This window comes from Stegodyphus dumicola, chromosome 6, assembly GCF_044657685.1.
Source record: "Stegodyphus dumicola isolate Sdum_Otavi_A_Nest chromosome 6, ASM4465768v1".
In the NCBI taxonomy this organism is placed as follows: domain Eukaryota; kingdom Metazoa; phylum Arthropoda; class Arachnida; order Araneae; family Eresidae; genus Stegodyphus; species Stegodyphus dumicola.
The window spans coordinates 42,686,717-42,975,074 of record NC_140773.1 but is presented as its reverse complement, the minus strand read 5'-3'; the positions used below and the strand labels follow the sequence as shown (position 1 = coordinate 42,975,074).

Sequence of the window (288,358 nt, the reverse complement as noted above, 5' to 3'; positions counted from 1 at the left end):
TTCCTATAAATATTAGGTTGGTTATAGCTTTAATAAGTTACTCATATTTAATCAGAATGCAACAGACTTACAAGAAATATGCAGTAGTTTTTTTAATGTTTATAAAATACGTTTCGTTTACTATTATAATTCAATTTAGTAAAACCAAAACATACAGCTTGGTCGGATAAAATTCCCTGATGCATGTACTATTGACCTACCCCCTCGACCAGTCAAATGACATTTCAAATATTGTCATTTGAAAGCATGCATTCAGGATTCTGGTGATTTAAAACAACAGAAATCTCACGGTTACTGTTACAGTGAAAAATTTCGATATTTTCAAGTAGCTATCTGCACTTTTTCCGGCGCAACTTGTTCAGCGCATCAAAAACCATAAATGGCTTTGGAACGATATACGCACGACGAATATAACCGCTATAATGCATTTTCAAAGAAGAACATTATTAAGGACCAATGGCAAGAGAGGAAAAGGGAAACAGTTTCTTTTGAAATTACAAGTTTTCAAAGTGCCCACATTCGCAGACGATAATGCATTATATGCAAGAGATTGTTGCCGAAAATGACGAGCGTAATATCGCAGGAGGAATCTGTATAATTTACGGCATCTTTCATTTATGACAAATCTCTTGGATTTGATATGTGCACCTAAATTTTCAGCTAGTCACAGAACTAGAAGTCCATAGAAGTGACTTCTAGTTCTAGTCCAGAACTAGAAGTCCGGGAAATCTCGGTGGCCAAGAAACTGCAAAATTACCGAAGATGACTCTATCTTGAAATGTTGTTTACGTTGAAATATTGTAATTCAAATAAATGTTTTTTTCTCTCTCCACTTTTGTGTTGTTATTGGTCTTCCTTTACCATTCTCTTTTCTTGCAAATTTTCAATTTTCGTCATGCGTGCATCATTCCAACGCTATTTATAGCTTTTCAGTGCACTGATCAATTGCAATAAAAAAAATTGTAGATGTTGTCATACAAAAATTTCGAATTTTGCTCACTGTAACTATAACCGCGAGAGCTATATTTGTTTAAATTATGACAATCTCGAGTGTATAATTTCAAATAACAATACTTAAAATTTAATTTTGATTGGCAGAGTGGATAAGCCCCTAGCATATAAAGGAGATATATCGGGAATTATTTATAACCTCACTTAACTTCTATATATAAATTACGTGTCTTTTAAAAGTATGAACTGCAACGCATTATTTTTTTGAATTACTTAAATCAGAAAAAATCTAAACATGTATATATAAAATTAGTATATCAAGCTCATTTTACTTCTCCTAATGCGAAGACTAAAATCTAAGGATAGTTGGGTATTCGGATATGGGAAGATCGGATTATAGAAATTTTACTGTTCTATTCTTAAAAAAAAAATTCTCTTCTTAACACTACCGATTATCAGCAGCTGTAAAGGCAACAAATATGTTCAGGCTCAAATTATTGCTAAGCAATTGATTAAAATAATGATTAAGAAAAAGTACGATAACATTTTTATGAGACAAAAATATTTTTGAATAGCAACGAATAGCTGAGAAAAAAGATTAGCGCCCGCACCGATTTCTAAAGGACTGCATTTTTTCGACAATTCAAAACACTTTCTCTAATGATGATCTCAGATTTTTATGATATTAAGAATGGTAAGTTTGAAATAAACACTATTGGGGATAAAAACAAATTAAGTATTTAAGAGGAAAATACTAAAAAAACATTTGCAAACAAAAATGCAAGCTTCTACTGAAATAAAATAGGTTTTAGTTTAGTTCTTTTAAAACGATTTCCTTTCATGTCTTGCTTTTGTATTGCGATAAAAGCTTTTTCTACCTCTCTTAAAGAAATAAAAACATTTAACTGATGACACTGAATAGTTTTAACAGAATTATTTCTAATATGAAGTGTGTTAAAAGCCTTCTATTCGACAATTTTATGTAAAGAATTAAAGGGAATGGCCATAATGAATGAAATGAATATGGTAAGTTTGAAGCATGCAAAACTGAATCAGATATAAAAAGCATAACATGGACGTATATATGATGATGTATTCAGTACTTGCAAAATTTCATTGGACTACAAATAATATGAAATTATTACTCATTAACAATTTATTTTTTCTCTGAGTTTTATAAACTTAGAAAACTGTTTAATACTCATTATCTTACATGATGCCGACATTAAGAGTGTTATCTATATCCTCTTATATCTATGTCGTCTCTAGCATCTTATCAATAGCATTTAAAATGGCTTCAAGTTCAAAAAAGGACAGAAATTTTCAGCAAGATTTGGCATCACACAAATAAAATATCTAGTACTATAATTTAAGGGTTTGACGATTCTTTATTCTTGAAATGGGAGAGAAAAAAATGGCGAATAGAAACAGATGCCGCGGATAACGAAGAAGGTAGCGCTTCGAGAACGTTTTGCGCTAATGATAAAATACACTCTTCTCCGTATCATACACTGTTATAAAGGTGAAAAACAAACAAATACATAATCAAATTTATAAGGTATTTCTCCCGCCTTCGTGGTGTGGTGGTTTGCACGCTGGTCGCGTATTCCAGAGGTCCGCGGTTCAATTCCCGGCGAAGGCGATGCTCATTTTTCAAGTCGTCTGCTTTCAATACCTTATTTCTCTACAGTGGCGCCCGAACCAAAAGGGGTGGTGAATGATGATTCTGCACACCCAGGATTGGGTCCCCTAAAAACCCCAGTCTCTCTTTAAAAGGGAGGAGTATATAAGGTATTTCTCCCAACTTCTTAGCGTGCCTTCGTGGTGTAGTGGTCTGCACGTTGGGCGCGTATTCCAGAGGTCCGTGGTTCGATTCCCGGCGAAGGGGTTGCTTATTTTTCATCTCGCCTGCTTCCAAAAAAAATAACTTATGTCTCTACAAATTATTTAAGAGAAAGATGTTAAATAGAGGTTAGAGTTTAGATCAAAGTTTAAAACTCAGTCTTGCGAAAACGCAAAAGGCTACCCAAAAAAATGTTTTGCTAACTGAGGACGATTTTTTGAATAATTTTTTCAATATACAATTAGAAGATAGAGTTTTCCGACCAACAATGTTGTGCAATGTTTAATTTATAAACTTATTTTCTTCTGAACATCGAGTTTATGCCTTTCATTAGAAAATTGAGCTTGCCTTGCTTGACCAATATAAATTATGCCACAAAATTAAGGAATAGTTTAGATACCTTCTCTTGAAGTCAAACCAAGAACACAATTTTTGAGGACAAAACTAAACATTTAACTCCATCACCAGCGGCTTCTCGGTTATATTTGAGCATGGATAACTCGACCCGCCTTCAAATTCTTACTAACAGACGAGATGCATAAATGTTTTGGGGGTCTTTGTCACGTGTAAAATGAATAGGAGCAAATTTCCTTTAAACTGTCAACCATGAAGGCATCTCTTTCCTTAAACAGATAGCTTTCGCGTGCTTTGGCATAAAATAATAATTTCCTAAGCCTTTAATTGGAACGGGACAAACAAAACGAAACCTATGCAAAATGCATAAATTGTTAAACTAATTGAAGGAAATAATAGAATAAATACATCATTCTTATAATCATTTGGGTCGGAGAAATAAATCAATATGCCTACGAAGACGTTAGCACGAGAAGCATCTATCACTTGCAACTATTTCTCTGGTTAGGTTTAGAAGGGATGAATGAATGAATGAGAGGAAAGGAAAGAAATAAACAAAAGCCAACTTTTGTTCAGCTATTGAGGATACTTTATGGTGTACAGTGCGTACTAATGAAGTTAAATCCATTTATGATAGTAGGACCCATCCCGTGTAAAAGAATGTAAGATGATCAGAAGACTCGAGCTCAAACATGAAAAGAATATTAAAAAATTAAGATGTATTAAATTCATTGCTGAGAGAACTTTAGTTGAATTATCTTTACAGCCGTCAGTCAGAGCAAGTGTGACCTCATCATAGCAGACTTGAAATGGCAAACTTAAATTTTAAAATAATTTGGGTTTTTAACAATACATGTAAATAACAGTGAAAATGGGAAAAAGAGACATTCTCATGGCTAATCAATAATTAACTTGAAAAACAAAATCTGTTTCGTTAAGAGAAAGTTGAAAAACGGAGTTTAATTCATCGATTTTGATGCATAAGAAATTAAATTCCTTGTCTTTTCTCTTGATGTTTGATTGTACCTTACACTGAAATGGTAGCGAAATATTAGTGAATGCAATGTTTTTCATTTAACGAACCATAAGAAAATTACTTGCACAAACGTAACCAGAGCAATAAAACTTCAACTTTATTTCAGGCAAAAATGGTATCCGCTAAACGGTAATAATTCTGCTGCACACTGATTTTATTATTTTAACTCCAAAAAATAAATAAATATTATCGAGAAAACCAAGCAGGTCAACTGTAAAGCCTATGAAAAGTATATTTGTTTTGCTTGGAATAGCCGCGTAAAGTGGATAACACACAACTGCGTCTGAGAGATATTACCATACAGCCTATGAAAAGTATATATTAGTCAATCGGCCAATATTTTATAAAGAACAGTAAAATAAATACAGAAATTGAACAAGCAGTGACAACGTATGTTTAACACTGGCAGATAAAATTTGATAATGAGGGATATAGAACAGCTGGATAATGATCCGGCTCAAATTTTGAAAGACATAAAAGTAAAAAGAGAAACAAAATGTATACTCTTTTATTCTTAATAAAATAATTATAAGAGTTCAACGAACTTCAATCACCTAATACATTGAACAAGCTTAAAGGAATACATATAATATTGTTTAGAAACTGTTGCTGTGTATTTGTATAATGCTATGAATACGGATAACTCAAAGATTCAGTTTATAAACTGCCGTACGTGGTATCACCCACTTATTTTAACAACCGGAAAATTTATAAACTCGGCCCCCCATTCAATCAGACTATAGTTTTCTCTCATCGGACAGAGCATCCTAACATAGAGACGAATGGATAACTCAAATGCACTCAGAATCACCTGACACTTGAGTGCGGAGTAATTGGCTTGCTGTCGGAAGCTTGTAAGTCGTGTTAGTGTCTGTGGATACCGTCAGCTTCCATAGCAACAATTCTAGAGAGAACTGTGACAATACATTGTAAGACTCTGTTTAAGTTTATTATTATACTAACTTTCTATTCCATCTGCGTTAATATTGTATAACTCTTTTTTAACACTACTCACTTGTTTCCAAAAATGTTTGTCAATTATTTTTGGGCACTTTAAAAGAAAATATTTTGAAAAAGAAAATAATAATTTCCTTATCTTATGTTTTCCCGGATCTAGGCAAAACATATTAATGGTTTCCGTTTGTTTTTCAAAGTGTACATAAATGCAAACAGTCTTTTTCTGTTTGTATTTATGTTATTATTACAAAATCTCATTTTCCAGCTACTGCAGTCTTTATGATTGCCGCTAAGCAGAAGAAACAAAATGTCCAAATGAGAAAGAAACAAAATTCTCAATGTACGCTTTCCTTTTTGCTTTTTTCTTTTTAAAACTCTTACAACAAAATATGTAGACAATGTTGTTTTTTGCAATCAGCAGATATGTTCTGTAAGTTATTTGATAGAACTGTTGTATTCAAGAATTCAAAATGACCAAAATCAATCTTTTTCAAAAGGCTTGAGATTTCTATGACCCCAGTGTCACATTAAGTGTACGTTATCTAATTTTAATCTTCTAGAGCAGGAGTTCTCAACCGGTAATACGCAAAGAAGCAAAGTATTTTTAACTGTTAAATTCAAAATTAAAACCCCATCATCCTCATTGAGTTTTTTCTCTAACACTCGTACATTTATGCGATCTGAGCTTTGTTCAAGAGTGGTGGTGGAAGTAATACTTTGTAGTGGTGGTACTAAAGGTTTTAAATTTTTATTTAGATGATATGCGTTAGTCAAAAGGTTGAGACCTGCTGTTCTAGGGTTTTAATAGAATTATAATAAAGGAATAATTAGAGTTCTGCTAGCCCCAATGTAATGTAGTTTTATAAATTCTAAAATAATAGTCTATATCTTACGTATTAAATTTGTTGCAATATGTTTTTATAGTAAAATTCTAATAAATTATTTCAAATTCTGTTGGAATATGGAAAGGAATAGAAATCTCTGAGTAATTAAGTAAATCAGGATAAATTATTTTTCAATCTTTATTGTGAAGTAAAAGTAATTAAATTGATCATAAAGAGATTCTAAAATATTACACAGTCATGAGCATATTCTAATGGAAGGAAAATGTGAATCTAATATCGCGCCTGAGAATCTAGAATAAATTTTTATCATTTTATTCAAAACATTCTGTTGCACTAGAATACAAGATCCTGTTACAATAGAATGTAACAGAAACAAATCTACATTTCATTATAATTCAAAATTAAAAAACACATCTCTGTCCAGTAATTAAAAAAGGTTGTATTTAATTATATCTGGTACAAGTACTTGGCCTGGATGAAGAGGTATGAGATGTCAACAATAAATTGGTGCATAATGTCTTTAACAACATATGGTGACCCGCACTTTTATGTATTAATCAATTTATTATCGTATGAATGATATTTTTAGCAACAAAAATTCTTTTTCGAAAGTATATTACACTGCTGGGCATTTAAAATCTCTACACAAGGAAAGAAAAATAGCAGAATCTTTGTTATTGCATTTATATAGTATAATTAGAAGATGTGATTAAATTTCAAGATTGTTTAGGTACACAGCGTGCAGAATTCAATACAAAGAGCTGCATACTTTAGCAGAGGTAACAACTGTAATGAAGCTGGGAATCGAGTCGAAGTGAGTCTGGATGACAGATATGGGTACTTCATCGACTTAACTTGACTAGCGAATAATAGCATGACAGCCTCTTCGCAACCCACTGCCAGATGTTTTCTATGGTCGAGAAATCTGGATAATGTACTGGCCAGGACAGCTGCCGAATACTCTTTACATCGAGAAACGACAAGCCTGCTCGGGCAACATATTATATTGTATTTTCTTGTTAAAAGATGGCGCCACGAAGGCCTACAGGATTGGGCAAATCCACGGTCCTAAACACATCAGAAATGTAACGGCTACTATCCATATTAAAGGATGTGTGAATAAAAGGTGATTGCGATGTGTATTCAATGGCACATGATGCCAGCAAGGCAGATACGTGTCGGATGACGAATGCAAGTTCGCTACGTCCATTATGACGATGGAAGTAGATTCTGGATTTCTCTGAAAGGACGATGTGATGCTACTACTGTGTCCAATGTCGGCGTTCGTCACATCGCTGCAGACCCGCCGATCTCTACTGCAGCGCCAAGGAAAGCTACAACAAAGGCCGCCATTCTGACAGTCTATGGTGCTGCAGAATCCGTCGGTACTGTCTGTAAGGACAGGTTACGTCCCGCGTAAGACTCCAGTTCCTGAATAAGGGTACGTGATATGATTCAAGGATCCCGCATGGCGGACAAAATAATATTTCTCTCCTCTCAGTCTCCGGAGTGTGCCGCTCAGATCCTGCATAGCTTTCAATATGGCCAATTCTTGGACCCAGTGACCCCATACTCGCCTTAGAGCTACAGAATCCCAAACAATACTAGCAACAATGTCTCCGGAATAATAATCTGCACTCACGATAGGTGACGATTCTATCACAGTCGAATTGCTGCACGTGCTGGTAACAGTATCTCTCCTTCTTACACGAGGCGTAACACCCTTTACACAAACAACTGATATTGAAATGCGGTTTCTAAATGAGAAACCCGTCGTTCCGTCTTCTTATGTATACACACTTTAGATGGAATTAGTCATACCTTTTCTGGGAACATGCCCTGGATTGCAAATCATTTACATTTCTCAGCATGTAGTACTTTTCATGTAAATTTGACGTTCTTTACATGCCGCCTTCACAGTGTTGCAACTTTAATGTCTAGCAATATATTAAACAATATTTAGACAGGAGAAAGAAAGACACTCTAAATAAAATTAATTAAGAAAAAAAAGATCAAAATAAAACGAATATAAAAAAGATATTAATTGAATCATATTTTATTTTAACAGACGCGCTTCCAGTTATTGAACAAAATCATGTTTTACTGCTGAAAGAGTAAATCAAATAAAAAAGGAGTACAAGAAACAGAAAGAGATACGAATAAATATTCGAGAATTTACTCATAGCTAACAACGAAGCACTCTAGAACAAAGGCAAAATTAAAAGCACAGTGAAAAATTCCAAATAGAAGTTTAAAAGAAATGTCAAAATATGTCGGAATCCAATAGTAGGAGGAAAACCACGCCGATGATGACTCTTAAAATTAGGCAAACAACTTGTTCCTGATGTAAAAGTACCCGTATATGATCGTCTTCGAACCCAATAGAAATTTTGTTTAAAATCTAAGCCAAACTAAAGTTTCTGTTTGCCTAATTTTAAATTCTCAATTTTCTGTGAAATCTCGATAAAAGCTTGGACCACCAATTTCAATCAGGATTTATAATCAATAGATGATACTCACTTTTTCCATTTGTTTTAACCACTGAGAATTGTATTGGATCGATACAATGCTCAGCTGTTTGGTTACCTTAACGTGGGGCCCGGACTCGAATCCTGGAGAAGGTGTGTAAGTGTGTAATGTCTGGAAACATTGTGAGCGACTCTCGGGCCCCCATGCTGTTTTCTATCAAAACTACAACAGTTAATGCCGCGAGGACTATGTAAAAGCACTGGTTAAGTTCTGATCTCTCGACCACTTCTTTCTATCCTGCCCTGACTCTTGCTGCTTACCAGCGGCCGAGCGATAAAGTCACTAAAACTACTAGTTCCAACATGGGTTCGAAACCAGGTGAACGGACTGGCTGCATGAACTTTTTTATGGATTTCCTTGCGTGCAACGTGTATAAGATCCAGTTTTCCTTAGAAAGTTTTATATGAACGCATCGCACTCCTTAAGCAGATATCACTAATGTGCTTTGACATAATAAAATAAACCAAACAAACCTGTCCTTTATTTTATCAAAATCAATAACTAAATATCTTTAATCATTTCCAATGTCTCTTATATATTTAGAAACAATACAAATATTTAATTTCAATTACCTTTTGCAACATAACTGAAAAACTGCTATTACAGTAATCACGTTATACTTTATAAGCACTATGATCCTTATTTTATTATATTTCTATAGCTTAAGAAACATTCAATGATATTTTAAAGTTTTAACCATATTTTCCGTATAGAATGTAATTGCTCTTGTTCTTACACTATTCATACAAACACTCAATAAAATGTAAAATAACTATATGAAATTATTTGCTATGAGAAATTAGTCGGTTAGGAATTCTAAACATCCTAAAATAATTAAATATATTAACTTAATCTTTTGGGTTTCATATAAAACATGTATGATAATTTCTTCTAACATTCTTTTCTACTTATATTCGTAAACAGGCATATCGTTTAATACGTTTTACACTATTTACATAAAAGCAAAATCTTTCTAACGTATGTTTATAAAATAATTAACAATCCACGTTTTTTTAAACAAAAGTATGTATTTCCCTCATATCTCTCTAGTTTTAATTTTATAAATATTTAAAATAATGTGGCATATTTTATATAAAGAAAATCCACATTTTGTTTTACAATTTTACATTATTTTCTTAGTTCCTTAGATGTATGTTTTCATACATAAATTAAGTGTTATACTGCTTAAAATCAGGCAGCTATTTTATGTGTATATGCCATCTAATACAGGTCTGATTCTCTATGCATTACATGACTTGAAGAGTTACATCGTCTCTTCTTTCCATTCTCTACTAGTATCATTATTTTACTTTCCTTGAAAACTGAAAATTGTTTCTTTAAGCTCAAAGAACTACACATTATTTAAACTCTACTTAACATTTAAAAACATAAGTCAATTTGTCTTTTAGGGCTTTAAAATAAAAAAAAAATATTAACTAAATTTTACATTAAATTATAATACTCTTATCTTTATTTTATTTCTCCTTAAATGTCTGCTATGAATGTAAGCCCTCACATTTTTCACTCAGTTTCCAGATTGACTGTGGCAGTGGACGGTAGCTAAAAAAGCTTTAATAGACCTCTTAGGGGGATTGCTATTCCTCTTTTTTCTTCCTCTTACGCATTGAAGAATCTAGCGTCAATACAGGTTTCAAAGCTATCGTTCATGCTATGTGTGGTGAGCTTTTTCGCCGCCGATGCGGGTATGACAGTCTTTGTACAGTCTTTCCATAGCAAGTCTTGTTTTTTATGTAGTTATTCCTTTCTTTATTCCGAAAACATCACTATTATTTAACCAACAAAATGATATTTTTTCTCGTCGAACGCCTTGCTAGATGTAGTAACTAATTCCGGTTACTATCAGAGAGCATTAGTTCCTGAGGAAAGTTATCATTCCGTTTCGTTATTAATACACACACGTATTATTTACAATATTGTTACGAATTTTGTATTTAAAAAGCTAATGTTAGTTCAATTATAAATTAAATGGTTATATTTCTCGCGCAATGCAGCGCGTGACGAATATTAAAAGAAAGCTAAGCCGGAAAATTGAAAATACAAGAGCGCGTGCATTAAATAAATAAATATCTCTTTTTGATTTGGAGAAAGTACTGGAAAATTCTAGCGCGTGATTTTAAAATCTTATAAAAGGAGGAAAACATCTCAGTTTGTAGGAGTTGCTTAGTTTGTTGTTGTTTAGAAAACTGCTGTTGTTGATTATACCGAATTCGCGGATTAGCGTTCTTTAGCTGTTTTGAATTACGTTCTATTGTACATTTGAGTAGTTAAAAGATAACTACTGTGAGATATTGTAATACTGCATGATAATTTGAGAAAACTTAAGCATTTTTGTTGTGATAATAATAAATTTTTGTTCATTTTTCATCGGACTTGTGCATTCATTTCATAACGAACCCGTACGCATGCAACAATTTTTTGTGTCAGGAGTGGGATTTGAATGCCAATCACAAGAGCGGTGGAAGAACAGTTAAAACAATTCATGGCAGCCTTTGCTACATTTAAAGAAGAGATGAAAGACTCTGTTAAAGAAGAAATTAGATCTGTTAAAGAAGAAATGAAGGTGGGCCAGGAATCCGTTAAAGGAGAAATGAAATTGGGCCAGGAATCTATTAAGGAGGAAATGAAAGTAGGTCAAGAGGAATTGAAGAGAGAAATTACTTGCATAATAGAAAACAAGTTCCAAGCTATGGAAGGAAGAATGGATGAGAAATTCAAGAAAGAGTTTCTGCGGTAGAGCAACAAATTGAAAAAAAGAGTTTCTGCCGTCCAACAACAAATTGAGGAAAGGGTTTCTGCTGCTGTTGCAAAAGAAGTTGACACTTTAAAGAAGAGCATAGCGACAGAAGGAAGCAATTCTGAGGGTTTTAAATTCTTATCGATGCCTGCTCGTCCATCTCTGAAGTTATCCACATATGATGGGAAGACATCCTGGCAAGTGTATAAAACACAATTTTCTATCGTTTCGGATGCGAATGGATGGGATTCCCAAACTAAGGCCTGTCATCTCGCCGCTTCTCTGAGAGCAGACGCAGCGGATATCCTGCAGACACTTCCAGAAAACCAAAGACTTGACTTGGAAGCTCTATCCGGCGCATTGGAGCTGCGCTTTGGCGAGAAGTGTTTAAAAGACTACAGCAGGCTTCAATTAAAATCCCGTCAACAGAAGCCCACAGAATCACTCGAGGAACTCGCCACGGATGTTGAAAGGCTGTCCCACCTCGCCTTTACGGAGTGCCCGAGAGAAACGAGGGAAATCCTGTCCCTGCAGTACTTTATCGATGGCATTCGTGATCCCGAAATACAGAAGGCTCTACGAATGGCGGATGTTAAAGATTTAAAAAGCGCTCTAGTGTACGCCATGAAATTCGAGGCAGCCCAGCAAGCAACTCATACAGACCGCTACCCAGTCAGAGCTATGCGAGTCCACGAGCCAGTGGATCAACTGATGGCTCGTTTAGATGATTTATCCAGACAAGTCGACGCTTTGATACGGAGTAGCAGTGAGAACAAAGTGGCTCGAAGGTGTTGGAGATGTGGTTCTGAAGGTCACCTACGACGGCATTGCAGAACACCCCAGGGCACGAATAATAAAACGGATGAGTTGACAAGACCAGTGAATGCCTTGAGATGGAATAGTGGAGAAAAAGAAACCGACCCTAAAGTGCTAAAACTGCGGTGTTGAAGGCCACATACGAAGGAACTGCAGAACACCCCAGAGCACGGAAAATAAGGCATACGATTCAAACAGACAATTAAATGCCATGGGAAGGAAAAGGATTGACAAGAAACCAAAGTGCTGGAACTGTGGAGCTGAAGGCCACGTACGAAAGAATTGCAAAACACCCCAGGGTATGAACATTGAGAACATTTCTCAGCAACGACACAGGAAACAAATAAATGACCATATCAAGGAACGGAGGTTGCCAGATAATGAAAAACCTTGTTTTAAAGCACTCAAGATTTCTACAGTCAGTGGCAACAGTAACGGAATGTCCATTAATGGGAATATCGATGGAGTTCCTTGCAATATGATCATTCACACAGGAGCTAATGTTACCATCATTAGGAAAGATTTAGCTGAGCAGTTTAAAGATAAACTTATTTGGACGCCATCCTGTGTTACCCTTCAGACTGCATCTGGTGATAAAATCGACATAACTGGGAAGTTAAACGTAAGCATCACGTTTGGAAATGCCGCCTACCTTCACACGGCTTATGTAGCGGATATCACAGATCCATGCAAACTCGGATTGGATTTTTTAAGGAAATACAGTTTTTCCTTAGACTTGAAAAACAACAAACTGCTTTCAGCATCTGATGGCATGACTATCCATCCTCAAAAGGGATCCTCACTTTGAAATGCCGACGCCTTGTCCGAAAGACCCAGCTCAGGAAGCTGCCGAAATCGTGCTAGGGCCAAAAAGAAACGCAAGACTACCAGCTATTCTCCATCTCAGATGCTCTTCGGTCGAGACCTTCGTCTCCCTTGTGACCGCCTGTTTGATCGCCGTACGGATGCTCCTTCATCGCCTGAGGAACACATCCAAGATGTCCAGGCCCGTTTTGAAGTGATGCACCGTTCCGCACGAAAGCGAGTGAACTTGGCGACGGAGAAGGTGAAGACCACATACTACACGAGAGCTACTGGACATAAATTCAAACAAGCAGACAAGGTGAGGTTGTGGAACCCGATTCAACGAAAAGGACTCAGTCCTAAACTACAGTCACCTTCGGATGGTCCATGTACAGTGCTGAACAGACTGAATGACGTCTCCGTAAGTCTTCCGTAAGTCTCTAAACCTAAAGTCGTTCATTACGACAGGTTAGCTCATTACTATGGCCATAGTACATAATGTAAATAATTGTAAATAGTATAAGACCATGGTCCATTTTGTTTTTAAATGTGTATTTGATTTGATTTGTATTTAGTATTTGATTTGCATTTAGTATTTGATTTGTATTTAGTATTTGATTTGCATTTAGTATTTGATTTGTATTTAGTATTTGATTTGTATTTGATAGCATTTGATTTGTTATATTTATTGCATTTATTGTTCATGTTGTTTATTATTGTAATGTAATGCTTATTAATGCATTTATGCCACAGTTGTAAGTTTAGCTTCCTGTCCAGGGATTGTACTGCCCGGGACGTGCAGTCCTTGGGAAGGGGGCAGTGTTACGAATTTTGTATTTAAAAAGCTAATGTTAGTTCAATTATAAATTAAATGGTTTTATTTCTCGCGCAGTGCAGCGCGTGACGAATATTAAAAGAAAGCTAAGCCAGAAAATTGAAAATACAAGAGCGCGTGCATTAAATAAATAAATATCTCTTTTTGATTTGGAGAAAGTACTGGAAAATTCTAGCGCGTGATTTTAAAATCTTATAAAAGGAGGAAAACATCTCATTTTGTAGGAGTTGCTTAGTTTGTTGTTGTTTAGAAAACTGCTGTTGTTGATTATAGCGAATTCGCGGATTAGCGTTCTTTAGCTGTTTTGAATTACGTTCTATTGTACATTTGAGTAGCTAAAAGATAACTACTGTGAGATATTGTAATACTGCATGATAATTTGAGAAAACTTAAGAATTTTTGTTGTGATAATAATAAATTTTTGTTCATTTTTCATCGGACTTGTGCATTCATTTCATAACGAACCCGTACGCACGCAACAATATAATACAATGGTTAGAAGCATTATTATTAGGCATACACCTTCATCGTTATTAGGCTTAACACCTTCGTTCTTCCATCAAACTAAACTAAGTTACAGAATATCAAAAGAGACAAGACGTTTGGAGCGCCACCTAACGGCGCAAACTACCAATTTAGAACATTAGGGTAAAGAATATTTCGTAAATTCAGAATTGAATCCAGTGGCGAGTTCTTTACGCCATTTTTGCTTCGAGTGAGAAGGCAGAGGCACAAAGTCGATCAAGCACTATACTATTTATGTTAAAAATAGGTGCACATTTTTCATTTCCACCAAGTCCTATAGAATTCCACAAGCATTTCGGCTAAAAAGAATTAATGACTTTTAATGATGTTTCAAAATTCTATTATTTCTTGCTATGTCCTGTTCCTCAGTGATGAGTTCGCAAGTGTACTCATATAATTGGTGTTTACTTGGGTTTCTTTGTGCCTGAAATATGTACCTAAATATTCCTTACAGCATTACTATTCTAAAATATCTGTTTATCTGTTCCACAGTTGAAGATATTAAGGTCTCTCTTTCGGTACTATTACATTGGAAAGTCTAGGTTTATCTTTTATCCAATTTTAGGTTATTAAGGCACACCAAAATAAAATTTTAATATTATCTTCTGCCCGGATTATTATCGGTCTCAACACCAACGCGACCATCTAAAATTTAAATTACCTGTTCTTTTCCAGTTATTGTTACAGCAAATCAAAAAGTAATTGAGATATCTGTTTCTATGTAAGATTTTCTAACACACATATCAAACAGATATATGTGATGCCGTCTTTTATGCGCATTATTCATCTAACAACACCTTAATTTATTGAGGTACCACATTATATTTGAAGAAAGGTTAGAAGATATGTAATAGTAATAAATATAATAGAAGAATTTATCTGATATGCACAATGATAATGAAGAATTAATTAAATAAGTACTCAAAATATGAGAGATATTTTAATTTTAAAACAATATTACAGAAAAAAAATTAGATTTGTAACTGGAGTGTTCAAAATAAATTTTAAAAATTTCTCTGAAATTTTCGTTCGCTGTTTCCTATAGAAAATATGCCTTATAATAATGTCTGAACTTATTATGTCAATATATTTATTTGTAGTGTAAATAATTCAAAAATTATTAAAAGGAAGCTAAGTTTCTCAACAGCGCAAGCATTTGAAATCTAAAGGGGTGTTTTAACTTCCCTATACACACTTGCCAACATTTTGTCTCTCATGCCTGACTGCTACATACTCAGTTAGCGCATTCTTACCTCTAAAAGCCAAAAAGGAATTTGGCTGAAATAATTTTATTTGCATAATTAAGCCTAAACTTCGAACTCCATACTTAATCTTTAGAATATCTATCCAATGAATCCTTCATTGTCTTGAAGTTACAGCAGCCGTACTAAACTATGCAGAAATTAATTAGCTTTTAAAACTAAACGAGAATCTCTTATAGCCTCTTCCCAGCTTTGAATTTCGCACAGCACACATTTACCTTACAAATTATGCCAAGAATTTCAATTTATCTATGGTCAGCGAATCCTTCAAGAAGATTTCATGCAATTAAGCTCCGGAGTGAGTTATTAAATTTAACCTTTTCAAGTTATATGGCGAATGGACATCTCAGTTCATTTATAGAGGCTGTAACAAATTAATGAGCAGCAGGTCATTAACAATAATGCCAGTCATAGAGAGATGGTTTAGTTAAGGTTAATACCAATCCACAACGCCATATCTTTATCGATCTCAGAGTTACCAACTGCGAATACGTTTAAATAATACTTAAAGTAATTAAAATGCGATTGCTTTAAGGAATGTTAGTAATTTGCGATACAAAACTTTTTTTGCATTGTAAACGCAAAACTTTGAATTGCTCTCGACCAAATTTTAATCTAGAACACAGGAACAAAAACCATATTCAAAAATGTTACATTTCATTTACATTTCTTTAACTACTGCACTAGTTTGCAAAACTTTAGCAACTTTCCTGAATTCGACAAACATCAACTGAGAGACGTGAAATTCTAACTACGGAGGCACTTTAGTATTTAAAAGATGAGGAAAATATAGTAGCAAAAAAAAATTAATAGGACCGCATACAGTTTGGAACCGTCAGGACGCACTCATAAACCAGGACACCTGTTTTCCAATTGCCGTTCGCAACTGCTGAGCAGTGTAGCGTTTGTCTGGTTTCGATCTCTTTTCCACTCCCGGGCGATATATTGGTCATCTGTCGTTTCCATGGCTGAAGATCATCAACCTTCTTGCAGTTGCAGCGGTCATTTGAAAGGCTTTCAAAATTCGTGAAGCAACACTTTTATGAATTCCAAACTCTTGAGCATTAAACGTCAAACTACGCCCTCCCCCTGAAGCTTGCCAGTCATCTACCATTAGTGAAGGCGTCCTAATGTTTTCTTGTAGTCATCCTGCATCTACAATCTCACTTTCATTTGCTGAAGAATGCCTGGAAATGTGCCTTCCTTTCTTCATTATAAGCTGCCTTGCACTACGCGAGCAGATTTATTGCGTTTTTGTGTGCCATACGTATGCTTTTTTTAGGTATTCTTCAAAACTGTTTTAAAAGTTCATGCATTGCTATTTAATGCCCTTTCATTGGCTTCATTCAATTCATCTTCCGTTACCATGTTTAAAAAGCACAATATAATTCTATACAATGTAGAAAATATTTGCTTTTATGGTCATCTTTCACAGTCGTAAAATTTAAAGTACTGAAATTAGTTATTAGTAGTGGAATACAACTGACGTAATAAACAGATGTAAAGGATTGGTTAGTAATTATGGAAATGATATAAGCTCATGGGTGGTTCCCTTGAAAATGGTAGTCAAAATCAAAGGCAACTCAAAAATAATTTTTACTAATTTTTTTTTTTTTTTTTTTTTTTTTTTTTTTTTTACGTGGCAAAAACATGGGTTACTTAACTGCATTCTTCTTGCACGATATTTGCCTGCTTTAATCTTCTACAAAACAATGACTAATTAAAACGGAGATGGTCAGTCAAGGAAAGCAGATCATCGAATAGTTAGCCAAATTTGTTTTCTTTTAAGAAAATTTTAAAAGCAGATTTTAAAAAGTGGATTAAATATCCAAAGTTGCAGAAGCATGCTAAAAGAATAATGGGGCTTTCATGTAGAATTGTAATGGGGAAATAGTATTGTTGCTGATTGTACAAGTTCGTGGATTTGGAAATATTAACGACAACACTTGATGAAGAATGAAAGCACAGTTTACTAGCTAGTATTAATCAGGACAGCTCCAACAACACGTTTACAGTCGTTGAAAAACTACGACAAACACACTGAAATAATCAGCAACAGAGCCTACAGGATATCAGGCTATAACGATGAAGACAGCTTCACGGCAAAGCACTAGAGTACAACTCCCGACTCGTTTCGATCGTTCCCGGAACTCAAGTACTCTCGAGACTTCCGACGGTACAAATCACGATGCACTCGACAACATACTCAAAATAGACTCGCGATCGACTCGATAGACTACTACACACTCTCTATTCCGCGTACGAGCGCAATTTATAGAGCTTTTGGCTTGGTTTCGAGAACATTCTGGGCCAATTCTGTAAGAATTCGTTCCAGAAGTTTCTCTATCCGTATATGTCATATCGCCGATTTTGTCCCCAAATGAGCGATTTTGCGCCAAATCTGGAAACCCTGCCTCTCCTTGCTATTTTCCGGGAATCCTGCTTTGCGGGGAAGCTATCTTACCGCGCCCTGACATTTCGTAACACTGTCCCCTTTCAAGGATTGCACGTCCCGGGCAGTACAACCCTAACTCTGTAATTTTGGGTAACTTAATCTTATTATTATAACATATTCCAGGCTTAAGAAGAAGACACAGGAATCATTAGTTTAAATAAAAAAAAAATAATACAAGCTGATTATGGATTTTGTTAGCACAACATAGTGAACTCGAATGGGTCCCAAGTCAAGTTTTTCACGATTAAGGCATTAATCACAAAATACCTCTATATGCATACGAAAAAAATATGATACTTAAAAATAAGCAATAAGAGCTTACGCTTAAATGAATGTCTCTCAACAGTAGGTAATATTTTCTAGCTACTATCACTTTCTAACAGCACTGATGATAAAAAATAATCAATAGCAGGAAAATAACTTTCGCAAAAAAGCGCAAACTTATCGGGGTAAATCATGAAAGCTTCAGATTTATCTAAAAATTAATATCCGAGGATTTATATGAGAGTTTACGAAAACGTTTATGTGGTAAGAAGCTGTGATGCAAATATCTGGAGCAATATTATTTATTTCGGCAGAGCTTTATAGTAAAATTTAAATAGTAGATTCCATAACTTAAATCGGAATTTGCACTTATAAGAACTCATGTTCTGGCATCGTTACATCAATTCCTTTACATCAAAATTAAGTAATATACAGTCTTGCATAAAATTTTCATCTATGTGCATTTAAGTCTTCTTCGTAGCATTGTGTATATACCATATTTCTTTATTACAATGTGTGTAATTCAAAATTAGTTAAGATTTTAAAGTAGAATTTTTTCAAAGCAATGTTTTGTTTAAATTATATTGACGAAACTGTTAAAAGTTCTTAAATATGAAGAATCATCTGATAGTTAAAGAAATAATAAAAGATTCACCTGATGTCCATGAAAGGGGATTTATAAGTAAAACATGCCCTAGAAAATTCCCAGAGTTCATCAAAATAATTGAAAAAATTTGTACAGCTATAAAATTACTACTTTAACCATTAGCACTACGTAGTTTATCGCATACAGTTTATAATATAGCATAATTTCGATGTTCTTACATTTAAGTCTATGTTTCTGTCGTGGTGAATAAGTAATTCTACTTAATTTACCTTTAAAGAAACAAAAGCATTGGAAGGTTGTTACTTTAAATTAACCAGTTATTACGCTTTCGGTCTTCACTATACTTTATCCTTTCCATATTCTTCATCAGAATACAAATTCATTGTCTGGGTTTAAGCTGAAGTACTTGAAGTTTTGAGAGCAAGAGAGTGTGAAATTATCGAACCAGCTTAGCATTTAATTGTGTAGCGTTATATTACTGTTCAAATTTTAATTCAAAAGTGAATGTTCTCTTTATTTGCATCACATGAGTTGTGATTATTGTAGCACGAATAAGAGTCTGCTTGGTTAGTATAACCTTCTTAGACTTTGTCATTTACTTGATACACAGCGATAACTCGCTTTAAATCTATTATGGTATAGGACTAAAATAGCAGTACTATATACGAGTTAAACGTATCCTTATAAAGTAATTTGTTAATTGGCATATTTTAGTTTTCATGCATTATAAGCTTATATTTTTGCATAACGTAATGGGTACTTATCGAAAAAAGAAAGGAAACAAATTGGTACACAATTTCAAAACCAAACTAAGGTAATCTAAGAGGTAAATCAATTAATAGTTTTAACTTCTCAAATTTTGATTTATAACAACGTGAAACTTAAGACCTCACCTTTTTACACTGCTTTCTTTAGAAAATGCAAAGTATAATATGGGAATGTTTATTTATGAATTAAATAAAACGAATATGCACAAAGTTACATTATCTGTTGTTATTTATTTTGTAACGTTGTTTTATTATCATGGAAAACTTATTCTGATTTTTAATTGATTACTAAATGCACTTTTGTGAACATAAAACAAATTTTTACTAGACTGATTTCAACTAGTTCTTGTAAATTTTATATTCAGAGACATGAAATCATCAGTGACCAATATATTGCAGTAAATCCTTCTAAACATTTTATTAACGATGAAGTATTCTGTAAGGATTACTATTAAAGTAAAATTCACTTTCCTGATTCACATATAAATGGTTAAATTTTCGAAGCTGTTTATGATTTGTGCATCTTCCTAGATCTTAAATAACAGCTCACAAAAAAGTCGTTTTATATATCTTTTCCTGAACGTGTAAGAATAAAAAATGATGTTACAAAAAATGATGCAAGTTAGAGTTTACTGCAAATGGACTTATGTAAATTAATTGTTGTTGTTGCTGCTTATGGTTACTTGTCTGAAGTGATTAGCCCACACTCACGAAATTCCTCGTGGCAAGGAGCGCAAAATTACTCCTGTCGTTGGCAACAGCCTTGAGCACCTTACAGGTGACTACGATTTAACTCAGTTCCGCCCTAAATTTTAATAAAAAGCCTCCTGAGGGGACGGGTTCGAGGGTCTCTTACTCCTCTTCCCTTCCAACAAATCACACTAGAGGACTTCGCACATTTAGAGTGCCACCATGCCGCACCGACATTATACATTTACAAACATCCATGCCTTCTAAGGGATTCGAACCCGGACCCTTCGGCGTGGCAGTCAGCGATGCTAACCACCGTACCGGTTGGGCGGCAAGTAAATTAATACAAGCAGAAACAAATTCAAATGTTCGATTAGAAAAGACTGTCTCAGACAGTTAATATTATTACACCATGAAAAAGAATTGGTGTTTACGTTTTTCAAAATGCTGTTACTTTGTCTCAAACTATTGCATTGACAGAAAATGCAGAGTAAAAAGATGAATCTGTTTTATTTTCAAGCTGTTATGCTTCTAGGTAACTTGCAATAGTATCTCGCTTATTTTAAAATCCAAGTAAATGTTTGTAAAAAAAAAAAAAAAACTGGTCGATGGTAAAAAAACTGTTTATTTTTTACAAAATTAATATTTTTTAAAATTATTATAAGTTTGAAAATTATTAATTATTTTGAAATCGTAAATAAAACATTTATCATTTCAAATATTGAGCATGGTAATTAATAAATCCTACATTCAGTAACTCCTGTTATGAAAGCAAATGTTAGGAGATAAGAATTTTCGGAGTTTCTAGTTTATTTCGTAAAGAAAGAAACTTCAAACAAATATAATGAATATTTTGTTCGAAATATTCTAGCTGAAAGAGTTGCTTTCTAAGCGAGAAAACTGAAGAAATATATAGACTATTCGCTGAGTTCTTGTAGCATAAGTAACAAGTCCAAAGAAGGATTAAAATACCCTATTATGCTAACTCCAAAATATATTTACAGATGGTCTCTCTCGTAAGTTTATTATTTATTAATAAAAAGTTTATCATTTATTAAATTACCATTCATAATTAAATCTTAATACCTCGCTGATGAGCAGTCAGGGCACAAAAAATTGATTTTAACTGGATTACGTCCCATCAAGCTATTTCAAATCAAATAAACTTGCAGTTAAAAATTATATAGATAATTTTCATGCTTAATTCCACAGTTTCATGACTTCTCAGTAACCAGCAGTAGATGAAACCAAACATGAGTCTACTGTCGGAAGGCCTGCATCAGTTTACTGTCTAATGCTTTCTAATATAATCTTAAGACGTGATTCATGGATTAGGAATTGCTGAATGAATTACCATATTTTTCATTGTCATTTTCATTTTTATTTATTTATTAGCCCAATGAGCGTTAGCTTAGAAATGCTATTAATTTCGTTTTGTCATTGTGCGTTGAAAACTTTAAATGTCGGCTCACTTTTCAAACTGTTGCCGCGAAATATTACAGCCCTGTGTTATACTTAAAGAAATTAAATAATGAAGCATCTGCATAAATGTATAGATGTTTCTCGCATTGTGATAAAACGACGGTACCTAGAGCTATCAAATTTTGAATAACGTATGTTTCCACCCAAATATAAGCATCTCGAAGCCCAAATTTGTAATTTGGAGTTTAGTTTCTTATCGAGTTCATATTTTGTGAAACTTTAACGAATTTTTGATTAAAAAACTCAAGAAATTTCAAAGCGAGCAATGGGAGCATTTAATAAATAAAGGTAACCCACAAAATGTTAACAAAACGTTCCTTTGGGCGTAATATAAAATCTGAAAGCTTTCAGATTTTTTTAAAATTTTTTAATTGTTTGAATATTTTTTGTATTAGACATGACATATACTTCTCTTTTTGTTCCTCATCTTTTTCACATTTTTTGTGTTGTAAAACCTTCAACTTCGTGATGTTTAACTGATTTAGTTTAGTTTTTTAATTCACACTTATACCTAACTGCTTACGCTCTATACTATCCAGCTTAACTTCAGTGTCAAACTTATTTATTCATAACTCTTTCAGCAAATTTGGAAACTTTTACTACGGTATTCTTGAGAAGTTAGCTTAGGTTATTTGAATATAGAAAAGCACAAGCGGGTTGTTAACCTAAGAGGAAGCGTGCCTTCGTGGAGAACATTTTAAGGAAAACAGGCATATTTACATCATTCATGATGAAATCCACATACCTAAATGTTGTCCAATAAAGCTAAAATCTTGTATTTGTGGTATCATTCCTGATCTTATTTATTATAGTTATAGTTCCCTTCAGGCGTTCTTGAATATATTTTTCTTATCATATTTAATGCATATTCAGGAACGAAAGCAATCTGAAAAGAATATTGAGTTTGCTAATCTTTGTGTCTAGCTGTGGCATTAAACTTAGGCCATTGTAATAACAGCAAGCATAAGTTTCCTTGATATTAGGCCATTCGTAAATTTTGTCTTTGGACCTGCTGTTTCAAATTTGCTCTCCATTTGAAGCATAAAAAGTCAATATTAATGCAATTGTGTGAAAGTATATGACCAAACAACACTATAATTTGCATTAAATGAGCAGAACTAAGGACTGAATAGATTATTAAATATATAAAATTATATTGTTTTTTATACTATGATTTTCATTCCCTTATAAGTTTAGAGAAGTTTTAAAAAACCTGTTGTGTACACCACATGACTTCCTTGTACGGAATATTAAATTATACGCATTTTTTCTTGCATTTTATTTAAACATATTAGATTGAATTAAACCTACTTCGCCGATAGCGCATAAACCACAATAGAATAAATGCATTCTTTAAAATTCCCTTTGTTTACCATAGCGACACTCTGGCGCTAGCTTTACTTAACAGCATTATATTTCATTCATATTATAACTCAGAATGCACAAAATGTATATCATTTAAAGACTTATCTAATCGTTGCCACATGTTCTATTCAAATACTATAATAAAACTAGAACTATGTATAAAAGAAATTATGCAAACAAAACAAAAAAGAAACAGTTTTTCACAGACGATTGAGTATTTCTCATTTAATTAATTCAGTTCTCACTTCGCGAGAAGGCAAAAATACATAAAAGCTCAAAATATCTATATTAAAAATTACGAAACAAATCTTAAAAACTTATTTCCTCGAAAAAACTCCAGAAAGAATTAAGCATGATTTAATTGGCAATAATAAATGAATGCGTTATCTTTGTTGTTGCGAAGCTGTTTCTCTAGATTGGCAACAAATCCACTAGTCTCCTGTTTCAAATGTAAACATCAGTGGCCGCCATAAAAAAAGGCTTAGCGGCACCTAGACAACTTTAAATTTGTTGATAATTCTAAAAATATTGCATACAAATTTACTAAAGGCATAAAAACCTTAACCGGAAGATAAAAACAACATAATACAATCACTTTTAAAGCAAAAAATGTACAATTTACAAACATATAAGAGTAAAGAAACTGAGATCACTGAGCCGGGTAACAGAGTGGATATATATATAAATATATTTATATACGTTTGGTGCGGCCGATTGCAACCAAAATACGAGGTGCACATCTACATGTTATAGCAGTCCTATATAAAAAATTTCAACGTTCTGAGGCTACTCGTTTTTGAGTTATGCAAGATACGTACGTACATACGTTCGTACAGACGCCACGAAAAATTATCTTCAGAATTAATTTTAAAGCAGTTTTATAATTTTTTTGAAGGAAAAGAGTATTTTATTCTGTCCTTACGTACAGATATCACGCCAAAACATCGTTAAATTGCATTCGATAGCAGTCAAAATGGATATTTTCGTTGAAATATGCTGCCTGAAACTTTTCGCGATTACAATACTTCCTTTTTACTTCGTACAAGGAAGTAAAAAGCGAAAGCAAGTATTAATAAGTAGGAATAGTCTTTATGGTGCTTTTCTAAAGGAACTATTAAATTTTTCGGAAAGAAATTAAACCTAAGGGCTTTTGTTATTGCATTTATAATGTGAATATGCTCTAGAAATAAGCGGAAACTCTAAATGGAATATAAGTAAGCAGAAGTCACTTTAGCAAAAAAACTGTTATTTAATGTCGAACAATCAGTAAGCATTTGACACATAAATTCAATATACTATCTTTCTCTGTAACATATTTGTACAGTTCAGTCAAGTCAGATTATGTTCCAAAGTCCTGGCAAAATATTTCCAGTTCTAATCCAACAGAAAAAATATATAGTTACCGCCAATTACATTCTATATTTTGATGAAAACTCATCTACATGTTATAGCAGTCCTACATACAAAATTTCAACGTTCTGAGGCTACTCGTTTTTGAGTTATGCGAGATAAGTACGTACGCACGCACGTACGTACAGACGTTCGTACAGACGCCACGAAAAATTCTGATTAAACTGAGTTCTAACTTCAGATGCATGAAATTCTGAAAACTAGCAATATTATTTCAGATTTATTTCCGGAGCAGGATTTGAGCAAGAATAAACACGATACATATCTTCGGACTCCACACAAAGAAGAGCCTTCAGAGCTTCCTGTATTCCTTAAACTATACAAATATTTATGCCTTTCCTTGACTTTAGGTTTTAAAGATAAAAGTAGGAGCAGGAATAAAATTTTAAACTTATATTTTCCTGATATTCTTCTAAACTGAGCCTTTGCTTCGTATTTTCTTTGAGAAACGATATTGTTAAGTTACTGCAGATTTTTATTATTTTAATTCTTTTCCATGGTGGAAAAATCGTGAAACGAAGTGGTATCTCATGACTCGAAGAAAATATATATTTTTCAATGATACCTTTAATTCATAAACTTGATTAATAAATTCATAAACAATTAAACTACATTAATTTTGTTTTAGTTACCTTAACTGCTTTTTAATTGTTTAATATCTATAATCAATCCGAATTTTTTAGATTTTCTGCGTTTCCAATTTCATTCAGAAAATTAGGAACATAATGTCCATAAACATATATTTTATACGACAAACGGAAATAGTTAAAATAAATCATATAAAAATCTAAATTTATTCAGATTTTAACGATAGCCTGAAGGGGCCCTTTTAAAGTAAATATGTTTTATCAGCAATAATTATCGACAGACAGTGAAATATTTTACAGGATGCTAGATTAACGTGGATTAACGCTAGATTAACGCATTTAAATTAACGTGGGAACTTTATATACCTTCTGAATAAAAAAGAAAAAAAAATTTAAAAAGTGAAAAAAAAAATCTGAAATGTTTCACATTTTAAATTACGTCCAAATGGGCGTTTTTTTAACATTTTGAGTGTTACCTTTATTTATTAAATATCATGTTCTTTGCACTTAAACCATAAAATTCAGTTCAAGAGCAATATCGCAAAATAATATTAAATTAAGCATATCTTTAGAATTTCCGATATACACAGTCTCGCGAGCTGGAAATAAAAGTATTTTTTTTCTATATAACGTTGCCATTTCTCGCTTTTAAAGCATTGAGTTTGTAAATCAAAAATTCGTTAAAGTTTTACAAAATATAAAATCTATAATAAAACAAATTCCAAATTTGGGATTTCAGATGCCCATATTCGCAGTAGGATTTCGTCATTCAAAATTCGATGGCTCTATGTACCATTGTTTTATCACAATGCGAGAAATAGACAATCATTTATGCAGATTTTTCATTATTTAATTTCTTCAAATATAATGCAAGACTCTAACATTTTGTGGCAACAGTTTGAAATGTGAACCGACGTTTATGAGTCCGACGCAAAATCGCAAAGCGAAAACAATAGTCCTTCAGGGACAAAGCCCCTTTGGACTAAAAATATGTAATTTAATTCTGTTTAAAAAGTGAAAAATATTTAATTTAATTCTATGAAAATAGTTAATGTTTTAATTAATGATATATTGCGAATTGAATGCACTCTTATTTAAATCAATCAGATTTAAAACAAAACAAAAAAAAAATCTGAAAGTTTCAGAATTTTAGCTTCGACAAAAAATGTTCTTTTAAAGAGTAATACATAGTTTATCAACAGAAATTATCAATAGTTATGACCTAGGTGAAGTATTTTATAGAATACTAGATCAAAATTCATTAAGACTAACATGAGAATGTTATATATCTTCTGCGTATTTGAAAAATGAAATGATGTATAACATTGTCTGTTTCGACGGACTTAAGCAATGAAGTTTTCTTTTCTTTTAGGAGCAAAAGAATTGCGTTGACACTGCGTTTACGCAAAATTAGTCAAAAATGTTTTTTTCATCTTCTATAAAATGTTTTTTACCTTATCGATTTTGTATGTTCTAGATAAAGCTTCAATGTTTCGTGGGGGAAAATTTCCCTTCTATTAAAAACGTTTTATGAAAATGAAGTGAAGGATCATTTTGATATTTTTTTGAAATTTTATTTTCTTTAAATTTGAGTACATCTCATATAAGGCGCAACCTACCAAATGATTTTATAAACTTATGACAGTCTTCTAGAAATATTAGATGATAAAATTGCCTCAAAAGGTTATTATTTTGACTTTGGGATAAATTCGCATTTTTTAAAATGTTGCGAAAACGCAACGTCATTTCAAAGTGGTGTCTTTATGAATGTACACAGTTCAAAGTGTTATCTTTATGAATGCACACAAATTTCATAGATAGTGATATTTTCTTTTACAGATTCCGCAAAACAACAGTTCCAATGTAATGAACTTTTAAGATAATGGTTTTTGACGTTAAATGAAGCTTTAGGATTTTGGAAGGTGTTAAATGAAGTTGATATTTCAGAACTTTCATCATATGATGATGACTAAGATGAAACAGATTTAGTAATGATTCCCCCATACCCAGACATTCTGACCGATCGGGAAGTATATATGATGACGTGTTAAAAGAAAGGTTGACAATTTGCCCATACCGAAAGACGTATGAAGTGAGATCGATGATTTTTCATCTAAAAAATGCAAAAACTATATATTTTTTAATAAATATTGAATTTATTAAAAAACTGTAAAAAACGTTCCGAAACATCTAAAAACGGAAAAAGGAAACAACTTGGAAAAATTGCTATCCTGTATATGCAGTGATGCCTGTCGACAAAGAATCTATAGAAAAGACAAAAAAGTAAACAATTTCAGAAAAATTGCTTGATCTAAAGCCATAGATGTATTTGTACAATTATATAATCAGAATCATTTACAAAATATCACTCAAGAAAGTGTAAAATATGAAAATCAGGAAAATTGATAAAATGTATCACTTTCTGTTCCTATATTGAAGAGCTTTATAAGCTTTCTGCTTTACTCTGGCTGTGTAATCCTTCCTCAAGACGTTACTCGTCTCTTGCTGAAGATGTCAGTTGTCCATTAGTACGCACAGCAGGACACGTTCTACATACATTAATATCAAGCAGAACTTGCATTTGGCTGATAATAATGCATTGGATAAAACTGATAAACAGGTTAAGGTTTGCCCCTATTTAAATATTGTAAACACCAATTTCATGCAGCATGGAGTTTTTTCAACACATCTTTCTATACGACGAGCAAATGATACCTTATTTTGGTAGACATTCTATAAGGTATTTCTCCGTTTTCCTAGCGTGCGTTCGTGGTGTAGTGGTTCTGCACGCTGGGCCGGTATTCCAGAGGTCCGTGGTTCTATTCCCGCGAAGGCGGTTGCTAATTTTTTATCTTGCCTGCTTCCAAAAGTCCTAATGTCTCTATAACTCATGCAAAATATTTACGTTGTAACACATCTCTTACGTGCGGAGGAAGCTCCTTAAAATCATTACATATATTTTCACAATTTTTTTTACGTCACACAGGTTGTCTGAATTGAATGAGCTGGAATTTCATGCCACTGGAACAATTTGTGAGAATTGATTGGAAAATTGTCCTATTGTATCCGTAAACAAAATGAAAAACGAGAACAGGAAATATATGGCACTGCAATTTAATAAGGAGAATAGCATTGAAGAAGTTCTATGGAATGACTATGGAAACTAATTTTGATATGATTGATCCACCTTCAGTGGCAAGTGGTACTCTAGAAAAGAAAACAAACCTGTATCTGTAAAACAACCGAAACTCATCGGAAATTATAAGAAATACATGGGTGGCTTCGAACTTCTGATGCAAGTGAAATGCAAGAAATGATGGTAGCCTATTTTTACAAATTTTATTGTCGTAGCTAAAACGCATTACTGAAAACAATGGAGGAATATTTTGACAATTCGCAGCCTTGAAATTCATGTATTCATAGTGTTGGCCGACAATCTTTCCTTAAGATTTTAACTTTTAACGAAACAAATAAGGTTCTAACAAATTACATTATTAAGAATAATTCAACAAACAAAAAACAAAAATGCAAATACTGTGGTAGTCAAACGATAACTGTTTGTAATAAATGTAAAATGCCGAAGTCATCGGGTTTGACTGACGTTGCGTTTTCGCAACATTTAGTATCCTATGTATAAATAAATGTATTTTATTCCTGTGACTTCTTGTTTCTTAATTAGGCTTTAATACATCCAAAAAGATTATTTTTGTTCATTTCCTTCAAGTGAAAGTTAGCGCAGCTTTCAAGTGAACGTTCTCTTAATTAGACTCTAATACACCCAAAAAATAATTTTTGTTCATTTCCTTCAAGTGAAAGTTAGTGCGGACGTTAATGGGTTAATTACTACTCATATCTTTTTTAATTTAAAAGACAATCTAAGCAAACTTAAATGGAAACTTAATTTAGCAATGCGTATTTGCTGTTCTAGACTTAATTATGATACCAGTTTATTTAAAGTAGTTATATAACTTTTGCATGAAGCAAATTTAATGCGTTTTTGATTATATTAAGTTAATCAAAATATCACTTTGTAGTATTCTTATTAAATTATTTGTGTATGAAACGTATGTGAAAAACAAATATCTGTTTCCTATATCACTGTTGAAAATAAATTTACGAAATTGAAAGTTACTGTAAAAATAACTGAAAACTGTAAAAATTTTCCTAAAAGTCATATAAAAGTTTCAAATAAAATTAATGTAGCAAAATATAGTTTTGTCTCCGGACAGGTTTTATATGCATAGACAAATAGTAATGCTATGATGTGATTATCTTTATTATTTAAATTAATTAACTTTGTTTTTCAAAAGAAGCACGCAGATTTATTTTAATGTCAAATAAGCAATGAAGCCACATTCGTGTTACTCGCTACTTATAATCTACTACTAATAACGGCTTGAATTGTAAGTTATAAGATTTAATAACAAGAAAGCAATTATATATAATCATAAAGAATCTTGGTGGAATTAATTATTATTTTGAAAATTTTATATGTACATACAAAATCAAATTAGTTTACATTTGCAATATACAAATAGTTGCCCACTAATATACATTAACTTTATGCTCGCAAGAATCCTTGGAAAAGCATAAGAGAATTCATCAGAAGAAACATATAATTCAGTTTATTATACTTGGCGTAACTCGAATTATAGATGCTCGCACAAGTTCCTATATATGTTAAAACACTACAAAAGGATACCCCCAGGTAAACATAATGAGAAACCACGAATTAATCAGAAAGGCTACCAAAAAAAAAAAAAAAAAAAAAAGGAAGAAAGAGTTTTTTATCATCAAATTGTTAGTAAAAATGTTCATATTTATTGATAGAAAATATAAAAATAAAAAATGCTAGACTATGGGGGCTTGAATTGTAAGCTACACCATATACCGTATTTACGCGAATCTAATGCGCATCGTTTTTGGCCAAATGTAGTATTCAAAATTGGGGTGCGCATTAGATTCGAGTGCAAAGTTCGTCGATGACGTCAACCAAATTTCTGGACTACATTTACCGTTACATTTATCGTTGACACATTATTGCATAGAGGATACAACCTGCAGAGTACGTAGTCACGAAACGGAGGGCAAATAGAGAAGAATGTCATATGACGCTACTTTCAAACGTAAAGTAATTCTTTATGCTGAAAAAATGGCAATAGAAAGGCAGGGGGAGAGTTCAGTGTAGCTGAGAGCAATGTTCGCTTGTGGCGACAACAGAAATTGGCACTGTTTGCAACTAAAGCTAGTAGAAAGAAATTCACTAGCCCTCGCAAAGGAAGACACCCTAAAATTGAAGTAAAAGTTTTGGAATTTGTACGTGAAAGGAGGAAGAATGGACAACCTGTGACTAGTGACACCATAAGAAATAAAGCAAAAGAGGAGGCTGAAGTTCTTGGAATACCGAAACAAGAGTTTAAGGCTAGCCGTGGATGGGTGGATCGGTTTATGAAGCGGATGGGTTTATTTCTAAGACGCCGTACAACAATATGTCAAAAGCTTCCTGCAGATTTTGAGGGAAAACTACTAACATTTCAGTGGTATATCATCACACTTCGGAAGGAAAAGAATTTTTCAATGGGGCAAATTGGCAACGCTGACGAGACGGCAATTTGGTTTGATATGCCTCGTAACTACACCATTACGGAGAAGGGAAATAAGGAAGTTATCATCAAAACTTCGGGATGTGAAAAACAACGCGTAACAGGGATGCTGGCAATAACAGCAGACGGGTGCAAACTTTCCCCTTTCTTAATCTTCAAACGGAAAACATGCCCTAAAAACCCTAAGAATGAAAAGCTGTTCCCAGATGATGTCCTGATACGAAAGCAAGAGAAGGGGTGGATGACGGAATAATTAATGCTTGATTGGCTCCGAAATGTATGGAAACGCCGTCCCGGTGGGCTCTCTAATCCACCATCAATGCTTTGTCTGGACGCATTTCGTGGTCATCTCACCGACGACGTAAAAAAGAAGATGCACAGCCTAGGCAGTGATCTTGTTATCATTCCTGGAGGGGTGACGTCTGTGTTACAATCCCTGGACGTTAGTATAAATAAACCTTTTAAGGGGTACGTTCAGGCGGAGTACGAAAAATGGTTTTGTGAGCCAAACCGTGTATTGACCCCGACAGGAAAAATTAAGCGTGCTGCACCGCACATTGTTGCACACTGGGTTTCTGCTGCCTGGCATCGAAGCATCAATGATTGTGAAATCTTTCAAGAAATGCTGCATTTCAAATTCATTGAATGGCAGTGACGATGACGTGCTCTGGAACGCCGAGTATGACGATGACGATGATGAGGAAAGAAGAAATGAATCTGCTTCTGACGAAGAAAGCTGCGAGGATTCCAGTGATGAAAACATTAGTGAATAAAGACGTTTACTATTAATCACTGATTGTAAAAACTGTTAGCTAGATAGAAATGTTACGATTTATTTCATGTTCTTATTTTACGATAGGTACCGTATAAACGGTAGTGCTAATTAACAATGATTGTTTCACATGACAATAGCCCACTAATAGGTTAATTCTATGTTCTGCTACTTTATGTATAAATCCATTGTTGTATAAAATATGGTATCTAAATTTAAATAAAATTATCATACCATTAATTGATAGTTTATATACAAATCCATTGTTGTATAAAATAAGATTCAATAAATTCCTCATATCATTGATGCGCATTACATTCGCCGACAAACAATTTTTTTATTATTTAAAGTTTTAAAATGGGGATGCGCATTAGATTCGCATAAATACGGTATTTCTCAAGTCGTACCAATGAATAAACTAAAACAAAACTAACCGAAACGTATCTTATTGCTTCAATTATTTAAGTGCAAACATGGCATACAACTGTTTTCGTCTTTTTATCCCCACAGCTCACGGGCCATGCACCAATGCCTTACACTTTAGGCACTGAAGCATACTTTTTTCATGGTCTTCGCCACAAAAAGCACAAAACCAATCGCCTTTACTTTTTCGGCTTTCCTTTATGTAATTTCTGGCTTCCTTTTAATTGCTAACTTTTGGACTTTGTTTCGAGCTCAGATTATATGGGTAAGAGATTATCACTGTACCTTTTCGGAAACGTTAACTAGCTAAAGTAAAGGAATATAAAGGATATAAGTCCTCTCTTATTTTATTTTGACTCAACACTAAAGTTTATGAAATAGAGTTGTCAAGAAAAAACGCTGGTTAGCTGCAGCGCTAGAGCCTGAAGAAATTGTATCAGTTGAAGAGCTTTCAGTAGTTGGTAATGTCTCAGCTGGAGCTGATGATGAGTTCCAGATGATGAGTTTTCATCAATTAGCATGGAAGTGGAAACCTCTTCAACCTGAAATAAGTGTCGGTTGCATGGCCATATACCTGTAGATCTGAAACCGTCCAAAGTAATATCCATACGAATGACTTTGGGTATGCAATGCCCAGTAGCTCCGAAATGGTAGTTTGTTTTTTTAGTAACACTTCCCTTATTTATATGTAACCAAAAAGATACTTTGCTATAATAGGTCTTATGAAATTTAAAAAAAAGACCTATCCAAATGATGAAGCTGGTGGGTTTTATGGCTGGGAAAATTAGCAGTAATATGCCATACTCGTGTGCAAGGTGAATCGCGTCGACACATTTTTTTGTGAGTAGTATGGTCGTCTAAACAAGTTGTTATTTACTTCTGATCACTTTTTTTTAACTTGTTGTACTTCCCGAAGTGCTCCTCTTCTTTAAGCAACTAAATATAGTTCCTGAGGGAGCTCCTTGTGTCAAGCAGTCATTCATGTGCATGGGTGAAAAGCTCAGCAATGGAGACACAACCTCACAAGCAGCATTCATGTAGCGAAAGCATATCCTTGTGGTACACTTTTCTCCGTTATTAAGGGTACGTACTTGGTGTTTTTCTTTCTCAGCAATTATCTTTGATAGTTTGTGAACCGTCGAGAGACCGTCCATCAACACTGTATATTTCATAAGTAACAAATTTGTGCTTATCTATTATTGCTTCGTATTTGTCAAAGAACTCATAAACGCGTTCTTTATTAAAACTTCTAGCTGTTTCCATTGAAGTTGCCTGTAGAGTACCTAAAGGCAGGGAAGGATGGTCTTCCCTAAGGAGGGTGCGCTACTCTAAACTCGTGGATTTTGTTCCCCAGCAATTCATTTTTACAAGTGAAAATGATGTGGATGTTTGTACTTTTTTAGCTAATTCAAACGCGAACTTCCTTACATCAGTTGCTGTAATTCCAAAGAGCAACATTCTAAAGTAAGAATATTCTTAACTAGCTCTAGTTCCATTTCTTCGGTCAGACCTTGGACGTCCCAAATTTGACGTGCGAGTTTAATCCTGGAAGATGACGTCGGAGAGTCAGTTAAGGAAATCTATATTACCTAGGCATCTAATTAAATCCTATTTCACACTTGAGTAATTTGCTTAACGCTTCAATCATATCTTGTTGTTTCTACCAGTTGCAAGTTCGAGCTTTTCCGAGATCTCCGCCAACTTTTATGTTTCGATGTTTAGAAACTTTCACAGTTGAGGGAATTAAACATAGTATCTAGCAAATTTTTTAATTTGATTTGCATTAATTTTATGCGATATTTATGAGATGTGGTATAACGTTTCAAAATTTGCGAAGTTTATCTTAATTACGTACCTACACCAAAGTAATACAGATTTGATTAAGCTCTTTCTGTACTTGCCAAAAACTAAATACCCTCAGTTATGAATTTTTGGAATAAGCGTTTTTGGAATAAGCGTTTGGTAATAGCTGCGTTTGGGAGTGCCTTTGTATGTAAACGGTTTTTTACACAGTTGAAAAGTTATACAAAAGAAGCAGATTGATCGATGAGCATCCGCTATCAGTGATGAAGATAATTTCTAGTATTTTTTCTCCAAGTTTAAAAAAACTTTACCAAAATTGAAACTCTATCAGGTGTCACAGCTCAAACTTTGCATGCAGATATATGTAATTTTTCTATATGCATCAAAGAAAATTGTAACTAATAAAAAATAATAGGATGTAATCATTTATTAAAAAATCTTGTATCATACTGGAAATTTTCGGAATTTTTTTTCATTCAGATTAATTCAAAACTAAATTATTCAGTTTTTGATTCAACATGAATGTCAATCTGAAAGTTTAATATTTTCCTAACAGTTTGTTTGAATTGTGGAGTTATTAGGTTATTTTGATGCAAGACACATGAAAAATGAGTACTGCTGTTGCCGAGACTCGAACCATAGATCTCTCGAATACGCTTCGAGTATGTTTCCAATTACACTATGAAGGCATACGGAAAGAAGGAAGAAAATACCTTACATATTAATTATATCTAAATCTAGCCAGAAATGAGCAGAAGTTAATTATTAATACTTTATATTAATGTATTAATATATTAATTTATAAAATATTAATATTACTAAATGTTGACATATTGATCCGCTGATTGATGAATATTCAGTTCTCTAGGGATAATAAAATGTCCTACCTACTCATATATCAAATCAAATAGTTCTTCAAAATATTTATCGATTACCTTACCGCTTCATTTACAATGCTCTGTGGAATGCAAAGCTTCGATTAACCGGTGTAATTTGCAAATTTCGTTCAAACAATTTCCATCTCAGCGGCAGAAATAGGATTCAAACAACTAAACCTCTCTCTTCCATTCCCGCATTAACGCCAGGCAGTGAAACGTAATCCTGCCGTATCTGAAATTTCAGTTAGCCGCATTAAATGAAACTGCCAACAAGGATTAGCATATATGAATCGGTAATGATTCGCCCCTTGAGGGCTGATATCGCAGATTTCTGTCGAAATCTTTATGAAGGGTTACGTGGGCTAACTACACTAGCCGTGAATGGACAGAAATTAACGGTTATGAAATGTTGCGGAAGACTATAATGAGAATATTAATGCTTCCTAGACATTCAATCTGGTAAAACCTGCATATTAGGTCTAAAACTATAAAGCAATTACTGAAATTGCAGTTCTGTATTTTAATTGAATTCATATTCATAATACAAAATCTAACAATACGAGTTTAATTATGGTAGTGAAAAGTGTTTAAAGTTGCATGTTCTCTCTCACAAGCAATTTGCATATTTATTAGCTTCTGGAATTTTATCATGATCAAGATGATCTTTCGTAAATATTTCTTTGTTATTTCTTCAAATTCTTTCTTAAGGTTTTATAATGTAAATAAAGGTTTTAGTGATCATTCAGATATCAGTGATGTAACAGATAGATAAATGCAGAGGTATGATATCAAGTATTTGATTGATCCCAAAACACAGTGGTTAGCTGTGAGTTTAAAAGAGGATAGTTCATGAAAGCTTTCTAACAGGAATTTTATTTGCACAAAAACTACAAATGAAAAAAAAAAGAAAATATTTGTGTTGAAGAAGTTTCTTCCCCAAGAGTTGACTCAGAAGAATTTCTGGCAAGTACTGGTTAGGATCTGTGCCTAGGCAATCTCAATCACGGGGGTATACAATCAGTCTTCACAGGACTAGAACCCGAGTATTGTACTTAGGTTGGTTCAGGCTTGTCAGGGACCGTCCTGGTACTGTCGTGTCTGTTCCTCTGGCTGTGATGGAGCTATATGATTAGATTTTCTCACGACCTTCTCGGTGGGGGTTTGGCCCTCAGAGTCCTAGTGACGGGGACTGAGGGAGTAAGGCAAGGCACCAAGACGAATTTATTCGATGCCAAGAGAGTGGTGCCCCGAAGCAAAGATGTATTAAGCAACGTATTTAGTATTAAGTTCAACGTTTCCGTACTTGCTGAGGCTGCGTATAAAGCCGGGCAGGGACTGTGTGGTCTGCGCTGTCACTGAGAGATCTCCAAGGCCCAGACATCTCAACTTCGAAAGGCATGTACCAGGACGAGGGTTCTGGCTTTGGAGCTCTGTCTGCTCTCTGTGTTGAAGAAGTGCGTTTACAGAAGACTCTAATTTTGAGCAAGTCCGTTTGGCGTTTACTGTTTGTTGAAGTAAAAATGTCACACATCTTCAGAAAGCTGTGCAACACTTTAGGGGCGTTTGGAAAAAAAACCGATTTAGATGAAAAATTTACAAAGTTAAATCTAAGGTAAATGCAGCTCCTTTTAGGCAGATAGTTTTGCTTTTATTGGGCAATATTGCAGATATTCAGTAAGGTTTAGCATTCAAGTATCCAGTTACACGGAGCTCCAAAGATCCACATTTCTTTTCCTCCTTTCCAATCCAAGTAACATTACGATTGTCAGTCATTAGTTTATTCACGCATTTTGAACGTTTGCTTTGGATTGAATAATACGAGTGAGCATGTTTAGAATTACGTTTTTTAGCAGATATTAACATTCAGTGTCACGCGCTAAGATTTGCCTCAAGAATAATCAGAAATTTTATGCTTTATTACATACTCATACATTTTATTCTTGATGTACGATGTTTTATGCAATATTGTTTATTTATAATTTTAATTAATTATTTCTCGTTAATAAGCGACTCATAACAAAAATACAGAAATTTACTACTAAAGAAAAAAAATGCGTTCTATAAGCACTTTCCATAAAAGTACCTTGTACAATAAATCGAGTATTTATATTTTATGAATTTATCTCATATTTCAGGATTTTTGCCATATTGCTATCAATTGTTTTCATGTTAGTCTCGCACGATTTAAGTTAGCATAATTTCTATATATTGATAGTTTCTGATACTTTTGAAGATGTTGCAATTACTTATGTTCTCATTGTATTCATTATTACAATTATTAAGATTATAAAAAGCCAAGGCTGTTTCAGAGTTATTACTTCGACTTTATTCCATGACTTTTGTCAATGGAATAAAAAGCCCTTTATTCTTTCAGTCCTTTATCAATCTTGATAAAACAGTTAATACCTTTATTCCCTCATTATAACTGAAATCTCGCTAAAAAATATACCATTTTATCATTAATTAATTATTTGCTGCGCTTATAAGACAATAAGTTTTCTTGAGGAAGAAAATACCTTTCTCTTATAGGAGATTGAATCATAGATCTTCTAGTTTTCAAGTTGAGCGTGGTAACCACTAACACAAGGACAACAAGCAAGATAAAATGCCGTTGCCTTCTGCCTCAGTTTATAGGTGGCTGGAGGGCGGCACGAAACGTTTTCATTAAATCTTAGTTGTGTCGAATTATTTTCCACTCCCCATTTTTAGTTCACGATATCACTGTAAAGAGATGTAGGTTTTTTTGGATCCGGAAAACGTAAGAAATTCCCTAGCTCTGTCTGGATTTCAAACAGTGAAATGCTTGTTGCTACCTTGGCGTTATTAATAGCTTACGCCATGTTGGTGTCGGTGTATTTAATTATGGCAAAGTGCACGAGGGCTATCTGCGTAAGGGGAGTGATGCCTTCGTGGAGGACTTTCTAAGAGAAACTGGCTCGTATACATGTTACACATGGGAAAAACCACGAAAACGCCCATGCAGCCAGCCCGTTCGCGGGATTCGAACCTCGGACCGAACTACCAGTGTTCAGCGACTTTACCGCTCGGCCGCTGGTGGGCAATTATCGTTTAAGAAGTAATCAAAAAGATTACGCACTGTTAATAGACTTTATGTTTTTCTTTCAGTTTTAGAGGCTGTCTACAAATAAATTTTACAAGGTCTGTAAGAATAAACTGTGAGATTTCATAAAGTTTGTGGTAAGTATGCATTACGTGATATGGACAGAAATTACTACTTTTACATAGTTCAATAACTCAAACACATCACGAAGGAAGCTCCAAAATTTCTGTGTGAAAACATAGAACATTATAGAAGTATTCAAATTTGTTATGTCACGAAAGGTTTCGAGAGTTTTTCTAACTCTCGATTCCTTGACAGAAACTTCGTTAGCAAAATATGGGGGGGGAGGGCTGCGAAACAGGCGTCATAAATACAAGAAAAGAATAAAGATCCCTTTCACTTTCTGTGACAGTAGTAGAACACTAAAATTGCTTTACCGTTCCTTAATGAGAATCTTGCTGAGCGGTTCGCAGGTAACGGCGTTTTGATAAAGACTTGAAGGAATGCTTAAGATTGTTTATGTGTGGTGGCTGCCTATGTAAAATAAGTTTAACTCGAAGTTATGCGTCATTCATTGATTGAGTTGCTTAATCGGTGATGCGAATAGAAGACGTAAACAAATGTATTGTTCATCGTAGGAGACGTTTTTGTCGCGGCGTGATGTGTTTCAATATTTTTCTCAGGAAGAAGAAATTACCCAGAGGTTTTTCTCACGCTGTTGATAAAGAAAGTTATGCGACCCCTTACGCTGTTATAATTGGCTGGAATAAGGTTGTGTCAGACTGCGATTCTCCAATTAATTTGAAATGAGGCTTAGTTTCGTCGGTTATAGCTCTAAAATTACGAATTAAGCGAAACGTTAAAAGATGGAGATTAGATTGAATGGGGGGGCTCGGAGTTTTTCGTCTTCAGCGAATTGTTTGAGTTGGATGCGAAATGTTTCTTCTTCAGGTCTTTCTAGGTGTGGCTGAATTTGGTTTGTCTTGAGTCTGACTTGAAAGCAGACTAATCCGACGATGACTTTCGAGCGTATTGGAGATAGAAGAAAACTTGCTAAGCAGCCTTGACCTCAAGGAAGATGACCAGCGGTATAGAATGAATAAGTGCGTAATGTAGGAGAAACACAGGAACTCATAAAACAACTGAGAAAGAGACGCGACGAACCATGCGATATTCTCGGCAGGTGTTTCAGTTACCGAAGGCTACAGACACGGTTCTAGGCTCATAAGATATCGGCCTCTGTTTTCCGACGTACCATAAAAAGACTGTTCCGAAGTAATATTTAGCGTAAGAGAGAAAACGGCTCCACTCTACGAAAAGTATCAAACTGTGATATGTACTATAAATGACTGTGTTAAGGAGAGGTAAATATTTATTCGGGCGTTTAGGATAAAGCTTTCATTTGTTTGTTTATTGTGACTTTAATATCTTATTGGGGGACCTTGATTAAAGAAAGGAATTAAGGAAATATGTAAGAAAAAGGAATTAAGGACTTAAGGAAAATGTATTAAAAAATTAATAATTCTGTAGCTATGGTATATTTTTTATCTAGGAACACGTTTTTGGACTCGGCTGATCCAGTTAATGAATTTTAGATAGAAATGTGTAAATCGATCCTTCGGTAAATTAATTGCTGTTGTACTGTACCTAATAGTCAAAATTTCCATGAGGAAGTGAAATTAAAAATTTGTGGCTTATCAAATTTTGTACATGATTATTTCGCATCAAAACTTACGACACAACAAATTTATCTGACAATAACGTCTGACATAATGATTGAAACTGTTGAATCAAGATTATCAAGCCTCTACTGTCAATCTCATTTTTGGCAAGGACTCAGAGTAAGAAATTTCTGGAAAAAATTGAAAGTTATAATAGTACAGAGTCTCCGAGAGTTCATAGTGGACTTCATGAAGTGCTCGAAAAATATATATTAAGTGAAAAGGGTTGAAATGGGTTGTACACTCAAAACGACCAGGAAAAAATTAATGAATTTCAACATATTGAATAGCACAATAGATATCATAGCGATATTCATCTTCTGTTATTTCACCGATTATGTCTGTCGTAAGGCTTGCAGTTTCTGGAACTTTCACTGTAAGCACATTTTTGGCATATCCCCCAAGATAAGTAGAGTAAAATCAGGATATGTTGAGGATCATGGGATAAGTTTTTTCTGCTAATCCACAATTTTGGAAATAAACGATTCAGTTTGACTTGCACGACATTCGCTAATTAGAACGACGATCTATCTTGTTGAAAGAAATTTTGCAACTCCTCGTTTCCCATATCTATTTGTTCTAACTGAAAGAATGAAATGATTTGTAGCATTTCTAAATGCACACTAAGGCTGATAACAGCTTCATTGAAAAAATTTGGAAAATCTTATTACTCATTAGGTTGCACCAGATAATGATCTCAGGAGAATCTTTAATGCATTCATGAACCAACACGAGGCTTTGGGTGTCACATAAATGCATTAACGTAATATGAGTGACAGAGTTATAAAAAAGCATTTTAAATCTATTTTGCATAATAATTACATCATAGAAACCTCATGAAATCCACAGTTCATGCTCAGAAGCATTGTTTAATATAGTATTCCATTGTGTTATTCAAATCCTTTTTCATGCTCCTCAAATTTTATTGTGCTACTCGAAATTGTGTTTCTCAAAAATTGTGCTCCAACTGGAAATAAGCTGTGTATGTTAAAATGCATAACAAAATAATTACGTTGTTTAATTTTGTCAAAGAAAGCATATTTTATTTTAATTTGTATTTATGAAAATGGGATTGTTTTATTCTTTTTTGAGTTGTATAATCTTTGTTGAAATAAAAAGCATAACGAAACGATTAAGTCTTTTCTCATGCATTGCAGTGTAAATACTTTTTTCCGATTTAAGACAAAGATAACCTAAACAGGATTTTCGAAATAACCGTATGGACTAAAATCTTTTATATTTTATATAATTGAACTTTTGCATTTGTCTTTGAAGCGTAACATGTTTTACATGGCGGTTATGAAAAACTCTGATGCATTTAGCTTTCCTTTGTATTAATAAAAGTGCTGCAGAAATCTCTGAAGTGCTTTCGTCAGCAAATGACATTATGCAGAATAGACATTCATGATTCTAGTGATCTAATAAAAATTTTAATGTGATCAAATTTCTAAAGTGAGTGGTGGACTATTTGATGATACTACTGTTAAATGGAAGATATAAAGATTAGTATTGTAATCTAGAGCGTCACTAAGTTATTTTTTCATCTTGGAACGTGAAATATGTGCACTACCCTCGCCGGACTCGAGCCTGGACCTCTGGAATACACCTAGAGTGCGCTATCGTTACACCGCGAAGGCACGCTGGAAGGAGGGAGAAAATACCTTATTTACTCCCCTTTTTTATCCCTTTACCGACCGCTAGCGGTTCAACAGCATACGCACGTCCGACAGGCCGCTCAGCCGCAGATCCTTCATGTTCTGAATAACTGTCAGGACAAGTGAGCAATGTACCTCAATACTAATAATAAAATGCAGATGATATAGCAAATGGCAATTGTTTATCACCATGGCTACCGATTGATAGGCTATTTTTAGGTAGCCCCGAGAAAAAAGCGATTAATAGGCTATCGGTCGATAGGCGTTGTCGAAAAAAAGCCGATTAATAGTCTATCGGCCGGCAGGCGTTGCCTAAAAAAAGCCGATTTATAGGCGATCGGCCGGTAGACGTTGATGATGAAAAGCCGATTAATAGACTATCGATCGGTAGGCGTTGGCAATAAAAAGCCGACTAATAGGCTACCGATCGGTAATGTGTTAAAAAGCAATTGGGGATTAGCAGACCCATTCACCAAATCCTGGTGGAGACTAATTATTTTCCACCACTTTTTAGTTCAGTGTCATTTGTAGAGTCATGAGATTATTTTTTTTTAATCTTGGAACGTGAAAAGTGTGCTATGTCCTCGTCGGTTTCAAACCTGAAACTCTCGAATGTGCACCAAATGTGCTAACGTTAGATCACAAAGGCATGCTGGAAGGTGGGAGAAAATACCTTATAAATTATTAACAAAAAATTATATTCGAAAGAAAATGCGAAAAATGGTAAGTGCTTTTAGTATTCTTGAATAAAAAGCTCATATATTACATGCTTTAATCATTTTTATTCCAGATGCAGCTTTGTGTGAATTTTCTTAGTTGTGTAATTGAAAAAGAATTAAAAGATGCAAGTGCACAAAGTAGAAAAAGTTGTTAAATTCATTGGAAATTATTTTGAAGAACTTAAAGGAAGAGTTTTGAAAATGTTACTGTAAGAGTGCACTAATTCTGCATGAAGTGCTTTAGAAACATTTCAAGGCTTGCAGCAATAGGTTTGAAAGCATTTTCAGAGAATGTAAGCAGTTATACAACAAGTTACTTTGGTTCAAGCAGGAGTAAAATTGAAAAGTCAACATGCCAGATTAAATTTCTTAACATTTTTAGTTCACTTATGTCAGTCTTTTCCGAACGAGTCTCATGCTTTTTATATAAGTAACTCCAATTTTAGATAATTTAAAATCTGGTAGTTTACCTGATAAGCCAGTTTTTATGCTTTCACCAATGGTTACTTCATACATTTAATTTCCTTATTTAGGTTTTATTATCCTACCATGAGTTACGCAACTTTCCTAAATAAATTAGTATCTTCATATGAATACATTGGGCCGCATAATATCTTAATCACTTCTCAGTTTACTTTATAAAAAGACTATACTTTATTAACGACAAGTTTGAAGATACTAGGTAGTAAACTATTTGCATTTACATTTATTTGCAAAAGTTAATCCTTTATTAACGACAATTTGAAGATACTAGGCAGCATACTATTTGCATTTACATTTATTGCAAAAGGAATCATACTTGTATCTAAATTCAGCTAATTTTTAAACTGATTAAGTTAAAATTAAAAATGATTTAACTCATGTTATATTTTATTTATTAGCTCCTTTTTTATTTCATAATAATAATTAAACGTTTTTAAAATCCATCATAATTAGGTAAAAAGCTTTTCGTCAGAAAAGCCTTTGAATAAATGTCCTAAAAATACAAGATACTTCTTATAACAAAGCAAATTTCCATGCAAAATTACTTCATGCCTCTCTTTGGTGAATCTGCTACGTTCGCTAAGCGAAAACAAAATCCATACAAGATATTCACAGAAGCATATTTCTCTACACAATAAATCTACAAGCAGTAATGGAAAAACTTTCTTTAATTAAGGATTATCTACAGCTTTCATCATGTTTCCTTGAAATAAAAAAGACTAACAGAGAAAATTACTTCTTGTCATCAGCAGGCGCACTGTTAGAGAAATTTTTATCCTTAAAGAACTGCAATAAAACTTCTTGCCTTTCCTTAACGGAAATTTTTATGATATTCATAGTTGCTTTATGTAGTACTAACGTAGCAACCTACTAAAGTATCTTACTAGTTTATGCATCCAACTATAACTGTAGTTATTTGTTGTTTCTGGCTCTAGGCAATATGTATATGAAATTGGGAATGAAGATGCCACATGATGATATATGACTGGTGCATCTGCATTCATAAGTCACCTGTCAGATAACAACATATATTGCAATGATTCTCGTCAAGAATTGCTAAATGAGATTTGTTATTCTTCTGTAAAATCATATTGACTATACATTTGTCGCAATCTATCAGCGCTAAAATAAATTATGCGAAGATGAATTTTAAATTTTCCTTCTTCTATTTAACACCAGTTGTCATTGTAGGTCCCGAAAACAATGTTCTTATTATGTAGAACATGGTGCCTCCAGACAAGTTTTGGCAACTTAATGCCGCAGGAGTAACTCCAAATGAATCATTAAAACCAGAATATTCATTGTTTCTAGAAGGATAGACGTGTAATTCAAAACATATTTAAAATATATTGCTATAAAAATGGTTGTATAGCTGTTAAATACCTTGTGTAAATGTTAGCTTCTGTCATATCGGTGCCAGAGCCATGTACACTGCGGGGGGGGGGGGGGGAAGGACAGTTCTCTACCTCCCGTTCTACTGGGCCGATTGACGAAATTCAACTTGCGTTTTTTATATCTCGAAAGCGCGACTTAGGATATGTATTAGATTTATATGTAGCATTGTTATAATATAGTTATTTTGACACAAAATCGGACTTTTTCTGAAATAACATACCAATTGTTTTTCCATATTTCGATTCTACGACTCAAATTACGCCAAACTACCAAGTTTTTTAAAAATCGTACGAGTAGTTTTTAAAAAATCAGCTCTCAAAATTTTAACTCCTCAGTGTTAATTGAGCTTGGTATATATTTATTAATCTCTCTTTTTTATTAAACTTATTTGATTCTTTCTTTCACATTTCGAAATTTAAGTTCATTCCAAATAAAATTCATCCATTTTTTGTGATTTATTTTTAAATTTGTATTTTTAAATAATTTTTATAAATTTTTCAAAAACATTTTTATTATAATCTATAAAATTTTTACCATCACCTAAAAGTAGACGTATTTCTAAGCATACTTGCAAAAGGTTACAGTTTTTTATTCAAAATTTCCAAAGATATACGTGAATTTATATATTGTAGAGTTTTGAAATTTGGCTTATTTGTTTGTCGTATATTTATTCCCTATTCGTATATTTATTAAACTTTAGTGTTCTTTCTAAAAAATAAAGCGCGCAAATTTAATTTCCATAAGACAAAAATTAACCGAGACATTTAATTTCAAAATCTCATAAATATAAGATCATTTTGAATTAGCACTGAGAGGTCGGTTAATAAATAAATTATAATAATTCAACGGCGGATACTTTTCCCTTAAATTTGATTCAGTAATTATCTTCTGTGTTTCACTACTGTCATTGTGTATAAGTTTGTTGCATTTGTCAGGCCGAAAGAATTTTCGCACAGTTTATAAAAAATTCATTATTAATATACTATTTAGCCATTCGTCAAAAATTTATCAAGGTACAAATACTTTTAATTTTTAATTAAAGCAAATAACTTTACGAGTGCTATGTGCAAACAACTGAATCCTGTCAGTATTTTATAGAACACAAATTTTATAAAATTCAGTGAATAAGAACTTTTTTAAACAAATTACATTGATCAGTATTTTTTACAGTTTTCACGTAATCTTTTAACTGCAAAAACCTTTTTAAACAATATTTTATTTTTTAAGCAATATTTTATTTTTCGTACAAGTTAAATCATTTGTTCTTCAATTTTTGTATAGCCTCTAAATAGGATTCCTGTTATTATATCAAATTTCTTGGTAAATTTTTATCGTACGTGAGTCAAACTTGTTTATGTTTTTTTTTTTTTTATTTTTTTTATTTTATTATTATTATTATTATTATTATTATTATTATGAGTACGAAATTTTCCTAATAGTGCAAAAAGTTACATTTCATAATTTTTATTACGAAATTTATTTCTTTAAATTTAAAAATGCTATTAAACTATTTTTGTAATTGGAATTTTATGCTTACGACCAACGGTCAGAAAAATAAACATCGATTAAGGACTTTTATGGCCGCGGTATATATATATATATATAATTAAATATATGTATATATATATATATATATATATATATATGTAGTATCCGTAAGTGCGACACAACCACCAGAGGGCCTCACCGATGCGCCAGCAGCGAGGTGAAAGAGGAGTATGACAGAGACTCTTCTGCTATCCCACGCGAAGGTGGTGAGATGTCTGTCTGCACGTGAAGGTGTAGAATAAGAAACTGTAGTTTTCCACGCGAAGGTGGTAAATTGACTGTATAATACATCAGCAAGTGCGAGTAGGCACTAATCGGTTATGTGATGAGACTGGTAACACTATACAGAATCCTGTTTATATCAAACGGCACTTGTATTTAATCTAATTTGTACCTTTTCTGATTATCTTTATTAAATGTTCTGTGATGTGGAAAACAACGTTGGAATTGTTATTTAGCATCTTCAACTCCCCCACTACATATATATAATTAAATATAGACACAATTTAAGAAATTTAGAACCAAATCCACAAAGACCCAAAAGACCTGAAATTCAAATCCAGTAAAATTTCAAAATTCCCTACAAATATGTAAAATTAACCAAACAGAAGCATTAAAAATGTGAAACACAAAAACTGCATAAATACATAGAGTAATTCAAACAAATCTGATTCAACGTTATCAGGAGGAGGTAGATCAGACTCAATTGAACTTCTCTCTTTTGTAAAACCACCGAACGCAGTGGTTTTTCAAAAGGGGGAGTTGAAATTTAAGAGCCCACCAATGGCTGCATGAATAAGATTCCTATTTATATAGATGAAGTTTGTAATCTGTTTTAATTCCGGCGGATCACCTAATTGCGTAAGCAATTTTTTAATTTCCTCCATATTTAACGTGAATACTAAAGTTTCCCTTAGAAGTTCTCCATGAAAACAACTCTCTTTAAGCAGATACCAATCGCGTGCATAGCTATAATTCAGTAAACTTTGAATGATAAATATAAACAAATTCTTGTTGATATTGGCGGGAATGGCACACATAATAAATGTTCTTTCTTCCTGTACTATAAAATTTCATATTATAACTCTGTGGTTTTTGTTTTCTCATTGCATATAGGAAGCATTTCCATCCAAGTTATATTACTACATTATAGATCTCCCATATTATTCAAACAAACAAAAATAACAGAGCAATGTAGCCAAATTTGTGCGTCCATTTTGAATGTTAAATATTTCTTATTCATTATGAATCACTGCATATTATTTATATTCCTGGTGATGAAATAATTATGCATGTTTTACATATGGAAAATAATATTCTAAAACAACAAATATTGTACAAGCTTTGAAAATTATATCCGTTTTTCCGTATATTTCCGTATATTATATCCGTATATTTCCTTGTACGAAGGAAAAAGGAAGTATTGCAATCGCGAAAAATTTCAGGTATCATATTTCAAAGAAAATATCCATTTTAACTACTATCGAATGCAATTTAACGATGTTTTTGTGTGATAACTGTACTGATGGATGAACAGAAGACCATTAATGGAGCAGCCGAACCATCATTACAACTTTCGGCAATAGATGCTCCATCGATGGATACCATCTGCTACACCAAGCCAAAGAGGCTTTTTTCATATGAAAGACTATGATTTGTAAAACATATATTGTGACCTTTTACACTCTGATGAGTAACAAATTAATTCAATTCCTGATTATTTTTTTGTTTTAATGTACATTATTTAAAAGTAACATACGTATTTCTGATCTATATTTATTTGAACGGTATGTTATGTAATTCAAGCTATTTAACTAATTTCACATCATTATTATTATCACACATAATTATAAAGTTATTTATAACTTCTTCTTTTGCCTAATGTCGAAAATAAGCACTCGTAAAATAAATAAAATATTCTCAGAATTTTTGTTATTACAATTGTTATAAAATCCCCTCTTTATTTTGATGATAATGCAATAAATATTTTTATTATAATGCAATAATAATAGAAAACAAAGACTCCATTTTTGGCCCTGAATAGCGTAAATAATAAATGAAATGTGATAGCAGAAATATTACTTTTAAGCATTTCTGATCATTTATACCAAAATAACTTTTGCGAAGTTCTATTTTGTACAATGTATTTATATGTAATACCTCCCATGAAATATATATTTCGTTTAAAATATAAAAGCGTGATAACATGTTATTACTTACAGCAGACACTCTTCAATGAAGTATCCTTTATGATTAAGTTATATTTTATGGAAGAAAAGAAACATACACACGAAAAAGATTTTTCTTTCCTTCCAATGAATTTCATAAAATACTGAGTAGCTCTGATAGTTGAATACTTTATTACTTTAGTCAGCCTTTAAGTTCTGTTACTTATATTGGAGATCCTCTTTTTATTACATTCTATATTCTAGATTCTAATATATAAGAGAAATTTAACAAACTATTTTTAGACATAAACCAGCTAGTTTTGTGTTGTCAAAATGAAATATTTCTTGTTTAGAAAGTGCATAATTTTATAGATAGGCGCAAACAAATCGGAACATGAGGTTTGAACTTTTATTGGTTAAATGAATTTCTGTAAACATAGGATAATGAAATGTTACAGATATTAGGAATGAAAAGAAATATCTCATAATTTTCTAGCATGATTGTAAAATTATCATAATTAACAAAGATCAAAATGATTGCGCATTAAAATATCTGAAAGTTTTCAGATTTTATATTACCCACTAAAGTGGCATTTTTTTTCATTTACACACATACGTACATGTTTCAAGAATTTTTTTCTAACACCCCTTAGACTAAAAATATTTTAAAAACAGCACGTCTTTAGAGTTTCGGATAAACAGTCTCGCGCACTGAGATAAAAATGTTTTATTTCATACAGTATTGTCACTGCTCCTTTTGAAATCGTTGAGTTTTTTAATCAAAAATTAGTTGACATTCCATAAAATATGAAATAGATAATAAAACAAACTTGAAACTCAAATTTCTGGCTTCCAGATGCCCATGTACGTATGGGGGACTAGGTTATTAATTATTATTAATTATTTTAAATAATTGTGCTCTTACTATTACAAAAGACATTCCGCCGTTAGAAATAACAACAGAATACAGTGTCGCTGGATTCGGTCTTTCTTTGCATTATCATTAACCGTGTAAGAATGGTTACCAACTCGTCAGATGTAATCTGTATCTTGTACCACTTGGCAGATTTTGAAATGTATAAATGAAGACGATACATGTATGTGTAATAATTTTCAAAGATGAGCGAGATACTTTCAAGCATGGCGAGTAGAATAGTTCTTTTATTTCTAGGTTTTGTTAGCGATGAACATTCTTGAGGCATCCCTGATGAATTGGCTCAGCATGTGCGTCTGTTCTTGAAGAACTTGTTAAATTTGTTAAGATGTTGCGTTAAGAACAAAGTGAGAGCTTTCTAGCTAAACAGAGAAGCAAAGAGCGAATACGACGTGTCCAAGATGAAATTCACATTCAGAATGATCTAATTTTACTTTAGTAACATGTATATCTTTCTAATTTTTATATCATATTTTCTACGTGAAATTACATTAATGTTTCTTGCTAAAAGAGGTAAATTAAATAGTAACTTTTAATAGTTAGTAACTTAAGTTTTAAATTCTATTAAATGCTATACGTAGCATTAATTTTATTAATTCCTAGTTTGGGGATGTTCAATTTTCCTTCTTAAATTTATTCTGAAATTAAATATTAAGTGCTTCTTCAGTTAAAATTCATTAGTTAGTACAAAAATATGAAATATAGAGATAAAAATATTTTTCACTTTTTGCTGTTTTAAAGGATGATTTTAAAATATTTAGTCAGAAAACGCATGTTTGCTAATTTATCACCATGCGTTTACTTGCAGATGTTTTATTTTATAGAACGATATTTTGCATGATAATGCTTTAAAACTTCGAAATTCTTCACCTCCTTATTCCTATTATGATGTTTTATAGCATCAATGCTTTACAACTGCGATGTTCTCTTCTTGCTTTCTTTCTACCACGACACTCTGTAAGATGAGGTTTTCCCATTGCTGCAACAAATTCGTTCGCGTTGTTTTACTGCGATATTTTTACCTGTTACCAAAATTTATTAAAGAACTCATCTGTGATTTAAAGTCTTGGAGAGTTTAATGGGCATCTTGCGAATGTGGTTTGATGGGTCAAACTAAAAGAAGATTAAAATTCCATGTCACAGAGTACGAATTATATGTTAGAAGAGAAACAAATATTCAGCAGCTAATTGTGATTGGCCGATTTAACACAATTTTGACGTTGATTCTACGAAAATAAGCCTTTTTCTTGTCCATGAACTAGATTTCTTTGAAGCCTTTCGCCTTGATAAAAATTTACCTTTAGTTACCTACATTAATTCCAATCTACTTATTCGCAATGATTTCAAATTTCCAGTATCTTAATATTTTAACACTATTATTCTCAACAAGCAACTCTACTTTCAATACCAGATGGCTCTTTCTATTGATTTCATTATAAATATCGTTGCTATTCCTCCCTTGTATGCAAACTATTTATATTTCTGCTGAAGAGGGTTCTATGACCCCTGAATCGATAGGATTTTACTCAAACTCTATGGCAATCCAAAGTTACGATTTTGTTTAAATTTAATTTATGTGCTAGCTCATTTCTCTTGCTATTATATTCTAGTATCTAATTTAGTCTCAGAAACTAATGAATAAAGATCGTTGTCTCTCCTGAGAATTAATTTTTATTAGCTTAGTTAATTACATCAGTTATGCTTTCACCTAAAACTTTTTTTTTATCTTACCTATATAAAAAATAATTCAGTAAAAAGAGAAAAAGCGGGTAATTAATGGAAAACTAAAACAGTGGCTTAACTTCACAACCTATAAGATATTTTCCCCCCTCCTTCCAACATGCCTTTGCTGTAACGGTAGCACTCTCGGGGCATATTCGAAAGGAGCAAGTTCGAGCCCCGCCGAGGCCATTTCACATTTTCACCTTTCCAGCGTCAAAAAATCCCTAGTAACTCTACAAATGGCACCCGAACGAAAAGGTGAGGGACAATATTTCATCACCCCCAGGATTTGACGACAGGGTCTCCTAATCCAAAGTCGCTCTTAAGGAGAACATATAAGACATTTTCTCCCTCCGTCCAGCATGCCTTAGCACACTCGTCGCCTATTTGAGTGGTCCAGCTTCGAGTACACTGGCAAGGGCACTGCTAATTTTTCCACTTATTCAGCTTAAAAATAGTCTAATGACTCGACAAACCAAAAGAAGTAAAATAAATAAAATTTGTAATTTTTGATTAAATCATAAGTTGCTTCAAAGAATCTGTTCAATATTTTGATTAATATAATAATTTTACCGTTTTCAGTTTCATATCTTAATACATGTGCAAACTTTTATAATTTTAGTCTCTTCTTTATCACAGTGAAAGTAATTTGTTCGTTGCTGTTTCAATTGCGGTATTTTGGAAAGCGCGTTTTTATTTTTATTCATAACTTTCGTTAATGCAATTTTATTTACTTGTTCCTTTAGTTATAAAGAAAATTTACTTTACCTCCATGAATAGAGATTCAAACATGCGCGGATAACATGCACAGAAACCTCTCTCATCATAAAATATTGGATGGGATTTAATTATATCTCTTAATTATATATTCCAATTACCTGTCTCAAATATATAGTTGTCTCGCGGCAGATTATCTAAAATAGCTAATTTGATGGAAAACTAATCTAAACTACTAGCATAATGTTTCCTAGTTTAGATAAGTATATATTGCTACATACTCCTTTTAACTAACAATGAATGACGGTACTTGCAATACCACTTGTATCTAGACTGTTAAATTTAAGTGAGTAATTAAAGTATTTTGGTAAGAATTCGTTATTTTGATTTATCTATAAATGGCAGTTCAGAAAATTAAAATAAAACCTTATGCAGATATATTCATTACTGTTTTAGCATTTTAAGTGTGTTGTAAAGTAACATTGTCACAAATGCTAGATTCCGTCAAAGGAAATAAATGCCTCTAGTTAGATGAGTATATAGCAGTATATACTTATCTAAACTAGGAAACATTAGGTTCCTAGTTTAGATTAGTTTTCCATCTAATTAGCTATTTTAGATAATCTGCCGAGAGACAACTATATATTTGAGACAGGTAATTGGAATATAGCATACTACTTAATCCCGTTCTAGAGAACTATCGAATTCCACCAGAGGGTTTTAACACGGCGTCCAGCTACTACTGGAAGATCAGTGGTTCGATTTTCCTGGCGAAGGCACAGTTATTGTGTCTGCTTCCTGACTCCGAAAAATCTGTATTCCCTGTACAGGCATCCGAAATTGGTGGATGATAATTCGTCCACACCTAGGTTTGGTCTTGTGCCTCTGTCCATTCGAACCTTAATTTAGGAAGAATGTACAGAATTATCGCATTGCCTATACGTTCTGCTGTTATATACAGTGCTTAGACCTCCAGTTAGCATTTAAAGTTTCGTGGTTCTAATCCTGAAAAGAGCACGTTGATATCTCATATCTCTGAATCCAAAACACTATAGGCTCTTCAAATAATTGTGTTGGATAAACAAATCAAATTACACTCCAAAAGTTCTCTCACGTGGATTTGTGGTTACGGAAAAAGGACGGAAGACCCTCGGCACTTCAGGAGACGTTTTTCCTAAGGTGCTTTCCATTAAAATTAAGACGAAAATTCGCTATTCTCGCTGACGCAAAATTGGTCGCCCTTTGTTACGCATTTCGGTTGATGAGAGTGTTAAATGATCGACTCGATTTGGCCATTGATAATGAAAGCATGAAGTTGACAAGTATCCGGCTATTTGAAACAAGAGGTTTCTTTCCGATGGAAAAAGCAGAAGGTGCAGAAAGGTATTAGCACAAAAAGGAAATGTTAGTTAAAATAAATATTAATAAGAAAAATGTCAGTAAGCCCTTATGATCTTCTCCTCGTTTCCCGATAAGAGGCCATACTCAGTTCAGCATTCATCCAAAAAATGAGACCATACTCACCAACACATCGCTGAATTTCCTAGGATTTGCCCAAATACTTCCAGGGAATAGATGAATAGATACTGATAGAGGACTAGAGACATGCAAATATTCATCTTTTACTTGCATTCAAATTCAGACACCGTCCACGTAAAACTTGGTATCTACGCTAACCACCAAGCCTACGAGGATACCTAACTGATGCTCTAAATACGTAATCAGGTAAATATTTTGCTGCCTAAATTTTAAACTATCAACTTTAAATTTGAAATTTTCTTCTCTTGTGAAATGCAAATGAATACTTGTAAATATCTTATAAATATTTAGTCACAATAGCTGTCTATAAAGAAGAGCAAAAGCCATTTTAAAAACTCATTAGGAAATAATGGTGACCGAGGGCAAAATCCTCAGTGGACCACAGGCTGCTATCTTTCTGTCAGGCCGATTCTGATGGTGATCGGAATGAAACCTTCTGCCCCTTAAATCAACCGGATATGTTTAATCGAGTGAGCGAAACATGTCATTTCCTGCAGGCGATTTCACGTCTAAATTCAGTTTCAAATGCCGTTTACTTTTGGGAAATCAATTTCGACGCAAATTGCTTCGGTTTAGTAACTGATTACATTTGGAACTCATGGGAAACTAGTACAACTGTTTCAATTTTTGAGTAACTGAGTTAATATAAAGTTGCCTACTTATTTTGTGTTTTCTAGTGAATATTTAATATTCTTTGTGAGGTATAAAGAAATATTATTACTTGCAGTTTTAAGCTTCGAGATTTTAGGTTTTGCACTTAAGCATTTTGTTTAAAATATTTGACTCCTCTTTTTAGAATAGAAGTGCTTAGAACAAGCAGTTTCACTGAAGTCTTAGAGATTTAATTTAGACTAATAAATCTTTATTATTTAAATTACTGTTGATGAAAATAGTTAGTAAAATTTGAAAGGGTGTAAATATGTAATTAACAGATATAATGCATTCTCTTAGTTTGGCACAACATTTTCTATCATTGAAAGACAAAAAGTCTGAATGAAGATCGCTTCAAACACTACATTTGTAACTCAAAATACTATTAACTTCTGCAATATGTTGCATCATCTGAAATTTTTTCAATCTATCATATGTCCACAAATGAGGATCAATCTTCATGAAATTTAATAAGGATCTATTCATGTCAAAACAAATTCAGTATTGAACAAAAAGAAGCCATTAAATCCTTTTTAACGACATCAGGAAATAAAATAGTAAACTGAACACATAAATAACACTTTTGTTTTTGAAAATAATCAGGCAATAAAATCTCTAAAGGTGCTTTGTTAAATGTACACTAATCCTCTGTGCTTTATAAACATGCAGTGCTGTACATTTGTGCACAGGGAATATATGTGTGTTGAAATTAAAAAACAAATGAACAAATACGAAAAACAAATAAAATAAAAGAGAAAGGAAGGAAAGAAATTGAACACTGCAGTTGCCTTATCCTTAACAAAAATTAGCAGACTTGAAAAGAAGCCTAAGTAAAAATTCCAAAGTAAAATTGCCCGAATTATTGCCAATTTAATGATAGCATTAAATCTTAACGGCAAAAAATATTCGTAAATGGAAACAACGGCAGTTAGTTGGATATATGTTAATTTCCACAATACATTTAGTTAATCTGGCCTGAAAATGTGTGGGTCGTAATTTCACGTCGTAAAAGCTCATTTGGAATTTCTAAGAGACCAAAACGTTTTTTAAGCCTATAAGAGCTCAGGTAGCATTTCCAGCTTACTCTGCTCTTCAACAAGATGGATTCACTGCAAGTGAGACGAATATACAACTTGTCCTCAAAACTTCTCAGGCGCAAGGGGGTGGAAGTCTTGGGTTTTTTTTTTTTTTTTTTTTTTTTTTTTTTTTTTTTTTTTTTTTTTTTTTTTTATATATATATATATATATTTAATGTCCTTTGTTAAATATTGAGTAATGGTCCGGTGTAAAATGTGCTTTCCCCGTAAAATCGTTTAACAAGACCTATGTCTATGTGACTTAAGTCGATACTGGAATGATGAAAACCCAGGTGAGTTGTATTGAAAGCCATTAGATAGTCCGAAAGTAACGATGTAATGCACACCTTTTTCATTTGACTTTGTTGGTTCCATATTTTTCCAAGATAAAAGGAAACGCCGCAACTATTACTTAATTATTGCATTAAAATCAGACAAGTGCGTTTTTAATGCAATATCACAGTCTTTTATTTTACCAATATGTTTATTTATGAAAGACTTTGAAAGTTAAAGAAAGAAAATGCCCCCATTCTATGCATTCAGTTCTTAAATATGTTTGAATAGTTAGTTCTTGTCTCGTTTCCAAACGATAGCAAACTTAACTTTTATTAATACAAAAGTTTATTTTGAAAATTCTATGTACAAAAGAAATGAAGTATTATCAATCGTTTTTTAAATATGTTCAGCAGATTCTATAAATAATGAAATTTTATCTGTTTTTAATTAAAAAATTTTGTTGCTTGAAAATTTCATAAATCTACAGAAATTCCAATATTGTTAAAGTTTAAAAGTAATAAATTCAAGATAGTTATATAAAATGGGACAGCCGTTTTATAACAAAAATGTTTCATTGCGGCATCTTGATTGTTTAAAGGGTCTCTGAAATTGGTTAAAATTTCATTTTCCATGTTAAAAGTTTTATTATGAGCTAATTTTTATATGAGCTAATTTCCAGGAGTTAATTTTTAAGCCTCCTCTTTTCTGTTCATTCATTATATAGTCGATATAAAATAGGCATTCAGTATTTTTGAGACGGTTCCATATCCAAAACGTTTCTTAACACCGAAACCTGACATTATGCTTATGGCGGTTAGAGGGATGTCTTTTGCAGCCGTTATTAAAGCAGAAATCAGGAGAGGAAAAATTCCTCCTTCTTTATTCTGATATAGTTGATCTTTCCTCAAAGCTATTCTTTCTGCATTATCAAAATTTTATCTGAGTTTTTTTAAAGTATATCAAAATAGGGTGCCTCGTCATTTCTGATTTGCAAAAAGCACCTTTTTTACTTTCATATGTTTTTCTCGTGTTATCGTTTTGACGATCTTGAAGATAAAGACTCGATTAAAAAAATGCCTCATTTGTATAAAAAGAAATCAATTATAATATTCTATCATAAAATCATCATCCACTTCCCCATTTCTTAGCTCTTTGTGAAGCAGCATCAGGTAGGTTTTACATTTAGAACTATTACGCATTTTTAGTTAGCTCCTTTAAAAGATCTAATCTATTTCCTAAACCTTTACTAATCGATATTTTTGTAAAACATCTTATTTTATGTAGTCCTTCCAATTTCATTTCCAACACTTCTTCTGTTTCATCATTCTCCTCTGCAGTCAATTTCGTTTCTTGAATTTGTACTTCAGTCAAATTTTTAGCCGAAATTATTTGGCTGTTCAGTTGGCCTCTTTCGTTACCTAATCTTTTTTCTAATATCACTGGTGTTTTTTTCAATCTCTTGAGCAATTTTTTCCTTCATTAAGAGTAGTAAACAGTTCTGAAAGTAGATATAAATTATTTTTTTCTAAAATAAGTTGCAATACCTTCTATAGCTTTGATGGGATTGGTTTTTATTTCATAGGCATGGGCTTTCGCTATTTCATCAGAAACAGCATCATGAAATTTTGGAATGGGTATTTCAGTTTTCTTTGTAAACTTGTCTTCATAATTTAGCTTAATTTCGTTTTGTAAATTCATGGCTTCTAGAACCTTTTGTACACTTTTCTTTCCTTTTTTGGATCGTTCTTTTATAACAAAATAAATTTTCAACATGTAAAAGTTCTTTATGCATAAATTTATATGTATAAAAATTTAAATCCATGACAAAGAAGAAAAGAAAACAGATCCAAACCAAAAGCCGCTCATGTCCATTCATCCTTTCAGGCTTGTGATTCAGTACGTTAGATTTCTCAAAACACCTAATTCATGAATTTCATTATAACATTATGCTACTGTATATGGATACAGGTAGTTCCATATATTATTTTATTAAAACTGATGATTTTATGAAGATACGAAAGCTATGATTGACTATTTTCACACGTCTGATTATCCAAAAAAGGTAAACTTAATACTCGATAAGCAAATAAAATGGTTTTAAGAAGAATGAAAGAGAAAAATAATGAAGTAATTATGAAAGAATTTGTTGGATTTAGATTTTAAAAATGTATGCCTGTAAAACTAAAAAGGTTATAACTAGCAAATCAAAAGGCGTATACAGAACCATGAATTTAATCAAAAACGTAAAATATGATTTATATTCAACCAAAGTGAATAAAAATTCTTTACCAGCTGCAGATGATAACCGCTGTATTTTTAAGGCAGAATTCTCAAGATGACATTACATCATAACAAAAGATGTATTTAATAAGAACTATTTATTAATAACAATAGATTTATTCAACAGCTTGTGGTCTTACACTGAAACGATTAAACTAAAAGTTTTAAATCTGGAAAAAAGTTAAACTGATATCTTTGAAGCACATCCAATCAAAATATGAAGATTAAACAGTAGCTAATTTAACAGTAGATGATGCATAAGAAAGCTATTTCCTTAAAAAGAGTCACGTTAATCTTTTTGAAGAAGCCATTAAAACAAAATAGTGGTGATTATACTTTTAGTTTTAAAAGAAAAAATTATGATAGTTATTATGATTAAGTATTGATAAAACCATTTCTTAAAAGTGACATCGTGTAAATGAGTATCAGAAAGTTTGATTAGAAATATGAAAATGATTTTGATTGGACAATTATTTCAAAATATTACATATTACCATAATCTTTTTTTCTTAGAATATAACGTGAAAGTATATTGGTATAATATTTGCGCATATAAAAAACTATCTAAAAGTTTTCTCATCGAGAATGAACATAGTCATATATAGGACTGTGAATGTCACATTTAGAGCATTGCATTAGGATGCTGTATATAGGCATCAGACTTTAGCTGAAAAGTTTACGATGCCTCTAAACTAGGTTGCAAAAAATTCAGAATTTCAAATTTTAAATGATTATTTGACTACAGAGAAACCGAGAAAATTAAATATTGAATTCACCCATAGATTTCAAAAATTATCAAAAAGTACGATACAACACTTGAAAAATGTTATTGATTGGGATGAGGCTTTCAACTATCAAAACCCAGTTTGGAGGAATTCAGTTTCAAAGAAGCCCAATTTCAAATACAATCCCCAAAGAGAAACCCAGTTTCAAATATCAAAATCTTTCATAATTAAATATATTGATAAAATAAAAGAATGTGACATTATATTGAAAACAGATTTATCTGATAAAGTTGTAAATGTTATTTTTAAGAAAATAGTTTTAAAGTATAAAGCTAAGATTTGTCTACAGATTTAATTTTTTTATTCTTATTTTAGGGAGTTTCATTTTTTGGCCGTACTTTTTTTCGTGTTTTTATCATTTGCCCTGCTTCGATCCTTAATGAATTTTTACACACATCTTTTATCATTCGTCCATTTTTATACATTTTAATTTAGAAATCATTTATCATTTGTCCTCATTTTAATGTAATTTATTAGGAAAGCTATTCTCATTTTCCCATATTTTAATGGATTTAATTAGGAAATTTTCCTCATTTTATACATTTTTATTATAAATTTATCATTTATGTTCATTAAACAATTTTCATTGATTTGAAAGCTAAGAAGGCCAATGACTGAAAACTCTGAAAGAGTTAAGTATTGCTAATGCAGGTATATTGTATTTTTTTCCATATTATGCATGATTATTGGAAACATTCGAATTTTTATCATTTTGCTGAACATGGCCTCGTTTTGGAAGTGTACATTTCAATACATTTTAAAATTTTTAAGGACATTTTTATGCTTTGTTTTAGAAAGAAAGAAATCTTATCATTACTCTTGATATGTTCTCCATTTGAAATTTAAAACAGCAAATAGGTACAAGTATCTGAAAGTTTGGACACTTTTAATGTTTTTTGTTTATTTTTATGCCTTTTCATTCGAAAATTTGAAATCTTATCATTTTCTTGAATGTATCTTCGTTAGATCGTTTATTAACTACTGGTTAATAATCTAACTGAGTAAACAGAAAATTAAAGTCAACGAGAATGTCATATGAACATCGAACACTATAAACCTTCGCACTGGTAAAGTGTTTGTTTCGCATTGGTAAAGCGAACCACGTATAGGCAAAAACAATGAAAACATTAAAAAAAATTTTTTTTAGCTATTTTACTTGCCAATATGTGAAAAGATCTGAATGTACTTTTTTATATGTGAAATGCATTTTTTCACTCCACCTAATGATTAAAGTGCTTTAAGAGCAGAAGTCCTGCCTTGAAAAAGATTCAAATACATAATCTTGCCCTGTTATTATTTATTTAAGTAATTATTACATTTGGATATTTACTATAACTTCTCACTTCTCATTTCAGTTTTCCTCACTAGAATGTAAAAGAGCTAGAATTTAGACTGAAGTGTTTGGAGTTTATGACAGACCGTATTTCTAGCCTTCTCGTGCGTGTTACATGTTAATTCTTGTCATCTCGGACAGCTGTAATTAATTAGTCGGCTAGTCGACTTTGCGCTATATTGGCTGCTAATAATTTGATTTTGATGCTCCGGGGTAAAACTACTGAGCCAGCTTAATAGTATCCAAATTATGTTGTCTTTACGTTTAATTAAATTTGACTGTTCGGTTTAGTTTCATCACCACGAGTTGTGGTTGGCATTGAGCTAATAAGCCCAAGAAAGTGCGTCTATGTTATAAATTTTGTTCTAATAAAAATGTTATTTCAAAAATTATACGGCTTGCAGTTAGCGCTGATGGGGTTATCTGATAGGTTTGTTAGTTTTCCAGGTCAAGTAAACTCTCGTACCCTTTAGCTATATAACGGAGTTTATCAATATTGCCTAATAAATCACAAAGCAGCACGTGAAAACAGAATGTTCACGCAAATGAGAACAAACTTTCTGATTAACAGATTTTCATATGCCTGAAGAGAGAATTCAGAATTAGTACATAGAAGGTATTCTCATTAATTATAACAGAATTTATAGGAATATATAATATGTAAGGGTATTTTATTTTTTAATGTGTGAAAAGTATGGTTGATTTATGTAAAGTATATAAACAAATTTAATTAACTAATACTGAGATGAAACTGAACTTCCAGAATACTGAAAAATATTTCTAGCTAGTAATATTCTAGCTAGTAAATATTCTTCTAGCTAGGCGTTTCAGCAGCTTCGTACGGTGAACGAGACAATCCTTTTATAGCCGTTTGGGAGGAATATAAATCACAAAACATTAAATACCTTTTTATATTACTTACAGTACATATGCAGGAGAACTTAATTAAATTTATGCTTTGTGAAACATGATTTTTGTTACATTTCTGCTTACCATGAGGAAGTGAATTCAAATAATTTGCTAACTGAAAATGAACATAAACACTGTTTTAGATAGCGTCATTTCAGAATTAATGCATTAAAATATTTATTTTCTGGCTTTCGCAGAGATAATTAAAATATGACGAATGTGGCTCGGAAGCTTAAAACAACAAGTAATTTAGAACCTTTTGTTTATCTGAACCTCTGAGATGCTTTTATTTATATTTTGCTAAACCGCATAGATTTTGTTAGATAAACATTCTTGCAGTTGGTAATAACCTGGCAAACTGCCTCAGACTTCATTCTACTGATAAAGCCGTTAAAATAGACACTTTTATAACCGCACTGTTCAGAGACGAAGATAAAACTTTTATGAAATGTTTTGTAAAATGTTATTAATTTTTCATGTAATTCAACATGTTTTAGGCAATTTAATTAAAAATAATTACAATATTTTCTTTACCTGTTAGAAATATAAAGAGTTGTGACTTGTTCTATATTCTTTCTATACATCAAATCTTCATAACAGAGCTTAAGCTGTTCGCATATTTTTAGACGATTTTGTTTTGCTATAAAATTTGGATTGCTTGGAAATTTTTTTAACTGCAACCATATTTTTGAAAGTATAAATTATTGTCTACTACTTGACAGTTTTGTTCTTATGCAAAATGCCGTTTTCAATGAAGCAATGGCTGGAATGCTAAGTTTGTGTTCTTTTCGAAGAAAATTATTCGTATCTAATTATTAAAAATCTCTATAAAAGCTTCTGTTTTTCGATATCTAAAGCCACGGTAGATAATATTGTCAACAACAATGGAAGAAAAAGTCAAAGTTTGGTTTCAAGCGGAAACATTTTCCATGTACATATACAAGGAAAAACCAGAATGTTTCGAATGTTAAGATCTAGAAATCTATCAAAGGTAAGATCTTTATGTGAAAAGGAAATCCGCTAATCATAGGACAGTTGCAAAATCATTAAACCGCTCAGTGGCAAATGTAAACAAATTGATTAACGCTGATTTGAACCTAAAAGAGGCGAAAAGCATGATGTCCATCTTCTTTCTCAATGGCATATTGCCGAAAGAAGAATACATTGCAGAATTCTTTATGAGAAACATATCCGGTCAAAAATCAGAAAATGTTGTCACAATAGCTGAATATTAGGTATACTTAAATGACTGAAATAAAACTATATCCGTTTATTGCCACCAAAGAGTAGTATTAATAATCTTAAAACATGGTTCAAAGAATCTAAAGAAAGGTTTTCCAATGGATTTATGATTTATTGTTTTTTCATATAACGACAAATTTAAAATAGAGTAAATAAAAATACCAAAATCAACTCCACACATTATCAGAAACATATCCGAAAGATATTAAAATATGAACAATACGAATAAAAACATATTTAAATATGAACAATACGAATAGAAACATATTCAAATACAAAATACATCCTCTTTACCCATAGTGCCATCAATCAATAGAAATACACCAAGACAAAGCCATGCGTTAAAATCCACTGTTAATTTTCCAGAAAAAAATAGAACACGAAATGGCTATCAAAGCCATACCTTTCCCTCATATATCTACTAAATCTCTTGACTCATGGAGTTTTGTGTCTTTGGACTTTTAATTGAAGTATCCAAACGTTGACCTACAACCTTCCTTGGACTTTGGAAAGCTGTTCAGGATGAATGGGATAAAATACCTCTTCCGATACTACAAAAAGCTTTATTGTCTTGCAACTTGAAGTATAAAAATATAGTGAAGAATAAGAGTTATCAAACAGAATATTTAAAACACAAAACTTTTAGGTAAAATACATCTGTAAATACAGTGAAAATCGTCTAAACATGTGCGAACAGCCTTTGTATAAAAAACACATTAATATGTCTAAATATGTTTTGCACATGCTGTTAAAAAATCATCACAAAATTTTCTCGAATTCTTAGAAATATGTCGAGGTGTTATTATCATGCCTTCTTTCTGTAGATCAAACCTTCATAGCCGAGATTAAAATGTTAAGGAGTGTTTCGTGAAGAGTATTTAATACTTTATATATCTTAGTTTTTTTTCGTGCATGTACTTAAAACTCATTAGAGTACTTACTCATTATGGTACTGTTACGAATGTGACGAGTTATGATTTGTTCTATACTTTTCCTGCAGATCAGACGTGATTTTATATATTAGGATCTGGAAGCAATATATCGATATAGGTGACATAAGTTGTGCGTTAACATCTTTTCTTCATTTTAATCTGCTAGCCGTTATTCACTTTCCAGTTATGATTTTCACTCCACATAAACGCAAATTTAGTTTCTGTTTGAAAAGACTCAGTGGGAACCAAGGTGTAGTAGTTAACCAGAAAATGGAAGGTGTGTAACTATATTCATTCGACCTTATTCCTGTGCAAGCTATGTTTCAGAACTTAATGTTAAAGCTTAATTCTCGACTGCAGGAAAATAAATTATTTCATTTACTACGCACCGCATCGAAACGAATTGGTAGCACTTGATTGCAATTAACCAGCCCTTTCAACTAAATCCTTAGCGTAAAACTGGTTGTCATCTTTCACTCTATAAGCAGCATTCTAAAATTTGCAAAAAATATTAAGCTTGTAATTTAGTTCGCTGCTATCTATGAGGTGAAGGTTTAGATTTTAGTAAATATCATTACTTTGTTTTATTTTTGTTTTAATAATTCTCCGTAAATTAAGATTGGCATGGATAGGTTCTAACATAACTCAATAAATAATTCTAACAAACCTCAATAATTAAAATAACCTGAGCTGTTTTGAGACCCGCTTCTTTACTTCCGATCAAGCACTTTAACTTCCTAGAGCAGTGGTGGACAAACCGTGGCTCGCGAGCCATATGTGGCTCTTTGTCTCCTTGAATGTGGACTCTTCCGCAAAATAGCACATGCGGGTACGTGCACGTAAAAGGAAGAAAATCTTGAAAATTCAACGTAAAGGTAAATTTTACACAAGTATGAAAACAACTGAAAACGGATCCGCCAATGTTATTCGTAGGAAATTGTGATTGTACCGATTTGGGCATTTTGGTTGTACTGATTATACATAAAATTGAGTTGCCGTAGTAATTGGCTATGCCAAATTTTAGCTATTCAAATGCTTTTAATTAATATATCATTCAATGGTAATTTTAACTTGAATGAGAAACCAAATAACGTGAAAATGGGATTTGGTTTCAAAATACCAGGATCTTTAGCTTCTAGACCTTTCAAATTCGAAGCTTTTTTTAGTGTCAGAACCAAATCTTTTCCTACCAACTGAATTTAGGCAACATCAAATACATAGACATGTTTGGGTTGCTTATAATATGAAAGAACTTCGAGTTGGAAATGTTTAACATCTAAAAACCCAGACATTTTGACACGAAATTTCTTTTTTATGTTATTTGGTGTATCAAGTTAAAATTGCCATTGCACTGATTCTAGTTAGATTTTTACTGATGTGTTGATAAATGGGCCATTGTACTGATTTCATTACAATGGCCCATTTATCAATTACGAGATACTTCCTAACCATTGCATCATTTATCAATAAGCATTTTGTGAGCAGACATTTCCAAAAGAAATTTGCAAAGTTATGGAACTAGTGATTAAGATTATCAACTCCATTATACCTAAAGCTTTTAATCATCGCCAGTATAAAGAATTGTAAGTTGAAAGGGAGAATGAGTGTGCGGATCTTCTGTTGCATAACAAAATATGTTGGTTATCAAGAGGAAACGTTCTAAAACATCTCGCTTCCTTATTAACAGAAATTAGAGTATTTCTACCCGGAAAGATCCAGAACTAACGAACGATCAGTGGATCCAAAACTTTTATTTCATGGTAGACGTTGCGTCTCATCTAACTCAGCTTAATCAAAAACTACATTGGAAAGGAAGCACAAATGTTTCGATGTTAGAAGAAGGTATTTCATTTGAAAACAAAATTATCTCCTTTTGCTCAAGATTTGAAAGAGAAACTTTGATTTATTTTCCAAGTTTTTTGAAACATCTCTGAGAAAATAATTCCAATATTGCCATTTGCTATTTCAAAACAACAATTTTAAATATGAAAGAAGTTTTCCTCAGCAGGTTTCAGGGATTCAAGAACAGCAAAGCGACATTAGCTTTTGTAAAATCTCCCTTAATACTACTGCAACAGATTTAAATTTTCTCTCTTAATATTGATATTCGCAACTTTGAAATCCATTTGCTGTATTTAAAAAACAAAGAATTATGGACCTCGAAATTTGAACGCCTTAGCTCTGATATGGAAACATAGGGAAAAAACAAATGTGAACTTAGTTTGCAGCACAAGTGGTCTGCTTTGAAAGATCTGTAGAAGGAAGATATGTTGGTTTTTTAACACATGGAATAGTATTCCTGACTCATATAATCAGCTAAAAAATGTAGCGTTTGCTGCTCTTTTATTACTTGGGTCTACATAATAATGGGAATAATCATTTTTAAGCATGAACCTTAACAAGAGTAAACTTAGAAGTTGTCTTACTCATGAGAACTTGGAATCGTATTTAAAATCAAAAACAGCAGCATACAAACCTTCCAAAGAGATGCAAGTCCAATTGTTCACATTACTGTTTGTTCATCATTATCATGGTTCAAATTTTTGGATATCTTATAATTTTATTTTACCAAAAAATAGTATCGCTATTAAATGGAATATCAATTTTTATTCGACATATATATATAGTTTAACTAAGACTTAAAAACTGAAATATTAAGCTAATTTTAGGGAGCGTTGTGGAGTGAAAAAGATGTTGTGTTAAGAGTTTACAAAGGTATGTTTAGATGGTTTGGATATATATATATATATATATTATATATAAAGAGGATGAACGAAAGAAGATACAGTAAACGAGTATACAAGACAAGTGTTGATGAGAAGGTTGGGAAGAGGATCGACCTCAGGGAACGTAAGTTGATCAGATTCAGGGTGTTCTTAGTAAAAACCAGTGTAAGCGTGGCCTAATTAAGTGAATAACAATATACCCACCTATGTAATTTAAATTTTTAAAATGTGGCTCTCAAAGGAAATTTCAGTCGTTGAACGGTTGATAAATGTCTTTGTTGACTAATGAGTTTGCCGACCACTATCCTAGAGAAGCATTGCAATTCTAGCTTAAGTGTTACAGCTAAAAGTATTATTTTGATAAAGCAGAACCTTTTCTTTGTATCGACCCCCATTTTAGAAGAATAGTTTTTTATCCACCCTCTAACATTTTTCTTCATATTATACAGCATACAACATAATGCAAGTCATTGTGCATAGACAACTTAAAGATGACAATAAGATAACAAAAAGGGAAAAGTCAATAATGTTGAGTCGATAACAACTTTTGCTTTAGGATACTTCATTCCGATGACTTTTAAATTTCAAAACTTATCATTGCGCCGTATTTCGAATACGATTTGTGTTTAAACATCATTTTTATTCTTCATGCATCATAAAATCAAGCTCAGATACATCGCATTTTAGCGGATCTATCTACCACACTGTTATAATCAAATAAAAATTGATATTGCATTTAAAAGCAACACTATTCTTTGGTAAAATAAAATTGTAAGATATCCCAAAATTTGAACCATGATAATGACGAACAAACAGTAATATGAACAAATGGCCTCAAATATTCACTGTCCTAAGCGAATACTGAAATCTTCTTTTAAATTTTGAAAGTGACTTGTGTATAACTGTATATATCTTCTGAGGAAATGCAATGTTTTTCAATAAAGGACAATAGAATTAAGTTATCAAAATAATCTAATTCTTTTCGATTCAATTCTTAGAAGTCAGTTTTCAAACAAGAAAACGAAGATTATTATAGAGCATTATATCAATAAATAATTAATTATCAATTTAATTAATATCTTTTGTAACCAATGAGATCTTGAATTGACGGTGCATACTCGGCTATTGAACCCTTTATGATCATAGACCCCCCTTTAAAATTTCATCGACCCCATTGGGAATCCATGAGCTAGAATTTGTTCCAACAGAATTGCAATAGACATTCATTGAAAGTATTACTGTTGTTAACTTTTATGCCTCATTTCTTTCTTTGTTTAGCATTATACGAGAAACAGTTATCATTTGTATAATAATTTTAGCTATCTAATTCATTTTGTGTACTTAAACGTTATTTATTCTATGATATTATCCACGATAGATGTTGATTTCTATTAATATACTTTAGAAAAATAAGAGTTCATATAATGATTACCTGCGTTATTTTCGATGAATTCCAAAATAAATTAATCTCAAAATGTATATATAACTTATCGAAGCTATTTTCATTTAATTAATAATAATTACGAAAATCTTTCAGGAATGTCATTTATTTCTCTTTAATTAATTTAATTTTTTTAATCCTCATACTGCTTATCATAAGCATATCTGTCTCATTTTAAATGATCTTTTTATTTTTTTATTTTGCCGGAAGTCTGGAATAAAAGCTTCGAAGTTTAAAATTAATTCAAACTTCTTTTAATTCTATTTTCGTTTTCAATCTTTCTAGTATCTTTCAATATCACTTCCTGTTTCCATCTAGGTTGATAATTTTTATTCTAATTTATTTGTATTCAAAATTTCAAATTCATACATCGTTCTTTAAAATAATGAAAACACTAACAATTCGTAGGAAATTTAATTATATAAACAAATTATATGAATTAAATGTTTAGTTACAGCAGTTTCAGAGATGTGATGACGTTGGTCAATTTAAAGAGATAATTGATGTCACATATTCAAAATAAGCGGAGGATTTCCTAAATCCAACGCCGATCCAAAATTAAGCTAAGAAGAATTTTTTTTTCCTTTTCTTTCTTTATAGCTGGACCTTGGCTCACCATATATTCATCGAAGAATGGCCCAAAACCATTGATTATTTATCATTCTTTTTCACCGATAAAGTAGTCGCCCAGACAGTATAGTGGTTAGGAGAGGTAAACCGCTGAGTTGGCTTCCGACCCAGGTATAGATATATCCATGCAGAATTGGTTACCAACTCGGCGGGAGTCAACCACTAGCTACCAGGCCGCAGCCCTGGGCAGCCACTGCTGAGCAGACGACAGTTATAAAATGCAAAAAAGATATATATATATGCATACAAGGCACTTGAGTACAACAATGTACAAAGAAATATATACATGTGCATACAAGGCACTTGAAGAAGAGTACAACAATGTACAAAGAAATATACATGTGCATACAAGGCACTTGAAGAAGCGTACAATCAAAATATATGTATATACTACATATAAATACAAACTCATATACAGATATATAGTACACGCTTATATACATAGATATTCCGAAACAAATAAAATTATACATACTCTCACTCATATTGATATATACACCCATACATATACGTTATCATGATAGTTAAAGTTTACAAGAAGCATGCCATTGAGGTACGCGTGATCCTTAGTATAAATTAGGTACCATAAATAAAAGATATAAACATGTACAGATACATTACAGCATTCAGATACAGTACCATTTTTATGTATGAGAACCTGGCACAGCATAAATACAAAATTACATATTGAACATACATATCACATACTCTGTTGCTGACATATTGAACTAGCTTATATAGACTTTTATGACTACTATCTTCCAGTGTCAGATGAGTAATTGCTAGTACAGTAGTCAATTATTGTTTTCAGTTTCCGCTGGGCAACTCTGTTACTTTGTAGATTCTGGAACCAATTTGCCAGAATCTGGCTCCTGGTAGCTTGAAGCTGTTATGTAATTGCTATTGGTTAGGGGAGCCTACTACGGTACCGAAGAGCCCGAGTTCGAATCCCGGAGAAGACATGGATGTTTGTAAATGTATAGGTTCGGTGCGGTATGGCGACACTCTAAATATGCGGCGAGCCGAAAGTCCTCTCGTGTGGATTGGTGAAAGGGGAGAGGGGTGGAAGACCTCCGGATACCCCCGGGATGCTCTTCCTCAAAATTGGGGTTGGAAAACAGAAGTGCAACCTTTCTTCAGAGTAGGCTTCGGCAACCATTGTTCCATGTAATATGGGAAAGACGATAACAACCTATAAAGTTGCGGAAAGCATTCCATAAAATATGACAACATACTCGTGAAGAGCAGGAAAGCAACCACCAATCCTTAAACCATTACACAATTACAATCAACCCGGCGAAAGAAACATTTCCTAGAATATTCGCTTTCGTATATTTCCGACTTGCGCGAAAGCTTATTCTTTGATTTAACCGGTTTTACAGTTAGCAAAGCACCGTGATGCAGAGGTGTCGGCCTTGCTTCAGCTTATGCATGTTGCAATTGATTTTGTTAAAGGTTCGGTTTTAGTGGTTTTAATTGAATAAAGACTTATTTTCAGTTTTGCATTTATACATATATTATCTGCGATACATAAGAATCATATGACACTAATTAGTTTTAAAATGATGCGTTCAAGAAAGATTTAGTACAAGCATTTAATTATATATTTAATAGGGAAACTAACGAAAAGATAGATTGTAAAGAACTTTAGCTATTTTAAATTAGAGTTTGTAGAGTCGTTTTCTGATGCTAAAGACGTAACAGCTGAGCAATGCCATCACCAAGACTCGAACCTGGACCTCTCGGATATGCGCCGTGTGTGCTACCGTTACACCACGAAGGCATGCTGGATGGAGGATGAAAATACCTTATAAGTTTTATCTTATATATATATTCTTAACGAGGAATATGGTATTTAAATAATATAAAGATTATTATTAGGTCTTAAATGTACTGTACATTTCAGTCATTATAAATATTTCCTTAGTAACAAACTCCACAATGCTTTTCTTAATCTTTCGCAAAGCTCTTCTTTTCGAAACCTTTAGAAGCCCTAAAAAGATATCTCCACAATTGCTTGAGAATATTATGGTCGATTACTTCCATCGTTTATTGCTCCACTTCTTTCATTTATTGCTTCGTTCGAAAGTTCTTGACGGAGATTTCCCAAGAGTACAATGAATGCAACATTCGCACTGCTATCCTTTCACGTATCTCAAGTGGTTCTCAGAATCACGTTTAAACGTTATCACTCGTCAGTGATATTTCTCTTCAATCACATCAGATTGTAGGTACATCTTTGGAGCTTTCATTTTTCAGAAATATTTCCCACCTTCGAATTATCTGATAACATCGGTTAGAACAAATTAATCACAAAAATAAAAATAAGATTTTTTAAATTTTTCATCATATTATTAGAAGAGGAATTGTTAATGAATGTTCTTATATTCTAAGCAATTATCGGATTATCCTTACTGGATGTTCTCTTAACATAAGCTGTTAGTATCGAAAGTTAGCTGTTGGAAGATCCATAATTTGAATTCCCGCTAAGATATAGTAAATTGTTCACTTTTTTCGTTTCCAAAACCCTTATGTTGCACAACGGCTAAATATTACATTTCAGTTAACACTGAGTATAGATGGCCAATATCTATATAGGACCATGTTAGAGCCTCTCTGCGAGTGATGTTTTTTTCAAAACGACTTGCTAAGAAATTTTACTCATTCAGCAAAACTAAAATCAGATGTTAAGATTATATATGAAAATTTGAATGACGCTTTTGAATTTTTCGCACATTATCATCTTAAATTTTAAAATTTTAAGAGCATCGCAATACAAATTAATAAGAACAATTGGTGATCATGCAAAGCAGCGAATTCGCCAAAGCGAGTTTCAAATTTCATACCGCCTCAGATTTTTTCATATATAATGCACCTAGCGTACATTTATATTTTCGGCATTTTGAAGAGAAACTACGAAAAGGTAAACACTTCAAAATATCAATCGGTATTAATAAAAAATTGTCACTTGGTCTCTATTTCGTTTTTTCTGACATAGAGTATGAAAAATGTACAAATGAGTTACATATAATTATCTTTATGGACTGAATGTGGATCTGCGTTCCTAGCCAAATCGTGAGTGCTTCCAGTAGTTTCAACACTAGCAGACAGTATAGAATAGGAGACAGTATTCAAATCCAAGCACGCAGGTTTAAAATTACAGTGTATGACTAAGGAATCACTTCGAGATATGTAAATACAAAATATTAACAAGTATCAGATCTATAACAAAAAAAGCAGAAAATCTACAAATGGATTTACATGAATTTTCTTACATTCATTAAGAATATTCACGCAAATTCATCTGTATATTTTCTAGTCTGTTTAAAGTATATTTTTACTAAAGTCTGCTAGTCTTGATATTTTTTTTTAACAATGGTCTCTAAGCCAATATTTCCACATACAAAAACATACTAATGAGTTGATGAACAATAAACTAACACAAGTTACAAACGAAACTAGATTTAATTGAACTGTATTTAAATTACAAATTATTTAAATCTTTCATATTTGTTGATTTAAAAAACAACAACAAAAATCAAAGCCAAACAACAAAAATCCGGGTTATATTTGAAAATTTTCACAGGACTAGTTTCGATGATCTTAGCGAACCATCAACCTCAGCTGCCAAAGTTGAAATAGTTAACGATCCCAATTCCAATCCATCTTTACATTCAGCCTTTAAGGAAATTACGTTTTAGTTTTCTTGTTTTATCAATAGATGGCGCAAGCAACTTAACTCCTATCCAGCCATTCTTATCTTATCGTTATATCTTATCTTGTTCATTTGCACTTTGGCAGCTGAGGTTGATAGTTCGATAAAACCATCGAAACTAGTCCTGTGAAAATTTGCAAACATAACTCTGATTTTTGTTGTTTGACTTGTTGACTTTGTTTGCTGTTTTGTTCGGCGTGTTATTTTACCTAAATATTTTTTCTTTGAAGCCAAACTACAACATATATAAAATCATATGATATCAGGAAAATGGTGATGAAGACATTGCCGAAGATAAAAAACTTGCAGTTTTTATGTGAAATTATGCATTTGCAAAATGCAGTGAAATTATACAGCTGTGAATATCAACTTTATGGTGAAATTATATTGCTGCAAACTAGCAATCATTATATAATTATGTAATTTACATTATTTCTCATCCCATATATAAATAAATATTCAAGATTGTCCGAGAAACCATTCCTTGATTAAGAAATTTACTAAAGGCAAATGTATAAAATCGTAATTCAGCGCATTTGATGAAATCTAATCATTTATCTCTGGTTGCTATTGTTGTATTCTAATTAATCTTTCGATTTTTTTCAGTAGCAAATTCTTCTTAGAATCTTCATTAATTTCTATCCAACTGTCGCTGTCAGTAATGATTATGTTTTCTGGTGTAATCTTGCTTTCCTCATTGTAGCAGTATCAGCTATGTTTTACCATTTAGGAATTCCACCCAAATGTGTAGTATTTTTCTAACAGGTCCATTGCATTCTTTCTCGTTCAATTACGTAAAACTCATATACCACTTCACTGCTTCTATACTGTGCACCATTTCGAAAATAATACGGAAATGTTTTTAAATATTATGTGATAATACCTTTTAATAAAAATATTTATTATTTGTATGATAATGCATTTTATGCAAGAAATAGTATTAAGATTAGCCCCGCAGACCGCAAATATGAACTTTATGAGTGACTTTCATCCTATTAGTGTTTGTGCAGATTTCCTCAGCGACTTGCGAAATTCTATACTGAATATGGAAGGAAAAGTTGTCATTTCTGCAGCAAACTGTCTCTATTGTCACTTTAGCTATAATTTCAGAGAACATTTGATTCATTCGTTATTCATAATATCTGAAAATGTTTCCTTCTAATGAATACAAAACCAGTACTTTACGCAACTGAACTTACCTTTTTGCTTAAAAGAAGATAGCATGGAAAAGTTCCTCGAAGAAAAAGTTGAAACTGGTGTTCGAAACTGATATCAAACCATATAACAGCTTTCCTTTATATATCACCTAGTGCTATTCTTCAAATCTCTGTTTCTAGGAATTTTCCATAGTTCGGTCCCTCGAACCTTGTTTCTTTCTAATTGGCTGATTTATGCAACACAAAATACCGGACCAAAACTCTTTGCCATCTTCACAAAATATTGCAGATAGAACCTCGTTCTTCACTAGTCCTGGACTAACTTGTTTTTAGAAGTTGTCACTTGCATTTCGATCCAGTAATTGTGACATGAGTTTAAAAACATTTGCAGTACAAAATTGCAGACTTCAAAGAAACTACTGTGATCCATTTAACCTTTTATTTTTATAGGTATCAAAAATAATTAATCTTTAGAAAATTCTTAAAATCTCGATTTATTGATGCTTGTTACCTTCAAAGGCTTTAGCTTAATGTCAAAGACAGTTTGAGGAAGTCAAAACCTTTCGGACAATTATGCCTGTTTGATATTTAGATAAGTCATATATCTTGAATTGCTCTTACGATTTAAACGTGTTATACAGCTCATAAATATAATGAAGTATCACAATGACTTAGCCCTTAAATGCTGGTTATTGAAGATTAGCCTTACGTATCTTCCAGTCGCTGGACCACGGATGTGAGACTAAATTTGTGTGCGGGAACAACTGAGGAGTCTGAATACTTTTCTGTCCCTCTTCCTCCTTTTTTTCTACAGAATGAAAAAAAATTATTAATACAAATATTTTAAATATTTTTTTTATTTCGCTTAATAAATATTTATCAAAACCTGCATGAATAGTAATAATAACATCATAACGGAAAAACTCAAATTTTTATTTACTTTCTATCTGAAATATAAAGTTTGGTATTTTCAAGAGATATTTCTTAGTTTTATTTTGTAATTCAAACATGCCGACAGCTAAATATTCAATTCTAATGCTGACATTCCTTTTAAATCATTCTAGCATTTTTAATAAATCATTAAATGATTACTTAAATTTAAACTAAAGCAAATTACGAAAAATTTCGAAGTTCTTAGAGAATCATTCCAAGTGAGACAAAACTTGAGAATGCATAATAACAACGTAATTCATTTCTCTTATTTATTAAATTTCTATTTGGGCATAAATAAAAATTTCATATGATTTTATGAAAAAAGGCTGTAGAAAACTCTTTATTTCTTACTACAGCTTGACACTTGCTGGTATTATATTCTGATAAGAATTTTAGACTTAAAAATAACTAGAAATTATCTTCATGACGGATTGTAGATGCCAATCGTTTAATTAAGTTCTTTTCTTATTAATTTTCAGTTTTTCTTATTAATTTTTTCTTACTGTCACTACATAGAGACAATACCTACATACCATCGACATGGTCCAGGACTGACACTGTCATGCAATTATCATCTTCATAACCGTAAACAAGGCTTATAATTAGCAACTGTGCATAATGACAAAGGTAAGAATTTAATTATTTTTTTCCTTGGGATGATTTGCACCAGCATACGAGTGGTATCAAAGTAAAACAAGCACCTCCGTATGATCGAAACCAATTGCTAAGCTGTCCTCCTAGACCCTATGCAGCGGCAACCTTAAGCAGCGGAAGATATTATCTAGAAGCAGAAACAATAAATGAAAATATTAAATAATTTGTATGCAAGTTGGAGAAGTTATCAAACTCTTTTGCTGTGTCATGCGGAAGTATTGAATTATTTGTCGACTCTTAAAGCTATATTAATTTCAATATTAGGTACAAAGAAGCAAGACATTATCATTTTCCCAAAGTTGCACATAATAGAATTTTGAAGGCTCGACTTCATTATACAGGTTACTGAAAAGTACCTTTTTCTTTTCTCGACACCATTATTCTATCGTCTGCGTTCCGACATTTCAAGAAAAAAGTATGGAAATCCACTGTCCTGGTAATCAGATATTTGATTTCCACACAAAGCTCTTTTTCATAAAAAATACTTGCCAGGCGTAAACCCATACTTATAATTCGAATTTATTCATATATTCCCTCCATCGATTGCATTATCTTTACTCCGATCGAAATTCGGTTCATCACGTTTTTACACGGCCTAGCTCATCCAGACAGAAATAGGGGTCTTTTCATTTATTTACATATTCATGAAGAGTAAAAGGATTTGGATAATCCCAGCTGGCTCGGTGAGAAGCAAGGACGATGCGTACGAGAAAATGTGAGAGATATCCTTTCTTCTTATATTAACGGCCCGCTGAACAATCATATCTGAGAGGACGATACAGACTTTTTTTCGATAAAGAATGAGGTAATAGAAAGGATGGTTGAATAGATTTCCTATCAGGATGCGAGGAATCTAATTCAAAATTTATAAAAATACTTTGTCCATATAGCAGTATTTGCCACTTTAACATAATCATTATTTCGTCTTGAGCTTTGGATAATTCATATGAGCATTCTTACTGTTTGAGGAAACAAATACAATAACTGAAACATTATATTTAAACAAATATTGATTGAAATATTCAGTTCACTGATAACAAGCAGAGTTTAATTTTTAAATATAATTATCAGGTAAGGGAGTTAGGAGCTAGTCGTAACAGGGGTAAGTAGTTACGCCGTAGTTTTTTAAAATTCAGAATTTTCAATAAACATGATTCTTATGACAGACTCTTTTACACCAGCAAGCACAATCAATTTCCTATTCAAAACGGGTAGTGAAAGTTTGGGTGCACATGCTCTGTTTTACCTAGTTAATGGAGAAAAATATTTCGTAAACTTTTATTTAAGGCAAGTTAATTGATTATTGGAGAGATTAAACCACAAGAATCAGCGTAATATTTGTAATTTTTTCAGTTCTAGTTTCGATGGTTTAAATACAGAAACCAACAGTTTCAGCTGCCTAAGTGCAAATGAACGGGATAGAATATGGTGATAAGAATGGCTGGAAAAAAGTCAAACTACTGGAGCCATCTATTGATGAAACCAGAAAACTAAAATATAATTTCCTTAAAATCTGAAGGTAAAGATGGATTGGAATTAGTGTCGTTAACAAGAACAGAAAGATTTTTTTAATGTGAAACGCCTCTAGAAAATCGAATTCACTAATGGAAGCTTTTTTTTGAATAATTTTAGCTGCAGGACAATGGAAAGTGTGATTTTTCTGACCAACAGTGCTGAGCAACAGAGGATTTAAGTTTATTGATTTTTTTAAATGATTTGACCTATTTATTTTATCTATGTTTTAGGTTTTAAGTGGTTAACTATTTTTTTATTAATCGCAATATTTTTCTGTAAATCATCAGAAAGTTCAAAAACCGTGTTGTAGGGCAAGTTACAACATGTCACAATTTGCCGTGAGATTTTGATTCAAGTAGTTAACCTTTTTCTTTAAATATTAAAATGAAAATTACTTTATTCTCTCTAGCTTTCTTCTCCTAAATAAAAAAATTGATTTTTCTTCCCCACTGATTAGACCTCTTCCTAAGGCTTCACCTCGGAAACAAAAGAGGCTGATGCAAAAAAAGATCTGCTGTTCCAACTGACAGAACCAAAGCAGAAGCATTGAAAAAATAATATCAAAAGGTAATTCATGAGAAACGGGAAAAAGAAAGGTAAAGGAAAGGGTAAGGTTAAAAAACAATTCAGGTAGAAAGTAGAGATATAATAGGGAGAGAAGAGGATTTTGAACTCCGATTCAAATTCTGAAACAGAACAAGCTGATTTGTTAACTTGCGGAAATGCCTACAGCGATTCTGATGAAGAAAAAAGTCTGAAATCCTTTTCATTTGCAAAATGTGGGCACACGTTAAATATGTGGGAGGAAACAATTTATTTTTATTTACGTTAAGTGAAAATCTAATGAAAACTGATTTTTATATTGATTGCTTAAATAATTTTATCTTTATTTGACTACAAACCATTCAACCACTTGATATAATTCATTGTCACTGGAACAAGTAATAATAATGATCAAATACATTTAAATATTGTCATTTTTATTGTTATTATTTGTTCTAGTTTTGTTACAATTTACAAGTCCGGGGTAAATAATAATAATAATCACCAAATGTAATGGTAATAATCATCATCAAATATTTTTAAATATTGACATTTTTATTATTATTTGCCCCAGTTCTGCCGCACTTTACCCGAGTTGGGGGCAAATTGTAAGAATGAATAGTTTTGATAAAATACTTCTTAAGCTGAAATCAACCAAATTGCCAAATGTTTGTTTTGTGCACAAGATGAATGAATAATTATACTATGAAAAGCAGCAACTGTAATCAAAGAACCGGAAATACATTAAAATATACAAACATTTTTCAAAAATTTCTTACAACTAGCCCCTAGTTCCTCCAAGTAAATTAGATTATGGTTATAATTGTGCATTTAATATTATAATGCTAATACTATATGTCACTTTTACAAGTACAATGATTTAAAATATTTACTTCCTCTTTCCCTTTAGCTCTTCAAACAACAAATTCTGCTGTGCATATTCAAGATAAAAGTAAGTGCTTTGAAGAATTACTGATTTTGAATGTTGTAATCACTTTCCTGCAAGTCAAGATTGTTGCAAATTCCCCGCGTCTCTTTCATATGTCATTAATAATAAGTAAAAACAATTACACATTGATCTAAAAACAGTAGTTAGCTATTTATCTATAATTAAAAATTAACTGATATTTATGACTTAATAGCTATATTATAGAATTTCGAGCTAACATTCCAGTCATGATTCTTTTCCTGCATTTATCAACTCACCATTTTTGGTACTGCGAAAATTTCTGTATAGATAACTTCCTTTATTCTCATAGTCATCGTTTCCCCAGGCATAGTTTTCAATCATTAATCATTAATAATACGGATTACCAGTCTATCAGTTCTCGTATGAAACCTTTGGGGTAAAATGCACTTGTACAACTTTCTTCTTGAACTATATATCCGGCAACTTGATGCAGTAATATCTCACAGTTGGCATTTACTGGGCGTTAACGGAATTTCAGGGTGTTATTCCATCGCAAATTGTAATACGTTTATATAGCTCCATTTTTTTAGTTTAATCTTGTAAGTTTCCAGCAGTTTCAGGATTAGTTTTCAGTTGAAGTCTGTAAGAAGTGTAGGAAAAGCAGATAAAAAGGAATAAGAGGGAATACCAACTCATCGAGACTTAAAAAGCTTTATAAAAAATAATTCTGTCAGCAAACTGGAAGCGACACGGACCATAAAAAACATTTTAAATCTCGAAACTATTTTAATTTGGAACGAATTTCAACCAAGAAGCAAAGGTCAGTGCATTATTATCTGGTTAAAAAAACAATTTTATGGTTACAAAAACTGTATGTGTTAATTAATAATTACTTCAATATTCCTTTATTTTTTTGAGGGGACCCATAATCCCCTTCTTTTTGCAGAACAAATGTATAAATGATGGTTAAGCGGCAACTATGTAAGTACATATTGTGTGGTAACTTTTATACATGGCCGGATTCAGACTTGATAAGGCCTTAAGGGGACTCATACACCTTAAAACCCATAAGATGTTCGAATAGGTGACTGTTGCAAGAATTGGGATAACTTATTTATTTTAAAAGCAATTACTACCAACTTTTTACAGCTGACTACATAATATAGCTGCTTTCTGAAATAGTAATCAGAACGTTTGTGTTGCTACAAATATTTTTATAATTTAATCCGCTTTGAGACAACATTTTTCGTCATGTTTCCACCTTGCGCGCATAGTTTAAAACATGATGCTTCATAATTTAATTCCATATTTAATATATAGCTTTTATAACATTTGGAAACTACTGTGAACCTAAAATTCTAAAAATCTCATGTTAAATTTTTATTTTATTTTGAGTTGAGTTTATAAAATGTATTTTATTAAAAAAAATTTTAATGTTTTCGTCCATAAATTTTTTCAGTATCAAAATATTTATCAGATTGTTGGTTCAAGTAGAAAATAGTGCCCATTAAAGAATTCTATCAAATTTTAACTATGTACCATTAGCCATTTTTAAAATATCATGCGCGCAAGGTGGAAACATGGCGAAATATTTTGTGACAAAGAGGATTAAATTACAAAAATATTTGTGGCAACACTAACTTTCTGGTTACTAGTTTCCAAAGCAGCTATATTATGTAGTCAGCTGTAAAAAGGTGGAAGTAATTGCTTTTAAAATAAATAAAATATCCCAATTCTTGCAACAGTCACATATTCGAAGATCATTAGGGGTTTAAGGTGTACGAGTCCCCTTAAGCTATTTGAGATATGGGACCCTTTATAAGTCCAGGTATTATATGTCAGTGCCAAATACGAAATTTCAAATACCTAGAGGGTTTTGGGCTATAGCTTGTATAGCTTATACGCAAATCCTGCAATGCTTTCACACTTACGAGTAGCAGCTGTGTAAATAATCTGGATAGAGCAAAGCACAAGAGGGCTCTTTCTAAGGGAATGGATGCCTCGATGGACAATTTTGTAACTAAACTGGCTCGTGCTTACCTTGCACGTAGGGAAAATGACGGAAATCATGCAATTAGCCGGTGAACAGGAGCTCAAATGCAAGTCGAATTATCAGTATTTATCGGTTTCAACAAATTGGCCACCAATGGACATTTCTGTGATCTCATTCATAACATGTGTGTTTAATCATAACCATATAAGATGAGCAGACTATTTAAATAACCAATTCTACGTTTATTCATCTGTTTCTTTCTAATTTCTTTGCTTTTATATTCATATCATAATAATTAGTTTCTGATCCATCAGCGAAAATTCAGATGACACTGTAATATAGATTCTTCTTCTTTGATTTATTTGCTGCTTGGTATCGTCGATTTAAGAGAAAATTTCATGTTTTCTACCCATGTATATAACTTATAAGCATTTTCAAACTGTTTAGAAACCTATTGAGAAGCATAACCTCTCAAAAACAAGCAACGTTAACTTGTTTGCCGTAATCTCCTATTTTCTTAAGTTTCAAACTCTTTTATAGTGGTCATAGGATGAATTGCAATTTACATCAAAGTTACCAAAAACAGATGCTCGGAAGTTCATATAATTTAAATAATCTTACAAATCATTCACGTATGAAATAATAAATTAATTTTGCATAGTTCCTAGTTCCTATTTCAGCTCAAGAGAAAGAAAGATACGTGTAACTTACAGCACTTTTATCTATTCAGATAAATAAATTATATTTTAATTCGAAGGCATACTGTGTTTCGTTTCAGGTTAAAACGGCTTCTGTTCAAAGTAACTAGGCTGATTTCAATCGATAATTACTTTTAGAATTTCTTTTGTATTTCTGACAAAAAATGACAGTTCTTTTCTATTTCTTCTTTTCTATGACAATTTCCTTTCTATTTCTTGCAGTCTATGACAGCAAGAATAAATTTCACCTCTAATGAAAGAGTATTGTGTACAGAAGCAAAAAGACTTTTAATCGGTTACAAGACTAAAATTATCTTTTGACAGAAGATTGCTATAATAGCAAATTTGATTTTAAATGACAGCAATAGTTGTTTTTTTCCTCTGGCAGTAAAATTGAAATATATAAACCAAGTCAAACTATTTCTGAAGACCATTGAATTTCTTAGAAATTTAGCCAACTCCCAGTTTACTGACAAAATTCAAGCAAGATGTGGTCAATTAAATCAAAATTACAGTTAACTCGAAGGCAGTAGAAAAAACACGGGGAAGAAGAATAACCAATAAAAAGAAAATAGTAATACAAATTTATATGTATTTTCATGCATTTTAATCTATGGAATAAGCCATTTGATTACATACTGAAAGTCAGTGTTTGCCATACTAATCATAGAGCCTGATTTAAACTTGATAAGGCCGCCCTAAGCTATTTCAGATATGGGACCCTTTGTAAGTCTATATTTTAATACTAATACTATACTTTAATTTTTGGGTAACCCCAAGAAAGTGAGGGCCCTAACCTATAGCTTGTATAGTTTATACTTAAATCCTGCATTTTCTGATCAGTATAGGAGTTAAAGGCTTGAATGTTTATAAGTGTTTAGCTTCTTTGTGACTCGTGAGCATTTAAAGTACATAATGAGCCAAAAGACTTCTAGAGAGATTTGGTACCATAGTAAGAAAGTGACTGTCTTTATATCCATTCCCAGACGGAGGGATTCTCCTTCAAAATCGTAACAAAGTCGAATAAAGTGCCCAAGGCCCTTGTCAATGACAAACGCAATCTTGAACTTCTAGCCATGATAAAATTCGTAGACTTCTTCATATATTGCTCTGAAACAAGTGAGTCACAACAACTTAATTCCGTATTTAAAGTTATTCCTTCCTTTAGAATGTGCCGCCCTCTTCTCCATTTCTTTCTTTCTTTCCCTACTTGTCTCCCTCACTTCACGGTAAACCTACTGCTTGATTTTGCCTATATTCATTCTGGTATTGCAGCAGGAATCAGTATGAAACAAAAGATTAGTGGCTAAACACATACTATGTTTTCAGATTTGAGCAGTTTATTTTAAAAGTGAATGATTTATAAATATTCCTGTAATCCTTTTTATCCCCAGCGCGCGAGATTATCTATCGGAAATGCTAATGATATGCTGTTTTAAAATATTTTATTAATGCTAATAAATATGCTAATATTATTATTTAATTATTTAATGCTAATATTTTAATATTATTTCTATTATTATTTATGTATTGTAGTTGAATATTGCTGCTGAATTGAATTTTGTAAAGCGCGGCGTACTTGATAATTAATAAATAAAGGTAACACACAAAAAGTTTAAAAAAAGCCGCTTTGGGCATAATATAAAATCTGAAAGCTTTCAGAATTTTGTTCTTACATTTATTCTGGTATTTGGACAGAAATCAGTGCGAAACAAACGAAAAAAAAAAAACCTGATGGCTTTCAGACTTTTTTTTCTTTGCTTACATTTATTTTGGGATTTAGACAGGAATCAGTGTGAAAAAAATCGATAAAAGCTGAACACATGCATTCGAGTTCGAGTAATTTACATGAAGTGAATGATTTGTAAATATTTCTGCAATCAGGATTACGTACAGCTGAGCATAAAAATAGTTCTCAAATCCTATGATACCATTTGTTGTTATAGTTCCTTTTTTTCTTTTTGTAGTTTACTCCTTTTTGTATTTTACATAGAAATTTTATTTTACACTCGTAATTTTCAGTAGTCCTGTTGCTCTCACAGTACACGAATGTCACTTTTTGTAAAAGGGCCAGGGTAATCGTTATTCCGTTAATTCTTCACTGATCGAGAATCAACTATAACTACCTAATTAACTGCGAAGTAGCATCTTTAAAACCATAGGTAGTACACAGAGAGAATTTAATTAAAATATAGTGAAACCTCTCATTACGATAGACTTCCGTCCACCCCCTAAAACGGATCAGTTTTTTTTTTTCATATGCCGAAATCAATTGTAATCATATATGGTCATCCAAGACAGTGATCTTAAATTCGAATTGCTTGCTGACCGAGTGTTCGATCTGAAAGTAGCTGACGGGCCACAGCATTTTTTTAACAAAATTAAAATTAAGAAAAAGACAAAATTAAATTAAATTTTTATTTCACTAACTGAATATTATTAAAACATATGTAAAAATAATAGAAATAACACAAAAAAAAATTCTAAATTACATTTGTTTATTTTCTGAAGTCTAAAGGTTCTGAAACCTCAAGAAATTTCTGTAATTATACGTTGTATTGGTAGCTAAATATTAAATTTTAGATTGAGATTTATTTCAGGTATTTCTAGTCTGTTAAATTAATCACTAAATATTTTACTTTAACAAGAAAACTGAAGCTCTGCTACCTGTCGGCTGTCAAATTAATTTTGTTGACTTTGCCAACGTAGGAAATTCTGACCTCATTTGCAAGCATAAATGATAAAATCTCAACCTATCCATTCTATTACATTTTTACAATCTCGCAAAAGCAGTCACATAAGCTCATTCCATATCCTAATGTCTGTAAAGCCAAAAGCACCATATTAGCAATAAATACATAACCGAAATGTATTCACGAGCCACATGAAATTGCTTCGAGGGCCAAATGTGCCTACGCGTCATGCATTAGAGATCCCTGATCTAAGAGATGGTTTACAGAATTTATGATATTTCAATTAATAGTTTATTTGGCACTTTACGTTTATCTGCGTGTGAACATTCGGTAGAATTCTCGTGTTTTTGTTGTGTTATCAAATATACAAGATTATTAATACTATAATTATTTATGTATGTTAACCCTATAAGGTATTTCTCTCGCTTTCCTAGCGTCCTTCGTGGTGTAACGGCAGCACGCTGGGCCGGTATCCCAGAGATCCGTGGTTCACTTCCCGGCGAAGGCGTTGTTAATTTTTCATCTCTCCGACCTCCAAAAAATATCCTAATGTCTCTACAACCCTTTCGCCGTGTTTTCCAGTCAGCGAAAATTTTTCCCCGGCGGGCCCTTTGTTTTTCGCAGCGTGTAATTTTGTTTTCTCTGTACATACATAACTTTCGCGGTGGATGAATGTAAATGAATATTAAGTAAAATTATAAGGAAATAAAGCATAATGGGAAAATAATAATATCTCTGCTTATTTCTAACAGCAGGATTAATTTGATAACATCTGATCCAGGCAGTCCACTCCTTCCATTTTGTTGTTGTAATCTATTACAATTATTGGTTTTTTCCCAGTTCTTTTCCGTGTTTCAACATCAATCATAGAGTTATTATGGACTGTACTCATCAAACGTATATCCTTCTTGTCTTTCCAATTTACAACCTCATTTTTTTCTCTTTTTCTGCTGAGTAGACGTCGAAGATCTCTCACTGTCTTGTATCTTGTGTAAAATGGCGCGAATATTCATAAAACCCGGGGGGGGGAATTCAATTAGAAATAGATTGCCTGATTAGTACTGCCCTCTGGGAGATATTTGAACAAACAAAAATAAAAACTTAAACAAGTAAACATTTAGAGAGCGTTGTAAGCGTTTAAAATGTAGTTTAGTAATGTAGTAACAGTTTTAAAATGTAGAAATACGCTTGAAGCGCGTTACGACCGCCCTGCAGAAGTTTCACTTGAACGCGCTAAACACGTTACGGACGACGAAGAGGTTAAAAATGTTTAACTGTTCTATTGTTAATTTATGAAAATTATTCAAATCTATAATAATTCATTCTGTTTTAAATTTTCACCTGAAAAATTTTATATATACTTTGGTGCCTTTCGAAATAAAATGCATGTCTGTATCGGCCCAAAAAATCTTTTAAGTTGAATAAGCCTGGTTTGTAAGGCAAAATTTACGTTGTGGAATAGATCATACTAGTGGTGTCCATCTTAGTGTTAAAAAATGACAAAAGTACCCATTAATTCTATTACATGTTCCCTTAAGAGTTTGTTGATAATAGATTTGGGACTTAATTAAAAGATATTATACTTTTTTAATGTTTTGTGCCACTTTCTAGAAAATATAGACCATATATTCAAGATATTTTTACTTCTGTCAGAATACTTTTCAAAATAATTGTTTATTCGCAATTACGATAAGTACCATGTATATAAAATATCAATCTTCTAAGATGATCGTTTTTTTCAAATATGACGCTCACTTACAGTAGTTCTATTTCAAAATGAAAAATCAGAATTGAGCTGTAATGTTACATACGCCATTATATAGATTTGCTGCTTAATTTATTATTCTATATACTCGCAAACAAAGACAGAAATAAAGAATAGGGAAGCATTATTTGCAAATATTAAGTAATCACTATATTTCTGGTTTAAAAAATTTCCATGTTTATGACAATGCTTATAAGATGATTTAAAAGAATGAAAGAATATTTTCTAGGCTTCGAACTGCAATTATGAAACGCATATGAAAGTAAAATATAAAAATACAAGGAAAGAACTGAAGTACCGAAGGGGAATAACACATCCCTCGCAAACATAAGCGACGGATAGATGTATCTAGGTTCCCATGAGTTATAACGATGGATCAAAAACGTATCAAACTGAAAAGTTGGTTTCCCTCTCCTTATGATGGGGGAAGAAAATGAAATAAATTCATTTTATTGCGTGTTGCCATTTGTTGGAAGATCAATGTGACACAGAAAACATTTCGGAAATGGTGAGCATTAAGTCTAAAGCTTACTATCCATGAGAATTTATGATGAGCATACTCAAAAAAATATTCGAAGATCATTTTTAAACAAGCATTATCACATTGTTGAATGCTTTCTTCTAGCCAGTTCCTTATTATAATGCAGCATTTTTTATGCAGCTATGTTTCAGTTGGGGATTTTAGTTATTTACTTTTAAAGTGATTTAATTTGCGTTTTCCAAATGCAAATTATGCAAAGGTTAAAAAATGCAATTTTTACAGAATGTTTTAAATGCAATGGACATACAGTTTTATACAATTAATATTTAGGTATTTTTTTCACATGTCAATGGGGACTATATCCAAATAAGCGTACGGATGTAAATCAGAATTCTAAATTCATGGAATAACTATAATGGCAAAACATTCAGATATTTTAAACAAATTGCTTTTTCTCCTGAAATTCAAGTACATACACACTTGTACAAAATTAAGAGATATTGCACATTATGTCAAATTTCTGAAATACTAATGGATAAATTTTAAGAGCATATTATATGAATATATATTTATAACGAAATGGCGCGAAAGACAAAGAAACAAATAACAAAGAAACAGATATACAATTCAAAAATGCATTTTACGTGTGCATGATTTTCAAAGTACAGCGATTTCTAAACTCTATCTTATTATGTCAAACTGAAAATTAGTCTAATACGGAGCATTGCCCCCTTTGACAGCCAGATATGTGGCTCAGCGTGACAGCATACTGGACAGGAGGCAGCTACAGGGTCCTTCGATGTGGCAGTTGATCACACTTCCTCAGCAAAACAGTTTTCAACTCCTGGATTGTTCTGTGAGGCGGGATAGAGAAATGAAATGACCCGCCCAAGAGCGTTCTAGACACCCTCTATAGGCTTAAGGGCTGAAGATCTGGCTGTCCGATCCATGCAGCGAATATCCTCACTTTCCAAATAATCGTTCCTGAGCCCTATTTGGATAATCTTTGTCGTCCATTAACAGGAACCTAGGACCAACTGCGCTTCTAAAAAATCGAAAATAGATCTGGAAGATCTCATCTCTATAACTCATAGCATTAGGAAGCCTTTGCAAAACACACATGCAGGGATGTGCGGCTGACTAACATATGCCTGTCCAAAACCATTACACTTCAATCACCGTAATGATCCTTTCCCGGATGAGAGAGTGATGGTGTATTGTTCAGGCTCTCTCCATAAGCAGGCACGCCGAGAATCAATGTCAGGCTGAATCTCAACTCAGCATGGTGCTCCACTGAAATCTGGCTCTTATCTTCCCCATGCTAAACGCGCTGTCTTATGTGCTTAGTGTGCGAGACACAAACAGCCAAAATTCTTCCATACATGAAAGCTTTGTGTAAGACTGTGAAACTAGAGTTCCAGTGGCGGCATAAAGCTGAGCTGTGAAACGCTGCAGCAGTCCTGTGTCGCCAGGCTGAAAGTACCAAGTAACAACCATCATTCGTCGTTTTGGATATTAGTGGACCTTATGCATGTCTTCTCAATATGAACTCAGTGTCCTGAAATTGTTTCCGCAAATTGCAGAAGTCCATTAAGTTATAATACCAAGTGCATAAGATTATTATTATTATAATACAATTTAATGAAAACGCAGTTTTCATTTTAAGTTTCGGTCTCTAGGTTCTAATCCAAAAACCAGTACTTTAATATTATACTTAGAATTTATTCTTTCTAACTTTTTGTTCTGTAAATTTTGAAATAGTGTCATCAAAATAGATGCCTTTAGCTACACTATTATCAATTGGCAAAATGGCTAAGCTAGAAAGTCGTGCTTGGTTCATAGTGGATCTGAGATAATTCTTAATTTGTCTGAGTTTAGAAAAACTCCTTTTAGATGATTCAACAGAACTACAAGCTGTTAAGAAAATTGTTAATGCTAAAATGATATTTCGAACAGAGTCAAAAAGTTCATATTCAGCCAAAAATTCTAAGAATTTTAAAGAAGCGACTTTTAGAAATCTTCTTAGGCCTAAAATTTCTGTAAGGATATAATTTTACATTTTGATTGGACTTCTCCTAATCTACCAACAATTCAGCATCTCATTTTGTCATCCATGCCGTCGTGCCTCCATGCCGTCATTAACTGGCCTCAGAATTTCACCAGTTTATTTCTGAGAGAAGTGCCTTTGACAATTTTTGTCAATTCTTTGTAAAATTTTGTAATCCTTCTTAATTTTGTTTTAAATGTTCTGTTTATTTTGTATTGTGTTTCATACTTACTTCTGTAAGCTCCATATGATACTGTGTGGTACATGGGGAACTTCTTGTGTTTCTTTTAATATAAAATTTAAAAAAAAAACATAAGTTCTCTAATAAGAGAATATATTACTTACTAAGGAAGGGAGAACAGTTTGGAGCCTTAGAATGAAAGGGAGGTTTGAGCTACAGTTTCTCAATATGATTTCGGTACATAATCACTCTCTTGTATCAATTCACTTTTACATTCTGCCTTGCAGTTGTTTAAAGCCATCTCATAAAATGATTTGTCCTGATTCTCACACCGCTAAATAACAGCCTCTACGATACGATTGTCCACGTTTACGTAGCACGCTTAAAATGAATTCTCCATAGCAGCAAACAGATAAAAATACTACAGGACTAGGTCTGAAAAATAAGATGAATGGGGAACTGAGGTGAAGACAGTATCTACCAAAGCAACTTATGCAGTTGCGAAGTGTGAAGCCATACATTGCTTTGATGCAGAATGACTCCTTTCTTAATTGTCTGTGGCCTCTTCTACCCCACGCCATCTCTGACTTTGTGTATCTGACTGGCATGATAGTCCAGTTGATAGTGTTGATGGTGAAACCTTTAGTCACAAAATCAGACAATTCTTTTCTAGTCGTTTTTTTTTGTGGTATAGTTTCTGGGTATTAGTTGAGGCTAGACGTTTTCATAGACAGTTCTTGATGGAACATGTGCCGCACACATTTGATAAAGTTTTCTAACGTTCAAATGTTGTGTTCATAATCATTTGATAATTGTGCATGATCATATTCAGTACAGCGTTGATGCTTACCTGTGTTGTTGCTACAACTGGACAATCTTCGCGTGTTTCATCTAAATAGTTTAGCGTCTACGCTTAGAACTTTGCGATTCACATTTAACAGATTGCAAAAAATAATACTTCCTTTCCTAATGCCTCAAGGATTGACTAATGGATATTTTTTCTTTACATCGAACATATTCAACAGCGCTATCGAATCATCACATCCCCTTCTTCTCTGATACTGCATTCATTTTCCATTTAAAAAAAAGAGAAGAAAACTTGTCAATTTCATAAAATTTCCAGCAGTGTTTCACAGAGCTTAAACGTCCTACAAAACATAACGTCATACAAAATTTTAACAACCTACTGCCATTTTTATTTCCTTCAAAGCATAAAAAATTCCCCTTTCCTGTATAAAGTATTTGTCCCGCCTTTCTAGCGTGCTAAAGCTTCAAATGAAACTACGATACTTTCTCTTCTAACGGATTCATGTATACATTTTTACGAATAAAAGGGCACCATTTTAATTTTATGCTTCTTCAAAATATCTTTAAAAATCAAGAAATTATTTGTTAACTTGGTGTAAAAAGATTTCATCCTTTAGATTAAAAACAGGGTTAAACTCTGTGTCGCTGCTTATACTAATGTAATAAATATTTACCTTTAATTAAGTGCACAGATTTATTAATTTAAGTCTGAAGAAAACGGTTAAAATATCAAAATAAATCTTCATTTAACCTAAGCAAATGATAATGAGGGAACAAGAAAAATTGTTCTCAGCCGAACAGTAAAATTGTGTATACATGTTTAATCTAAACATTATATAATATAAATACAAATGCAAATTATGTAAACAACCAATGGAATTAATTAAAGCCAACAACACACGTGTACCTCAAATGCTTTCTTAATAAAATTATCCTTTGTGCATTCATTGACACCAAATTTGAAATATATCTTGGAAAATTTATAAAAAACACATACCTGCAATTAGCCGAAGGATCTTTTGTACGTTAATAAAATATTCTTTGAAATACAAGTATTTCAAATGCCACAGCCAGCTGCAAGACACTGTTGAAGACGACAAACAAAAGAATAAGCTTTGTATTATGTGCCTGGACTTTTGGTATTTTTTCAGTTTTACTTTCAGATGTCAAATCCTCTAGTAATACTAGTCATGCGATCATTTTGTTTTTAATATTCTACAGATAAATATTGAACTTCAAAATATCCTTCTGATATTATGAAATGTTCTTTCAACAACAGATTTTCGTAGCCTTTCCGAAATTTTGCTGTTAATGATTATTATCATTTTTACCCCTCCACTTCATACCATTTAAACATCTTTAGCTACTGAAATAGCAAGTTCATTATCATTTCTCTTCATATTACACAGATGTATAATTTAGGAGGAAAAAGACATGTACATTAAAATTAATGATTTTGGATTTATTTATCTTTATCATACATAATTTGAATTCAATCAGATACAAAATAAAAAATAGACACTAATAAAAAATAGGCTAAAATAAAAAATACACTGGTTGCTCATTCAATTTGTCAAATGCGAAGTTAAAAAATACAACACTTTAAGATTAATAAATCATTAGAACATCTGTCACATTATGCTACCTAGTTTTCAATATTACAACTATGAGATTTATTTTAGCTAAACCTTTAATTTTATGTTGATGTTTTGCTGCACCTCCTATTTCCTCTTTTAGCATTTGATAGAATGTCCATTAGTTTGAGTTTCCGAGCGAGTGTACAGAGACAACTTTCTCAGGAACATCTCTTACTCTGAAACATCAAACTATCAACTTAGCCCACCTGTGGATTAGATCAATGGATTTTTAAATTTGCTTTTAGCGCAAGTTTAGAGTCTCCCATATTCATTAAGCTCGTTATTAAATAGAGCTCATTATTAAATAGCGGCCGAGCGGTATAGCTGAAAACTGGTAGTTCGACCTGGGTTCCATTTCAGGCGAACGGGCAGGTTGCATGGGGTTTTTCGTGGCTCTTTCCAAGTATAATGTGCATATGTGTGTGTGTGTGTGATTATGGCAAAGCCTCGAGGACTATCTGCCTAAAGGGAGGGATGCCTTTCGTGGAGGACTTCCTAAGGGAAACTGGCTCGTATGCACGTTACACATGGGGAAAACCCGAAAACGCCCATGCAGCCAGCCCGTTCGCAGGGTTCGAACCTCAGACCGAACTACCAGTGTTCAGTGACTTTACCGCTCGGCCGCTGGTGGGCCTATAATGTGGATATGAGCCAGTTTTCTTTAGAAAGTCCTCCTGGAAAACATACCTTTCCTTAAAAGCAGTATAGCTCTCGAGTGAAAGTTAGATGCAACATTGTGTTAATTTAAATGTCAGAGTTACTAAAAACACTCAAGTATCGTGTTTAGTATTTCTTGAAACTTTAGATGCACTTCAGATCGTTGTTTAAATAAACCTTCTAAATAAATTTTATTTTTCGTCTAGTTAGACAAACTGCTGTTTATTTGAGAAGACGTTAATTTATCGGTTCAAGGAAAGGGAAATATTAGAGATAACCTTACCTAATCACTATCATCCTACACGATTAACAGCCTAGATAATTTACTGGATGTTCATTAATTACTCACCTATATTTTAATAAACGTTCTGAATACCATTTATTTCTGCCTACATGTAATATCTAAAAAATGGAGCAATATAAAACTTATAACTTCAAAATATTATCATAGACTATGGATAGCTCTCCAGTAAACATAAACTAATATTTTTTTTTAATCTTGTGCGCTCTTACTTAGCAACGGGCTATTCAATAATAACTGATAATTAAGCTGATGAAAACATTCTAGCTTCATAAGTAAATTTAAAATTCCAAAATAAGGAGAATTGCAAATCATGGAAAATGATCAATTATGAGGAATGTTTCATAAAATCAGAATAATCGGTAGAGGGAAAAGTCTCATAACAGCAAAGTAATTATATAATATTTTGCTCAATGAGTATTTATGTTGTGAATAAGTTGTACTATTAAATTCTAGAGATTAATAGAAAAAAAAAGTTTAGAAAAGCTTTGGGTACCGAATTCCGAAATTTTCGAATATTGGAACTTTGGATGTATTTAACTGAACATAACAAGAAAGTGCATTAAGAATGATCGTACGTAAGATGCCATACTGGGGGAAAAATGGAACGGCAGTACAATACAGTAAATAACAACAAAATAGTCACTTCCCTTAATAATAAAGGTATTTCTGGTATTTTAAACGCTTGGGAATCCACATTATCAATTTCTGTTATTATTAACCATTCGCATCTAGCTATTTATTTATACATCAGGACACAGAACACTTTCTAAGGACGGCTTAAGCACATCGCAGTTTTTCCTGCCAATATGATTAGTTTACTGTAAAATATAAACAGTTCATAGTTTAGTTCGGCTTTGTGACCTAATATGGAAATCAATAGAGATTTGTTTTTCGCCGAGTGAATGAAATAAATTATAATAAATATTTGTGATAAGCGATTAGGTTTGTTAACTACATTTTAAATTTAGAAATGTTTACTGAAGCTAATTCGAGTAGTGTTTAGATATGTATCCTTTTTTCCCACATTGTTTTACAGAGTGAGTGATCTATAAATAGATTGCTGGAAGGTCCACTTAACATTTTTTTATCTTCACCGATCAGCAGTAACTAGTAAGGCTCTGATTCTCTAACGAATCAAGCAACGCTTTGAATTAAAATGAACAACCGACGTCCAATCCTTGTTTTCAATTCCCAGTTGATCCGTCTCGAATAGTTTTTGTATGTATTAATACCAATATTAACTTATCGAAAGCAGAGAGATAAATCAAAGTTTTTGTCTGCTGTCAATACCTCTCGCAGAATGTTTTCAATTCCCAGTTGATCCGTCTCGAATAAGTTTTTGTATGTATTAATACCAATATTAACTTATCGAAAGCAGAGAGATAAATAAAAGTTTTTGTCTGCTGTCAATACCTCTCACAGAATGTTTTTGATTAATCTCATTTTCTAAGGTCTTAAGATTTCGAGTTCAAATTTGACAATTCACATTATGTTATTGCACTTAAATTAGTAGATGTCGTGGTGAAAAAACACATTTTCCTTGATCGTTGCTAGTTTTGTTTTGTTAAATGTTCATCTAAAAGTCAGTAGCGAAGTCAATTCGACTTCTGACAAAAGATACTAAATTATACTGAATCCTCTCGAAACGACCAACCACCTATAAAAATGCCCAGTGTTGCTTAGAACATAAAAATAAGATATAAAATAAAAAACTATACTCAACATTGCTTCTCTAAATCGATTACCTCCACAGGAAACTATAATAAACTACATGATAGTGGTTGTCTTAAAGACGATTCATTATATACATTAAAATCAAAATGTACATTAAAATCAATTTCTAAATTCCTACGAATGGCAATCAGTTTGGTTTCCGGCAGACTTCCAATACATAATAAATACCGATGCACATATAAAACTCTTTAATTCAGTTTAAACCTCTACATATTTTCAACTTTTAATTTCTGTTGAGTATTCAAAAGATTCACGAGCACTTTTCCATAAATTTGTTTTCCGATAATATTACAAAATACTTTGTATTCAGTAAAGTTTTTCCGTTACAACTTGCACACAGTAACAACCTGAATAAAAACTCGAAATTAAAAGCTTTTATTAAGTTAACAGATATTTTGCGTCTCTATGTAACTACACGCATACAATGCACGCATTGTGTAACACAAAAAACCGATAGAAATAAGTTACCTTCGCAAAGAAAGAATCAGACATAGAAAAGTGTTTGCTTTATGATTAATAAGAGCACTAATTTAATTTGCAACTTTCACTTTGTCTCGTCGCATGAGTCAATTTAATTTAGTTAATATTCTCTTAGTGTATCTTTTGCAGATACATTGATTGTATTTTTTGTAGTTCTGCGTGTTCCCCGTTTTAGCTTCCAATTAAATGAGACTGACGATAAATTTATTCTGGCAAGTTTAGTTTTCAGGTAAGGTAGGGGGAAATACACAGCTCATTATAAATCATTCTTTTTAAACTCAAAAAAAAGTAGGGAAAGAGAACATGATTTACGAGTATGCCAATTTGCTCCGAAGCAGTTACAAATAAAGGTCAAGAAAACAGAACAATACGCATAAGAATGCATTTTTTTAAACTTTAAGCCACCTAGAATCATTCAGACAAACATAATTACAATAAATCAACCCAAATGTCATGTTTTTCGAACAAAAATGTAAGATCTCCAGAGAAGCTTGTGGAATTTTCCTTGATCTGGTAAAAGTTAATTAGTCCAAAAATCCCTACCAGACGTGAAGCGATTTATGGCTATATCTGAAAGCAACTACAAAGCCAGGGAAAGTTTTAAATAAAACTGCTTATTTAAACAGAATTTAGAACATCAATGCACGATCTTGTGCGAACAAAATCAACCACAACTCGTGATGATGCAACTAAAGGAAGAGTAAATTTCAACTTAAAACGTAGTATTATAGTCAAATACTGCGCAAATAAATCATTCTAATCTAACTCAGTAGATCTAACCGTATTATCAAATTCAAATGTCAGCAGCGATAACGCAATATTGAATAATTACAACTTAACTGAGCTCGCAAGGAACTATACGCAGCGTCCCCACGCAGGGTAGAAACATGCTCTCTCTTACAATCCAATAAATTTAGTTTAAATGTTATCTAAATTGTGGTGCTGAAACGGAAAGAAGAAATTAAAGGCTGGAATTATAAATGTCTGGTTAATTTAAATAAAAACCTTATAAGCATTCCATTAGTATAAAATGCAATGTAAAAAAATTTGTATTTTATGACTTATTATTTATTCATTTAATATAAACTACAAAAATATAACAAGAACAAAAAGTTTGTATTTCTAAGTATAGGGAAGAGGCAATAATTTCGGATATATTCATTTCAAATGCACTTCCGTCAATTTAATCATAATCTGGTTTGATTGAGCTTCTATAAATTTTCTAGGCTTTGGGTACTGTTGGCGCTCTTCTTGGCGCGATTCTGTTCTGTTCGAATTTTTAATTTTTCGCCAGTTTCTTTTGGTCTGCTTGGATGTTAGGTTCATTGTAACGTAGTGCCCTAAGTATCATCGAATGGAGTATTAGATTTGAGAAATGTTTGTCAAGTTAATAAAAATTAATAGCAGAATTAAATAATGAAACCTTGTTTGAATCTTGTGAAATCTACAGTTCATTTAGAATAAATAATTTGGAAATTTAATTTGTCTTCGTTTCACTCGTCAAGAAACAAATGCAAAATAAGGTAATAGCGTTTACTGCATATGTCACTTTAATCGGTACTGTGATTTGCTGTAAAATTAAAAAGTAAAAAATACTGATATAAGAAATTAAAGAATACTGATTCGTTCGGCACATTGACACGGATATGACATCCTGCCATATCCGTGTTTTAAATAGTTCCATGTTTTAAATAGCAACGAGCTATAAGTAAAGTATCATTTCCAGTTTTTCGTTTGTAAATGAAATCTAATTTTTGTTCCAATAAATATAAAGGTCAATGATACGTAATTTTGGATCATATTTTATTAAGTATTATTGGTCATGCATCAAAATTGGCTTTTCTAAATTTATACCAATATAATCAAATGTTTGATTCTTTATTTCTTTTTATTAAAAATTGTGTTTTATAGGACATTTGAATAACTTATAATTAATTGGGTTTTAATTAAAATAAATTAAATGTTTATAACATATTTAAAATACATACTTTGAAACGAAAACTATAACTTAATTTTCGTCTAGCTTATTTCTATAATATCGACAAATCTAAATTCAGTTTGATATGCATATTTATCTCCACGATATTTAGGTACTAGTAATCAGCACTCATTAGTTTTTTTTTTTTTTTTTTTTTTTTTTTTTTCCCCTCCACGATAGTTCGGTACCAATAAGCAAAGCTTGTTAGTTTTATTTTCGGGGGGGGCGTTGAATTACAGTTGAATAACGATTACTGTGCGTTCAGTAAGAAGTGAAATAATGTTGTTTTTTTATTTCTTATCTGCTCTTGTGCCTCGTCATCATCAACAGTGCAAAAGAAGAACAAGTGCATTGTTTGGTAGCAAACCTACATTACAAGACTTAAAATTTTGCAATTGATACGCTGCTGTAAAAGTCTTCCTCCTTTACGATTTGGTATAAACAAATATCGTATCTATAAATAATTGAAATAGCTTTAATATCTGTTGCGTTATTTTAGATTAAACTCTTATAATAGTGATTCTGAATGTTTTCACTAAAATCTGTTAAGAGTTCCAAGTAAAATATCACGTCTTGTTCATCAGTTTAAGTTAAAACCCATTGATAGGTTTCAAATACTAAAATTGAAAAGTTTAATACAGTTCGTAATTAAGAATTATTATGTGCTTCACGTAAAATACCAACCACTTCGGGCTGTCCAATTGTATTGAAAATCTAATATCTTGAACCAACCGAAAACAAGATGCATAACTGCTGAAAATAGAAAAATATATATTTGAGAAATAATCTGAAATTTGTTTTTGAATTAGTTTTTCCTAATTACCATTGATAAATCTCAACACTTGCAATCAACTAGTAGTACAAATATTTTGCGAGATTTTCAGATTTTTTACTCTCCTGCATTCGTAAATATCAGGATACGCCTTAAACACTAAGATATTAAGTTTAAATTTTACGGCAATACACATATGAATATATGTACATTTATGCGTATTTCTAGAAAAACACTTTTTTATTTGTGATCATTTTTTTAATTTTAATGTATTCCTCTAAAAACTTTACTTATTACGTTATATTTATTATTTTCAATTAGTTTGAATGCAAGAATTCCTCAATCAATAGATAAATAAGATTTATTAATTACTTCGCATTATACATGTGGTTCCACAGTTAAGGCACATGAACAGTATAGCGTTGCTTCCAATAAAAACTAAAAAGAGTCCTTTCAGGCTTGCCTACTTTTTTCAGAACTTTTTTTTCATAGATGAGGAATATAAAATCCATAGATCTATTAATGGTCTTCATAATGTCATCTACTTAAGTAATCATTTTAATAGACCGTTACATAGTATCATCATTTGATAATTTGTGAAAAATTAAAAGACTTTTTCCAGAACTTCGTTTCCTAGATGAGCACTCTAAAATCCATAGATCTATTAATGGTCTTCATATTGTCATCTACTTAAGTAATCATTTTGATAGATCGTTATGTGAGATCATCATTTGATAATTTATCAAAAATTAAAAAATAGACTGACTTCACAGCTTAGGTTTATTATCCATTCCTTTTCAAAATACTATTCATTATGTCACATAAAAATATACTTACCACCACGGGTCTCAAATAGTTTATTTTGACATCAAAAATTATGTTATACACAAGAATTGGTTACGTATCTCATACAGTAAATGGTTTAAAATCTTTCTTTACATCATTATTTCCTAGTTATTCTATACTTGCATGATAGGTTGTAATGTAAGGCATTAAAGTATTTTCTAGATCATAATCGTGTGCCTTCGTAGTATAAATGGAAAGCATATCGAGCTTGCATTAGGAATTTCGGAAGTTGAGTCTCAGTGAGAGCACTGCACGTTATTCACGTTCCGAAATAAATGATGTGATGTGATGTGATGTATTTAATTATGGCAAAGCACACTAGGGCTATCTGCCTAAGGGAAGGGATGCCTTTCGTGGAGGACTTTCTAAGGGAAACTGGCTCGTATACACGTTACACATGGGGAAAACCACGAAAACGCCCATGCAGCCAGCCCGTTCGCGGGATTCGAACCTCGGACCGAACTACCAGTGTTCAGCGTCTTTACCGCTCGGCCGCTGGTGGGCCCCGAAATAAATGCTTAATGACCCTATGATGCGATTCTATGGCTTTAGTCGTGCTACCAAAATAAACTGAATCTTCCTTTATTGGAAGAATAAAGTTTGTATATTATCTTGCATTAATTTGTAAAGAAACTTATTTAAATAATTCCACTGCAACTAGAATCTATATATTCAGCTTTATAAATGAATCGCAAAAGCCAGTGTTTAAAGATATATTTAACAGAATGCATAGTTGTTTAATATGTATGTGCAAAATAGTCTAGCTCTTCACCTGGAGGAGCAATGAAGTTTGTTTCTATTTGAATTGAGAAGGTGGAGAAGAACAAATACACTTGCGTTGATGCGTCTCTTATGTATCATTACTAAGATCAAAGGGAATTAGATAAATTTGAGTGTTTATCTCCATTGCTAACGTGGGAATTCTATGGCAAAGAAAATGTGCAATACAGTATAATAAATAAACACTCTTTAATTCTTAAAAGGAGTATCTTTCCCTTCCTTTCTGCCTTTATCATAAAATAAATGCCTCATTTTCTAAAGAAATAAATATTGCATTTCATTTAATGTTAACCTGTGCGTAACTAATCAGTTTTGGTTTAGTTTATCTTTTGACCTTATTCGACTCATTTTTACAAATTTAGAAAGTATATAAAAGGATTTTAAGCAGATTTTAAGGAACTACAGCTTTTCATGCTGCTTTGCTTGTGTAAATGGTTAACAAATCGGCTAGATACTAAAAGATGCGTGCTTCAAATTTTAGATTACAATTGGGTTTGCATGTTTCCTTTCAGGAAAGACCTCCTAGCCTCTATATTAACGTTCGAACTAAACGTGTCACGTACGATAAAGCATCACAATTTGGATTTAGTCGTCTTGGTCTCGGCCCATCAGCGGCCGAGCGGTAAAGTCGCTGAAAACTGGTAGTTCGGTTCGAGGTTCGAATCCCGCGAACGGGCATGGCTGCATGTGCGTTTTCGTAGTTTTCTCCACGTGTATACGAGCCAGTTTCCCTTAGAAAGTCCTTCACAAAGGCATCACTTCCCTTAGGCATATAGCCCTCGTATGCTTTTCCATAATTAAATTTACACACGTCTTGGTCTCGTGCCTCTCTCCGTTTCCCTGTAGTGGTAAGAAATTTTAAGAAAAAAAAAATGGATTCCGTTAAGTATACTCTCTAGATGTTAGCACATCAGACAGGTATCTTCAAAGCTTATGGTTCGAATCCAGGCAAGGAAACAGATAATTTAACGCATTTCTGTTTCGAAGTTCTGCAAAGTGACAGCCAAGATGTATTATTAGAATTTTACGAAATTTTATACCTGTGCTCATTGTTTATTTGAATCTGTGGGCAGTAGAGGCCACAGTTTATAACTCTCCTAAATCGGAAAGCTAACTTAATTTATCATCGGAATCAAAGACAGTTATTTCTTAGTTAAATTTGGCAATTACAAAGCACGAAATTTGAAAGTTGTATATTTTATTAGCTGTGATTTAAATTGCAGATGACCAAAGAAACTTAAATTTTCATTGGTTTATTATTGCCAAGAGCTGTAGCCTTTAACAATTAATATTATTTGTTTTAATTATACCTTTAATAATTAGTAAACTTCTGCCTGGATAAGTTTTCCAGAGACTCAGGACCTAACTGTCTAATTCATAAAGCACGGAAATTCTAAAGATATGCTCCTTATGAATTTTTTCATGATATTTCTGTTTAAATAATTTTTATGGTTTAAATTTTGATGTTTAATAAATAAAGGTAACACGCAAAACGTTAAAAAAACTTCCATTTGGGCTTTGTGTAACTTTATTATGATTTGAAGAGAGTTTGTAAGAGAACCTGGTTTGTACACGATACACATGGGAAAAATCACCAAAAGGCCCATGCAATCAGCCGTTCGCGTGATTCGAGCCTCGGATCGAATTACCAGCGGTCAGGGACCTTACCGCTCGGCCGCTGGTGATGCATGTGCGACAGCTGAATGCAGCAGCAATCGGTCATACTGTAATGAACGAATGAATTTTATTTCTTTTCCTTAAAGAAATAATTTTCATAGAAAAGGAAAATAAAAGGAAGAATGAAATATTAAGAAGTATTTTCTTTCTGATTTCTTACTTACAGAAATATTTTCCCAATATTAGCTGTAAAATAATTTGCATGAAAACACATTTTTAATGTGAGCATGGGAAAAAAAATAAATAAATAAAAGAATCTGAAAACTTTCAGATTTTACATTACGCCCAAAGGAGCGTTTTTTTAACGTTTTGTGTGTTACCTTTATTTATTAAATATCATGTTCTTCGCACTTAAACCATAAAATTTAGTACAATAGCAAGAACGAAAAATAGTTTTTAAATGAGCATATCCCCCCTTTAGAATTCCCGATACACAGCCTGGCGCACTGGAGATAAAAATGTTTTTTTTATCGTACAGTGTTGCCATTACTCGCTTTCAAATCGTTGAGTTTGTTACTCAAAAATTCTTTAAAAGTTTTACAATGTATTAAATCGATAATAAAACAAATTCCAAACTTGGGCTTCCAGATAACCATATTCGGGTGGAAATGTACGTTATTCAAAATCTGATGGCTCTAGGCACCGTTGTTTTATCACAATGCGAGAAACATACAAACATTTATGCCGATTCTCATAATTTAATTATTTTAATATAATACAGAGCTGTAATATTTGGTGGCAACACTTTGAAAAGGGAACCGATATTTATCGCGAAACAACGCAAAATTAATAACCCTTCTGCCCTAACGCCCTTTGGGCTAAAAACCTTAGTTTGCAATTAGATTTCAATGCAAATTAATCATATTATAAATTTAAATATTTAAAATTGTTTATTTCTGAAATGATTTTAAGTAAGCTTAATTCATTTACTCTTATCTCTACTAATTCTCCGCTGCTTTCGTACATACTTCTTGTGCGTTTAAGTTGTAGACAATGGTATTTCACATCTCTTGTTTTCTTTTCTTAGCCCTAAATTCCTGCGTTAACATTCCCCCGCCCCCCCCAAAAAAAACACGGCATTTTCCTTCGCATAACACAGCAGCATATTTTGCTGCGTTTGGGTCATAATACTGTTTTGTGCCGTTGTTTCGAACTACAAATGCGGCGTATGAGTTAAATGATGGATGTTTAAATGAAATGATGGGAGAATATTCCTAGAACTTTAGCCTGCATGCTCTTTAAATTTCCTCACTCGTTTGTACTATGATTGGTTTGTACTATGAAAGCTCCTTGAAACCAGATCATACTGTTTTTTTTTTTTTTTTTTTTTTTTTTTTTTGAGTCAATAGTGTTCGCTCAAATAGTAGATGGATCCAGTGATCGTAGAATAGGCGTCCTGGTACCTAGACCTTCCAACAGCAAAAGCAAAATTACAAACAGGATAATAATTCTGTAAAATGTACTGATGATCTATTATTCCAGCTTTCAGGGGTTTCAGCCTTTAGAAATGTCTACTGTTCAGAGTAAAGGAGACTATGCATAAAAGACTACAGCGGCTGTAGAAAATCATCAATACTGCATCTAGTTAGAAATATATTAGGCATAAATCGTGGATCGAAAGCAATCATACAGCTGGATTTAGTACAGAGCAGTCACACAGTCCAATTTCTAACGTACCAACACCATTACTATTCACCACTCACTGTATGAATCGCTGTATGGAGATCGGGATATTATGTCGCCGTAATCGATTCTCCCATAGCGCAGAGGCATGAAAGGTTAACCAAATGAAACTCTTAGTGTTCCCCATAGCAACAATTATTTCCAGCATAACATTATAACGCAGTGGTAAGATTTTGGGGGGATGGAAAACAGCTCATAAGAAACATCTCATAAGGGATTTCAAGTAGGTTTAATAAGTATCAGTAGTGAGCAATATTTTGAAACGTATATAATTCCTGTACGCTATCTGGAAATTATTGCTAGAGAATACTATGCAATGATTGAACACTTGCAATGGGAATTACCTTTGGCATTCTGGAGAAGAAGTTTCTTTTAAAATAAACTGTTAAAATAAATATCTGTTAAATTAAAACTTATTAGCAAACACAAATAAATCTGACACACTTCTAGGAAAGTTGTTTACGATTTCATTTCATTTTTAGTTATATTTTGAAAATGTGTTTCAGAATTCTAGTAATATTTAGCATAATATTACGTTTATTGGAACATATGAAACAAAATACTTATTTAAAATACAATATAACATAATCACACAACTAAAAATTTGATTGCTATATTATTATGTTCAATCGCAAATTCATCAATTAATGCATAATATTTCTAAACCTCAAAATATTTCTAAACCCGGGCAATTTTCCCGTTTCATTCTATGCAAATAAGTAATTTACAAATCAAACGTCTACATTGAACTTTGGTGCATCAGTTGTGAATACAAAACAAGTGAAATTCATTTTTCAAATAGATAAATAGATAGAAAATAGGCAGATAGCCCTCGACAGCTTTGCTGTAATCAAATAAAACAAACCAATCATTTTTCAGATCGGTCATCGGATGTTACCTTTAGCTACATCTTTGAACTTTTAATCCGACAAAGAAAGGAAAGCATTTTCAACACGAAAAACGACTTGGAAAAGGGCAGGTTTTCTACAGCATCACTTTTCAATTACTTTCTCCGTTGATTAGGCTGTCAGCCTTAGAAGGGGTGTATTAGTACCTTTTATCTAGTTACTTGGCACCGTGCAAAATGGCAGTCTATCTACTATAGTGCGTGTCTGTACATCATCGGTATTACACGTCTGATTGCCGGAATCATGGAAAGAGGAAGAAAAAATAAAGGAATTTTCCCATAGAGAACTACACAAAGTGGAAAAATAGAGAGTGAGGATTACTTTCTGTAAATTCAATTATGCCACTTTAACAACGTTGTAAAGATGAGGATTATAAAACTAGTTCATCTGCATACTTCTCATGAATGTGAAATTTACAGGTGCTGTCATAAAAATAACGAAATAACAATATTTGTTTTAAATGCGAAATTGCGCGATAGAAAGATATTTTACTTACAAAAAATATTTTGGCACGTTTTGTAGTGAGATTGAAGGATGTTAATGCAGTTTTAAGTAGTCAAAAATTCAAAATAATTTCCTTTAAACATTTACTTCAATACTCCATGTATTAATGTAACCTTGATGAACATTATCCGGTCTTTACTTGAATTGTATTTTTCTTATTATAAATTTAAAGATTATCATTATTATAACATAATCTCCATCTCCCTCCCATTTTCCACTGAGACTAATCCAGTGAAAACTTGGATGTTATATAGAGTCCGAAATCTTATATCTTTCTTCCTCAGCAGTCGACCACTTAAAATAACATTTAGAAAGACGAATTAATTTAAGTGCCTCCGTTCCAGGTTTATTACCAGTTAGGCTCACAAAACTCCAGAATATGTCTCTAGATACTAAGGATCGTGCTTTATTTTCTCAAAATGCTTTTTCGCTTACAAATACGAAGGTGGGAACTAAGGCCCGAAAAGGTAATATATTTCCTTAGTTGTATCCTTCTCTATTTTTGGAAAAACAGAAGGATCACGTACGTCCTTCCTTACCTAGCCTGTATTTCGAACCTGATCAAGGCAGTCAGCCACACGAGCCACAATATAGTCCGTTATGGCTATTTTAGCTGCAACAATTATGCTCAGTATATGAGAAATTATTGCATTCTTCCTTGCCTGCAGTGGAGGAGTGAATGGTTACCATACCTAAGTGGCATTTGGAAGATCCATGGTTCGAGTACCGATTCACTCGTCACGTTTCTGTCTCCAAAATCTTGGCGGTCTCTAAAGTGGCACCCAAACAAAAAAAAAAAAAAAATGATAGACGTTAATTCGTCACCATTGGGTTTGATCAGTTGAGTCTCGTGCTTCTTCCAAGTCACCCTTCAAATAAGGAAGAATGTAAGAAACTGCCACATCTCCTCGTACGTATTCCCTGAATCTAACTGGTTAACAGCTCATCCTTCGAACCGGCTTGGCAACACCATTCGTGGATTTAAGTTCTGAATCTTCCTGAGAATATTGCATCATTTAATTTTTTTAACTACTAAACTTTCATCGCCGGATGATTGAAAACTTTGTATCTGAAATAAATTCCATCCTAAAACGGAAAATTGATTTTACCTCACGAACAATCCAGTGCTTTATGTCATATGCTAGGAGGGATCTATGTCAGTTGCCTTCGACTTCTGCGGGAATTCCGTAAATCAAAATCAAAATTCAAAAGAGACTTTTTTATTTTCATGCGGATCGTACTATTAAACATTTGGAATAACTGATTAAGTAATATTTTTTTAATTTGTATTGTTTTTGAAAAGCAATAGAAATGTAATTAGACATAAAAGTTATCTTTTTTTAACTTTTTATATAAAGTCTACATAGTGCCAATGCTTCTTAAATTTTTGCTTTTCTACGTATCGTACGTATGTGAAACTACGTTTCACAAACAAAACAAAAAATCTTATAGTTTTACGGATGTGAATAGATTAAGTTTTAAAACCACTAATCTATACTACCCTTTCGTTAGTGTTATTTGAAAACTAGGTGCAGTGAGTTTCAAAGAAATAATGAAAACTTTAAAAGAAAGTTCGAAACTGTCAAAAGAAAGTTTTTAATAAGAAGATGTGAAATGCTACACATCTCAAAAGTCGATATCGAGCATGAAAGTTTTTTTACCACCGCATAATTTTGAAAAATTTGAAATTACTAGAAATGTCTTCTGATAAACCTGGAAACTTGTTTTATGATCCTAATTTCTGCTTCCTTTTTTAATTTATGTTCACATTCTTCTGTTCCTTCTGACTCCATATACCAAAGTACTCGTTCACTAAGGGTATGCAAATTAGACTACTGTATATTAGCTGGCAGATAAAAAAAAAAAAAAAAAAAACTTTTGGCGAGCTGTAATTGATTTGGTTTATCTGTCTGGCTTCTAACCAAGAATCCACAATTCATTAATGATCTTTTACAAATATTGTTTGTAAAGATATTTAGATATCATCTCGCAAAATCATTAATTAAAACTTTAGGCCACCAAACTTTAATTAATGAAATGCTTGATAATTTAGACTATTAGACGATGCCTTGTATTTGTCAACAATTTATAGGTAATGGGGAAAAAATTATTTCCATATAAAAACTTAAATTTTATATACTTTTACTAAAAGGTATCACATGACCAAAATTAATATAACCTGAAGATCCATTGTTTTATTATATAGGAATTTAGTTGCCATTTTAATTCACTTAATTTAAATTAAACAATGATTAAGAACTATTCCGTATAGTGGTTAGTACAACCATATTAATATAAATGTAATTGAATTTAATCTAAAATAATCGAACAACCCATCAATGGAACTTCGAAATAAAAAACATTCTTAATCTATTTAACATTCATTTATTTTCTCATTTACACAGTAAAAAAATGTGAATATTATATTTTAAAATATCCGGAAACATCTTACTAATGAAACGAAATCATTTTAAAGGAAAGAGTGAGCATAAGAAAATATATATAAAGTCACATATCTGCAAATACGACTACTTAAGTTCACGAGCTCATTAAGTCCCTAAAGTGTTGATAAGTCCAGAACGTCCTTAGCAAAAATGACAAAAGCACGGATAATGACACTGATATTCAGTGCCAGCTTGCACCAGTGTTTCGTGGGACACAAATTCTAAAATAGTCTGTGAATATAATCTCCATTTTGAAAAAACGTTATACTGATCAATGTTTTCTACAATAATCTACATACAAATGCTCGTAGCTTAATTTCTTAAGAGAAAACATTTTCTAAACCGATATTTAATTTTTTGTTACGTATATATGCAAACATTTCGGTCTCCAATTTGTGCATGGTCCCCAAAATATGCCCCAACCTAGATTTTAATGCCTGATATCTTGGTCAACTTTTTCGATATGAGTATCAAACTTTTTATGATTTACTTTTCATAACATTCTTCTAGATATAAGTATAGAGACCATAGGAACGTATTTAGATTTCGTAATTTTTACAAAACTGATTTCTTTAAATGTGTAAAAGCCGAAACATGAATATTTGCATCATTTAAAATCTTTTTGTAATGGGAAATATAAATCTACGACCAAATAAGGAATAAAGGCCCAGTAAGGACTTTTGTGGGCATGGTAAATATGTAATTACAATAAACAGTAAATTAATAGTAAACATATGGTAGGTAAATTTAGTTTCTTTCTTATTTTTTGCCACTGTTTTATAAAGATTTTATATATACAGTTATTAACCAATTGTATATATATATAAAGTGTTCAGTATATACGAAAAGAATAACTACTCATTTTTGAAAATCATATTCTAAGTAGTTTTCCTGAAGTACTAGAAATATTTTATTGTCTCTGTTTACTTCTTTTAGAATTACTAAAGCAAAAAATTAAACTGAAAAATAATATATGTTAGAAAATCATCATATCTTGTATTATTAGTGTAGTAATGTTAGGCAAGAAATTAAATTTAATGAAACGATTTTATGCATTTTGAAAGAATATCGTGCAGAAAGTTGTAGAGATTGTAGAGACATTAGGCATACAGGAGAGATGAAAAATGAGCAACACCCTTCACCGGGAATCGAACCACGGACCTCTGGAATACGCGCCTAGTGTGCAGACCACTACACTACGAAAGCATGCTAAGAAGGCGGGAGAAATATCTTATAAATTAAGCAAGATTTTTTTTCTCATTGAAAAATGATGATATGTATTATTTCTTCTGAAACGAACAGAGGTAATCTTTAAAATTAACATCAATCTTAAGTGTAAAATTAGTTAAATGTATGACATATTAACGAAATTCTTTGGTTTATTTAATATAGTTCCTTTCAAGTCTTTTGAAACAAAAGAAATCTATATAAAATAAGCATATCTACTGTAAGTAAATCTACCAGTATTGCCATAAACAATTACCATAAATAACATATATAATCTATTAGTACTAGCATAAATAAATCTACTAGTAAATCTACCCATAAATAAATCTACCAGTATTACTTAAATTATTTTCATTTATTATTCGTTTAAAATAATGTTTTCTAGAAAGGACTATGACAATTATTTTTAAGTTCTGCTAATAGTTACTTTTTTGTTAAAGCTTATCCTATCTCTCTTAGCTCATTTCACGATTTTCGATCAGACCAGAGAGTTATACGAAATTAAAAGCGTGAGATATATCTTGTTAGGCATAGCACGAGACATAAGGCATAAGGTCAAAGTGTGGTCTCTTTGAGCGCTCACCGGCCTTCCGCTATGTGGTGAGAATAATTTTTTTCTGCAATGGTTGAAGAACTTGCGTAAATAAGTGGTTATGCTTTTTTGTAAATGATTCAAAGATTTAACTCTGTTTAAAGATTTAGCAGACTAATTGTTTTAGCTTTGAATTAGGACTTTGTTTAGTTTAACTGTACGGCAAGCAGCCTCAGCTTTTACACGAGAAGTCGCCGTTTTAACATGTGTTGCATTTTTCAGCTATAGAATACCAGAAATGATTTGATAAATTTTGTTTGGATTTTAATTTGTCTTGAGCTTTATGTCGATAGTTAAATAGTAGCTAAAGGGGAGAATTCCCCAGCATGGTAATGTAACTATCTCTGGTAGCTGTTATGTTGAGCTTTCACTTAAGTTAATATCACACAATAGCATCATAATGGCTGCTGAAGTAAAAAGTTGCTTGTAAGCTAAGTTTTGTGCAGTAATGAAAATTCTATATTTAATGTTGTGTGACTAGTATTTCTGATTTTTTTTCAGGTAAACGTCTACATAGTAGCAATGAAATAGCACAGAAAGGAGTAGAAACCTTGCAATTAGAAAGTAGCATATTACATCATGCAAGATTTAATCCCTAGCCGACATACGACTCATTGAAAAGCTTTGATCGAAATAGATGAATTTAGAGCAGGGGTTCTTCAGAGAATTCCCCACAAAAAATGGGAATGTCATAGCTTGAGAGAAGGGGAAGGCGGCCAGCCTTTTATTAATCTGCTAAGTATTTAGTTATAGTTTGTGGATGTAAAATACATTTATTCAAGTTCTGGTATTTATCAAAATTTTCTATACATTTTGTTGTTTGATTATAAAGCAAGTTAACAAAAAATCTAATTTTAAATGAATTTAAATATGTATTATTTTCTTTTGGAAAAGAGGGTGTTAATTATCTTCTGGCAATGGTGAAAGGGGTGCATGAGTCTAAAATGGTTCAGAACCACTGGTTTAGAGCAACGGTAACCCAAGCGTAAGTTTTGACTGGTCAGGCACAATGCAGAATTTTCTGAAGGAGTAAGAAACGAATTTTCTTCTGTATTCGGTTCCGTAACCTTAGAAAGCACAGCGGCTACCGGGTAAAAAGGAATAGGCTCGGGGTTGATACAAGAGGGTTTAGCAACGAAAGTGCCAATTGGCACAGCAAACTGAACACAGTATGAGAAGTCTTAGAAAGGCAGTGGTCCAAAGAGTTTTCACTGGTGAATAATGAGGCGACATTAGAGAAAATTTGAACCTAATTCGACCTGATTTTATCAATAAATATTTTATGTCTAAAAACACTTGGTCTTTTCGCTTCCCGATTCTTCTTCGAAAAGGGCTCTTTATCATTTTTGGAGGGGGAAGAGAGAGAACTTTGATTTGTGCAGTATCAACATCGTTCTGTATTATTTAAAATGGGTAATGATACCATTACCCATTTTATTTATTTTTTCAAGCCTAGATTTTAAACATATAAAACTCGAAAAAGGAGACAGAAATCATTCTCTGTTTTTAAAATACCTAAATCACACACTCTAATTCAATGACTCTAAACCATCTTTGTTGGTTATGCAATCATTGAAAGATAATGTAGCATTCGGATTAAATTACTAAGATGCAATAAATGGTACTGTAGAATAAATAGTTAAACACCATTAATGTTTAATTTTGTAGTTAGTGAGTTTGATGCACAAATTTATCTAAAATTATTTCAGAAGTTTTCACATTTGTAATAGTTAAATAACTATGTACATTTTTTATTCTGGAAAGAAGGATGGCAAGTTCTTTTCCGCGGTAATGACGAGGGAAGCCGTTAGAAAAAATGATTTCTTCTGGGAAAGAAAAAAATTCCATTAACTTAATAACAAATAATTATGAAAAATAAAATAGAATTAATTTCTTAACGATGAAGTTTCCAAATAGTGTTATGTGTAGAGCCGTAATGCATTCATGCATCAGCTGTCGAGAGCAGGACATCGCTTTCATAACCCACATCCCCTTTCAACTATTGCTTAACAACGAATTCATTTTCATCCTCACGAAATTTTTATTGTTATGGTCGAGCTTTTACTGAAAAAATTTTCCTTCGTGCAATTTCCACAAGGAATGTCTTTATGTTTCATGTGGATTTGTTTTCTAACAACTAATGCTACGTTTTGTTCATTTAATTAACTGGCAAAGAGTTTAATTGCATTAATTTAGTCTTATATTTACAATTCATTTAACTGAGATTCGCAAAACATTGGTAAAAAATTCTTTAGGCTGCTCACATTTTTTTAAATTTTTAAATGGGTTTTTTAATAATAATCATAATGAAGTGAAAACATAAAAATAAACGTACAAAAAGCTATTGCATTTTTTTTTTTTTTTTTTTTTTGCTTCTTTAAATAACTTCGTAGAGCGATTGTATATTTATCAGAGCAGGTAACCTAAGAATTACATGTCATGTCTTCGAAGGAATTCGAACTTATAGACATCCGACTGCCGGCGGACCTGCCTCAAATTACATCACAAAGGAACGTGATAAGAAAGGAGATAATTCCTTACATTTTTCTCCATTGTAAGTGTTATTATCCAGAAAGTGACGAATTATCGTGCACCATATTTTAACTTAGGCACCAGAAAGTTGTTGGGTTTATTTCGTAGCAGGAAACACAAAAATCATTGATGCCTTCTCCGGCATCCCAACTCAGGATCTTCAGACAATAGTGCTTCCAGTTACAAGAGGAAAGCACGTGATAAGGAAGGAGAAAATTCTTTACACTTTGAATGAAAAATATTTAATAACGAGGCTGGCTGTCGTATCCATGGGTCAGGGCTCGAACCCCAGAGAAAGCTTGCATGTTTGCAAATATAATATTGTCTCTGGCTCATGAAAACATTTAAAATACTAGTGAGCCGAAAAGCCTCTCAAGAAGCTTGGTGATTTGAAAAAAAGATCTGAAGATCTCAGATCCATATTCCGGGATATTCTCCATGAACACTGGGATGAAACTTCCCCTTTCGTATGGGGGACTCCAGTTGCTTCTCTGTGGTGCATCCTGGGAAAGGCTTCGATAAATAACAGGTAGGTATTAGTCATTTCTGAAGAATGCGTTCACAGACGTTACTGAATCAAAATCTAAAATAAAAGTTACTTATTTAAATCCTATAACGAGATATGCGGAACGTATGCCTATATGGATTCTCGTTGCCTTTTATTCTAGCACCTTTTCCAAGTGTACAGATTAGAATGCCACTGAAATGTCTAATGATTTGTTCAACTGTACGATTAAGCCTTTTTCATCTGCCAAATTAAACAAGGATGACAACTATTTGAAAGCGCAGTGTTAGTTTTCATCTTGTGTTACCAAATCTTATCATCCTATATAGGTTTTAATTCAATAGTTCACATTACTAAACGCTGGGTAAAGCTAACCTAAATGCAGAAGAAAGGTACAAGTAATGTGCATATGCCCAGAAACATACTAGGTATAATGGAATAATAATGGAAATTACATACGTAATAATGGAATATACATCCATAATAATGGAAATTACGTAAAGATGAAAATGAATACATTGCTTAGCAAAAGTTGCAGGGGGATGTACATTATGAAAGCAATGTCCTGCTTTCGACAGCTAAGGCATGAATGCATTATGGCTCCATAGATAACACTGTATGGAAACTTCATCGTTAATAAATTATTTCTGTTTGAATTTTCACACTTATTTGTGTAATCATAAGTATAGATAAGAATATACATTTCATGTTTCGAAGTTGAAGATTCTTACTCTTCAGATTCTTTCTTTTGCTTTTGCTTCATTCTTGCTGCTTAAAGCAAACTTCGAAATATGAAACATATGTTTTTATCAATATCTACGAAAAGGTGAAAGAAAAGAGAAGAAGGTGCAGAAATATGAAACATATTACTCATACTTTTGATTGCACAAATAAGGGTGGAAACTAAACTAGAAATATTTAAGTGATAATTATATTTTAATTTCTGATAGTGATAATTCTATTTTAGCTTGATTAATGATTAAAATATGATTACACATATTAGCGTGCGAAATAAACTGGAAATAAAGCAAACTCCGAAATATTAAATATGTATTCATATCTATGCTTATGATTGCACAAATAAATGTGGAAAATAAAATAAACTTCGAAATATGAAATATATGTTCTTATCCATTTTTATAATTACACAAATAAGTTGGAAAGATGAAAAAGAGTTAAAACTTACTTCGAAATATGAAATGTATGCTCTTATATATATATACCTATGACTACACACGTATGGAAAATAAAAGTAAATCCAACTTCGGAATATGAAATGTATGCTCTAATACTTTTGATTACGCAAATAAGTGTGGAAAATAAAATAGACTTGAAGCAAACCTCGTCCCACATGTCCTTCTGTCTATGTATTCTATATTATACCAGCGTTTCTCAAACTGTGATCGGCCAACCACAATGGTCCTCGAAGCCTTCTTTTGTGATTCTACTAGATTTCACATACTTGAACATTATTCATTATTAGTACTAAAAAAATATACTGGTATTAAAGAGTAAATATACTGGTATATGCTAAAAAATTGCTTTCGAAAGGGGACAAGAGTAAGATATTTCTCAAACAATTTCGCAAATTTAAAAGTTTTCTAAGGTTATTTTAAAAGTGGCTTCCATTTGAAAAATGCTTGAGAAACACTGCGTTACACCACCCCATAAAACTATTTCACTTACATCTATTTCTAAAAAGCATCCTAAGCTCTAAACATGCTATTCATTTATAATTAAGGACCAATTTTACGGACGATACTTCAGGAAGAGCATGTACTTCTGAGTTGGATCAATTTTGTTCCATTAAATTTCGAATTCCAAATTAGAAACTAAGCGGTCGAAATGCAATATATGAGAGATGACAAAACAAAAGAAAACGAAAAAAAAGGAATAATGTAAAAAAAGCAACGAATTCATTCTTTTGGTAGTTTTCATCAAACTGAAAAGGATAATCCTTTCCTTGATTGAAAACGCGTGAGGTGGAAATGTATTTGAAAGAATATTAACAGGAAAGAAAAAAAAAAAATTAAAAGAAGAGATATATTCATTTCCGGTGAGCCGTGAAAAGGAAGTAGGAAATGAAATTATCTTGTCCTTCATTCTTTTAAATTTAATTGGACGGATTTGCTGTCATCCCATTGAGCACCCTAATGCAAAGGGAATTAATCTTCAAAGAGGCTGAAAACAACTAATTTCAGAGAAAAGAACCCACGGTTTGCAATTTGGATCTTATTAATTACCACTACGTAATTCACTGCTCATTCTAAAGCTTTAAATTAAAAGAAAAAATAGCCTCCTATTCCTGAAAATTCTTTTACCGTAATTTGTTCCCGAAGCATTCTTTTGATGCCACTGAATACTAACTCATGTATTCACCAACAGATGGCAGCACACAGAAGAAATGTTACTGCTTTCAGAGAGAATTTTTTTCAGAGAATTGCAACAGTAAGTGCAATTTCTCATCATGAAATACAAGCTGGGAAAAGGGAAATAACAACATTAGAAAGAAAAAAAATGAGTCAAATTTAACTAGAATAATTTCAATATATAGTATTCTTTTTTCGTATATTTTAATATAACGCTGAATATCATAATACTTAAAAAATATATTTTTTAACTAAGCAGCATTACTTAATTTAACATATTTGCAATAACCTGAGCTTGTGTAAAAACGGTTTTGAAGAATTTTTTCCATGCAAAATTAAAAGAAAAACAATTTTTCTTCCTTCCTCATATCCAATGCAAAACGTTAAACTATTTAGGCAAAATTTACCATTTTAAAAATTTATTCTTTATAGCAATCATTGTATATTGATTTAAAAAGGGTTGCGGTCGAAAGTTTCCTTTCACAAAACCATAAAAAAAGGGAAAATGAAAGCAAGCAATTTAGCTGTGTCATGCATTTTAATTGATGGAATGGTAAAGAAATATGTGCATTTATATCATTCCGCAACCGTTAGCATACACTTTCTTTCTCTTTCGAAATGCGCATATAAAAGCATTGCATAATAAGGTCCCCAACAGGAATTCCTTTTTCCTGTTCACTGTTTAAAAACAAAGCTGTTTACGCTATCCTCTTAATAATACAGAATTCCTAAAATTATATCTTTAACTCCAAAACAGCTATTGTTATTCTACGCTTAAAGGTGTTTTTGTTGTTTTCTTAAATTGCGTTGAATGAAAACTACACTTAAATTTTTCATACATAATAAATATCTCTTTATATTTAAAACAAATCTTTTGGTTTGACGCATTCGGTATCAAATATAAGATAAATGTTAAAAAATTAAATGTAAATGTTTTATTATTATTAGAAATGAATGAAGATAATATGCTGATTTTACTGAATCTACAATTTAAACTACTCTTTAATTTTTTTATATTTAATATAAGATAGTCACAGATGCCCATGTGAATGTGTATTAGAGACATATGTATACATATATATGTAGGATGAGGTTAGGCTTAATAATGAAGAAGGTAGCGGCATTTTATCGTATCGTTTTTTAATAATGAAAGAATAAACACGAAGATGGTATCTGCAGAATGAAAGGAAGTAAGATGGAAGCATCTTAAAAACAGAATAGCGGTTCACATCATCAAAGAAACGGTTATAGTCCTTTTGGTTCATTCCCATCGAGCTGCATCACCGATGTTTCCTGCGTAGCGCCCCAATCTCATCTGCCAGAACCCTCTCAATTTCCTTACTCAGCTTCAAGAATCATCTAACTGTTCTGGGCGTTGCCAGATTGCTGGTAGAAAAGACCGGATGACCATATATATAGATACATAGACAGATAGATTTCCCAAAAGTTGTGAAAAACATTTCTACAGCTTCATTCTTCAAAATGAAACACAACTAGGATTATAAATGAAGGGAAAAAGGTTTCTTCATAATGCTTGGGGGAAAAGTAATCTCAATGGGGGTTTTAAAATAACAATAAGTTTTCTTTCTACTTTTTGAACGTTTTTTTATTTGAATTAAAACTTTAAAAAATATGCGACATTCTTAATCAAAATCAATGACCGATGAATTAATATCTTGTATTCACTGTTCATGCAAAGGCCAGGTATTTTGAGTACATTAAGCCTTTAGATTGCATCGCATTAAATAATGCTGAAATATTGCCAATCAATTCAATGATAGGATGTGTTTTCTATCCAGTATACACATATTACCACAATAATCAGAAATTAATATAAAAAATAATAGTGTTTGAGCAATCATTAATGACCTCAAATATGGCGCTCATTTTGGTAATAATTTGTGCAATTCGATCTGCGGTTTTCTGGAGGAATTTATACGGAAAACTGTCTAATATTTATGTTTCAAGGGAAAAAAAAAAAAAAAAAAAATATCAGCTTTTTCACCTAAACTTGAAGAGTCGAACTGCTAGTGTCTCGCTGGTCGGCGTGTTCGAATGGATAAGGCTGTTGAATATCGTGGCATGCTAGTAAGCTGGTAAAGTTTCCTCGTAATATACGTGCATATTAAAATATGTAAAAGAAATTAAGGCAATATATCAAAAGTGCACAAATTCAGGTATGAAATACCAGCAGAGTTTTTACATTAAAATAAAAATTTAAAAAAAAAAAAAAAAAAAAAAATTGTTCTTACAGTAGTTTTCGGAAATTTGCGCTTTCTTAGCGAAATCCCTGGCTGCATTCACCCCTGGCCGCAGAAAAACGCGCATTCACTTTCACCATTTTTCCTCCATTGAAACAAATTAGAATTTCATACTATAATTAAATTATAAATTTAAAATAACTTTCTTATATTGCGAGGTTTCAATTTATTTAAATAATTGTATTTAAAAAAATTTCGTATAATTCGTTTCATTAGCTAATTAATTTGAATTTTTTACTGTAAGTGTACTTCTGGATTTCCTAAATGCACTTTTCTGTTCTCTTAACAGTTAAAGTATAACTTCAACACAGTTTTACACAGTTTATTATGCAAAATCATAACAAATTTGCATAAATAAATAATTCCACTTCATTAAACAATTATTGTTCCCAAGGCTGAATTAACAGAAAATCTTTATTACTGTCCTGAGTACACTTTACTATAACCTTCATACAAATGCTTAAATGCTATTAATAGCTCCTACGGTAAACTGAATGAAACTTAGATATTTATATTATAAACTTCATAAATTCCATTATTTTAATCAATAATTTATGTACAATAATAATAATAATATAATACATATTAATATCTATAATACATATTATTATCTTTACATATAATAATATCTATATATAAATCAATAATTTAATTTACCACGCCTTAAACATACGGCGAGGTAAGAACTGTTTAATATATGCTGACGAGTATTATAGCATTAATAACTGATATTTTATTTTTTAAATTTTTATTTAATATATGAGTGAAATTAAAAAATTAGTATTAAGAATGCATTAAGAATGAAACTATTAGCGTCCAGAAAATCCTAGAGATGCATGAAGCTAGATGAAGCTAGAAATCCTAGAGATTTGTAGAAATTTGCTAGGAAATCAACGAAAGTTCTTTATTGTCCACAGAATTATGAAAATATAGAATAAAATCGAAGCATTTTTTTAACCTGAGGATTTAGAAATTGTTTTAATATGATTTTACAGCACAAAGGTGAGAATTCGTAAAATATATAGCTGCATGAGATACATATAGTCATGCTTTTCTTCTAGTTTAACATAAATATGAAAACAGATATGAATTCTAGTTACGGCAACTATGACACCTAGTTAAGCTCTAGTTACGAGGATTATTTATCATTTCTATGTTATCCAAAACTCATTTCACTTTTCATGTGATTTCAGGTTTTTGCTTTGATTTATATAATATAAAAATATATTATTTTACAATGCGTACGTTAGAAAAACAGTTAATTTAATGTAGATGAATCTGTACAACACACGGCTGTACGGCTTTTGGACGAGCCAGGCACTTGCCAGTAATGGGGCGCAAATACTGCATACATAAGAATTTGAAAGATAATAAAAATATGTAGATAAGCAATTATGAGATTTGTTTCAAGTATTAAAATATTAATGGCATGGCTCTGATGCTGGACAGTTGGACCTTCTTTAAAGCATTAATATTATTTTGTTTTTTAATGAGAAATGGTTTCAGACTGTAAAGTGCCAAAAAGGCATTAATATATAGTTTGGAATTGAATTTATTATTTTATCACTAACCGGAAATGAAAAAAATATTTTTTAAGTTTAATTGAAGGAGAATAGATTATTCGAATTGTTTAACATAAAATATGGTTTTTATTTAATTTCAGCTCAGTAAATATGAAAACAGTTTTATGTCTTTCCATTTTGAATCTACACAATTAAAACTTAATTTCATTTATTTATTTTTGTTCAAGCAAACATTGGCTGTATTTATGAATATAAAAGTAATTCCAACACTTAATTTAGTCGAAAAAAAAGCGTATTTTATATTGTTGAGTAATTTTCTTTTATTTTTTAACTACATAAATTTGCAGCTTTTATTAAAATAAGAAAAGTAACGAAAATATAAAACTCCTTCTATTACATTAAAAAAATATATTTTTTTGCCCTACAGTAAAAAGCAGCGAAATCCTTCGGAATTTTCAAATACTTCGACTAACTTCTCAGGAATTGGCTTTCTGCTATAAACAAATTCCGGATAGAAATTTATTTGTTTGTTTCAATGCGGCAAAGAACACGAGGTCAGTCCCATTGAAAAGAATTCATTGAATTTATATTTTCCCTTAAAATCAGTTTTTCTTCCCCTGGATGGCGACAAAGACTTCACTTCAACAAATCAGTGGTATATAATATGCAATTTAACAAGTTATCACCATAAATGTTTTAATTTCTCAGTGAAAATTCTTTGGTTTTTAAATACAATTACAAAAATTAATATCCTTTTCTTGCCCATTTCGGCAAATGATACATCAAAGCAAAAACTAGGTGTGATTGGGTTAGATAATTAAAACAGATGTAATTAGATATAATTTTTTAATTTCCGGTTAAAATAAAATATCTTATTTGAAGAAATGAAATAAATTCATTTAAAATAAAATTATTATTTCAGATAAAGTTTGTCGGCTGGTTTAAATATACTTTTCGATTTATAGTAAATTTCATTACATTTATAAATTTTCTGCAATGGGTTCAGTTCTGTTAAAATGTAGTTTCAAATTCAAATTCTTTATAAAATGAAATAACTTATATTTTTGGGCAAGAATTAATATTAATTTACTCTGTTTTATTACAGGTGAGCTTTTAACTTCCCTCGATGAAATGTAATTTACTTATCTTTACATTTTAACCGCTTAAATAATTTGTTTTCATTTAAAAATTTAATACCGTAATTAAATTCCTTTTATGTCTCAAGTAAGAAATATTTTTGCATGCTTGGTTTTCCTGATGTGCACTGTGAATATGAGACAGTTTGCCTAAAAATATATTTCACAAAGGTATCCCTCTTTCTAGGAGGGAGTCCTTGTGTGTTTTCCTACTTTCAAATAACCTAACTTGAACTAAGAAATACATTTCTCCATCTAAAACTCCTAAGAAAGAAACTGGGTTATTTTAACAGCACAACTTAAATATGCTATATGTAAAAACGCGATTTGTTTTAAAGGAAAAAAAAACTAATATAATAAATTTTAGAAAGCATCTAAGACGCTTACATAGCATGTAAAAAGAAGCATGTAAAATACTCAGCGTTGAAGCGTAATATACCATTTGTAAAATTATAATTACTAAATGTCATTAAAAATTATTATGTATCACTAGAACTAGGTTATGGAAGTATGGCATCCTTTGTAATTATATGACGCAGGGTACCATACATGGAAGTAAGTAATGAATTTGTGAAATTAATTTGGAAAATGGCAGAACACGATGCAAAGTACTTCATTAAAATGTAGAAAATAAATGTATTTTTAACATTGTCCTTTAATATTAAATGTGGTGTGGTGTATTTAATTATGGCAAAGCACATTAGGGCTATCTGCCTAAGGGGAGGGATGCCTTTCGTGGAGGACTTTCTAAGGGAAACTGGCTCGTATACACGTTACACATGGGGAAAACCACGAAAACGCCCATGCAGCCAGCCCGTTCGCGGGATTCGAACCTCGGACCGAACTACCAGTGTTCAGCGTCTTTACCGCTCGGCCGCTGGTGGGCCTCCCTTTAATATTAAAAGCAACAGAAGTTGAAGTTGTCAAATAAAACTGACACCCTAAATTAAAAGTTTTAATCTCCCTAATTTAAAGCTCTCTAATTTAAGTTTCCTAATTAAAAGTTTAGTTGTTGAAATTGCGAGACAAAAATGAGAGTGAACCTTTTGATGTCTTTGCTTCTGCACTTTTGTTGATGCAAATAAAAGTGAATCAATTGTCAGTTCGTTGTTCCCTTCTGCTCACAACTTTTTGTATATATTAATTATTACTGATATCATTCATATCAATAATACAATAGACAGTGCTTACCTGAAAATTTAGGTGGGACGAGATATCAGCTAACAGAAGGAACAGAGCTAAAAAAATGGCAAAACCCTCAAAAAAAAAAAAAAAATGCTACGCTAAACTCTTTTGTTAGCCTCCCTGGGATAACACTAGATGCGGTAGAATGTGTTTGAATTCATCACAGAATATTGTTTCACCATTTCTTATTATCACGTCAAGTAACAGCAAGTTATGAACTATCAATACTTTTAACAAAAATGAAATAATTAAAATCGCAAACGTTTAGCATGAAAATTATTTATTTCGAAAGGTTTATTGAAAATTTAACAGTTAATCGGAAGAGAATTAGATTTGAGCAAAGTCAGCACGCAGGGATATCTTCTATTTAAGAAGATTTACGTGAGCATGGCCATGAAAGATCCAAGCGAAAGAAACTGAGAATTTCTGGTGGTCACATTAAATGTTTGCTGCGACGTGTACGTGAAATGCGTTAGACGTTCACATTCAGATTCCAGTGTGACATCTTTGCGACGGTATATTATGGTAAATATACCAAAAAATGTAGTGTGACGAAAATGTAACAGTGGGATGTATCTGTAACGTCACAGCAACTATATATGCTGTATGGGTTATCCCGTCATTTTAATCCTTCAATAAAATAACGCAAAATCAGGAGAATGTTTAAAACAAACCTCTTTATTAGATCCCCGTGTAATAATTTACATAGCTTGTGAAATAGCAGAAGACTGTGCTGTTTGCATGTTTAACAGAAGAGAACCATTATTGTAAAACGTAAAGATTTTAAAATGTGAAATTTTACAAGACAAATAATACCTGTAAGTCTTGGCACTCGTCATGCCATCGACTCACACTAACAGTGATGCCTAAAAAATGCTAATACCAATTCAAGTAAATTTAGAAGCTGGGCGAAACTATAGTACTCAGAGACGATCATCTGCCAAAAAATCTCTCTTAATTTCAAGAATTCTGTTATTGTATATTAAGTAAATGTATCTTGTTGGGAGCTGACGAAAGTGGAAGTGATAGTATCTGTAAAATAATAAGATAGTAGGTTAATAAATGTAAAAGCCTACAACGTTTTTCAATTAATATAAAAATTTAGAATCTGATATTACTAGCAGTGGAATGGGTAAGATCACTGAATATTAATAGTTTCAATCTGCGTTCGAAATTTGTCAAAAGTTTAGTTTGCATAACTGTCTTCATGTATGCCTTAAGTGAATGTGAATATGAGTAATTTTCCATTAGAAAGTCGTTCATGAAGATATACCTTTCCTTAAGCACATAGTATTTTTATGCTTTGCGATATTTTGATTAAAAACAGTATCTGTTTGATACTGCGTTGTTTTCACTTTGTTCTAGATATATATGATATATTCCTTATCGCTTTCTTTGTTTCTATAAGTTTTGAAATAAATATTTTTTTTTTTTTTTGCAAAAACAAATTGTGCAATGACTTGCTTGGCAGGAAGTGCAAGCAATGCAGTGTTAATAAAGCTTCGCAGTATGACAAACATGTTTATTTTTCAGAGAAAAATACTCAAAAGTTCTGGAAGTTTTTTCCTCTTCTGTTTGCCGAGGAAATGCTTAAACATAAATAAATTTGAGACAACTCAGCATTTTTTTCAGATTTAATTATTCCAATTGGAGTTATTTTTATAACAGTCGGATTTATTTTTGTTAACGTCGTCAATTAGAAAGAAAGATCAAAAGTAGAAAATAAACATGACAAAATCTACTTCCTTTACGAAACCCTTATTTATTATTAGCTTCCAGAAAAAAATAATGTCTCATATTGCGACGAAATATATACACAAATTACGAATAGTCACAAGAAATATATTAGGAAACATAGAAACGTTCAAATAATTGTTTATAAAATCTGAAGAATCTGGAACTTCATAACGCAACGATTTTCGTTCGAGATGTGCTTTTGTCAACAAGCATAACGTATATAATAACATAATGTCAACATGTCCAGATTAAAAACTGTCTTCTCTATTGAAGGATTAACAGAAACACAATGCACTTCTCCTATTTCTCCCTAGCATTATTGCTTGGAGCTAGTATTATTCATCATATTTCGGCTTTGTATGGATACGATTATGTTGCCGATGCAAGTTCTTTCAATCCTCTTCAAGCTGGCGTTTACACCAGTCCACTGGCTGCACCATCGTCAGGCTCAGTTGTTGAAACTGTCAAAAGCTATGTCATGAGGTCTGGTTATCCTAGATACCGAAGAGCAGCGAAAACTGATTTAAAAAGATCTATACCGGACTATCTGATGTTACCAAATGCTTTTGAGAAGATGCACGCTGTTTCTAACAGTCAAGCACTTTTAAAAAACAGGAATAAAATTCCCACCAGAATCATGGTTATGCCTACACATTATGTGAGAATAATCCAAACTCCAGTCCAGTCACCTGTTTCTTCCTCAATACCTGCTGTTCCGCAAGATTTAGCAGTTATGATTCCTTTATTCTCAAAAATTCTACCGGTGGTTTGAATGCAATATACTTGTAATATTAAGATAAGAACAGTTTCTGAGAGGTAATATGAACATTTGCCAATCTGACAAATATCTGCTCTAGACTTATTTATAGACTTTATGGGGCAATACATGATACTTGTCTTTTTATGCTAATATTATTATGTTGTGTATTTCCATTTTCGGAAAGTTGCTAATAGAACTAAGCAAAAACGTAAAGCATATACATTTTTATCACTTTTGCAAGTAAGCGTTTTTACTTCAAATGTAAAATGTTAATATACATAAATTTATATATAGATAGATATAGATATAGATATGTGTACTGTTTTAAATCTAGAATCGCATATTGGAAATTTTAAAGGCAGTTTCATTTTAATGATTTCATGTAGATAAAATGATGTTTTAGCGTTATAAATCAGAATGAAAAACTGATCTTAATTATTAATTTGCACTACAAATTTATAAATCAGAATGAAAACTTATCTTAATTATTAATTTGCACTACAAATTTATAAATCAGAATGAAAACTGATCTTAATTATTAATTTGCACTACAAATTATAACTTGATTGTCTAATAAAATTTTATTTCTTGTTAAGATGAATAATGATAGAAGGAAAACATTAAGTTTGCTCAGTTGTTCATTGTATGTGTGTTGGTTTTCAAAAATTTGAAGCTTACATAAAACTTATACTTAAAAGGCGTAAAATTCGAATAATCTTTGTAATAAAATGTTTTTAAAATAGTATATTTTTTAATTTGCAGCTTTTTATGTTTGCAATGCAGAATTTTTATGTCCAAAATTATGAATATAGTGCATTTTTATTAAGCTGCAGTTTATTTTGTATGCTTGGTTTTTATTGTTTAATGTATTATTAAATTCGTTTGGTTTTAAAATTTTGTGTTTGAAACTTAATGAATATATATAATTAATAATCAACATCACATATAAAATATTTATCCTCAAAGTATTCAAACTGAGCTGAAATTTTAACGCAGACTGTTAAAATGCTTTTATAAATTAATCTTTCACTCTTATGATGCATTTAAATGGAGGTGATGAATAATGTTCTACAGAATTCTTAAATTAATATAAATAAACATAAAACAAAATCTTATTTTCTTTTATTAAGCAGATTAATGTTTAGTTCAGAGATTAACTGACATGCACAGTCTATATTTATATATATCCAAAAAAGATTGAAGGAGAACAAGGTAACACTCTACTCACACTTTACTTCTGGCTCACAAAGAGAATAAGACTTTGACATGAGTTCTAACTTTACTGAATTCTTTGATTTTCAGCTCTCCAATAGCAGCTCGTTTTGCAATTGCCATTCGCCATGCAATGTACATTTCCTTCTCATTCATATCAACAGATTCTGAACTATCTGCATATAAAATTAGGAATTATCGTCTACAAATTTGTCAAATAAATCATGAAATTCTTATATTCAACTTTCAGCTCTTCAACAGTAGGTATGTCACATTTCCTACATAGCTTTCTTTTCTGTTATTTGCTTGCTATTTCAAATTACACATTCAGAATATAAAAAATTAACAATGTAATTAAAAGGAAATGTATTCTTGTACGCAAAAATAACTCATAAAATCAAATACCTTATAAAAAATTTGACCGTTAACTATAGAAAATAGAAATAACATCTGACTAAATTTGCTAATCATGTATATTATAGGTCAAGAAATCAATTTTTCAGATTTACAGATGCTCTTTCAATTGGGAAATAACTAATGATTTCGTAGCAGCAGCTGGAACAGGAACTGCATGTAAAAAATTTTAAAAATAAAAGATAGAGAAAGGCAGCATTATGCTTCCTCCTTCTTGCACACATATAAAATTCCAGATATTAGAATTTGGCAAGTACAAACTCTTAGCTTAATAAATTTGTAGAAATCATTAGCTTATATCAATGTAGGGACATGCAAAATGTGTAATGCACCATCCAGAATTCGAACACAGAACCTCCCGATTATCAGGCGAACGTCCTATCGAATTACACCACGAAAGCACGTGGAAAGGAGTAAGAAAATACCTTATATTTCCGACATCAATTTCGCACATAAAGGTTTTTTAGAAACAACCACATACATCGTTTGTTAACAACGGAGAATATGAAAACTATCTAAGAATTTTTAATTAAACTTTCGATGACTATTATTATCTCATAGTTTTGATTTTCCTCTTTGAATGATATCAGCTGCACAGAAGTTCTTCCTCCAAAAGCTCCAATGCATCTAAATTATCATGTGCCAGATTATGAATAACGATTTGCCATACATTCCACTGGAATTTTGCATGTTGCCCTTTGTAGTATACGCTCATCATTTGCGAATTTCTGGCACAAAAAGTATTTTTCAACACACACTTCATGCAACTGGTCATGAATCTTATTGACGACACCCTTCGTGCCCGCAGAAAATAAATCATAGGTTGCGTTAAATATGGGAACCAATTTCGAATGATGTGCCATGTTCACTACTGATGATAACTAATGTTTAATTGCTGTGATGCAATTAATATTCCACCTTTGGATGCATTTGTTGAACAGGGTTTTTGATTTATGTTTTTCTGTGAAGTCTTATCTTGAAATGCTCAGAAATAGTCAAAATATCAAGTAAATGCTTAAATAGCTTTTATGTTGTTGCTGAAAATGAAAATATGAGAAAACAAATTTGGATATGTTACGAATAAAAGAAAGCTGTATCAAATAGCATTATGCAAAAGAGTGGTGCTACATCATTTTACGTAAATATGATACAGCTTAAAACCGACTGTTTGGCAGGGAATCGCTGTTAAATGTACGGCGATATATTAAACAATTTCGTAATAGCCGTAAAAATGCGTTTTCGTAAGCGTAAAAATGGGTTCAAGGCGATATTTGCCACAGGAGTTGCATTATAGAGCCACAGACCGGACAGAAGCAGGTCAAAGGAATCTGAGATTGCACAATGGCTAAATGTTGACTTTTCTGTGATAAGCCAGTTGTAGAACCAATTTCTAACTTCTGGTTCAACCTCTCGAAGACCTATCAAAGGCATGTCAAGAGTTATGATTTCTGAAGATGACAGTATTTGCAACTTACAGCACATTGCAACAGGACTGCAACTCCATCTCAGCTTGGATTTGCTCCTATTTTTGCTACAAGAAGGAGAGTATCAGCCCTAACAGTAATCAGGAGGCTACGTGAAACAAGGTCTGCATGCTAAGTGACTGGCACTGTGCGTTCAGCTTATCTCCCTCCACCAGAAGTGAGCATATAAATTGGGCATGTAGTCACGTAAGCTGGACTGAAAATCGGTGGAGGTTTGTTCTGTTTACAGAATGATTCTCGACGGATTTTATATGGAGAAAAGCAAATTGTTGATATCTTCCATCTAACATACGGGAAAGGGATACCATGCATAAAGAAGTGTTATTGTATGGAAAGTATTATCTTCAGGCGGGCGCACAGACTTCGTATGTGTTGACAGACTTTGTACATGGAATTCTGAAACGCAGAAATTTAGAGACTACATACCGGATTTTACTGTTCGCACATATGCCGCCGCAATTGACGATACCTATATTTTGCAGGCAGATACTGACCTCTCTCACACTGCTCCCCTCGTTCTTCAATTTCTTAAGGAAGAAACTACAGTTCAAATGTAAAGGCCAGCAAGTTTTCTCGAGCTTAATCCCATTAAGCATGTGTGGAACGCTCTCGGAATGCTTTTTTGCTGTCCACCGAACCTCTCGCCAAACGTCATTAACTGATAAATTCTCGCTTTGTAAACAGCATGAGACATGGCTGTCATGCCTGTACTGCTATCACCATGCTTATTATTAAGAAGTTTTTTTTTTTTTTTTTTTTTTTTAATTTCTTTGTCCGAATTTAGATTTTTATGTTCCTGTTGACCTGCTGATATTATAAAATGTAAGTATTCTGCATAATATTTTATTGTTTCTTTATACTACAGGGGTTATAATAAATATTTTCACCGATTTTCCTCCACTTTGCTTGCATACTTTTTAAATTATCATCAGTTTTTTATTTATTACTTAACTAGTGTATCTCATGTGGATGTATCAGTGGAAACCAGTGTATCTCATGAAATAACATTGCTTAAACAAAGATATTACTTCTTCCAATTCTTGTGTTAAAAAAGTTTGCTTCAAATCAAAAACTACGGATTTTAGAAATGAGTAAACTTCCAACATTCGTTTGCTTGTAACACATGGCACACTTTGTACGTAACATAGCTATCTAAAATGTTGAATGTTGACTTAGGTCACTTATCGCTCCATCCTAATCCTTCAGTAAAATAATACAAAGTCAGAAGATGGTTTAAAAGAAATCTCTCTCTCTTTTATCAGATCTTGAATCTACTACAGTTCTTGTAATAAAAAAGGTTCTGCTGCTTGCGGATTTAACAGACCACAATTTTTTTTTTAATGGCGGGCAGTTGCCTATAACGGCATCTGCCACTCCTAAGGCCAGAACGTGGTGGCCATTTTGTTTTCGATGCACCTAATGGGTGCCCACTTTTGCCTCCTATGAGGGGACTGTCACTTGACATCCATGCTTCTCTGAGATTCGAACCCGGGCCCTTCGGTACCGCAGTCGGCTTCCCTGACCATTTTACCGTCTAGGCAGCGGAGTAAAACGTTAAAAACATTTAAATGTTTAAAACGGGAAACTTCACAAGACAAATTCCACCTATAAATTTTGATTCAAGCTGTCGACTCACGTAAGAAACTACGGCTAAGAAAGTCCAATGCCGATTTAAGTACGAGTAAATTTCGAAGCCGTGCGAAACTAGCATTAAGAAGTTCAGCGATTGCTTCCAGAAGTTTTCTCCTGTTCGTATATAAAGTAATTTTAATCTTAGTGAAACCCGACGAAAGTGACAGTACAGGCAAAATACGAGTTAAGATGACTGGATAATAAACATGCCTCTTACTACATTTTGGAGTTCATATATAAAGATTTACAACTCGGATGGTCGAAATTAGAACTCGAGCGAGTAAGATTAAGATTGTGTTAGGTTAACTGAATACGGCAGAGCTCAACAGGGTTATCTGCTTAAAGAAAGGGATGACTTCGTGAAGGGGTTTCTGTAATAAATTGGCCCGTATTCACGATGCGCATAAGAAAAACCACGAAAACATATCACGCAACCAGATTGTTGACCTGGAACTGAACTCTCAATATTCAATAGTATTTTAACTACTCGGCCAGTCGCGAAGCTACCGACTCGGTAAAACACTGGACAAAGGTAGTTTCGATTTGGATTCGCATTTCGCCGAAAGTCTACGTAAATATTTTCATAAGTGTAATGTGACTAAGGGTCAGTTTTTATTAGAAGGTCCTTGACGAAAGTATAAGGCACATAAGGCATATACACAAGGCCTTTGTGTACTTGTTCATATTTGCTTTTGTAATCTAATTCGTTTTGAACACTTCATTGTTCACACCTTATCCTGGAGATACATGGCTTATTCGTTACTGCCTTCTTTGTTTCTGTAAGCTTAGAAATAAATCTTTTATCAAAAATGCATACAATGCAGATTATTTGCTCTCTTAATTACATAGCTAAAAGAACTTTTTGATATTATGCAGTCATATTGAAATATTATCGCAAAATATTGCGCAGTCACTTTCTTGGCAGGAAGAGAGAACAATGAAATGTTAACAAAGCTTCGCAGCATAAAAATAATAGCCTTTTTTTTTTCCAAGAGCATGCTGCTTAAAAATTCTAGAAAGATTTTCTCTTCTATTTGCCACGAAAATGTTTAAAAAATAAACAAGTTAACGATTACTCAGCACTTTTTTTAGTTCAGTATGCGTTCTTTTCATAATACTAACATTTATTCCTTTATAGCGCAGTCAATTCTTTAAGAAGAATTACATGTTGACAATAAATATGACGAAATCTACTTTATTTACGAAAGCCGTATTTACTTTGTTAGCTTCTAGAAAGTGCGTAAAGTATATTTCGTGCGTGTGGTTTACGAATAGTCATTAATATATTCCTTAAGAAATAATGAAAGCGTTTCAGCAACTGTTTATAAAATCGGAAAATTCTAGAATTTTTATAACACAATGATTTTCTTTCGACATGTAATTTTGTCAACAAAGCATAACATATAAAAAAACTTATTGTCAAATGCGTCGAGATAAAGCATTGTTTTTGCTGTCGAAGGAATAACAGAGACATGATGCATCTCTTCTGCTCCTCACTGACGCTATTGCTTGGAGCAAGCATTATTCATCATATTTCCGCGCTGTATGGATATGATTATTATGATGGCGGTTACAACAGCCCACTGGTTGCACCATCGTCAGATTCAGTTGTTGAATCTACCAAAAGCTATGTCATGAAGCCTGCTTATCCTAGATACCGAAGAGAAGCGGAAACTAATCTGAAAAGATCAGTACTCGGCTATCTGATGTTACCAAATGCTTTTGAGAGAATGTACGTTCATCCTAACGATCAAACTCTTCAAAAGAATAAAGTTCCCATCAGCATGACGATTATGCCTACACATTACATGAGAGTAATCCAAGTTCCGAACTTGCAGCCGGTATCTTCCTCGAATGTTTCAACTCCCGCTATTCTTCCAGATGCAGCAGTTATGATTCCATTTATCTTCACAAATTCTACCAATGGTTTGAATACAAAATACTTCTAATACAGAGACGAGAACAGCTTCTGAGAGATAGTACGATTATTTGCCAATCTCAAAAATATATGCTCTAGCAATATTTGTAGAACTTTCAGCTTATGGCAATACATGATACTTGTCTTTTTATGCAGATAGTGTATATTTTCCATTCTCGGAAAGCTGCTCATAAAACTGAGCAACACCAGTATATACTGTTTGTGACTTTTGTGAGTAAGTTTGTTTAATTTATAAATGAAAAACATCAATACTATCTCAGTAGTTTAATTAAGATTCATTTGCTCAATGTTTTAATTAATATATATGTACTGTTTTAAATGTCTATCATGTATATGAAAAACTTAAAAACAAGTTTTATTTTAATGATTTAATGCATACAAAATGTTGCTTTTATGTTAATAAATCAGAATGAAAACTGATCTGAAATACTAATTTTTATTACTTACTATGTTGCTTGAAAAAATTTTATTTTTTATTATAGCTGATACGAGAAGAGAAACACTGAATTAATTTTACTTAGTGATTAACTGTAACTGTGCTGGTTTTCAATACATATGAAGATTACACAAAAATTATGTTTAAACAGGCATTAAATACAAGTAGCCTTTGTAACGAAATGTATTTAAAAATGGTATTTTTTAAAATTTATATGGATTTTCATTCGCACCGTACTCTTTTTAATTGCAGAGATGCAAATGTTATGCAATTTTAACTAAGTTGTAGCTTGTTTTGTAAGATATTATCGTTAATTCTTATGATTCAATATAGTGTTAAATCCGTTTGATTTTGAAATTTTGTTTATGCAATCAAATGAATACATAGTATTAATAAATTTTATCATATATAAAATATTTGATTTTTAAAGCAGTCATATTTAACTGAATAATGCATGCTCTTTTTGTAAATGTAGCCTTCACTCTTATAACACATTTAAATGAAGGTGATGAGTAATATTCTACAGAATATTTAAATTTGTATAAACAAACATAAAACTTATAAGGTATTTCTCCCACTTCCCTAGCCTGCCTTTGTAGTGTAACGGTAGCACGCTGGGCCGGTATTCCAGAGGTCCGTGGTTCGATTCCCGGCGAAGGCGGTTGCATATTTTTTCATCTTTTCTGCTTCCAAATAACCTAATGACTCTACAAGCTAAATCCTTTTCTTTTAGAAAGCAATATAATTTTTAGCTCGGAGATTAACCAGTAGGCACAGTTTATATATATATATATAAATTCAAATATTAGTTTTCTATTTATGACTATCTCCTAAGAAAGCGAGAGCAAATCTATGCTAATTTGAAATTAGAAAATAGTAAAACTTAAGAAGACTGATGAAACCATTAAAAACTTGTAATAAACTTAAAAGAAGTTTAAATTTGCGTTGGTATATGCCTCAAAAACGTGCACTTTAAAATAAAAAGAATAGTACATACACAACAATTACGGTAGAATGCTGCATATATAAAAAAATAATAAGCAAGTTACGCCGATTTCCCGGAAGAATACTTACTTACTTATCAAGAGTTAAGTAAGTAAAAAAAAATCCCCCCAAAAATACACAATAATTTTGGCATGATTGCCTTTCGTCTCCTTCGTATGTTTGAATGAATTCTTTTAACCACGAAAAAAATTATATATAAAATTTGGAAATAAATAATATTGGAACAAATATGAATGTAGAATTCATATTTGGAAACAAATATGAATGTAGTTCCCAGACACAATTGTTTAATGGAGAATTTGGAAAAATGAATTAAAAAATTGGCAATGCATATAAAATAAGTGTAAGCATAAATTGTAATTAAAACCAGTTACAATTGTAATGTCCTAATTACATACATCTACAAAACTATAAAGGCCAAGAAATATAATTTTAATCCTATTTTACAGTTTAAATTCCACGATTGCAGGTGTGACTTTGACTCTTTTATTCAAAAAGGATACGTTGTTGAGTATATATATATATATATATACCCTATATATATATATATATATATATACCCAACAAAGAAGGAAAAGAACAAGGTAACACACTATGTGCAGTTTGCCTGAAAAAGAAGGTAAGTCTTTGACATTAATTTCTAACTTCATTGAACTCTTAATTAGTTATAAAAAGTGAATCAGTTTTACTTATAAATTTTGATTATTTCCATATACTTCAAAGTAAAGTTCTGATAAAGTGAGAATAAACTCTAAAGAAAGCATTTTCATTCATAGATTGGCTTAAATTAGAGGCTGAATGAAAATGAATGAAAACATATGCTTTCAGAATTAAAGCATAAATACATAATGAAAAAGATAATGTATGTACACACTTATAATGAAATAAATCATGATAAATATATAATAAAATCAACTGAAGCATAAAATATTAGACACACGATATAATCTTTATGGATTTGATTACAATACTTAGACTTAAAATTTTCAAAAGTGAAAACAGAAGAGAAACGCACCAAGTGAAACATAAAATTAGTAACACAACATCCTTGAGTTTGACGTAGATTTATGCCAAGATCTCAATCGATTTCGAGGGCAAACAGGTACAGTTCCGTCTTCGTTGGGAACAAAAAAATATGCAAGACTTCAGTCTTGAAGCTATTTTGGGTGTCTTGTAGATTTCTTTGCTCAAGATCTCCATCTTGAGCAGAGAAATCTACAAGATTTCAGTCAGTCTTACGGATTTCTTTACTCTTGAGGAAGAAGGACACCTACATGTTTGTCCCCGAAATCGATTGAGATCTCGCATAAATCTACGCCAGATTGTCATTATATCAGTCTAATCAGATTGACATAAAACTACACTAAACTCAAAGTTGTTGTATTACTAATTTTGTAATTTTCATTTAATTTAAGTTAATCCTTTACACCTCTCAATATCCTCTATGAACCCCAATACATTTTTACCCTATAATGTAAAATGCAGTCTCTCATTTAACAGCAACTTAAATTTCCCCATAGAATTGTTCACCACCCATGCTGAACTTTAGCCAAATTGATGAAAACCGCTGAATGCTAGGAATTTCTTTTAAGATTATTTCTAATGCAGGAATTACTTTTGCTTATATCGTATAGCACAATGCAAAGAATGAATCATTTCCACATATTTTCTGTTATATTTTTGTTTCAGAAAGATATGCATCCCTCCCCCCTAAACCTCAAAGCTCCAAAATATTTAAATCATACCACAAAAAGTTAAAAAATTATTTCTGATGGCTACTCTTTCATGTGAAAATCTTCCCACTGGAAAGTTATAGCCTTTCTTAGAAATGGAATAACTTAAACAGCTTATGGGTACGGATCCCTACGAGTTTTTTTATGATCAAGACTGTCAATTTGAACTGTTATGTACTTATCTCAATTATCTTCATATTTATTATAAACTGGATTCTGGATAAATTGATTAAAAAAACTGGATATTTTCCACAATTCCTTATGTAGGCTTAATGGGCAGAAAGATGTAAATAATTGCATGCAATTCTAAATTCTATCAGCATATTCTGATATATATTTGCTAGTAGAAGTTTGTTGAAGCTTTTCAAATGTATACTGAGCGCCACCTGATATAACCACTGACCTGACTTTGTTGTAAAAGTCTTACAGTGTTAATAGTAATCCTGGCAGAAAGGAATATTTCTTACGTGTAAAGATATAAATATAAATATTGCATGGGCATACAAGGCCTGTGTATAAGCATAGATATGTTAATTACAAACATTGTCTTGTACAAGTTACATGTGATAGTTACATAAAATCATGACAGTTATGTGTACATTTAAACGTTATCTGAATTCATATTTACAGTATTTTTACTGAGATAATCAAAGTAAACTTGTAATTCATTTACACATTGACTTGATTTTCAATGTCATTTTAAACTGCTTTACAATATTATTTTTATCAACTACATAAAAACTGGATAGTAATATGCTTATATAACAATAGTTTCGCTTTTGCAGTCCTGTTACTATACGAAGGAGTGAGCTAATTTTCTAGTGTTGATTTTCAGTTGTAGTATTTTGATTTGCTATTAAAATTATGCTGCGAAGATGCAATTCTCAAGGGAAGGGGAGAATTTCTTAGTACCTTGCTGAGCATATCCTCCTCTATTTTAGTTTTCGTCTGCTTGTTGCCGTAGGTATTCTCTGCTCATTGCGGACAGTATTCACTACTTGGAATTTTTAAATGCAGTTTATCGGTTTGTGGCCAGTTGAAGAGATAGTGATCTGCATCACCTACTGCACCACATTCACACAATTCTGATGGTCGTTTGCCGAATCTCTTAAGATAATGTGGGAAGGGACCATGGCCAGTGTAGAATTGAGTTTGTGCTTCGCTGTATGTATTAATTGAGCATGTAACTTTCAGAAAGAACTTTTAGGTTCTCCTCTCTGTGCTTTCCCTTTCCTATCTTTTCTGCCATCTTGTAAAAGGTTATTGTGCGTGATTTTTTTAAAATAGGACTGCGGAACACTTACTGCGTTTTCCAGTCTACTGGAGTCATTGGCTGCAGATTTCGCAAGCACGTCCGCTGCTTCGTTACCACTAATACCCACATGAGCTGGAACCCAGATCAGGATAGGTCTGTCATCTGATGGGATACTTAGAAGAATTTTCTGAATATCTTGCACCAAAGAACTCCTAGGGAAAGCACAGAGTCTTGTGCCCTCGGATGGACTCCAATCTTGAGGCAGAGTCGCTATATATGTTGACAATGATTCCTAACTGATATTTTGACAAATTGATGGCTGCTTTTAATGCAAGAAGCTCCGCCTGAAAGACGGCATTTTTGTCTGCTAGTCGTCTTTTCCAAGTTTTAACCACTTCTCCCTTCTTGGAGTACACAGTAGGCGCAGCCTGTGCTTTTCTCTGTCTTTGAGCGATCTGTATAAATAGCTAATGCTTTCTCATTTGGTGGGGTGTGTTGCATGTGTATTGTGTGCGATAAATCTGTATCTACAGGCTGTCCAAGAATGATCGGCTTGCGCTTCTCATAGTCTACGTAGTAGAATGTCTTTTGCCACAGAGAGACGTTATTTTCCAGGTGCAATGGCCTTACTAATAGTGATTTTCTGTCCACTAGAAGGTCCAGTGGAGGGATACCCGCCAGCACTTGCAGTGTCGCAGTTGGGGATGTTCTGTAACTTTGCGTATGATCAAAAGTTGCATTCTTTGGATGGTAAGAAGCTGCCTACTCATATGGGCGGTAAGCTTCCTTTCCCATATGGCAGCCCCATATAATATGATCTTTTCTGAGATTGTTCTATACCATCTTTTGAGCATAGTGATTGAAGTGCCCCAATAAGGTCTTGTTGTTCTAATCATGGAATTACTAAGCTGATTTATTTTCTGCTTAAGCTTTTTAATATGAGGTACCGAGGAAAGTTGTTAATTATAACACCTAGATATTTACGGTCAGTGATCTCTTTTATAAAGATTTAGCTTGATGTTGGGATTCCTATTTCGCGCTTCATGCCTACATATAAACTAAACAGTTGCTTAGTTTTATCTGCTGGGATTTAATTTGTGCTGATTTGCTCAGCTTGCAGAAGAATGATTGCGTTTTGTGCCCTTAACCTAATGTCCGTGCTGCCAGAAATTACCAATGAAAAGTCGTCCACGTTCTCCTGGATACCCACTCCTTGCTGTTGGTCATAGAGCGCAAAGACTGTGTTCCCTATAAGATTCCAAAGTGTACGTCTTTCAAATGTACTGTAGAAAATTTTCAAATATGCACCTTTCTAATGTAGTTTTTACAACTGTTGTTTGCCGTCCAACGTACAGTTCCTTGTTATTTGTATCAACAAATTATGATATAACTGGAAATAAAATTATGAATTATATCCAACAAATCTTTTACATATATCATGAAATTTTCATAACTGTCTCTCAGCTCTCTAGTGCTAGTTTTAGCACCTTTCCATTACATATCTGTCTCTATTTTGCTTACAAAACCAAGATTCATGCTCACATTTAAAAGAAATCTACTTTTGCTTTCTGTACCGCCCCCCAAAAAAAACAAATATGCTCATAATCTGAAATTCTGTGTATGAAGTTATCTCTAATTTTTATACGGAGTTTAGTTACATTGTTTACCTTTCTGCTTAGAAATACCAGCCTAAATATGTATAAAATTATTAATTATACATACATATTTTCCCAGCTGCACAGCTCAGATTTCAGTTGGAATACGATAAATAATTTGTTAACAGCATCTGAATCAGAAACTGCATGTAAAAAATTAAAATAAATAAACAAATAAATGAAAGAGCATTGTTTCCTCCTCCCTTCCATACATATAAATCTCCAGATACTATTAGGTCGGTGTGCACTTCTTATAACGGTGAATCAAAAAGTTAGTTTCGCTTATGAAAGAAACAATGTATGAAACATATATGGCAGTTCTTTCATTAACATGCAACCAAATTTAAGCATATTCACTTTTGTTAAAGCATTTAGAGTAGCATGTGTTCCTTGGCATGAGGTCTTATATATCTTGTTCAAAGAATTCCTATTTAACTCTTCATAACTATTATTGCCTCGCAGTGTTGACCTCTCTCACTGGAGTAACATCAGCTCTATAAAAAGTTCTTCTTTGATAAGCCCAAATGCATTGAAACTTTGATATGCGAAATTAGGATTAATGGTTTTTCATACTTCCCATCGGAATTTTTGCAGGAAGCCCTTTGTGACACGCACCCATTCTCAAACAATGCGCACCATCTGGCACAAAACTGTTTTATAAACACACATTTTATGCAACTAGTCATGAATCTTAGTGGCGGGCATACTTCTTGCCCACATGAAATAAGTCATGGTGTGCACTAACTTGGATACTAATTCCAAATGAGATACCATATTTACCACAGCTGACAATCAATCTCTAACTGATATGGTAGAATTCTTACTCCAGCTTTTTAAGGGACTATGGTCAAGGCTGCTAATTACATTAATAAAACTATCGCTTTCCTATAAAAATTTTATGATAAATTGATATTTACCTGTACAATTTTTCATTTTGTGAGAGCACAGATTTCATATTATTTCAGCTTTATATATATCATTAAAATCCGTATGAAAATTCTAGATGGTGACCTTAAGGACGTATTATCTAAAAAGAAGTGTTACTACCTAAAACTATTATCTAGTGCATGTGAATGCATACATACCTAAAATAGAAATTTTAGACCTTTTTTATACTAGATAGTAAAAGACTTGAGATAAAAGTATAGTAGAATAGCAATTATCCGAACTTTTGTGGACCGGAGCTAACTTGAATTGATACAAAGAAAATTTTAATACTACAGACTTATTGTACATACTATAGGGAATTTACTACGCCCAGGGGGGGGGGTATTTGTTGGACGACTGAATTGTGGAAAGAAATTTTCTTTTGAAAAGTGTTAACTGGATTGTTCTCTTTTTTTTTTTTTTTTCCCCCAACAAACTTTCCCGCTGCTGAGTACCTTGTCCTGGTCTGGGGTTCCTCTTCCCTAACGGGAAGTAGTCTAAACGCTGAAGGTTGTTCCAGCCAGCGTGAACCCCAGGGTTGGACAATGGCTTTACAAATATGTCAAGAAATTCACAGTCTGTTGACTCTACTGCTTTATTAGCAGATGGAAGCGCAATTTTAAGTTCTTTAGAAACTGCATTCGAAGACTCGAGTAGAGTCTCAAATATCCTAAAAGGAAAAATTATTTCTATGGCACATCAAATTTATGATTTAATGGTCACACGAACTTTTGATAATGAAATCCTTAGCGAAGGCTTGAAGAGCAAACAGAAATGTTGTCGAATCTTCAGCTATTTTCATTTGCAAACAGTGGCAGATCCGAAACATTTTCCTCAGAAAATGATACAGAATAAACGAGAGAGATCTACTAGTAGAAGTAGGTCCAAAGATTTTACAATTCTACCCTATCCAAAAAAGGAACTACCTCCGAGGAGGTCAAAAACAAAATTGTAAACTCAATTAATCGCACCCAATTATACACTGGTGTTAGAAGATTAAGGAAAGTTAATAAAGGAGGTGTTCTAATAGAATGTTCTAAATCCTGTGATGTTGAAGCCTTGGAAACGGAGGTAAAACAAATGATTTACTTAAAAATAATACAGTAATTCAACTTCCTGTTAAGAATGGCCCAAAAATTATTATTTTTGATGAAGATTCTGATTTTCTCGAGATGACCTTAAGATTATGATTAGAGACCAAAACATGACCTTTGAAAATTGTGGTTTTCACTTAAAATTTTCGATAAAAGGTACAAATAATAAAGTACATTGGTGACCAAAGTAGATGGTAAGAAATACAGAAAATTTAACATAAGATGGTTTTGTCTTAGAATTAAAGAATTTCTTAAAGTAACTCAATGTTTTAAGTGTTCAAAGTATGAGAACTCGTGCTTGGGAGCAACTATCTGACACTTTGAATATTCATCAACCATTTGGCATTCCTTACTATATTGCTCTTAATACATATAAATCAGCTTCCAAGTTACATCAGATTGTAAGATACCTCCAGAGACAGTAAATGATTACGATTTTACTTTGGATGAAGTACAGTTCACTCTTAAAAAGTTAAATAAAGGTAAAGCTCCTGGTAGAGATGGCTGGACAATGGAAATTATTTTAGAAATCTTTGAATGTAATAAAAAGTTCTTTGTAGCTATCCTGAATGAATGCCTTCGGAGGCGAATATTTCCTGAATGTTGGGAAGAGGGTGATTTAGTTTTGTTCAACAAAGAAAGAAAGGATAAAGAAGATCCTTCCTCTTTTTGCCCCATTTGTTTATTGCCTTCCTGGGGCAAGGTGCTAGATAAACTCATGACACAACGGTAACAATATTATTTATTATCAAATAATCTTCTAAATAAAAATCAGTTTGGTTTTATGCCATGTAAAAGTACTAGCTAGGCTATAGATAATTTAATTTCTGGCATCCTTTGAAACAGAAGTAATGGCAAACATACTGCAATTTATCCTTAGATGTAAAGAGCACTTTCAAACAACGTTTGGTGGCTAATTTTATTAAAAGAGTTAAAAGCCATGAAATGTCCAAGAACCATCTTACTGATACGTGATTTTCTGAATGAAAGAAAAGTTTCCTTATATGATGATAATAAGTGGCATCACAGAAATTACCATAAAATATTAGTATCAAGCTTATGTTGATGATTTCGTTTTACTGGCCACGATAAGGGGTCATTTTACTACTGATAAAGCTTTAAGTTTCACCATCAAGAATCAAGGAATAGTTTTTCCATGTTAAATTTGATCCAAAGAAGAGCTTTCTTTTGTGTATTGCGAAAAACTAATAACTAATACCAGATCAATACTAAAACTAATACTAGACCAATACATCCTAGGTGCAAACTGTATGAACAACCAATTAGAGTTTAAGACACAATAACAATAATAATAATTTTTAAAAATATAATGCTGATTTTTGTTGTTTGACTTCTGAATTAGCAATTAGAGTTTCTAAGACAATCAAATATTTTGGCATAACGACAGATGAAAAGCTTACTTTTATACCTCACCTAGATCAAATAAAGATTGAATGCAAACTTATTCATAATAATATACTTAGTAAAATGAATCTCCAAGGTAAAGTTCTTAAGAGTCTATATAAAAGAGCTACAGAGAGAAACATCTTGTATGCATGTGGTGCATAGTGGACTGGACTGGTCCGAATGCAAAACAAAATTTTGCAAATTCAAAATAATCGCTCTATTGGGGATTACTAAGCGTTTTAGAACTGTTTCAACAATAGCTCTTCAGATTGTACACATTGATCAGTTTTATCTTAAGCTAATGAAATTTCTAATACTGAAGTACTCTGTACTAATCGGGTTCTCATGCATTTCTTTCATCTTTTGCAGGTAATTAAACTTTAAAATGTGAATCAAATGAGAAATTTGCCTGCTATAAAAGGTGCCTAGTGGTGAGATTTTACAAGCTTGGCTACCTTCAAAGGAACAAGTACTTTTAGTTTTATTTATTGTCAGAAGGAAATGACAGGAACACTTTCGGATGCTGCTAAATCTACCTGTACTAAACTACAGGAAGTGTGGAGGAAAGCAAATATGCATGTTAGGACAAAAAAAGAATATCCCTGCTGGTGTGCAGAAGCTGTTTAAAGAATACCAAAATCTGAGTGAAGAAAAATCGAGAAGGACGGAGAAAGCAAATGCGAAACAGCAAATTTGGAAAGGTGATCTCGTCGAGATGTTTGACATTTTTTGGCAAAATGTGATGGACATGACTAGCATATCACAAGATCATAAAGAATTTCTTAGGTCACAAAGAGAAGATCATATGAGTTCATTAATGAGTGGAGCAGACAAGGTTTTCAGCTCGGTAATTGAGAACTGTATCTGTATTAAAAAATATCTTTTTCTGCAGACATTTTGCAGCTAAACAAAAGAAATCTATTTCAGTTTCGTGATGGTGTCATCATACTCCTAGAATTAACTAGTTTTAGAATTATGCCAGAAAAAATTTTCTGAAATCTGAAAGTATTATTTAGTAATAATTAATGAACTTACTGGGAAGAAGCAACATTAAATGATATGAATAACATAAAAATAAAGAAAATTACTTAAAAATTGAATTAAAATAATCAACGATATTTTAGCTTATATAGTTATATTAAATGGTTAGCCTAGATGACTGATTACTATTTTTTATTTTACTGCAAAATGACAAATAAGGCATTAATTAAAAAGAAAAAAAAGGTAAAAGATTTTGCAGTAAAATTCCAGTATATGCTAAGGCTTTGGCATGATGTTGAAAATTGTGGCAACACCAAAAAGTCTCTCGATTCTCGAGGTTGCTGGAAACTTGCTTTGCCTTTCTGAAAGACCATCTAATTAGAGTTGCAAAAATTGGCCAGCCATTAGCTATGCCAGCTGCCCGAATGACGCTTACACGATCCATAAGTCACAAGGAAAGTGATCGTTTCCAATGTCAGAGCAAAACTCTCTTTTTTTTCAAGGGGGGGAGGGGATTGCCGTATTAAATTCTCTGACTTTTTTTATCAATTTTAAAATTTCCTGACTGTTTCTGGTTTTCCAGGTAGCATGGCAAGCCTGCAATTAGAAATACATTTTATGCTAATAAAAACCACATCTTTTTGTTCAAGTGGGCTTTTTCATCCATTAATTATCACAGTGGGGTTATTTTTGTAGGCTTTTGTCATGTGCATTGTCTCCAGTGGGCTTTTATTGGAAAACTCTTTACATTTATCATTATGGTTCGAATCACTGCTAGAACAGATTGTTTACCTTTTGAACAATTGTTTTAAGGACTATTTTTATTTATTTCATCGGGTTCGGGTAGCACTGAACCTCGATTAATCAAAACTCGGATAATCGGGATTGTACTGTATTTTACTGAATCTATGTACATATTAGGTAATTATTTTTCTAAGAAACATTTACTACTTCAATTTTCATAGCAGATATTACTGGACTGGTAATATCTGCTACGAAAAAGCTGTATGCGCAGATTTTAGCAAATTAGACAAGTCTCAAATATGTCCCATAATATCTGTCATACACAATTTATTATTTTAATTTTTCATCTTTTCTTACTTTTACTTAAGGCAAGTGATTCACTTATCCCAGATCTTACTACTTCACAGTGACAAAGGAACTTTTTTCTGTTCTCCTTCAAAATTTCAAAACAGTACCACATGCTCTTTTAGAACTCAGAATTTACTTCTTGGGCAGTTTAATGAGTTTGTAGGAAATCAGTGTAACAAGAAAATAAATCATGAGTGTTACGAAAAACCTTCAACCCTAAAATCTTCATCGTGAATGTTTTAATTTTCATCTTTTTTAAATTTTTCACAAATGATTTCATTATAATTTTTAATCACAAATATAAAATCCATTTTGCTCACTTTAATCTCTATTATGAAATAAAGAAGGGACTGCATGCATATATGTACATTCTTCGCACTAGAAAAATGTAGATGCCTAGAACCACCAAACTTTCAGATTTATTGCTCTCCACCTGGTTATGTGCCCCCTGAAGCCAAGACTTTGAATTTCAAATTTGCTATTTTTTACTTTTATTTATTTTTATGTCTTGTGTGAACTTAGCAAAATTTTTGCTAACAAACTCAGTGATTTAAAAGCAATGTTTTGCTACTTGTCAAAGTATTTTCCAAATTTAATCAACAAACACAAAAAGGATTTAGAGGTTACCACTATCTAAAGTAAAATATTTTTATCTTCTGCATGCCACTGTGTTTCCATTTCACAAAAGCTTAGAATATTTAATTTTTGATTAGAATAAATAATACTTTTATTTATTGGAATTGAATCTGCCTGTTACTGATTAACGAACTAAGGGATTTAAAAGCAATAAGACCAGGTCTGCATTTTAATTATTATTACCAGCTGGACCCATGAAATGACACTAGCTTGACACATTAAAATCATTATGCATATTTCCAATGGAAGCAGCCAATAGTATTAAAAATTTCTAATATTTATAATAAATGCTTTATTAAAATAAAGTTATAGTCCATTTTTTAAAAAAATTTACATTTTACTACTAATAAAAGTATATACAGTTTATTTCTTATTTAATTCTTAAAATATATCTGTCATGTTTCTACATTTGATTCTTCAGCAGACGAATCTGAAGCTGATGATTCTTCATTCCTCATTAAAATATCTACAGTGTCATTCTCCACAGATTCTATGCTCCGTTTCTTCACCTTGCTAACAGCTAATATATATTCTAACATATACTTGAAAGTACTGCATCTGAAATCGAAAAGCACTATATAATTAATATTTTAATTACGTACCTAAATATCACATTTTAATTTACAAAGCCAAAATCATACAAATTTTAAGATTTTTTTAAATAGTTTTCAACACAGATTGAAGAATATCTGAAAGTATATTTTACATGCTTTCAGTAGTTGATACCTTAAATTATTCATGCTTGAATAAAAATATTAGTGTATTACACTTGTGCTTAAATGCATTCAAGATCTGAAAGCATAATTTCAGTAATTTTAATTACAAAGTTTAATTTGTTAATAAAAGAAAAATATTTAAATATTCATTTATATAGTAAAGCTTTCAGTCATTTTCAAACTATGGAGCACTGTTCTAGCATAAAACAGGAATCTGGAGGAAGAGATGGGGGAAGAAATAAATGACAGGAATAGCAGGTTATACTTTTTGAATACAGCACGCTCTTTAGAAAAGACTATGATAAAACCAGAAAAAATCAATAAAAATTGATATTGATAAGCTACCAAATTTAGCACTGCATACTAATAGATCTCATATCCTCAAAAGGGAAAAGCTGTTTTGATGCAATATTTTATGAACTCTTTTCCTTCATAAAAAAGAAATTATTTTGAAATGTTTATGTTTTATTCGAAGCAGGACCTCAAGCCTAAAACTCAAGTATCCACCATTTACATTAAGAAGCAAAGAATTCAAACATTAACACATCAAATACATATTTCTCAATGCATCATTAAAAATATTCCTCCAAAATATTAATTCACATTCAGAATGGTAGTTGTAAAAAGACAGACAGAAATGTCAGATGAGAAAAATTAAGGATATTTTGTGGGTTTTGGTTGAAATTAAGGATTTTTAAGTACTTACCGTATGAACCGCGAAGCTAATAAGGAACAATCTAATAAAATAAAAACAAAGAACCAAAAAATGTTTAATATTAAGAAGAAAATGCTTACACTTTTTCCAGTTCTTCTGCTCGCCTACTTAAATTTTTCTGCATAGCACGTAAAGTGCTTTTGGATCCAGCATGGTTTTTCAAATTTGTTCCATGTGCTGTCAAAATATACTGGATCCACATAACATAGAATTCGAAATGGGGGCTAACTTCAAGCTGATCAACCACAAATCTCAGAAGTTTTTCAGCATACAGGAGTGGCAAATAAGAAACCAGAGTTTCAACTAGAATTAAAAGAGACAATAAAATTATCAGAACATTTTCTAAAAAGTGAGAACCTTTAAATGCATATTGATTTATATAATAATAATAAAAAATCCTATTAAATGACTTTTTTAACATCTTAATCTATGCATTATCTATATGTATATTACAAGAATATATATAATATTTTTTAAAATCTTCAAATGGAAATTCAAATAAATAAAAAAATAAACAATATCAATATTCAAGCCATGAAACATTTTTATAAACATTTAAATAAAATAAAACAAAAAGTAAAAGAAATAAAAGGCTAATAAAATAATAAAGGGCTGAACACGCTCTCATTAGGAAGGAAAATTTAGCAAAAATAAGCTAATTAAAAGATTTGTTTCTGAAATTATACAAGGTAATGTAATCATGTCTAACTACAATCTGATTCTTTTCAATAACATCTTTTTTCCCCCTCTGAGGTTGCATTTCAATGCAGTATTATTAAAAGTGCAAGCATCATACTCCTTTGCATTTAACATCTTAAGGACCAGCATCAGGAGAACAAAGCGCAGTCACGGGACCGGACCCGCTGAAATGGATCATCGCTACCGGCCCATGCGTTTTCAGCAGTTAAGCTGAATTTTACAAAATTTTATTTTGTATTTTGTATTTTGAATTTTACATATATATATATATATATATCAGCATTTTGATATTATGACTTCAATTTTTGAAGTTGTGTATTTAATGTACTTGTTTCTAATGTGTGTTAGTTAATATAAAAAATATCACATTAATAGAAATAAATTAAACAGGCAAAATACTAAAATCATTACTATACACACAAATATAAGTACTATAAACAAAACAAAACAAAACAAAACCAACAAGAATGACCTGTAGGTAATTAAATTCCAATTTAAAAATTCTGCTGTGTGTGAAATAATTCAAAACAAGGATTGAAACACAGTCCTACATTGCATATTTCGCACTCAAAATACGTCGTTTGCTTTTGCTTTTCCTTGGTTTTAGCGCACACGATGCATCTTCTCCTACTTTTATTACCTTTTCCATCAATGTAAATTTTTGGAAACTGTCTTCCAGTTAGATGGAAAGATGGAGTGTCCAGTGATTTTGGACAGATTTTTAAGTAAGGTCTCTTAGCCATGCCTAACGGAATGAAACTGAATATAACACCAACACATGTCCAAAAACTTCTTCAAAAGACACTCAGAAATATTTCATCCTCAAATCCTGTGTGACATCAGGTTTATATTAGAAAACTTCCTGATTTTCTAAATCGAAAACAGCATCCACGATGGATGCTTGGAAAGTGATCAAGGAAAGACCCCCCCCCCCACTGGCGGGATATTCATTACTGATCACGTCAATCTATACATTATATTTAATGTATATTATATGTAAAGTAAATACATTATATACCAAAATATAATACCCATGTCATTATATATAATGACCTTTCAGGGTATTATATATAATGACCTATTAAATCAAGTAAGAAAAACAAAAATGTTGGTTCCTTCCTGAGAAATGTAAGCAAAATGCATTATACATCAATAAAGCTGATAGTCTTTCTCCTTCTGTAATAATGTTATAATGTTACTTTTTAATTAACAAAGAAAGCTGATGTTGAGTTTCAAAATAAATAGAAAAAAAAAGAAAGAAAGAAAATCCTAACGAAATAAACAAAAACACCTGTGCCCCTTTAATTTACAGGCACACTTATAAAGAGCCGTGATTTACAGTTTGTTTATTTCAAAAAATCTCTCAAAACCAATTGTTCCGTTTTGATGTCTCATATTTGTGATGCTGGGCTCGTAGGAGCAGAATTGTTGCATTGCGTTTACGGGATGCTGGGCTGGTAGGAGTGGAATCGCTGCGTAGCATATACATGATGCCAGTCCTTTTAAAGTTAATGCACCCACTCATATTTTGAATTTTTTTATCAAAGCACAATTAAAAAATAAATTCTATTTCACTTTGATTCTCTTTTTCTATTTGTCTATTACACTTGTGAAACAACAGATGCAATTCTCTTCTCAATGCATGCATGTAATATGGTGATTTGGAGTAAGCTGTAATGGATTAACGATGGTTCTCTTGAGTTAAGCAGAGTCCGGTAAACTAGACATAATGTGGACCGAGAGACTGGTGAGTTTCCAAAAAGTTGAGTTTCATGGAATAAGGGGTGGGTTTTTTAAAACTTTTAATATTTAACCTTTTGATGCAGACAATATTATTTTATAATGTTTTAATTTTAAAAAATCTAAAAATTGAATACTATGATCCGAGAGACAAATAATGTACAAATTTAAAAAAATCTACTCTTGCCCATTGATCTGTGGATGGTGATTATACTGTGAAACCAGTGCTCATCTAGAACTTTGAAACTTACTGAGTAGTTATTTTGCTATAGCAGTGAAAACATAACAACATAAGAATTAATGAAACAATGCGGAAATGACAACAATTACAGAAAATGAACACTCAAATCTTTGAACAGAACACGAAAGACATACGCATGAATAACAATTATATGTACTGTAATACTTGCTTTGTTTGGCCTAGAGATATCTTAAAAAAGTTCCTAAACATTTTTTAAGTTACATGGAATGTCAAGATATCAGGAGTCAAGTTTGCGAGACTCTACAGCATAATCCTGGGGGGAGGGACTTCACTGTGTAGTTAGAAAGATGAAATTTGAAGGAAAAACTTTAGACAGGCATTGAATAGGCCAAACTGAATATAGTTTTACAGCTGAATATGAACTAAATATGGAAAACATATTCTTCATCATACATAATCATGGGTGCGATATTCACCCAACAGTTTTACATAGAGTATCACATTTTAGACAATGGCACAGTTAGTAGCGCAACTAAGCAAATGTAGCAAAGTAGCATTTTGATGAAGGGGAGCTGCAGCTAAAGTGTGCAAATATCCAATATGGAGGCTCACCAAGAGAGGGTTTTGGTTTAGATTAGAAAGGTTTCAGTTCTCAAAATTCTGAATTCTGGTTCCGAGTTAGCTACGTCAGCAGCATTATGCAAACCATGCAAGATAGACTGATATAGAAATGATGCAGTCCAGAAATGCTATTATTATGATTTTTAGAATAGAGAGGGGGAATTAAGGGGTTACTGCTGTACAGGCATTAGGATTTTTTAAATAGGAGACATGAAAAATAAGCAATGCCCTCACCAGGACCTCTCAAATACATGTCGAGTGTGTTACCGTTACACGAAGGCGCTGCTATTTAATATTTACTATTTTAAACAAAGGCAAAGCATTATTTGAAAAATATAAATAAAATTTCGTAGTAAAGTGGTTGCAACATTTTTTAAAAATGTTTTGTAGTTATTTTCCTTCATTCTTATTATTATCTGATTTAGTTAGAAAAAAATTAATCACAGCAATCCTTTGTTCCAAAATTCAAATATTCTGAAACAGAAATCCTTGTATCACAGCTTTTTAAAATTTTGTGAGCCTTTGCATTTTGTCTCAAAATCTGTTATGATAGTTTTGAGTTATGCTTTCTTTTCAAACTTCTCAATTATATATATATATATATATGTAATATAAATTCTGCAGATATCTTGCGATTAGGGAGAAAAAAAAGCTACATGGATACATGAGATAATATAATGGAGAAGGAAAAGCTTCAGATGCGGTCATTCATTCAACAGTTTTACTTTAATTAAAGCAAGCCTTGATATGCATTAATAGATTTACAAATCATCATTTACAATTCTGTACATTTTAAATCTTTTTAGACAAAGACGAAGCAGAGCAGCAGCAAGGCAAAACAGGAAAAAAGAGCTATGCGATTAATAGCAGTGGTATTTATATATTTGCTTCTTTTGTCTAAATTTTGAATGGTGACTGGATGAAAAATATCTACAATGTTACTCTTACACAGTGGCAAAACGGATTCATTTTCAGATGATGCACTTTAGATTCATATATTAGTAGTTTTAAGACAGGATGGAGAAGAAGTCAAATAAAAATGAAGAATTAAAAGAACAATTACCAAATTAAGTCAGTAGTTATCTTTGGTATTTTGTTTCTTACACTTATGTATATGAGTGATCCAAACTGAAGAAACACTGTTATCTAACATGAAGAAAGCAAGCACACAGCAAAAACTGGAAACTAATCCTGAACACAAAATCAAATAAAAACAAACGTAAAAGTTCAATTCAGTTGGTATGGTCTTTTTCAAACAGCAACCAAGAGAATTAACAATACAGCCTCACTTCTGAATTACATCTGGATGAAATGCAAAATAACTTTTTTTCTTTTAAATTTTAAGCACCAGACTTTTTTAAGATTGTAAACTAAATTTAAAATAGAAATTAAAAAAATTAGCAAGTACTTGGAATAATCTTTTAACCCTTTGTGGCTCAGTGTTCCTCTACATGGAACACCTAAATTGAATTGCTTCTGAAACCTTTAAATTCAACTGTAAATAGATAAAAATGCCTTTATAATATACTTTGAACTTTTCTTTTTAAACAGTGGATAGCAGCATATCACAAGGAGACACAGAATTTTCATTTATTATGTGTTATTAAAATCCACTTTTTTCAAGTAATTTTCTCCATTTTTTTAATGATATAAAAAATTTTATTTGGAAAAAAAAAAAAAAAAAATTAGGCATAATTTTGCTGGCTGTACTCCAAATTATTTGTTCTATATTTTTTTAAATCTTTCATACAAAAACCATACGCAGAATCACTGAATAAAACCGGGTGTTCCATTAGCGGGAACACTGCGCCTTTAGCGATCTCATGCTGTTACGAACCAGAACATCTGTGCTTAGGAGAGAACATCTGTTGTTTTTTTGGGGAGAATGAATTCAAACAAAGCAGTATTGAGGGGTGAGGTGTGTTTTGTGTTATGAAAGCCCTAATATTGGCATCTCGAATTTTTTGGGAGTAGGTTTTAGGCAGGAATTTCATTAGTAGCTTGAACCATTTTTACTTAGACCTGCACGAATTTTTTACTGTCGCTTTTTAGTCTCATTCCCGTTTATTTTGAAAAATTGTGTAAATATTTTTCGTGTATGTATATATTATAGGCTTATTTTTCTTTATTGTTAATATCAATCATAGTTAATTTTTTACTATTAATTTTCCATAAATGGCATGGAGAGATCTAACTCTTTCCGAAGCGCTAAATGTGTTTAATGAATTACCCTCGGATTACAGCCCAAAGATTTCCATTTAAATTTGCTGTGTTCCCTCTGTGCCATGACAGCGTCAGAGATAACTTTGAAGAGGTGACTTCTTTCAAGACCTGAAGATACTCCCAGGCACAAAGTAAAGGTTTCCGGGAAAAAAACGCTACTGTAGTGTTGAACACATGCCGGTGAAGGGTATGCGTAAACAATAGCATGAAGCAGAAACTGCACAAAACAAGTTTTATGTGCAAAACCTGCAAAGTTGGTTTGTGCTTCCATCAAAAAGGTGTGACTTGCTTTGAACAATTTCACGAAGCTAAGAAATAGGAAAATTTGTAAATATTTTTGTATATAGGACTTGTGTATATAGATATTTATCTCATTTATCCGTATATATTCAAGAATATTGTGTATATCCAGGAAACCATGTATACAGCCACAATACAGAGTTTTTTCATTCTCATACAAACGCTTCTCATTTTCGTGCTTCACTGCAATGATCGCTTAGTCGCACTTTTAAAAGCTCTGGCGGCGCAGTGTTCCACCTCATGGAACACCCACAGAATTAAAAGGGTAAGTGCAATTTTTACAAAATTTTATCTGTATACTCCTTTAGGCCTAAATAGACTGCATACAACTTTTTTTTTTGTTGAAGTTCCGATGTTAACGTATGGTGCGCCGCAAAGGGTTAAATTATAATTCAAATAAATTCAATAAAATGCCTGTCCTGACATGTTTCACAAGAAAGAAATTATGTCTTAAATTTCTACAAGTCGGATGAAGTCAGGTTATATTTTAGGAAAAACAAGAAGCAAGATGGTGTCTTTTAAGTAGTAATACTCAGGAGGAATGATGAATTAATTTCATACTTACTAGCATCTGGTTTTATAGACTCAACAACTTCCATAGTAACTTTAGTTTCATTTAACCTCAAAGCCATCATAATCGCACGAGAATAATCACTATTTGTTAATGTTTTCCTAATATTCTGAGGTGTGTTATCTATGTCTAAATCAAAGGGATCAAACACAAGATTGTTGTCCAGAGAATATACAAGAAGACCTTCTGTGGTTGTAGCTGCCCAAGCTCTACCTGTGTAGGTTAGCAAAATAACAGAGGGTCATTAGATGTAAATATTTAATGAACAGATTACAAATTAAACAAATGGCTATACAATGTAATAACAAGGACAAAAGAATAAAGGAACGTGTTCTTTAAAATGGACACGGGGGAAAAATTTGCATAAACATATGTATTATAAAATTCTTTCTAAACGGAAAAATAATGAATAATTTGAGAATTACGAATATTTATGTATATATAAAAAACATACAAACCATATGTTATTATTATTATATTATGTACATAAAAAACATAATTATGTACAAAATTAAATTACGTACATAAAAAACGTACAAAAACATGTACACATTCACTAATAACTGCAAAAAACTTTTAATGTAATTTTTTTAAATTAAGAGTTATTATTCATTCCTTTTAATAGATGTTAAATTGTTATTTTTACAAATTTTTGTGAGGTTATAAGGTATTTCTCCTACTTCGCTAGCGTGCCTTCATGGTGTAACAGTAGCATGCTGGGCCGGTATTCCAGAGGTCCGTAGTTTAATTCTCGGCGAAGGCGGCTGTTAATTTTTCATCTCTCTGGCTTCCAAAAAATCCTAATGTCTCTACAGTGGCGCTCGAACTAAAAGGGTCGTGGATGATGATTGTCCAAACCCAGGATTTGGCGACTAAAACCCTAGTCGCCCTTTAAAAAGGGGAGTATATAAGGTATTTCTCCCACTTCCCTAGTGTGCCTTCATGGTGTAACAGTAGCACGCTGGGCCGGTATTCCAGAGGTCCATGGTTCGATTCCTGGCGAAGGCGGTTGTTAATTTTTCATCTCTCTCACTCCCAAAAAATCCTAATGTCTCTACAAGGTAATGCGTATTTCTTACTGGACTGGATATAGAAAATCAAACTTTTTATCTCTAAAAATTGGTTGAGTGGATGTTAACAGTGTTCCATATATTCCATATTCACAATCCTTAATAAAACAGACTGCAATGCTACAACCCAACCAGTTCCGCTTTATGAACAATTACACGACTATGAATTAGGAAGTCTTAATATGCTCATCATGACTGTTTTGCAGGTTTTACTCAAAGTTTGAAAAAAAAAAAAAATTCTCGATTCAAGGAGTTAGTTTGCAAGCTCCTTTAGTGTGAAACTTCTCTAGCTAGCATTGACCACCTCAAAACTTATTCACTCCAAACATATACATTACACTTTCACCAATATTTCTTAGCCTTAAAATTAATTCAGACTAGACTGCAAATGAACAGGTACTAGAATTACAATTGCCAAATTAAGGTACATTTTCAAAATTTATATTAATTGCTTGCAGCTTTTACTTCTCCTAAATTAGTTAATTCTGATGTTCCAGTTTCTATTAAGTACCCTCCACTTGATGTAGTACCAAGACAGACAGACCATGATTTTGAACCATGTTCGTTTCACATATGAATATGAATGCATTTATACTACAGATCTATGTCCCTTTTAAAGCATAAAACTTCTGTGTGTGTTGTTATAAATTAAACCATAAGCTCTTAAAGAATGTGCCAAAATTTTTTAAATATAATATTTTGTAATAATCTACAGCTTTAAATATATATATGTAATATTTTTGAAGCATAGAAGAGGAATCAGCTTGCAGACATTGTGGCTTATGGTGAAGGCTTACAAATGAAGATAACAAAACATGAACTTGAAGAATTTCCATTCTTTATTTCCACACACATAAAATCATCTCCATAGATATTTACCCAATCATAATGAAATATGATAAATTGCTAGGTACATTGGTTTCTGATGCAGGCATTTTAGAGAAGCGAGGTAAGGAGTTATTAGCAAGGTAGAAGCTAACAGAATAATGATGTAATTAGCTCGCCAGAGGTATTTATACCAGAGTGGGCGCGATTTTAGAGACAAGCTACAATTGGTTAATATCGTTACATAGAAAAATCTTGAATTTGGGAGAACAGATGAATTTAGGGAGAGAGCACCAAATCTAGAATGTTAATTTTGTCATATCTTACATATATATATATATATATATATATAATAATTTATTTCCTAAACAGTATTGATTAATTGATTATATTATCTCCTAAGTTTAATTAAATTAATATATATATATATATATATATAAATGTATATGTTTTACATTATTTAATAAAAAGTATTTCATTTTTGGTTTCAATTTAATACAAAATTTTATATTTGGCCTGATACCCAGAACAAACTCAGCAGTATTTCAACTTTTATAGCAATTAGAAAAAAATGGCCAAAGTAATTACTAAAAAAGGTAAAGTACCTGTAGGAGAAAATTGAATTGCTGATACACTTATCTCTGGTTTGACAGATCTTGAACTTTTATCAAGTTTTTTGCTCCCAGGAACAGCAACTGTAATTGCTTCTTCATCAACTCTTTTCTCAATAAGGGCTTTATTACCAAAATTCGTCATTCTTCTTCTGTTTATAAAATCCTTCAGAAAAACATCAGTGTCATTCCAATATTTAAATATTACATTTAAGGGGAAAAAGGATGAAAAATAATGATCCATATTAAAAAACTAACCTCCACAGCATCAAAAGAGAGGTTGCATGTAATTTCAAACTTTTTCATAAGTATCTTATCTTTTACATTATAGATGCAAATAAATTTTGAACGACCAGCAGCCAAAATGCATTCACCATCAGCAATGTAGCATAGTGTTGTAAATGCTCTGTAAAAAAAAAATTTTTTTTTTAGTTGCAAAAATTATACATACAATATTTACACACATTATGCAAAGCTTTAAGAAGAAACAGAATTTTTGCCAAAATACTGATAAGTCACTAATATATCTCATAAATAAAATCAGCTTTCAATATTCGCCACAAGTTTTATCTAAAAAATATGCAAAAAAAAACTTTATTGCTTACTGTGATTTTAACAGCTTTTTTGCTGTAATCCTGTCTGTCTCACGACGACCAACGTAGAGATCATTTCGCCCTTCTATACTGCCAGTCTGTTCAGAAGTATGTGCACTGAAGAATGATATTTGACCATCTAACGTTGCAACTGCTATTTCTGCTCCATCTGGTCTATATACAACAGCCAAAGCTATAAAATATTTGAAATATAGAAAAATACATCAAGTATATCAAAAAACACAATATTAAAAAAAAAAAAAAAAAAAAAAAAAAAAGCAAAACCTAGATAAGAAATTTAAACATGACAAGTTTTCATGCCTTAAAGTTCTGAAATAAAACTAAAATAGTGTATTATATTTTGAATCTTTATATTTACATGGAACATGCACCAAATACATAATTTTCTATAAAAAAGATATATGTGCTAATGCTGTCTATAGGTCACAGTTAAATGCATTGTTTTATTCTCTTATGGTAGTATTGTTTTCAAAATAAATATTATTAAAGAAAAACTTCTAATGTATGTCATTTTATCTGATTCTTTGTTTACTGAAATAACTTATTTTCAAATATATATTTCTTATACTTAAAACAATTTTAGTGAAATAAGCTGGTAACAAAAATGTTTTCCTTTTGCAAGTATTAAATTACTGCACATATTTCTCCACTAGAAAATAGTTCAGTGAATGTTGTTTTATAATAGAAAGCAGCTCAATTTTTTTTTTTTTTTTTTGTACAGATTAAATTTTTTCACTTAGAAAAGTCTACTCTATGGTATCAAAAACCCTTATTTATTTTTACGAAATTTTATTAGCAAAATTTAAAGATATAGCTTTATTTCCTTTGATGATAAAAGTCTTATGTCTCAGTTCACTAAGCATTTATTTTCTTTCCAGTCAGACAACTGTAGCTATAAGTTCAGACAACTGTAGCAACTGTAAGCTACAAAGTAGTCAGACAACTGTAGCAACTGTAAGCTACAAAGCAAACATGCTTACTCATCTGATCAGAAGACGTAACATTTGAAAAACTTTATAAAGTTTCCAGCTGATAAAGACCGGACAGTAGTATGATGATTAGGTACTTTTCTATTAATGGGGTACATTTAGCACCAGTCATAAATACTGATGTGAATATGGATAAATGGTAGCAACCTTAATGACACAGAAGGCTTCAGAAAAGCTTAACTGTTTTATTATATAAGTATAAATAAAAAAAAAAATATTACAATTACAAAACAGATTCATTTCAGATTACACAGGGGACATAAAACTGCCAATTTAATTTGATATTGGGAAAAAAAAAGTGTCTTTCATGCATTCATTAAAACATGAATTTGATAAGATAGAAATCTAGTTGGTGGCAGCCAGTGCCACACTGTTGCTATTTCTCCATTTTGCACATTTTATCTCATATCAGGACCACTAAAACAGTATTTGTGGTTAACTTAAGTGTTCATTTCTGTAACTGCCAATTCTTCCACCTAAGGAACTGAAAATAGAAGACAGGAAATTCCTCAACAGATGTCCACCTAGCCTGCTAGCCAACAAAGTCATTGCACAGGTATTCTTAATGTGACAATAAAAAGCTACAAAATTTGACAACTGGCACCCCAATGACAGATAGTACTGATGCTGTCAGTTAATCAGCTGATAAAATTAAATTGCATAATGTATATTACAAAAGGCATACATCTGTTGCGACTGAATCTTAAACTTAACTTAGAAAACTAATAGAACTACATGTACTAAGTTAAATTCATAAGTTATCTGTTTTGATGTCTTGCCAGCTTTTAAGCTGTTTATTAACTATCCTATTATATTACTTAAGTTTTCCTTAAAAAAAAAAAAAAAATTGAAGTGGTTTATGTTCTGCAGAAAACTGATGGAACTGCATGCACTAAGTTAAATTCATAAGTTATCTGTTTTGCCAGCTTTTAAGGTGTTTATTAATTATCCTATTTCTTTACTTACATTCTCCTAAAAAAAATCTATCAGATTTTGAAGTGGCTTATGTTCTGGGCTTTCGAAAACTCCTGTTCTCACTCTGATAATTTTATACATTCAGGTAGTCTACATTTAACTCTGAAGTAAACCATTTATAAATAATAATAACAATGTAGTATAACTAGTATCAAAATTTTAACAAATTAATGCTTTCCCAACCAACATTTAGTAAGGAAGAGAAAAAAATTTTATGCATTTTTTGTAAGAATACATCACAAAATGTTATCTGCTACTAGAAATACAATCCCTTCATAAAATCTAACTCAGCCACTCCTACACTATCAAAAAGAAAAAGTTAAATTAATACTCAAGTATGTCAGTATATAAGGCATTCAAATACACTTCAGGGGCGGTTACATTAGGAAGCTGAAAAACTATTTGCAATTAATTTAACAGTAACTTGAATGCTTAGAACTAAGTTAAGGCAATATTGCAAATGCTTTTTTGGGAGGAAAGAGAATTACAAAGTTTAAATTACTGACATAAACAACTTCACGTTTTTCATTTTTTAAATAAATGCAGACCCAAAAATCTACACCACTTAGTAGGTTGAAGTAACATAGAATTTTTTTATTTATAATGTTACTTTTTATTTAGTTTAAATTTCTAGTAAAAAATAAAAAAATTATTAATTTAAACTTAAAAGGAAAAACATATTCAACAAAGCACAAAAAAGCATAGAATTTTTGTCAACTTTTTAAATAGAAATATATATTAAACACATAGGTTTATAATTTATACAAATTATCTTTTATATATTTTCAAACATACATTCAAAGTAAGCTGTTTTAAGACTTTAGTTTGAATTCTCTTCTACTTAAAGACATTACTTTCTAAGTCAGCATGCCTTTTGATATTCTGATTCTTTTCTTTCTTTCTTTCTTTCTTTTTTTTTTTTTTTTTTTGATAAGTGTTGGTAGGGGGGAGAAAAAAGACCTAAACATTCTAAAGGTCAAAAACTGGAAAACAGTTGCCAAAAGCAGAGATGCCCAAAGAAGGACAGTGCCCACCCTGAGTTGTTGAGCTAATGAAAAAGAAGAGAATGAAGTTAAAAATTACGATACATTTTTTTATATGGGTGCAGCAGTCATCATCAAATATCAATGCAGCCTGAAAGAGTGATGACAACACTAGTGATACATTCAGGATGTGCTGATGGTGAAGCTACAATAATGATTATTTAAACAAAGCCTTCCTATGAACAATTCCTTTACATGGATAATTTTTCTTTCTTTCAAGAAAAGAATAATTTTCCTGGCATATTGCATATTTTTAATCAATTAGTCACACATTTTACCTTAGCTCCTTGTCAATATCTTGCATTACATGCAAAATGTCTGGATTAAAATATATTGTGCTGCCATGTCTGATGTGCTTCATGGGATAAGGCTGCTTTCTTTGATGCTCTGACACATATGTTGGTTGTGGCCTTTTTAACAGAAGACTGCCAAAATTGGAATTACTGTATCCTTGTTTGATAAAACAACAGGGTTAATCTGCACATATAGTACAAATGTAATGACTTTCAGCAAAATAATTAATTAACAATAGTTACAAAAGAGATAATTGGTAGAGTATGGAAGACTGCTTGTTTAAGTAAGGAAACTTGTCCCTTAAAATTACCAAAGCTACCTCTATTCAATGATGACATGTAATAGGCTTCCAGGTGTTGTCAGTCTTTTGGTCTTCTACTGTAGTAGAAACTATTTTAAAAACTTACACCTTATAAAAACAAGTAATAAATGCAAATTTTTTAATTTCAAACTATAACCAGATATACTTGAAACAACAGAAAGTAGGAAATTCATAAAATACTTTCTATTTTAGTGGAACTAATAGTGTGCACACACATTAAAATAAATAAATAAAATAAAGGGGAACAAAAAGGAGCAGGGAAAATGCAGTTGATTTTTTAACTTAAAATCTCTACATTTAAAAAGTTTCTTTGAACACTGTATTATGGGGAATATGTAATTATATTTTGTACCATCAGATGTCAAAGTTATAGTTTCCCGGCTGCTTTTGCTTTCATGTACATTCCAGAACCTTACAGTTTTGTCCCAGGATGCAGAAGAAATAACAAGATCAACAGGGCTGAAGCAAACACTGCTTACTGGTGCTTCATGGCCAGCTAGTACCTAGAAGAAAATTTTAAAAAAGAAAATAAAGCAGACTTACTGAAAAAGTAACAATGGGTTATTATAATACCCTTAGTAAAACAACAAAGTTTTACTATCCTAGTTATTAACATTAACATTCTATATCAATTCATTCCTGCATTTATTTCAGAGAACCAGATAAAGGAACTAGAACTTACAGAAAGAAGACGTCCAGTAGGTACAGCCCATACGTATATTTCAAAACTTTCTTCAGAACCAGCACATATTATTTCTCCACTAGGATCGACGGTAAGACAAGAGAACTGAGTTGGTTTAGGAGTAGTAAATGTTCGGAAATTTCTGTATCTAGAAAGTGAGTAAAAAATGAAATTTGTATAAGAATTAATGCCATAGTTTTTATACGGCATCATTAAAGTCCTGGTTTGACAGAAAAGACATGTCACATTTTTGCAACATATCATGTTCATTTTTGTAAATACCAAAATAATTTGCATCTAGATTATCACAATCTCGTTTAACAACATATAGTTCTAGGTTCATTCTTTAAAAAAAAAACCTAAGTTTTTGGAGATTTTATAAACTGAAGAAAGAAGACCAAACAATCCATTTCTGACATGTTTTATTGCTTTAATGTCAAGCCTGTGAAAATTAAAGATTGCAGTGACAATGATGTACAGGAATGTGAGAACCAATGATGGTTCATGGAATTCCATGCTGGCGATTTTGATCTTAATGACACTCCTAGGTCAGGAAACCAAACTGAAGTAGATGGTGTTGGTGTGTATTTAATTAAGGCAAAACACACTAGGGCTATCTGCCTAAGGGAAGGGATGCCTTCGTGGAGGACTTTCTAAGGGAAACTGGCTCGTATACACGTTACACATGGGGAAAACCACGAAAACACCCATGCATCCAGCCCGTTCGCGGGATTCGAACCTCGGACCGAACTACCAGTGTTCAGTGACTTTACTGCTCGGCCGCTGGTGGGCCCCTGAAGTAGATGACAATCAAATAAAGGTTAATCCATGAAAACAAGTCAGGTCAATTGTGCACACTTGGGAACTGGACACTTTGAATGAATCCATCACCCAGACATGTATAGAGCTCATTAAGTGTAAAGAAGTTGTATTATATTATGACAATGAAAGATCACACATCAGTTTCATCAGCTATCAAAAATTACTAGAGCTTAGATAGGCTATGTTCCACACCCTTCAGATTTCTGCCTGTTTCAATATCTTCAAAACTCCTAATATGCTCAATTCAGATCAAGCTGTAAATCAGCACCTTATTTAATTTCTTGTTAACAAAGAGAGGTCCTTCAGCAAACAAGCAATTATGAAGATCACTGAAAAATGGCAAAAGGTTATCAAACAAAATCATCAATATATCATTGACTTTAGCAACACTTGTTGATTGAAAAACACTTCCATATTTATCACCTAATATATTTCAAACATTCATTCATTAAAAATGTTGCACTTCTTTGTAATGTAATATATAGCAGTAATATTCATCATGGATTCTTTAATAAATACAGTTTTTCTTTATTCACATTTATATGGCTGGTTGGCATTTTTGTTTGCATTTTGCTGTGGAGATATATGATAAACCTGCTATGATACAATTTGAGTAAAAGAAATTAAAGAAAAGAATTTCAGATAAGAACAAGCAGTGAAGTATGGTGTAATTTAAATTTTACCTCTGCATCCAATGATATAATGCTACCAAATGATAATTTTGTATTGAGAGGAAAAATTTAACTTTTAAACAGCTTTTGATGTTCCAAAAGGAAATGCTTTTCCAAATTTTCAAGATTTCACATTATATTACATTACATGAACATGTGGAAGGGCATGTGAGCAAGCAAGAATATAATTTTTAATTTGTCTCTCAAATTACACCAGTAGCTGTTTGATTTAAAAAATTTAATAAATAAACTAATTAGCAATTTACATGCCTATTATATATTTTAAATAACACAGGTAACTGAAAAAAAATTACAACACATTTAACAACTTTTCTAAAATTATATATTACCTCAGTGTAGAATCATCACTTGTGAGCTGCTTTTAAAAAAATAACTTAAGTTATATTTTCAAAAGATGCATTCAGAACTGTAAGGCGTCATACAACAGAAGTTTCTGGTAAGACTGTGATATGCATTTTGTGGTTCATTTTTAAACATGCTTTATTATATAACACCCCATTCTAAAGAAATGCTTAGAACATTTCACTGACAATTTTCATTATTAAAAAAAAAAAAAAAAAAAAACCTAACAAATCAATTAAATATATATGTTACGGTGAATCGGCGAAATCTGAAGAATGTTGACTTTCACTGGTGAATGTCAATATTCACATAGTCGCTTGGTGCATGTCCGAAATATTTCCCAAATACTCTTATTTCTGACTTACACTGGTAAACGTCAACATTCACCAATGGATTGTACATTCACCAAATTCATACTAATGGTGAATGTTGAACATATAAGAATATTATATTTTCTTCTCCATAATTCAGTCACGAAAAAACACACTTGACTTAAAATAAGAACTTAAAACCCACAGTACATTCAAAATGAGAAAGGAAAAAATAGAAGTTAAAAACTTACTAAATTATGGGATTCAAATCTTATTTATTGCAACAACTTAAACCATTAAGACACTTTGAATTGCACAAGAAGTCCTTGCTTTTACAAGTGCATTTATTTGTGGAACACTTCCTTTTGAAATGACAGTGTGTACATATACTCCTCTCTTTTCGAGCTGCACCAGAGCATATCTGTGATTGTCGACATACACCAGTGAGGGTCCGAATGTACAAGAATGTAATGCAATATTCGATCTTTCAACGACGTATTTGGTGAATGTTGACATTCTCCAATTTTGGTCTTTCACGGTAACATATATATTAACTCCAAAACTAAAAAAAAAAAAGCTGGTACTAAAATAGCAAGGGAAAAAAAAAATCATACCTGAATAAATCAAATGCTCTTACTGTCCCATCAAGTGATGCTGACAGAACAACTTTACCATTTGGAGAAAATGCTACACCTGTGATAGCACTGGTATGCTCAGTAAATGTAACAAAACAAAAACCAGAAGAGGTATCCCATATTTTGACCTAAATAATTAATTAATGTAAAATAAAAAAAAATATTTATTAGCATGTGCACAATATTAAAAATATTAGCCAACTATAATATTCAATGTCCGCAAAAAAATTCAGAACAGAATTCTTATAAAGCAATTATGGCATGTTCGTTTACTTTAGAATTGTTATTATTTTAAATGCATTAAAATCAAAATCTACACAAAAACAGAAAAAAAGATACGCAAACAAAATTCATATGCAATGCAGTGTATAATATAAAAACAGTTTTGAAGTACTAAAACTGAAATTTGGAATTGTAAATATTTTTTAACCAACAGAATACAATCCCTAACACAAAGAAAACAAGCAAGTACCTAATACATCACTCTGGTTCATTCAATTGCCTTTTAGAAAGCAGATTTCAGTATTATTGAAAATAAACATAGCACTGAAAATAACATATCAAAGAAAACTGACATGAATACTTACTTTGAGCAAATTTGGTCAATTTTATTGTGAAACACTAATTTAAATGAAGCTAAATTATCTGCAAAATTCTAAAGTTTGATTAAATTCATGGTCTAATAAATATTAACAGTTCAATAATCATGCAGTAGGTGATCCACCATTTCTAGTTAGTTATTTATTTCTTATATGGTACCATGCTTTTTAATTTATTAAATGTACCATAAAATGGCAGAAAAAAGAAATGATTAAAACTACAATGAATTTTAGTGGCATCAATTTAAGAACTAACTAAAAGCAGTATATTGCATACTACATGACAACCAAAATTTGTTGTTAACGTACTTTTCTCTCTCCATGTGTAGTTTTACTTTTTTTGCACAAAATTTTGCATTATGTAAAAAAAAAAAAAGTTTTTGAATCTCAGAGGGATTTTTCCAGTTTTGTTTGTTACATAATCACAGCATTAACAAAGCTATACATTTGGGAAGATTATTCCAATTTACTGCAACAACTAAACAAAATTACACATGATAATTCAACTATAATGTGTAGAAACTTTTGTGAAAGGCATATCACACAAAAAACAAATCACAATCACACAGCAAAACAGAATTGTAAACATCTTGTTCATGTGTTAATGAACAAAATGGACGGGAAATGAAACAGCAATACATAAGAGAATAAAACGCTTTTAATTACTCAAAGACATTTTGAAACTGCATTAAGATTGCAGAAAGAAATTCAAAACTGCAAATATGAATTGTAATATACACTTGATCATACACATTTTGAAAAATTCATGATGTGTCTCAGATTGCAAAAGTAGCTACAGAGATGCATGTTATAAGATTCACATTACTTTCAATGACGTTACTGTAAACCAAACTTTTGATTTAATATTAAAAAATTAATATATTGAACTACCTTGTGATCACTTCACTGAACGATTTTGTAATATTGCACACAGTTCATAAATGATGAACACAGCAGCATTCTTGTTGCTAAACAATGTCATCTACCATATGAAGATGGTATTTCCAACCCTGAATTACTAAACAATTCCAATTTGTCTTTGTGCCCAACCCAGAATTGTATATGAATTTAGCTGAATATTTATCGATTGCCAGAAAACATTTACAAAGATAAAAAGATCTACAACAACTTAGTAGATATCAAATATGAAGAAATAATTCATTAAATTACAGTTACTTATGCCTTAAAATAATGCAAGAATGTTTAGATCATTTGATAAAATTTTCTATTTATAAAACTCACCTTCCCATCTTCCCCTCCAGTAGCTATGAACATTCCATCGGGTGAATAACAAAGACACTGCATATTATTGAAGTGTCCCTGCTGCTTCATTACAAATGATTCACTTTGCCATTCCCATACAACGAGCTGTCCAATGCCCGCACTGCCCAGTGCTATCCAATCACCTGTATAGTTGAATGCTACACTAGCTATCATTTGATTTGAAAGCCTGTAAAAGTAATTCCCTTTTAAAAGAAAATAAATAAACAAATTAAAAAAATAATATTGCTATAGGGACGAAAACAAACATTTTGTTTTCATTATTACAGGGCTTAGATAAAAATGCATATGCCATTCTGACTGGCAGTGATAACTATATAACTTAGTTAATTTCTAAACTTAACTTTTCTCAAATTTTCAATGCCAGTATTGATAGAAATGTTCATATGACTCACAATTAAACAGCTTTTTAGATTTCTCATATATATTTTCTTTAAAAAAAAATTGAAACATTGAGAGCCATTTTAAAAAATAAACTGATATGTCAGGACCCGCCCCTCCTTCAAAAAAGCCAAATAAATAGCTCATAACAAGCTTTTGTTCAATATTCATTTGAAATTCAAAAAGTAAAATTATTTTAAAAGACAAATCAGTAATCTCCCTAGTTCAAAAGCAAAAACTCCTGTTTTAGTAAATAAGATAATAATTTACAATATATATTACAAAAAACTGTCATATAAATAATTTGCAAAATCTAGCTTGTTAACAATCATTGATATATTTCAATTTATTGTTGAAAACAGTTGAAAGATTTAATAACTTTTTCATAAATTAAAATATAACACACAGTACGTAGCAGATACTCACGAAAGAGAATGAATCTGATAGCACTCTGGCATTTCATAAAGCAAAAATGAACCATTAGAAAATCCTACAACTAGCAAATGACCTTTCCTGTTAAATGCTGCAGATGAAAGAGCAACATAACCTTCTTTAGAAACCTGATCTTTTATGAAATGCCTAAAATAAAAACATAATTAAAATATCACAGTAACAGTTTGTAAATTAGTTACAAATTAACTGATTTAAAAACAACAAGAAGCATTAATCAACACAGCACAAACAGCATGGGTTTTATTTCATGAATCAAAACTTGATATCAGCAAAAACAGGTTTACACCATTCACTGAAATGCTACTCACTTTATTTTAAAGTGGATATTAAAGACAAAAGAAGATTTAACTTGGAAATCAATAAATCAAAAAAATGTAAAAATACTGACATATAATGAAAAGCTGGACAGAGGACATAAATAACCTAACCTAAATATTCAACTAAATAACCTAACTTAAAAAAATCATCAAAATAGGAAAATAAATTACATTTGAAAAAAAAAAAAATTAAAATGTAAATTATATTTAATATACAAGTATTTCAATTATTTTAAAAACCTAAATAATCTAACTTAAAACATTCACAGAGATACATTAAAACAATAATAGAGAAAATGAAGAACATTAAATGCAAACTGTTTTTTAATATACAAACCTTCCTATTCTTTTATAGAAAAATTTTTTATCTGTTTTTCCCTTTGTCACATTTTTCTCTATAAAATATAAGATATATTCAGTAAAGAAGGAATTGCATTTCATCTAACATAGAAATATACATGTTTACAAAGCATATGATACAGCTTACCTTCTTCTTCACATATTATTTCATCTTCCTCATCATTATTTTGCTCCTTTTTGTTTAGATCTTCAGATGCAGATATTAAACTGCCCAGATCAAAGCTGCATTCCCATGCACAAACTTGTCCATTCTTGCTAACAGTATATATCTTAAGACAATTAAGGATAACAACAAACTTTCCACAATATCTTGCCACATTATAATACTTCACTGACTAAAATCTATGAACTTTACATAACTTGTTTATTCTCCTTATAATTTAAAAATTCATAAATTTTAACTTATTTGACATTCATACATAACTAATGAAAAATTTAAATAAGCATTAATAATAAATCTCTTGTGCTGATAACACTGCAAATGAAAAAAAAAAAAAAAAAAATCTGAAAGCTTTCAGAATTTATATTATGCCCAAAGCGTTTTTTAACATTTTGAGTGTTACCTTTATTTATTAAATATCATGTTCTTCACACTTAAACCCTAAAATTCAATTCAACAGCAAAATCACATAATGATTTAAAAAGAGCATAGATTTAGATTTTCAATATACAGTCTTGTATACTGGAGATAAAAATGTTTTTTTTTTTCCCTCCGTCCATTGCTCACTTCCAAATTGTTGAGTTTGTTAATCAAAAATTTGTTAATGTTTTGCAAAATATGAAATAGATAATAAAACAAATTCCAAATTTGGGCTTCTAGAAGCTCATATTCAAGTGGAGGCCTACATTATTCAAAATTAGATGTTTCTAGATACTGTTGTTTTTCCCAGTGCAAGAAACATACATACATTCATGCAGATTCTTCATTATTTAATGTCTTTAAATATAATGCAAGGCTGTAATATTTGGTGGCAACTATTTTAAAAGTGAAACACCATTTCTAGTGAGCCAAAGAAAAATGCCAAAATGAAATTAATAGCCCTTCCGGACAAACTGCCCCTTTAGGCTAGTAATTTTTGTATCTGGCAGGACCACATATCTAACTGGACTATTTAACTTATAACAAAGTACTTAAGAACTATCTGTTTAAAGAAACAATGCTGCAAACTTTTTATGGGAAGCTGACTTTTCTTCATATTATATAAGGGGTATACCACAAGAACTTTTATGCAACCAGCCCATTGATTGGGATTTGAACCCAGGTTGAACTACCAGGATTCAACAGTTTTACTACTAGTCTGATGGTAAACACACTACATATCTCAAAATCAGTGGACTATTACCAAGCAATTTTATTAGTTAGTAAAATAGGTCTTATATGAAATTTTATAAACAGGCACTTTTTTTTTTGGTTAGCATAAATATTTTTTATGTTCTGATGCTGAAATTTGACAGTTTGATTAAATTTTTAGAGGTAATCAAAATTACCACAGGAAGCTTGTCAAATTGCTGTCCAGCTGAAGATTAATCACCATTCTTTACTGGTATAGCTTTCTATATTGCAATGAGGGAAAGGCCCGTCCTCAGTCAAGGGGAGGAAAAAGTATTATGCCATAACTGTTCATTCCACAATAGATATAAAATGTTGATCAGTTTAATATCAAACTATGTTATCTGTTAGCTAATGGTCAGTGTGTGGAGTGTTTTAATAGGTTCTTAATTACATACTGGTACATCACTGGAAATTGTAGTACTGAATCAGCGAAATGGGTTAAACAGAAATATTACGGAATGCAGAGGTTAAAGTTACTAAAATGCAGCAAACATATCTGGTCAGTATAAAGGTCTATCAGTTAAAGTTATAATTTAAGCAATATAATTAAATACAATAAACATATAACAATAATAAAGTTGGAATAAAGCAATATAATAAAGTTACAGCAAACATATAATAATAATAATAAAGTTACAATAAAGCAATATAATGACGCAGCACATTACATGCCTTACAATACGTTCACTTAATAAGTCGAAAATATTGCTGCTTAATACTGTCTGCAAGGTATATTATATTTTAATTAAATAGAAAGAATATAAGTTTTATATTGTGTTGCATTACCACTGAAAGGGTTTGGAATTTAATTTCTTGAAAATGAGATGCATTTCACCACTATAAGACTACATCATACTTGGTGGTCATAACAAGCTGATGCATTAAAAGCAATGTAAAATGCACAGAATAAAATACAGTCTTGCTTCACTACTTTCAAGATGATCACAAAGGCCTTCCTTCTATTCAAGCTTGAATCACTAAAACTTCTGTTCACATTTCATTATATGGTATAAATATTTTTTATGGAAATTCATTTAAATTTCATTATTTAAATAAAAAAACGGAAATCCCACGATAAAATTTGCTAATCCAGTCAATTTCAAGTAAGTTTCAAAATAAATGAATAAGATTTGTTTAATTTATAAACATATAAAAGCTCCAAGATGTCTTACGAAGTATGACCATGTAGAAATAAGAACAAATAATGTCATGAAATTGAATAAATCTGTCATATGATATAATAATAAAGTTCATAAAAAAGGGGGACGGGGAACAAGGTATCCAAAAACCAATATTTGAAAGGATACATTTAAAGAATTTTCTTCAAAAAAACATCCTACAAGAACATCTGTATGGCTACCTAATGTGTATACAGATAAATTTTTTAGCTTTGCAAAAGCATATATTTTTGTTGTCATGTCTGCACTTCCAACAGCAATTACTCTGGAAAATAGGAATATCATCAGACAAATATAAAATAAATCCTCCAGCTAAAAAATTGAATGTAATTTAAATAAGTAATACATTAAAGATATTGCATTACAAAATTATCCAGATCATAATAATGAAGACGACCCAAAGAAGGATTAAAAAATGTTTTTTGGTTTGTGACTGAAATTTGAATTCACGTGCATACTGAATACTCACCTACATTTTTTAGGAGTTCAGCATCAAACTTTTCCAAAACCTTTTTTCATGTTCACATGGTTTCTAAAATTTCAGTATTCCCAAGCAATAACTAGTTTGATTTTACAGCTGCATTTGCAGTATTGTTTTTACCCAATCAGTAAAAATTAGATACTTTCAAATTTTCAAGCATTGGATTTCTAAAATTCTCCTATTCTGTCCTAAAAGAACTTTACAATATATGAAGGTCAGTCAGATAGTTAGTCGACTCCTTTGTAAAAATTTTCTGTCAAAGGCTCTTTTGATGAAATTGCCTGGCAACACTTCAGACATTTAGCTGTATCGTGTGATGTAGCAGTTTTGATTTAGTGAAACTGATATATTGTTCAAGAGACAAAGGGAATGCAGATTAGTTGATTAATTAAAAAACATTTCTTTAAAAAAGGAATGTTCTTTTCTCTGTAATAAGGTATACTCCAACACACTGTTAAATGTGTAAGAATTAGGAGTGGATTACGGCAAATCATACAAACACTATCTGCTTAAAAGAATGCATGCTTTCGTGGAAACCTCTTTAAGAGAAAATTGCTCATATTTACATATAATAATATTAAAGATTATTAGGAAAAAAATGGGATTCTCATCAGGGAATCCCATTTTCTGGGATTTGATTGTCTTTATTTGTTTTGTTTAATGAATTATGCTAAAGCACATGACAGCTAACTGCATAAGGGAAGGAATGCCTTCACACAGGACTTTCTAAGGGAAGCTGGCTTGTATCCAACTTAGACACTGTGGAAACCATGAAAACACCCATGAATCCAACCTCTTCAATGTGATTTGAACCCGAGCAACCTACCAGTGTTTAGTCACTTTACCATTCTGCTACTGAAGGGCCCATAAAAAATTTATTATGAAAAATTATTAAAATAACCAGTTTAATTTACTATCCTATATTTAATAGTACATAAATTACATACATAGAGAGTACATAAATTAGACATTTGAGATGATTATTTGTGAATAAATAAACTGTACTGTACTTTTCCCCGGTATTTCATATTATGATGGAATTATTGCACTTTGAAATCATTTCTCATGAATTTATTTTGTGCTGTTCATGATGTTTCATTTTTTGAAAAAGAACATTTCACACTTTAAATAAAAAATTCATGACAGGATAGATTATGAAAAATTTCTCATGAACAGTTTTCTTAATTTTGCTTTGAAAATATTCCAGGGTAATCACGTAGATCACTGGGAGACATATAAAAAACAAATTTGTTACACTGTAAATTTAAACACCCAGCATGCCCTCATTCTTTTGAAAATATAAAAGATTACTTTTTTTAAATTAAATAAGAAAATTTATTATGTAGAACACATGCATATCCATTGCATTTAAAATAAAGCAAAATTAAACCTTTGGATAAAATATAATGACGGTTTTATGTCTTTTTAAAGAAAACTGATGCATAATTTTTCTTTATAAACGTTTAACACTGTTCTGAAAAGTATTTCTGATGAATTTTTACTTTCTAAAATTTTAAATCATAGATAAAAATTCTCTTTAGCAAATATTAAAATGAAGCTTAAGAGTGCTTTCTCTCTCTACTTTGTTTAATATTGTTTGTTAATGTCTCTTTGTTTAATAACATTTTGAGCATGTAAGACTCACAATTAACGAGATTTAGAGAGCTTACAAGATTTAACTATTAACTTGCACAAACTTAAATTGGAACTGCAGTCTTCTAGAAATATAAAACAAATATTTATGCTTAGTATCAAAATTCAGTTTATAACTAATAAAGGAATACTGTGTGCATTACAATGTACTTTTGGAAAGATTTGTGATGTGGAAGAGATACATGATGTGAAAGAATTATATGAATTATGCAATCACACTTATATCTTAATAAATGAAAATAGCTTTTACCTTGAATCTGATGTCCAATCAATGCACATTGTTTTATCATATGAAAAATGATACACTTTTTCTAAGGTGAATGCGTTGAATTGCTTCATGCTGCAACCAGGTACTTGGTAAATAAAAAGTTTATTTTCTTTTGTTACTGCTAAATACCTACAAAATTAAAGTTTCATTAAAGTAAATGTAGATCTCAATCCCATGTAAGATATTAAAAATAAATAAAATACAGAATAAGCATTAAAATCATGTTTACAATTAGAAATTTGAACAAACAGATGTAGGCAATGTGAATAATCTTTCTTATTCAAGAATTTCATTATACAAGTGCCGCTTATCAGAAAAGCTGGGAGATATTCTTACACACACAATTACTATTCAAATATAAAATTACTGTGAAAAATATTTGTAGTTGCAGAGACAATGTTATAAAACAAAATTTGATCTTTAAATTATGTTTTCCAGAAATATTTAAAAGCTAACATACCAACACCTGATTTTAAAATATTAAATTGTAACAAAACTGCTTGTATGCATACAGGATGATGCAATTAAAATGTAACACTGCAATGTCAGTCGCATGACAAATATAAATTACATTCCATTAAAAATCTTAATGGTTAAAATTTACTCTATGGCACCCCTTGGTGAAGCATTTCTTTTTTGACGCCAAGATCAGCGCCAGGACCTGCTACACAAAACCAAAACAAGAAGTCAATGACTTAATGAAAACCCAGTGTCCAAATACACATCGACCTATTTTAATTTAAAAAAAAAAAAAAAAAAAACATCAGAGAATTGCACAAACTAGGCATTGCACACTACTTTGTCCATGTACACATCGATCTATTTTCACTTAAACAAAATCAGGAAGTTAAAACTACAATTAGAAAAAATTCGCCGCTGTCTTAACGCAATGAGATGAACAAATAACCAAAAATACACAAACAGAGAGGAATAAATAACCAAAAATACATATTTCCCAACATAAAAACATTAAACAAACCTTTAACAAAAATTACGAATGTATGTGTGCGTATACATATACACATATATACTCATACATATGTACATATGTGCATACATTCATATATTTCAGAATCCGGCCCCCATAACAGTAGCAATTTTTGAATGGCACACTCTAGATTCATACTATATACATGTAGATTATATACAGTAACTGAGGATAGACAAAAATTAAATAATCGGCTTCGTAATAAACAAGAATAATATAGTTTAATTATATTTAGAGTTACTAAGAATGCTTTTTTAGAACTGGCAGCAGGAATTAAAACTCAAAAGCTACACGTAAGACATCAGCAATTTTCGATTAGTTTTCTTGTATTGTTGTATGTGTTTTGATCCATTAAAATGTCTTTCTAAATCAAGAAGCCCCATAGACTTAATCCCTTCAATCCATACAGACTCTATACACACAAACACACACACACACATATATATATTTAACAAACATTCTCTATTCGTAAAAAGCAAATTTAAATGGAATTGAATTACAAATAAATGATTAATTATTGCTGCAAACTAATCTACAATATCATTTAAATTCTGAGAGCATATGTAAATCAAGTGCAAGTATCAAAATCTATCTATCTAACTATCTCTCTCTATATACATGTGTATGTGTGTGTAATATTTCCGGGAACACAGAAGGGGGATCAGCTTGCAAGTCATTATGGCTGGGAGTGCAAGGCGATATTCAATGACAACAAAGAAAGATCAAACCTTTGGCATCCGAGTCTGCGCTGTTTGACGGAGTGGGATACATCAGAAATGATTACACAGAAGAATTAAAATTTAATAGATCCATATTTTTATTCAATTCAAACAGGAGACCATTATTCTTTTAGATGAAATTCTCTAAATTAGATATCCAATAATGGTTTAAATTAAAATAAGGTTAAATTTAGGATTTTGATATCACAACTATTCTAACAAAAAAAAGAGTAATGGACAGAGAAGGGCAGTCTTGTAGCAGTGGTAGTATGAAGCAGACTGATTAAAAATGGTGCGAAATCTACATTTATAGTAGTGGTTACATAACATGCCAGAATGTTCTCGAAAGTACTGGTCTAAGGGGAAGATCCTGAAATTGCGGAAAGTTAATTAGAGGTTGCCTGTTCGCATGGAGCAAAGCCATCATATTTTTTATATTTTGCATATATATGCAGGGTGAATCTGAACAAGTAAGCAAAACTTTAGGGGGTGAAAGAAGACAGCTATACAAGCAATAATCATCATAGAATGTATGGTTGGTACTTAAATGGCGAGCCGCTATGTGGCATTGTAAATGGTATAAAAGAGTCTGCACTCAGCGGCATTTTCTACTGCGGATTGCTGAGAGGATGACTGGTTATACGAACCACGAAATGGCTGATATGCACTTCGTGTATGGTGTGGTGGATGGGAATGTAAGTTAGGCATAGAGACGACCGGTTTTCGATGAGATACATTCCAAAAAGGAAAACATTCGAGCATTTGCGTCAGCAGCTGAGTGAAATGGGATCCTTCGCCACAGCCAAGCAAGGCACATGACATGAAAGGAGAGTCAGGACACCACAATTTGAAGAAGACATTGTGTGTAGGCTGAAAGATCAACTGGGATGTAGCATGCAAGTAGTTTCCCATGCTGTAAATTTATCGCAAATGATGGTTTCCTGTGTGCTGCAGGAGAAAAGAATACACCTCTATTGTACACAGAACCAGTGCATTATGTGTCGATTTTGCATGTTGGTAACTCCATCAGAATGCAGAACAGCCAGATTTCAGTGCACAAGTTCTGTTTACGGACAAGTGAACTTTAACCTGTGAGAGTGTTTTTAATACCCACAACTTACACACATGGGCATCTACGAACCTGCATGCCACACACCACACATCCTCATTCATTCCAGCAGTTGTTCTCCTTGGGCGGGGATCCTCCAAGACCATTTGGCTGGCCCATACCTCCTACCACACTGTCTGGATGGCGAATTGTATCATACATTTCTACGAGAGGTGTTGCTGGAGCTGCTGTGTCCAATTCTAACACCCATCAGGTCGAGAATGTGGTTTGAGCACAATGGTATGTCTGCATGTGTCAGCTTAGATGTGCAGAACACTTTAGATGCAAAGTTCCCAGGGCGATAGATTGGTTGAGGCAGTTAAATAGCTTGGCCATCAAGATCACTAGATCTCTCGTGTGTGGACTTTTTCCTGTGGGGATATATGAAAAGCCTAATTTATGAGTGCCCCACTGAAACCGATTTGGCTCTAGTTGCTGCCAGGAATGCAATTGATATTCGGGAAATGCCTGGTGACTTCGCAAATGGCATCAATCCCTATCCCGCAGCTGTAAAGCCTGCATTACAGCTGGTGGAAAGTCTTTTGAGCAATTTCTGTTAGTAATAAAATGTTTTCTGAAGTATCTCCTCTCATTCTTGTGTTAATTCTTTAAATTTGACAGTGGAAAACTACCCTTTAACTTCTCACGGCTTGCATTCCGACCATACATTCTATGAAGAATATTACTCATATAGGCTGCCTTCTATCACCCCCTTAAGTTTTGCCCACTTGTTAAAATTCACCTTGTGTATATGATAATTTTCTCGAGATGACTTGAGGATAGTGTAGATAATCAGATGACAAAAGAGAGAAGGGAAAAATTTAGCAGTGGTGATGCTGATTAATGTACAGTTTTATTCAGGTTTACATATCATTATTATGGGTGCTCTATTATATGCATTATGGGCACACCCCACAATCATATACAGCTTACATCTTTTTGGCAAAGGGTGATAAACAGGAGAGTTAAGAGATGTATGTCGGTGAGAAGCAAAGCAAAGTAAGAAAAAAGGTACTTGCATAGTATCAGCAATACTTAAAGACCTGATTTCTTAGTTTAAATTTTAGCTCTGGATGAAAGTTATCCACAATGCAGGAGGATAAGATGACATACACACACATATATATATAACTGACAGAAAAAGCTATAAAATAATTAATTGCCCTCCGCAATATGTTTCTAAATAAAGACATTTTCCAGTCTCACATATATAGTATATACCTATATCAGGGGTGGCCAAGCTCCTTAGTAGTCCGAGCCATATTTCAAAATTTGAAATTTTTCGTGAGCCGCAATTAAATACATATTTAAATGGTATGCAAAAAAAGTATTACAATTTTTTTATTGAAATTATATTTATTGAAACCATATAAATAGAAGTACAAAATGTGTGTATCGAAATTAAATATTAAAAATTAAACACATTTATTTTACTTCTCTTGATAATTCTTTAAATTTGGTAAATAATTGGTAACAATACTTCTTAGTAATTCTTTGAGATGCTGGTTAGTTAATAGTGATCAGTGTTTGGATTTCACAAATTTTAAAGTGGAATAAATTGATTCACACAAGTATGTTGTTCCGAGTATTGAAATAATTTGACAAGCAGCCTTTTTTAATTCAGGATACTTCGATTTTGGTACAAATTTTTAAAATTCAGTAATCGGCATTGACTTATATTTTAATTGTAGAGCTTGATCTCCTTGCATCTCTATTGATTCTAATTTTCCATATGCTTTTTGGGTCAGAATTATATTGGAAATAAAAAACTCACCTTGAATTATGTTAATTACAAATGGATTCAGAAAAAAATCAAGTGACAATTAAAAATATTTCACGTCTTGAAATCTATTTTGGAATTCCGTCAATATTTCTTCTAGCTTTTTTATATACTCGTCGAGTTTTTCTTGTATAATATTGTAAAAAATTTTTTTAGTCGAGGAAAATGATAAAATGTTTTATTTTTAATGCACTTTTGAAAAAGCTGTAATTTAGTTTGAAAAGTAAATATACACTATGAGAGATCAGATATTATTTTATCTTTTCCCTGCAATTGTAAATTCAGTGTTTGCAAATGTTTCATGACATCAATCAAAAACATTAAGTCTTGTAACCACTCGTCATCGTCTAATTCTGAATAAGGTATTTCCTTTTCTTTTAGAAATGCAGTTATCAAATCAAACAAATCTACAAATCAATTTAATACGTTTTAGCTAGATAACCATCTAACAATGGAAAAGAAATTATTGTCATTTGGAAGTTCTTCGTCCTTTAATTCTTCAAGGAAATTTTTGAATTGTCGATGATTTTTTTGCATTGGTTTTACAAAGTGTAACATTGTTTTCATAACATCAGGGTATTTTAAATATTTTACAATGAGATGCTCTTGGTGAATTATGCAGTGAATCGGTATGAATTGTGAAATTTGAAATCATCTCTTAAAAGCCCAATAAGACCAATTTTTTTTTTTTTTTTTAACCCAGCATTGTCGCAGCTCCATCAGTTGCAATGCTTACAAGTTTATTAAAAGGCACATCAAAATTTCTTTATTATAGAATCTAATGCATTTTTAATATCGGCACTGCGGGTTGACTCTTGAAGTTTTACTAAACCTAATAATTCTTCTTTAACAACGAAGTCAGGTGAAACAAAACATATGAAAACTGCCAATTGTGGAAGATCTGTGATATCTGTCGATTCATCAAGGGCTAAGCTGAATGCAATATAGTTCTTTAAATCGTTTTCTGAATTATATTCAAGAGATGTATTAATTGCAGTTACGCGTCCTTGCAATTGATATTCGGTTGTGTGTCTCCTGATGGGAATTTGCAAAACAACTTTGTGCAATACTGCATTATTTGGATCTAAAACTTTAAATATATCTTCTAAGTTTTTTTTTAATAAACTCTGCCTCTCCATATGGGTGTTTCGCACAAACAATATTCCAGGCAGTAACAAAACTGGCTTCAGCCACATTATTAGCTTGATTTCTTAAAGTCATCAAAATTGACTGTTGTTTATTTAAATTTCATTTTAAAGAAGCAAGTTTACCTGATCTTAATTTGGAATTTGGTGGATTCTGATTAGAAAACCGAGGATGATTGGTTTCATAATGTTGACGTAAATTGCTAGCTTTATAATTTTTGACCGTAGAATTATAAATAACACATAATGCTTTTCCGTTATTGTCAATAAAAAAGAAATTTTCCTCCCACTCATTATTAAAACTTCTATTTTCTTGCTCGTAATTTTGTTTTTTATTTTCGTTCTCTGTCGTCATATTTTAAAAGAACTGGAAATAAATGAAGAAATTTAGGAAATACAAGTTTAGTGTTATTAAAACAATAACACGTGTCACATACTATGAAACAAATTATAGTTAACTTACCAAAAATTCTAGATTACAAACTGTTTTCTCCAGAGCGCAATGTCAACTGTCCTTTGCAATGGAAGTTTACAAATTCAAAATCGGTCTGGAGTCGGTCGATTACATAGATCGTAGAGAAGCAATCGGCCGGACAAGGCCTTGGCTCCCATATGTTTCTTATAATTCACAAGGTAGTCGAAGGGGAAGAAAATCCGACAAACGGGAACTGTTACGCCACTGTTTATGTTCGTTCTCGCAGTTTTTGATGAGTCATACCATTCTTAACTTGGACGGAAAAAAAATTTGTTACATCGTTGCACTTAGTCTTTCATATTTGTTGTCATTAATTTAAAAGACATTCTAAAACACAAATGAAATAATAATTTTTGAAAATATAACAACACAAAAATGAAAAGGGAACTTGGATACATTTATCGAGAGCCACAAATAATCCTTCAAAGAGCTGCATGTGGCTCGCAAGCCACAGTTTGGCCACCCCTGAGATATATAAATCAAAATTGACTAGATCTTGAAAAAGTTTTGTAAACGCGCATTTCAAACACTGAAAATAGATACTGCATGTGTAGTGACAAAGAACAGACAACCATTCAACAACAATATAAAAAGAAATGAATAAACAAATATTTATTAAGCACTAGATATTTTACCTGCCATTAGGACTAAAACGAACCGCTTCAATAGGTCTTTTGAAATGGTAACGATGGATAACTATTTGATGAGGCAAACTACAGAGTAAAGCTTCACCAGCTAGGACAGGGAAAAAATTAAATTATAAATATATAAATATCCATTTAATTTTAAACCAGGTGAGAAAGCAAAATTAATTTAGCATAGGACTTTTCCGTATGGAGAAAATGGTTACATAGCCTATAAAATCAACAGAATTTTATTCAAAATTTTATACCAAACTAAGGCTTTTTGCATAAATTTAATTTTACCTTGCCTTATTTCCCTGCAAATTATAAAAATGATAGATATATAAAATTTGAAGGGAATGCTTCAAAGCTAAAATAACAATATTACACAAAAATGAAATTAAAAAAAAAAAAAAAAAAAAAAAAAAAAGATTACAAAGGTTATAAAATTCTAATATATTTTTAGAGTGTTCAGAATTACATGATCTAATTCAATACATTTAGCCACATATATAATCATCATGTTATAGTTCACAAGTAAGAGTTTAACCATATCAAAAGTTCTGTCTCTGACAGCTTTTATGAACTGAGCGGCTCTCCTTTTAATAAAAACTACTTTTTATAAAAGAGACATTTCCTTTTCAAAACAGATACTTCCATGTACTCTAACAATTGACTGTTTATTTATTTAAATAAAAATTTTATATGGAAACACTGGAATATGTCTCATAAAAATTTTACCAAATGGATTTACAGGAAACTTCCAAAAAAAGGGAAGCCCTATAACGGTAATTCTAATTATAAAATAACTACTTATGTAAAATTCTCCATCATATTCATAATAACACAACATCAGATTGTTTCACAGATAGCTGGTTTATGAAACAAACAAAATGGAAGTTAGGAAAGAAGACCTGGGTCTGAGTAATGGAGGCAGAGCGTAATGATGAAATGGGGTGAAAATAAAATAAACATAGTTTAATAAATTTGAAATTGTTAATTTACATATACGCACATACATAAATTTTCAACAGTATTTTCTGATTATCTGCAACCTCAACGGAATATCATGAATTCTTTGGTGACTTTGGAGAGGAATTACAAACTTGTTGGCAATTAATTTTTTGATAGACTAAAGCACAAGAGCAAGAGTCACTTTCAAAATGGCAGCTCACTAAGACTTCCATATAAGAGCAATTGATCAATAAAATTAAAAAAGCAAGAAACCTCTATAAAACAATTTTTTGAGAAATTCTTCTTAATTTGTTTGTGTTATTCTTTCCATGTACACAGCAATCTAGTTCCACAAACAAACATCACAGAATTGCACTAACTCAGCATTGCACACCTGCCAATAAAAACTCAAGCAAATAGCTGTTGTAAACAAAATACAACTATCTTCAGTTACAATTTTTCAGCCATAAAATTTGGTCATTAAAAAAGTTTAACTCCACAGAATGCAAACTTTTGTATTTTCTACTGTTAGACAAAATGGCATATTTTTGCAGAAATGCACCACTTTGTTTTCATCAGCCAAAAAAGTCCACAGCTTCTATTATGATTTGTTACTACAAAAACAAATATACTTAAAGGAAAAATAAGCACTAATCAGAAAAATTACAACTGAATTTCAAAAGTGTAAATAAACAGACATGTGCTATGTGCATATGTGGGTTGCCACATAAAATCTGTTTGAGGATATCGGTGTCACATAACTATTTTGGTGACATACTGTATCACCCCCATGAATACCTTTTGCAACTTTTCATTGAGGGTGCAAAAAATCAGGAAATCTATTCTAAAATGTATTTACTTTAATAACTTGAAATTCAAGTACAATGAAATAAATCAAACAGCCAAGTAAGCCACAAGTTATATTGTCTAAGAAATTTTATAAAAAAATCATATCAAGCAAGCTAAAAGCAACAGTGCATTTAAGCATGCAGTCTTCTATAACAATTATGGATATACAAAACAGCAAATATCATGGACAATGCTACTGTAAGTATTATGGAAAATTTGTAGAGACATTAGGATTTTTTTAGAGGACAGAGAGATGAAAAATTAGCAAACGCCTTCGCCTGGAATCGAACCACGGACCTTTGAAATACCAGCTCAGTGTGCTGACCACTACACCCCGAAAGCACGCTAGAAGGCGGGAGAAATACCTTACAAACTAGTATCTAAAAATAAAAAGGGAAAAGCAAATGGTTTAAAAGTAAGCTTATGCCTCCAATGTAGTCCAATGTGAGAGTTTTTCAACCAAGTAAGCTTCATTTAATAACATCATGAAAACTGTATGTACCTTTAAATTTTTTATACAATTAATGAACAGGTATAAAATAATAATTATAACTAATGACCAAATGCACAATAGAATATGAGTCTGAATACTTGCCATGCAGAATGCTTCAAAATGTGCATGCAATCTCAGTGGAACAAGAGTCTATCTATTAGATAAAGTTTGGAATAAAATACCGTAAAAGATTGCATGCCTAACAGAAATATTGTAGATGTATCCAGTTTAGTTTCTTTTTATAAAGCCTATGTTTTAAGATTTATATCAGGACAATAATGATAAATATTGTAAATATTTCAATTCATTTGACTGCATTATTATATCTATGTAGTGTTGCAATTTTGTGCATTTTTTATTTATTGCTTTTAGGGTGATAATTTTAGGGTATATTTTGTACACATAAATATACGGCTACATGTTTTGTATATAAATACTTATTCATGAAAAATAGCTCAAACAAAATGCAAAATATTAACAAATATGCTCCTAATGAATCTTAGCAACATTTTTTGTCACCAAGCTGATGATATTTGGTGATTCCCCATAAACTTATTAACTTTTGAGAGTTTTAGGAAAACTCCTTTTGGTACTTTTCCGTTGCACCAGCGCAAATCTCGCCAAGCAGACTTTATTGGCGACAACATACAGTACGCAGATAAAAAATGTTAACAAATGTTAGGTCTAAGAATTTTTTTATTTTAAAGGCATAAACATTTTAATATCATTTAAAATTTTGTAAAATCCAATAAATAAAGACAATGAATTTGTAAAATGACATTAATTTAAGAATTTACTATGCTTTCATGGTTCAACATCCTGATTCGCCGGTTCATATCATGTGACCCCAAATGATCTCATCTCACATAAACCACGCTACAAAAATCTAAATTTCTCAATAATTATCTATATTAATTTCAAGTTAAATCTTAATTTGGAATACAAGTTTAAATGAAAGAATTATTTTAATTCGTACGAACAGCTTACTCAAATTATGTAAAACTTCAGTGCTTTACTTCGCTAGTGCATTCTCATTAGAATTGATGAATTTAACCCTTGAGTTTTCTATATTTTCGGCTTCGGGTAAATGGCATAAAATTGAACTATCTGGTAAAAATTCTATGTAATTGAATGCCAGTATTGAAAGAAAGTTGCGACTTGTTTTGAAAATGAGGTGTAAAAGGTTGCCATGGAGAATATATTCCATTTGGCATCAGTTGTACCATTATTAGCAACTTTATCGCCTGCGCCGGCAAAACGGAAAAGTACCCTCCTTTTCAAAGCCCCATGACCTTTTTTTTTTTTTTTTTTTAATTTTTCCAGAAGCCCTCTTTGCATGATTACAAAGCCGAGAGTTAGTACAAGTTAATCGTTAATCAGCTATGAGACTGCATTAAAAAAAAAAAAAAAAAAAAAAAAATGAAGTTAGCTGAACTTCATCTTAGAATATAATCTGTGAGTGCTTTTAGGAATTATTGAAACTTTTCATGCGCTATGGAAGAAATGGTTAATATCCATCAGCTATTTGAGCTATTTGCAAAAAATATTTTATCTGTGCATCCTTAACTTTTAAAATAAATTGTCAGTTTCTTTTTGCTTATCTGGAAAGATTATTTAAACAGTGATTCAATGAACCCATACCTCATAAGATTACTGCAATTAAAATACGATGAATTTTAAATGAATGTTATATAATATTATTACTACGTTTTTCAAAAATCATGACATTTAATATAAAATTAGGCAAAAATCAGACTTTGTTTTTATAGAAAGCTTTGTCTCCTTGAAAATGATTGTTTCCATGAAATCAATATCAATCTAAGTTGACATTCATCTAATTTGATACTGAAAATTATGATGTTTCTCTTCCATATGCTTATGTATTGTGAAAATACTTATATGGAATTAAAAAATATATTATGTCTGTCTGTTAATGTAGGTATTTAACATATGAATACATCTACTAAATTGTATTCGAAAACAAGGTTTTCTAACACTTGCACAATAGCTGCAAAGTTGGTTTGTTCCCCTTGAAAAGTCAACTAATTTCTGATCAACAGAGATAATTACTTGCTTTTAATTTTTAATTTCTTTTTCAAAGTTTGAAATTTTGTTATTCATGATTTAAATCCAAGTCGCCGTTAAACGCTTTTTTCATAATTTACATTCAAGTTACTTTAAAACACAACTTTTGGAATTAAACTTCCTACATATGGGTTCCCTCTTTTTTGATACTTCTAGTAAATTCATATTAGGAGATAATATAATCAATATTTCTTTAGTAAACAAATTATATATATATATATCCTACTTACGTTCATTAACTGCAACAAGAAGCATTCCATTAGGAGAAAGAGCCAATGTAGTGAAATTATATCTGCTTTCTATGGGTAGAGTTTCAGATTTATGGCTGAAATAAAAATACCAGTTTTAGAAGAAATGAAGCTCTATTCAAATACATATAGTTTTTTTTTTTTCCTTAAAAAATAATAATAAGTAATAACAGTAAGTGATCATTCACTGATAAGCTCACACACATAATGCAAGAATATTAAGAAAATAAAATGGAAGATTTATTTCAAAATTACCCTAGGATCTTTACATAGATTTACTGTGGAAAGAGGATTTTGTTATGTTTGAGTTTTAAATTCAAATGTAACAAAATCAGCAATGGTTGTTTTCGTTTTATTAATCAATTTGCTTATGGATTTCGAGAGCATGGTTTGTGATTGATAAAGCAATAATGAAGAACTCTGAGAAAAATGAAAATCTAATCTTAATGTTTTCAAGATGACATGGGGACACTGTCACACATTAAGGGAAATGAAGACAATTAGAGAGGTGACAACTTGCAAGCAGTAGCATCCATCACAGACAAAGTTCTAACAGCATTGAATTATTTGAGGTCTACAGAGTAGTTGTGATAAAAGAAGGCGAGATATAAGATACAAGTAAGCAGAAATGAAGAGATATTAGATATCTTAATGTTAATATAATCATGTATTTTTATTGGAATGTAGGCTTCTTTTAAGTAATACGGTGATAGTTACTGATTTTCATTTTTTATGTTCTTGCTATAACCACATGCTTTGGAAATTAAATTATTGCATAATTTTCTCCTCCCAAATTTCGTATGATAAAATTAATAAAAGAAGGGGGAATATGCTAGTAGATATGGAATATATGACATTGTTTAACTACAAATTATGCAGATTTGATAAAACTTAACATAAGCTAGAAAGCAAAAATATGTTAGTAAGGCAAAAAAATGTTAGGAAAGTTAGTTTGGTGTATGTTGTTGTTGATATAATTCCTTGCGAAGATGTCAATACTAAATGAAGATATGATGCTGGGAAGTGTGGAAACACTTGTGTTTACAGTGAGATGTTATACTATTACTATTGACTGGCCTGCATAATTTCAAAGAGGCAGAACTTAGCTTAAATTGCTGTCAAGATCTTAATATGGAAGTAATTTAATAGAAAGTTCCTAATTAAAATAATCAAAAAAAAAGGAAAGTACTTCTGAGGTTCAACATTACTAAATTAATTTCACGTACAACCTGCAGTAATTTAAAGAAATAGTTAAATTTACAGAGTAACACAAGAATATGAAATGCCAAAAATTTGTATTTGGCAAAGCTACTATACATTGCTGAAAGAGCTTGAGCCCAGTTTATTATTAAATAGAACAATTTGAATTACTTGAGGATAATCAAGTCTATTACTCAACAGTCAATTACTGCTTGTTACAATTGTATTGTAAAAACGGTGAGTATATCCTTTCCAGTTATATTCCTCCATTTGTGCACATTTAAAAGTGATTCAAATTTACTAAAGATTTATATTCACTAAAATAAAATACCTCAAACTTGTACCATCGTACCACTTGATTATACTACTAAGCTGCAAATAACTATTCACATTTAATATTTAACTACAATTAGATTGTATAATAATTAAACATAACATATGAGCATGTAATATACAAATGATAGGGATATATTAAAAAAAAAATACCTACTTTCTTAAATCATATAGAGTAATCCTATTACCAACAGGACTAATTAATGTATTTCCATCAGGTGTAAATATCAAATTCCCTTTATTGTAAACTGTGCCAAGCAAATTTGAAAACTGCAAAGAAAAATTAAAAATATTTAACAGATAGGAATATATATCAGATTTTATATAGACATTCAAAAGAATACAATTTTCAGGTGATGTAACTGTAATATAAGTTTTGTTCAACAAGCATTAAACATTGAATACTACCAACATCAAGTAATAACAGAATCTTCTCAATTAAGGTTGGTATACCTTTATGAGTTCAAAACACTGGTTTGGATGAATTAAAGGACTTTATAAACTCAGATCCTTAACAAACTATATACAAGATCACCTATACATTAAATGTACACGTTTTGATTGTTTCATGGAACTTAGCAATAACAGGAAAATTAAAGCAGCTCAAAAATTGAATGCTTCACACTAATGAAAACAAACATGACATTTTGAACTTTCTTCTTTCAGAAGAAAGGTTCCAATGATGACTGTGGATGGAAAGTTCCTACTCTATGACAATCATACATATTTGTTGCAAAGGCTAGCAGAGAAAATGCTCCAGGAAGGAATCCAAAATGTTGCTAACTTTGTGTTAGTCTTCTGCTGGTGTTAGTCACAAATTATTTCTTCCATGATGCAAAATGATAAATGCTTCAGGAGGTAATAATGATAATGAGGCTTACTGATAGAAAGGCATGAAAGGAAATGTCTTGATAATTTCTTCCATGAGGTGAAGTAATAAATGCTTCATCCTATTGCTTTAGGATAACATCTGATCACACACAACACTGTTAATCATATAATAAATCAATAATTTGGGTATAAAATTGTGCCTCATCCTATGTATTCTCATGACATTTTCCCCAACAGTTGACCATTCTTTGTCCATGAAATGTTTTCCCAGTGATGTATAAATTTATCATGCAGTGAAGGACTTTATCAATTGAAGAGGCACTGATTTTTTACAAATGTGGTATAAATATCCTGCCACATGTTAGCCAAAACATTGATATTGTTGGAGATTACTTTGATTAAATGGGTATTCTTCGTTTTTTTTTTTTTTTTTTTTTTTTTTTTTATAGCTATCCTTAAAATTGGCAATTTTGTTGCAAGAGCCCAATAATACTATTTTTAATTCTCCACCATGTGTTGTCTAATAGTGCTTTTGGCATACTCATGTATTAGTGCAATCATCTTGGTGCAGTTTGGTAACTTTTATGGCTTGGTTTATTTGATGATGGCAAAGCACATCAGGGCTATTTGTGAAAAAGGGAGGGATGCTTTTGTGGAGGACTTTCTAAGGGAAACTGACTCATATGCATATTACATTTGAGCAAAATATGAAACAGCCCATGCAGCCTGTCTGCCTGGAATCAAACCCAGATCAACCACCACTGTTCAGTGACATTACTGCTCAGCCACTTGTGAGCCCTGGTGAAATTTCATGCTGATCAGAAGAGATTCAAAGCATTGTTCCTCCATCAATTTTGCAGCAAAATACTGCATTTCTGCAGAAATTACATCCGACCTTCTTCCAATGAAGGCAAATTCCACCAACATATATATTATAAAATTGAATTTTAAGACAAAATATAATGGCTACTCTTTGGAATATGGTAACCAGTTTGGCGACATTTTGGTAGGCGATAAAGGTTACTACCTAGGACTTTGGCAATAATGTGTGAAGTACCCAGTTCCAATTACGGATCATTTTGTCTGAGAGAAATGAGAGATCATGAGATATGTCATGTGACATTTACGGATGAATCACAGTTCTTTAATCGGAAAAAGGGGGAAATTTGCAAAAATATCTGCAGTACTTTATAGCATTAGGTTCATTCTATGTTGTGTGAAACAGTGTTGCTTAATATTTGGATCCCATGGCCCTATGTAAAGTAAATTCAAAATTTTTATTGCATTTATGTGTAATCCAAAAGAATTGCTTGAATGGTGTATGAGTGTAGGATTAATTGCGGATAAGTATGAATGTCCAACATGTGGGAATGAAATGAGATTGTGTGAAAGGAAGGCTATTACAGATAAGTTTGAATGGCAGTGCAAGAAATCTGGTGAAAAGGGACATTTTGTGATCCGCCATGCACTCAAGATTCTGTAGAAGATTAGGTAAGTTAGTACTTTTAATCATTTGAGGATATTATTTTTATGCATTGTTCTAAATATAAGGAATAAATAAATTAATATGCTATTATTGGCAAATTGTTATTAGCAATGATTTAGTTTAAAGTAATTAAGATTGTAAGCTAATTTTTATTAATTTAATGTATGTGCTTATTTATATTTTAAGTATTGTTTTTGAATTTAATTATATTTTAATTAAATGATAGTTATTTTGTGAATTATATGTTTGTAGGAATTTGGTATACGTTTCAGTGGAAGTAAACGTGCATGGAAATAATTTAAATATTTGACACTAAGTATTTGTAACCATTTGTAATGTTTGCGGTATGAATTCGTTGGTGACGTTTACAATATAATAGATAATTTAGAGGGAAAAGTTTTTGGATATTTTATTTATTTTATGCGTGCAAATGTTCATCCTTGGAAAGGCTATATACTTTTTCGGGATCAGATAATTTCATATATGTCCTTTTTACTGACTTTAAAGATTCACAAAATTTTCTAATTTATGAGAAAAAAGCAGTGTACATGGATAAAGTGAAGAGTGTGCGCAATGCCATTTTTGTGCAATTCTGGGATGTTTTTTTAAGTGAAAATAGGTCGACGTGTACATAGTTACCATGTATGTGCCATTCTTAAAAACGCGGCAAGGAGTTTGCGATTCTGCACTTTCTCCCAATTTTTGTCCAATTCCACATGTTGGACATTAATATTCGTCATGATTAAGCACTTTTGTTCCATAAAATTTCTAGCATAAGCGTAATTCGGCTAGCAGATTGTTGGAAAAAATGTTGAGTAAATAAAAAAAGAAACCTCTCTTTACTTCGTTAAGACAAAATTGCGCCGAAAAAAAAAAGGAGGTTGCTGTAGCAGGGTTGGTTGCCAAATTTTTGCCAAAAAATCGCCAAGTTACCATAATCCAAAGATTAATCAATATAATCACGATTTATCCATAAAATCCACTGGAATTAGGAATACAGGGGGGTGGACATATCAAAATGGTGACGTTTGTGAACACCAAAGTATGGTCATGTGCATGATTACCTAGAGAATTGTTGTTTGCATAACTGCTAGAGTGTGGCACATTCTGAAACTTGGGTGATTTGTACTAAGGTGGGTTGAAATGACATGAAAGTCTTAGGTTTCTTTGCTTTTGTAATAATTTAACGCTGAAAATAGCATTAAGGACATTAATGAAAACAAGCAGGTGCAGGCAAATCTGCCTAAAATGTTCTGACAAAATCACATATAAAAATGTTGCAATATTGTCATAAAGAGTACAGGCTCAGAAATGCACATTTGTAATTTTATTTTGGTTTGAATTTCTGAAGTTTAGATAATGTCTGGTTGGAGTTTGACCTTTGGCTTAATTTTTAAAATTAAAAGTGCTAAAGCCTAATGGACAACTACAATTAAGGTGAGCAAAATGAGTAAGAAAATAAATAATCAGTAATTCAAAATAAAAATAAAATAATAACAATAATAGTAAATTAACTAATCAGAAATAGTTAAATAATAAACTAGAATGGCTTGTATTTGTTTTCGGACATCTGTATCTTTGAAATTTATTTCCAGAGATTTTGCACTAAATATTGAAATATAGATTCCAAATGTTTTCCTAATACTATATTATTTTTTCTTTAAGTCAAGACCTGCTTGTAATAAAATAAACACCATCAAACTATTCTTTGCCATAAAATAATTTATGGCAAAAGTGTTAATCCATTAATTTGTAAAATTCTGACATTTGAAATTTTTGCTGAGATGTTTTGGAAGATTTTTCTTGTTTTAAATAAAATCACATCATAAGAATTATCATCTGCATTTGGGAATTATTAAAAATATATATTAGTAGTTCCATAATTGAAGTGAACATGGCAAGATGGATGTTACAAATTTACATAAAGTTCAATCTTATAGAATGGTTCAAAATGCACTAGTCTAGGCAACATTTCATGCTATCACAAAAGAATCATAGAATTATTCTATGAAAAATAAACAAAATCCAAAAATTAGTGCTGTAAAACTTGAAAAAGATTAGAGGAGTTATTAAAGCACATCATGGACGATTAGCAAGACGAAAATTCTTTGTCAAAAAGAAAACAATGAAAATACACTTTACATTCACAAAATCCACCATAAGCAAGGAATTATCATATTGATATAATGTTATATTTGTAAATGAGTTAAAATTTTACATATTTGGATACAATGCATGGACTGCTGCGAGGTGAAAGTCAAATTAAGAATTGAACCGTAAAAAACCTATCGACTGATGTTCAGCATGAATGTGGAAGCATACTGATTTTGTTAAGTTTTTTTTCTAGGATGAAAATTTACTTTTTACATAAAATAATATGGATCAGTATAAATATACATGTATTCTTAATGAAAATATGAAAGCATCCACAAGAAAATTTAGAATGCAAAGTATATTCAAGATCTATAAGTTAAGCATCTTAAACTTGTCCCTAAATCTTCATTACACAACTGCAGTGAAGTTATCAAAATTCCTCCATATTCCTTGGACTTAATGTTGAACATGTGTGGAGTGAGTTACAGAAAAGCATAAATAAACATGACACTTTTTGAAGTTCTATTTAACCCTTCGAGCGTTATGGGTTTAGCCCTGAAATTTCAAAGTTCCCCAAAATGTCATGAATAAATGGTATTTTCTCAATTTTAATTAAAATATGATTCTCTCATTTTGTACCTTGATTCCTTTTCTTCCAATATACATCCAAACCGAAATCAGATATAAAAGCTAGCAGAAATTTTCATGTATAATGAATATGGAAGCCAACTTTCTATATGGAATTTTACGGCTGTAACACTGAGATGGTTAAAGCAATTCTTATGCAAGAATGGAACATTCTTAATTAAAAAATGCAGTTAAATCCATGCCAAAGCACATGAAAGTGTAATTTTAGCTATAGGATATCTAACGAAGTATGGATATTCTGTTTTAACATTTTTATTACATATAAACTGCTTATTCAAAGCGTCCAAATACTTCTATGAGTTTAATTTCAGAACTTTCTGAATAAACTATATTTTTTATTAAAAATATTTTAAATTATCATTTTGAAAACAAGCAGGGTTTTAAAACAATGATTAGTAGCATATATGAAATAAAAATACAATAATTTTGCTAATATTTAGTAACTGACATTTGAAAATAAAAACTGAAAACCATAAGCGAGAAAACAAATGTAAGCCGATGGAAAATACAAGAACTTAGTCATTTCTTCATCTCGAATAACAATCTCACTTAAAAGTTTTAATGTACCAGTTCTCCATCTAGAATTACAATTTCACTTAAAAGCTGTGAAGTAACTACTGCCACGATCTAGTATACTTTAGTTGAATTTAAGCCCTCCTATTATTGATAAAAATAATATAATTTCTCTAAATGTCCAGTTCACCTCAATAATGACTCAGATGTCTACATAGAAGTTTAAATAAATAATGATGTGGTATATTTAAGTGGAATGAGGAACAGCACCAAGAAGAAATATTGGTGTTAACAGCCAAGTTAAACTATTATACCTGCCAGCCGGATTCTGTAAATCAAGGAGCCTTTGTGTTAGTAATATTTTAAATTAAATCTAAATCTCAAGTGAGAAGAAAGTAAAGTTAATATTTTACATTTTTCGTGTCTGTTGTTTTCACGGAAAGTTTAAACTAACAGCAATAACTTGCCATCAAAGTAAAGGCAAAGGTTGAGAGTAAGATGTTGGTACAGGTACACAACTAGGTGAAAAGACCACAACTGTAATTCATTATACAATTAAATACTGAAAATCCGCCGACCTGAAATCCGCATTGCCTCTCAAAATATAAACATTCAGTTTATAGGTTCCGGAAACTGCAATATTGAGTACGAAACATCGAAGAAAAAATACTTTCCGAATAATTACGTCATAATTACCAGATAATAATGAGTCATAACGGAAGTACTCAATTATTGACATCATGATAAAAGTTTTTTCTCCTCTAATCTGTGTATTGAGGTAAGAAAGTAGACGATTCACTCAACTCTTCTTTCAAGTTCACGATTCACGTTGTTGTATTTTCTAAGCTTTGTTATTTCACAAGATTATTTAGTGCTGCCTTTTTTTAATCCGGATATTTTGTGGATAAATTAGGAATATTTTAAATTTCAGCCCTTTTTAATACAATTACAGATAAGAAACACACTCATGATTTACTGCTTGCAACATGTTAACAAACGTAAACATGTTGCATTGATGGTAATGCAAATTCTGCAAATGATGGAGATATGTGCATTTTACAGCAGAATCATATAGAATTGCAATACAACTACGTATGATACACAGAAAAATAAAGAAAAGCTGTTGAAATTTTACAGCAATAGTGATTCTAACACCGGAAATCTTTGCACGCAGCGAAATCGGCAAACCTCGATGCTGTGTACATATAATACAATGAATAATATAGCCCATTTAGGTCAATCTTTGAATTATGGTGACTTGACGATTTTTTGGTGAAAATTTGGTGACCAACCCTGCTAGTTTTTGTTTGGATGCCATTATGTTTTCACGAAGTAAAGGCATGTTTTTTTTTTTTTTTTTCACTCAACATTTTTTTCCAACAATCTGCTAGCCAAATTACGCTTATGCTAGAACTTTTATGGAACAAAAGTGCTTAATCATGACGAAGATTAGGTGCGAAATTTGTACAAAGTGCAGAATCGCCCACTGCTTGCAGCATTTTTACGAATTGCACATACACGGTATCATCCATGTACACGTTGACCTATTTTCACTTAAAAAAAATCTCAGAATTGCACAAAAATGGCATTGTGCACACTCTTGACTATATCCATGTGCACTGCTAAAGTCCTAGCTAGTAACCTTTATCGCCTTACCAAAATGTCGCCAAACTACCTGTTACCATATTCCAAAGATTAGCCTCAGTGGGGGTTATATGTAATAATGATGTGTATTTAATGTAATGTAATTAAATGTATCTAGTGTGCCTTATTTATTTTGCACTTTTAGTCTGAATATTATGATTTATCTTTTCTGTCCTGAAATCCGCACTACCTCTGGTCCCAAGCTTTGCGGATTTCTGGACATCTACTGTGGTAGGAAATCGCCAATGGCTAATCGACCATGATTTTAGCGGTGTATAGTTAAGTTGCAAGATATTTACCGTATACTAGGATTTTTACCAAATTAAAGAAACATATTAAACGCGAATAAATTAAAGTTAGCAAGAAAGGATGGTAAAAGTTTACAGTTCTGTGCCCCTTGTTTTTTGGCGATGCTTTTTTGATCCAAGATCGGTGCCAGGAATCAAACTTTTACCAACTAATCTTAAAGACTGTTTCAAACGATTAAATTAAATATGTTTACACTAATAGTATGAGGTAGTTTTTGGATAACCAGCTCTTGACAGTTAGTGCTCAAACCCGGGGGCGAACACCGCTAAGCTCGGATAAAAAATATCAGATCAAAAATAAAAGAGATAAACTTACTTTGAAAGAAAACTTCATCTTAATCTTGAAGTTACCACGCTAATTACCATGTGTTTTTATTTTCATTATGGCAGTCACGGTTAAACTTTGCAGCACTGATACTGTAGAAATAGTTAATACTTTTTCAAACTCCATTAATTTAAATATGCAATCTTTTAAATGCATATTAAGCAGTTAAGTAAGGTTTCATATTCTTAAGTAAGTATTTTAAGCTTTCTCTTTAAAAACTAAAATTATAAATTCTACAGTTAATTTTTGTTCAATGTTTCTCAGAAACGAATGGCAACAATTTATTGTATTTACGAATTGTTTTTGTTTTGGGCACGAAACTCAAAAAGTATCATGGTATAACTTGATAGAGTGCTTACTTATTTTTTCCGTTTCAATACTGTAAATATTGAAGTTATATTGTTATCATTAACAAGCTATTCAGCTTTCATGGCGGTAAGTTATTTATATGTGTTATATTTAATTGCTTTTATTCTGTGTTTTTCTATTACTGTTGGCCCTTTAATTATATAAATTTACGAGCCCCAGCATCCCATTCTTTTGCAGATCCTCATGTAATTTTGTTTACGCGTTGTTGATCATAATCGTCATGTATTTTTTTATGCACTAATAAATCAATGCGCATGAACAGAGTCATGAAAACATTGCATCTAAAACGTCTGATGTGCTTATGAAGTACCTTTTTTGAAACATTTTGACTCTTCGCAACTTCTTGGAAGCAATTCCATTGTAATTAGAGGCATTTTCTGGTATTATTGTTATATAAGGATAACAATATGGAAGCAGTCCGCAAAGAACCCGGTAAATGTAAACACCACCAATAATAGCGTAATAATTGAAACCTGATTATCTGACGGACTCGCATATTCGGATGTAACAATCATTTCTCTTACATTGTTTTGTTCCTTACACTGCTGTTCATGATTTTGCATGATGTAGCATCGCACTCCTTGGTCACCTCTGCACTATAATTTATTCTGTTACTCACGAGTATTTTGTTCGACGCTTATCTTAACAATGAATAGATGTAATTATTTCGTTTAGGTAAGGAAGCTGGAGGAGACAGATACTTGTCTGCAGTGTTGCGTCTCAGAAAGATTATTGCCTTCATGGAACACATGTTTACAGCTAACAATAGATCAGTAGAAATTCTGATGCTGCTGATTAAGAAAGCATGAGGTAATAGAACCAACTGTTATGACTGATGAATGGGTGACAGTTTCTATCTTAGTCAGGCATGGGTATTATGTGCATCAGAGTGTTAATCACTCCACAAATTTTTTTCATATGGTAACTGGTACAAATATCCATTCCTAAGAATGGAAGAGATGGTGTCTGAAAGTAAAATTACAAGGAAAAAAAAAGTCTGAAAGCTTTTAGATTTTACATTACACCCAAAGGGACTTTTTTAACGTTTTGCGTGTTCCCTTTATTTATTAAATATCATGTTCTTTGCACTTAAACCATAAAATTAAATTCAAAAGCAATATCACAAAATAATTTTAAATTGAGCGTATCTTTAGAATTTCTGATACACTGTCACATGCATTGGAGATAAAAATGTTTTTTCTGTACAACGTTGCCATTGCTCACTTTAAAATCATTGACTTTGTTAATCAAAAATTCATTAAAGTGTTACAAAATATCAAATCGATACTAAAATAAATTTAAAATTAGGGCTTCCAGATGCCCCTATTCGGTGGAGACTTACGTTATTCAAAATTTGATGGTTGTAGGTACTGTTGTTTTAACCCAATGCAAGAAACATACATATATTTATGCAGATTCTTCATTATTTAATTTCTTTAAATATAACACAGGGCAAATTTGAAAAGTGAACCGACATTTCTAGTGAATCAAAGCTAAAACAAAATTAATAGTCCTTCTAGGCTAATGCCCGTTGTGCTAAGAAAAAAGTAGTCTTCATAATGCAAGATCCATTTATGTTATCCTAATGGTTCTAGTTCTTACCCTAGTGGTCTTGTATCCTGAATTCAGTGGTTAGAAAACTTGGGTTAAAACCAACAAAGTCAGAGTTTTTAAATAATACTGTGTTTGAGGATATTACTTTGAGAAGAAATCCTTAATAGCTTTGAAACTTAATGGATTGATCAGTGAATATTCCTGCAAAATGAAAGTTTTAAGCTAACCCGTAATTTGTGACACTGTAGCGAAATTGAAAGAAGGGATTTGTTTAAAAGAGTTTCAAGAAAATAGTATACTGCTGCACAATATGGGATCAATTCTCCTCATATTACACCCAAAGTGCTGGTAGGGAATGATTACTCAGGAAAACTTTCTGCTAGATCGACATGTTGGTTCAAATGTTGACTCGTTGTAATGAAGACACATTTGGGATGGTTTGTAATGGTAAAAGCTGAAGAGAATTACGTCAAGCATAGTGTCATATCCCTTTGAAGTGATGTTTTGCTTAAAGTCATGATACCTCTAATTCGTGGAATCTCAAAACGATAGGTATTATTGATCTATGTGAGTGGAAGAATAAAGAAAAGTTAGAGCAAGTTGCTTTACATGATTTTAGAAAGACTGTTCATATTAATGACAATGGAAGATATGAAATTAATTTTTCTGGAATAGAAAGTGAAGTGGACTTCTCAAGTAACAGAGAAGGGGCAGAGCTTCATTTAAACTTCTTACTTCGAGGTTAGGAAGAGATGATAAATTCAATGCCTTTGATGGAGTATTCAAAAGAGTGGTTGTCTGATGATATTATTGAAGAAGATGTAGAAGGTCCAGACCACTATTTGCCTCACTGTGGCATTCCACAACAGAGATCCATCTTGTGTTCAATTCATCCTTCAAACAAGTGAAAAGAAATCTGTCTCTTTTTATCGAAGGGACCTAACTATTTAAAACAAATTCGGTCAGTGCTCATGAATTTTCAACCAGTAAGAAACTGAAGTTATATCTGATATAAAGAAGGCTTTTTCATATTGCTTTGTTGAAAACTAAATTTCTTTTTGTTATTTTTTTAATTTAATATAGTTATAACTGACATGTGTTAGTTGCTTTCTAATATTGTTTTAAATCAGTGCTATGCATTATTGATTTAAAATCTATATTCATATAGAGAGAATGTTTACTTATTTTTAGAATCATTTTGATAAAGAATTAAAAAAGCAAAAGTTTTGCAATATAAATTTCTGGCAACATCTTATTATTTTAAATGAGAAATATATATTCTGTTACTTTTAAATTTGTTCTTTTGTCTAAGTGTTGCATGTGTACAAGCTATTGGTAGAAGGGGCTCTTATATGTATCCTAAGATCACCAAATGTGGCTATATGTGTTTTGCGCTGGTTTTTGGTGTGATTGTGTGTTGTATGGCAACTCTTTTGACGTTGAATACTATTTTGCTGGAGTGTTTTGCTTGTTGGTTCGTGTTGTGCGAGTTTTGAAAATGGCCTATGTTGCAATGAGAGACATGGTTACAAGAGGGTCAGGGAGATTATTTTTAGTGGCTGTGCGTGATAGAAGTAAGGAAACACTGATGCAGTGTTTTAAAGAGTAGATTGAGCCTTGTACAACTATTTTTTTGGATGGCTGGAAATCTTACAAGGATGTAGAAAAAGAAGATTTTGAACATTTATTTGTGAACCATAGTATGAATTTTCTGGATAGTGTGTCTGGCTGTAATATAAATACGATAGTGATTACATGGTGGCATGAAATTGGTATTTCTGCTGTTCGAAAAAGCATTCATTCATGGTAAGTGCATTTTATTTTATTCTGGTTCTTATTTTGTAGAATTTTATGTTTATTTTTTTTGTATGAATTTCTGTCATTATTGTGTTTTTTTTAATTGTTTGAAATTTATTTTAGTTTATTTTGTTGATTAGAGCATAGCGCCTACATTGTGCAATTCATAGATGTGTTTTAAAGGTGAAACAGAATGCTGTGTACAGGGTATTCTTTGAAATTTATTGTTGTTATGTTACCTGTATAAAAACTATTTAGCAGAAGATAATTGGAAATGCATTGCAACCTTTGATAAAGCATGGGTTTGTTTAAATGACTGCAACAAAAAATAAAGGTCTATTTATTACTGAAAACAAAGAGGGAAAAAAATAAGAATTTTGTCAATCCAAAGAAAGTTTCCTGAAAGGTTTATGGCTGTTGCAGGATTATCTTACTGTGCAAAATTAAAAAAAAGAAAAATCTGAAAGGACTCATGTTTTAACGGTTGCTCAAAAGGGTTTGTTAAGGTTTTTCTACACTCTCACTGAGCTCGCATCTGCTGTTGCACTCACTCCATTATTCACCCATTTCTTTTTGTCTTTTTAGCTTTTATTATATATCATGTTCTTTACACTTATGCCATATATAATTCAATGGCAACATTGTAAAAATTTTTAAAGCAGCATGTGTTTAGTATTCCCAATGAAGTATTAAGTGTTGGTGTGCTTTTTTTTTTTTCCCAGTCTTTTCTCAGTTTATCATATCAGTGTACAATTTTCCTAGTAAGACGGCTTGCAAAACTTTTTTTTAAATCTTTTTATTGTTAATGTGTTGTGTGTTAAATTTATTAATTAAATATATTCTTATCACTTATGCTACATAAACTTCACTTAAATCGAAAAATCACAAAATATTTAAAAACAGCATATCGTTAGAATTTCCGATATACAGTTTCGTACGTTGGAGATAACAATGTTTTAATCTGTACAGTATTGCCACTGCTCACTTTCAAGTCATCAAGTTTGTTAAAAATTCATTTAAGTTTTACAAAATATGAAATATAAAATATTAAATTCGGGTTTCCAGGTGCACATGTTTGGATAGAGGACTATGTTATTCAAAAATTGCTCGCCCTAAGTACACTGCACCAAAAAAAGAGGAGGGGACAGTCCTATATTGGTACTTACGTATTATCGCAACCAGGTTGGCGCTATTTGTAACTTTGAGTAAAAAAGTATGAATAGAAAGAAAATGTACATTTATTAATTACAGATAATTTTTAATACAGTTTTTTATATTATTTTGTTTTAAAATACAAAATAGCAATTAAACCCTTCCGGTTTCGAATTTGAATAAGTTGAACCCTACTTACGGCTTTAAACCCTACTTACAGCAACCCTACGTTAATTTATGAGAAAATAGCAGTGTACATGGATAAAGTCAAGAGTGTGCGCAATGCCATTTTTGTGCAATTCTGGGATGTTTTTTTTTAGTAAAAATAAGTCGACGTGTACATGGTTATGGCAAATACGGTTTTAAATCAGTGCTAAAAGCAATAGCCAAAAGATTTCCGCCGAAAAAATAATTCTGCAACTTATTCAAATTCGAAACCGGAAGGGTTTAATAAGTTGCAGAATTATTTTTTCGGCGGAAATCTTTTGGCTATTGCTTTCAGCACTGATTGAAAACTGTATTCGCCATAACCATGTACACGTCGACTTATTTTTACTTAATCCCGAATTGCACAAAAATGGCATTGCGCACACTCTTGACTTTATCCATGTACACTGCTATTTTCTCATAAATTACAAAAATTTGCACGAAAATGCAGAAAAATTTTGTGAATCTCCACACAAAACTACGTATAACACGTAGGGTTGCCGTAAATAGGGTCGCCAAATTTGGCAATTTATGCGAATTTTGGCCTGGCTGCATTAATACGTAAGTACCCCTATATTTCCTGTTCTACTGGGCCAATTGACAAAATACAGATTGCGTTTTTCATGTCTCAAAAGCTTGACTTAGGAGATATATTAGATTTATGTATAGTATTTTTCTAACATAGATATTTTGACACACAATCCTACTTTTTCTGAAATAACATACAAATGTTAGGTATTTTGACACACAATCCTACTTTTTCTGAAATAACATACAAATGTTTTTCCATATTTCGATTGACTCAAATTATGCCTAGATATTAAATTTTGTAAAAATTGGTGTGAAATTTACGGAGAAATTCAAGTTTATCTCGGTGCAATTTTTTCAGTTTGCGCCAAGAATGGGCAAACTTATATATGGCAACCAATTCTTCTTTTCATTTCATTATGCCATAGCAGAAAAAAAGTCACCTCATTCTTACCTTTTTACGTTGTGCATGAGCAGAAAAAAAGTCACATCATTCCTACTTTGAAATAATTTTAGCAAAGTGTGTAAACCACATGTGATGTTATATCGCTTTCAACAAATATGCCAAATTTTAAAATATGGCAATATATAAATTCACGTATACCTTCAGAAATTTTGAATAAAAAACTATAATTTTTTGCAGGTATGCTTAGACATGCATCTACTTTAAGATGATGGTAAAAATTTTATAGATTACAATTCAATTTTTTTAATTTATAAAAATTATTTAAAAGTACGAATTTTGAAAATAAGTCATAAAAAATGGGTTATTTGGAATGAACCTTAATTTCAAAATGTAAAATGAAGAATCAAATAAGTTTAATAGAAAAAGAGAGATTACTAAATATATACCAAACTCAATTAACATTGAGAAGCTAAAATTTTGAGAGCTATTTTTTTAAAAAACTACTCATGCAATTTTTACAAGTCCGATTTTGTGTAAAAATACCTATATTAGAACAATGCTATATATAAATCTAATGCATATCCTAAGTGGCGATTTCGAGACATGAAAAATACAAGTTGAATTTTGTCAATCAGCCCAGTAGAATAAACAACTGTCCGCTCTTTTTTTTTTTTTTTTTTTTTTCCCGCAGTGCTTTTAGGGTAATAAGAAGAATGGAGGAGGGGAAGTTAAAATCAAGTCAGTATACTATCAAGAAAAAGAAATAGAAAAAAAAAAAATAAAGAAAGAAATAGGTGAAAGTGTAAATATGAAATGTAAATAGTGTAAATATCATATACCCAAGTTACAATTTTTTCCATTTATATGCATGTAATCATTGTATAACCAAGAGGAGCTTTTTTGGAGTGTGTAGATTAGCAGGCCTTCCCGTGGCACACCCTGGGTAATGCTAAATTTGCTATGGTATTCAGAAGTTAATGTTTTTTAAATCATGGGCAAAATCTCTTACTCTATTACATGTTTCCCAACAATGCTTGCTTCAGCACTCTTTTTGAAGCTCTATTCATTCAGTGAGCCTGCTTCGGGCACATCCACAGAATTGAAACAGTAAGTGCTATCTTTACAAAATTTTACCTGTATACTCTTCTAGGCCTGATTAGACTGCCTGTTATTACTTTTGTCGAAATTCCAAATTTAAATGTTAGTGTGCCGGAAAGGGTGCAGATAGTTCTAATGTACATTACTTGAAATCATTTATAATATGAATAGAAGACCTGCAACTTCTGTGCATAATACGTAGAGAGTAATTTTTTATTATAAATTTGAATATAAAGTGGAATTATTTTCTATTTTCATCTTTGCTGTGTATATACTTTTTGCCTGTAGGATTTGAAACGACCTTCAAGAAGTGAAACTGATGATGATCTACTAAAACAGCAAGAGAAGTTCCTTAAAGAGAAGCAAAAACCTTCGGTTAAAATTGTGTCCAAGAAAAGCAATGATAAAACTACTCATAATGAAAATGTGAATAAAGATTCAAATCCAGTTACAAATAGTACCAGCATACCAGATAGTGATGACCTTGGTATGATGTACTTTTATAAATAGAACTTTAAGAAGTCATAATTTTTTAGAAGTTTCTTTGTGTTATTATTGCCAAATATTTTATATGATGAGTATTTAATTTTGCAAGTATCCAAATTTGGCATAGCGACATTTAAAATGTGTTATGTTAATATATATATATATATATATATATATATATATATGCATTTTTTTTTTTTTTTCAAATTTTTGTTAAAGTAGATTTAAGGGTGCCCCTTGTATTATCGCGAAGTTGTTGTTTCATTTAGGGTAACCTGAGTAGTTGAATGTTATGGAAACCCTATTATGATGAAATTGGTTATGTGATTACTGTAAATTTGAATGATGGGAAAAAATTTGTAAGGGCTTGTGGTGTTATGTTGGTTAGGAAGTATGTTACTGTTTTATGGTTTAGATGGTAAAATGGCTGAATGTGGTAAGATTAATTTGAAATTTCTGTGCGATTTGGAACAAAAAGAGAAATGATTATTAATTGACTGATGTGTAAATGAAGGCTTGCTTAGCAGCCATAATAGGTTTCCTGTTTGTTGGAAGAAAAATGTGTATGGTCGAATGTCAGAGGATAAGGGCACTACGGAGGATATTTTCGACTCTTATCTTTTTGAATTTATGTGGTGACGCCAGTATACAGATTCTAGTTCCAGATAATTTTAGGAAGTTTTTGGATGCTGTTAAAAAATTTTGTTTGACTGAAGACAAGGACATTTCTAAATAAGGTAAGTGGATCTTTCCTTTGTGTAATGCTAAGATGAAATTCCTTTTTACATTATTTGATTGTTTGATTTAAAGTGTAGTTTACTGAGATTGTGTATTTTTTGTTGGCGACTCCTTTGTCTTTTAAAGTGAAAATAGTACATGGCCAAGTGTACATGGACAAAGATGTATCAAGGGAGTGTGCAATGCCAAGTTCATGCAATTCTCTGGTATTTTTTTAAGTGAAAATAGGTCGCTGCGTACAAACTCGATATCCATGTACTGCTAAAAATCACCAATTCACGTCAAGGGGCACTCATAAAAATATGTTTACCAAAATTTCTTTAATTTATTACGTAGATAGTATTTTGAATAAATCAATATTTGTGCATTTATAGTTTGCTATTTTTCATCAGCTGCCTTTTTTTTCTTTTCTTCTTTATGATACTGCAATTTTGAGTTATACATAATATAGCTTTCTTGCTGAGTATACTGTGTTAATTTAAAATTTTTAGTTCTGTTCTATACTATATATAGATATAAGTGTTAAAAATTTTTCTTTTCTACTTCTTTTATTGCAGCTATCCAGCCTAAAAATATAGTTTTTGATGTTAAGGTATGTAATGAATTTATGAAAATATTGTATATTGTCATTTTTTTTTATGTTACACATCGTTCAGACAGTGGTCTAAATGTTAACTGATTTAAGCCAAGCTTTGTTGCTAGGTAACCAGACCTTGCTACTTTACAAAAGCTGGTTTAGGGATTTTGGCATAACATTCAAAGTTTTCAACTTTATGCTGACTTGCTATAAGAATTGACGAATCAGAGCAAATGCACAAAACCTGTTATGTGGGAAAAGAGAGATGAAAAGCTGCAGACACATCCATGTATGCTCAAATTTAGCTTCTCTAATTGGCTACAGATTTTTTATTTTAGATCCTGCCTTGCTGGCAGGTGTGAATGCAACTTCTGCATTTTATGCCTTATGACTATGACTGTATGATATTTATACCACTGTCTGAACAGAGCCTTAGAGCTGACTATGGCTCATGATATATATCAGAGATTCCCAACCCTTTTCTCACATCAACCCATTTTCAAAAAGTGGTTTCCTTCATTCATATTCTTACATTTTTTCTCTGTAATACACAACGTACAACATAATCATAATACACATAATTGTACATAAATAACTTTAAAATAGCAATTAGACAAAGTATGGGAACAAAAATTTTGTTAGATTTATTTTTTATTATGTTTTTTATTATATTTGTATTTTTAATTTTACAAATATAAGCAAGTTTTCAAAACAAAATAACATATTCTAATTGCATAAAATTTTGATTTTAATTAATATGATGATTATGTTTGATGTATTGATACAGTTTTTTTTAATATTTGGAATAAAACTTCTTAATTGAATTCACCTTGTTTAAAAATATTCAACCAGTTTCTTGTTTTCCATGTTAAAAATTTTTGACTTCACCAAAATCTGCTTCCACTACATATAAGAAGAGGGAAGAGCCAATAATGTTGATACAGTAACAACTTTTGTTTTGGAACATTTCTCTCAGATGACTTTTAAATTCCACATTATAGCTGTTTGAACATATTTCTGTAATGCAATGAATTCTTGCTTCATATTATAAAGTAACATATATTCTATGTTTCTATGTTCTTCATTTCTATTAGACATGCAGGCACATTAAAATTTTCGCTGTCCTGAAAGTGGGCATTAAAAATCTCTAAAACTTTGCTAATGGCTTATGCATAACACTGTTGTCTTCTGAGGAGGCACAATGCTTTTCAAAAATGGACAATGACATGAAGTTTGTTCTATCAGCATTCCTGTTTTTCTTTTAATTCTCTTCATTTGTGATCTTTTTTACTTTTTATACTGTACTTATTTCATGGAAATTTGTATTTTATACATATATATTTATATTATATATTTTAAAATATATTAAGAAATTTTACTGCAATTTTTCCTCTTATTTTTATTTTATGTGATTTCTTTATTGCATGATATAGCTTCATATGACTGCAGTTTTATTAACACTTTTTTGTGATCAATGGGATTTTGATTATATCAGTCAATATCCTGTGCATATTCAGTAACTGACCCCTTGAACATCACTAATCAGGTTTAAAATTTCATCGATTGCACAGTGTCAATGCTGATCCCATTGGGAACCCCTGATATACATGTATGTGAACACAAACCTTCAAATCAGTTTTGATTCTAAAATCTTTGCTGGCCAACAGTTATTAAGTATAATATTTAAAAGCAATTATCTATCAAAATGTCATGGTTAAATAAAACACTGAAGCACCATATACATAAAAAGAAATTTTAAAAATACATTATTATACATTGCAGAACTTATTTTTACTTTATGCTTGCTTAAACTCGACTCTTGCACACAGCATCCTTCTCAAAGCCATGCTGTTAATGTCTATGCTGATCCCAATCCAAAGAGAATTCTACTTTGTTCGAATAAGAATTCTCTGGCCGCATTTTAGATCTGTGCCAAGGAAAATTAGTTCTGAATGAAATAAAAAGTAAATTTTTAACAGCAATTGAAGCATAATTATGCATTGCAAATTTATTTATTGAGAACTATTGATTTTGATACCTTTTCTGTTCACTACAATGTTTTTAATCATTGTTAGTTTCTTAAAAACACTTCTGAAAATTTGTTGAAAATCTAATTCTTCATGAAATGAATACATAAACCTGGAATTATTATTATTACTTTCCTGTCTACTCACTATAGGCGATTTGATATTTCTCTTATGTCTTATGGAAGTGTTTTGAATAGCATATTGCGAGAATCTAGTTTATTTGTTTTTATTTCATTCATTTTCCATTCTTTTTCGAGAAAGAAAAAAACCTGTGATCAAATTTATATGATGTGATTGTTCTGGTTATCACTGCATATCAATCTGCAGTTTTATTTATTTTTTATTTAAATAAAAGTAATTTTTTTGTTTATTTTATATGAGATAACATTGACATTGTTACTGTGACTCTGGTAGGTTTTTAATTATTATAAATGTGCATTTATTATGGCTAGTAATACATGAGTTTCATTTTTAAGACTGTTGTATATTTTAATAACTCAGTATATCTGAATGTTTTTAAAATTGTATCCATTTTCATTTCAGAAGTCATTAGTTTTGCAAAAAAATTTTGATTTGATCTTTATTCTCCTACCTCAATAATTTTATATAGTACAAAGTCCGTAATCCGAACTCGTCTGGACTTTGGCGATTCCAGGTTAAGGGTTTTTCCGGATTATAGGTCATCAATTTAAATCTGCTAAGATGGCATGCAGAAATTATACAATTAAAAATATGAAACCGTGATTTATGAAATAAAGAGCAATTATGATGTAAAGGGTATCAAAATTTACAAAAACAAATCTGATGTGTACACCACACGACTTCCTTGTACGGAATATTATATTATACGCATTTTTTCTTGCATTTCATTTAAACTTATTGGATTGAATTAAATCTACTTCGCCGACAGCGCATAAACTACAATAGAATAAATGCATTCTTTAAAATTCACTCTAGTATTTGTTTACCATAGCGACACTCTGGCGCTATATTCACTTAACAGTATTATATTTCGTTCATATTATAACTTATAATGAACAAAATTTATATCATTTAAAGAATAGAATTATCTAATCTTTGACACATGTTCTATTCAAATACTATATGGTCAAAAGTCGTTAATTCGTACTCGTCGAGACTTCGGCGATTCCGGATTATCGATTTTTCCGGATTATAGATTATCAGTTTAAATCTGGTAAGATGACATGCAGAAATTATAAAATTAAAAATATGACACCATAATTTATGAAATAAAGAACAATTATGATCTAAAGGATATCAAAATTTACAAAAAAAAGCTTAATATTTATTTCTTTATTTTATTAAACATTTCTTTCAATGCAAGTTGTTTCGTTTTATGTGATAATACTTTCTCTTTGATTCTATAAACAGACATAATTTCTTGTTCAGTTACAAAGTTCCGCTGTTCAAGTCCTATAATTGCTGTGTCGAGAATACTGACTAATTTGTCAATCGAAATTTTTTCGTTTTCAATAACCTCTGTGTCACTTTCTTCGCTATCGGAAGCGAATTATAATGACGAGGAGTTTGATTTAAATCATATCAAAGACGGAGTACATCGAGATGAAATACTACATTTAGTAAGGAATTATAAGTCAAATAAAATAAAATCACCTGCCCTGAAGATAAGGATGGTGCTGACAGATCAACTTCCAATTCATTGCGCGCCGTGGCGTTTTCCCCACCCCTACCGCAGAGCAGCGTGAAATTGATAAACAGATTTTGGAATGGTCAAAGAAAAATGGATATGCCTTTATCCATTTTTTGCAGCAATTCCACTTTTTGTTTAACGGACTTCGAAACATACTTTCGCTTTGTAGATCCTTTACATATTAGTAAATATATATTGGAAATTCTATTTGACATAATCGAAAGTTCAAGCTTACTTTTATAAAATTGCTCTAACAGTCTGTAAAAAATAATAAGCCTGATCCAATTCGAAGATTAAGGAACAGCACAATCTGCAACATTAACTGAACTAGATAATTTTAGCTCAGCTTATACCATCCGTTATACATTAAACGCTCATGCGCACACGCATATGTGCATGTGTAAAAGTATTACGCTCATGCGTGAACGCATTATGCGTTGATGCATGCGCAGAAAGTTTGTAGCTCTGAGGTCCGGATTATAGATCATTCCGGATTAAAGACTTTTGACTGTAGTACTTATATTTGTGTGTATAGTAATGATTTTAGTATTTTGCCTGTTTAATTTATTTCTATTAATGTGATATTCTTTATATTAATACACATTAAAAACAAGTACATTAAATACACAACTTCAAAAATTGAAGTCATAATATCAAAATGCTGATTTTATACGATTTTTTGAGGGGGGGAAAGGATGTTATTGAAAAGAATCAGATTGTAGTGAACCACGATTGCATTACCTTGTATAATTTCAGAAACAAATCTTTTAATTAGCTTATTTTTGCTAAATTTTTCTTCTTAATGAGAGCGTGTTCAGACCTTTATTATTTTATTAGCCTTTTATTTCTTTTACTTTATGTTTTATTTTATTTAAATGTTTATAAAATGTCTCGTGTCTTGAATATTGATATTGTTTATTTTTTATTTATTTGAATTTCCATTTAAAGATTTTTAAAGATTTTTAAATGGAATAGATAAAAGAGTAATATTTATTTGGTTACTTTATTAAACATTTCTTTCAATGTAACTTTCTTCACTATCGGAAACACGCATGGGTAAACGCTTTATTGGCTTTACGCGCATGCGTAGCAGACGCGCGCATCAAACACGCATGCGTAAACGCTTTACGCTCATGCATAAGTTTGTGGCTTTGAGGTCCGGATTATAGATCATTCTGGATAATGAATGCGTTTTAAGGACTTTGTACTGTATTACTTTATTTCTAAATAATAATTTCAATTAATTAGAAGTGTTTCATGAAAAAAATTTAAAAACTATTTTATGTGTACACTTTATTTTACAGGAGCGTGACATATCATATGTGGAACCATTTAAATTTGAAGCTCCATGTGTACCTGAAGTTAAATTAGTCAATTTGTCAAATAGGAAGATAAAAAAGAGCAAAGTAAATATTCCTATTTTTCCCTGTATGAAATAGTCCTTGCTATATATTTATGATTCATCAGGTATATTTCATTTTTAAAAAAAATTAAAAGTGTTGGAATACTCATAATTTAGAATTAATTTTAAATTATAGTAGTTATTGCAATTTTTTTTTCTTGCTTAAAGTCTTAAATTATAGAGAAAAGAGAGATCATTAAACATAACAAAGAAAGTGCTCATGTTTTATGATAAAAAATATATAAAATCTTTGAAACATTAAATAATAAAAGAATTATACATAAATTGTTATTTGTTTTGCTTTGGAAGATGCTAGAAAAAAGAATCATATACAGCATATTCATGAGAACTTTGGTAATGTTATACTGTAGAATTATTTTGGTAAGCTGAAAATACAATGGTTAATGCTTTATTTATCTTTTTATTAGCTGACTGTCATCATGTACAGTTAGCTTTGCTTCCCATCTCCCAACATTCAGGTCTTTGAACTATATTGTTGCAGCTATTCTTAAAATGCCTAAAAACAGTATGAATCATTTTAAATGAAGGATTAAATGGAAACTGTATGTGAGTCAATATAATTATTTTATTCTAATTTCCAATTTATTTACTTCTTTCTTTTTTCTTTTCTTTTTTTTTTTTTTTTTTCTTTTTTTAAGATTTCAAGATTTGGATTTAATAATAGTTACAGAAGCTTCATTTTAAATAATCTTCAAGGTATTTCTTCAAAACTAAATGTACATTTTGATCATATTTTTTCAACTTTTTCAGTTTTTTTTTCCATGATTATATTTATTTAAGCTTATGTATTATATTTCTTCAGAAGTAGGGTGTTTTATTCAATAATAGAGAATGCAAGAATTCTCATTCCATGAAGCTGTACTTCTTAAATGATCAAATTTTATGGATAGAAATTAGTAAGCAATGCTGAATTTATGCAGTTCTCTAATATTTTTTTTTTTCAAGTGAAAAGAGATCACTGTGTGCATATGTTGAGTTTGTGTTATTCTCTGATGTCTTTTAAAATTAAAACAGGTTACAGAGTATATGAGAGAACAGTAGAAGAAAATAAGGCAATAAAAATTTTATTAGGAGTATTTCTTGCTTTTTAAATTGTATTATTTGGTTGCTAATTTGTGTAATTCTTGGTTTGCCATTATTTTCGAAAATGACTGTAGTCTTTCATGTTATAGCTTGGCGAAAAAATAGTTCCCAATGATTGCCAACTTTTTGGGAGAGCTGTGTGGAGGATCAGAAAATATCTAATTATTTTTTAGAGAAATAAAAACTTAAATGTTATAAAATTAATTATAAAAAAAGGAGAAAAGTGAGGAAAAAACAGAACCATTTCTTGCCATGAATTTTATACTATTTTTTCATAAGTAATGACATTTTTTTTTCTGTGTTCATATGTCGTAAAGAGATTTCAAATATTCTTGAGATGCTGATGTTGATATTTGAATCCTCTTTATTTGTCAAAATTAATCAAATTTGAGATATTATACACATGTAGACAAATGCAACTGTTCCTGTGCATTTGTAGGTTGGATTAAATTTGTAGCTGTAGTGGCACAAGTCTCCAGCTCCATAATCACTGCAAGCATGCCAATCACCATTAGCTTTACGAACCCTGTGGGACGAGGACTGGCTTTTGGACGGTCGAATGATTCCTTGTGATATAAGGAACTCAAACTCTTGTCTTATGGCTTGGAATAAATTCGGCAATGAACAATGAGAATACTGGAGAACCTTTAATCTTAGTACAATGGAAAATTGTTGAATTATTATTATTGTTGGTTACGTAAGAAGAATTGGTGAGTTCGGGATACTCAGCTAGTAATACATTAAATTTAGAATTACCGAGAAATGCAGATATGCTCGAATCAAAAGTATTCCCCAAAAATTTAACACACAATGACAAATTAGTTTTAGAATCAATAAGGCAATTATTAGCAACATCAACAAGTGATCCTTATTTCTTAAGGAATACTGCACCTATAATTGGCTGATTTACATCTGCAAAGACAAATGACCGGGTAAAGGTACAATGTAAGTTTAAATTAAACATAAGATGTTTAGTGCCAAATGTGGGAATTTTAGTTCCATTGGCAGCAAATAAAACAAAATTCTGGAAGGGCTTAGAACACAGAGCATACCATACCTTTTTGGTAATACTAGCACATCAGTACTAGTATCAATTAAATATTTTATTTTTGAAGTGGGGTCGGCCAAAAATATACAATTCACTTGGCGGTTGCCATTTTGGCGAAAGAAACTTGGAGACTAATATTTCCTTGCACGATCCTCAAAATTTACATGATAAAAGCAGAGCTTGTTTGTTTGCTCTTTATAACAGTTAGTACGTTCGCATGACTAGCTATGCCAGTGCAAATGCTGAAAATTCTGCTTAGCATTGCAAGACTTATGCCCCAAGGTAGAGGTTAACTCACTATCTCGTTTAGTCAACTCTGCTGCCTGGAGTTCCAAATGAGCAGTAAAAGATTCACTTGGTTCAGGGGTCACAACAGCTGTATTCACATAAAAATGAGATGCAAGCTCAGTAATCTTATCAGCAACCATAGCCAATTTACTCAAATCATCTTCACCAAGTGCAACTACAATATATTGTGTACTATTTGGAAGCCTTGCAAGTCACAAGGAACTTAATGAAGGTTCATCTATGGTATCACCTGCCAAAGCACGAATATGAGTCAATAACTGAGAAGGGCACTGGTAGCTAAACTCTAAACCTTGCAACAGAGTACGAATTTTTTATGTTTCGCTCTTGGAATGCACTGAAATCAGTCTTTATTTTAGGGCATCATATTTTCCAGCAGCAGAAGGTTTTAAAATGATATCACCAACAGAATTAATATATCAGAGTTACATCAGCATTAACATGATTAAATTTTGTTAAATCAGAAGTTATGTTGGAAAGGGAAAGCTGTGATTCCACTCTGACAAACTTTAGGGCAGGGTTTCTTTTCCAAAAATGCGGTAGTTTTACTGAAAGATGCAACACGTGTAGCCACTGCACGTTAAGCCGCAGTGTCATCTGCGGAATTTTCATTACACGACATTACCAACTTTCTACAACTGTTACAAATATTAATACCAAAACACTACGTAAAAGGGTAGGAAACCTATCATACAACCATACCTATTAGGGACACACACTGAAATAAAAATGCATGTGAACAAAAATATAAAATATTTACTAGATAATAGAATACTCTACACATTAATATGGAAGAAAAAATCAACTTCTGTGAAACAGTCTTGCCTACAATCTGAAACACATGAAAAAATGTGAAAAAATTTATCCAGTATTAGCACTGATGTACTAAGTATTTTCACTGATATATTCCTGATTTGCAGTTCTACAATATAATTGTTTGCACAAATATTGCTGCCATAGAATCTCAATACTCATCTTCCTCGAGCACTTCAATCTGGCCACGCATAACTGCCACATTCTTAGGTCACCAAATATGGCAGTGGTTTATGCTATAATACTCCAGACTTGTCGGAAGTTTATTAAAGGAAGGTCAAAAACTTTGATAGAACATAAAATTAACTTTATTTAAAATTAAAAAGTAAAAAATGAAACTAAATACATGGTGATGATCCAACATCAAATGTCGACCACAAACAAACAGAAACAGTGAAGTGCAGGTGCAAGAGAGTCTCTTGGCAAAAAGTTCAAATCTTTATACTCTCACTAGTACGAGTGTGCACGGATACATTGCAGCAAAAATGGATACTGCATGCAAATGTCAAAAATGCAAATACTCTCCACCACAAGCTGATAGTTTGCATGTTTTGTAATCACTTGAAAAATTCTGAATGAAAAATCTTTATTTAACCACATTACTTTTTTATTAGTTTTCAGAAGGAAAGAAACAAACAATTTTTGAGCAGTTATTGAAAGATGAAGGGAATAAAACTTTAAATGAAGAATGTGGTGAGAAGAAGACTTTAAGTAAAGAATCTGGTAAATACTTGCTATTAATTTTAATGTATTATTATTATTTTAATCTCACTTACAATTTATTAAGAAAAGCAACTCAGATATGGAACTGAAAGTTTTGCAGGCAATATTTTCATGTTAAATGTCAAGAAACACTTTAGAAATTTTATAGTGAACTGATAGTAATAGCTATTTTGATGGAACATTAAGATACAACATCATATTAATCTTTTAGCTGGCAAAGTGATGTATGTCCATTCAATAATATTTTCCCTAATACCTTTAAAAAACACTATAAATACATTCATCTTAAAATGTGTCAAAACAATTAAGGCATTCAAATAAAAATAGCCCAGATTTAAAGTGGTAAGGGATTTTAAATTTATAATCAAGAATTGATATCAAAAATATTATTCTAATGCATTCTTAGGAGCTTTATTGTTGTATTGCCAAATCCGAAGTCAAATGGAGGTTTAAGCAGATGGCTATGGTAAATTTAATTGTTCAGTGCACATTTATAGCCTTTCATTGAAATCAAGTCATCCTTTTTGATGTTTCATTTTTGTATTGTTAATACAATATTTTTACCCTTTTCTTTAGTGTTTATGGCTATAAAAACATGAAATTGAAATTATGCTGTTTATAAATGTGCTAAGAACTTTTCCAATGCAGGCAGAAATATCAGCTAATACACTGAAAATGTGTTAATTACTTCTGATGATATAGATTAATTTTAATTTTGGAAAGTAATAAGTCTTTTCTGTTGTAGAACAGCATGTGCCAATTTTTTACAAAAGCATATACTAAATGCTACTGTTGCTTATTGGTTACTGTTAAATTAAATGTGTTAATTTTGTTTTATGTTTAGAAAATATTTACTATGGTTAAAATTAGCTGCTGATGAAATCAGGTTTTCTTGATGAAAGTATTAAGTTGGGGCAAAGTATCAAGTCGTTTTAGAGAAAATTTTTTGGCTCATGTTGTCTATCGTGGAAAATATTCAAATAATATTTTTTGTTATTTTATTATTATTATTATTTTATTATTACTTATTATTATTTTTAGTCCTGTTCCTATTACTTTTCTAATGTATGGAATGTCTTTTGTGCCACAAAGTGTAATTTTCACTTATTTAAATGTATGTCTGCAAACATTCCTATTTTTTTATGAATATGATTATATCATTGTACTAAAACATACAGATTATTATTTTTATTATTATTCCTATTTAGACAGCAGTGTACCATTTAGTGCTTTGATTGATGGAAGTGGTCTTAAAGCAGAAGAGAAGGATAAAGAAATGCAAAAAATTCATGATGAAAATGTGGCGAAAATTTCATCTATGTCTAAAGATGAAATACTGCAACATCAAGAGCAACTGAAAAATTATTTAAGTAGGCTTTAAACTGAATAGTGTTGTATTTATAACTACCTTCTATTTTTGAAATTTTGCATAAATTTAATTTCTTATTGAGTAATGAACTATAATGCTGAGTAAAACCCACATTCTTTTAACTTTCAGTAATATTAAGTCTGGAAAGAGTTTTATTTACTATTATATGTAAATTATAGTTATTAAAATTTCTTTGTGTGTAACTGTAGAAATTACCCAAATGGGAGAAAACTGTGCTAAAGGGATGTCAAGCTATATTTTATATACTATAATATCCTTCTTAAAATTATTCTCATCTTAATGTGTATTGTAATATTTAAAAAATACATTAAGATATATTCTCCAATTCCAGCTTTCCATTAAATAGAAATATATTTTTTAAATTCTGCATCATATTTTGACTTTCTTACTATTTCAGTTGTAATGCTTGAGTATTCTGAATAATGAAACTCAGAAACTTTTTAAGAAATGAAACTATTTTTTTTTCAGTTTTTATTTATTTACATAATTTTGAACATATATTTTTTTCATATCTTAATAACAGTAATTAATTTTTATTTAGATCCAGATATTATCAAGTTTATACAAAACAAGCAAAAAGCAAAGTCCAGAGAAACAGAATTTTTAGATCCATCTGGTAACTGTTAATATAAGTTCAATAAATTGCAACATAATTTGTCTGTTATTTACATAATATACTTTTTATCTCCATATATTTAATCTTTGTGTATAATGAATGTTTAAATACAGGTCTTACTTGAAAAATATTTGCTATCAAATTTTCATTTCCATAGTTATGCATGTTTCTCATATTGAATTTCTGAGTACCGACCTTTGCAATATGCTTTAAAACCCTTGCCCTTGTATTTCATAAAACCAGATGTGCATTTTAAAATAAGTTGATATATATATATATATTCTAGATGATTTTGAAAGTTAATTTTCTAGGTGATCTTATTTTAAATTATAATTTAAATAGTTATATATTTAAAATATTTTTAATAGTTCATCTGTATTGCAACCAGTTTTCATTATATCACATGTAATTAAAATACATTTTTCATATTTTTAAAAGATAAAATTTTTGAATAACTTGCCTGAAAATATATATTGAGGTATAAATTAACTTTAGCAGCTTCAGCTAAGATTTTTTTTCTTAGCCATTTAATTTTTTGGTAGACACTGATGAGTGATAACTAAAAACTTAAGTGTCCTTTCATGACACTTATTTACTTTCCAATGTAATTAATTTGGCAAGTAAAACATAACATTATAACTAGTAGTAATTTGCATAAAAATTGTTCAGGAATTTTTCTTGAGAATTTGATCTTACTTAGCATGACCATGCTTTTCTGATAATTTCAATAACAGGAACAAAGTTCATCTGTGTGAAGGTGCTTCTTACTTCACAAAATTCTCATTGATAAAATGTGATGTTCCTCATGATAAATTAATAATATATGACATATTGATAACTGAATATGAAATTGATCATTTTGTTCCTTTTTTTACAAATTATGCCAATAGCTCCCAAACATTTTTAGTTTTTGCCCTACCTTGTGTTATTTCCATTCATCCAAAGTCAGAACATAAGCCTGCGTAACTGTTACAACATGCAGCTTATATAGTTAAGTTGGTTAAATTAAAAAAATCTGATGTGTACACCACATGACTTCCTTGTACGGAATATTAAATTATACGCATTTTTCTTGCATTTCATTTAAACTTATTGGCCGACAGCGCATAAACCACAATAGAATAAATGCATTCTTTAAAATTCACTCTAGTATTTGTTTAGCATAGCGACGCTCTGGCGCTAGATTCACTTAAAAATTATTACTGTAACTAAATTTGTACTACTGTTAGTTTGCGCGCAGTACTTAAGTACAGATTTTAAATTTTCGGAAAATACAGTTAGTTTTTTCTTTATAAAACAAATTCTTATACACTATTAAGTAAAATAAATCAAGAAAGATAATCATCTATGTATAAAGATGACACACTGAAAATTTCATATATGTATGACAAAAACAATTTGACTTATTCAAACTCGAAAATAAGCTAAAATTCTCACTTTTTGTGTTGCGCAAAACTGATGACTCCCCTTCAGTATTATATTTCGTTCACATTATAACTCATAATGCACAAAATTTATATCATTTAAAGAACAGAATTATCTAATCATTGCCACATGTTCTATTCAAATACTATAATAAAGCTAGAACTATGTATAAAAGAAATTAAGCAAACAAAACAAAACAGAAACAGTTTTTCACAGACGTTAGAGTATTTCTCATTTAATTAATTCAGTTCTCACTTTGCGAGAAGGAAAAAATACATAAAAACTCAAAATATCTATATTAAAAATTACGAAGTAAATCTCAAACACTTATTTTCTCGAAAAAATTCCAGAAAAAGTTAAGCATGATTTAATTGGCAATAATAAATGAATGCATTATCTTTGTTGTTGCGAAGCTAAGTTTCTCTAGATAGGCAACAAATCCACTAGTCTCCTGTTTCAAATGTAAACATCAATGGCCGCCATTAAAAAAGGCTTAGCGGCAATTAAACAACTTTAAAATTGCTGATAATTTTAAAAATATTGCACACAGATTTACTAAAGGCATAAAATTCTTAACCAAAAGATAAAAACAACATAATTTAATCATTTTTAAAGCAAAAAATGTACAATTTACAAACATATAAGAGTAAAGAAACTGAGATCACTGAGCCGGGTAAGAAAGTGGATATATATATAAATATATTTATATACGTTTGGTGTGGCCAATTCGCAACCAAAATACGAGGTGCACATCTACATGTTATAGCATTCCTATATACAAAATTTCAACATTCTGAGGCTACTCGTTTTTGAGTTATGCGAGATACGTACGCACGTATGTACATACGTTCGTACAGATGCCACGAAAAATTCTCTTCAGAATTAATTTTAAAGCAGCTTTATAATTTTTTTAAAGGAAAAGAGTATTTTATTCTGTCCTTATGTACAGATATCACGCAAGAACATCGTTAAATTGCATTCGATAGCGGTCAAAATGGATATTTTCATTGAAATATGCTGCCTGAAACTTTTCGCGATTACAATACTTCCTTTTTACTTTGTACAAGGAAGTAAAAACTTACAAAATAGTACATTTTTCAAATTTGGAACAGTTTACCCCAAATGTTCTATATGAATACATATTTCAAACAGTGATGTCTCAAATAGTGATTAATGCGACCAATTTTTTTCATGACATATCTTTTAAAATCATGCATCCAAATTGGATATAGGTATTTTTTTTTTTTTTTTTTTTTTTTTTTTTTATTTTGTTTTTTACCACAGTGACTATCTGAAATGCAGCTTTTTTAAAATTTGGTGTTGAATATAGACGTGTCATCTTTCAATTATATCCAAAGGTGAATAGGTTCCCTGCTTTTGAATTTATCTTGAATGTATCGCAACAAAACAACTCGATAAGATTTCATTTTACAGAAATAAATTCAAAGTGAGCTTTGGCTATGAAAGGACATTGAAGCCATGTAAATTTATTGTCATTATATTCTTAAAGACAATTTTTAAACCAATTGATAGACTGATGAATTCGTTTCAAACGCAGTAGTTTGTAGAATGTCTATTAGATGCTTTTCCATCATAGCAGAAGCACATCAATAGTCTGATCTGTAAAAGAGTTAAAATAATTTGATTTAGCTTTAAAAATTATCCAAGCACTGTGTTATATAGTTCAAGAATCACTAAATTTCTTTTCTTAAATTCTGATTTAAATGTAATTTATATAATTTTTTTCGTGTAATTTGAGTTATAAATCATAAGCAAGTTTTGTACGTGTTCTTCAGTAATACATGTTTTTAAGACTCATATTTCATTATATTTCTTCAACTATGAGAATTGAAACTTAATTGTAGCTTAGATATTTTTTAATTTACAGTTTATTAGTTTGTCAAATTTTTTATTTGAGTGCTTGTGTAATGATTTTATATTTTGAAATGTGAAACAAAATAAGAAGCAAATCTTTACTGTTTGTTGTACATTTACTTAAAATATTCAGGATTAATGAAAAGTTAGGTTTTAATTTAATTTTAATGCATTGCTTACAATTTCCATTGTAACTGTGTTCTAGATCTTTTATGAATATTATACTTGCAATTATTGTGTTAAAATCGTACTCATTCCACGATTCGCACTAAATCACATTGTGTGGCAACAGTGTTCTATACAGTACAAAGTCTCTAATCCGGACGTCCATTATCCGGAAGGATCTATAATCCGGACCTCAAAGCCACAAACTTACGCATGCATGTTTGATGCATGTTTGTTGTTGCATGTTTGACGCATGTGCTTAAAGCCAGTAAAGCATTTTCTCATGCAGTTTTCCGATAGTGAAGAAAGTAACAGAGAACGTTATTGAAAATGAAAAATTTCGATTGACAAGTTAGTCGGTATTCTCGACACAGGAATTACCGGACTTGAACAGTGGAACTTTGTAACTGAACAAGAAATTATGTCTGTTTATAGAATTAAAGAGAAAGTATTAGCACAAAAAACGAAGCAACTTAAACAACTTACATTGTTAGAAATGTTTGCTAAAGTAAACAAATAAATATTAAGCTTTGTTTTTGTAAATTTTGATACCCTTTAGATCATAATTGCTCTTTATTTCATAAATTTTTAATTTTCATATTTTTAATTGTATAATTTCTGCATGCCATCTTACCAAATTTAAATTAATGATCTATAATCAGAAAAAACTCTAATCCAGAATCACTGAAGTCCCAACGAGTTCAGATTATGGACTTTGTACTGTATATGCTGCTTACAACGCTGAATTTTTTCAGTGTGTTCCAAAATTCTAAGATATTCCAGTTGAGCTTTCTGGTTATTTGAATTATAGATAGTCAAGCTTGTACTATAGTTAAGTTTTGAAATTTTGAGGAATTATTTATTATAAATCATACTCATAAAATTAAATTTTTAATTTTATTTATTTTAAATATTTATTGAAATACTTTGAAATGGACTGCAGGATGCTGATTGTCCAAGAAGTCCAACTGTCCTAATGTTTGCTTGTTTGAACTTGTCAGAATGTGGCCTAGTTCAGAGGGGGAAAAAATGGATCATGAAAACAATAATATTTGTTTCTTCCATTTCTTTTGAGCACATAACATATCTTTATAATAACTTAATTAATTATAGGATCATGTGAAATTCATGTTAGAGTGATCTCTTCCTCTATGCAAGCATGTAATAATAATCATAGCAAGTACAATAATGGACCATTATCGAGTAGCAAAATGTAGTGTTTCAACTTAAACAGAAGTCTTCAGGATGTTTAGAGAGATGATGTCAGAGACTCAATATCTACAGGTGACTGAAGAAATTTAAAGAATATGAAACTGACACATCATACAGCAAAAGGCCATCACTTGAAACCAAAGGCTGTGACCACTGAATAATAGGAAAGATGATGGAAGAGAAAGGCTATCATGAAGTGTATGTAAATTGATAACAGGGAATGAAGTGTATGCAAATTTATATGTAATTTCAACAATTGATAGCCAGTAGAAGAAGGAAAGGAACTATCATTTTCATTGATCTGTTGGGAGATTTTGAAGCCAGCTTAATGTGCCAAAGGATGAAATGTAGGTGAAGTTCTATGATGCAGACATAAAGAATCAGTCCAAGAAATTATGTTACCCCTCTTTTGTAAAGTCTAAAGTACTCAAGAACTGTCAATTAACAGAAAAGTTTATAGAGGAGACTTAAGGCATCATTCATCTTGGTATTTTGGAAGCTGACCATACTGTGGCCAGCAAGCAGTATGTACAGATACTCTGGAAGCTTCAAGAAGCCATTTAGAACAAAAGAGCTCAAACAAGAACATAAATTAAGGCACAAAAACACACCGAACAAATGCTAATTCAGAAGTCAAACAACAAAAATCAGCATTATATTTTCAAATTTTCACAGGACTAGTTTCGATGGTTTTACTGAACTACTGTCCTCAGCCGCAAAAGCGCAAATGAACGAGATAGGATATAATGATTAGATAAGAAAACCTGGACAGAAAATAAGCTAGTGGCACCATCTGTTGATAAAACCAGAACTAAAACACAATTTCTTTAAATGCTGAAGGCAAAGATGGATTGGAATTGGATCGTTAACTAGAACAGAAAGATTTTTTTGAATGTGAAATGCCGCTAGAAAATCTAGTTCTCTAATGGGAGATGTTTTTTGAAAAATTTTGGCACCAGAAAAATTAAAAGTGGGATTTTTGGACCAAGAAACTAAGAGAGCCTTAAAATTTTGCATCAGGGAACATGAGGCATATGATAGAAAAAAGGAAACACAGAAGTCTTCTGTTGCCCAACTTTGTTGCACAAGTTTGGGAGCACTGAGAGTACAAACGCAGAAATGTAGATGTGTAGAAATGTTGATTGTGGATTAATTCCATATTTATTTAAATTCACATTTTATGGTCACAGTTCACTTAGCACTCAAGTTGTGCCTATTTCCAGAACATTTTTGATATTATGGCAATGGAAGCGAACATAGATGACAGCAGAAGCATCTTAACAAGATGAAAGCATAAGCAAGAGAGTGTCGCAGTACTTCAGAGGAAGAAGGGAGGTAGTCAAAAAAAGGTTTTGGTTTATAAATTACTTTGATTGGGCAAGACATATCTGCATTAAGGTTTACGTAAGATCGCATGATTAATTTGTATGATGCATTTTAGATTTATAGCACTATCTTTAAGCCAGAGAGAGATAAGTTCAAAAATTAAATGAAAAATAAAAAAAGGTTATAGCCAATTAAAATTAGAAGTTTGCTTTCATATTTTTTATTTTATATATATATATGAAATAATTGAATGTTTATGACATTACTGTTGACATTACAGTGACAGCTGATTTTTTAAGAATTTAATGCAATCATGACAACTTTGGCACTGTTTATTTTGTGACAAAACAATGCTCCTGTTGGAGACAAATTTTTAATGAAGACACAAATAAATTGGCTGTAAACATGCCTATTTTTTACTGAAAATGTAACAGCAAAGAGTAGTCGTGGAAGACAGAAAAACAACGAGATGAATATGTATTTTTCCAAATGAAAGTTATTAAAGACTGATTTTTCACTTCATTTTGACTGGTTGATGGAGTTTCTAAATAGCAAAATTTTAAATTATTATTGGCTGAAGCATTAGCATTATATAAGAATTAAGTGAGGATGATTAATTTTGAAATGATGCAGTTTAGAGTAATTTATTGTTAGAAGTTACTATTATTAGGGCATAAAGGGACAGCCAGTTTATAACCAAATTGAAATGGAGAATAAGGGTCTGTAGCAAATTAAAATTGGAACTTTATTTACATATTTTTGATACTCAATAATTTATAATAATTTTAATAGTTTTATCTTATACTGCAAATTATTTTTAAGTATAGATGCTGATTTGAGTTAATCTGCCATTCTGACCACTATAAAGCTTTTTTTTTTTTTTTCATACAGCCATATCACAAATTCTATTTAGGCATAGATGTTTATTTGAATTCCTTTTTTTGCCCTTCAGCCATCTTTGGAGTTGCTGTCTGAATACTTAATTTCAGTCAATTGATGGGTTTGGGGCATTAGTCTGTTTATCATTTTCATTTTCTTTGATTTATTTTTGTAACTTACAATTAGAAAATGTTAATGTGTAGCTATATAGCTTGTGTACAATAATTTAAACAGTCATTAGATTGTGCTAATGCATAAATTTTCAATAAAAACTTTTTTAGTATATTATTTTCTTTTTTTTTTTCTTTCAGAGTCTGAAAAAGATCAAAAACATGTTATTTCAAATAAGCAAGGTGTGTTTGATGACATGTATATCAAAAATTCAGAACTTCCTGATGAAATTTTAAGAAAAGAAGGCAGAGAAGATTGTGATGCTTTGATTCTTGAAAAATCAAAACAGTCAGATGTAAACAGAAATTCCATCAAAACCAATCAAGAAAATTTGCAAAATAACAATGATGTACTTAGCACGAAATTCGGTACATTAGTTTAGATTGCTTTAATATGTTCTCCAAATATCTTGTATAGCTAATTTAAAATGAAAATTGACTTAAATCTCCAGTTTATTAAATTAAACTTCTGGTATTAAACAACTGTATTTTGCAGGAGTTAAAATTTAGACTATTATCTAACTTTTTACTAGCTGTTTTGTGAAATATATGTTTCTCTAGAAAACCTGGAATTGATGTCCCTCCTTTTTTTTGTTTAATTTAAATAACTGTAAAAGTATTCTTTCTTTCTGCTTTTTTATGTTTGCTGCTTTATTAGTCTTACTAAATCTATAGCCCATGCAATTACTATAATAAAATAAAATTTGCTTCATTGTGAAAGGATTAGATTATTTGATAGTAAGCTGTAAGTAGGGCAAACTGCTTTCATTATGAAAAATGTGCAATAAAATGTGAAATTCCACAAATATTCATTTCAGATGTCATCATATTATTTCTGTTATTAAATAATGAAGAATCTGTATGATGTATGTATGTTCCTTATGTTATGGAAAGAGATGGCATGTGGAGCAACTAAACTTTAAATACATGTAGTCCTTCGCCTGAACATGGGCAGGCCAAAGCCCAAATTTTCAGTTTTGAGCTTTTTAAAATATATTTCGTATTTTCTGGAAATTTAATGACAGTTTGATTAACAAGCTTGACACTTTAAAATCAATGTATTGCCACTCAGCAATTTATAAGATATTTATTATGTGTCTAATTTAATTAGAAGATTAAGAGATTTTAAATGTATTACCAGTTAGTAAAGCTTAAATATTTCTCTTTCAAATTTAATGGATAATCTCAGAGATTTATAAGAAATGTGTTGCTGTTGACCAAATTAAAATATTTTTATATTTTGCACACCATTGTATTTCCTTTCAATAAAGTGCAAGGTATTTAATATTTTTCAGATGTAATCTGTCTGTTATTGATTAACAAGCTACATGATTTAAAAGCAATAAACAAAGTCTTCAGCTATACTGTCATTAATTACTTGTTAGAGCTGTTAAATGACATTAGTTGGACTTATCAAACCACTATATATAAATACATATTTTTTCTTTTTTATTTATAATAATTGTTTTAAACCACTGGCAATTCAGTAAATGTTTAACTATTCCTATAGCATTTCAAATTGGTTCTTTTACTAAAGGCTTCTTTGCTAAAGGTAAACATTTTAATACTTTAATCTGAGATATCATTAATTATCATTTAATCAAGCATTATATGAAAATTATATGAAAATTTAACATTATCATAAATCAAACAATGTCATTTAATCAAATATTATATGAAAAAAAATAAATATAATCTTTAAGTGTTGTACCTGTAATAATAAATAAAGCAACTGATTTGTAACAGAATTACTTAAAGCATTTAATTATATTGACCATAGTTTTAGTCCAAATGGGTGTTAGCTCACAAGGGTTATTAATCCCAAAATATAATTTTGCATCGAATCACTTTAATTGTCTGAATAACTTTTCAAATTGTTGCCATCAAAATATTATCACCCTGTATTATATTTAAAGGAACTAAATAATGAAGGATACACATGAGTGTATCTATATTTCTTGCACTGTGAAAAAACAATGGTACGTAGAGTCATCTAATTTTTAATAGCATAATTCTGGGAGCTCAAATTTTGGATTTCTTTTATTATCTGTTTCATATTTTGCAAAACTTTAATGGATTTTTCTAAAACACTCAACAATTTCAAAGCAGTGGCACCCTATAGGGAATAAAACATTTTTATCTCCAGCACATGAGACTATCTGTTGGAATTGTAAAAATATGCTGTTTTTCAATATTTTTAGCTCAATGTGTCAACCCAAATGCTCTCAAAACATGTATGTGTCTGTATTTTAAAAAAAGAAAGTTTGGGCATAATATAAAATCTGAAAGCTTTCAGACTTTTTATTTTATTTATTTATTGGAGAAAGTCTGACTGGAAGGATCAAAAATAAGGAAATACCTTTATATAGTACAAAGTCTGTAATCCGGACGTCCATTATCCGGAATGATCTATAATCCGGACCTCAAAGCCACAAACTTGCGCATGCGCATAATGCATTTCCGCATGCACGTTTGATGCGCACGTCCGGTACGCATGCACGTAAAGCCAGCAAAGCGTTTACCCATGCGCACTTCTGATAGTGAAGAAAGTAACAGAGAATGTTATTGAAAATGAAAAAGTTTTGATTGACAAGTTAGTCGGTATTCTCGACACAGGAATTACAGGACTTGAACAGTGGAACTTTGTAATTGAACAAGAAATTATGTCTGTTTATAGAATTAAAGAAAAAGTATTAGCACAAAAAATGAAGCAACTTACATTGATAGAAATGTTTACTAAAATAAACAAATAAATATTAAGCATTTTTTGTAAATTTTGATACCCTTTAGATCATAATTGCTCTTTATTTCATAAATTACGGTTTGATATTTTTAATTTTATAAATTCTGCATGCCATCTTACCAGATTTAAATTTATGATCTATAATCCAGAAAATCCCCTAATCCGGAATCGCCGAAGTCCCGACGAGTCCGGATTACGGACTGTATTAAGTTTCATCCTTTATCAATTTAGTTTTATAAATTTGAAGGGAAAATAATCACATGTGTTTTATGATATGTGCTGTATGACTGCTAATTTTAACTTCAAAAATTTATTTTTCCATTCCTTAAATTTTTAATTTTCAGTTCAGTAAAAATATATTTTTAATTTTCTGGCAATGAAAATATAACATAAGTTAACAAAAAGTTTAAATTGTTGGCTACAAAGAAAGGCCCAAGCAGTTTCCATTTCATAATCACAATTCTGCTTCTAATTATTAATAGCAGTGTTATGATTTTTTGATAACATTCTTTTATGATTGAGATTTTCTAGACAAGCATTTATTTGCATTAATTAAAATTTCATGCTCTTCAATTTTGAGTGAACAAGACTTCAGCTTAAAATCAGTCAAAACATAACCTTTAATTTCTACTTCTTGTTTAAAAATCTGCTAAGAAAAATCTTAAATTCCAAAAATACCAAAACCAAAAGTAAATTCCAAATATTGAAAAGTAATTATTCTCACTGATCACAGATTAATCGACTTATCAAGGGGATATGTCTTCTAAAATAAGCATCTCGTTCAGATTAATTAATGGGTATAAATTTTGAATAATCTGATTGTCTTTGAAATCAATAGAGTTTTTTTTTAAATTTAACCTTTTGCCAAATATATAATTCTATATTGGAATGTTTCTCTTTCAACTAACGAAAATTCATCACATTTCAATTAATTATACTAGTTGCATAAAGAATATGGAATAAATATATGAAAAGTAATAAATTTAAAATAAAGTAATTAGAAGTTAATTAAAAAGCCTATGACTTGTGCTAAAGCTGCAAAGTAATGAGCTAATAATTTATAATCAGAAAATTTTCCATATATCATCTCCAAGGAACACAAATTCACTTTAATACCATGAATTAATACCATGAATTAAAAAAAAATTTATTCAGAATTTAAATTACTATTTTAAATAGTAATTTCTACTTCTTGTTTAAAAATCTGCTAAGAAAAATCTTAAATTGCAAAAATACCAAAACCAAAAGTAAATTCCAAATATTGAAAAAGTAGTTATTCTCACTGATCACAGATTAATCGACTTATCAAGGGGATATGTCTTCTAAAGTTAGGGGATATGTCTTCTAAAATAAGCATCTCGTTCAGATTAATTGTGTTCTTAATAGAAACTTTAATTTTAAGATTATTTGCTAGTTTGTTTAACAAGATTCTTGGCTTAAATGGACCTATGTCTTTATTTGGATTGAGCATTAGTTTTGATTTATGGTTTGAATCTAGCAAATAATTTGATGCTTTCTTGGAAGTAAGATGAAACACTATCTTTATTAAGTTGCTATAAGTTGATTAATCTGCAATCAATGACAATAACTACTTTTTCAATATTTGGAATTTACTTTTGGTATTTTTGCGATTTAAGATTTTTCTTAGCAGATTTTTAAACAAGAAGTTGGAATTACTATTTAAAATACTAATTTAAATTCTAACTTTTTTTTTTTTTTTTCATTCAGGGCTTTAAATTGAATTTGTGTTCCTCGGAGATGGTATATGGAAAGTTTTCTTATTATAAATTATTATGAAAAGTAATACTTACTATATCCATCTGTGGTCCCAAATGTTTTTAATAATTGTTAGATTTTTGTCTTTTATTTTACAGAGATACCAAAAGAAACTAAAGAATTACTCGAAGAAAGTGAAAAAGGCCATTGGAGAAATATGAGTAAAATTGAGAAAGAGAAATTGGAATGGATGGCAGATTTACCTCAGCCTAAGCCTATTGATCTCAAGGTAAAATTTGGTTTAAGCATTGCACCTTTCATCTATGTTATTTAACTAATTGTGTCATTGCATTTAAATCATATTTAAATATCAGAATTTATGTCATTATTCTGTAGCAATTTTAAAATGAAGAGGTGAAAATTGATACCACTTTTTTACAATATAAATAATTAATGGAACTTATTATACAAAGACTTCTATAAATTTTTTTCCATTTGCTTCTCAGAGACACATGTAAGAAATCTGAAAGTAAATTCCTAGAAACAGGATTGTGTTTCATAATATTCTACTCCTGGGAATGTATGTTAAATATGTCATAATTGTATATGTCTTTTGTTCTTTCTTTGTATATAAATTATTGCTATCTTTTATAGACTGGCTACACGGCTCGTTTCGATTTTGAAGGAAAATTACTTTCTCGTGATATAGATATACCTGTATACAAAGGCTTACACCACCATGGCAAAGAACCTGAGGTTTGTATTCTGTTGTTAACCGTTTTCCTTTTGAGATGTATTTAACCACTTAGCTTTCTTTCTTCCCCATATTTCTTTTATAAGGAGCTTTAACCAATGTATATTACAAACGTTAATTCCAAATCTGGAAAAAAAAAAAAAATATTCTGGTTAAGGTGAAATTTATTTTAAGATAATTTAAAAAAAGTGTTGCTATTCATTTGTAAATTTACTTTAACTGCTTCAAAATTCTATTTAGGTTCCTGGATATTCTCTTGAAGAACTATTCCTTTTGGCTCGAAGTACTCTTCAATCACAAAGAATAACAGCTCTTCATACAATGGCACATATCCTGGAAAATGTAAAGTTACTTTTAAATGACTTCAGATATTATAAATTATTTCTAATTACTGTTAAAATAATAGAGAGTGTTTCATTAGTTAAATTAGCTCAAAAACAATCATTATATTAACCACATACTTTATGCGGAAAGATGATATATTGTTTACAATATATCTCAGTTCATGGCAATGTAACATTATTTCTAAAAGCTACTGGAAATAAATCTCGCGAAAAAGCAGACACTCTGAATGCAATGCTTAATGTCACTGAAGTTCTCTGCCACTTGTATCATAAGTAGTCTGGATTGTTTTGCTAATTTTGCTTGCATCTTCTAATGAGACAGGTTTATCTGTGTAAGCAGGACATTTGATGTATCACCCTCTGGGGTGGGGGAAGGGATGAGTTAGAAATAATGATAGATGTCCCCATCATGAGGACAAAATCATCACCAAAGAAGGACTGTCAGTGTATTGGTCCAAAACTTTGCTCATGGATCTATATTTCTTTGCAAATGTGGTGGCATAATATTTAAGGTTTTCTTTCCATAGAAATCTTACGAAAATTTTGTTTAGCCTTCATAGATTACATTATCTAACATATCACAAGGAATTTGTGTTCAAACACTGTCTACAGTCCTGCTGAATTATGGTGGGGTCTACTATAGCTTGCAAGTCATTAACATCATCACTATTAATTCAGAAGTCAAACAACAAAAATCAGCGTTAATTTACAAAATTTTCACAGGACTAGTTTCGATGGTTTTACCGAACCATCATCTTCAGCTGCAAAACCGCAAATGAACAAGATAGGAAATAATGTTTAGATAAGATAAGAAAGCCTGGACAAGAATAAGCAAGTGGCGCCATCTGTTGGCGAAACCAGAACTAAAGCATAATTTCTCTAAAAGCCGAAGGCAAATTTGGATTGGAATTCGGATCGTTAACTAGAACAGAAAGATTTTTATGAATGTGAAATGCCTCTAGAAAATCCAGTTCTCCAATGGAAGATGTTTTTTGAATAATTTTGGCAGCAGAAAAATTGAAAGTGTGATTTTCGGACCAACAATGTTGAGCAACAGAAGACTTCTGTGTTTCCTTTTTTCTAACATATGCCTCATGTTCTTTGACGCGAAATTTTAAGGCTCTCTTAGTTTGGCCAATGTAAATTAAACCGCACTGGCAAGGAATCCTATAAATACCCCAGGAATTCATATCCGGAATGGGGTCCTTGAGTATAGAAGTTGGAATTTTATTGATGGGAGAGTAAACAACCCGAAAGTTAAATTTCTGCAAAATATGTGCAACTTTATAGCTAATTGATGGAAAGAAGGGAATGACAACAGAATTTTTATAATCTCCTAAAATAAGAGTGTGGCTTTTAGTGTGTTGAGATGAGAATTTTTTAACTGCTTGATTAATAATGTTGGGTGAAAAGCCCCTGTCAATAGCTATTGCTTTTAAATAATTTAGTTCTTCATCAAGGGCTAGTTTGGAGGAGCAAACTTGAAGAGCACGGAATACATAGGAACAAAATGAAGCTAACTTTTGTTTAGTCGGATGACATGATTTAAAGTGTGGTGGAAGGCAAACCAATGAAGGTTTACGGTAAACTGTAGTACTGAAGTTGGATGTGTTACGTGTGACCAGAATGTCGAGAAACGGAAGAGAATTGCAAGTCTCAAGTTCAAAAGTGAACTGAATAGCAGGATCAATAGAATTCATTGTTGAAAGAACTCTATTTAAATCATCTTTATTACCTTCAAACAGGGTAAAAGTATCGTCTACATAGCGGAACCATGCCGGGAAGTTTAAAGTTTCAAACAATTTTGATTCATAATAATGCATGTAGATATCAGCCAGGATGGGACTGTTTGAAACTTTAAACTTCCCGGCATGGTTCCGCTACGTAGACGATACTTTTACCCTGTTTGAAGGTAATAAAGATGATTTAAATAGAGTTCTTTCAACAATGAATTCTATTGATCCTGCTATTCAGTTCACTTTTGAACTTGAGACTTGCAATTCTCTTCCGTTTCTCGACATTCTGGTCACACGTAACACATCCAACTTCAGTACTACAGTTTACCGTAAACCTTCATCGGTTTGCCTTCCACCACACTTTAAATCATGTCATCCGACTAAACAAAAGTTAGCTTCATTTTATTCCTATGTATTCTGTGCTCTTCAAGTTTGCTCCTCCAAACTAGCCCTTGATGAAGAACTAAATTATTTAAAAGCAATAGCTATTGACAGGGGCTTTTCACCCAACATTATTAATCAAGCAGTTAAAAAATTCTCATCTCAACACACTAAAAGCCACACTCTTATTTTAGGAGATTATAAAAATTCTGTTGTCATTCCCTTCTTTCCATCAATTAGCTATAAAGTTGCACATATTTTGCAGAAATTTAACTTTCGGGTTGTTTACTCTCCCATCAATAAAATTCCAACTTCTATACTCAAGGACCCCATTCCGGATATGAATTCCTGGGGTATTTATAGGATTCCTTGCCAGTGCGGTTTAATTTACATTGGCCAAACTAAGAGAGCCTTAAAATTTCGCGTCAAAGAACATGAGGCATATGTTAGAAAAAAGGAAACACAGAAGTCTTCTGTTGCTCAACATTGTTGGTCCGAAAATCACACTTTCAATTTTTCTGCTGCCAAAATTATTCAAAAAACATCTTCCATTGGAGAACTGGATTTTCTAGAGGCATTTCACATTCATAAAAATCTTTCTGTTCTAGTTAACGATCCTAATTCCAATCCAAATTTGCCTTCGGCTTTTAGAGAAATTATGCTTTAGTTCTGGTTTCGCCAACAGATGGCGCCACTTGCTTATTCTTGTCCAGGCTTTCTTATCTTATCTAAACATTATTTCCTATCTTGTTCATTTGCAGTTTTGCAGCTGAAGATGATGGTTCGGTAAAACCATCGAAACTAGTCCTGTGAAAAAAATTTTGTAAATTAACGCTGATTTTTGTTGTTTGACTTCTGAATTAGTATTTATTCGGCGTGTTATTGTGTCTTAATCATCACTATTGTCTTTGCTATTGTTAGTCTGTCTTCCCATGTGCAATGATTTTCAGAATTATCATAAGCATTAGATAGCCTCATATTCCTGAAGCTCTTCACTGTTATTGCTTCATTAATGAGAGCCTATACGTCCAAAATCCAAGAGCAAATCAATTAATAAAGATAAAAGCACTGTGTGGCTGAATTCATTTTAAAATCAAGGAAGCTAGCTTTCTGGAGGCCTTAATGAAAGGGAAAATTATGTGAATACTTAAAAAGTTTTCAGAACCTTCTTCTGAAACACTAGGGGTAAAATATATGAGTAAATATGGGACATACATTTGTCCTTTTGCTATGCTGTTTGCAGGCATCTTTTGAAATAGTAATGAAACTATTATTCATAGTTGATACAAAAAAGTAGGAGAACATTTTATGTTGACTCATATATTCAAATGAAAAGCAAAAATCAATATTAATTCAGAGACTTTTCTTAATGATTAGTGATATTAATTTTGATTTAATATCAAAATTTTAAATAAAAATAAACTGTTACCTGAGCAGAATTTAGGAAACAGTTAATTTACAAGACTAATACTGAAATATCTTTAATGTGTAACCTATTTTTATAAATTTTAATTTATTAGTTGCACTGATCATGCATGTTTCTGTTTCAGAATTGGTATGGAATGTTGGATAGTTGTTTTGATGCTCCTTTACTACCTATGTTGTTACAAGCTGGCATTGTTCCTTTGTTAAGATGGGCACTTGATGATACATCTGTAACATCTGTTGCTGCAACTGTAACAGCAATGCATAGTCTTTTAATTTGTAAGGCTGACGAGGTTTGTAATCACATTATTCCGTTCAACCAATCTGAAAGTAAACTATGCATTTTCCCTTTGGTTTTCTTTAATTATTTTTTAAATCATATATTGCTTGCAATAATAATCAGATTAGCCATCATAAATTAATTATTTTTAATTATAAGTAAAATAATATAATAGTGTGTTTGTTTTATGTTTCCATTTTCTTTTTCCCCCCATTCGCCACATTTAACATGCATGTATAAGTTGTAAAACATAAATCAAAATAAACTCTTAATTGGATGCAAATTACATAAGTGTAATCTTTAAAACAATTTAAATTAAATATAACAAACATATAGTTTTACATACTCAAGGTAATTAAAATTTTTGATTATGAATTTAATTAAATAATTTCATTTTTTCATTTTGCTCTATCTTTAATGAATCATATGTCTAAAGAATAAACATTAAAACACAGTGGATTGCATTATTTTTCTCAAGTAAGAAACAGGCACAGTTATGCTATGCAAAATAATAATAATAATAATAATAATAATAAGTAATAATAATAAGAATAGTAATAATAATAATAATGATAAGTAATAATAATAAGAATAGTAATAATAATAAGAAGAAGAATGCTTTATATTCATTTAAATGACTGTATTGTATTACATTTGTTCATTTTTAGCCAATGTTGTTAGTCAAATCTTCAAATAAATTAATGTAAAGACATAGGAATTTCATTCTATTTATAGTTAGTGTTTAAATTCTTACATGTAAATATATTATTCCTAATATTTCAGGAATTTTATAGTACATATGAATACATGTTGCTTTTAAACTAATGCAATAAATGATAGAACACATTGAACAAGCACTTTTCGTTATAGAATATGTGGTTGCAAGTTCAATCATTATGTGTTGGAGATTGTGTTCTCTTTTGGTATACACACTCAATCCAGTGCCCCCCCCTCGAAAAAAAACATTTGAAGCATGAAACATTAAAATGAGGCTTTAATGAAGAAAAATATACATCAATAACTGCTTGCCATAATAAGGTAATGCAGTCAAAATTGCATAAACTACAGAATAAGGCTGTAAACAAAAGGCACCAACAGAATCGCATGTACAAACATCAGTAATTACTGAAATGCAATATGCTTATAAAAGATATTCAAAACAGTAGCTGCCATTCTGCATATGGCTTTACATCATCAAATTTAATGACTTTTCTTTATGGGCTCGAAAATATAAGGCATACTGTAAATCATTGGGCCTAGCTTCAAATCTCAGAGAAGGCATCAATATTTTTAAGTGGATAGTGTCTGTGTAGCATGGGGGTACTTAAAATATTGGTTAGCTGAAAGTCCTCTCAATTGGTTTGGTGATAAGGGAAGAAGGGTGAAACACCCTCCAATCCATTCTCCTTTAAAATAGGGCAGAACAGCACAGTTACTATGCTGAAATATATTTGTACAACCTATGGTGAAATTATGCTGTTCTGTCAACTTCTACCTGTACACTTGGCTACTAATGAAAGTCTGTGACCAAGATCCTCAGTTAACTCAGTCTGATTCAAGAAGGGTTTCAGATATCTGTGTAAAAAAATAAGAGGAGACATATTGAGACAATGTGGCGATCAAGTGTTGAGCCTCTGTCAATTAAATCAGTACGTTGTGATTATATTATAGTTACTCCAATAATGTTGTAAACAAAAGGTCTATTATGGGTTTTGAAAAAGCATTCATGAGTAAATTGTTTCATTGTGTTCTATCATCCCTTAACATTTGTTGCATCAGTTCAGGAATACCCTGTATAATGTATTTTTAAAATACCTTTATATTGTTTTTATTATTCTTTAAGGCATGTTTAAGCAAAACGTTTTGTTGGTTGGGTGGTCATCTGTTACCTCTTCTGGAACCTCAAGACTTAGAAGAGCCTAATGCTGTACTTGAAGAACTGTCAGATGCTGATCTGATTAAACTGGATGTTGTCAAAGTTTGTATTTATATTTGTTTATGTATGTTCACATCCCTGCTCCAAATAAATCTGCTAAATATGAAGCTAGAAGTTAATTTCAGAATCACAAAGTTAATTCTTATGTATTAGGTGTTTTATATAGTAACTTTTATGTGTATTGTATAATTATAGAATGAGCAGCTTCATATGGATGTCTCATCTGTCTAATATTCGTGTTTCTTTTTAAATGATACTATCTAGAATTCTGTGGTAGATTTGATTAGCTAGTTAAAATGTCTAAAATTTCTTTTAAAATGTTATAACAAAATTTTCATAAATAGCAAAATTAGAAGTCAAATTTCATAAATAGCAAAATTATTCTTTATATATCCACTTGAAATATTATTAGAAAAATATTAATCTACAATACTAGATCTTTTGAAAGAATTTAGTTGAAAAATATCACATTTTAATCAGTCAACATATTTCTACCGAAATTAAAATTAGAAGAGGCTATTTAAGTTGTACTTATGTATAACCTAGTATTCCAAGTAGCTCCCAAATTCTTAGTTGATATTTTAAAAATTTTTGCCGGAAGATGAGGGACCTCCAAAAGTTCAGGCTCCCATTTTCATAACACTCCCATTAATTTGTATAATGTATTTCTGTGACATCTCGTCACTTTATTATGTTATTTTAATTTTATATCAATAAAAATATATTTCTGAATATTATATTAAAAATTTTAAAGGCCTTTAAATATATATATATATATATATATATTTTCCCCTGAGAATCCAAATTTAAGATCAATTTTGTCTTCTTTCACAACTGGCTTCAACACACGTGGTTGGAAGAAGGTTGGTGCATAGATATTTTGATGTCTCTCTAATGTGGCATTAACTTAAGCCAGCTTACAATGATGTTTTTGCTTAAAAAATGACAGTGAATTTCTCAAATTTGTCATTTGTGGATGTTGAACATTGATAGCTATTCATGATGTGATATAAGCAAGCTACATGTTTGGTGCACATTTTGTGACTACCCATTAAAAGAAAACTACGAATTTCTTTGTTATATGGATTTATATACTCATTCAGTAGCTATGGGAATATATTGTGTGTTTTCTTTATGGTTGCAAAATTATCTAAATGGGGAAAAAATCATTTCAAATTAGAGTGAATGTAAAATTCTTGTAACTAGTTAATAGTTTACTGCCCAGACAGGAAGGTAGCTAGTGAATCTAACTGCTGTACTGAAGGGCCCAGATTTGAATCCCAAAGAAGGCATGGATGTAATTTGTCCATCCCTTCAGAGGAGGCCAACATGGCCCACTTGTTAGGTGCTTCCGTAATAAAAAGACCATTGCTTCTGGCGTTAGTAGTGACTAACACCTATAAACGGCTACAGCTCGCTATTGGGGAGGGGGATGGTTCATGGCAAAATATGTTCTGCGATGGAATAAAACCAGTTCTTTTCTCTTAAAATGGAAGAAATTTTTCTATTTGTTCATATTTAAATTGTTATATTTATTTTTCATTTAAATGTCTCTTTTGCATTACTTATGAATTTAAATATTTTCACTTTTAGTAATATATATGTGTATTTTTGTGTACTTGCTTCGAGATCTACTTTCACATCTTTGATTATGGATAGATTTTGAAATTGGATATCAGTTCACAACAGTAGTAAAAGTAACAAATTAACTTTATTTATTTCAAGAAGAACAGAAAATAAATTAAATTAAAAAAGGAATCTACATCATCAATTCTGTTTAGTGTAATGAAGCAGAATTTTCTTAGCTATTGTGCACAATAATCTGTTTTGTGATTTTGATTCTGTAAATCTTAAAGAATTAAAAATTCACTCTACTTCATACAGTTAAAGAACAGCTTAAAGTTGCATTACACAGTTCATGTACAATATGAGAAATTACATTCTTTCTTTTCTACATGCATTTAATATATTACAAATGGCATCAGTACAGTAATATTATGAAATTGATGCATTATCTGTTTAAAAAATATAATGAAAGGCAAGAAATCGGAGGGAAGGGAGACTTATTTAAATACTGTGCATTTTATTGCAGAAATAATAACACATCTGTTTTCAAATAAGTTACACAAACATATATACATAACACTAAAAATATTTGAAGCAGAATACTAGATATAATTTACAGTAGTTCCTTAATTCTCTATTTTAATTTTGACAAAGCTTCAAGTTTCTTTGATTATGCTTCAACATCTGTCTTCAATAATTTCTAAATTATTATGTCTAAAAGAAGCTAAATGCTGAAATATAATTGAAGCTAAATGCTGAAATATAATTGAAGTAAAAACTTGCATGTCTGAATTTAAATATTGCTTTTTATTTATTTATTTATTTATTTATTTATTTATTAGTCCAAAGGGATTTGAATCCCGAAGGACTATTAGTTTCGTTTTGGCATTTTGCGTCGGACTTATAAATGTCAGTTCACTTTTCAAACTGTTGCCATAAAATGTTAGAGTCCTGCATTATATTTGAAGAAATTAAATAATGAAAAATCTGCATAAATGTATGTATATTTCTCGTATTGTGATAAAACAACGGTACATAGAGTCATCGAATTTTGAATAACGTAATCCTCCAACGAATATGAGCATGTGGAAGACCAAATTTGAAATTTGAAATTTGTTTTATGATCGATTTCCTATTTTTTAAAACTTTGACGAATTTTTGATTAACAAACTCAAGGATTTCAGAGCGAGCAATGGCAACGTTGTGCAGAAAAAACATTTTTATCTCCAGCGCGTGAGTCTCTGTATCGGAAATTCTAAAGATATGCTCGTTTTAAAACTATTTTGCGATATTGCTGTTGCACTGGATCTTATGGTTTAAGTGCGAGGAACATGATATTTAATAAAGAAAGGTAACACACAAAATGTTAAAAAACGCCCCTTTGGACGTAATTTAAAATCTGAAACATTTCAGATTTTGTTGATTTATTTATTTATTTATTTATTTTTTTGATGACACACTTTCTGAAACCACTGCAGTAAATGCTTCTGTTCTAGAACTTTTTAGCAGGCTGCAGCAAGTTGACAGGAGTGAAGAAAAGCAAATGTGTTATATTTCAGTATGGGAGGCCAAGTTGGAAAAGACTTGGGTTTTAGTTTATAGTTTTCAATTCTGAATTATCTGCTTCACCTGCTTATGAGAAGACTGGAGAAAGGAAATATCCATATTCAAATAGAAAACTAAGGGACTATTGCAAATTAAAGTTAATATTTTGCTTTGTATATATTTATGTTACATATATGTTGATAATAATTCTAACCAATTACCAACAACATGTGCAGAATTATGTTTCTCAGAGGGGTGAATTATAGATGAATGTGGAATTAATTATAATTTCCTGCTTGTATGTAGTTTGTTCTTTTTACTTACCTCCCACCAAAATATATACATAGGTAATGCTTTCAGTCCAAACATTCTGCAGTGAGTGAGCACAGATTAGGGTCTACACATTTGATTTTTCAGTATTTTTCAATGATGTCTGTATGTTTGTATGTGTGTGTAGTAATTTTTTTATTTACACTAAGTCATATAAAAATTTCAAAAGTATCCATTTTCTATATTTAAGCTTATTGCATCCATGTACAGAATTGACTAGATTTTGTTTAAAACTGGTAAAGAAGTGGTACTTCACTTGAAGCTCATAAGTTTCTAATCGAAAACTGTATTAAAATATAATCCAAAACTTTTATGATTTTTATATCAGTGGGTGCAACATATTAAATTTTGGCTAAATGTGGTAAATCAGAAGTAATACTACTTTCCTTAAACTCTGAACAGATTTTTCTTAATAAATATAATATAAAATTTTTCAAATGTGGTATTTAAAACTTGTGTATGCATATACGTAGGTATAATAAATGATGCATGTACAATCATGGAGGAGAACAACATATTAGATTTTGACTGTATATGATAAACCAAAAGTGTTACTTTAGTTGGAACATTGAATGGATTTGCGTAGGAAAATATAGAATGATTTTAATAAGAGTTTAATTTAAAATAATGCAGCACAAAGGCTATTTCTATTACATTTAAACATGATATTTATTTATATCATCTTAAAAGGGAATGATTTTTATAAGTGTTTCATTTGCAGAACTTCAAAACTCTTGAAAATTACCAAAAAATTTACTTTTTCTTCTCTTGCACTGTTGAGGATAACTAAGCAAATAGCAAATATGAAAACATATACCGCTTTACTTCTTTCTTATTCCAGAAGGTATGATAGTCACTATTCAGCTGTAATTTCCAAAACCTAATTAATGATACCTAAATATTGTTGGGGGATATACATGCAAATCAAAATGAATACAAACACTTAATTTTCTTTAATTAAAAACCAGTTATATTAGATCTTATTTAGCTATTAATAAAAAAAGAAATAAAGAAACAAACATTGGATTATTTTGATATAAATTTTGAAAAATTACTTTTTACACATAGACAATTATACCTAATAAAATATTATCCAATATTTCGTATTACATGCCTTTCTATTTACTGGAACAATAAATTAGATTTTGTTAAAAAATGAGCAACTGCAAGTGATGCTTTACTTAAAGCCCATTGCTCTTTAAAATGTGGAGTTGTTGAGAGGTCCTGTGCTGACTTATATTATTGAAGACAGATGTTGAAGCATAATCAAAGAAACTTGAAGCTTTGTCAAAATTAAAATAGAGAATTAAGGAACTACTGTAAATTATATCTAGTATTCTGCTTCAAATATTTTTAGTGTTACGTATATATGTTTGTGTAACTTATTTCATCAGATTTTTTTTATTTTATTCTATTGGGTTCGAGTTTTGATCTCTGTCAGAATTTCCATGAATCTCTATATTGCCAAATTTCTTCTGCTTTCTTTCCACTTTTCCTTCCCCCCTTTTATCTATCTTCTGCGCTGTTGAAAAAGGGACTTGTTAAAACTTTATAAAAAGTCAGATTCCAATTCTATTTTCTGTCAATGTTAAAAATTTTGGTATATAGTCACTTAGCAACAGATAAACAAAAGTATGAGGCCACTGAAAATGACTATTTATATGCATATCACGGTATTATTAGCTGTGTTTAATAATAAACAAGTTCAAGGATGTTTCTTAACCTTCCAGCACTCGCGCTTAGCAATTTTACATGAGCACGCGCTGTCGTATTTTTTACATCTGTTATTTTACCATTTTGGGCACGAAAAATGACAGAAATGAGTGAATATTGATAATAAATTTGTTAAAACATAAAGTATTAACTTTATTATTGAAAAATAGAAATGATGTCACATTCAAATAATAGTAAATTATTTTTAAATGCTTATATTAGTCAGTTGGAAAAGCAATGACATAGTTTATTATAGAAATTTAAAAATTTATTATTTAATAACTATATTTTAAAATCTAAGCTAGTTTTTAATATTTATCTGTCCTGTTGATTTATCATCGAATCAAAGACAACTTATCGGAAATAAAAATCTCTTGTAGCTCATCACAGCTCTTGTTATTTCAATTCCAATGCCATCGCCTGAGAACAAGTCTTTTGCATTTACTTGGTGTTCTTTTTTTATTCCTATCATATATAACAATTCAATGTAGGCCATCATTCCACTCAGGTAACAGTGCAGTCTCTGTCGCTTGAGTATTTTGCCTTTTAGTAAACTTATATATTTATTTGTACATTCCAAAATTTCCTCAAGTATATTTATATCAACTATTTTCAAAAGTGTTCCCTTTTTATCCTTGGCAGGGTGTTCTAGGCCAGGTAACACCCATGATATTCATCTTATTCGTCTTTGAGCAGTTTGCATACTTCTGCTTTTTCCACTTAGAAGATTTATCCTTACTAACATAGAGTATATCATCATCATTCCTTTTTTCTATATAATTATTACTATCATCATCTGAAATTTATTGTTCAGATTCAGTGCTGATATTATTTATCTGTATATTTTCCTCACTCAGATCGCTATTATTTTCACATCCAAAGGTTTCCTTGTCTTCTTCATCAAATAATTCCTGAAGAATGCGAGCAAAATCAGCTGGTTGCACAAAATTACAAAATATTTTCCAAATTTTCACTTGTGACCACGTGCATGCCGTAACTTTTACAATAGAGCTACCATGTAGTGCAAAAGTCCAGTAAAAAAGCAAAAAAGTCATATGACTTCCTGTTGGTATATTCCATGATGTGGGGAAGGGTTAAAAGGAGGAATAGAAATTACATTTAGATGTCTCAGCTACAATATGCGAAAAGTGTGCATTAAAAACCAAATTTGTCATAAACTTCGTACATAGCGCGTGTGCTGGAAGGTTAAGTTCCCTTCTATATCATTATTTATTTGCATTTAATAACACACTACTGTTATAGTGTAGTTATATACTTTTTTTTTTTTTTTCTTTGGGGTAGGGTTTTCTTCGAATTGACATTCTTCCAAGATTTAAGTATGTTCTTCAAGTATTATGTCCTCCTCCACTTGTATGTAAATTAATTATAGAAATATGTGCTCGCTTAGCTCAACATTCAGCAGAGTCTGCGAAACAGGTTAGTAGATAATTTTTATTTGATTATATATGGTATTTTTTAATTGATTTTGCATGATCTGAAATCTTATTCATTAAAATTAAACTGTATTGCATATTATGTATTGTATGAATTATCAGTGTTAATTGTGATTATATTTTAGCAGCATGTTTATCTTTCATGTACAGTATTAATTTCTTTGTTAATTGTATATGCACTTTGCTATATACTCATAAAAATATATAGACATTGCTAGATGTACTGAAAAATTTTGCTGTATTTCGATTTATGCCTAATGCTTTTATGAAAATGTTTTTATTTATTTATTTTTAGGTTGTTGAGCAGCCTGGTTTTCTGAAGTTAGTATTTGAAAAGTTTTTACCTTTAAGTTGGAAATTTATTGGTAATTTATTTTCCCAATTTTTAGCTATTATTTTGAAGTTTTATTATTTAGCAAAACATGCATATATATCTTTAAAAGCTTTTTTGATAATTGTTTCAAAATATTTTAAATTTTATTTTTTAAATATCTGACTGAATGCATATTTCTTTTGCTTGAAAATTTTTTTCCCGGAATGGGAAACAAATATGCATTAGAGAAAACTTTTGGATGGCTGTAATATGTAAAAAACGATTATTTTGAATGTATTTCTAATGTAATTCTAACCATTGCGATTTTAGTCTTAAAATTAGTGCCTTAAGAATTTAATGATCATTTGGTTAACTTTATACCACGATATATAAATTTTATTTGTGAAATTAGTTTCTGTGCCTTAAAATATTAATCAGCATTTTTTTAATAGATAGCAGCAAGTTAACTGATTCAGTAGGTTATAGTTATCCTATGTATTCTGCAATGAAACTTATGAGAATTATTTCTGCAACAAGTCAAGAATTGGCATTACACTTGGTGAGAAATTATTTTTGAAATCTCTAATGTCCAAACATTGACCTGTGTACCTGATTGAAAGTAACACACAGTTAAATGCTGTATTTTATGGTTCTTTTCTTTAGTGTTGTCTTAAGTTTTAGTATAATTTTGAGTCTTCTGCAAGTTTAATTTAATTTTAAAATGCAAATGTTATATCTCTGCTGTTGATACTTTCATTTTATTTATATGAATTGTTAAGCAGAGCTGTGGTGCTATTTTATTAATAAAAAAGGTAAATACTTTTTAATAATATTATATTTAATACTTTTTAATGTCATTCTAACTCAGAAAGCTTTATAAATGAACTGAATTTGAGATTCCATTGTTAATAAGCACATTTGTAAAAGCTTTGATTAACAATAAAAAGTTATCCTTTTGTAATAGTTGATCTAGCTATATATACTACAAGTGAACTCAAATTGCAATTAAAAAAGTGCTCATAGTCCTTCATTCACTATAAACCTTATTGTAAGGGCTCACATCGAGAAGTCCCTGGTTCTACTTTGAGCTGTTGAACAGACTAACTGCTCTGAATTTTCACAATTTTTTCTGCTGTATACTTAAATTCAAAGCAAGTTCCCATTAAAAAATCCTTTGTGAAGGTATCCTTTCCTACTGACAGATGAATCTAATGTGCTGTTGTATAAGCAGTTATACACTGCAGTGGATAATGAAAAGCTATGACTTTGAATTTGATACCCTTTTATTTTTCAACAGATTAATTAAATATATATATATTTCTTCATTTGCATTAGGTGAATGTAAGTGATGTTACAGAAAAGGAAAAACATTTTGGAGTAGCAAAAGATTGGGTTTTATTTTACAAGCCAATAAAAATTTCCATCGGAAACCACATATGATGTGAAATGAATTTTTCTTTTTAAAAAAAGGAGTTTCATTCTTTTCTGAAGATATGAACCTATATCCACTGTTTGCTGATCATCAAAGAATTACAAATTATAGCATTTTAAATAACTAACTATTTTACTATTAAATAAATAACTAAATATGATCATATGCTGATAACTGACATTTATCAGCATATCATCAGCCACAGCAATAACTAACATCAGAAAAAATTATATTCAGTCCAGAAGTTTGGATTGAGAAGCTGTAGAATTGTATGCCATGAAGTGCTAAACTATATTTTGCCATCTAGTAGTCCAGTAAATGAGACAGTATCTGGTAGTCCAGTAAGTATTCAAGTAAGCAATTTTCCACAGGAAGCCATCAGGAACACAGGAAGCTAAGATGGCTTCCTGTGGGAAATTGCTTACTTGAATATGCCATAATAACTTTAAAAATTTTAGCAAGTATGGTGTCCCCACTTTTAATTTCAGACTTCTAACATTCATTTGTCAGTGCTGTTTGAAATGAGTATTGGTGAGAAATTGAACAGTTCATTTAAGTATTTTCATTTGTCATTCTATTAGGTGCTATCCGATAGCTCCAGAAATTTATTTAAAATATTTTTGATTATCATTACACTTTATCTTCCTTTATCACTTTTGAATAAATTTCCATTGCAGTATAAGCTTTAAATCCAATATTGATCCGATGAACATAATAGGAAATCGTGCATTGTTATGAGGTTTAGCATTGCCTGTGATCCATCTGGGGTATTAATAATAAATTCTGTTTCACTTTCATTTCCATTTTAAGGATAAGGAAGAAGTCACATAGAATCATTTCCAATGAAAAGTGATAATGAAGGTCAACTATCATATTGCAAAATGTTGAAAAATACTGCATTGCATGCGCATTCATCTCACTCATTTATTAATATATTCAGTTTCTTCATTAAACTTCATTTATGTATTCTATAAGATACACTTTCATAAATTATAATGTTCTGTGGACCACCTTATTCTTATCTTCCTTGAAAGCAATTTTTTAATATAGTTATATTTTAAAAAGGTAATTAATAAATGTAATTTAATTTTATATCATAAGTAATTAAAATGATAGAAGAAAATTTGTGTTTGCTTTTAACATTTCAACAATATTAGATTTTAGTTAATTTTTATCTTACTAATTGAAATTTAAATAAATATTGATACTCATATTAATTAGATGGATGATCATGCTGATTCTCGCACAGCTGTTCTATGTTTTGATTTATGGAAGGAAGCTTAAGTCTGAGACTGATATGTGCATCAAGTCAATTTTAGTAATTTGCTCTTATTTGAGTTGGTGATGAAAGCCTTATCTCACACAGGTACATAGAAGGACATTTAATTATAATTAACACACATTTGTGTAGTTTATTATATTCTGTGTTTATTGGTACTGAGGCCAGACGGACCAGATGTGCAGCAAAGTGATACTTATGGTTTCTACCATGGTTACCATAATCATAGTGCTTTAAATCCCTCTTTTGTTGCAAGGATAGAGTAGGAACTCCATATGTAAGAGTAATGAGTAATTAATTTCAGGAAATGTCAGTCTTGGGAGAAAAAGTTATAAATGATAGCCATGTGTTAATTTCCAAACTGTGAGATTTTTTAACCGTAGTATGGTGTATGCAGATTAATTTAAATTTTATTTTCTTGTCATTTTTGGAGATCTGAAAGGATCACCAGGGCAGGTCACAGATAAAGAAATACTGCTGTATGACAATCAGGCACTTTTACAGACTTCATGAATTCTCTATGTACAATCTTTCAAGATGGTTTTACTCACTTTTGCAGCATCCTCTGGTGTTATATTGGTTATAGGATGCCCATTTTCATTATAGTTTTCAGCTGACATCTAGCTGTTTTTGAAATGGTTGAACCACTGTTATGTTACCATTTGTCCAAAGCTTAGCAAAGCATTTTTTACTTTGTAGTTTATAATAAATTAGTTTTAGTTTGTAATAAATTACTTTTACTTTTTTACTTTTACTAAGTTTGTAATAAATGATTTTGCACATTCTTATACATCACTCATTTTCACATACAGTTGCATGTTTTCACATTAATTGGAAAACATTTTAAATGTAGTATTAAACATAATTTGCAGAAAAAAAAATTGCCCTAACTGTTTTGACCCAGGTAATCTGTCTGAAAAAGGATGGATACATACAATATCATTTTGTTGAATAAATAAGAAATATAAGGAGTTGGTGAGTTTTAATATTTCAAGTATATTAGATGCTTGTAATGTCAGGCAAATTTAATAGATAACATCTAAAAAAATTCTTGTTTGTCATAATTCCTATTGCAATCTGAGATTGTGCTCAAAAGGTTATTAGTACTCTTTTTTAATCTGAACATTATGGTTAGGGGGAAAAATTCCAATGGTTGATTTACATACATGAGCATATTATTTGGATTTACTTATATATTAAATTGAATTGATATGAATTACTAAGTTGATTTGTTATGAATTCATCATCATTCATATGTGGTTAGGCTTTCTCTGCTTCACCTTGATACATAATAGCTTGTTGGGGCACAGATATGCAACTTTGCCCATTCTTATATTTTTGATTCAGTTTAGTTATCATCCGGCTTCTGTCATGATGCTTAATAATGATGTAGATCTCATTTATTGCATTAAACAGTTTATCAAAGCAAGTCTAACAAAAAACTTAATTTCTCCACCAGTCAGTATTAGCTATTCACTATTATGCTGTTTTAAATTTCTGTAATGAACGTATTCTTTATAGGCCACTGTTTTTCATCTTGCATAATTCAACTATATGTTTCATCTTTCATTGAGTCAAAATAAGAATATTGTAATTTACATTGTGTACTGTTTTGTCTAAAAGGTAATAAAATCATATTGTATATGATATAATCATCTTGATGGATCATAAGCATGATTGACATTAGCTCTCACATGCATTGAATGAAGTGTTAGATTATAGTTTGGCTAATTTGAATTACATTTTATGAATTAAAAACTTGCCATTATGTATTTGTAAAATTTTAAATATCATGTTAGAGATCTGAAACTTTAAACACTGGTTGTGATTAAATGTTATGATGTTTTAATATTAATAATGATTTAAAAATGCTTGAAATATAAGTGCCATATATGTAAGAAAGTTCAGTAAAGATTATAGATAGCAGATGGATAAGAAATGCTGTTGGTATAACAGGAATATGTATGTATGAGGTCATTCTGAACTTTACGAGATGCACATATGTTTTTAAAGTTATACTTACAAAGTTTTAGGAGTGTTCAAAGTAGTCTCCTCTAGCATTAATGCACTTCTGTAGGCAAATTATCCAAAAAATTAAATGCCTCAAGCCATTCATTTCTTGAAATCGATGAAAAAATCTGCATTTTAAGTCTCATCAATCTGATCTTTGAAATGAAAATGGCATCCACATAAGCTCTTTTTAGATTACAAAATAGCCAAAAGTCACACATCATTAGACTGGGTGAATAGGATGGCTATTATGTCATTTTGATGTGTTTTTATTCAAGAAGCTCAACTGTCAATCTTGCTGAATGGTAAGATGGATTGTCATGGTAGAGCATGTGTCCTCTAACATTCATTTCTTAAAGAATTTCTGGAAAACACTTAGTGGTGTACCAGTTAGCTATGACTGCCTTCTGTCCTTCCATCTTTAGTGGCTTTTACCAATTATGTACTTCTTAAGAAAACGGCAAACATTGCCTTTTTTCATGGCACATAGTCTTCTCACCATTGTGGGCATGGAATTATCTTCAGAGACCCATACTTTATTTACTAGATGTGTTGAAACATCAATAAATGGTATGTACATTGCATCACCAGCTATGATTTTATAAATAGTGCAGTGGCCACCATCTTTAAGTAATTTACAGGTTTCTCTTTTTTTGGTGCTCAGTTAAATTATGGTGAACCCAACGGCAAACTAGCTTTTTCATATGCAATTCTTCATGCAATTTTACGTTTGACAGTGGATCCTCAGTTAAGTTCCTTCTGTAACACTTAGTAGGTGCAGCGATTATCATCGATTAATATTTTCTGTATGACACACGCATTATCTGCGATTACTGCTGACAGTGGCCTTCCTGTGTGTGTTCTTCCTCCTGGAGAGAGTTGCAACCTCTGTGAAATTCTGTAGACAATACGAATACAGTAGCATGAGATGGAGCTTCATATCCAAATGCTAACTGTAGCTGTTATCTGTGTTCTTCTTGATTTAATCCCTCTTTAAAATTATAGAAAATTATTGTTTGATAATTTTCTCATGTCAATTCCATTTTTCCTTCTGCCTAAAATTTAATTTATGTTAAACTACTTGTGCCAATAAAAAATTGCCTACTAGATTAAAATATTTCTTATTTTCAAATCTAACTGATAATTTTTTCCTGACACTTATCATGTGTGTATCTCAAAAATTTCAGAGTGACCCTCTGTATAGTCTGACTTACATATCTCTTGAGTTAAGAGCAATGTTTATGAATATCTATGTTTCCATCCATTGTATATGTTTAAAAAACTGTGTTTAATCAAAGTAGAGTGAAATTTTCTTGATATGACCACCTGCAGTTCCAGACAGTTGGTGCAAAGTGGTTGTCTCAGAGATATTATTTTCTATACTGATGTTTGTTTATATTTCAGGAAATAATGGCTACTTTTAGAGATGCTTGCCAAAAATGTTTTAAATTTATTTAAATTTTATATTATTAAGTTAAAATGCTTAGTTGATATATTAAGCATTGCTTTCTAAACTATTATCAGAAAATTTTAAATATTTAATATTACTTGTATGTTTGTTATTAATATTGAGGCAAAATGTGTGTTTTTTTAATAATCAATAGAAGTTATTATTTTATTGGAGTGCATTGATTCAATTCACATTACTATTATTGTATTACTATTTTAAATAGATTTTTTTTAAATTTGTTTTACAAAGCAAATATGAAAAGAATATTTAATTATTTTTAGGTTGAAAATTATGGTTTGATTTCAAATATAACATTTTATCTCACCTTACAGCCTCTGTGAGTACAAATTTTCTTTAAGCTTTTTAATTATTATGTACAGCTCTACATTTTTTTTACCAATTAACACATTTTGAGATTACTGAGCAATAAATTGATAAAATTATACTTTTCTGTGTATATCTTAATCTCTATAAAATGGAAGACCTTTTAACCTTGTTTTTATTTCATTTATAATGCCCATTAGTTTTATTTATATACATTGTAATGTGTAAAACAATTTGTTTGTTATTTTTGCAAATTTTTTATCACACCAAAACCTATCGGACTATATTCTAATATTTTAATGTTGTTTGCATATACTATAAAAACCTTACATTTTCTACTTGGATGGTCTCCCTAGCCATCCTGACTAAAGTACACATTAGATAATTAGCATAACCACCATAAAATTACACAATTCAAACACAACGAGTTAATGGTGGTCAGCTTACCTCATATTCTTCTTTTACACTGAATTGCCAGTTCCAAAAAGATAAAATAATACAAAATGCATTATATTAGCTTCACTTCATTTTGGCATTAACACAATTTTATTGATTTATGGTTGGCAAGTCCTGCTATTGAAATAAACATCATCATACATTTTGTGAAATTTAAAATTTCATATATATGTCAATAGAGCTGCCAACCCTTGTAGTGAAACTAGCAGACTCTGGACGTTTGTTGCATCTCCCAATATCTTGTTAATTCTCCCATTTTTATTGCAGTTTAGGTCATCTCTTTCAATTTATTATTAGTTTATCTGAATTTAAATGATCTATTTAAATGCAATTCATGTTATACAAATTCATGTTTTTTTTTTCTGAACAATTTTCAGCATAATTAATTAATTTTTAATTCAATTTGAATTTTTCAATCCCTTAGAGAAATTTATAAATCATTTAGGAAGTCCTGATTGATGTTTAGTAGATAAATATGTTTATTTAATTTTGCTTTAAATTTGTGAGTGGAATATTATGAAGTGTACCTTTCTGATTATATGCATATTAATTATTTATTTTATTTGTATTGTGTTTAAGAACCATTTAATAAATAAAGGGCTTTTTTCTTCTAGAGGACTTCTCACATAAAATTTTAGGAACCTTACAAAATTGAGAGTAATCAGCTAAAAAAATTAATTTTATTTTAAATTAAACTCAAAATAATAATTTGAATATAAATTATTATTTTAAATTAAAATCAAAATAATAATTTGAATATGAATTAGTATATTTTATTAGAAAGTTGTGTCAAAATAAATTTGATAATCTGAATCATAGCCTATAAATTAAGTCAAATTTGCCATTGCACATTTAATATGCTATTCCACACAAATTCATTGCACATTGTGAAAAATCTACCAATTTTTCATGTGCCCAAATTGGCAACAATGCACCATCTTGCAACAAGGTAATAAGTTGAAAAACAGAATTAAGGCATTGAATTCATTGTAATATAAATTAAGAAAATTTTGGTAATTTCAAATGAAAAGTAGTACTTTATCACTTTTTTTTTTTTTTTTTTTTGTTTGTTTGTTTAAATTTGGAATATATGTATATAACAACAGAATCTCAGTTACTGCAGAAAATACAGTGAAGTTACAGTATTACTTTTTGTGCATAAATATCAAGAATTTCTCTCTATTAAACAAATGGACAATTTTTTTTCTGTTTATTGAATTAAATATGTCTTGAATTAAGCTTGTGTTTCTCAAAAAGAGTATCAATAATCATGAATTTGTTATCAGTTTTTGAGTATATATTAACATACTCAAATATGTTAATTAACATATATAACATGTTTAGCATTTAATATAGCATAATTTATCCTCAAAATTTAGAGATGGGAAGTTAAGTCCTCAAGAAGTTCAAATGTTAATGGTTGAAACTCTTAAAACGTGGTGCATCTTGCTTTGTTATGGATTGGCAACAAAAGTTTTTCTGTAAGTCTCTTTTAACAAGTGTTTTGAAATTTGGTAGTGTGTATGTTTTATATGTATATATACAGAGGGAGAGAGAGATTCAGAGAAAACGAAGCAAATCATGATAGGCAAATTTTAATGTGTAACTACTTTGTTTGCTTAACTCATTTGCTGCCAGGGTACATATATAAAACTTCACCAGAAGCTGACTAATATGAAAATGGAGTTAACATATACTTCACTATGTGCTAATTCATTATTAGGTGACAGCACTATTAGGTAGAGAAATTGTAAAAAATAGAGCTGTAGTAAGTTAAGTACATAAAGTTGCAAAAAGTTAAAGTAGTTACAATAAATTTGTGTTAAGTATAAACTAAATGAGAACCTGTTGATATTTCATAACGATATTGCAAGCATATATTTATTATTCGTTTGAATGTTTACAGCCAGCTGGTTATGGTTGAGAGTAATCCATGTTATTAAATATTTCCCTTTATCTTACATAAACAAACTTAAATCTTTCTCTCTTTGTATACATGTACATATATATAATCTTCTGTAAACAATATATTCCAAAACTCACTATGAACAATAGGAAATGCTGTAGAAAGCAGGATATATGTGTAGCACACATAAATATGATTCACGATTATTAATAAATTATATCCTGTGCAACACTACCAACATTAAATAATGTATACAGTGCCCTACACTACATTATGCAGTATAATGCTAAATAAAAAAATGTTGACTGTATTATATTGTACAATAAAAGATTCATCTTCATTTTCTCACATTTTCTTATACCTATATAAGTAAAGGATTCTGAATTGCCTAATATGCAAAAGACAACTGAGAAATGAAGAAATTCAGATTCTGTTCTGTGAAGCATGACATGTTCTAGCAACTTAACATTTGGGAATTTACATTATTGCTGTAAATAAAATTTTTGAGTATGAAATTTGTGGAGACCTTACTCTAGTGAGAACAGGGAGAACATTAAACATAAAGCAGAGGCAAATTTAAAATGGTAAACTGTGAGTAATAAAACAAGATAAAATGTAAGTTACATACTGTCTGAGCTACAAAAGTTGTTATCCTCTACCAACAAATTAATGACAATCAGGGGAGCTAAAGAAATTCGAAACCTCAGTATGCCTCCTGAAACCTGATATCATATATATATATATAAACTTAAACAAGTATTTAAAAAGTAATAATGTAAGGACTAAAATGGATTTTAAAAAAATTAGTAATATTAAAATGAAGCACCAAGGTTGAAATTTAATCTTTCCCATATTTATATTTTTAAAAGAACTTTTGAAATAAAGATTATACTCTCCTGGAAAGTTAAGAAACGTTTTAACTGTAAAGAAAATGTTGTGTAACTAATAAAGCATTTTGTAATCATAAAGTATACTAAGTTTTTTTTTTTTTTTTTTTTTTTTTTAATTTTATGAAAATTTGTAATTGAAATCTGCATATTAATTATTCAGTTTTAATGCATTAATATTAATGCTTCACCAGGGTGTAATTATTTAAAACATTAAAACTGAACAATTAAGTAGTACTGAATACATGGTTTGTCCTTCTTGACTATGATTCTTCACTCTTTGAGATGAGGTGTAAATTTTGTGAAGGATTTTGATATTATTTTTAATTTTGTTTTTGCACTCGAATAGTTATATAGTTATTAAAAATCTCACTTTACCAATGATGAACTGACTGTAAAAAATATTGTTTTGCTTATTTTCAAGGATTTAATTAGGGTTGCTAAAATATTTTATTTATCTTGAATCTAATTTCTTATCTAAACATAATTTTTTTAATGTTTTATCTAAATTTTAGCTGAATAAAAGTCTTAATAATACTTTAAATGAATTCATTTGTGTGCCCAGAAATGAGTTTCCGATAATGATCTGTGTAATGAACATGGAGGTATAGGAATTATTATTTTTAAACTTATATTTATAAATTCCAGACGAGTATTACTTAATATTTTTATGATATTTATTATAATCTGTTAATACTTAAAAGTAATGGGCTTTAATGTATAGCAAAAATTGTGTTAAATAGTATTGGAGAAGTAGTCTTCATCTCTTTTAGCTCATTAAAATTTTAAAATGTAAAGTTCTTTATGTTAATATGTATATTCATCACATTTGTGCAGTTAATTGTATCCAAATTTTTTAACTACTTTTTGTCTGTTTGTTTCCTGTTATTTTTACTGTTCATTACTAAGTAAGCATTTTAACTTTACTAAAAGATATAATGTGATCTTAATTCTTTAAATACTTTCAGAGATCTCTTCCCAATATTTTTGAAGCAGCTGGACTTTTGTGAGAGTTTGAATTTGAATTCTGATAAAAGCATACAGGATTTTGAATATGCAGTGCATTTATTTAAAGCCTTTGAAGCTGTTGCAGCAACTTCAGTGGAAATGAAGGATGTTAGGTATTTTTAAATAAAACTGTTTTGCAGAATGAATTCTCTTTGTCTCTGTTTTTCAACTAAATAGAAGCATAGATATTTACATTAGTAGTCATATGCATGGCTAGCAACCTAAAATAGTAATTATAAAAAAGGAAAGATATGTAAGAATTTTAATGTGTCTAGATAATGTGATTGAATAAAAATATTTAGTATTTCTGATTAGATATGTCATGATTTAAAAGCATCTTTATTTAAATCAGTCTGATTAAAAAGTAGAAAAAAATATTTTTAAGCATTGTGTTTATTACTTTTAAATCGTTTGGTTTGTTAATCAGTAACGGACAAATTTCTATTTTAAATTTGTAGTTAATTTGTTTTTATAATAATTTATAATAAATATATTAATTAATTAATATTTATAGTAAATAATTGAATTTATATGTTAAATATCTTATGTTTTGTCAAATAGCAACATACTGCAACTGACCAATATCTTACATTTTGCCAAACACCAGCAGTAAGGCACGCTGGAGATAAAAATGTTTTGTTTCAAGCAGTGTTTCCACTGCTTGGTTTTAAACTGCTGAGTTTGTTAATAAAAAAAATTATTAAACTTGTCCAAAATATGAAACAAATAAAATATTAATTCAAAGTTTGGACTTCATAGAGCGCATGTTTTTGTGAAAAATTGTGTGTGAGTAAAATTTGGTGGCTGCTGCTTTTCAACAGTGTGATGAACATGCATACATGTATACATACCTTCATTAATCAATAATAGAGATTAAAAGATACAACATGTAAGGTATCTCTCCTGCTTTCCTAGCATGCCTTCGTGGTGTAGTGGTTCTTGCACGCTGGGCCGGTATTCCAGAGGTCCGTGGTTTGATTCCTGGCGAAGGCGTTTGCTATTTTTCATCTTTTCTGCTTTCAAAAACAAATAATAATAAATAAATAAATAAATAAAATACCTAATGTCTGTACAGTGGCAACCGTACTAAAAGTGATGTGGATGATGATTCTCCACACCCAAGATTTGGCGACTAGGTCCCCTAAAACATTAGCCGCCCTTTAAAAAGGGGAGTATGTAAGGTATCTCTCCTGCTTTCGTAGCGTGCCTTCGTGTTGTAGTTGTTCTGCATGCTGGGCTGGTATTCCAGAGGTCAGTGGTTCGATTCCTGGGAAAGGCATTTGCTATTTTTCATCTTTCCTGCTTTCAGAAAAAAAAAAGAAAAAAAAAATAATACTTAATGTCTCTACAAACTGATTTTTTTATTGTAAAATTTATGCCTTTTGAAATCTATATAGTAAAATCAAAATTATATATTTTTCATGGAGCTTATTTAATTTTTTGAAAGTTTTGCTTTGAAAATTTATCTGTAAACAAAGTAGTTTATAGTGTTTACATAATTTCATATTGTACTTTATGTGCCTTGGTTTCATATTATGCTGAGAAATGTATCCTGTGATGAAAATATGGTAAAAGTAATTTCTTAGTGTGAACTAAACACCAAATCAGAATAGGAATCCATCTCCATATCACTGAAAAAGCTTAAAATATTGCCAATTTTGCCTCAGATTTCTGCAAAAATAGAACTTTAAGGCATTTCTGAATTCATTCTGCTTCCAAATCATAAAACAGTTTCTTTCTGATGTTCTTTTTTAAATTTTGTGCAAAAATGAGGACTAAGCAAGAAATATATTCTTTCTAAGCATTATCAAGTTAAATTTTTTTTAGCTTGTGTTCTAAAGTGTGGTATTTTATGCATTGATTGAGAGAAGAGTTATTTTATGTAATCTTTTTTGTAATGGTATAAGATTAAAGAAATGAAGTAATTTCTTTGTTTAGATTAAAGAAATGAAGTAATTTCTTTAATCTAAACAAATTATTTTTGTAAGGGTAATACTGATGTCATTAAGATTTCAAATAACACAATTGACCAAACAAATGACAATTAATGAAATTATATATATATATTTTGTAATACTGAGAAAATTTCTATTGAAAATTCAGGTGTTGTTTTGTATATGATTAAGTGTTCAATAATCTATAGTTTCGCCCTCCTCTCTTTTTAAAATTTTGAAATGTTTATTATTTATTCAAGATTTATGTAAAATCTGTGCCAATCTAGATTTTTCTTTTTGATGTTCAACTTTTCATTTATTATTCATGTTCATTAATTCATTATTTCCAGCATTTTTAACAAATCTTTATTTCAATACAAGTTTATTTTTTCCTTTATTTATTTGCTTGTTTTTTACTTTAATTATGCAAATGCACAGATAAGATTTGTAGAACTTATTAAAAAATTAACTGAAACAATTTTAAAGCTGCAAAAATATTAATATTAAAAGATTACACATTAGAGCAAGTTTATATGTGTTGTTTTAATGGCTTAGTGCTGTAGTGTTTAGACTGACAGCATATAAAGTTTTGTGTTTCAGAATTTGTTTTTTGCATGTGTTGTTTAATTATTTATTTTTATTTTTAGTGGAGTTGCTATAAATGCTGTTTTGAAAAAGTCTTTGCATTGTTTAAAAAAGTGGTTGTGGCAGTTTTCACAAGAATCTCCTTCTAGTGTGAGTTTTTTTTTTTTTTTTTTTTTTTTTTTTTTTAAAGATTGGATGTTTATTAATTACAGAGATCTGGAATACGCTATCTGGAAAACCGGAAAAAAGTCAGGTAATTCGAAAACTGACCAAAAATGTCAGAGAAAACTCAAGGAATTAAAATATTTTAGGCAAAATCTAGAAAAGTCAGGGAATTTCATATGGCGATCCCAAGAAAAGCAAGTTTTGTGCCAACATTAGATGCAATCACTTTCTTGCCGAATTATGCTGTATCGCATGAGCATCATTCTGGCAGCTGGCGTAGAGCCAATTTTAGCAGCTCCAGTCAAATTGTCCTTTAGAAAATAAAGCAAGTTTCCAGCAACTTTGGTTTCCAGTAACTTCGAGAATCGAGAGACTTGCACGTGCAGTGCATAAATACCTTCTCAATCTTATATAAAACAGAATCAGTTTAATCCTAGTATACGGTATTGGTGATTATTGTAATTCAGTTTTTACTAATTCTAGCAGTATGAATGACATACTATCATGAAATTTAATGCACATATTTTTTACTTATGTGTGCTGCTAAATAAATATAAAATACCTGAATTTATTTTAAAATATCATTAAATATTTTATCTACCTTTTGTTTAACTGCAAAATGTCTGCAAAACAAGACATTTTATAATGCAGATTGGGCACATTCTTATCTCAATCTTCAGTAGAGAAAACATTTCCTGTTATAGTTATAAAAATAATGCTTTAGGGATTATATGTTATATATGTGTAGATATATATATATATATGTAAGTCATGTGTAAGTGGCAAATTATTGTGTTTTCAAGTGGTACTATAATTCATTTACCTCTCTGTACAGCCTATGTGCATTACATGGATAGATTGGAATTTTCCTAAAACAGGCCTGGAAAATATGGAAAAGTCAGGGAATTTCATTCTCCTGTTTGAGTTCAACCCTGTAATTAGAAAGCTACTAAAGAAAGGGTAATAATAAAGAAAAATTGAGCATAAAAGTCTATCATTAAGATTGTTCACATTTGTATAGTGAAATGTGAAATATCTATTTATCTTGAAACTTTCATAATTAAATCAAAAGTAAAAATTTTTTAATTAATCTCGTTGTATATGTAAACAGAATTTTTTGTGTCTCATTGCAAATACTTTATGCCTTGAATCCCTTATAATATGAAAGTAATGCAAAAATTCTTTTTGAGTAAAACCAGATGTCTGTAACTGCATATCCATGATTATATGAAATCTTATTCAAGTATTAGTTTTCAGTAAGCTACAAGTTTTCTTCTATTTTATTTATTTTAAATAGCATTCAAAATGTTGTCTTCATAAATTAGTTCAATATTGCATGCTTTGCAAATTATTTCAAACTGTTATATGCTTCACCAAATGTTTCAAGAAATTAGCCCATTACCACCTTTTTTTAAGCATACACTTTTAGTCTTTTAGAAAGTTCCGCAGTTTTTTTATGATTAATACAAACAAATGAGTACTAAAACAAAAGAAAACTTTATTGAATCACATAGATAGCATTTTGTTCTGTGACTTTTTGCTATCTCTCCAGCTGGAAAATTTCTTTTTAAAAAGATGATTAGGTTTACATGCAAATAAATTATTTAGGTGCTGTTTGGCTGTCTCCAAGGAAGTGAACTCGGTCAAGGTTTGTATGGTCCTTATGGCCCATATCATACAGCCTTTGTTTCACACGAACAACTGTTTCAGACAATTTTTCTGCCTGGTTTACTTTTGAAAGAAAGACGTGCAACTTTATCTTTCCTTTCCAAAAAGGGCCCACCAGCAGTCGAGCGGTAAAGTCGCTGAAGACTGATAGTTCAGTCCGAGATTCGAATCCCATGAACAGGCTGGCTGCATGGGAGTTTTCGTGGTTTTCCCCATGTGTAATGTGTATACGAGCCAGTTTCCCTTAGAAAGTCCTCCACAAAGACATCCCTTCCCTTTCGAGGCTTTGCCATAATCACACACACACTCCTTTCCAAAAATATTGCAAGTTGTTCGTTTTTAGCCAATCAGCTATCAGCTTGTTTGTAATGGGGAACCAGTTTTTCCTGTGTTAACCCCAAAGCGATTTATTGTGATTGGCTGTTGTGACAAAGCAGAAAAATTGTACCAAACTGTTGTTCTTCCAAAACAAACCGATGTGTGATAGCAGCCTTAGAGTCCTTAAAATCCCTTAGGTTTTTTTTAATCAATTTTTGGTCTTTAAAAGTCCTTAATTTTGGCCAAATCGGCAGAAGGTCCTTAATTTTAATCATCTGAAATTTCTGTCTGTTTTTACGAATGACTTTCATTCAATCCTATATTATTTTGAGTGAGTTCATTTTTCATTGTTTACAGTAAGTAAAAATGTTGATATTTTTCAACCAACATTAATCACTTCCTAGTATTGAAAGAATTTTGCATTTTACTTATTTAAAATATTTCTTAGATTAGGAATTTTAATTTAATTCTCAATTTTACAAAACTGACCCCAAAATAAAATTGAACGTTATTAACTTAAAAAGTAGCTTGCAGTATTTATTTTTATTTATTTTATTTTATTTTATTTATTATCATTATTATTATTATTATTATTATTATTTTAGTTTCATTTCAAGCCCTCTCTCTCCCAAAAAATGAAGACAATTTAGATAATGTATTTCAGAAATTTTGCATTTGAAAAATTTATAGTCATTTAGTTAAGATTATTTATTATTTTCAGCCTGGAATTCTCCTTCTTGCACAATGCATGAATTTTGTTTCCACATTTTACAAAAAATCTCATGAAGGAGTAAGTATTATCTGTTCATTAATTGAGATAGCTTTTTGTAATTTATTTCTTGTATTTTTACTTGGCCTTTTTAAAATTAATTTTTACTTCTCTAATAATACAGAAAAATATAGTAACACTATTTCTCACCTCCACTTCATTATGTTTAATATTTAGTTTGAAACAAATAGTCAGTTATGTTGTTATTTTTGGATGGGAGTGTGAAAACTGATTATAGATTCCAATCTGTTGTTGCTTATTGGATAAATAAGCAGTTTTATTTATTCAATAAACATGCATGTAGTAAAACTGTTCTGTGTTACTTGTAATCTGATGTTCTGGAATTTATTTTCTCTCTTAATCAAATTTTTATGTGAAAATGTTATTAAATATTCCTTGCTAATTTGCTAAATGAATGTGATGGTAAACTTAATCATTTTATCTTACTACTAAAGAATTTTAAAATCAGATTTTCATCATAAGTGATACTAAAAAACAGAGATTTGGTTTTATGTAGAGCATTAAACCACAATAGTTTTGTGAAATAATGATTATTATTTCCAAAGTAAAATTTTAAAAACTTGTCTTTTTCTAAGTTGAGATAATAAATGTTTTCTAAATTGAATGCTTTTTCTTCAGACTTGAACCTGAAATGAAACATCGAAATTAATTTTTTTACTTCCTTGTATGAAGTAAAGGAAGTATTGTAATTATGAAAATTTCAGGTATCATATTTCAATAAAAATATCCATTTTAACTGCCCTTGAAACCATCTGAACAATGTTTTTGTGTGACACCTGTACGTACTGACAGAATAAAGGCCTGTTTTTGCCAAAAATTATTGTAAGTTATTATGAAGAAATAATAACTATTAAAGGATAATTATATCTAAAATTTAAAGTATATTTCTATTGTTTTTCTGAAATGTAATTACTTTTCTTGATTGATAACCATGAATCAATGCTGTCATTTTAAATAGAAATGTGCTTACTTTCTGTTGTCATTTCAGCTCACATGTGAAGACTGGGAACCTTGCTCAGTTGCTCAAGAAATTTTTAATGAGTATTTTCTTCGAGCTGTTAAATCAGATGTTTTTAGAACTATGCTGGTTAACTTAAAGTAAGAATGTGTTGATTGTGCATGTTTTTGATTATTTCAACTGAATTTTTGGAATTGGTTCATTAAATGGTATTGTGAGCTATATTGAAAAGCTTAAGGAAAATATGGTACTTTTCCTCTTCAGTTTATTGCATTTAACTTTTAAATTTCCTTTCATTCCCTCACATTTGATGTTACTTCATGAATTATCTTTATTCACTGTTGATGTTCAAATTCTTCTTGAAACTTTTTTATTCTTGTAATATTGACATAGTACTTTGTAATGCAAGATGGTATAGCATTGAATTAATCTGTTATGGAGAAACAATAGAATTGTAAAAAATTAATTAAATCTGTACATATTTTTAAATGACAACATGAGCTTATATTCAGAGAAATATATAATTGGTGACAATGCTTGTTATTAACTGCTTTTCTAAGAAATGTGATTCTTTTTCTTCAGTGATGACCATTTTATACCTTCCATGCATAAATTACGAATTCTCATTTTTTGCGAAAATTAGTAAAATTTCATAAAGCCAATTTATGACATATTTTATGTCCAAAATATTCAAAACTAAAATTAACTGGATTTTGTTTACTGTAGGTCTTTTTCTCTGCTTCTCAATTCTACAAAATCTGGTCACAAACGAGATGGCAAAACTATTGTTTCATTGGGCAGTGTTATGTGGCAAGAAGATGTTGTCCCACTTTTAAAAGAAGGAACTCCCTTACCTTTAATATTAGCATTTTCAAATTTTGCTTTTGTTTCTAGAAGTCTTTTTAGTAATTTAGAAAGTCAGGTACATATTTTTTAAGATTTAATTTCTTTTATATAATCTAGCACATTAAGTTTAATATTAAAATACAAATATTTTAAGGAACTTCTGTATTAAGGAACTCTTTATGCATTTTGATTTCAGGTTTTTGATGTAATTTTAAGGGAAGATTCTGTTATAGAGTATCTGAAAACTATCACGTCTTCAAAACTTAATGATAGGAGTTGGTTTGTGAGATTTGAAACGTATTATATTTATTTGCTCTTAAAATTGTCATCTTTGGTAGTAAGTAGAAAGTTTTGAAAATAATTTTGATTTCTGATTTTTTTTTTTTTTTTTATGAAATTTCATTTTTAACTTTTTATTTTACTGACAGGACATTTTATATTCATTTCAGATGTATTAATAACTAATTTTAAATAAGTAATCCAATAAATGTAATATATTCAAGGCATTTTTCAGTTTGTTTATATATAGATGGACTGTTAATCCTATTAATAAAATTCAGAACTTTGTATACAAATCTTTTACTATTTTGATGCATATGAAAGGTGGAGAGTAAGTTTCTTCTACTATATGCAGAGCATATAATATTATATATACAGTCAAATTCTGTTTCACAAGGTTGAATATGCAAGGTTATGGATCAATTGGACCTTGTCTAAAAAAAAGGGTTATGTTTATTTTTATTGTGGGCAATGGAAAATTACTACAGTACGAAGTCCGTAATCCGGATTCGTCGGGACTTCGGCGATTCCAGATTAGGGTTTTTTCCAGATTATAGATCATTAATTTAAATCTGGTAAGATGGCATACAGAAATTATACAGTTAAAAATATGAAACCGTAATTTATGAAATAAAGAGCAATTATGATCTAAAGAGTATCAAAATTTACAAAAAAAGCTTAATATTTATTTGTTTACTTTATTAAACATTTCTTTCAATGTAAGTTGTTTAAGTTGCTTCATTTTTTGTGCTAATAACTTAGTGCTTTTTCGTTTTCAATAACTTCTCTGTCACTTTCTTCACTATCGGAAGCGGTATTTTCTGGATCTAGACCCATACTACAGATTTCGACATCCGTTAATTGATTGATGATTGGGGCATTGTCGTTGCAATGAAAATCCTGTTATGTCATTTTCATTTATTACCGCTTCTACACATTTCTTTACAAAATCCAATAACTGGAAAATTTCACCTTTAGTTTAGTTTAGAAGTAAAATATTAAGGTTTTGTTTTATTCATAACTGAAGCTACAGAAGGAGGGGACCACAAACCAAGTAGGGCGAACCAAAGCGTCACATCGTAAAAGTCACCGTAATTTGGTTCCATCTATCGATGCTAGGTTTAACTACGTCAGTCACGTAAATAGAAAATATTATGTACTATGTTTTGAAATTCGCGATGTGTAATTTTCAATATAATATGTTATATTAATGTTTCCTTATAAAATATAACTTTTCGCAATATCTGTTAAAAATGTATAAATTTTCATTTCATTTTTCATTAATTTTTTTTCCCTCTTTCATTCATTCTCTTTCTCGTTTTTGATTTAGCTCATTTATTACTACTTCACCACATTTCTTTACAAAATCCAATAACTGGAAAATTTCACCTTTAGTTTGCAATGTCCGAAAACCTTCAAATTTGTGGCTATCATCTTCATCTTCCTCACCATGAAATATGTTAACTGGCCATAAATTATGCCAAGCACTTTTTAACATGTCTGGAGACACATCTTCCCACGATCTTGCGATGCTCCACACAGCAGATTTTATGCTAAAAAATTTCAAAAAGTCTTGCCATTGTTCACGAAATTTAACATAGATTTTAAAAATGCTACTTTATATTTGCATTTCAGCGTGTGCACTGTTCCCATATCCATAGGCTAAATGTAGACGTACAATTTAGAGGGAAGAATGATACGGATACATTATCTTTCACTAAAACTTTAAGTGAAGTATGCGCCAAACAATCAACAAACAGTTGTCAACAATCAGGACTATTTTTGAGTTATCAGGTAAACTAACCGAATTCAAATGTTGCTGAGCCTCGGGTATAAAATGATTTTCAAACCAATCATTCACCAACGCTTGTGTCATCCATGCTTTTCAATTTGCATGATATATGACGGGGAAAATCGTTATTCCTTTAAGTGCTCGAGGTCATGCATGTTTTCCAATTATGAAAAGTTTGCACTTGTGCGTTCCTGCAGCCTTTGTGCGCGCTAAAATTGTTAGTCTCGCTTTGGAATCTTTGGCACCATTTGGAGTCTATTCTGTAGAGGTTGCCAAGGTACTTTGTGGCACATATTGCCAGAAAAGACCAGTTTCATCAGCGTTGTAAATTTGTTCTGGAGATAATTGTTCACTAGTAGTGAATTCATCTGCAAATTGTTCAGCAGTTTCAGTATCAGCTGAAGCTTTTTCACCTGACATTTTTAATTGTCTTATATCATGGCGATTTTTAAATTTGGTTAACCAACCTGTCGAATATGTGCACTCAGTGTTTAAGTTTATTTCTTCATGAAATATTTTGGCTTGAGCCATTAGTATTTGGCCCATCGATGGCACACCCTCGCTGTGACGCTGTCTGACCCATTCAATCATCACTTTGTCATGATTGTCACTTTTAGCATAATGAACCCTTTTTCTGTTATTCATTGCAAGTGGGGTGTCGAAATGTACAAAAAATTCAAAAAGTTCCTTTTTCTTTTTGCTTATGTCATATGCAGTTGACTTTCCAATCTCATACTCCTCCCATAATTTTGAGATGGATATGTCTTTATCCATTTTTTGCAGCAATTCCACTTTTTGTTTGATGGACATCGAAACATACTTTCGCTTTGTAGATTCTTTGGCAGCTCCAGAATTAGAAACTCTTTTTGACATAATCAAAAATTAATTTTTATAAAATTGCTCTAACAATCTGCAAAAAATAATAAGCTGGATCCAATTAGGAGATTAAGGAACAGTGCAATCTGCAACATTAACTGAAATGCCTTAGAATCAGTAAAGATAATTTTAGCCTAGCTTATACCTTCCATTATACATTAAACACGCATGCATTATGCGCATGTGTAAAGCATACAAAAAAAAATTTGGTGGCTTTGAGGTCCAGATTATGAACTTTGTACTGTATTATGAACTAAACAAAATTGCCTGCAGAAAATACAAAAAGGAAAAGTATGCTAATGATGTGAGTTGTTTTTATCGTACTGTACATTGTCCAGAATATATAAATATTGTAAAATAATATTTTGAAAGTAAATTACTGAATCAGGAAACAAATTAAGTGAACAGTCTTTAATTTTAGTTTCTGTATTATAAGTTACAGGTCATAACAACCTAGTTTTAATATTTCTAATAATGTTTATTCTACCATTGTTTACAGTGTTTACTTTTGTTTTCAATTTATTTAAATAAATTAACCTATTTTGTAGGTTAAACTACTTGAAAATATAGCTAGATTATTAATAGTATTTTTTATTAATTAAATTGCAGATTGTTCCTCTTTTCTGTATTTTCTTTAATTGTCCTTGGATTAATCATGATTTTATGTTAACTGTAGATGTAATCTTTGGTATGACCTTGCAAACTCAGAAGTTGATAAAGATATATATTATATAATGCTTTAAAGAGTTTATTAATTTATGTAAAAGAATTTTTTTTATTAAAATACATCTGTATATTATTTAAGAGGGAGAAATTTTGTGAAGGTAAAATATGAAAGTAAAATTGTACTTAAATTTATGATATTTTATTTGTATACATTTAAGGTTATTTTCTGTTAATTAAACAGTTATTTTATGTTTTGTATCTTTACTGTCACTTCTCCCTTTTGTTATTGTAACACAGAGCATTTTTTGCCTCTGTAGGCCATGTTATTAAGTTGCTAAATCGGAGAATATTTGTAGGCTTCAACCTTGCATTATAATTGATATTTAAATATCCATGGCAGTTAAGTTTTGAGCTAACTTATGTACCCTTTCGCTACTAGCTTATTTAAATTAAATTTTACATTTGACTAACTATTACTTTAAGTTATTTTGCCACAAGTGGTTGGCTGAGCTGTAAGCACCAAGTATGCCTTCTGTTCTTATTTAGTTTTAATTAAAGGTTCTATTACACCTTTTCAAAGTTCAATTTTTACTTAGCAACAATTTGTTGCCAGTCTGTCTAAAATTTGATTACACTTTATGATAACTAAGCAAATTACTAAACTATATATAGATATATAATATATTAATTTCAGAAATATGGACAGTGTTTTGATTTTCAATTTTATAGAAAGGAAATTCTGAGGATATAATAAACTGAAATATGTATGATATATATATAAATTTCAGAAATATGGACAATTGCTTTGAACATTTGTGGAAAATGTTTGATTTTTGTTATTATTCAGTTAAACTAAGTATTTTTTATATGCCATGTGTTATGTATTTTGATTTTCAATTTTATTGAAATGAAAATCTGTGGATGAGCCACTGAAATAACAAATGTTATTGTAACTTCTTTCTCATACTTTTTTTTTTATTTATATTTATCCTATTATAGTTAGAAAGTAAGTTTTTGAAAATATGTTAAAAATTGCATTTATCATCTTTTTGCTGGCATCGTAAGGAGCATGCATTTATTTTATAGACTAATGAAGCACCATTCTTCTGGCATACAATTGCAGTCTGCTTGTTACCTGTATTAAGGGCACCTGATCAATGTTTGATTGAAGATATATTTCAGGGTGTTATATTTAACCAAGCACTTTTGTATGTATAGCTTTTATGTGCTGTTTTATTCGTCATTTTGTATTTAAAATGCATTCTTTATGTAGACAAATGAAACTTTATGTACATGTTCTGCATCTACATTTAGGTTACTCAAATTATAAAACTGACAAGTGCTTACTATTTTGGACTGAAATTTAACATGCTTTAAGTAAGATTGTCTCTACTGAATTTGCATAGTTTTTACTTCACTTTTTAAAGAATGATAGGAAGAATTCTATTAGGTACCTGTTGAAAAACAACTTATTACTGGGTAATTGCTGAAGAATATCTTTTTTCTGCCATTATCATATTATAACATAATTATTAACTGGATCATTTATATTGAGAAATGTTAAGTCAGTTTTCCCTGTTACCAAGATATTCAAGATTTTGTATTTCATTTGGTTATAAAATATTATAAAATCTAGAAAATGTGTTTATGTTTATGAATTTAAATACATTCTAATTCTGATTTAACAAATTTCAAGAGACCAAATTTTTGGTTTATTATATTGGATTGATCAAATAAATACATTAGTTAGCAAGGGGTAAATATTTACCTGATATTAAATGTTCACCATATAGTGATTTGGTTACAAACAAATGGGAAAAAAAGATATTTTGTATATATGAGAAGCATCTAGTTATAATATTTAGATTTAAGATGACTATCAATTTTCAACTGTAAATTTATATATTTTCATCAAATTTAACCTTTCATTATATTTTACAGTGATTTTCTTTTTCTATGGATTATCCAAAAATTTTTAATAATCCAGAATTACATATTTACAGTGACTGACAGGAACTGGATATTTTTGAAGTATTTAGTATTAGGCCGCTAATTGAGCTAGGGAGTGGAACCAGGTACCATAACTCTTCTTACAGCATGCCTGTCAGAATAGCTATAGAGCAGTTGATTATAGAGCAAAATATGTCTGCATAGGAGACATTTGTTATATATGCTGAATCTGTCACAGCAGCACAACAGCTTTTTCTTGTTCATTTCAACCTTGGATGCCATGGTATTGTTCCCAGCCACAATATAATTTTCAGGTCGGTTAACAATCGGAGGACAACAGGAATTGTAAAGAAGAAGCCACCTGGTCTAAGAAGACTGCAAAGATGACAGAAAACAATGAGCAAGTGAGACAAGCACTGACTTAAAGCCCTCAGTGGTCTGCATGAAGACATGCACATGAATTAACACTAGAATTACGAAAGGGGTCATTTTGACACCTAGGAAACTTTTATCTCTGACAGCTCTTCTTTTTTTGAGCAAATATCTTAATCTTTTCTTGACTTTTCCTAAATCATTGTAATTTACGAAATAGTAAAGATTTCAAGAGAATCGTACTTTTATTTTAGCCCTAACAAATGATTATACCTAGAAATACGGCAGGTATCATTTTGACCCCTTTGAGAGAAAAGAAATGTGAATACATGCCATTGTATTATCTGAACATTGTTACTTCTGTAAACTATTTTTATTTGCACCTGCTAAACAAAATACAAGCAAAGGAAAAGAATATGGTGGGTCTGCATAGTTTCACATCTGCCAGTCACATGATTTGAAATATGTGCAATACTTTTCTTTGTGGAAAGAAAACAGAGAAAAGAAATTATTACGAGCTGAACGTTTGTAGATTTTTCATAGATATTTTTTTATTATTCATAACAAGTTTTAATGGAAAATTTTATTCTATTTACATGAATTTATTATAGTGACATACTAATGGCACGTAGAAAAGGACTAACACATGAAGAAATCGTGAAAATGATGCAAGAACTATCTGATGCCGATTCCCTTTCTGAAATCGAAAATAATTCTACAGATAAAGATGGAGATGAAACATCTTGTGATTCTGAATTTATTATAGAGAGTAATCAGGCAATATCACCCTCTAGCTCAAGTGAAAGTACGAATGGATTTGTTTCTATGAGTTCAAATTCTGCCATACCTAAGAATGCCAAAGTGGGAACTTGTAGATGCTCAAAAGGGAATATGAAATTCAACGTAATTCAGACTAACACTTGTAAAGAAATTGCTAGTGATGGAAAGTAGAAAATACTTCAAATGCTTCTGGTCGGCGACCCTTGCAAAATATCTTGCAAGAAAATGCAGGACCTACATCCTATGCTAAACGTCACATTTGTTCTGGTAAAGCTCTTAGTGCTTGGAAGTTAATAAGAAATGAAAAAAATTTATGAGTCATAAAGGAGTGTACTGATGCTGAAGCCAAGCGTAAACTTCATAATGACTCTTCCACTATTTTATTAGCAGAACTGGAAACATTCATAGTGTTGTTGTATGTAAGGGGGGCATTAGCCGCCAAGGGCTTACCAATTCTTAGTTTGCGATCCAAGACTTGGGGACCAAAGTTTTTTCATGAAACTATGAGTAGAGATAGGTTTCTGGAAATTATGAAATATCTTCGTTTTGATAATAAAATAAAAAGGTCTTCACGTTTGCAGTGTGATAAATTTGCACTAATATCCGAGGTATGGAATACTTTTATAGTAAACTGTAAACTTTCTATAAAATGAACCAAATGAAAACATTACGATTGATGAACAGTTATTCCCTACAAAAACAAGATGCCGTTTTTTGCAGTATATGCCTAATAAGCCCGATAAATTCGGAATAAAATTTTGGCTAGCAGTAGACGTTAGGACAAAATACTTATTAAACAGATTTCCATATTTAGGAAAAGATACTCCAAGAAAGGAATTTAGGAAAAGATATAAGAAAGTACTCCGTGAAAGCACCATCACGCCGTTGGCCAGTACATGCATTCTACAATATTTTCGACTTAGCAGGCATAAATGCTTGGATTCTGTATAAGGAAGTTACAAAAGAAAATATCAGCAGAAGGGATTTTCTATTGCGTTTGGCAGAAGAAATAAGATAAGAATATATATCTAGTAAAAACAAACTTGTTCTCTCTTCAAGTGGCTTTCTGGATGAACAAGATTCAATAGAATAAAAAAAAATTTCAAGTAAGGGAATGCAAAGGTAACAAAACTTAATATTTGCGACAACTGTAATAAATATGTATATGGATAATGTACACAAAAAATCAGAAAGATAAGCGTGTGTGCCAATTGCTGTGCTGACTAATATATTATCTGAAAATAAAATATTTCTATATATTTCTATTTCTGTGTACTCTTTATAACAAAAAGTTTGTTTTAAAGTACTTTAATATTTGGATTAAAAACCACTTTTTTGGAAAAATTCGCGTAAATATTTATACATTTTATTTTTTGTGTTTCTGAAATGTAAGCTACCGAAAATGAAAAAAAAAAAAAAAATTACTTTATCCGATAGAAATATTTAAATGCTTGTTCATTATTTTACTACAAAGTCTCTATATTCTTTAAAATAAACTGTAGTTGTCATAATTTGCATTATTTTAATTTTTTTCATAAATATATTATATCATATAGTGAAATATGGAACTATCTCATCAAGGGGTCAAAATGACACCCACCGTAATTCTAGGTATACAAAGACCACCGTAATTCTTGTGTTAAGGTTAAGTCATGAACCAGTACACATAATTTGGAATAAAGACTTAGCTTTTCATCATTTCAAGATGTGTATTATTCGGCAGATTAAGACAACAGATTATCAGCAACAAAAGGACTTTGCTGTTTAAATGCAAGTGCTGCTTGAATAATGTGCAAATAGAATAATGAGTGAAGAGGTCAACAAACAAATTTTTTTGTTAATGGTGTAGTGAAAATCCTTGCAACCTTAATGAAAATCCTCTTTGCATACTACATGTAATAGTATGGTGTGCAATTAGTACTTTTGGCATTATTGGTCCATATGTTTTTGAAAATGAACTTGGTCTCTTGGTGTCAGTGAACATGGAACATTACATCCACTTGCGTAACACTTTCTTGCATCCACAGCCAAGAAGACAATGTTTATGCATGCAAAATAATTTATTTTCAGCAAGTTAGTGTCACCTCACACACTGCATGCGGTTCGTCGCATGTTCCCAGAAAGGGTAATTTCACATTTTGAGGACATTCTGTGGCCTCTAAAGTACCCATATTTAAGCATTTATGACTTTTTGGGGAGGGATATATGTAAAATCATTCATCTATGCCCACAGTCCCCTCAGACTGGCCAATATGAAAGAGATAATAGAGAAGGAAGTGGCAGACACTGGTAACTAGATCTTGGATCACACATACATCACTTTCCAACAAATCTTGTATTCAAACAAATGGACATCACCTGTCTGACATTATTTTTTTGCTGATATATGCATTTCAAATGGCATAAGAGTTTTTTGTAACAAAATACTATTTTCGTTAAATGACTAGTAAGCATTGTTTATTTAAATAATATATGGTTTTGGTGAAATAATGAATGAGTATTGTTCATTTAAATAATATCAGGTTTCCATCGGTCACCCTCTATGAGCATAAATGTTTATTTTACTGTGTACAAAATAATTTGAAATGTGTAGCAGTATTTAAGAGTAAACCAATAAATCTCGTCCATGAAAGGCAGATAAGAAAGTGATTCTGAAATATGTTTCATTTCATTAGGGTAAATGAGAGTGAAAGATATATTAATATAAGTTCGGGGTGATGCACTAATGGGTTAACCAAGAATTTTATTATTGACATCTAAGCTTGTATTGTGCATGAATGTCAGATATGGACAAATTTTAATTTACAAATTACATATTTTATTTTTGGTCTTTTACTGTATGTGCATTTAAAAAAAATTCTTTTATGAAAACTCTCTGTCATCCATTCTTTGTAGTCTTACATCTAAAACAACTATACTTTAACCAGTATTACGGTTTCTTATTTGAAGGTGCTATTTTTTATTGGCTTAATTTTTGTAACTTGTAGTGTAACTGGTAATATACATGTAAGTAGATTTGTTCTAATTTTCTTCTTTAATGCAATTTTTTCACTTCTTTAGTTCTCTTAATGAAGAAATGTTACAAACAATAAGCTCAAGAGTTCCGGTTATAGCAGATTGTTATTTATCTTGCTTTTTGGACTCTGAAGATATTTTACATTCAAGGTGATTTATTTTATTTAACACTCAAAAATGATATATTTTATCATTTCTTATTTATTTAGCCCTCTGACTACCTTTGTCAGGTCATGAGACTTTTTGTCACCTGGTATCTATTAGATTATAATTTAAAATATTTTGCTTTATTACTTACTTAATAATGTAAATATTATCTTAATGAATAGAGGTTTATGAAAACAGAGACTAAATTAAACAGTTATAAAAATTAACTAAGAGACACTGTTTAAATATAGTACTTCTTGAGCATATTGAGAAAGCTGTGCCACTCAATTTAGCATTGTTGTTATTGCCTTTGTTACAGATGTTTTAATTTTTATATCAGGATTTCACTTTTAATTATCATACCTACTGCAGTTATGCGTTTCATTGGTCAAACGCATATCATTCTTGTATTTGTACAGTACCAACATTAGCATTTAATGACATAGGTCATTATGTAAAATTTTACACTACGCATTATTTCTATAGCTTCTATTAAACCATTATTGCCTTACACTATCAACTTATATATCTAGGTATAAAAAATGAATTATTATCTTAAATTAATTTATGAAGCATTTTGGAAAGTATCTATATCTTTTTTGCTTTGGAAATTATGCATGTGAAGAAATATTTTAATATATAAAACAGAATTTTGCCACATCTGTATAATTTTATTTCCCGATGAAAGACCATCAAAGACATAGTTGTGAAGTTTTACTGAGAAAAATAAAGAAAAGAGGTATAATGACTTAAGTTATTAAAATTTTAGTGGAGAATAACATTTCACATTCAAATAAGAATCTGCTGTCTTATGTGATACTTTTCACGATGTTTTGGGGTGCACATATATATTTCAAGAGGAAATAGCTTTCTGCTTTTCCCTGACTTTAGAAGAAGTATTTGAAATATCCTGGTAATCAGAATTATATTTATATAAATAACAAGTAGTATTTCATGAAATTATCAATCATTCTGATTTACATTTCAGTTCATTGAGCATTTGTTATTGTCCAATCCAGTTTGTTCATTTTGTTTCTGAAATGCAAATAATTGTATAATGTTGTCCAAAGATATACCTAGTGTTTTTTTTTTTTTTTTTTTTTTTTTTTTGTTATGGTTATAAAATGTTGTTTGAAAGAATCTTTATGGAAATATCAATGCATGAAAAATGAAAGTAATTAATTTTTTGTTAAAATTTGATGACTGATTTCTTTTTGAGTAATTTATTTTTATGTTTGCAGAAAACTTCTGTTTTTTGGTTTGGGATTAGAAACTGTATCATCCCTTAGTGCTCCAACTGCTTTGATTTCTAAGGACTGGTGTTATGCACCAATTTATAAATTATATGAAAGCACTGGGAAAAGGTCAGTAAATAAGTGAATTCTAAAAGTTTGATAAATATGCATTTAAATATTTAATGATTTATTGACAAAATGGTAGTTTCATTTTTTTATTTGAATTTTAATAGCTTTCATGTAAGTATTTTAGAAAAGTCATATTACAATATGACTATGTTACTGATAAATTTATTTATACATTTATTGTATTATATGCACTTTTTGGTATGAATGTAACTATTTTTTATTCCTTTCTTTTATTCAGAAAAATTGGTAAATTAAATTCTGTTGAGATTTTGCAAGTAATAAGCAGTTTACAATGGATTTATGTAGGCCACTCTTTATCTCTCGCTGAACTGAGAGCCATTCCTGCTTCAGCACAGTTCTCATATCTTTGCATGGTCTTTCTAATAGGTAAGTGTGATTTGAAACTTACATTTTATGCCTTATTGAAGTCTTCCATGTGTTCATGCTCATATTTGTATCAGTTTTCAATCCCCTTGCTCTTCATATGATTTTTTCAGATTTACATTTAGCGTCATACTGTAATATAAATTAAAATTCTATGATATCAAGTTTTGGACTAAATATTAGAAAAGAAAGAGAGCTGTAAGAGAAGAGATAAATAGCAGTTATATCATATTTAACTAATTCTGTTTTAATGCAGTTTTTGTATGCATCTTTAAATTTGAAATTATGACTTGCTGTTAAGATAGAGAAAACAAAGGCTCATCCTAATAAAAGCAGTTACTATTACAGCATCTTTGTGTAAAGCATTCTAACATTAGACATAGAGGCAAGAGACATAAAAAATGTTTTGAATTTTGGACCTCCTGATTGTTAGCCAGATGTGTTTCTAGTTAATCTATGAAAGCATGCATCAAGAAGGTAGAAAGTATCTTGCAAACATATGAGTGAATTACTATGTTTATCCATATGATAGTATGCACATGAAAATTAATAGTTAATGTGCACACAATAAGTATGTACATTAACTATTAATTTTATTTTTTTATCATATTTTGAAAGTACTTTCATAAATTGAAGCTTTCCTCCCCTACTCAGAATTTTATCAGTGTAAAAATGTAAGAAAATTACAAAATGAAATTACCCAAAGAACATAAAAGGTAGAATATTTAATTAATGTATTTTATGTCAGAATCATAATACAGAAGTACATTTCAATTAAGAACATCTACTGGCCTAGACATTTTGTCCCTTAAATAGAGGCATTCTTTCTTCAGAGGATACATACTAAAAAATGTAGTTTAGCTAGAAATTCAGCTTATATCAAACTTTAAATAAATTATATATCAATCAGTAACATAGTCATAGATATTTATTTGAATTAAGAGTTAATAAAAAATTAAAATTATTAATTAAAAAAGTTTAATTATTGCAGAAATATGTAAAATGAACAGCAGAATTTTATACTAGAAATTTACTTAGAAATTTGTCGAAAATATGTTACATGACTGTTTGAAGGTTTGTGCTTTGTAAGCATTTTTTTCATGTTGATATTAAATTCACTGATGATTACGTCCATCACTTTTACCAACAGTTATCATGATTTTGTTTTAATTGGGAGGTACATTTTAAAACATCCATGTAGTTTTTTATGTCACACATTTCGTCTGACACTTTTTCAGCTTCCTCACTGCTTTCCAAGCTTTTTTTTTTTTTTTTTTTTTAAAGCTCACATCATCAAGTACAGTTAAGATAAAATATTTTATGTTATCATTGGTGTCTTCAGTACATAAATCTTCATCAGTTTCTAAATATTTTTGCACCTGAGCACTACCGCTGATCAATCACACAATAGGAAATTTATCTTTGTTACCCATGTGTACAAGCCACAAGGTTGTTTATGATGTAAATAATCTATGAACTTTAACTTCAATACATTGACACATTTTACCAGCTGTTCACAGTTTCCACAAGCAGCTTGACAAAGAATGTGCAATAAAAACAGGTTTAAGGAACCTTGAAGCTTCTGCAACTTAAACAATTTATTTTTGTCAGTAGTATTTTCAGAGGTAATTCAAAACTGGACTTTTAAAGTCTGCTTTTTTAAAACAGTGCTGAGCACAACTTTGTGATACAGATTTATCAGCTTTTATTATCCACTGAATGCTGTTCAATTACATTGACAAATTTTTTGCCAGCTGACCACTGTTTCTGCAAGCAGCTTGGCAAAGAATATGCCATAAAAACAGATTTGTTTAAGGAAACTTAAAGCTTCTAACTATACCTTGATCCACATGCTGTTATACTGAAGTTGCAAAAGGTAGGCAAATGTAAAACTGAAATAAATGAAATTAGTATAACTAATTTGAGCAGTCAGCCATTTTGACATTGAGATTTGCATCCTCCATGACTTTTTAGCCCACCAGCGGCCGAGCAGTAAAGTCGCTGAACACTGGTAGTTCGGTCCGAGGTTCGAATCCCGCGAACGGGCTGGCTGCATGGGTGTTTTCGTGGTTTTCCCCATGTGTAACGTGTATACGAGCCAGTTTCCCTTAGAAAGTCCTCCACGAAAGGCATCCCTCCTCTTAGGCAGATAGCCCTAGTGTGCTTTGCCATAATTAAATACACCACACCACACCAAATACACCATGACTTTTTATTGTGGTGCCAGCTGTCTGATAAAGCTTTTGGATTGATGCTTTTGAAGCATCTTGTTTTTTTTTTGTTTTTTTTTTTTTTTTTTGCCTTTTAAATTAAAGTGGTTGTTCAAACTCTCCTTCCATGTTACAACAAAGTAGCATGGTGAGATGTGTCCTTGCCACCAGAGCGCTTTTCTCTTTTGAAGCATAGGAATTTATTAGGCAAAGTTCAATTAAATAACACAGTTATAGCATCACATCCTTCACAAATTTCAATTAGCAATTTTATCTAGTCTGTTACACGTTGTATTAGTTACTCATTTTTCTTTACCATGAATAGTCTTAAAAGTAATGTTATGTCTTTGCTTAAATTTGTCTAACCATTTCATGCTTTGAAATTCTGTAGTCACAGACATTTGAAATTTCTTTTGCCTTTTCTTAAAATCGTACTCCACTTATAGGAATATTGTTTGCTATTACAGAACAAAACTAATTGAAGCACTACTATAGCAATTTCACATGCTTCAATTTTTTTTTAAATTTTGCAGTTTTGGAATGTTTATTTGAGTTAGTAATCCACCTTATTTGTATTTCTTCTCTATCCTTTAACCCTTGACTTATTTGCTTTTCACTTATTTGAAATTTCTGCCTCAAATCTCTCAAATTAAGCTTTTCAATTTCTGCTACATGAATTACTTCAACATTTTGTTTTAATGTTAATATATTCCTCTTTGAAGCCATTCTAGGTAGCATATGTAAAAATAACACACAACTCCCAAACTACGCTTTTTTTCCTCTCCATTCCTACCAAGAACTAAGAATGATAGAAGTTTCCACTCTGTTCACATTGTAAGATTCCTGTGCCTTGGCAGGGGATCCAGTCATCGTACTACTTTTTCTTTCCCATTGGTTCCTGTTTAGATTGCCTTATGACTTGCTAGGACTATTTTCTTCCCCGTACTGAGAACTGTAGCAAGAATGACTGGATTTTGAATTTTATGTATGTGAAATATCCTTTTGATTGCACCACAGTTTGGTTCTTCCCAATGTACTGTACCCTTTTTCCCTACTGAAAAGAAATTTAATTAACTTTTCATTTTATTGTTCCCTTATCACAAAACTATGTTTCACTAAGCACATACTTGCCTTTAAAACATCAGAAGATTACTAACGAAAAATATTTCTATTTTTATTTCTCTACCGTTGTTTTATTTTTGAAACTTTTTTTAGTGATCCTTAAATAAAGTATCTCTTAATAAGAGCAAAATGCATTAAGGCCTTATTCAAAGGGACTGGGACCAACGGAGTTGTTCCTTAACACTCCGAGCGTTACGAGATCAGCCTTGAAATTTCAAAGTTCCTCAGAATGTCATGAATAAGTGATATTTTCTTGATTTTAATTAAAAAATGACTCTTTCATTTTGTTCTCTGATTCCTTTTCTTCCAATGTAATCCAGACTGAAATCAGATATATTAAAAGGAAGCAGAAATTTTCATGTGTAATGGATATAGAAAGCAGCCTTCTGTACTGAATTTTCCGGCCGTAATGCAGAGAGGATGAAATAAAGGTATTCCTTACAGGAGATACTACTTATGAATAAACTGAGTAATGCATTATAAAGTGAATTTAAATTAATTTTGAGTTCTTTTAAAATGCTGTCTCCGCCTAAACCTTGCAGAAACTCCTGGGTTTGGGCAGGTGATCCTCTAAGTTTTTGCAGCTATGACATGTATATGTAAAGTTACTGTACACAAATTGCTGAATATACATGTATGACTTTCACTGTGAGGCATGTAATGTAAACTCAAAATTTCTGCCTGGTTTGGAAGCAGTTTTGAGGACCTATTTTACCTTGTTTACCTAGTTGGAATATCAACCACCATCCATTTCTTTGGAGGTAAAACACACCATTTAGTGTGATAGAATAAAAAAAGAAAGTGAAACTGATTTTTTTGTTTGTTTTTATATAATGTTGTTGATTAGTGTAATTTTCATGTATATAGAACAGATTCTAAAGATGATTTTTTAGAACAATTTGAGAGATTATGTAGTGTTTCTAGTGATAGGGATATTATCCTCCTATCAGGGTAAAAAACAGCAATATCATTATTCCTGTAAGATTATAGAAAAAATGTAGAAGATACATATAGTTCTCTAGCTAGTCAAGAGGATGAACCCTGGAATTTTAGAAGCTTGGAAAAATAATTAAAAGTTCCATTTATAAAATGTTTTCATTATAAAATACACAGAGTAAAAGAGAACAGAAAAAATAATTTTACAAGACTCATTTGTAATTTTTGTTCTAAAAAGTATTTTTTAATTATGCATATACAGAGTGCTCAAAAAAAATTCCCCTTTATATGAACCCCTAACGACCTATCTGCTCAACCAATCAAAATGAAATTTTATTTATTCTTATTTAAAGGTATGCACATGAGATTTTTATGATTTAAACCAATAATACTGTCCCAGTTATGATTACAGTGAAAAGATTTCAAAATTTTCAAATGGCAACACCTTTTTTTTTTTTTCTTTTTCTTCTGTTCAAATGAATCACTTTGAAAAATCATAAATGATATTAGAACAATACATGTATAATGAAAATTACAAAGAAGATCATTATAAAAAAACAGTGACAACACAAGAGAGAAGAGGGAAAAAAACTTTTATAGGAATTCCAAGTTTTCAATGTGCCCACCTTTGCACACAGTAATGCATTACATAACATTGTTGACATTCAATATTGTTGCAGCCATTGCAGGACATTGTTGGCAATATCACATGTGGAATCCTTAATATTTTATGGATTCCACCTGTGATATTGCCACCTTAATATTTTATGGCATCTTTCAATTCTGACAAATCTCATGGATTTGATGTGTACATCTTAGATTTCAAGTAACCCCAGAACCAGAAATCCATTGGAGAGAGCTCAGGAAATTGCAATGATCACGAAGCTGCAAAGTTACAGGACTGTATTTCTAAAGTGCTGTTGTAACACTTGCCAAACACAGGTGGCGACATGGAGAGGAGCACCATCTTTTTCATGTATAAAATGTCAATGACAGTTAACTGCTGCAGTTCTGGAATTATGCAATTCTGTAACATTATTGTATACCAAGCACTTGAGATGGAGCACATTTTCATATTTGTGGAAGCGACCTCTCCAAAGTCATTCAGACCGAGATCAAATGTGCTTGCAATGCCACACCACGCAGTCGCTTAAGCTTCATGTAAAGTCATAGTACCATTTAGTGAGAATTTTTGTCAGCTCAATGAATGCAGTTTTGGGAGTTTATGTTGCGAGATATGGAGAAATGCACCTCATCCATTCATAATATCCACAGCGGCCCCCACACTTGCTATTTTCATCATATCTGATGAAGTATGATATTGATCTCTTATTTGCAAATGTTTTATGTCAGCAATTTCCATCATATGTGTATAGTTCCAATGCCATTTATGATTTCTCAATGTGCTGATCAATTTATATAGGAAAAAAGTAGGTGTTGTCATTCGAAAGTTTTGAAATTTTTTCACTAACCGTAACCATGAGGGCTCTATTGTTTTAAATCATCACAGTCTCAAATGCATATTTTAAAATATTGATATCTAAAATTTCATTTTGATTGGTCAAGCCGATAGGCTGCTTGGGATTCATATATCAGGGATTTTTTTAATACCATGTATGTAACATATTTAGGGAAAATATCAAAGTTACTTGAATGTTAACTGTTAAAAAAGTTCAAATGGTTTAATTTTTAGAACTTCCTTTAAAAAAAAAAAAAAAGCCAAATTTGAATATATTTATATGCTGTGTACATGCAAAGAAAGATTTCTCTCTCTCTCTCTTTTTTTTTTTTTTTTAATTCTGTTTTTCCCCTATGATGTCTAGATGAAGATCTTTTCCAAAATGAAAAAGTTCAGTCACTCCTACATGGTTCTGTATCTTTCTTGTTAAACCTTAAAAAAATAGATCTTTCTAAAGTAATGTGGAAGAATTTAAATGGATATGATAACTTGTAAGTATATGCTTTTTATATTTATAGATTATATTAAATGACTTATTAATATTTTATGCTTTTATTTGCATTAAATATTTATAGTAAAATGTATGCATTATATTGTGTCTGAAAACTGAGCAATTAAGATCTGTCCTGTTGTTGCATTGTTGATATTTGTTTATGTTCTTCAAACTGAATATTCTAGCTGCAAGTGTAGTGCATTGACTTTGTGGCACCTTTTTGTTAATGAGTCATCACTGAGCACTAAACATAAATGTTGACATGGAATCTGACTAGGTGATGACAACCTTAATGATAAATAATGCTTCCTGAAAAGAATGATAATTTTATTAAATCTAGAATAAACACATAAAATGGTATAAATGCAAAAGTACAAAGTAGACTTAACCAGATTAATTTCAGATTACACAGATATAATAAAACTTAATTTCCTTTAACATTGCAAAAAATGCTTTTGGCAGGTGCTGCATATAAATTTAATAAAACAGGAATCTTCATGAGGTCAGCCAGTGCCATGCTAGTATTTACTTCACCACCACATTGCTTAGGGTATCTGAAAATCTAGGAGAGAAAATTGCTGGATTGATTTACATTCGTTCAACTTATTTGCAAGAGCATTGTTGCATACCTATTCACAACATGATTTACACAGGCTACCACATATGGTACTTAGGTGCATATTTGGCAATTAGCATTATTTTAAGAGAAAAATACTTTTTCTTCAAAAGATATGCACACTGTACAGTCAATACTTAATAAAAGAAAATAATTCCAGTTTTACTGGAAATATTATCATAAAATCCATATTGAGAAAAGAAATTCACAATTTTAAATATTTGCTATAATCCCAAAACACTTGAGTATCAAAACTCTTGAAAGTATTCTAAGAATTTCTAGTTTTTATTAAAGAAATAAAAACTAGATAAATAAAAACTAATAAAAATAAATAGTAATAATAATAATCTAAGTAAATAATAATCTAAATAAAAACTTAGATTCTATATCTGAATTAAGTATGTATTTGTCAGAACATATTAAGTTAAATAAAATTCTTCCACATGTAATGTAACAAGTGAATGTAAGGGACAGAAATTTGTATTTTTTTTATTATCGAGATTTTATCTAGAAAATATGAGAAACTTGAAAATATAGCTAAATTCGGCAGTAATATACCAAATCTGATAACCCAACCCGCCATCTTACTGTCAAAAGAAGCTCTTGAAGCTGTAAAACATTATAAATGTGAAATTTCTTTCATTGAATCTAACAAAACAATGGTATCCATTGTCGCAAAATATGTGCATATGTGCATTAAAAGATCGGAAATGTGCATTGCTTAGGACCAAAAATAGCGCAAATTTTAGGGTTAGCAATTTCTTATTCATAAAAGAAGATTTAAAGTAAAAAAAGGTAAAATTAATAAAAACAAGTACATAAACAAAAAAAAATTGTAAAAGTAATTGTTATTATTATTCATTACTGTAGAGCAAAACAAAAGGAATATTTTCAAAAACATACTAATAGAAAACTATTTTCTGTGTTTTTCAAACTTGTGTTTGATATAGTTTGAAATTTTTTATGATCTTATTTGAATTTTTTTTCACCTTTAAACTTATATAAGGTTACCAAAATATAACTGTGATAGCAACATTGCACATGTTTGTAACTAGGAATCATGCTAAAACATCATTAACTTGGGGTTTCTCACACAAGTAGTGACAACAGTCTATAGTTCATCCTCGGTGATAATTTATTTATTTATTTTTCTATTTACATGTTCCTATGATTTTCATGATAGGTGATTACAATGAATAAGGAGTATACATAGAATTTTAAGAAGGGGAAACTGCAGTTGAGGCTGTTGGCATGCCTTTAAAGATGATGCTTTGAGTAAATCATAAGTATTGTAGGGCTTTTCTGATTCAAAAATAATAACATATGTGTTGAAGATATGTCATAAGCAAACCATCCCACCAATGAGCAAAATTGGGCTCTGCCAGTGATTGTGTTGTTAAGGCCACTAACCACTGTAAATTCGACTTGGATTCAGTCTCAGGCAAATGGGCAGGCTGCATGTTTGATTTTAGTGGCTTTTCCAATGTATAAGTGAATATGAACCAGTTTCGATTAGTCCTTCATGAATACATGCCTTCTCTTAGATATCTCTTGTGTGCTTTGCAATCTAACCTAATCTAGCCTAATTTAACCTAAAATGAGAAAAGTATTGGAAGAATGTGATATATGAAAGAAAATCATTGGAATATCACTAACCAGATTACTAAAGAAACAAATATATCTTAGTACCTGTACAAAAATTTTATCTAAAAGTTTTGTTCTTCTCTTACTTGCACTGAAAGAGAATGAAAGGCAAATAAATTCATCTTGTAACTTGAAATAGGAATTCCATGGTGACCCATATTTCCTTACCAGACATCATGACTGGACATGTATCATGGTGTTATAGGTAAGAACCAAAAATAAAACAACCACCAAGCCAGTAAAAATATTCAAATTCACCAAGATCCAAAAACGCATGTTGCAATTTATGATCTTTTTTCGTATTTGTATTTTTTTATTCTTATTTTTTACATTTAACAACATTTGATACGTGATTTTTACTTACCATTCTTGATGAATATCCACAGGAATGCTTGGAATTCTTTTCCATTTTGGTTTTCACACAGAAACTTTATTTACAGTTATTTACAACAATTGTATGCTTACAGAAGAACATTCATCATGTTTCTCTGGTTGCCAGTACATCTGTATTAAAAATCCGCTTGTTAAGAAAAATATAACAAGCTAAAAATAAAAAAAGCTGCATCCTCTCATGGCCAGTTACATAAACTGTAACAAAGCATATTGGAAGTTGATCAGAAGATATCAAGATGTTAATTTGTCTTTCATCAAGGAAATGTACTAAAAAATGTGTTCTTTTCAGATAGAAAAGGAACCAAAATGTTTATCATAATATTTTATAGTAATTGCTTGAGGTTATGCAACAAAAATGACCTGAATTATGGACAAGTTGAGAATTGGTTCTTCCACTATGAGAATGTTCTCTCTGGCACATATGGCTCAATAAATATGTCTGGAAGTTCTTAATATAGCACTTGTATTTCACTCACCCTACTCACCAATTTTGCCTCATAACTTTTCTGTAGTATAAAGAAAGAAGCTTTCAAAGGACATAGTTTGGTGATGTTGGTGAGGTATAAAAATGTACACAGTCAAGAATTCCAAAACTCTTTCTAGCAGTGCCCAAAAATTTAAGACAAATTTATTGATCTGGGTGGATAATAGTGTGGAGGGAATTAAAATGTTTAAATTTAATGTAATTGCCTAAAATTTATTTGAATTACTTTTGATATCTTTTAAATATTGATTTGTTGATTAATTCTAAACATTAATTCTTTTTTTTTTTTTTTTTTTTTTTTTTTAATTTCAATTTTTTTCTTCTAAAACCAGTTTGATCAATTGATTGAAATGGTATCTGTTTAATTTTCTTTTCATCTCGACTTATAATTTTTTTGTACTGGATTTAAAATACTGTCAATGGTTTCTTTTTTAATCATTTGATAATGGTCTAGAAACCAGTCTTGAAGAAATTTTTTGTCCTTCTTAAAACTCAGTTCATTTTTCACCATTTCTTTCATATAAAGAAGCATTTCCTTAGTTTTAACCTTTATTAGATTTTAAATCCAGAAAATTCACCACTGTCACTCGCTGTTCCAGTAAAAAGCAAACATGATTATTAATTATAGTTTTACAACCCTATTAAATACGAATTTCATTGCTTACATTTGAGAGACTCTGCAGATTTTACATACTGGCAAATTTTTTACCTTCTACCATATTTGTACAGATGTGTGTAAATTTTTATATATGAAATTTTTTCTACTAATACAGTGTAAACTTTTATAAAATATTTATTTTCATGGCATTTATTAATATTGAATCTCTGTTTTCTAGATTTTTGCTGACATTTTTATGGCTAGTTCTTCCTCAGCATACCATGTAAATTTCTAAAATACTTTTAAATACCAAATCTACAGAACCATAGAAACAGTTAAACAACTTACTATCCCATATACCTTTTAGCTGCAGGAATCCAGACTTAAAAGTGAAGGTTTAAAACAACATTTTTATTAGCATGTCAGTCCGTCAGTTACACAAAATTAAAAATATAAAAGAACACAAAATTCTATTGCTTATGGAAAATTCAGAGCAAATGTTTAGGTCAAATTAAATGTGAAATACCAATTAACACATCTAATTAGCCTTGACTAACGCTGTATTCATGAAGCAAAGGCACTTGCTAAAGCAGATAAATTCACTTCAAAAGCTGGAAAGCATAGAGTAGCAGTCAACAATTGCTGCCTAAAGCTGTCTGTCTAAACTCAAGTCTGTCTATACTCAGTGCTTATTATACTTAACAAATTTGCTTGCTGGTGGGAGTAGGCAGAAGTAAAAGTGATGCATAGGTGGATTAATAAAGTAATTGGGTTAATTAATATAAATCCTGATAACTACATATAAAGATATTTTTATAACTAACTATTTCGTTATCAGATTCTTCAGATTCAGATGGAAACATCAAGTTAGGCTCAAATATTGTGAATTCAGCTATTTTATTAATATGAAATTGCTTCTCATGGATACTCTTTCTGTTCTGGAAGTAGTGAAATAAAACGGAAAGATAAATAGATAAATAAATAAAAGACTTAATGAGAAAAGTTTGTATATTATGTTTCATTTGATATATTGGCTTAATGATATATTAAGATATCATTTGATATATTGGCTTAATGATATTTGATATATTGGCTTAAATATGAAAAGGATTTAAAAATATTTTCTCTTGTCAAACTTTTACATTTAGGAAACTCTGATAACTGAACTTCTTACTTTCTTGTGTTTTTGTTATTATTATTATTAATTTTTTTCAAGGTAGAGTTAGCATTATTTGCCACTCTAAAATTTATATATTTTTTTTAATTCTTTAACTTTCAGAATCTGACTTAGTTGAAGATAATTGTAAATCATATTTCAAAATCTGTTTAATATTTTGTTTTAAAATTTTATAGGTTTTTAGAGGTGTTAAATCAGTTTGAGGCTGTTTCTTATGGAGATCATTTGTTCGGAAATTTTCTACTGCTGCCACTTCAACAAGGCTTTCCCAGTCGATGGAAAAAATTGTTATTAAATGATCATTCTCAGGCACTGTGCTTTTTAGGAGTACCTTTATCTAAGGTGCATAATTACATTTCTATATTTTGATGTAATGAAAAGTTGTGATGTTCTTTGTGCATATTTCATTAACAAAATTTTTTTCCCGTTTCATAGCTGATAGTTCCTTTGAAAAATTACTTAGAGCCTTATGAAATGGAATTTGAAGTTTTAGTTGCATATTTTAAAGTACTGTCATCAGGTAAAAGAATCTTTTTCTGAATTTTGATTTGCTATCAGAGTTAATTTACATTTGTTCTTTCATTTCAACTTCAGCTATCACAGTTTTTTAATTGTTTTTCATATTCTTATATTTAAATTTATTTATAAACATACTGATTACCTAATTTCATTAAATATTTTTGGTTTTTTAATTTTGTTTTGTTTTCTTTTCTTATTTTATGTAGTTCCAGTATAATTTTATTTTGAAAGCTTTTCCTGAACTTTATGCTTTAGTTTTAATTGTAATGTGTAATAATCTACTTTTTCTGGAGTTTTAGGAATTAAAAACATTTTAGTTATTAGCTGTTTAATTATTGTTAAATAACTAAAAGTTATCTTTAATCATTTTAGTCATATAGACAGTTGTAAGAGATTTGAGATCTTCTAACATAATCTACCACATCATAACTATTGTTCTGAACAGAAGGAACATATAACAATGGTGTGGTGGTGTGGTGTATTTAATTATGGCAAAGCACACTAGGGCTATCTGCCTAAGAGGAGGGATGCCTTTCGTGGAGGACTTTCTAAGGGAAACTGGCTCGTATACACGTTACACATGGGGAAAACCACGAAAACACCCATGCAGCCAGCCCGTTCGCGGGATTCGAACCTCGGACCGAACTACCAGTGTTCAGCGACTTTACCGCTCAGCCGCTGGTGGGCCCCATATAACAATGAAAAATATTTATAACCTCTAAGTATTTATCTGCAATGGAATATTTGTGATGAAATATGAATAAGTATTAATTTAAAAATCTAAGTCTTAAAAATTATGTTTTAATTAGACTATTTTATATATTTCTTATACAGAGATGACGGTTTTTTTCAAATTTTTTGTAATTATTATTGCTTTGTACATTTTGTTATGTACAAATGGGTGTTAAAACAATTGTTACTGAAAATTCTAAGTTGAATACCATGACTACTCTACGTGTATTAGCAAAAGTGAATGATCTAAACTTACAAGTGTATTTATATCACAATCAATATATCATATCGTTATGAAGTTTGAACATAGATAGATAGTTTTAATGCATTTATATATGATTCTTTTTTTTCCCATAATGTAACGTGAAAATCTAGAGGAACAACAAATTGAAGAAAGAATTTTGCCCTCCAACAACAAATCAAAGAAAGAGTTTGCCCTCCAACAACAAATTGATGACAGAGTTTTTGCTGTTGCCCAGGAAGTTGATATCTTAAAGAAATTCATAGTGATGGCAGGAAGCAATTCTGATGGTTATAAATTTTTACCCATGCCTTCTCGTCCCTCTCTAAAGCTATCTACATATGATGGTAAGGTCTCCTGGCAAATGTATAAGACACACTTTTCTATAGTGATGGATGCGAATGAATGGGTTTCTCAAGTTAAGGCCTGCGATGTTGCCACTTCACTGAGAGTAGATGCAGCAGATATTCTTCAGACTCTACCCAAAAACCGGAGGCTAGACCTTTGAAGCTCTATCTAGCGCATTAGAGCTGTGCTTTTGAAAAAAATGTTTAAAAGATTATAGCAAGCTATAATTAAAATCCTGTCAACATTAGTAACCCATGGAAACACTCAAGGAGCTTGCCAGAGATGTTGAAAGGCTGTCTTGTCTTGCCTTTTCAGAATGCCTGACAGAAACTGCCCTTGCAGTAATTCATCGGTGGCATCCAGGATCCTGAAATGCAGAAAGCACTGTGAATGGCAAATGTAAAGGACTTAAAAAGCACTGCAGTGCAAGTAATAAATTTTGAGGCAATCCAGTAACCATTTTGTAGACACCGCCACATAATCTACAGATCCAAGAGTCAGTGGATCAAGTGACTGCTCGTCTAGATTATTTAACCAGACAAGTCAATACCTTCATATGGAATAGAAGTGACAAGAAACCACCCAAACTGCAAACTGAAGGCCACATTTGAAGGAGCTGCAGAATGTTAAGATGGCAGATGATGCTTCCAAGATCCCAGACCTACTTAAAGAATTAGTTAGCAATTAAACGGGATGCCACTTCGGAATAATGAAGGCATTGCATAGAGTTCAAGAGTGCTTCTATTGGAGTAATATAAGGGCTGATGTGCGAAAGTGACGCCTGTGCAGGTCAGAAAGGACTGAAGAAATGCTGCCGAGAGAATCCACACTGTTATGATGTTGGAGTGCCTTTTGAATGTATCCTGAGACCTCTGCCACAAACTGTTGATGGCAACAAATACCTGTTGTTGTCATTAATTACTTTACCAAATGGCCTGAAGTATATCCTATTCGTAATCAAGACGCTGTCATGGTAGCAGAGGTAATGATAGCATTGGACTTCCATGTTTGGAACACCTATTCAATTACATTCTAGTCAGGGAAGAAGTTTTATCTTGGCTCTAATTAAAGAACTGTACTCTGCATCGATAAAACTCAAATGACACCTTTACGTCCCGAGTCAGATGGCATAGTAGACAGGTTTAATCAAACCATCTCTAATATTCTCATTGGTGGTTTCCAAAGGAACAAGAAATTACCACTGTTCTGACTGGCCAATCATTGTGTTTTGTTCACAAGACTACCAGCCACTTGCCATTGCAGATGCTTTTCGGTTGTGACCTTTCTCTGCCTTGTGATCTCTTGTTTCATTGTCTTCAGATGTGGCTTCATCGCCTGAGGACTACATCCAAGATCTCCAGGCATGGTTTGAAGTGATGCACAGTTTTGCACGAGAGCAAGTCAACTTGGCAATCTATCAAATGAAGGCCCAATATGATATAAGAGCTACAGGATATCAATGCTACGAAGATGACAAGGTGTGGTTATAGAATCTGATTTGACAGAAAAGACTCACTTCTAAATTAGAGTCACCTTGGGATTGTCCTTGCAGAGTCCTAAACAGGCTGAACGATGTTGCCGTTCAGATCCATATGTCATCAAATTTTAATCCTAAAAAATTAAAAATTTTAAATGTTGGTTCACTTTTCAAACTGTTGCCACCAAATATTACTGTTCTGTATTATATTTAAAGAAATTAAATAATGAAGAATCTGCATATATGTATTTATGTTTCTCGTATTGTGATAAGAGGACGGTACCTAGAGCCATCAAATTTTGTATAACTTACGTTTCCACCTAAATGTGGGCATTTGAAAGCTCAATTTTGGAATTAAGTTTGTTATCTATTTCATATTAGCGAACTTTAAAGAAATTTTTATTAATAAATTCAACAATTTCAAAGCGAGCAATGACAACACTGTACGGGGGGGGGTGAATATTTTTATCTCCAGCGAGTGAGACTATGTATCGGAAATTCCAAAGATATGCTCATTTAAAAATTATTTTTGATATTGCTGTTGAACTGAATTTTATGATTTAAGTGCAAAGAACATGATATTTAATAAATAAAGGTAACCCACAAAATGTTAAAATAAAATACCCCTTTGGGCATAATAATAAAATCTTTTTTTAATTACATTTTATTATTATTATTTTAATTTGCTTCAGATTTGGGGCTAATTTTGATTAAGAACTCAGAAATATAAAAGTTTTGCATTACCACTGGACAAAGCATAAGTATTTATGTTCCAAATTTAATCTCAGAAGTATAAACAAAATAACTCAGAGATATAAACAAAATATGTCTCCACTCAGCAAGACATAATACGTTTGTCTTTCAAATTCAATCAACAAACTGTGCTATTTAAAAGAAATGTGTTGATAATGGTCTAAATAAAATATTTTCATCTTCCATGCCGCAGTTTGTTGACATTTGGCAAAGCATCATTTTCAATTTTTCTTTCACTTTTTTTTAAATTAATAAACAAACTAAGCTCTTCAAAAGCAATAAATGCAAATTCTTTTCAGTTGTTATTAAATACTAACTGAATCTGTAAAATTGCATTAAAATCATTACATATTTTTTTTTTAATTTGTGCACTCACTTATTTTTTTGGGGATATGATTATGTTATTTACTAAAATTATTGTTTGAGTATTGCATTGATTTGCCTTAGTAAGTATGGCTTCCTGTCCAGAAATTGTAGAGCCCAGGGTACTCAGTCTTTGGGAAGAGGCCAATGTTACAAATTGTGTACATAAATAGATGGTTTTAGTGCTTTTTTTTTTTTTTTTTTTTTGTATATTGTAACATGAGAGACAACAAAGTTATGTTGACTATACTATTAAACTTATAAAATGAAATAATGAACCGAGTACCAAATGAAAGGAGTTCCCATATCAATTTAGATCCAGGTTATCCACTAAAGCACTGCAAGCACTTTTTGGTGCAGAAGTCATTGGAAATGCTCATTTGCTGACGACTAATATCGTTATCAAGTTATGTACTGTTTGTTAATGACCATATATTGCTCACTCCATTCTTATACCCTTCCCTCCCCCTTTTTTTATATATATTTAAACCTAGCAATGTGCAGAGGTATAAATAATAATAATATAATTGCTTTCCCACTGAATAAATATTTGTTAAATTATACATAAACATAGAATATACTTAAAATAATTGCTTTACAGAATTTTGTATATGCTAAATTAAATATGAAAATTTTTTGAAGCAGTCAACAACATTCAATATAACCTTCAAGCAGCACACTCATGCTATGATTCTGTACATTTATTGCGATTCTTGCATGCTGTACTGCAGTAGTCCAAAGCTCAAATTATGTGCAGCCTGAATGCACAATCTGAAAACTGCTCATGGGCCAGAATTTGTTTTAACAGAATGAAAATATTTTATTAACAAGATAAAAAGTACTTTAATAAATTTTTAATTTTGCTCACTAAATATTTATTACAGCATATGTAAATAATAATAACATCAGGAAGGAGAAAGAATTTAAACTTATATTTATTTTCTATCTGAAATCTAAAGTTTGGTACCTAAAAGGTGTTCCTTTGAGTTATATTCTGTTATACAAATATATTGATAACTATATATAAAATTTTTAGACTGATATTTATTTAAAATAGTTTAAGTATTTTAAATAAATGTTAAGTAGCTTACTTTGATTTAAACAAAAATTAAACAAATTATAAAAACTTTTTGAGTTTTGAGAGAAAATTTTCCAAGCAGGACAAAACTTGAGAATAAATAATAAAAACTTAATCTCTTTCTCTTATTTATTAATCTTTTCTTCAACATATAAATAAAAGTATTTTTGTTTGCTTGTATGTAAACAATTAGAAACTTCTTTTATTTCTTTCTCTAATTTGGTACTGGATCGTGTTTGATTCTCTTAAGGTTTGTAGTTCTAGAGTTAAAATAAGTAGAAATTATCTCCATCATGTATTATAGATGCTCATTGGTCAATTGAGTTCTTTTTTTAATTAATTTTCAACAGTAAAAACAAGCTGTTCATGTAATAAGCATATTCCAAACAAAGCGATTATTCTTATTGCAAACATTCATAATTGAGCTTATTTATATTTTAACAAGTACACAGTTGATAAAGTTGAAACACATTAATACAACAAGTATACATTTTAAGTGTATTCAGGGGCTGCCAGTTTAAAACCACTGTTTTTTTTTTTTTTTTTTTTTTTTTTTTTTACATTTGGTTAGGTTAGTCCCTTTCCCCACTTTCTGCCAATGGCATTTGCATTCGTAAATGCTTCTAGGAAAGTGCTTGCTACCTAATACACGTAATAGATGATACTTTTCAAGAATACTTCTTAAAATGTTTTGTTCCCATGATCTAGTGTGCTGATCTTCTAATTTACAGACAAGTATACACAACTATGGCATGAAAATTTATTAATTTTATCATTAGTATACAAAGAGGTCAGTTGTTAGCTTTAAAAAGTTGGCTGCAGCAAAATGTGCAAAAAACTTGATCTTTTTCAGTGGCATGGAATATATATGTCAGTGGCATGGGAAAATATATCTTTTTTTTTTTTTTAATCTTTTGCTTGTGCAAAATGTGTGTTATATATCCAGTTTATGTTGTTGAATACCTTTTCTCCAGTCTGGGAAATGCTCAATTGTCAATATCAAATGTCAATTAATTATTGTTCACAAACTTTCTCAAAGGTTGTCATCTCTCATTGTGTATTATACTAGTAATGTAATGTTCTTTTGTATTTGTCATTATCTTGCAAAAGTTTATTACTAGTTCATGTTAGCTGCGAAAATGGAATCATTTGTGTTATGAAGAATATTGGATACTTCTCCCCTTTTGTACAATCTAACATTTATTTATTTATTTATTTTTAAGTTAGTATTTGAACTTTCATTTTGACTGCTGTGGTTTATGCAGCTTTTATTTATGAAACTGCTACATTCTGAAATAAAAAGTAGGATTTTTTTATATCTCATTACTAAATAACATGCACAAATTGCTGAAATCTGAGCAAGCATTTTCAGGATGTCTTTCATTGTGTGGTGTTTCTTGCATTATTAATCATTGGAGCTAATTTTCAGAATGTAATATTTTGCTGATAAAATGAATATTTTTTCTTGAATGATGAGTACATAATAAAAGATTTCAGGTGATTTATATAAAAGTCATTATGAATAAAATGTTACTAAAAATAACTATTGCCAAAAGTCGCTTAACATGTAAGAAAAATGTGAAGATTAACCTTGAGCTGTTTTGGTAGAGCAAGAATACAGTAATTAAAATTGTGGTATTCTGGTAATGGAGCCGAATCCCAGATGTGCAAGAAGTATGCGAGAGGTTGCAACTTCACTCCACAAACTGCACCAAATATTGTGATTCAGCATGTTTTGATCTAGATAAGTTTTTTATGTGAGATTTTCACAAAGAAACTGAGATGGATTTTATGCTTTTCATGCCAAGTAATGAAGAGTCTGTCATTTAATACTTCCAGGGAGAGGAATTATTTATAATAAATATATATATAGTATATATATATGTATATATATGTATGTAATAGGAAGAAATATTGTAGCGAGCTTGCTAAAAAGTTACCAGGAGCTGTAGCTCCATGAAATAGTTCAACGCAGTATTACTAAAATATTAACATAGAAGTAATTTTTAAAAGGGGATTACGCCCTTTTTCAAATCTGTTTCGCGATCCAGAGGTCGGCACGGTCACAGGTCTGTTTTTTAAGTTTCTTGTGTTTTATGTGTTTCTTATAATCTTTTTCTTGGTCCTAGCAAGACCCATGGCATTTGTTTTCATTAGTATTTTATTTCATTTTAATTTGATTTCAGTACCATAATCTTTATAAAGGTGTTTTATTCTTCTTTAAACTAGCAGGACCAGCCCGTATGTTACTGTAATTTTTGACTAATAGCAGACCACTATTTATTTTATTTTGATTTTAATTTTGTTTTGCTCGGAGTTACATTTACTTTTTCTTACACCTTAATGTGTTTTTCTGCGGATGCGTCGGGAAATTGGAACAGAGAATTGAAGCTCCAAAAAGATTTTTTCGGGACAATTCATATTTTTTAAAAAAAATTTTTCGTCAAACAAGAGCTTCAATTGTCTGTTTCGGCGAAACGCGTAATTGTGTTTGGCCTAGTTCGACATTCAACTATTTTTCCCTTGAAAAGCCTGGTTGAAGGTCCAATTGGGCTAATTTACCATTTTCCACTTTGTAATTTTTATAATTTTTGTAATTTTGCAATTTATGTTTTAATTATAATTTTGCAATTTATGTTTTAATTATTTTTTAATTTTATTTTGTTTTAACTTGTTCTGTCGATCTGTTTTTATATGTATTAACTTTTCACATGTCACAGCGATCAAATTAGTTTATTCGTGCATTCACATGTTTTCCGACATCGATTTTAACAGTTTTATTTCGCATGTAAGCTGTTTTTTTCACTTTTCCATGTTAATATTTTTTAAAAATTACTTCTATGTTAATATTTTAGTAATACTGCGTTGAACTATTTCATGGAGCTACAGCTCCTGGTAACTTTTTAGCAAGCTCGCTACAATATTTCTTCCTATTATTTAATATTTTTGCAGCGTTTTGTACAAAAAATTTTTAAGACCAAATAGGTCTTACGTCACATTACTTGTTAGATTTTCAATTTTTATTTCGATTATATATACCGTAATTTCCGGAAGAAAGGCCGCATCAGCGTAAACGCCGCACTTGAGAAAAATGGCGTGAAAAAAATTAAAATTACACACAAACGCCGCATCAGCGTAAACGCCGCAATAGATTAAATTGCGCGTGACATCATCGTGGGCCGTATAGATACAAAAACTCAACCTAAGTCCCGATATATGACATACCAGTTAAGAAAAATGCATGAAATGAAACCATAACTCAAAAATAAATTAAAGGTAAGAAATTTATAGCTTCTATGCCGTTTAGAGACATTTTCAAAAATTTTCCGCTCCCTTCTTACTTAAAAACTATCCAACAAGTACTTGTACCCAAACTGATGGGATTTGTATTTGGCAGAATGCCAAGAAAAATCCATTCATACTGAAGAGGAAATACATCAGAGTTCGTTATTGCGAGGCAGGTGGAGTCGTGTCCGCCTTTGAAAAAAATTGCAGAAAAGTTAGGGGTGGAAAGAGGATGGGTCCTGGAAGATTCATCGAATGACAGAGCAGAGAGACTATTCAAACTGATGAGAATGTTGATTTGAAAGGGGGAAGAATGTTATTGTTCTGAGATCTCGTTTAGGGTGAATAAGGCATGTAGGTCCGTTCAAGGGAAAGAATGTAAACGAAATAACGTTCGCAAAAAGCAACTGAGTGGTCTTTTGTGTGGGAACAGCACCAGTCTATGCACAATGACAAGGCCATCCAAACTATATACAATGACCATCATAGGAAATATTTTATTTTTACTGCACCTAAACGCCGCATGGGTAGAAATGCCGCACCCGCTGAAAATTTAAGTTTTAAACACGTAAATGCCACGGCGTTTCTTCCGGAAATTACGGTATATATATGTAAGATAAAAATATATAAATCAGAATTATAACTATAAACATTAATTCTTCCTCTCTATTCTAAAATCGTAATAATTTATCTGCATTGCGTCATTCAGATTAATCATGCGATCTTACGTAACCGTTAATACCAGATGCCTCTTGACAACCAATCACCGAATTGTAAACTAAAACTTTTCTCCTCGCGTGCCTCCATCTTGCATAACTACGTACTTCAGCTTTTGCCTCTGCTCTGCTAAGATGTAATTTCACTGGCTTGCTTTCTATCCCAACAATATCAGAAATGTAAATCTTCTGTGGAAAGGCACAACTAGAGTGCCAAGTGATTGTAGCCACAAATATCAATTGGAAATAAAAATGGAATTAAAATCGCTTCTACTGCCAAGTTTAATTTACGAAGTCAACACATTTGCTTACAACGCAATCAGATTACTTCCTCTTCAATATAGGATAATACGCATCTACAGTGTTCCGTCATTTCCTTTGTGCTTTTAATATTACAATTAAGCCGGTAAGGATAGTTTCTTGCAGCCTGAAACCTCAATGGAAAATTTAATTCAGCTCTTCAAATCATCGTTTTGTGATAAATCCAAGATAATGTGAAAGAAGTTGAATCATCAAGTTTGTTTTTTCAGTGTTTAAAAAAAAATAACAGATCATTCTTCTGCTGTGGTGTTTTGCAAGTGCTTCAAAAAATAATCACGCATAGTGGTTACAGATTGAAAGTAATCTCTCGATAAATTGAGAAGTTCGAATGCCTAGTGAAAAGGAAATCATCAGTGAATTACCGTTTAGGAATTAAGCATTACAGCGGGTTCAAGGTCGATCTGAGTTAGTGTTCGCAAGTATGTGTGACAGAAAATTATTTGCACTTCCGCTTTTTCAACAGCTCAAAAATTATTACATTCGTGTGAATCTAGCTCAGGAACTAAATTATTTAATGTGCTTCGGATTCTACAGTTTTCATTTCAACTTTGGTTAAAATTTCTGCAATTTGTTTTGAGAAAATCTGAAATTCTTGTTCATTAATTTTTCTAATTTTTCATAATTATGTGTGAGCAAATTAAGTAACGAATTTTAAGCTATTTAAATTATGCATAGGGAAGGATATTAAGATAAGTTTTTATGTTTTTGAAATTTTGTTGAGAATTTTGAATACGAATTTTATAATTATTCTAAAAATGAAGTAGGTGTAAAAAAATGAGTGAAATTATTACAGATAAGTAATATGAAATTAGGGTAAATGCATGTTAAAATTTATGGGTTATTGTGTGTTAAGTATAGTATGATGAGGGTGTACTGGTTCCTTCAACAGAGGCCTGTAATTACCTCTGTACAGTTGTTCCTTTTACCCTCTTCATGCAAGATAATGTTGGAGGCTCTCATTTTATGAATGCATGTAAATTTTTTATATTATTATTATTATATTTTTTTATTATGGAATGTATTAGTGCAGTTCTCAAAGGCCAGTTACCTTAATGCAAGGAACGGAGGCCTTTTCAAGTAACTGCCTAGGCACCCTGGGCCACCAGTGCAGAGAACACACTGGTTAGCTCAAGAGGACAGCCCTATTGATGGATATGTTTGTTTAGAAGTATTGCGAGGCTTCCAGTTTGGTAAAATCAGGAATTGTAAATGAAAGATGATAACTGTGAAACCATAAATTCTGAAAATCTTAATCCTGTTATTTATGATGTTAAATTATAATTTATCACTATAAAAATAAGTATCATAAATATTTATGTGCATTGCATTTAATTATAAGTAATGATTATGTAAAAGTTTATTTTGTGAGATTCTGTAATAACAAGAACCTTCCCTGAAGAATTATGATTATGTGAATTCTCAAACAAAAAGACTTTTGGACTGAAATGCTGAAAAATTCAATAGGACTCTAAAAATTAAAAATTTATTTAAAAAAAAAATTGATATTTGTAAATTATACTTTACAGGACAAAAATTTTATGATTTATTTATTTTTATGTTTTTTCATTTGCTAGTGCTTTAACTCTCTCTCTTTAAAAAGGCTTCTCTGTCGCTACGCCTTTCTTTTTGAAGGGGGGAATATGTAAGATAAAAATATATGAATCAGAATTATAACTATAAACATTAATTCTTCCTCTCTATTCTAAAATCGTAATAACTTATCTGCATTGCGTCATTCAGATTAATCATGCGATCTTACGTAACCGTTAATACCAGATGCCTCTTGACAACCAATCACCGAATTGTAAACCAAAACTTTTCTCCTCGCGTGCCTCCATCTTGCATAACTACATACTTCAGCTTTTGCCTCTGCTCTGCTAAGATGTAATTTCTCTGGCTTGCTTTCTATCCGAACAATATCAAAAATGTAAATCTTCTGTGGAAAGGCACGACTAGAGTGCCAAGTGATTGTGGCCACAAATATCAATTGGAAATAAAAATGGAATTAAAATCGCTTCTACTGCCAAGTTTAATTTACGAAGTCAACACATTTGCTTACAACGCAATCAGATTACTTCCTCATCAATATAGGATAATACGCATCTACAGTGTTCCGTCATTTCCTTTGTGCTTTTAATATTACATATATATATATAAAACAATTGTACTTTAAATGGTTATGTACCTTGAATGTATCATTAGAGTTTGTCATTACTATTTCAGGCTGTATTTTATACCAAACTTCACCACTATTGAGAAAGTACCAGAACTGTCAATTTTGATTACGACTAGAACTAAAAAATACTTTTTTGATGTAGTCAGAATGGCAGGTTCAAAATAAACACTTGGTTTTCCTTCAGAGTGAAAAAAGAAATTAAGAGTAAAACTGCATGAGTGGTCAAAAAGTTTTACTTTGGGAAATTAAATAAAATTTTAACTGTTGAAAATTTTGGCAAGATTAAAGAAGTTATCTAGCACTTTTTTCTCATTGCATGTCAGTTTTTTTTTTTTTTTTTTTTTTTTTTTTTTATTATTTTTTTTTTATTATTGTAAGCACAGATTATGAATCACTGCAATTTTTTTTATTTTAGATAAATCTTTACTTTTGTATATATATTCCATTATTTAAAATTAGTTCTAAGTTTACACAGTTATGTATGTATATGTAGAATTTACTTTTTCTCAGTTCAGGTGTTAAATTTGAATTTAAACATATTGTCAAACCTCCTGATTACTGCTTTGTTTTCATTCCGCAAGCATGTTTACATTGAAGACAAACAGAGCTAAGTTCTTAGCAATAGCATTTTGTAAAGACGTTTATGGTGTGAAAATGAAAAGCTTGATAAAGAACTGCAAAACTTCCCTTTATGAATTCAGAATTTCAAATGTAACACTTTATCTTAACTGCTAATAATGCTATGGCAAATGAACAGAACATCATGGGCATAGCACAGAGATCCATTTTAAGGAAAACAATATTGATGAGGTGCTTGTGAACCATATTTACTTGTCTACTTATTATTGCTATTTAAGAATGGATATTATTCTAAAATTAATTGGTATTGGTTATATTAAAATTTCAATACTTTTTTTATGTAAAAGAGTTCTTTCTTGCCTCATATTTTGTTATTGTTTATTTTTTCTGTCCAATATATTTTCTCCTGAGCCAGGGCCTAGTATAGTGTAGTTGGCCTTGCTTGTAATGTTATTATTTGGATTGAGAATAAACAGTGTGTCCCAGTTTAACATGCTTTGTAAACATCTGCCTTATTCGATTTATTATTTTATTGGAAAAGTCAACTGTTAAATGACCTAATAATAGAATTTCCCCTAAATCAGTAAAAACAAAGCCTATCACATTCATAGTGTATACAATTATATTAAAAATATGTAGTAGTTTTGTATTAAATATTGTAAATTTATTTATAGTTTAGTAGTTGTTTCTGTTCAACTAGTAAAAAGTGTAAAAATTAGAAAAAGAAAATATAAATAAAATTGGGAAGACATGATATGTAATTTTCATAGCCCTTAATCCTGTATTATTGGAATTCTTCTGTAGTATGTATATTCTTATTCTTGGACTGAAAGTTCCAAATTCCAGACATATCCATTTATTAAATTTTGTTTTTTAAGTTTGTTTATATTACATTTATATTTTTAGTAGTTTATAATTTCTTATGTAAAATTATTATGAATAACATTTTTCTTAATCTAATTCATTCTCTTTCAAATCTTTCAGGTATATTAACTCATAGAAGATGCCCACTTATATATTTAATGGCTGTTCACCATATACATCATTATATATTTGCAAATCAAGATGTAAACAAAAAGTCTCAAAAAATCCTTCTGTCAAGTATTTTATGTTCCACGAAAAAGGTTTGTGCTTTCTTTGCTCTTGTTTATGTACATTGTTAAATGATATCAAATTTACTATTAATTATTTGTATTCATGTAAGATCTACTGCAAAGTTTTATCCATTTGGAGAGCAAAGGAGAATAATGCATTTTCATGCCTTTAATAATATTTATCTTGCAATATAATTTTCATTGTTACTTGTGACCTCTTGCCAGCATGATGGTAATTTTGTAGGTGCCATTTTTGAAAAATATCTTGTCCTTAGAAGTGAAGAACTCAAAGAGTGCTTGGCTGACATCTGCTTCAGTTTTTAATATTTTCCCCATCAAAAACATTTTGCAAGGAGAGAAACAAGTGATAATCAGAAGGAGCTATGTCTGGGGAGTATAGTGAGCACCGCAGAATTTTCAATCCTAGCTCTGCAATTTTCTGACGAGTCACCAAAGCAATGTGTGGTCTGGCATTATCGTGTGGCAGTATGATGTGCTTCCTATTGCAGATCGCTGAGCCCCCCTTTTTTTTACTACTTTGTTTAAATCATCCATTTGCTGACAGTATCCCTCCCAACAGAACTTTTCATTAGATTTCAAAAGCTGATAATATATTGGTCCTTGGAAGTCCCACCATATGCACAACATTCTCTTACTCAGGCTCAGACTTGATTTAAAGTTCTATGGAGCAGATTGTCCATGTTCACAGTATTTTATTTCTCTAATGATGTTTTCAGAGGTAATTCTATTTTCATCACCATTTATAATCCAGTTTTTTCCCCCCTAACAAGCAGAGATGTGTATATGACCCAGTCATGCAAATGTTTCTTATATCAGTCTTAAACCACCCATCTGGAATATTTAAAGACCAATCCTAGTTTCTGAATATTATCCAAAACGATTTTTTGAGCTTAATTAAGGTTTTACTCAATTTCTAATGTCCAAAAAGGATCTTGCTCATTCATGGTCTCTTAACAATACCTTCATCAATCAAAAATGGCTGCCCAGAGCATGGCTTATCATTAAGGTTGAATATCAGCCAAACTTTCTGGTTGATCTTGTATTTAAAATATATATTTGCTTATAACTTTTCCTGTTTACAAATAACATTATGCTTTAAGATTTCAATGTAATGTCATATTAAACCTTATGGTCAGATGACAAGGCAGTCTTTGATCATAAGCTTTAAAAACACGCATCTTGAAAGCATCTGTGGGACTATTTGGAATCAACTGCTTTTTCATTTTGGTATTTTAAACCATCAGTGCTATATATGTAAATTTATATAGATATTTTACTGATAATCTGCAAGAAAATGCAATTAATCCATCAACAAATAAAATGAAAGTAATAAATCTGTTAAGTAATAAATAAGAGCTGGTCAAAACAAAAGCTCTACATTATATTTCTGAGAGAGTTGCTACATTCCCCCCACATCAATTGCAATCTACTAGATTTGGAGGAAAGTATAAATTGCATAATAATATGTGACTGGCTCATAATTGGTGGGTTGGCTGATCTTGTCTTTCAACTATATACTGAACAAATCAACTGCTTCACCTCAAATTTATCACCTCTGTTTAGCTTAAAATTTATCAGTGAATATCATACAATATGACTTGAATTTTTCAGTTCAGTTAATTGGTACTTTTGATGATATTTTGCTGTTTGGTGAACTTTTCTATCTTCCTACTAATGCCTCATATTTACTGAAAACTTGCTACCCTTTACTAATTTGATCTTCTCTGTTTCCAATTTCCATAATAAACAAGGCCAAATCAGCTAGGTTTCATAATAAAAAGTGGACACTTGTATTAATAATTGCTTATTCTAAGCTACTATGTATATTCTGCTCTGAAGGGAAACATTTACCTGTGCTGTATGATTTTTTATTAGTGATATGTATTTAGCCACTTTGGATTCCTGTGATAAAAGCTAACAAGTGTTCGTTCCTTCATAAGCTTCTTGAAACTTCTATTGCTTAACAAGTTTATAAAATTTGTGATTATTGAAGTTTCCTTTGCAGATGCATGAAATTATTTTAATGTAAAAGCATAATAATATGTTTTATTCTATTATGAAGAAATAAGTATTCCCTCCCAATAAGTACTTATTTTATATTAGCTTTTATATATTCCTTTGTAATTTAGATTTAAAAAAATCTCTCTTTAATTTTAAAATTATAATTTGTGGAACTCTGTAAGCAAAGAAGGTCTGTGAAATCATTTTATGAATTATTGTGTTATATTTTACAAGGATAACTTTTTTATATTATATATTTATATTGCTTATAGGATGCACAACTGCATGTTCTGTTATACTCTGAAGTGAATTTGGATGCAGAACATGGTTTCATTTTGCAGAATGAGCTTTCAGCAACTCAGCATGAGCATCTTAAAAATATCATGGGAGCACCTGTAAATTTATGATAAAAATTGCTTTTGTGTAATGTAAATTTCTGTAAATTTATGGTGTAAATAAATATTATATACTAAAAATTTCTACCTTAGTTTGTTTTTAAATGATGAATATGTGTTTTATTATGTAAATAATATTTTTTAAAAATATAATTCTCTTTCTGTAATTTTTATATGTGCAGCTGTAAAAATGTTTTATTTGTGAATGTAACTTTAGTGAGGAATTATCATCCAAAAATGAAATGGGAAACAGTATTTGTGAATTTCTATAATACATTGACTGATTTTAATAAAAACCAGAGATTGAATTCATAATATTGAATAAAATTGAGAATTTCATAAAGAAGGCATATAAGTCAGACTGAGTTATAACTACAGATAAATTGTTCTGTTTGGGAAAAATGGAAAAAAAAAAAATCATAATAAAATGTGTATTTTCTAGAAAACTAAAATAACAGAAGAAATTAAATATTTATTTCATAATGATGTGATGCTTGTATGATTACTGTTGCCAGTTTTTTTATAGCTAGAGTTAGTGAGTTTTTATGTAATCTAACTGCAAGAAATAGCTGTCCAAAAAACGTATTGGAGCAATAGAGGTTTGCGATGAATTAAGAGATCCTAAATGCTTGTCAGTCTGTCCATTTTGAATTTTGTATATATAAAAGGTATAAAATTTTGATGGAATTTTTTGTTAAAATAAAGCAGTAACTTTAACATTACATCTTTTCATCTAGTTCATTTTCATCTGTGATATGTTTTTCTGTAACTATTTCTATGTGGGAATCTTTATGCATTTAAATCCATGCTGGCTTTTAAATTTGATCTTAATTTACATTCATATTATTTCTAAAATTGATTATAAAACAATGTATTATGTAAGTATAAATAGATTAAATACAGTTTTCCCATCAATCCTGAGAAAATTCTTTCTTTCAATGATAATGTAACTAAGTAGAAAATAATTACCAGGCATTTGTCGATTTTACTGTATAATAATTAAACTCTAAGCTCCAGTTTGGTCTATTCAAATCATGTCTGTAAATGTTCCTTTCCACCATTTTCATAGATTGCACAGAAAAGCTTACATGATGCATTCTTTAACTTCAGTGCCATTATCAACATTACACCATGAGTGAGCAATTGGTTAAAGTACATCCCAGAAAATGGTAGTCCTTTTTGCACCCATAGTGTAGGCTAGTAAGTTGTTGAAGAATTATGATCTTGGATCG

General features: G+C 31.1%; 2 protein-coding genes across 5 annotated transcripts; one reads left to right on the top strand and one right to left on the bottom strand.

The window, feature by feature from the left end:
* Nucleotides 1-138,102: 138,102 nt before the first annotated feature.
* On the bottom strand, nucleotides 138,103-185,026 carry LOC118180666 (periodic tryptophan protein 2 homolog). 4 transcript variants are annotated; one of them, XM_035349731.2, is made up of 19 exons: nucleotides 184,945-185,026; nucleotides 177,262-177,374; nucleotides 175,554-175,648; nucleotides 170,955-171,054; nucleotides 164,087-164,233; nucleotides 161,832-161,967; nucleotides 159,319-159,460; nucleotides 159,169-159,226; nucleotides 158,488-158,640; nucleotides 157,642-157,849; nucleotides 155,780-155,928; nucleotides 152,999-153,146; nucleotides 152,669-152,819; nucleotides 148,685-148,865; nucleotides 148,338-148,485; nucleotides 148,074-148,245; nucleotides 145,568-145,786; nucleotides 139,298-139,520; nucleotides 138,103-138,344 (listed from the first exon to the last, which is right to left on the bottom strand). In XM_035349731.2, the coding sequence occupies exons 1-19, from the start codon at nucleotides 184,960-184,962 to the stop codon at nucleotides 138,182-138,184; spliced, it is 2,724 nt and encodes a 907-aa protein (XP_035205622.1). In that variant the 5' UTR covers nucleotides 184,963-185,026; the 3' UTR covers nucleotides 138,103-138,181. The 4 variants fall into 4 exon arrangements, with proteins under 4 accessions (XP_035205622.1, XP_085674384.1, XP_085674385.1 ...); XM_085818258.1 differs by lacking the exon at nucleotides 145,568-145,786; XM_085818259.1 differs by lacking the exons at nucleotides 170,955-171,054; nucleotides 177,262-177,374; nucleotides 184,945-185,026 and having other exon boundaries at nucleotides 175,554-175,576.
* A 227-nt stretch (nucleotides 185,027-185,253) lies between these two features.
* On the top strand, nucleotides 185,254-287,211 carry LOC118194454 (RNA polymerase II-associated protein 1). The gene is made up of 33 exons (XM_085818257.1): nucleotides 185,254-185,388; nucleotides 192,353-192,551; nucleotides 193,846-193,880; nucleotides 198,869-198,970; nucleotides 202,852-202,960; nucleotides 204,169-204,330; nucleotides 204,892-204,966; nucleotides 212,160-212,387; nucleotides 216,636-216,766; nucleotides 217,132-217,233; nucleotides 217,472-217,573; nucleotides 221,243-221,410; nucleotides 223,241-223,375; nucleotides 229,790-229,924; nucleotides 230,237-230,306; nucleotides 230,707-230,813; nucleotides 236,707-236,762; nucleotides 238,585-238,686; nucleotides 240,967-241,119; nucleotides 243,588-243,675; nucleotides 246,398-246,466; nucleotides 247,455-247,564; nucleotides 248,151-248,346; nucleotides 248,467-248,607; nucleotides 252,970-253,091; nucleotides 258,046-258,150; nucleotides 259,389-259,511; nucleotides 259,750-259,898; nucleotides 265,987-266,113; nucleotides 271,204-271,369; nucleotides 271,463-271,547; nucleotides 284,600-284,739; nucleotides 287,004-287,211. The coding sequence occupies exons 1-33, from the start codon at nucleotides 185,383-185,385 to the stop codon at nucleotides 287,136-287,138; spliced, it is 3,933 nt and encodes a 1,310-aa protein (XP_085674383.1). The 5' UTR covers nucleotides 185,254-185,382; the 3' UTR covers nucleotides 287,139-287,211.
* Nucleotides 287,212-288,358: the final 1,147 nt, after the last annotated feature.

What these genes read in the sequence shown, in the direction of transcription:
- LOC118180666 (XM_035349731.2), bottom strand. An exon ending in TTGAAGAAAATTCTTTAAAT is followed by an intron (nt 159,461 to 161,831) that starts GTATCCTTTCAA and finishes AATTGTCTTAAG; the next exon opens with ATATATACTGTTAGCAAGAA. An exon ending in GCAGAAGAACTGGAAAAAGT is followed by an intron (nt 138,345 to 139,297) that starts GTAAGCATTTTC and finishes TTTCGATTTCAG; the next exon opens with ATGCAGTACTTTCAAGTATA.
- LOC118194454 (XM_085818257.1), top strand. An exon ending in ATATTTAACCAAGCACTTTT is followed by an intron (nt 253,092 to 258,045) that starts GTATGTATAGCT and finishes TCACTTCTTTAG; the next exon opens with TTCTCTTAATGAAGAAATGT. An exon ending in TTTTAAAGTACTGTCATCAG is followed by an intron (nt 271,548 to 284,599) that starts GTAAAAGAATCT and finishes CAAATCTTTCAG; the next exon opens with GTATATTAACTCATAGAAGA.